We start from the raw sequence: 288,358 nt of genomic DNA, 5'->3' as shown, positions 1-288,358 counted from the left end.
TCACGCATTCCTGCACAGATCCATGAGGAAATGACCATGAGCACAAATCACAGATGAACTGGCGCTGCTCAAACCAGAGGACATTCACCGTGTGTCACTTCCTTTAGTCCCCACAGCGACCTCCAAGGTAGCCCTAAGGGTCTCTGCTCCAGAGAGCAGGCAGCCGGGGTGCACAGAAGTCAGGAAGGTGCCCAGGCTGTTCGGGAAACCTGTGATGAAGCTGAGGTTCTGTGCGGCTCCCGGTTTTCTGTGAAACTCCCGCCTGCTTGCCGACACACTCAGGCTCAGGAAACGTGTGTCCGGGGGAATGGTCTGGTCTCATGACAGTTCTGGGGGCTTTGGGGTCAGACACAACTAGATACTTAGGAACCAGTAGCTATTTTTCAGGGGTTGGGGTGAGGGTGGAGGAAGTTTTGAAACTTTGTGTTTTGAATTTTTTTCTGTTTTCTGAGTTTGTAAGAAATGTTTGGGATGGTGTATGTAAAGTGCGTAGGACCCCGCATGGCATGTAGGACGCACGCAAAAAAAGTCAGGTGTTGTGCATTCCACTCCCGTCCAGCGCTGTGGCTCCTGACGCTGAGACTTGGGACTCACGAGTGCTGGGCCCAGTGTCCTGATGGAGTGCCTCGCAGGGACACGTCAGCCTCCGGATGGATGTCTGCCTGACCCTTCGGACACAAGCACTGCGAGGCAGTGATCTACAGAGATGCCGATCTGAGTTCAGAGATGAGGGTGAGGGGGCTTCTGTGCGCGAGTTAAACACACCTGAGGAGGAGACAAGGGCAAAGGCCACGGGGGCATTTCACCGCGTGTGACGCCCTGCTGAAATCCTATCCCACGGGGCCATCAGGTGAGCTATTAGAGAAAGTGGCTGAAATTGCTTCCATGTTGCATTTTTATTCGTTTCTCCTTCCAAAAATATCCGTGCTGAGAGGGTTGGCCAGTGTGTGTGCATGTATATGCGGATGTGCATGCATGTGTGCGTGCCCGTGCTTGTGCGTATGCATGTTTCCGTGTGTGTCTGTGTGTATTTGTGTGTGCACATGTGTCGTGTGGGTTTGCATGCCCACACCTCTGCGTGCCCTTGCGCTAAAGTCGGCGTCCTCGATGAAACTTCACTTCACTGTGGCGTTGTTAAATGTCTCCCTCTTTCTCACACCGCCGTTCCTCCAGTTCAGACTGCGCTGCACCAAGAGCACTGTCCCTCTGCTCACACCTCCATGCATTCTCATTTGCCTGGACACCTTATTACGGATCACATACTTTGCTCACATCTTATTTATTTCCCTTCTTTTATTAAAAAAAAAAGCTCTTCTTCCTCAAAGACCCGGTCCTGACATCACCTCCATCACCTCCTGCCCCCGGATGCCCCAGGCAGAGGGAGGTACCCTTTCTCCTCCAGCATCTGAGAAGACTCGTGCTGGAGGAGCCACTGCCCTGTGCTGCGATGATGTGTCTGCAAGTTTGCGCCTCCCACTCCGGGCCCCGTGGGGGCCCTTAAGGCAGGGGCGGTGCCATGGATTCCCGGCTTGGCGGTTTGGCAACATTACCTGGAACATTATAGTTCCTAGTAAGAGAAACAAGTAAGGAGATACATGAATAAATGGAAGGATGAAGCACTAAGCATAGCATTTCTATACACAGAATTCTATACCTGTAAGATGGGAGAGATCAAGGTAGTCAGTTGTGGCAGATTAAACAGCTGGCCCGGATTCTAGACCCTTCTTTTCTGTAGTATGGAGGGCAGACATTTGGGCATGTTATGTGCTTTGGCCAAGGGCGGGTTCCAAGCCTAGCATTAATCCTGGGAACCTGTTCCTGCTGTCCCGACTTTTGGACCCACTATGAAGACAATGCAGCAGACCTCCCGCAGTTGACCCCAGACCTGTGTGAGAAGGGGAACTTCTCGGAGGAGCTCAGCCCCGAGCAACAGAGGCAACCCAGCCGACCTAATGATGGGAGATGATAAACGAACACTGGTTTGAAGTCACTGAGTTTTGGGGTGCTTTGTTACACAGCATGATGGTGGCCACAGCTCACTGACACTTCAACTTCCTTTAGTGTTTCGTGAGGATTGCATCAGAGAATTCACGTCAGGTGCGGGGCCCAGGCCCTAGGACATGGTAAGCACAGATACGAGGCATCATGATTGATGTTCCAGCTTTATTATTTTATCAAGCTAAGCTATTTATAGAACAGAACAGCTGGCAGAAAAGGCAAGCAGGAATCCAGCAAGTTCAGCAGGGGCTGTCACAGCTCAACTCGGCCATTGCTTTGCTGTCTGCGAACAGCCTTCGGAGGAATGTCGAGCAGGATGGTATGCTTTGTCTGGGAAGCCCTCGGGGGGGTTCGCACTCACGGGAAACAGCCGACTTGGCACAGGGGCTCCCCAGCACGGAGGCTCATGTAACCGTCCTTGTCAGCAGCGGGCTGCTCCGCCAGCTTTCCCGTGGCGCTCTCGTTTCACCGAGCGCTTTGTTTGACAAGCCCTCTTGTTCACCACTCCTTGGAGCCAATCTGTACACACAAACAGACGGCTGATTCCTAGAAAGTGCCAGAAAACGGGGTTTAGGAGGGCCAAGCCAAGAAGAGTCATGTTTGTTCGTGGGTCCCTTACTCTGTCTTCAACCCAAACCCTCCTTTGGGGCTCCAGACTAAGTGTCTCACTGCGGCCAGACACCCCACGGGGACCGCTCAGACTCGGGCCACACTCACCGTGTCATCTTCCTTCTGGGCCACCTCTGTCTCCACCTCGCCCTGACCTCGGTGAGTCCGGTTTAGTAAACCAGCACCTTGCGGCATCCATCGTCCCTCTCTCTCTCTTTCTTCTCACTCTCCTTCCCCGACATTCAAGTCCTCGTTATTTCTCGGATCACTCCACCACACTCCATCACCACGACTCTCACTTCATTTCTTTCCTGATTTATAGGAACAGCCTCTCTATGTGTCTCCCTACCTCGGGTGCTCCTCTATCATTTCTCTGTTCTCTAAGGTGAGCTCTGTCATCTGCCCGTACCTGTGTGTGGATTTTTGTGAAGGCCTCACGCCCCTATTGGACTGTGTGTTCCTTCCCTTTAAGAGTCATGCTTAGGATTCTGTTCATTCTCAAGAAATTTGGGGGGGTATCTAATCAGATTAGTTATAGCATTCCAATTAGGTTAATTTTTAACTGAGTTCTCTGGATAAATGTCTATATATCTCTATTCTCATCTATTAAAGTAGAACTACTGCCCCAATTGCTGTGGCCCAGTGGGATGCGTGTCATACTACAAACTAAAAGGTTGTGGGTTCAATTCCCAGTCAGAGCACATGGCTGAGTTGCAGGCCAGGCTCCAGTTGGGGGTGTGCGAGAAGCAATCACTCAATGCTTCTCGGGCACATCGATGTTTTCCTCTCTCCTCCCTTCCTCTCTCTCTAAAAATCAATAAATAAAATCTCAAAAATAATAAAAATAGATTAGAACTATCTTGAGAAGGAGAGACAGACATTGAGTTCGTAACCAATATCAGCCTACCAGGGGCCAGTTGAGCCCCAGTTCAGGGCACAGTGTTTTATGAAAGGCTAAGTAGGGAGGACTTGCTCAGAGCGGCAGGGATGAAGGGACAGCAGAGAATACGGGAAAGAGCCGGAGACCTCACATCACAAGACAAATGCCGGTTCCCAGGAGCTGCCCTACCTCTTTCGGCCCCTTTACCTGATTCACCTTCAGAGGCTGCGAGGCAGAGAGAGGGGCTCAAGGTGGTTTGAGTGGGAGTGTCCATCTGCCGAGGGCCCAGCCTTACTCTACCACGCTAGCCACATTTTTCGGCGCCTGTGCAATTCCGTGTATCATGGGTGGTGCGAGGCTGGTGGTAAGCGTGCTTGTCTTCAAGCCTGCTTTGAGACATGAAGTGCATGCAACCTCACACAGGCTCCCACAGCTCTCAGTGGCAAGTTTCGGAGGATGTCAGCGCCTGTCGTTGACAGGGAAGAGAAGCCACTCAGAAGATTTCTGCAATTCGCCCAAGGCAGGGGTGACACTAGGTGGACAATCCAGTCTTTTCTGAGTCCAAAGTCAAATACCTCTGCCTTCCTGGTACTTCTTCTTTCTAGGGACACGACGGGTGGGCATGGAGGATCTCCAGGAGTTTCCCTATCATTTCTCACTCTCTTCTTTTTCCTTGAACACCCTCTTCCACACCTTTTACCTATGTTATCTGGCTAAAAGTTTTTGTTTTCTTTTTGAAGAACCAGCAGGAATATCGCCTGCATGACTGTGTTGACAGAATTAGGGGGCTGCCATCTGGGGTCCAACCCAGACCCGGATTCCTCTCATTGTCTTTGCAGTTCATGAGATGCCAGTAACCCTTCCCAGGCCCTGGGATGCCGGTGACTCATTACGCCTGTCAGAAGTCAAAACACCTCACTTACCTTGAAGGATTACTGCAAAGGATCAATGTTACAAAGACGAGTACTCTTTTTAGGCATTCCACCATGCAGCCTTTCTCGGAAAGGATGCCAGGGATTACAGCAAGAGGTCAGGGGATTGCAAATCCTTCCGTGTTCCTGGCAAAGACCTGGATCTGCTCTGAGCTTGCAGGGAGAAGACGCGGGTGCTCCAGACTCGTGAAAAGGCTGACTTCGCTAAGGGAGAGATTGGTGGAGTCGTAAATACCTCTCAGGTGTCCACGGCCTTTCTTTTTTTCCAAAAAAGAGGACACTTTGTTTATGGTATGGCTTTGAGAGGATTCGTCTGAACAGGCACAACACAAAAAACCTTCTTAAGTCTCATCCCCTCTGAGGTCCCCTGGTTTCTACTTTCTGACAGCCCCGGCTGTGACCTCGCTCCGGTCACCTGTCTGATCTTTCGCCCTGGGACAGAAACAAAGGTGATGAAATTGAGGACTCGGCAAAGGAGTCTGGCTTTTCACCTTCCAGGTGTGAGGAAGAAAGGGCTGGGGAGGGGGGAGGGGGCCCCAGGGAATGCCTCTCCACTCCGCGGGTCACACTAAAGGAAGACACACTGCAAAGAGCCGTGAGGAGTCACAGCCGCAGCCCCACATGGCAGGTTTATGGGTCACCGAGGGGCAGGTACACTTTCATGAGTGCAGCTGGTCATCATTTGAGCTCTTAGTGGAAAAAAGAAAAGGTGCAGACAAAATAAGCTGTCCCGACGAACCCCTAGGTGGATTAGCAGTGCCTGAACTTGATGGAGAAGCCAGTGCCCAGGGTCAAAGGATAAACTGATTGGTGGGACCTTTTTGATGCCTGAATTCTGGTGACGCTATTAGTGCCAATTACAATGACACCAGAGAAGAGGCTGGACAGCTCGGGGGGGCCCCCGGAGCACGTCAGAAGAAGGGGTTTGACGGCTCAGGCGCAAAGAGAGATGGGTGATTAGGAAGCATAATTTGCTCAATTACTCGTGATTTGGCAGAAGTTGGTTTTTAGGACTGTTTTTGTAACCCGAAAATGGGGGCCGTCGAAGCCTTTGAAATGAGGGCAAGGCACGTAGAGTGAAATAATTTCAACTCGGGGCAGACTTTAAGAACATAAGAACTGCCATGCTGGATTGGGATCACCAGGGGCCGGGCTGCCATTGTGATTTTGACAGGGCGACCAGAGAGGTGTGTGTGGACAGGGCTGAGCTGTCAGACGCGAGAGGTAAGGTAAAGCCTGTGCAATGCCCATTAGCAGTCTGTCAAGGGTGGTCATCTTGTTGGGCCACTGTAACTATTCTGATAATATCAGCATGTTGACCTCATTGCTTGTTAGCTATGCGAAGTCTAGAAAGCTGCTTAAATTCTTAGGGTCTCTGTGCCTGCATTTCACATATTGGTTTAATACTGGTTTTTGCCGCATACAATGTGCACTTTTGCTGAAAATTTTTGAGGAAAAAATAAAGATGTGCATTATACATGGATAGTATCTGAAATACCTTGTATCTGTTCTTGTGTTTTGTAATTATTTGTTACATAAAATTTCTTGTACCATAACGTGTTCTAAACTAAATACTAAAATTCCCTTATAATACAAAAAACAAGTATCCAAACATAAATAAATTAAAAATTGAATTAAAAATTAAAACAGAAGATTGTTTTTTTTTTTTTGAAAGTGTGAGCCAAAACCGTAGGTGCACAGTATATATTGGAGCACATTATACATGGCAAAATTTGGTAACCACTGCCTCCAAAGAATCATTTTGGGCATTAAGAGGAAAAACAATAAAAGATAGATAACACTTATGTGGCATGTACAACTCACCATGTACCAAACTAAACATCATTATTCTTCACACAGATCTATGAGTGTGGTTGTCGTGATCTCCGTTGTGCAAAGGAGGATACTGTTCGTGCTGTGCTTGGGCTTACCTTGGGCACAGGGCTTGGAGCGTGGTGGCTGTGGGCCTTCCCCCAGACTGTTGTGTCTCGCGATCTCCTCAGACCAGAAGGTAGTGAGTGTTAGTGAAGAAACTGTTGCTTACTGTGGTTTTAGTTGTTTCAGATTTGCATTCATTCCATCTCCCAGAAGATCAGCCAACTCTTGGAGACCGGGACCAAGATGGTTGCATGCATGTTATCCAAAATGCACAAGAGTCCTTAAGAGACCAAAGTAGAAAGAGCTGGACTCCAACAGAACTTATAATCACTTTCCTCCAGGTTTGGCATCCATACTTATAGGATCACATTAACCAATCTTCCTATCTTAAATTAAGAGCACTGAGTCTAACATATTGCCCTTTCAACAGTGACAGAGCTGATACACCAGCAATTGCTTTAGCTTCCCTTTGCTCTTTTAAAAAGGTATGTTTTAGGTTCCTTTAGAACAAGATGAGGACCCAAACATATCCGAAGGAATCTTTAATCTTTTTAAAAAGATTTTATTTATTTATTTGTTTGTTTGTTTGTTTATTAGAGAGGGGAAGGGAGGGAGAAAGAGAGAGAGAGTAACATCAATGTGTGGTTGCTTCTCATGTGGCCCCGACTGGGGACCTGGCCTGCAACCCAGGCATGTGCTCTGACTGGGAATCAAATCTGCGATGCTTTGGTTCGCAGCCCGAGCTCAATCCACTGAGCTATGCCAGCCAGGGTGGAATCTTTAATCTTTTAAATAGTTGCTTATTCTACCTTTTTCAAGTGTATAGACAGAAGTATATGTTTTATAGTAGTAACCTTTTATTTCCAGTGATCACCTTTTCCTAAAATTACTTTTTTCTCAGGTCAGAAGGAACTCTCTGTAGACAGTGGCAACAAGCATGAGCAAAACACCTTTTAAAAAGGCACAGAGACAGCAAAGAACGAAGTTAGGTTGTCATCCACAAGGATGAAGTGCTCATCTTGTGAAAGGATCTCAGAAGGCGTGGGTCGGTCACATCTGTAATCTGGTGGGAACACTAGAGTGGTTTAACGACGTGTCTCCATCAGATCCGCTGGGACTCAGCCCTGCTGGCATTTTGAGCTGGACAGTTCTTCCCTGTGGAGAGCCGTCCTGTGCAGTGTAGGCCACTGAGGAGCATCACTGGTCCCTGCCCACTGGATGCCAATAGCACCACCGACATTCCCAGTTGTGACGCCCAGAAATATTTCCAGACATCGACAAATGACTCCTAGGGGGTGAACTCCCCGTTACTGGGAATCAGTGATTTACATTTATGCCAGAGATCAGCACACTTTTTAAGTAAGAGCTGTAGAGTAAATGTTTCAGGCTTTGAGGACTGAGTGATCTCTGTCACTGTTACTCGACTCCCATTGTTGTGCAAAAGCAGCTATAGACAGTGTGTAAACAACTGTGCACAACTGTGCTCCAATACATCCTTATTTACCAAAGAGAAGGTGGGTGGGTGTAAACCATGGGCTGTAGTGTGCTGACCCTGACTTACATCGCTGTGAATGACGTGGCATCATATGATACAACAGGGTGCTTAGTGCTGAGTGTAAAAGAACACCTCCATTCAAGAGTCAGGTGAATGTGCCTGATAACACCACCCAGGGATACCTGCTGTCGTTTCCAATACATGTATAGACACACACAGTTGTCAGGACAAAATTTTGAAATCTTTCTATGCATGTATAATTTTGTATCCTGATCGTTTTCATATCATATCTTTACCACATAGGTAACTTTTTGATGTTGGGTAGTCTTCAAAAGCATAATTTTTAATGGCTGGGTAATTATCCATGTTATTGCTGCATTAAAATTTATTCATTATCCCCTATCATGGAATATTTTAATTTTTTCCCCATTTTTTCCCATAATGTGAATAATGGTACAAAGAATATGTTTACACATATAGCTCTAATAATTTCTATAGGACAAATTCCTAATAGAATAAGGATATTTTAAAAAGCTCTTGATCATTCATACAAACTGGCCTTCAGAAATTTTCTGCTGGCTTTTATTCCTATCGGAGAACGACATATTCTGAACTGAGTTGCATGCTCGATGTCAAGCCACCAGCAGGCAGGGTGCAGAGTTTTTCCATTTTGCGCATCCTCCAGAATGCCCTGCAGGATGTCTGCCGTCTAGACGCCCAGCGAACTGGCCATGCGCAGTGCAGGACACACAGTTCTCAGGCTGGGGCAGGTATTGCAACAAACCAGAAATCTATCTCCACATCTTCAAAACTACTCTGATGTGCAGTCACACATGGAATGACCCCGCACATGTGGGGCAGGCAGTAAAGGCAAAACTCTCAGTACCCAAACAGCCTAAGCTGACGGGTCACAGGTTGAGTGGGTCTAAAAAAAATGACATGGGCCTCACAGAGTAGAGCTATTGACATGAAAGGAAGAACCAGGAGAGGTCCTGTTTCCCTGCACAATCCAAGGACTTGTGTCCTGTAAATGTGCGGAATATTACCATTAGGAAAATACCGTTTATGTGGATCATTGGAGTTCCTGTTTTTAATCCCTGCAAGCATTCTGGCAATCTTCGGAGCTAGCAGAAACCACAGCCGTGCCGTGCGGAGAGCCCTGCCTGCGCAGGCCACCCAACCCTAGGGGGAAATTTCTTATAACCGGTTCTTTCTCACGCTCCTGGCCCCAGGGAGACAGCCGGCCAACCTGCAAGCCTGGGCCCCGAGGAAGGAAGGAAGGGGGACACTGAAGTCCAGAACATCTCATGTTTTACCCTCTAGGGTCGGGTCTACTACAGATTGGGATTTCTGAGCCACTTGACTTTCTCTGGAGAGAAACCGAGAGAGGTAGTGCCTGGCTTCTGAGCACAGATCTGAGCTCTTTTGCAGTGAGTGCTTGGCTCACTTCCCCCGGACGGATGGACTGTGCTAGGTGGTCATCAGAATCTCTCTAGGCTCCTCATCTCCCAACAAGTTACATGCAGATGTGTTTATCTGCATGCAACTAAGATGGTGATGATATAACAGGACTGCCTTGATGTTTTCAACGTTATCACCCTAATCGTGTGTACTGAATGTTTCAGGTAGTGGTCTTTTGGCCATGAAATGGGCACAAGTCTTCAGAGACCCTTGTTACTGTTAATTCTCTGTGGTACTGGCCACCGGATGAGCACAGGGGACAGGTCCTGTGAGGACTGGCTGCTCTCCAGGGGGAGATGAGGAAATGTCACCTGGACACCATGAAGGGAGCACACACGCCCACACCAGGCTCCCTAGTATGGCTCCAGACTGTAGGTAGTGTGTCACAGCACTTGCCTGTTGTCATAACCTGTCACTGAGAAAATGACGTGTGATTAAAGACATCATTTCCTGCGCACATTTCCATAAATGCCATCTTCCTGGTGGCACCTCTGGCTAATCCAGCGAAAATGACAACCCATGGCCCACACCCAGCACTCTGTTCACTTTCTCGTCTTTATCACCCTAGCACCCATCACCACTGGACTTGCTATCCATTTATCTACTTGACCTGTGTAGGTCCGTCTCCCCACAGAACTGTAGGCTCTGCAGGGGCACATTGTGTGTGTGTGTATTTCCATTTTATTTGCTGCTGCTTGGACGCCATTACCTAAAACAGTTGACACACCTTTGAAGACACTGCCCAGCCACTAAGCTTTCTTCTTGGCTGAATCAGAAAGTTCTGAGAGCAGCCATTATCTCTAGTGTATAGTGAGTGCTTAATGTATATAGTAGGGACTTAATCAGACAGTCACTGCTCTTGTGTCTAGAGGGGAGAATCATGATTGCTAAGTAACATCCTTTGGCTTTGTGTGAATGGATCTGCTTTTTTTTTTAAAGATTTTATTTATTTATTTATTTATTTAAAATATTTTATTTATTATTAGAGAGGGAAGGGAGGGAGATAGAGAGAGAGAGAGAGAGAGAGAGAGAGAGAGAGAGAGAGAGAGAGAAACATCAATGTGTGGTTGCTGGGGGTTATGGCCTGCAACCCAGGAATGTACCCTGGCTGGGAATCGAACCTGGGACACTTTGGTTCCCAGCCCGCGCCCAATCCACTGAGCTATGCCAGCCAGGGCAGATTTTATTTATTTTTTAAAGAGAGAAGGGAGGGAGAAAGAGAGACAGGGAAACATCAATGTGCGGTTGCTGGGGGTCATGGCCTGCAACCCAAGCATGTACCCTGACTGGGAATCGAACCTGCGACACTTTGGTTCACATCCCGTGCTCAATCCACTGAGCTATGCCAGCCAGGCTGGATCTTCTTTTAAGTGGAGAGGGGGTCACCCACTCTAATCAGCCACGGAATCCCCACCCTCCCAGTCGTCCCTGCCAGCAGTTTCACTCTCACAGAGCCTCTGTGAAGTCGATTCTACTACCTTTCCACCTAACCAATTCAGAAAATGGGCACTGAGTGGGACAATGTAAAGCAACAACCCTGAGTCCCTTGAGTGCCCACGGAGCCGTGCTGGGATGTGGGCCCCGAGCCCCTTGAGTATCAAACTCAAGGCCTTTCTACTGTATGAGGCTGGTCTGTACATTTGTGAGGAGGCTCCAAAGGCATAAAAGTGCCCTCTAATAAGAGTGCTTTTTTCCTGACAATTTTTTTTATTGAGTCAAGACAAAATAACAACATAAAGATTTTTATGGGATTTCCATCTCAGATACCCATAGCAGTTAAAACATGTGAATTAATTCTTAAAATTCCCAAAGAGGTTAACAAAGTATGCGATAGGAAATTGACTAGAATAAGAAAAGAGCAACACGTGACATGTCAGATAGGTGCCTTAAGGAAAAACATAAAGACTCATGCATCGTCTAAGTTAGAGGGGAGGCTGCTTTGTAAAAAGAAGCAGAACGGGAACAAGATTTGAGAAGTTTTAGGGTCTCTTGCCACAGACAGATGTCTTTAGGGTAGCAATGGTTTTTGTGGTGTGGTTAGTGAGGTTGACTATTATTAATTCTCCATAAACATATTGTGTTGTCTCCAGAAATTATTTTTTCCCAAAATGTATCTCAAGAATTACATACATCATGCAATTCAACATTTATTTTACACCAACTATGTAAAACAGGTAGGATGAGATTTTGCTATTCAATAAAGCATTACTTATTGTCTACTTCCCTGTAAGGCATCGGAGTAGAAAATGCCAACATTCATGCTCCATTCATTGTGATTCCCTGGCGTCTATTTTTCCGTAATAATAACGACATTTACTGAAATGTACATTTGTCTCTTCACCTAACTCAAAAATGAAAGCTTGAGAATAACTCCAAATATAATCTGCAGGTCCACACATCTGAGGAACACTTATGATTTGTCTAGAAGAAACCAGTAACTGCGGTACGCCCTGAATGTGCAAAGGTTACTAACTTGGTCCAGGTTGTTAAGTATGTTCTGGTGTGGGAAATAGGTGAATTGACTTGAGTAAAATCAAAACATGTAGAGATAAATGACTATCAAAGTTTCCACAGCTCAACCCTGGTAGAGGTGGGACTCATACTCTGACCTCTGACTCAAATCTGTAGGAGACCGTTCTGCGTGGCGTGGGCCCAGCTCCCACTCAGAGATGCACAGGACCCACACCCACGGACAGGTTCTCCCATGGGGAATCAGGCCTGCAATGTACCTAGGCCGCTTTGAGTCTTGCTTTTGCTAAAAAAAAACCCCTCACCCTGAACTGAGGACATTTACTGCAAAGTAACTTCCTAAAATCCATGCTAAACCTTCCAAGGAAGAGTATAACCGGTTCAACCACTTTTGCCTTTTCATTTGCAAATATCCCTCTTCTGTGATGTGATTAGCGGCATGGGCTCCTTTGTTTTCTGTACAAGGTGACCCCCTAAAGCCAACAGGGGGATAGTAAATGAGAACCATCAGGTAATGTGACCAGAAAAAAATAAATAAAGGCCTGTCATGGTGGAGGCCATGGCTTTTGCTCCCCTTGGGAGAGAAGCCGCTCACCCTGTTCCTCCCCAGGACTCGGTGGTCCCTGTGAATGTCTCTCCCCGATCCACAATGTCGCAGACCCCACGAGCCGGGGTCCGCATCCCAAATCCAGTGATTTTTTGGCTTTGATTTTTTTTCTTGCCAAGGGCCTTATCCAACTGGCCTCCTGTATACAATAACAGCTTCTGTTTCCTTAAACGTCCTCCCGAACTTTGGAACATTATTTACTTCCTCTTTCAAAGAGACCTGGTGACCTGAGGTTTGGGGCTTATGGCTGTAGACTCGAACTGCATATCTTAGTCTGAGCAGACTTCCATAGCAAAGCACCCCAGGCAGAGCAGGCTAAACACCAGAAATCGTCTCATGGTTCTGGGGGTTAGCAGTTGGAGATGAAGGTGTTGGCACGGTTGATTTCTTTCGAGGCCCGTCTTCTCGGTTTGCACAATAGTCAGCCATCTTCTCCCTGGATCCTCACGTGTTCGTCCCTCTGTGTGTGTCTGTGTCCTAGTCTCCTCTTCTCATTAGGACAGCAGCCGTATTAGATTGAGACCCGCCCTAATGACCTCATTTTGACCTAATGGCTTCTTTCAAGGCCCCATCTCCAAGAATACTCACATCCTGAGGTCCCGGGTGGTAGGATTTCAGCACATACATTTTGGGAGAAGACAATTCAGCCCCTAACACTGGATGTGCAGAAACTGTGAGCTCAGTAACCTGGAGGCAAGATGATGCCTGTAAAATAATAGATACTTTTAATTCAGGTTTCACCACATGCCTGGGACTTTGTATGCTTTATTCCATGCTAGCGTCATAATAGCCCAGCAAATCATGTCTTACAGGACCTGTTTTCTAGGTCAGAGAGCTAAGAAAGGTTAATTAATTTCCCTAAAGTCACATAGCTAGTAAGTGGCCCAGGCTGGGGTTCACAGAGCCCTCCTAGCTCCTGCAGATTGCTCCAGAGCTGATCCAAATACGGCAGCACACTCAAGGGGGCGCTCTTGCTGAAACACATCACAAGGCTTCTCCTAAGAGCCTGACTTTTTTTTTTAACCCGCATGGTAGAAGCCCCAGCGGTGATGAGAAACAGCTGAGACCAGAGGCACTGCGTGCGGCTCCCAAGGCGGCTGCAGAACTCTGTCATGAAAGGCCACTTAGCCAGGCCCAAGCAGGCTGAAGGACATTTAAGTGCTGCACGTCTCACATGCCGCAAGCAACAACTCTCCACCAGCCAGGCTTGCAAGCAGAAGCCCAAGGCCATTGCCTCTCTGAGGGGCAGCCTGTCTCCCAGGAATGTGGCCATGATAAACGAGAAATATGTATAAAGTGTGAGCCCTTGCCCCAAAGGGTGCTGAATAAATGCCGGGTATTATACTATTGTTTATTTGGGCTACCCAAGTGCATTGGACTGAACAAGAGTATTTCTTTCACTGACAACCGTGGTCATTGTGGTGAAAAGATTCATGTTACAACATATGAATGATGCCTCTGTGTACATGCGTGTGTTTGTGCGTGTGTGTGTGTGTGTGTTAATATTTGGTGTGCTGTGTTAGGGAGATGGGGGCTGCATTTATCCTGGAAAATGAGCTGGAAATTTCAGGAAAGTTTGGGTTACCCACAGTTCCCCTTTGACAGGCTTTCCAAAAGTTTCCAACTTAATCATGGAATCTCTAATTTGAAGGGGAGCTCAGGAATTGCCTAATCCTGGTGTCTACCTCGTTTCAAACACTTCACTGTAACATTCTGGAGATGTGATTAACCAACTGTTGCTTTAGCACTTCTGCTGATGGGGAGCTTACCACCTCTGGAGGGACATTTGTTCTTTCTGTAGACAACTTAAGAGAAGAAGGAAAATAATCTGTATAGGGCATTGTGGAGGTTTCAGGCACCGTGCCCAAAGCTTGCTATATGTCATTTGATTTATCCCTCATCATAGCACTTCAAAATAGGTTTTGCTGCTGTTACTATGACCACTTTCAAGGCTTCCTGTGGGCCAGGGACTCTCCTATATGCTTTAGATATATGAGGTCATTTAATCTTTCCAAACACCTTATGAGGTAGGTACTCTTATTTCTCCACTTTATGGATGATGAAACTGAGGCTCAGGGAAATTAAACAACTCGCTCAAGGTCATACAGCTACAGAATGGTTTCAAAGACAGACAGTAGGATCCAGAATCCATACTTCTTACTGCTGTGTTCCTCTGCATTCTAAATTCAATGACAAAACAGTCAGGTCTTAGTGACATGAGCCTGGCTCTTTCTGACCCCAAACCCTTATTATTGCCATAACTCCACGTGGCCTCCAGCTACCCGTCTACACCGACTGAGACAAAATTGACCTCCATTGACCTCCTTGTCCACGGAACCTCCATGGAACCAGGCGCTGCTTCAGACTCGCTCCATAGTCACCTTGCGGACTCGAAAGCCACTCATGCAGCCCTCAAGCCTAACTACATGCAGTTCATTTTAGTTAGTCTTTACCCTGATAATGTCCGCCTGCTCCACTCTTGTCTAGATATTTTGTTCTCATTCTTTCAAAGAAGGACATGTAAAGTGTATGGATTGGTCTAGATGAGCCAAAACAAACAGAATTGTGATGTCCTCCTGTTTATTTATTCAGCTAGTCGATTAGCTGATAAGTAAACAAAAACATGTTCCGTGACCTGTTAAATATTGGTGAGCATCTACCTGTTGTGTGCCCAATCACACATGCGCACACACGCACCATACTTTCACGCCTGCAACTGGGCTCCTAGATAGTGAGTATTTAGCTATTCACTGTGACCTCGTATTTTAATAGCTGCACCCTTGTAAACACACCGATATTTGTGTGCTAAGTCCTCTTCCTTCTTCTTTTTCAAAATCATCTTAGTTATCTTGCCTACAAGTTTGCCTATTGATTTTAAGATCAATTTAAATTTTTTTAAAAAATGTCTGTTGATATCTTCATTGTAATTACCTTTAAAATATAGCTTCCTTTAGGGAGAGCTGCCACCGGCATAATTTTTGATCGTTTAACCTGTGATCATGTTGTCTATCTCCATTTAACTTTTATTTTTTTTTAATTTGCCTAAATGTAACAATCTTCTCTATGAAGTTCTTATATACATTTTGTTAGATGTAGTCAAAATGTATATTTTTCTGGTTTTCAAAAATATGTTTTACTGATTAGGCTATTTCAGTTGTCCCATGCTCCTCCCTTTATTCCCCTCCGCCCTGCCCCTCTATCCCACCCACATTCCTGCCGCTTAGTTCATATCCATGGGTCGCACATATAAGTTCTTTGGCTTCTGCATTTCCTATACTGTTATTAACCTCCCCCTGTCTTTTTTGTACCTACCATTTATGCTTCTTATTCCCTGTACCTTTTCCCCTGTTCTCCCCTTCCCTGCTGATAACCCTTCATGTGATCCCTATTTCTGTGATTCTGGTCCTGTTCTAATTGTTTGCTTAGTTTGTTTCTGTTTTTGTTTTTTTCCTGTTCATGATTTTTCATCTTCTTCTTTTTCTTAGATAAATCTCTTTAACATTTCACATAATAAGGGCTTGGTGAGGAGGAACTCTTTTAACTTTACCTTATCTGGGAAGCACTTTATCTGACCTTCCATTCTAAATGATAGCTTTGCTGGATAGAGTAATCTTGGATGTAGGTCCTTGCTTTTCATGACTTGGAATACCTTTTTCTAGCCCCTTCTTGCCTGCAAAGTTTCTTTTGAGAAATCAGCTGATAGTCATATGGGAACTTATTTGTAGGTAACTGTCTCCTTTTCTCTTGCTGCTTTTAAGATTCTCTCTTCTTTAATCTTGGGTAATGTAATTATGATGTGCCTTGGTGTGCATTTCCTTGTCCAACTTCTTTGGGACTCTCTGAGCTTCTTGGACTTCCTGGAAATCTATTTCCTTTGCCAGATTAGGGAAGTTCTCCTTCACTATTTGTTCAAATAAGTTTTCAATTTCTTGCTGTTCCTCTTATCCTTCTGGCACCCTATGATTAGAATGTTGCAACATTTAAAGTTGTCCTGGAGTTTCCTAAGCCTGTCCTAATGTTTTTGAATTCTTGTTTCTTCATTTTGTTCTGGTTGAGTGTTTCTTTCTTCCTTCTGCTCCAAGCTGTTGATTTGAGTCCCAGTTTCCTTGCCGTCACTGTTGGTTCCCTGTACATTTTCCCTGATTTCACCTTTCAAAGCCTTCACTGTTTTCTCTATTTTGGGACCTTACTCAACCATTCTGATTCTGTGAGCATCCAGATTACCCGTGTTTTGAACTGTGTATTTGATAGGTTGGCTATCTCTTCATCGCTTAGCTGTATTTTTTCTGGAGCTTTGATCTGTTTTTTCATTGGGTCATTTTTTTTTGTCTCAGTGTGCCTAGTATGTAGTAAGGGGTGGAGCCTTAGGTGTTCACCAGGGCGGGGCAACCTAGGTTGCTATGCTGTGATGCTGTATGTGGGGGAGGGGTCCGAGAGGGAACAATGCCACTCATTCCATTCTCTGCAGGTTTTCAGTCACTTCCTCCTCTACCCACAAGCAACTTGGGTCCTTCTGGTGCTGATTCCCAGGTGGGTGGGTTTGTGTGCGTTCTAGGACCCTGTGGGTCTCTCCAACGAACTCTCCTGTAAAGCTGGGAGTTTTTCCTGCTGACTTACCCCCCACAGGTGTTTTCAGTCAGAGGTTTGGGTCTTTACTTCCCTGTGCCAGAACCTGGGTTGCAAGGTCTCTCTCTCTCCCCAGTTGTTCTTCCAGGTTTACCCGCTTGTGAATGTAGGACCACCCGCTCCGCCAGCTGCTGCCTCCCCCACACAAGTCCTCCAACCGCTGCCTTGCGGCAAGTCCTCTCCGCCACAGCTGCCCATCTCCGCCCCTCCCACCGGTCTGGATGAATGTTTCTTCTTTAACTCCTCAGTTGTCGGACTTCCATACAGTTTGATTTTCTGTCAGTTCTGGTTGTTTGTTTTTTAATTTGTTGTTGTCCTTCTTTTGGTTGTGTGAAGAGGCACAGTGTATCTATGTTCTAAGCAGATTGTATTCTTTGGCTGCTCCATAGAAACCAGGTGGCTTAGGAGCAAGAGTGACACAGGGAGAGAAGTCTGGAGACTTCCCTCGGAACCCCGCCTGGCAAAAACCATTGCTGGACCCCATACAGATTGTCATGTTCTGGTGCAGGGAGAGTGGGATTTATGTGGGATGTGTTTTGTAAATACAGTAGACAGGATTTACTGATAGATTAGATATTAGCAGTAGATGGAAAAGAGGATCAGGAATCATACCTAGAATATTTGCTTTACACATCTTGGATGGTGGTAGTGGCTCTGGCTAAAAAGGGGAAGACTAGTGGAGAGGTAGGTTTGTGTGTGCATTTTTGTGTGTAGGGAAGAGACAGAAGGGAGAGGAAGAGCATGAACAGTTGGACATTTAAGTCAAGTGTGGGGATATGTCAGAGGTACAGGGAGGGCTCTGGGAGGCAGATGCATACACACAGGCAAGCACTTTGAAATTTTCTGAGTGTTAATGAATGGATACATCACTTGTAGAGTGTGTTACTTAGACGGTAGGGAGGTCATGATATGAAGACAAGGCAGGGACCTGTTAACAACATATTAATGGTTTGCAGACCAGGAGGCACTGTGTAAACATTTTGCATCTTAACATAATAGTTTATTAATGGTATATAATAAATTTATTGTGTCTTTGAAAGTTAATTGTGGGTTTAAGGTTGATATGTAATGTATTTTTTTCTACTTAAAATAACGGCTATGGAATTTCCTCGAAAAACTAAGAATGGAACTGCCTTTTGACCTGGCAATTCCATTGCTGGGATTATACCTAAGAATCCTAAAACACCAATTCAAAAGAACCTATGCACCCCAATGCTCATAGCAGTGTTATTTACAATAGCCAAATGCTGGAAACAGCCTAAGTGCCCACTGGTAAATGAGTGGATCACAAAACTGTGGTACATTTATACAGTGGAATTCTATGTAGCAGAAAGAAAGAAGAAGCTCCTACCCTTCACAAACAGCATGGATGGAGCTGGAGAGCATTGTGCTAAGTGAAATAAGCCAGGCAGTAAAAGACAAATATCATATGATCTCACTTATATGTGGAATCTAATCAACAAAACAAACAAACAAGCAAAATAGAACCAGAGACATGGAAATAAAGAACAAACTGACAGTAACCAGATGGGAGGGGGGTAATAATGGGGCAAAGAGGGGGAAGGGTCAAATCAAAGAACATGTATAATGGACCCATGGACAAAGACAGCAACAGAGTGAAGGACTGAATGTGGGAGGTAGGAGGTGGGTAGGAAAGGGGAGAGTAGTGGGGGAAAACTGGGGACAACTGTAACTGAACAACAATAAAAAAAAGAAAAAAGAAAATAATGGGTAAGAGCCTCCTGGTTGGCATTTTTGTTCCGGGTGTTCACGTAGGAGTTGCTGACATTAAGTGGGAAGAGCACTCGATGGTACATAAATCAATGTAACTAATTGTCTTGGAACGTTGTGCGGACATAAAAGAGAAAGCGGCTCAAGATTTGAGCCCAGAGGCACTTTGACTTTTAAAAGACAAGCGGGAGAGAAGGAGGAGCTGGAGAGGAATAAATGAAGAAGGTGTGGCCAGGTAGGTGGAGAAGAACCGAGTCCAAGTGATAAAGTAGAAGGAAAGGGAAAGAACTATTTCTGCAGAAAAGGAAAGGTGATGAGGATATATTGTTCCCACTGGATGTGAGGACTCCTATTTTTCTATTGTTCTGGGAATTCCCCGGTTTGTTATCTAATCTAAATGCACTTGTCCTGCATTCATTGTGTTCCTTCCTTCTGGATTTATAGACACACACATGCACAATGTACACACAAATGCACACACACAAACGTTCCCACACAAATGCTCACAGATTAATTTTTCCATCCTATCACCTATATCTCTTTAATTTTCATTCATAGGGTTTCTTGTAACACATATCCATCCTTCACAACTTATCTTTAAGCTCTATCTTTAAAATTTTTATCTTTGTTCATCATGGGATTTTTGCATTTTTGTATACAAATGTTGTGCTATTATTTACCTTGATTACTAAGTGTTTAGCATTCCCTTAAACTTTGCAGCCCAGAAAAGTACCTTTGTCGCCTCACCCTGGTCCTGGCCCTGGCCCTGTATATTACTATGTGCTGGTCTATGAAAGGGAACTAGGTTACTTAGCACCCAATATGACTACTGACTTTAAATTACATAAAGCCTTTGTAACTGATGATCTGGTCTTTTTGATTCATTTGAAAGAGAAATACAATCAGCTTTTCTGTCTCTGTCTCTGTTTCTCTCTTTTTTAATCAGAGTAGTAATTTGTCAAAATTCCCTCACATGCTTCTATTAGAAGAGAGTTCTTCGTATGACCGTCAACCCTTCCAGAGTCTTCCCTGCCTCAGAGTGTCCCAGTGCTCTAAACTCCTCTGCAGCTGTCCTTTGGGTTATGTGCCCCGGGTCTTATGGGGGAAAAATTTGTCAGTGTTTAGCTGTTTCAAGTTACCATTGCTTAGTTACATGCAGTCAAATATATTTGATTTATTGTTGAAAAAAGAAAAGGTGAAATAATGATGAGCATTAGTAGCAGAACGAAGGTCATCACTGATTTTCAGAAGAGCCATTTCTGGTGAGAAGTAGGAATGATATTGAAACAGCAGTGAGAGCCAACTTTTCAGAGTTCTGCTCAGGTGGGGAGCTGATGAACTGAGTCAGAGCTCCAGGGAAACAATGACATAAATGGGGGGGACACATTTTAAGATAAGATATAATAGATCATATGTATCAGCTGAAGCAGTTTAGCTGGTAAAGAGAGAGAAACATATTGCAAAAAAGAGGAAAATTTTAAGTACAAAATCTTTGCATGAATAATAAGATGGAGGGTGTTGGCTTAGAAAAAAGCAGCTGATGTACAGTAATAAAAGCAAAAAAACAGTACATCAATAAAGATAAGGTGGGCTTATGGTCTTAGTGGTAAATTTTGTTGAATAAATTAATGAATGCACATATGCAGTATTCTCTAGGATTACTAACCAAATTACAGAGCACTATCAGTAATTGTCTCAGCATGGGTAGAGGCAAATAAAGAAGATGTCAGAGAAATTAAAGATTGGGCAGTTTAAATAATAATACAGATAATAATACTCTTAATAATATGAAAGAAAGAGGATACACTAGAAAAAGGAGGAAGAGTGATGTTCCCCATTTTGTTGAGCAGTTCATATTTATATTCTGTATCTCAGTGAACCCCTACAGCCCCGAGAGGTACTTGTTTGTGTATGCAGAAAGTGAGGCAAAGAGAATGTAGGTAAGTTGCTGGAGGTCACACAGATTCTAAGGAGGGGAATGGTGATTGGAACCCAAGACGGCCTGGCTTCAAAGACTGCACCTTACATACTCTGTAATTACAGAGTACAGCTCCATGAAGATGAGGGCAAGGCTTCCCGGGTAGAGGAGCGACCATGGGCAAAAACAAAGGAGCCTGAGCAGTAGTGATTAGTCCAGAATGCTTGCAACATGGGAAAAGTCTATTTGCTCAGTAAAAACAGACTCTGCATGGGAAAATGTGTTTAAGTGATTTTTTGAAAAGAAACAAGACATGTAAGGAAAGAAAGCCAAGCAAAGATGAAATCTTTGGTAAAAGTCCCACTCAGTGTGGAGTGATCCTGGAGAAGATACTGGAATGTGGTTTCAAGCCCTCATTTCCCTCCATATGAAATCAGAAATCTTGTCTGACACACCAGCACAGCTCTCAGTTATTGGTTGGAAGTAGAGTAGGAAGACACACAGAATGGATAGAAAAGATGCAAGGAGATATGGGTGTCGTATTGACATTATCTACCAGCGGGTGGTTAGGAAGAAGCAGTGGGAAGAGTTGTGAATCAAGAGAAATATTAGGGCAATTTTCTTATGGGAATCCAATGCCATGCTAGAGAGTTTGGAATGTATCCTTGACTAATCCATTGCTGAAGAAAGGCATTACTACAATTTTTCAATAATAAAAGATCCATGCAGTTATGGACAAATAAAGGCCAACACGCTATGTTACATAGGGAAGTGTAAGTAAGGGGTAATTAACATCCCTCTCCTGTGTTGACATAGACAGATTTGGGTTTGGGTCTGGGTTAAGACTGGACAAATTAGAAGAGTCGCCATATTGTTGGTTGATTACTTTTATCTGTGTAATGCTCTGTAGACTGATGTTTTAATTAGGATTCTGTGTCTGCAAGTAATAGAAAACTGCTCTTCACATTGTTGAAATAATATGGGGGGACTAAAATGTAGGGCAGCTCTAATTTGGTAAAATTAAGCCAGCAAACAGTATCGTCAAGGTCATCAATAACATAATTTCCTGCCCTGGCTGGTGTAGCTCAGTGGATTGAGTGCAGGCTGTGAACCAAAGCATCGCAGGTTCGATTCCCAGTCAGGGTACATGCCTGGGTTGTAGGCCATGACCCCCAGCAACCACACATTGATGTTCCTCTCTCTCTCTCTCCCTCTGTTCCCTCTCTAAAAATAAATAAATAAAATCTTTAAAAAATAACACAATTTCCTTTCACTCTTCTATTTTAACACTCAGTGTGGTTTTAAAGGTCCTGCCATGAATTTGAGACAGCTGTCGCATTTCTAGGCGCCACAGGCAGAAACAACAATGTCCAGTGGACAAAGGGAAATTGTTATATCTCAGTTGTCTTATTTTTAATTTTAAAGAAAACCGTTTCCAAGAAGTCCCGCAGTTGACCACCTCTCACATCTTGTTGGACAGAATTGCACACCCTTCCCCAATATAATTCACTCACTGTCAAAGAAAGAGGTTCCCAATGTTTTGCCTGAGCCAAATGGAAGTCACCCCCAGGGGCCGGGGGTGCTCCTGACCTTCCCTGAAACACATGGCTACACGGAGGAGGCCAACAAATCTGAACCAAATGCAAGTTTTATTAGAAAAGAGGAAAGGGAGCTGATGGTTGTCACGTTAAGAAAAAATCGATGTCTGTTTGGACCAGGATATTGCCAGCAACAGAGATTCACTCAAGGAAGTTCAAGAAAGCTCTTTTTAAAACTGTACTGTAGGTCCCACGAGAACCTAAGCTGAGGAATGTATGTGTGCACACTCAGGGGCTGGGAGCTGTAAACGGAGAGCACATAAGAAAAGGGAAATAGCCCCTTCCATGGCCTCCCCGCAATATCTCCTCCAAACATCTTGTTTCTCTGTACATACTCACTATCTCCTCCCTGCAAAATATATTTTTCCCTACTTGTATCAGGTTGAACAAAACCCTTGTCGTCACTGTGGTCCCAATTGTTTGTGGCCTTCTGGCTCCAGCTGGCTGCGTTTTCTCAGTTTCCTAATTCCAAAGTTCCTGAAAGCAGATGACGATTGGCTTAGCTCATGGTTTACTCTTCAGTCCTCAGGTGTCAGTCAGACTTTTGGGAAGCTGAGCTTCAATACCCTGATCCAACTGCCTGTGACAGCAGAGGCTGTGGCTCCAGGCAGTTCACCTTCAACACAGTTTGTGGACAGGAGATGTGAGGGACAGTCCTTGGCAAAACATGTCTACTCCGATCGTGTTCTCTTGCCCTTGCGCAGACTGCATAAGAAAAACACAAGGCAAGCACTCAGTACATTTTCACTCCTTTCTTTCCCCCTTCATTTATTAAACAGACATTTATGAAACGTCCACTTTCTTCTAGACACTGGAGTTACACAGATTAAAAAGGCACTGTCCTTAAAGGAGTCACAGTCAGTAAGATAAGCATTCTTAAAAAGTCAGTTCAGAACACTGAGAGTGTAAATAGAAGATGAACACCACCCTCAATCTCAAGCCAACACTGGATGTGAATTTTCAAGTCAAAGCAGTTAAGCAGGTATGTATAGATAAGGGAGAAACTGATGGGATTATATGACCCAACACTGCTGGAATTGTATGACCTCAGTTTCTCATAATTTCAGGAAATCCCATTAGCATCTTATTCCATGGGCCTCTGATTTGTGCCAATTTAGTAAGCATAGGGCTACAGGAGAAGGCAAAGGCTAGACATAGGAAAACATCTGAGAAGGTGTTAAGGGAGATGTATTAAAACAAAACAATGCAGGAGTTTCAGATGTGGGTAAAGGGAGTGAGCACACTCCATGCTGCTGTCTCATGGGACATAGCAGAAAACCTAGAGAAAATGCACGGAGACACTTTCCTGACGGTGAAGATCAAGTAGCAGCAGAAGGGTAGATGAAAGAAATCAGAGTTCAGAGTACTGCACTGAACTGTCAGGGAATTTTCCCTGTTTATCTTTTAATGTTGGTTTTGTTTTGTTGTTTCCTTTATTTTTATTGTGGACACAATTATGAATGGCCCCACTTCTCCTCCTTTGCCCACCTCCACCCAGCCCACGACCCCCTTGCCTGTGGCCAGCACCAGGATCCCCAGCCTGGATGCACCACAGTCCAGAACCTGAGATACAGGAGCCCAGGAGAGGCACTCTAGTTTTGGCACAAGTAATAGGCATCAGTTTCTTAATGACCAGAGAGAATGAAGTAAATGACAAGAAAAAAAATGTGTAACTATGTGTGGTGATGGATGTTAACTGGACTTACTGTGGTGATCATTTTGCAATACCGTGTATACAAATATCAAATTATTGTGTTGTAGCCCCTGGCTGGCGTAGCTCAGTGGATTGAGTGTGGGCTGCGAACCAAAACATTGCAGATTCGACTCCCAGTCAGGGCACATGCCTGGGTTGCAGGCCACAGCCCCCAGCAACCACACATTGATGTTTCTCTCTCTCTCTTTCTCCCTCTCTAAAAATAAATAAATAAAATCTTAAAAAAATCATTGTGTTGTGCACCTGAAAATAATATAATGGTACATGTCAACTGTATCACAATGAAAAATCTAACACATAAAAAATCATTACGCTTCAGCTTATAGCTGTCCAGAAACACCTTGAATTCGGAGGAAGTGGAATCTTTCTCTCTGGTCATAGAAGCTGTTGTCCAGGAGGGAGGAGAAAACTCCCATTTTCTTTTCTCCTTTTGTCTGCCACTGCTCGATCCACCCATGTATGGGGTGCCACAGAGAACTGTGGGAGAATGGAGTACGGAGACCTCAGCTTTCCTGTTGGGGGACTGAAAGTGGGGTTCAAGAAAATGAGGAGGTTCTGAAAAGACTTCAGAAACGGACCCTAAAACTTGGCACATCCCAAGCTGTAGACACCAATATGTTAAAAACAGTTAAAATGCCCATATGATTTAAACAATGCCCAGAAGCTCATAATATAATATTTTAAAAATCTAGAATATAATAAAAATACTCAGTATAGGAAGAAGCCAGAAAATATCAAATCACAGGGGAACAGAGAATCAAGAGATGCTAACGTTGATGTTGGAATTATCTGACAGACTTTAAAGCAAATATTTTGAAAATGCTTCATTGATTTAGGGTGAACACCCCTAAAACAAGTGGGAAGATAGAATGTCCCATAAAAAATAGAAGGCATAAGGAAAATTTAAATGAAAATTTAAAACAAAAACACATTAATTAAGCGAAAGTATAGAATGAGCTCAATAAGTAGACTGAAGATGAAAGAAGAGTCAGTAAACTTGAGATAGATCAATAGAACTTATTTAATCAGAGGGACACAGAGAAGAAAGATTGAGAAACAAATGAGCAATCTCAGGGACCTGTGGAACAATACTGAAATATCTAACATTGGCAGCATGAAATTCTCAAAAGGAGTTTAGTGTGCAGAAGGAATATTTGAAGAAATAATGGCAGAAAAACCTCCCAAATTTGGCAAGACCCATAAACTTACAGATTCAGAAGTGGAGCAAATCCTAAATAGGAAGCGAACAAATAAGGAACTCCACACCCGGATGCATCATAATCAAACTGCTAGAAACTTTAAAAAAAACAAGAAACAGCTTGAAGACAGAGGAAAATGTAACCATTACTTCAGAAGACAACAATTTCTTTGGCTATAAACTCCTCATAGAAAGCATGAAAGACGTGAAGGAAGAAAACATTTTAAAGGGCTGAAAGACAAGAGCCATCAACTCAGAATTCTCTGTCAAGTGAGAATTTCCACGGAAATAATGGTATAATGAAGTCAGCCTCAGATGAAGGAGAACTAGGAGAATCTGGCCAGCATACTGACCATCATTACTAAAGAATGGTTTCTTAGAACACAACAACTGTCTTGTGTCCATGTGAAACTCACTTCATCTCTAATGACGGGGACGGGAGGAGGTAAAAGTGGAAGAATGGAAAAGTTAAACCATGCAACTATTGATTAAAAGAAAACTATAGTTCATATCTAGGTACGTTAATATCAGACAAAATAAATCCATAGCAGCCCTGGCTGGTGTGGGTCAGTGGATTGAGCACAGGCTGCGAACCAAAGGGTCACTGGTTCAATTCCTAGTCAGGGCACATGCCTGGGTTGCCGGCCAGGTCCCTGGTGGGGGCCACATGAGAGGCAACCACACATGATGTTTCCCTTCTTTTCTTTCTCCTTCCCTTCCCCTCTCTCTAAATAAATAAATAAATAAATAATTAAAAAATCCATAGCAGAGAACACCAACAGGGATAAAGTGGGACATTACATAATGATCATAAAGTCAGTTCACCAAGAAGACAAGACTTTCACCACAAATCTCAAGTGTATAAAATAAGTCCTAATAATACAGCTTCAGACTATATAAAGCAAAAATTGACATAGCTGAAAAGTATACAAATCCACAGTTACATTTGGATATATAACTTCTGCTTTCAGTAATTCAAACTCTGCTTTCATTAATCAGTAGAATTAGTGAAAATGGAAATAGAAATAGAAAGTCTACAAGGATATAGTAGAACTAAGTAGCAGCATCAATCAACTGGACTTTCTTTTTTCTTTTCTTTTTTTTTTACATTTATAGAACACTCCAACCAACCACAGAAGAATACATAGTATTTTTAAATGAATGCAAAATACTCACCAAGAAAGAGTGCATCCTGCATTATATAACAAAGTAAAGAATTCAAAATATTTGAAATCCTATAAAATTCATTGTTTTACCATGGTAGATTAAACTAAAAATCAACAGCAAATATTACAAGAAAATCTTCAAACACTTGAAAATTAAAAATGTGCTTCTCAATAATACATGGTAAAAGGAGAATTGTCAAGAGGATTAAGGCAATATTTTGAACTGAGCAAAAGAAAATGCAATATATAAAAAATTTTAGGCTTTAGTTAAGGCAGTTCATAAAGAAAAATTCATAGCATTAAATACTTATATTAGAAAATAAGAAAAATCTCAGATAAATAACCTAAGTTTGTACCTAAGAAACTAAGAAATGCAAAATGTACCTGAACAAATAGAAAAAAGGAAAATCAAGAAGAATAGAAATCAATAATTTTATTATTTTATTTTTTTTAAAGGTTTTATTTATTTATTTTTAGGGAAGGAAAGGAGGGAGAGAGAGAGGGGGAGGGAGAGAGAGACACACATCAATGTGCGGTTGCTGGGGCTTATGGCCTGCAACCCAAGAATGTGCCCTGGCTGGGAATCGAACCTGGGACACTTTGGTTCCCAGCCCACACTCAATCCACTGAGCTACGCCAGCCAGGGCTAGAAATCAATAATTTTAAAAATCTTTTTTTATTGTTATTCTATTACAGTTGTCCCAGTTTTTCCCTCTTTGCCCTCCTCTGCCCATCCCATCCCCCGCTCCCCCAGCCAGTCCCCACACTGTTGTTCATGTCCCTGGCTCATTCACACATGTTCTTTGAGCAGTCCTTTCCCTTTCTTTCCATCATTATCTCTCTCTCCCCTCCTCTCCAGTCACTTTCAGTCTGCTCCATGTTTTCATGTCTGGGTTCTATTTCTTCATTAATTAATTTTGTTCATTAGATTCCTCTTATAGGTGAGATCATATGGTATTTGTCTTTCATCAGCTGGCTTATTTCACTTAGCATAATATTAATAAATAAACACAATTTCAAATGGAAGAACAGTATCTGATATCAAACAAAAATCTATTTTAAGATCAATAAAAACTGATGTATCTTTATCAGGATGAAACAGGAAAAATAGAGATAAGGCACAATTTACTAAACACAATGAAAACTGAGCTAAAACTACAGAGCTCACAAATTAAAAAAAGCTAATAAAGGATTTCATAAACAACTCTATAACCGTAAATTCTGCAACAGATGAAATTGACCAATTCCTTAGCAACCACAACTTCCAAAGTTCACCCAAGATGACCTAGATGACTTAAACAGTTGTTGTACTTATTGACAAATTAAATTTATAGTTTAAAAGTTTCCAAAAAAGAAATCTTTAGGCTTAGATAGATACACTGGAGAATTGTACCAAACATATAAGGAAGAAATAAATACTAGTGCTAGAAACCTCTTCTAGAAAATAGCAGGGAGACAATATTTTTCATTTATGAGGGTGGTATGACTCTAATACCAAAACCAGGAAAAGATACTGCAAAAAGACCACTATAAACCAAATACCCCATAGACACAAAAAAACCAACAAAATATTAGCAAACCAAATCCTTCCAAATATAAATATAATTTAAAATGGCAAAATAGGATTTTTCCAGAGAATGCAAGGCCAATTTAATATTTAGAAATCAATCAATTTAATCTATTATATTAACATTCTAAAGCAGCAATATCAACCACAAGAATTTTTAAAATATGCAGCACCAGACTCTTTAGTCAAAGGCACTGAGCTCTTTTCCCTTAGATTGTCAAATAAAAAATATGACAACAGCCAATATAACAGTAGTCATGTGGTCTGAATGAATCAAAATTATACCTGTATTTTGTCAGATCAGCAAAAACTCTATTTTTTGGTGCACCACAGAATTTTACTAATTAGTTTATGTGTGTCATGAGATTAAAAAGGTTGAAAATAGCTGGCTTAAAGAAGAAAACATATGATCATATAAATAAATGCAAAATATTGACAAAACGCAGCATGATTCATAATAAAAATTCTCAATCAACTAAAAATAGAAGGCAACTTCCTTAGGCTTTTAAAGAATACTATCAAAAATCTAGAGCCAACGCCATATTTCTAAAACTGTTGTAGAAAGGCAAATCTATAGAATTGTCAAAACAGCAGGAGAAAGTTGGAGTACTCCCATTACCTGACGTGAAGACTTATATGAAGCTACGCCGATCACCACATTGTGTTTTTGAAGCAGTTGTCACATAAGTCAATGGAACAGAAGATAATTTACAAATAGACTCACAATGCATAGCCAAGTAATGTTTTCCAAGCCCAGGAACATGTATAAAGGACCCATGGACAGAGACACTGGGGAGTGAGGAGGATTGGATGTGGGTGGTGGGGGCGGGTTGGTCAGAGGAGAGTAATAGAGGAAAACTGGGGACAAATGTAACTGAACAACAATAAAAGATAAATAAATAAATGAAAATAAATACAAGTGAATTTTCCTAGCTAAATGTTTTTTTCCAAAGATACCAAAGCAACTCGATAAACAATAATCTTTTCAATAAATTGTTTTGAAAACAATGATAATCTGCATGGAAAATAATAAATGTCAACCTAAATCTCACACTTTATAAAAATGCTAACTCAAAATGGATTACAGATCTAAATGTAAAACATTAGACGATACAACACTTTGAAAAATTTGGTGACATAGCATTAAGTGAGAAATTATTAGATATTACTCCTATAGCACAATCCGTAAAAATTTAAAAAATGATAAACTGGATTGTATCCAAATTTATTTAAAAAAATACTCTTTGAAAGATACTGTTAATGGAATGAAAAGGCAAGTCACCTATTGGAAAAATATTTCACACTCACATATCTGACAAAATCTTATGTGTAGGACATATTTTAAAAATTCTCAAAATTCAACATGAGAAAACAAAAACCGCTTTTAAAAATGGGCAATGCATGCCTATGTAAACTTAACCAAAGGGAGTACACAGAAGAAAAATGAGCAGACTAAAGGATGCTCCATATCAGACGCCACTGGGGAAATGTAAACTAACAGGGCCATGAGATAACAGTGCTTAACCATTAGGGTGCCCGAAAAATCAGTGACGATGCACAGCTACGGGGCAGATGCAAAGCCACTGGGATTCTCAACCACTGCTAGTGGGACTGCAACATGACACATTGACTGCAGAAATGTTATGGCAGCTTGTTACAAAGGTAAACATCCATGTATCGCATGACACCGCGATCCTGCTTCCAGCATTTATCCTAGGGTCACAAAACCTTTTGTTCACACACACACACACACACACACACACACAGAACTGCATATGAATGTTTGCAGCAGCTCTATTGATAATTGCCCCAGACTGAAAATAACCCAGATACCTTTCAGTGGGTGAATGAATAAAACAGAATATGGTATGACCATACAGTGGAATAGTTCTCAGCAATAATAAAAAGAAAGATAAAGAGAGAGAGCTGTAGATATGCAAAACAACCTGAGTGAATTTGAAAATCATTATGCTGAGTGAAAGAAGCCAGTGTCAGAGTTTACCTGCTCTATGTTTACGTTTATATGATGGTCTCGAAGGGACAAAATTATAGTGATGGGAAGCACATTGGTATTTGCTAGGGGTTAGGGAAGAGGAGAGGGTGTGACTACAGAGAAACACCAGTTTGGGGGGAGTCATGGAAACAAACATTCTATCTCTCGACTGTGGTGGTGGTTACAAGAATGTATTCGTGTGTTAACCTTCACAGAACTGTACACCGAAAGAGAATCAATGTTACAAAGAAATACACGGAAGGTGGATTAGAGGGGGTAGTACAGGGACATTTTAATCCCCGAAACTTCTAGAATTGCACCGAGTGACTTCAAATCTTCCAGCGGGGAGTTTGAAAATCTGGGGGGCTCTCTAGGGAACATGATTTTTTTCCTTGCGGAGACGTTCAGTCTTCAGGAGGCCATGTCCTTCACGGTCACCCCCTCAGGAAACCCTCTTCTTTGAACATGGTTCCCGTCTTTGCCTGGGGGTGGGGGTGGGGGTGGTGGCAGGCCCCACCTGCAGCCCCAGTGCTCTGAGGACTGTGAGCTAAACCAGCGCAGAGCTCTGAGCAAGGGGAGGATGGGGACTGGGCAGGGCCGCAGCGATAGACGGTAGGCTCTCCAGGTGTTCTGCATAGTGGTGACGCATGAGCTCGTAAGGGACACAGCACAGTGGGCCTAAGAGCCTGCCCACATACACGGTGACATGCTGTGCTTTATGGACTGAAACACAGCATTACAAACTGGGGGCATGGCTGGGGGTGAGCGGCGTGGGTGGCAGGAGAAAGCAGGAAGGATTAGACGTTAGTTGGATCAACCCCACAGTCTTCAGGGAGACCAAGTGGACAATGATAGCTTCTGCGGAGCTTTCCTAAACCATATACACCATGGGATGTGATATGAGTGCGTTTTCTCCACGGCTGATTTGTTTGTGAAGCGATCAGGGTCGTATTCAATCACTCGATGAATATTCAGCAAGCCAGGCCTCTGAGCTAGGCACCACCGCGTGATAGGCGCTGGGAGCAGGCCAGGGAGCAGCTCTGTGTACCAGGCTGCAACCTCGAAGGGTCTCTGGGGTCAGTGGAACAAATCATCTCGTCTGAGCAAAACGTGAGGCGAACCCACTTCCCCGCAGAAGACAGGCGGCGCGCTCCGTGCCAACAGGCAAACCCCACGGCTCCCTTGGGCGGTCGGTAAGCATGACGGTCGTGGTGGAGGATTCCTCCGGAGCTAGACAGACTGGGTTTGCATCCCTGCTCTGCTAGTCACTACCTGTGGGACGTCAGGGGGGTGACTTCACCTCTCTGTGCTTTTGTTCCCTCATCGGTACCAAGGGGCTAATGACTGTTCCTACCTCCCGGGACTGCGATCAGGACAGAAGTAAAGAACGGAGAGGAAAGAATAAGGAATAAGGACAATATTGAATGCCATTCTGGCATGCAATAAACAGTTAATATGTGCCTGGCACACAGCACACATTCAGTGAGTGTTCATGTTTATTAACACCCCCTGTCCAGCTCAACGCCTTTGTCCTACCAAGCAACTCTTTTGAATTTCTCTCTTATTTAATTTCTGATCAGCCCAGTATAGGTAAATAGGGAAGCTTTGGCTTTGGCACTGATTTTCTCACTTCCTTATCGCGTGAGTTAAGAAAGCGCTGTTCATTGTGGGACCTCGGTTTCTTTAAGTGTAGAGAGGGAGAGGTCAGAGGCTTGACTGAGACGGGATCCAAGGTCCCCTCGAGCTCTGCTATTTTATGCTCCAGGAAGGGACAAATGATGAGGCCACGGGTGTATTCTCCTTCCTGCCCGGTGCCTGAAGGAGCTGGTCCCCATTGGACGGTGAGGACTTAGTAAAAAGACCAACATTTCCCTCTAGTGGTGAGTGGAGAGCAGTGCTCGCCTCTCCCAGTGATTCTGTTCAGTATTTCTCAAGGTGAGGTGGACAGGTGGACGGACCACTACAGCAAGGCGGGTCTGGGTGGAATATGGACAGACATTTCTTTTCTTTTCTTTTCTTTTCTTTTCTTTTCTTTTCTTTTCTTTTCTTTTCTTTTCTTTTCTTTTTTTTTTTTTTTTTTCTTTTCTTTTCTTTTCTTTTCTTTTTTTTAAAATTCTAATTTATTGGTTTTTAAAAGATTTTATTTATTTATTTTTAGAGGGGGAAGGGAGGGAGATAGAGAGAGAGAGAGAGAGAGAGAAACATCAATGTGTGGGTGCTGGGGGTCATGGCCTGCAACCCAGGCATGTGCCCTGACTGGGAATAGAACCTGCAACACTGACAGACATTTCTTAATGTTAGTATGGAGAATTTAGATGTGGTGTGTACGGGAGGAAACACATGGCCAAGTTTGTCTGACTTAGTGATTATATGGACCTTGTTCATTCACGTTAGAGTACAAAATAAAATGGGCAATTAAAAAAGTTAATGACTGGTTAATAGGGATGGCAAAAGTCTTGGAGAGGAAGCCTAGGAAGTTCTCACTTTTAATTTAATTTTTGCTTGTAGCAAAAGGAAGTATGCATATGTTTGAAAAGGACCCATGAGCTAAGCAAGACTTAAGAAAAACAATAGTCCTGCCCCATCCCAGATATTACCTTCTTCCTTGAGGCAACTGTCTGCAATTTTTTAGCTAACTTTTTGATAATTGCACCCATATTTACAAATGACGTGAATGTATTTTTAGATTTTTCTGTTGTAGACATCATACATTGATTTCTCAATAGAGAAGATGGGATTTTGTGTTCTTTTATCCACCACCCTCAGCCACTATCCCCTCTGTATTTCTCTACCCTCCCCAACATTTCCTACGGCTCCATCTTCCCCATATACTTATGAAACAATTTTTTCATTTAACATGCAGTATTATATTATTACTCCTATGAGTGTTATGCTGTTATTGGTTGATCCATACAATGGGACTATATTTACCACAAAATATTTAACCAAGAAGTCGACAGTTTTTCTTTTCGTTTTGTTTGCTTATTTTCTATGTACTTAGGATGAATTCTACTCTGAATTTTACCCTAGTTCTGTAAGTCGCCTTGAAGACACACCAGCGGCGTAGGCATTTAAATCGGCTCATCCTCTGAGAGCTGGCCTCCTCGCCTGCCCCTCCCCAGCCCGGACTGCTGCACTGACAGCCCCTCCCTGTGCTCCCCTTGGGGGCTCGACCTGCCTCTCTCGTGTGGCGCCTCACACCTGCATCCTGGGTGCCGCATCACCTCTTTCCTAATTTATTCCTTTCTTTGGAGCAAACACTTCACATCTGCCAGGGGGCGATCTGGGGAAAATATATATAATTGGAACTTTAAGACCTTGTCTGTCTAAAAATCTCTTAATCGCATCTTTGTATGAAATCAATAGGTTGTCTAAACGTGCCTAGGCGTCTTCGGGGCAAACCATTTTCCCTCCACACTTTTAAGCTTTTCCTGCATTGCCTTCTAGCTTTCTGTGCTGAGAAGTGCAGAATTATACTGGTACTTGGTTTTATATGGAAAATGTATCCTGTCCACTGCAATACATGGCTCCTTGTCTGGAAGCTTGTGGAATCTTTCTTTCCTCTGTCTCCAGCCAGAGCCCTTTGAAGCAGAAACTCATGTGCCTTCAATTTGGGAAATTGTTGATTTCTCTTGTGAATTCTTTATCTCCAAATTTTCTACTCTCTCTGACCATAATTTCTAATATTTGGATATTGAATATCTTAGATGTGTCACATTTCTTGTCCCACCCATTTTGTAATGCACTTTTTGTGTAAGATGTAATGCACTTTTTAAGAGATTTACTGAATTTTATCTTTATAAGCTTCTGTTGTTTTTATTTCAGGTTTCTCATATTTTCTCATATTTCTCTATATTCTTTCATATTTCTCAGAATTCCAAGAGCTCCTTTTGTTGCCCTTTGAGAGTCTATTTCATAGACCTCTGTTCCTGTTTTGTAGGTCAAATACATTTTCTTGTCTCTTGAGAAGTACTAATTGTGGTATTTTTTTTAAAAAAGGTCTCTTCTTGTGTGTGATTTTCTTCTAACCTCTCTCTCTCTCTGTCTCACCTCTGACTTCTATATTAGATGCTCATTTTCAGTGTCAGGCAGACGTGGGTGGTTGCCAGTTTGTAAGGATGGACACTGGTATCTGATTGGGTCAGAAGTCTCCCCAGTGTCAGACGAACTTGTCAGTTGGCTTTCTCACGTTAGGGAGACTTGGCTGGCTGTTCTCATTGGGGAACCCCCGACTCCAGTATCTTTTAGGTCTTTTTTTTTTTTTTTTTTTTGCCTAATCCAACCCTGCAGAGAGGACTCTTCCGACCTCTGCCACACACACACGGGACTCTGAAAGCTCAGTGCAGGGAGAAGGCAGGGTCTCTGGTCTCCACACTGAGTGTGTAACTGTCCTCTTGTTTTTCCCACTGTCACTGTGGCTCCCCCGTCGCCATGCCCAGCTGTGCCTGGCATCCGTCTGTCCAGGGACCCTTTGCTTTGCCATCTTTAGGGATAAGGCCCCCTGTTCTACCTGGGTGAGGAGAACGCTGGGAGGAACAAGGGAGGGGGTCTACAGTGTTCTAACCGGTCCTCTCGCTTTTCTCCCACCTTCGGTCCCACCCTCAGAGGTGTCCGACTGCTGATTCCCAGCCTTTCCAGGGTCCTGCGCCGGGAACGCAGGGCCTTCCCGGCACCTTCCGCTGTCTGCGTTAGAATCTGGTTTCTGCGCCTGCAGAGTTGGTCCCTGCATCTCAGGCATCTGCTTTCCAGCTCCCCGAAGTGTGCTCTTCTCTCTTCTTTGTCCTTAAAGTTTTATGCCTTTAAAAATAATTTACCTGTCCTTTTAGTGTTTTCTTTTCTTTCTTTTTTTTTTTTGAGTGGGAGGGGTGGGTTGAGAGAGTTGGATGGAGGTGCACGTGTGTGGATGCCGTGTGTGGGGGCGTATATATGTGTTGCATTGATTCCCTTTAGCTGGAAGTCTCATCATGATTATATCTTAGAATGTCTTTTCCATCCCCTGGCAAAGCCTTTGCAGTAAGAATCTTCCTACAGGGTGGGTGAAGAGAGACGTATTGGAAAGGCAGCCACTGCATGAACTATCCCCGGTGTTCTTTTAGGAAGGCCTGGCAGTTGGGGGGCCTGGCGTGTGGCGGTCACAGCCCCCCGTGGAGCCACGGGAGGAGAATAGGACGTTTTAGGGTCTCTCCTGTGTGCTGGGCTCTTCGAGCTGCTCCTTCGCCTGTGTTAGTTACCACGTTTCATTTAAACGCAGCAGCGATTCCACGCAGCAGGCATTGTCCTTGTTTCACAAAGAAGGAAACAGCGGGTAACCCACGGGCTAAGGAAGCACACAGCGTTCGAATAAAAAAAAAAATCACGATCGCTCCACTGCAGCAAACTAAATTCCTCGCGTGGCGGAAGACCAACCAGAGCCCGGTTTTTAATAATGACCCAAATTCTTCCTTGTCACAAACTCACGCTCGACTGAATGCGAGGGGAGGGATTGCCGAGAGTGGGGTCTCCGATGGGGAACAAGGCGACCTCAGCGCATCGCTCCTCCTCCAGGGGCTCGATTCCTGCATCCGTCAAACCAGTCCATCAGAATCAATGGTCTGTTACGTGCTGATGATCTATCCCGCAGATGGCGAGCTGGAGGTGCTGAGAGCTTCAGGTCAGATGGGAAGGCGCATGCTCGCCGGCCGGCCACCCTCTAACTCTCTGTTTATGCTCCTTGCAAGAAACTTCCCCACAGATAGCTCGACAGTCTCCTACGTGCCAATGGGCATGAAATATGTTTTTTTTTTCCCAAGTCCCTCTTCAGAGCCGAATCTCTTCACACCCCCTTCTGGGACTGCAGGGTCTTGTCTAAGTTTAAGGTAAATAAATACTGTAAAATGTGGGCTAGAAATGAAAGTCAGAAGGGAGATTGGGGAAGAAGGGAGGTAGCGAGCCTTGGACCTTTCCCCATATGGCCTCAGCGCTTTGATTATTTTATGAATGCATGAGGTGACATTCTGGTTTCTTCAAAGCCATTCTGGTGCATGCCTTTCAAGGTTATATGATAGTCCATGTGAATTCAGATAATGAGGTAATTGGGTATAATGACTGAAGCAGTGATTTGGGAAGAAGACCTGAAATTATTTATAATAATAATTGTTACTAATACTTGTATATTACTAAAGCCACATTAAAAGTGGTAATAACTTCCACTTGAAAAATGAAAGCAACTCTACCAATAATTTTATCCAAGCCACAGATGAAGAATCTAAGACTCAGAGAGTGAAGATTTGACTGGAATTGTGTTCACTCTTTTTTTTAAGATTTTATTTATTTATTTTTAGAGAGGGAAGGGAGGGAGAAAGAGAGAGAGAGAGAAACATCAATGTGCGGTTGCTGGGGGCCGTGGCCTGCAACCCAGGCATGTGCCCTGACTGGGAATTGAACCTTCGATGCTTTGGTTCGCAGCCCGCGCTCAATCCATTGAGCTACACCAGCCAGGGCTGAAATTGTGTTAATTCTTAATTCAATACTTTCTCCACGATACTCCATTGCTCCATTGCTGGTAACATTAACCCATGTTCCTCTACAAATGTCATTGTGCGGGGTGGAACCTATGATTGGTGTTCAAATAATTGCATATTTATTGATCTGCTCATTACTTTGACTAATAATGATGTTCTCGGCAAAGGAAACTGTAGGTCATTCACATTAGGGGCATAGATCAAAGAAGGCGCAGTGACATAACCCTAATTTCAACATCTCACACACACCGCCACCCCTGCAGATTAAGACACAGCAACAAAAAGTTGTGTCCTCTCCACTGTGATGGTGTTAGTAAAGTAAGACCATTTTAAAAATTGGTTTTTATTTAGTAATTTCATTACCTATTCTTAGCATTTTTTTCTAAATTATAGTGGATACTTTCATTATCTATTATTTTTCAAATTATAATAAATAATTTCATTTTTTATTATGTGTCAGCATTGTCTATGTGCTTTGTAAAGATTACCTTATTAAGTCATCATAATGCTAAATGCAGTCATTATAAGGATTATCCCCATTCCCTGGAGCTCAGAGAAGTGGCTGAGTTTCCCCAGGTCTCCGTGTTTCCCCAGGCAGAGCTGGGATTTTAACTCAGACACCCCTACCTTGGAGCTCAGGGTCTTTACTGATGAACTACATGCCCCGCACGTCCCCCCAAACTGACACATTTTTCATGAACCACCCTGAAGAAAGATCTCACCCTTATATCAGGTGTGCCCCTTTACTGTAATTTTGCCAACTTTACTACCACTATTTAATCCAGGTCAAATGTTCCATTCGTTTTGGCGGCCATTTCTTCAGCAGGATCTTTCTCTGCGTTCTGATCTCTGTTTCTTACCTTGTGTTCATTGGACTGCCTGTCGACACCGACACCGGAGTGACTTGTTAGGCGAGCCTTTGACAAATACTTTAAGAAACTTCATTTGGCAGGGGGGATCCCAAACCAACTTGTCCCAAAAGGTGGGGCATTGTAACACTTCATTGACGCCTCGTCCTCATCGTCCTCATCGTATTAGAACTTGACTTCTCCCACCCTTCAATTGTTTTACGGCAGAGAAAAGACTAAAACTCTGTCATTTGAGACTTGTGAAAATAGATAAATTCTTTACCCTCTTTGTATCTCAGTTTTACTAGTTCAAAAACAGATAAATACGATCAAATAAGGTAATTCATGCATTCTTTGATTGAATAGTTATTGATCATTTGCATAACTAACTACAACCAATTGTTCACTGAGTTAAATTAATTACTTCCAGTCAGGAGACATGGGTTTAAATGCTGACTTTGCCCCTTTATTAAGTGATCTGGGACATATTTTCTCTCCTATAATTTTTGGAAAGTAGTACCATTATCACTCTTCGCCAGGGTGGCTGGGTGAAATAAGAGTACGTGTAGGGAAAAATAAATCACACTGCCTGTCCCATAATTGGAGTTAAATAAGTGTTCTTCATTCATTTATCCAAACGTATTCACACCCAAAACCGCTTCCCTCTAGTATCAGGCCTTGTTACTGAGCAAGCAGATTGCTTACACAAGGTAAGCAGTTCCAAATGTATTGAAATCATTTGCCCGAAATGTTTTCTTTCCCATTCAACATTGCTTGTTTACATGGTGTCCGATCAAATAGAAGAGAGAAGAACAATGTGATTCATGATCTTCCCCCAAAGAGGCAGCTGCAACATAAACGACGTCTCAGGAAACAGGATAATCTGTTTGTGTGGCCACAACTCTGTGATCCCTGACCTGCCTTAATCTTCAGGGGTGAGTATGTGTGGCACCTTTGTCCCCAGGTGGAACAGCATGTTAAAAAAAAAATCACTCTCCTTTTGGATATTTTTTAAATGTCATTGAAGATAGCTTGAAAATCGTCGGCATGTTTTAAATCTTCCCTTTCTTCGTTGGGTGGGCTCAAGAGTTCGTATCTCCTGATTTGCAAGAGTAACAAGAAAGTTTTCCTGAAATCCCACCTCTCTTGAGGATTTGGGATGCTCTTGGGTATCTGCCATAGTAAGAAAACAAGCTGGAGGAATGTGGACATGTGAAACCATCTGGCTGCCGGTCCACTTTCACACCGGCTCTCGGGGTCACTGGGAGCCCCCCCGAGGGCTGCTGAGCCCTGGTGCAGACAGGAAACATTTGACCCCGTCCCAGCAGTGCCCGGACATGTGCACTCGGACCTGCGGATGGTCCCCAAAGTGGGCGAAGATGCGAAAACTGGAGAACGTGAAGGAGGGGCCTGGGAAAGGATTTCTGCTCCCTCGGAACTCTTAACATCCCAAGTCCCCAGTGCTTTGGTTAACACTGCCTTTCATTCTGTGACCATTTGTATTCAAGAGTGTGTGCCGTTGGAAATTGCGACATTCAGTGTGGGAGGGACTTTGCTGAATGTGAGAGGCGTGATGACAATGACTGATATGCAGTCCGTCTCCCAGGATCCCTGGTCACAGGCAGACAAATGAACAGGCATTGGTGATATGGCGTGACGTGTTAAGACAGGTTCTCGCAGAGACAGCTTAGGACAGAGTCATTCCTAGAAGAGAAGGTGGGCACCTGTTTTACTCAACAGAATCCAAAATGACTTGACCTGTCATTCATTCAGCAAACAAGTGATGAGCACCTAGCTATGTGTCATACCCTGTGTACTAGTCCCTGATGAGCTGTGTAAAGAGGCAGGTTAGAGGCTGGGAAGGCCAAGATCAAGGTGCTGGCAAGGCAGGATTCATTCTGAGGCCTCCTTTCTTGGCTTGCTGTCGTGTAGGGAATCTTGTTTTGAACGTACACGACTTTTGTGTGGGTTTGAAGAGAGAGGCAGAGAATGAGCTCTCTGGCATCTCTTCTTATAAGGGCACTAATCTTATCTGATCGAGGGTCCACTCTTTGGCCTCGTTTAATAGCTTGAATGAGTGCTTCAGAGGCCCCATCTCCAAACACAGCCACACTGGGTGTCAGGGCTTAAACTTATGAACTGAGGTGGGCATCAACCTATGAATTGAGCTGGGGGGGGCATACACATTCAGTCCATAACAAAAGGTAACGAGAATGTATTAATGTTAAATGCATGGATGTGAGAAGTGAGAATTCTAAAAATAGTAACATGTTATAGCAACAAAGGATTGGAGCCATATTATCAAATAAAACACAGAGCATCCAGATTTGAAATGCAGATTAACCATAGATGGTTTGTTTTGGTGTAAGTATGTCTTCAATGTTGTCGGGGGCACACTTACACTAAAACAGTAATTCGTTGTTTATCTCCAGTTCAATGGACTTTGGTGTCTTCTGTTCTGGTTTGCTGTGTCACGGGCACCCCTTGCTTGGACAGCTGTTACTTTCAGGGACCTGAGTACGGGGCGATGCAACTGCACACTGAGCAGGAGGCATGAGGAGCCTGCGGAGGAGTCAGGGGACCTTTTTAAGCCCTTTCCAAAGCGGTGCCCAAAATGGACTTGAACCTGGAAAGACCAAATGCAAAACTGGAGTGAGCGTAGAAGTCCAGTGTGTTGGGTTCTGCTCACTGAACCTAGGAGGCTGATTCCGGAGCTGCACTCCTGCGCCTTTTGTACACGTGTCACATTCTCTCTGGTGCCTCTGCGCATCCCCTTCCATATGTCCGGATTGTGGTGGTTTCCACTGTCATAGCCATCTCTGTCCAAAATTCAATGTTGTCCCCAGAACCCTGGGACTTTTATCACTGGCTTTATTTGGGCCCAAGCTTTTTTTTATCAGGGCTCTCATAAGAGTTCGAAAACGGTGGCATTCTTCTTCTTATAGTGACTGTTTCCTAAAACCTAGCCGTCCTGAATGTCCACTGAGTGCTTTGCCAAGACGAAACCTGCTGCAGCTCGGATGGATGGAGAACCCCATCGGCCCTTGTCAACAAGCCCAGGATGATAAATTAAGATGAAGCCAGTGGATCTGGCATGAGGGCTTCTCGGGGCTCATCTTGAAGTGCTTCAGTGAGGTCTGTTTTGTTTTGCTCTGTTTGGGATCATTTCTTTTGCCACTCCAGCTATGTAAAGATAATAATCGCACCAATAGAACCCCTGACCTTTCACCCTCCCTCCCTTTGATAAAGTCTCATTTTCGAGCAAAACTATGACAAATATCTCTTCCCTCACCTTCAGCAAACCAGCAGATAATCTGTCTATTATGCTTAATATCCTCTTACCCCCACAAGCCATGGGTATTTGGATTCCTCTGAATGGGGTGAACATTATATCTCTAACCTATGAAAAAGCTTTGGTCCTTTGCAGTGTTGGTGGAGCTAAATTTGTTTTCACAGCTGGTTGTACTTGGAGAAGGGTTAGCCGCCGTCTCGAAGGTTCTACCGCACCAGTTCATCACTGAGCCTGCTGTGTGGTGGGGGCTTGGGGCTGCTAACGGGAGGTGTGGAGGGAAGTCTAAATTAATCATTTATGATTTATTTATTCTTTTTTCCCATCGTGGAGTCAAACGAGCAGATGCCAACATTTCTAGGGCCACGGCTGTCTAGATGAAGTGAGGTTTGATAACTGACTCCTCATATTTATCTGCCAACAGGACCCATCTGCGGGACTAATAACAAAACCATATACTTAGAGACTACTTCACAAATTACAGCTTGGTTTTCTTATCCTTGGCCTCTATCGATTCCTATAAAAATCCAGCAGATGCAAGGCTGTATTCATTTGTGTCACTGTATTACAGGTAAGGAAAAAGAACCAGTGGCTCCTTTGTCTAAGGTGGCTGTGTGGCTTGCCCAAGGCCATGATGCTTGTAAATAGCTGTGAGCATCCTGAATGTCTATCTTCTAACCCTAAGACCTGGATGATTTTCTTGACTCCACCGAAGGAGAGACACCATACGGGGACCTTCTCTGCCCCAGAGACAAAGACAGCACTTGGATTCAATGACTCTCTTCTAGCAAGGCCAGCCATGCTCATTCTTCTGCCCTCTAGGGCCACTCCTCACTCAAGAATTTCAACCAGCTTTGATTGTAACCTGTGCTGCATCAGGAACTTGCTCAGTACTGAGGATGTAGACATGAACTAAGACACAGAAACTGCCTTGGAAGAACTTTCATGGGATACCTGCTTTATTCAGTATGATAGCCAACTAGCCACATGGGGCTCTGTGAACTTAAATGAAGTGACATTAGATACTCAGTTCCTCAGCTGCACTAGTCGTAATTCAAGGGCTCATCAGCCACATGTGGCTAATGGCTCCTGTACTGGCCATCATGGAAAGCCATTTGGACAAAATTGGTTTGGAGTGAAGGCAGGTGGTTGGGCCCAAGGAAGTGACTAGACTACAGTAGACAGATTTGAAAACACAATATAAAATTTATCATAAAACTGATTTTGAAGTTTCTTCATCCTGTGCTACTGAGTAAAGTGATGTGGTTTTCATTCAATCAGTAAATATTTGAGTGTCTGCTATGTGCTGCTTGGGGCCCTGGGAATATGCTGCTGACGAGAACACAAAGTCCAGCCTTATGCCCAGGAGGGTCAAAATTTAGAGAAAAAGTAACAAGAAAGATATCATGTGCTAATGATTCAGGATAAGTAGGACATGAAAACATGCCGCTATTTTAAAGAATGATTAGGTCTGGCTTGAGAGAGGGTGGTGGGGAAGACGGCTCTAGTAAGACATGTTCAAGCTGAGATGTAGCTGACAAGAAGCCAGCTATGAAAAGATCCAAGACGGAGAAATATAAACAAGCGTGGGCGGTCAGAAAAAAATACCCTTGGTGTGATCAAGGAACTTTAAAAAGGAGATCTGATCTGGAGTATCATTTAAAAGTTGGAAAATAACTTTCGGTGTTGAAGAAGTAAGCAGGGACTAGCCAGAATTAGGAGTTTGAATTTATCCCAAGGCAATGGGGAAGTTGTAAGGTAAAAACTTGGAAGTAGGGGTATGGCATGATCTGATTTATGGTGTAATGGATGTCTCTGCCCACAGTTTGGAAAATGGATGACAGTAGGGTAAGAGTGAAAACAGGAAAACTGGTTCATAGACTATTACAGCAGTTCAGGTGACAGAAGATGATAGCTTGGACCAGGGAAGGTGGAGAGAAGTTGGCTTTGGGCTATAAGTTGGAGGTCAACTCAATTGGATATACAGATGCATTGGATATAAGAGAGAGAGGATAAGTCCTAGATGTTGAGCTTAAGCAGTGGGATAGATGGTGGTGCCATCTACAAAGAGTGAGAAGATTGATAAGCATCCTGAAAAGGAGGAGCAAAGGAAGAATCAAGAGAGAATTAAGTTTGAGATGTGTATTAGGCAACCAGGTAAAGATAACAAATCCTACATAGTCATATAATGAATTTGGAAAATAACTCAAGACTTGAAGGAAGATTTAGGATTCTTTGATGTGTTGATGATATTTAAAACTGAAACCCAGGGTGAGTGAGAGAATAAATGTTAGGAAGATGGTAGAGAAATGAGACTGAGGTTGGTGTCACTCCAATGTTTAGAGGTCAAGGAGAGGGGAGGGGCTCAGCAAGGGAGAGCTTCAGCGAGGAAGAGAACAAGAGTCATATGGTGGCACTGATACCGAAAGGGAGGACTTCAGAAAGGATGAAGTCGTCAGCTGTGTCAAACCATGCTGAGATGAAATCCAGTGAAAATGGAGTCATGATTACAAAATTTTCCAGTGATGTTGTCATTTGAAACTTGGTAATGGAGGTCTTGGTGCCTTTGTATGAAGAATACCGACAGATCGAAGCTTGTAGAGGACAGGGTGTGCAAGGTGACCAAGAGGAGACAATAGTAATAGGCAATGCTTTGGAGACCTTTTATTTTGTGCGAAGAAACAGAAAAGAAACAACAAAACCCCCCTATATCCAAAATATCATTTTACCATATAATCAACTTTAAAAATTAATAATAAATTGCATTTTTTTATTGAATCAAGTCTTCAAAATCTGGCGTGCATTTTATTCATAACAAATCTCAATGCAGATGAGCCACATTTCAAACTTTCAGTAGCCATATCGGACTTGTGGCTACCATATTGGATGGCACAGGTACAAAGACATGGATGCCTGCTTAGATGGCCAAGGAGAGCATGGGTACCACCTCAGTAATATTCTCTTACTAGGAATAGCTTCAAAAAATAGATTGTGATGTTCAGTCTCATGCAATTGCTTCAGAATTGTTTTATTATATTTTTAAACATGTTCCTTTGGTATAATATTTTCTCTCTTTTTCAGAAAAGCATTCAGAAGACTCTGACAATCAAACTTTTAAAAAATTGGAGATCTATGAGATTTTAATGTTAAACTTAAATGGTTAAGAATGGTGTCTGAGAACTTGGTTGATAAGAGGGAGAAACAAGACAAAAACCAAAGCTACCCCTTTTGGTGTTCATAGTTGAAGAGATATGAATTATCAGGAGATGGGGGTGAGTAGAATTTGAACACTGGGAAAGTCATTAATACTGTAGCTCCTTCATCTTTGTAAAAGTTGCCTTTTTGAGACCAACACAAACCAGGGTTGGTTTGGAGTCACGTAAAATCTTCATTTCGGAGAGTCGAGTCTTGCACCTTAGAAAAGTCATCTCTAATAGAGAGGTGGGTTCAGGTGACAGTTACAAACACAGCCCTTGTGCAGAGAAGATGTTCACCAAAGGTTTACTGAAATTTATTGGAAATCCATAAGAAAGAGAAAACAATAAAAATATTCTCAAAAGAAGATAGGCAAATAAATTTTGGACCATTCATTCCATAACTGCACTTGTTTATGTTGAGTAACTAGGGCATTATTTAGTCATTCAGTGACTCAATGATTCTGCAGGTGTTTATCAAACACCAGTGTGTTAGGGCTAAGCTCTGGGGATATGGAAATTAATGACAGTTCTGGTCTTCAAAATGCGTCACAGCTCTCTGGAGAGACTGACAAACAGACATTTAAGTAAAAGTGCCTAATCAAAAGTAGGCAAAACTTGTTATAGTAGTGGAGAAAATTATGCTGGTTTTAAATATAAAAGATTTGGGAAAATGTTTATGGTGCGATGTTTAACAATGTTTCATTGGTGAAAGATACAGTGAGATCTGACCATATATCATAATAATTTATGAGTATTTTTACTAATCCATTAATCTATGTGCCCTTCATTATTCACATGGGCTCATGACTATGTTCCATCTGAATAAGTTAACTGACTTCTGTAGATTTATGCAAAGTAGTTCTAAAATGTGATTACAGCACATTGTACCAATGACTTATATGTCAAGTGATGAGAAAAAGAATTCAGCCAGGGGCTGAAGAAAGATGCAGCTGGGTGCCCTGTGAAGATAAATTCCCTGTCCACGATCCACTTGACCCCTGCCCACCCATTCACAACCCTGTCCTGCTGCATGTGTAAGTATGTGGGACTTAGAGCAGTGGCAGCCATTGGATCGTCATGAAATCAAGTTAATGATATAAATGCTAACTCTGAGCCTTAATATCATTTGCTACTAAACCAATGCCAACAACAATGACCTACTTCCATACTTCTTAATATCAGAGAAAAATAAATATAGAATTGATTTTAGGTTATTTCTAGTTAGAGATCATTACTTGCAGCTGAAGGTATTCCTAACAGATACAGGTAACAATAGCAGCAATACAAATGGCTTCCACAAAGGAGTTCGTGGAAAGATGTGAACCATCACGCTGGAAAAGCATAACCTGAGGTAGTATCAAATAAACATTGTGTTGGATTTCCTGTGGAAAAGGATCAGCTTGCTTATTAATATGTGGTTTCATAACCACAAGGATTGGTTGGAATTTTTAAGAAAACAGCGAGGCATTTTGTCTACTTACATTTCTTTGTGGGCATTGGAGGACTTTATAAAACCTGAATCTTAAGAACCCACTAAGAACACTCGCACAAAGCCACGTTCAGTTTTATGCCTGCACTGCCTCTACTGTGCACAGGGATTTTCAAGAAACACTCCAACAATTTTGTAAAAGAACCCCTACTACCCAAATATTAGGAATGTGCTTCCCTACCAGGATGTGGGCATCTGTGAAGAAAAAAATATTTTTCCTGAATTTTTGTGAATTCGTTTTTGCTCTTCTCAGTTTTAGTACATTTTGTGTAACCTTAAACTGTTGCATTCTCAAATTCCCAATTAAAACATCAGACCCAATATTATTTATTTTAAGTGTTCACATAATCTTTTCACTAAAGTCAGGCAACTACTGTGTGGCATCTTGGAATGAACAGGAAAAAATTCCAAAACAACAGAGCAAGTGTTTTGAATAAGAGAGTGACTCTATAAGAAATTCGTCAGTTGAGAGGCAAATATGGTGTGACCCCACACAGTACATTTTTGTGGAAAAGTGGAGATTCCTTTTTTTTATAACTATAATATTGTATTTTATATTTTTATTTTTTTAAGATTTTATTTATTTATTTTTAGAGAGGGGAAGGGAGGGAGAAAGAGAGAGAGAGAAACATCAGTGTGTGGTTGCCTCTCACGTGGCCCCTACTAGGGACGTGGCCTGCAACCCAGGCATTTGCCCTGACTGGGAATCGAACCTGCGATGCTTTGGTTCACAGCCTGCGGTCAATCTGCTGAGCTACACCAGCCAGGGCAAGATTCTTTTTTTTTTAAAGCTAAAGATATTTACTATAAATACATCCAGAACTTTGTTTCCAGGACTTTGGAGTTTACAAAGCTCTCCCAAACCCATGATCTGGTTTGCCTTTCACGACAACTTCGTGAACTGTGTGGAACAGGAAACTATCCATTCTGTGGATGGAGAAGCAGGTCCACAGAGAGGCTGGGAAACACCTCCACTACACAGCAGCCATGCGGGAAGGCTAACACCCAAACCCAGGGCTTTATCATGCTGATTGTGGTCATTCTTCTATGTGGAATGTCTTAAAATTCATTCACAATGTTTTTCTTTTTAAATGAAAAGCCACTAATAATTTACTACATATTACCATATATTGTTCTATGCTTGTATATATATATTAACATGTTTCATTCTCACAGTGACTTTGTGTGATAGTCACCATAATTTACACATTGTAGGTGAAGACACGCGAGCATACGCCATTTCAGTAAATGAAGCAAGTTAGAAAGTAATTATTAAGTGACAAAGTTGAGATGCACACTGAGCATATTAGGCCCCCAAGTCCATGGTTTTAGCCATTACGCCATGAGGTCTTCTTAGTAACTGAATGTCAGTTTTAGGCCTAGTGACTTCTGGCCCTACAAAATGACTACCATTCTTCTTGTTCTCCACACTTACATTCTCCTCATGTTCCAGAATGATAATGTTACAAAGAAATCTTAGTATTCTATACTCTAGTATTTCTTTCTACAAGGAAATCTTAGTATTCTATAATATTCTTATTTTATATAGCAATCTACCCTGCCCAACATGAAACCCTGTTTGGTTATTTCTTAGATGCTGAATCTACAAAATCCTTTTTTCCTCTTCCTTTGAAGAACTGGGGTAGACAGTGTTGAAATCCTAGTGACATCATCACTTCCTCTCCCAGAGTTCAAAACTAGTTAGGCATCGCTAGCACGCACATCCTGTTCTCTGTTTCCCCAGCTGACACCCTGGGTCTGCCTAGTTCCCTCGTGCCCACAGCCCCATGCACAGAAACATTGCCCCTCACCTGAGCTGGAGGAAGGGGGAGAGAGGCCCCCAACTGGAACCATTCCGTTTTTCCCTATGTGCTCTGTGGGTGGGGTGACTTCAACTAGCTTAGCCTCTCTGAGAAGCTGGGAAGAGGGAGTGGGGTGAGATGCTGTGGTCACTGCTTACCCACTAAATTTCCATGAGGCCCGGCCACCCTCCACAAATTTTGTATTAGTTTTTCATTAATATGTGTCAAGACAAACCCCGCTGACCTCTCACCTCCCTATGTCTGCACAAGGACAAATCTTCCACTTGCAGCCACCCACTCCTCGAATTCCCGAGTCTTTGTGGCCATGAGTGCCTCCATTATTCACGCATCCCCACAGTTCTCCTCTCTGCCCCAACTCTTGCCCTCTGCCTCCTGAAGTTTTGCTTCAAAGTATGACAACAGCTACTGTTTACTGAGTGTCTACTGTGTGATCATACATGAGTATTGGCACAAATACGAAGTGACAGAGTTTGGGTATCGGGGGCTTCAGATGCCAGATATCATTGTGAGGCACTGTGCTTACATTATCCTCGACAATTTCTACGATTGGCACGTCCACTGCAGTCTCGTTCTCTCCCTAGAGTGTTTCGTACACGTCCTGCATTTCAGAGAATTCGACTGCGAAGACACCACTTCCACTGCAGCCCCCACAGGCTGCTCAGTCTTCCTCCTGATTTGCAGGTTGATTGCATTTTTCTCCCTGGTGCTCGGAGTTGTTGTTCAGCATAATTTCTTGTTTTTCTTGTTTTTTTTTTTTTAAGTGTGGGTTTCTTAGAGATTTTGCATTCAGTTGCAGGAGGGTTTGCATCTATCAACCTGAGCCCTTACCTTGATGTGTTCTCCTCTTCAAGCCCTGCCTTTACAGTCTTTGAAAAACACCCTGGGGTATTTGTCTCTCACTGCCTGGCTTATTTCACTTGGCATAATACTCTCCAGCTCCATCCATGCTGTTGCAAAGGGTAGGAGCTCCTACTTTCTTTCTGCTGCATAGAATCCCATTGTGTACATGTACCACAGTTTTTTGATCCACTCATTTACCGATGGGCATCTTGGTTACTTCCAGCACCTAGCTATTGTAAATTGTGCTGCTATGAACATTGGGGTGCATAGGTTCTTTTGGATTGGGGTTTTAGTGTTCTTAGGATAGAGTCCCAGCAGTGGAATTGCTGGGTCAAAAGGCAGATCCATTTTTAGTTTTCTGAGGCGAGGACAGGCAGACAGTGACCACAGGGGAGAGAAGAGGGAATTTCAGGGGACAATGGGAAGGGTTCACGGGAACAAATTTAAAGGACACATGGACAAAAACTAGGGGGAGGGTGGTAATGGGAGGGAAGTGGGGAGGGTTGGGGGGGCTGGATTGGGAGTAAAAGGGAGAAAACTGTACTTGAACAATGAATAAAATAAAATTAAAAAAGAAATAAATAAGAAATCATTAAGAAAAAAAAAAAAAAAAAGAAAACACCCTGGGGGAATGAGCCAGGATGGCCGTCCTTGTCCTATGAGGAGGGAAACTTAGGGCATGACAGTGACGAGGCGGGCTCCCAGAACCTGCCGCTCACTTGTGCACAGCCTATACACAGTGTAAAAAAACAACTCTTTCAAGGCCCTGGAAAATATCTAAACATCATACAAGCCGAAGGAGAACTTGTTCTAAAAAATAAAAAAAAATAACCCACAGCACTCCAACAGGAAATGGTCATGATTTCAATTTTTTTTTTTGCTTTGTTATTGCAGGATATGCCCATATGTGGGCAGCAGAAACTCACAGAGTTTTTAGCTCCAGGTATCAAGAAAAAAAAACAGATTTTAATTATGGAAGAGAATTGAGCCCAAAACATTCTATTTGCAGCTTTTTGGCGGATCATGTGTGCTAGTAGTTAGACTGAGGGGACTTCACAAAAGCGCAAGCAGAGGCTGAGAGAAAGGTCTTTAAAAGATGGAGGTGCACTCTGGGTCTGGGTGTGAGAGCCCTTGAACGCATTGATTTATTAATGAATGTATTTTTCAAATGTACATACAGTACACATGGCAAAAAGCTGAAATCCTACTGGCTTAATATATCAGGGGACAGAGACTGGGCCAAGCAGAGCAATTAAAAGAGGAGATTGGGTTAAAATAGCCACAGTCCGAAGCTATAAATGTATGTAGAAATTTGAGCTGCCACATATATATGCAAGAGGAAGATACTGCGGTTTGGTTTTAAGAAACTTAATGACTAGAACAAAACTGAAATAACAATGACCAAAGTGCAGCAAAATGCAAAGTAGATACACAGTAGTACCTGAACTCTCCGGTTTTAAATAAAAAAATTAGAAGGCATACCTAGCGACAGTAAAATGCGATTTATGCTCAGGAAAATGGACAAATAATAGAAAGGACACCAAGCATATTTATATGTGATTTGGCAGACAAAGAATTCAAAGTGTACATTATGCACACATTAAAAAATAAAAAAAGATGCTCAAAGAATTCAAGGAAATATGACCTTAAAGAATAAATGAATTTGAACAGAGAAGTTGAACCTATCTAAAAAATGAATAGACATTCTATAGCTGAGAAGTACAAAAATAGAATAAAAAAATCCCTGGACAGACTGCTGAGAAAATTCAGGGAACTGAGAGACAGAGTAATTGAAATTACTCAATCCAAGGAACAGAGAGGGAAAGGGGGTTGAAGAAGTTGGATGTGCTCAAGACTACAGTCATGAGAACAATGCCCAGCCTCACCTTGGAAAGGAGGGTGAGCTGAAGGGAAGGCGCCTGAAAGTGAAGAAACAGGACAGCTGGTGCTGAGCTCCCCGTCTCTGAAGGGTTGGGAAGGGCACAGCTTCAGGATACTCCTATTAGTACTCCGTGCCATTTAATAGCTTGGCAGGAAATAAGGCATCTTATGTTCAAAGTGTCCTACCAATGAGTGCTTGAAATCAATTTGTTATTGACCCCCACTTGTCACCTTCCCCTGCATCCATGCCTTTTCTCTTTACCTCTGCAATGCATTCATACCAAGGTGAGTGCTTTGGAGGAGTACATGTCTGCCCCTAGTGTTGGTATGAGACTCTGTTTGGCCAAGTGGATGTTTGCAGAAATAACGCAAGCCAAGCTGTGAAAGGCACTTGCATGTTAGACTTGAGTGCTCTTGCGCTTCCACCGTTTTCTTGAGAAGGACATGCCTGAGTTAGCTGAGTTGTCTGGGTTAATACTGGAAGAAGAATGAAAAGCATGCAAGAGAGCTACGTCATGCAGTTGTCCCAGCCAAGTCTAAGGTAGAGCACAGTGCCCTGTCCAACCTTCAGAGCCATGCATGGGCCCAGCTAAGACAGCAGAGTCACCAGCTGAGCCCAGATTGGTCAACGCTCTGCCATCCCATGGACCTGTACACTTGAACAAAAACACCCACTGTTTTAAGGCACTGAGGTTTGAGGTAGTTTGTTCCACACAAATAGCTGTTAGAGTATTTCAAAGTGTCAGGAAATATGCTAGATGCTTAACATATGTTAGTTGTTTTTTTTAAGATTTTGTTTATTTATTTTTAGAGAGAAGGGAAAGGGGGGAGAAACAGAGGGAGAGAAACATCAGTGTGTAAGACTTACATCCTCTTTCACACCCCGAATGGGGACCTGGCCTGAAACCCAGGTATGTGTCCTGAATGGGAATCGAACCAGAGACCTATTGGTTCACAGGCCGGCACTCGGTCCACTGAGCCACACCAGCCAGAGCCCCATGTTATCTTGTTTAACACTCAAAACATTTTAATGAGACAGCTACTGTAGTTGTTATTATAATTTCAAGAGTACATTTTTCAGATGAAAAAAAAAATAGACCCCAAATGTTATTTCACTTTCCAAAGTCACACAGCCATGGAAAGGAGCCAGGATTTAAATGTAGGCAGCCCGTGACAGATACTCTATGTACACAAGCATGTGTGTCTGTAAGATTTGTCTATCTCCAAATTGTCAGAATTGCATGCTGAGAAAGGGAACTCAAAATAAACCACGCTGTAGAACCATTGGACATTTCACAATATGTAATAACAAGAAGTTTCTTTTTACTCTTTTTTCCCCGACACACCACTTACATGGCAAACACTGGACTACAAATGCTTTCAGTAATGAAACACTGACTTGTGTGCTCACGTACATGCGGAGGTGGAGAGTGCCAGCCAAAACACCAGCCCGCTGCCGTGCTCAGGTCTTCCCTCCTAGACCTTCGGGCTGCCTCCCGGCCATTCGTTTTCATCACCAGGCAGCCTGAGCTGTATCCCCGCCCGCCTTCTTATTTCATCATTCAGCACCGCTTACAAGCAGGGAGAGGAGACAATGAAAGTTCTCACTCCTCAAATTTCAGACATGTGGTGGGGTTTGAGCACATTCTGTGGGGTGCAGACCCAGCGCACTTGAACTCTTTGCTCGTTCCTGCCCTGAAGCAGCTACAGGTTGCCAGGCAGGCCTTTCTTACAACTCAGCCTTGATGGCCTTTCTGGTATAATGGAGTTACGCCGGGAGCCTATGAATCCCGCTTATTTGTGAACCCTTTCAAAGCTTAATTATTGTCCAGTAGCCGTGCCTTTGGTGCGCCGCAATTCGTGGGAGATGGAGAAACAAGAGTTCTCAGTCTGGGAAATGGATGGGGCCAATAAGTACGCAGTTCCAGAAAAATGAAATACGCATTCATTGTGTTTTTTTTGTCAAACAGAAATAGTACATTTGCCGTACATTTAAAACCAATAGTTTGCCATTTGAGTTTTATTTAAATAATTTATTTTTAAATACAATGTTTGTATCTTAAGAGAATAGAACCAAAATGTTTTCACTAAGAAAAAACACCTTTGATCATGTATTTATCACAATCTATTTAAGTTCTGTTTTTGAAACTCTCAATGTCAAAGGCAGAGCAATGCCTTAACAGTATCTATACCCCAATCACATGTGTGTTTGTAGACGCATCCATATCCATCTGCATGCGTGTATGTGCATGCACATATGTGTGTGTGCATAGTAAAATAATAGAAATACCTGGGAAGGCTGACAAAGACAGACCCATGGCAGCGTTGGCCCTTGGGATGACTGGAGAAGTAAAACGTTGTGTGGCACAGCTATATTTTTTCTGCATAAATACATAAATAGTTAACATGCTCATTTTTGTTTCCTTTTTCTTCCAGTATTTTCCTTGTGGTGTCCCTGGAGAAACTAGGAAGACTCTGAACTTGGCTTAGAAATAAATTGATGAAGATCTACATTTTATTATACTTGCAATCGATGTCTGCATGTTGTTTTCGTTAAAAGTAAATTCGGTTGTGACTGATAATCCATATTTCACAAGATGAAAGTTTTCATTCTCTCAAATGGGCAAGAATGGGTGATAATTTTTAACATTCTTGATGTACCAGCCACTGTTCTGAGTGTTTTACTTTATGGATGATTTTAATTGTCATAAAACCACACAAGATCTGGTTATTCCCATTTGAGACACAGAGAAATGACCTTCCCCACGGTTTCCTAGCTGCTGAGTGGCAGGGCTAGGACTTGAGCCCAGGCCAGCCCGGCCAGCCTCCGCCCCTGTAACAGGGACCTCACCCAGTCAGTGCTGCCAGGTAAACCATCCTGTCTAAAGATGGAATGCCACAGGCTTCTTCCAGAGTAGCCCTGATTTTCATGATACAGCTGGGTCTCCGCATTCCAGGCTGCAGTATAGACTGAGAGGTGAAGAAGAGCATATGTAGATGTTATAAAAAATTTTTATTGTGACACTTTTGACAACTTGTGACATTTTTCTCTCACGTGGCCACACCCAGCTTCAGGGTAGCCTGGAAGTTTGGTCTTCACGTTGGGTCCCTGCGCCCAGGCTATAATTGCTCCATGTCCACGGAAGGAATGGAGAGAGAGAGAGATTGGTGAGAACAAACAGTCCCTGCCCACACAATCTCTTCTTATTGTCTTCACCTCAACAATGCTTTTTAATGAAGGTTGTAAATATGACTAATGACTCCAAATTGTTTTTAGGCAAGGGCTCACAGTCCCGGATGGGCAATGCTGCTGTTATTTTAAGCAGAGGAAACCCGAGCATTCACACTGGCTCCGGGGAAGGAGCGAACAGACAGGGGGGTACGAAGTCAGGTTCCGGTCCCAGATCCCGGGGAAGGCAGGAAGGGTGGGAAGGTCCGTCAGATCTAGAGGAACGGAGAAGGGGTTCAGATCTGTCTTAGTTTCCTATAGGTGACATACACTCGATTCCTTAAAAAATAACGAAAATGATTCTTTCACTGTTCTGGAGGCTAGAATTCTGAAAGCAAGGGGTTGGCAGGGCGTGCTCCTCCTGGAGGTTCTAGAGAATATTTCTTCTTCGCATCCTTCTAGCTCCTGGTGGCTGCTAACAGTCTTTGGACCCTTCCAGAGTAGGGCAGTCTCTAATTTCTGCCGCAGTCTCCACAGGGTCTGCTTCTCCGCGTATGTCTCCGTGTCTCGGCCTCGGCCCGTTTGCGTGCTTGAACTAAGTGCCGTAGACCGGGCGGCATAAACTGCAGAAACTATTCCTCACAGTCTGAAGTCTGGGACGTCTAAGACCACGGTGCTAGCAAAGTAGGCTTCATTCTGAGCCTCTTCTCTTGGCTTGCATGTGGCCACACTGGGCTGTGTGGTCACGTCACCGCTTCTTTGTGCGACTGGGGGAGAGAGGAGAGCTCTCTGGTATCTCCTTAGAAAACGGTACCGACCCCATCCTGAGGGCCTGGCCTTCATGACCTGGTTACCTCACAAAGATCCTGTCTCCAAACACCATCACACTGGAAGGTAAGGCTTCAACGTATGGATTTGGAGAGGACACACGTCACTCCATATAAGTCTCCAGGTCTCCATCTTTTTAGAAGGATACGGGTCTCTGGATGCAGGACCCACCCTAACCTAGCATCACTTTATCTCAATTTGATTACATCTTCAAAGACCTTGTATCCAAATCAGGTTACTTTCATAGGGTACCAGGGGTTGAGGCTCCAACTCATGTTTTGGGGGGACACAGTTCAACCTACAACGGCGGCAGACACAATGAGGGCATGTGTGAAGCTGCTATTGTAGAAAATAAGGCAGAAAACTGGAGACTTCACACCTCACAGCCTATATGACCTTAGAAAATTGAAATGCGTGGTCATCTAGTTGAGAGGGAGACAGGAAAAGGCAGGCACATGCCTTCCAATACAGCCTGAAAAGTCCTTGGATCAAAGTCCGGTCCGGGCATGCTGTGGGCTCACAGAGGAGAGGGGAGATAACTCAGCATGAGCTTTGCTGAAGAGAGGGCATGGGACCTTACCCAGAAGGATGAGCAAGAATCTGTCCCAGAGGAAGAGCGCATGGTTTCGGGAACATTGCAGGCAGACGGAGCAACAAGGACAAAGGCACAGAGTTTCAGAAAGGCCAGAGAACTTCACCAGCTGCCCACAGGGCCACAGCCCCCTGGGATAGGACCCTGCCTTGGCTCGGGTATTGTTTACTCTAAATTCCTCCTCGGCTCCACTCTGCCTCCCTGGACAAGAAAAGAGGGGAGGGGTGTTGCCTCCTTGGCCCTAGACTGTTTATTTTCTGATTGGGTGTCCTCTTACCTGTTGTCTCATCATCAGTCCCTAAGGGCCCCGGAGTTGACTGAGACGCACACGCGGGAGTGATGATTAATGCACTCCGGGCTGCAGGGCGGGGCGCAGCGTCCGCACAGACAGCCCATTGTTCTTCCGAGAGACGGGGTCCCTCCCGCTCGCAGGCTGGCCGCGGCTTCCCCGAGCAGAGTATTTATGTGTTGAGTGCAACACTCCGTGGACTTCAGGGCCTAATGGGGTGTGCAAGGGGCTGGGGTTTTTCATCTTGTTCTCAGCTGTGCAAACACCGCACACTTTCCCCTTCCACTCAGGGTCTAAGTCCGGGCCTTCCAAGATAGCGGGGCTGCAAGGTGGCGGCAGGGACCCAACCACCCAAAGCGAGGGGCCTGGTGCCTTCCACCCCAACACCAAACACATCCGAAGCATTTATTTTCGCAGCCCCTACCTAATCTCTCAGGTAAGCGTGTGGCCTGACGGTTGATATTTTAGGACACTTCAGGAGCTTTGTTTGGTTAAAGGCAGCAGGGTGGCCAAATCAGGTAGAACCTGCTTTACCCAAATGCAGCAAGAATGAGTGAATGAATGAATGAACGAATGAAAATATGTTTTCCCACTATCTTGCCCTTCCTTCTTTCTTTCACTCCTCTCCCTCTTTTCTTTTTTCCTTCCTTTCTTTTTTTTTTTTTCACTCCCTAAGCTTATTAACAGTGACTTAAGACATCTTCCCCGCAAGTGAAACCATTTAGGAATTATTTGGACTGACAAGAATCCCCTCCTTTCTGGAACGGAAGCAGAAGACAGGGACAAGAGGCGCAGTGGGTAGAAACCAGCGTACGCTGAACTCCTGTTGAGCATCCACTGCTCTGATGCACCTGGGCCACGTTATCCCACTGAACTCCCACAGTGACCCGGAAGGTAAAACCAGTTTCCCCTACTGTCTGTGACTGGACACATTGAACACGATGACCTGAGATGTCAGCTGAAGTTGGCGTCTATCCGGCTCCAAGGCCCATGTTTGTTCTCCCTCCACCATGCTATGTCACCGCCAGCTCCACAACATACTTTTTTAAGAAATAAAGAGGTGTGCGTATCACTGCTTTATCCTAATAACTTCATGAACTAACTGTGGCTTGCTCCAACAGCACTGCTATTTGCTACTCAGACGTAAACTGTAGCGTGTTTTCGTGGACGTAGCAAAGGATTGGTAACAGAAGAGATGGCTGCTTACTATGGAAACTAATTATGAAATAATAAGCTACACTCCACTGGGTCCAATTAGAAATAAATATTATCTTGCATCTACTAAACATTAAAAAATAAGAAGATGAGAATTATCTGTTGACTTTAAGTACCAGCCATAGCACGTTTTGGTAATTATCCCGATAATGCATTAGTGTGCGCCAAGCACTTCACTAAGTGCTTAGTGCATTCTATTCATTCTCAGATCATCCTGCAAGATACCAACAATGATCATTCACCTCCACTGGCGTTTCCATTTTATAGCTAAGAACATAGGTTCTGGAAGCAGGTCCTGTTGGCAAAACCACTCTGGCGGCACTGTCTTTGCGAATTCTTTACACCTGGCTTTCAGCACACATGGGGGCATTTGCTGAGGCTCAGAAATGGAACCAATCTATTTTTCTTTCTCTAATATGCGTTTTGGGAGAAGTGGCTTTTCCTCCGATCGTCAGTTGTATCATCCACAGAGTGGAAGTAATAATAGCGGCAGCCTGTCAGTGTTGCTGGGAGGGTCTCTGAGATAATGAACTTAGCAATTTGCCCAATAATCCCTTTGCTCTCAGAGGTGGTTCATCTTGCCCTTGGGGTGCTGTAACAAAGAAGTTAAAGCTTAGGTTGAAAAGGCAGATTACCCTGACTTCAAATCTCAACTCTGCTACTTACCAGCTTATTCACCTTGTATCATTTATAACTTCTTTGTGTCGTCATTTTCTCATCTGTAAGATGGGGATAAGAACAGTTTTCTCATAGGGTTACCCTGATAATTAAATGATCTGTGTAAGTGCTCAGCCAGTGACTACCAAATACAAAATGTTCAGGAATCTCAGATGCTATCAATATGAATATAATCATAGTTATTTTTACATAAATGTCGACAATCCTATTCTGGGATGTGTTACACAGAATGTCCACTCACTTTCTCAATGATAAAAAGATGTAATGATACAATTTTGGGGGCAGAAACTATTTGTCACAGAATACAGTAAACTGGGGGACTTATGAAAATCAGGAATTTATTTTTTACAGTTCTGGAGGCTGATGATTCCAAGATCAAGGGACCAGCAGACTGGATATCTGGGGAGAGCTGGCTTCCTTGTTTATGTATGGCCATCTCTTCACTGTGTTGTCGCATGGCGGAAGGGACCAGAGACACCTCTGAGGGTCCCATTCAAGGAGGTTATTCCCTGATAACCTAATCACTGCCAAAATGCCCCCATTTCCTAACATCATCACATTGCAGATGGAGTTTCAACATGTGAATTTTAGGGGACACAAATATGTGGTCCACACCATTCATCCTCAGCCTTCCAAAATCATGTCTTTCTCACATGAAAAATACATTCATTCTATCCTGACAGCCTGATAAGTCTTAATGTTTTTCAGGATCAACTCTATAGTCTAAAATCAAAAGTCTCATTGGATGAACTACCAATCTGGATTTCTAACATGACTGCTTAACTGCCCCAAACTGTGGACCAACTCATCCAACAGCGAATTTTTATTTCCACAAATAGTTCAAACTTATGATATTCACTTTTCGGTTTTTTCCCTATAAGTCCACCATTCCTGTGTAACCACAGTGAACTCTGTAAGATGAAAATTGGGGTGTGTGTGGCATCTTCCTTCTTCATGCATTTGAGAGTCTCGCTTTAACCAGTCTTCCGTTCATGACTCTGAACTGTTCTTATTTACCTGTTCAGTCTCTTCTCTACCATCACTTCCACCTCCTCTTTGCACACCTTGCACACTAACATTCAGACACAGCACTTCAATTTCCCAGATAATAGGTTTTCCATCTCTCTATGCCTTGGTTCACTCTGTGCTTTGGGTCAAGAATGCCCTTTATCATTCGTTCTCTACAGAAAAGCTCTCATCTTCCAAGTCTGAGAAGCATCTTTCCCTCATGAAGGTGCTCCTGCCCACCCCAGCCTTGTGAACGATTACCTCATTTTCTGCACCCTGGAGGCATCCCACGCCTGCTCTGATCTTAGCCTGTGGGGTCTATGATGTAGCTTCTTCATTAATTGTACCTTTTATCTATCCATAATGTTCTTTATCCTATTTATTGTAATTCATCTTAAATTCAGTCTTAACCTTTTTAATTGACACCACTTTCTCTTGGAATAATCTACTTTTTAAATTACATTATACAGGGCACCAGTATTTTAGACCACGTTATTTTCTTACAAATAGATTTATTATGTTCCTTTAGGTCTAATCATGTTAGCCTGGGTTATTCCACAAAGAGTCTGAGATGAGAACTTGACATTAGAGAGGAGATATTTGGGGATGAGATCCCAGGGGAGGAATGGGGGGGGGTTGGAAAATGTGAAACAGAGAAGGAAGAAAGCCCATTCGAGGGCATATTATCAATGATGAACCACGTGGATCACTGATGGTCACGTGGAGTTCCGTCTCACGGGGTACCTTCCAGTTAGTCTTGCCCTCAGCTCTAAGTCCCCGGTATGAAGAGCTCCCCAGGGGACAGTGGCTCTCCAGCCCTCCCAGGATGGTGCACACATCAGAACAGCCGAGTGTGTGGCTGGGACTTCTCAAGCTGCAGAGGTTTAGAAGTCAGGGGGGTAAGACTTACGCTGCACAGCAGAGGCGGGGTGCAGGAAGGTCACACCGGCCCTCAGCTGATCGCTGGGACAGTGTCTAGTGTGAAGAGGCAGGTGAGAGAAGGTATGAGGTGGGTCCCAGAAGTATGTAAGCTACTCCCATTTCATGTATTAACCATGGAATCTGGGGGACTCCAAAGTGATGTTCCACTCTCCTGTCAGTGGTGAGTCACTCCATGGTACTGGGAAGATGTCATAGGACAGCTTTACCCTGAGGAACACTACCAGACTGTCTACTCATTTACTAAAGCCCAAGTTTTAGTTTAGAGACTGCAAAATATTTTCAATGAATTGAGAAACTCTGGAGAAACTGTTTGAAGAAGACTGAGTTAGGAGGGAGGTGAGCCCTGACCAACTAAGCACATTTTCCTGCCTGCTGCCTGGAATGCAGATGTGATAGTTGGGGTTGCAGTGGTCATTTTGTGACCATGAGGTGGCATTGAGGATGGGAGTCACTTGCTAAGGATTGTGGCACAGAATGATAAAAGTTGCTTGGGGTCCTGGTGTCTTGGAAATGCCATCATGCCAGCCTGGTATAACTGTTCTGGGATTTATTTTACCTAAGACAGAAACTGAACTCTCATCTTATTGAAGGCACAATTACATGCAGCTGAAACGAGTCTTCGGTAGCATAGCTCTGCTCTAAGTATTTGTCCAATTCTTGTCCCTCCAAACAATGACAGTTGGCTTACTTTCTTCTGGAGTTTGTTTAACATGAAAGAAGCAAGCCCGACAGTCTTTGTTTAAGTCAGAAGTTATGTCTCATCTGAAACTACATCTGTGCTGAGTTACAAAGTGGGATATTAGCCACACGAAGTGAAAATGTCATCTGCTTGGGCAGGTGTATCCAGATGCCCTCCAACAAGGCATCTTTTCTGTCACAAACATCAGTTATCCGAATCTGGTGTGTGGCTTGTGAAGAAAACCAGATGGGACATTAGAACCTGCTCTCAGGTGGGAAAGTGACAGTGACCTAGAATCTCTAACCCTGGAGAAAGTTCTGGTTTCTTTGCTTGGCTCAGTTTCTGCAGGACTGTAGGTAACCGGGAAGGTCAATATGACTTCTGCATACAGCTCCTGCAATGGCAGGCCAACGACAAAGGGGTGGAGATGGTATTCCATAGCTGGACCGCAGTGGCAGGAAATTCTGGAGTGGCTGCTGGCTTTGCAAAATTGCCATCGCAGAGGAAAAGGAGTCACTACACTTGCCTTCACCTTCCAAGAACAGAAGGAGCAAATACTGGCATTATTTGGGGGGCAGAGGATCACATTTTTTATGGTTATGGAACCTTGGGGGACATCGTTTTCAAAATGGCAAATAGCAAACCAGCATATGTGCATTTGCATGAGAGTGCTGAAAATTAGAAAAAGCTCCAAGAAACATTACAAAGTGGATAAGTACATAGAGTTAATTTTACAAGTTGAGAAGGGCATCTCAGTTACATATTGTTAGTACAGCATGAATAAAATCATTGATTTTTTTGACCAGTTGAAATAAAATACGTTTAAAAATAGCTAATATTTATTGTGTGCTAACTTTTATGCCAGGCCCTGGGGTACTTAATGTTTATTATTTCATTTATGCTTCATTCTAGCCCTATGAAATGGGCAGTGTAATAATCCCCACTTCACACATCAGACGACTAAGAGAGGTTTGGCTAGTTTCCCCAACGTCACACAGCTAGGAATCTAGAATGCCTGGTTTGGAACTTCAGTGGAAGGCAGTTTGACCGACAGCGTGGTGTGGCCTCCGCCGTGAGCCCAGACCACGCAGTGTGCTGGCCCCTCACATAATACTGAGCCTCCCTGGGTGCAGGGCCTCAGGGTGGGGCCTGTGCAGTCATTATAAGGGTGTTGGCCAGGGTTGCTGCTGATACTCCCGACACTTTGACTACTCTTCTCTGTTTGCACAAAGCACCTGTGCATGCTGCTAGTAGACTTCTACCCTTCCTTTCTTCCTCCCTTCCCTTTCTTCCTTCTGTATTTCCTGAGTATATACAGTCGGTCCTCAGTGTGCACAGTATTGATGTTCTCTAAAGGCACCTCAAACACCCATTAGCAAATACTGACCCAGTGCTCCTACCTAGGGGGGAATACAGAATTAGGTTCCTGTAAGCCTCTGGTCACAGCGTTTCACCAACCAGCTGACACATAATCTGCACTTCTCCTTAAGGACATCCTATTTAATACAGGTTCTCCATTGATTACTTTTGATATCATGGCCAAAGGTGCTGGAACTCATGCCTGAGGAAGCTTATCACACAAGCCTTTTCTCCGGGAGGCACGTCAGGGCCGTCTAGTGCTCGGGAACAGCATTTCGGCGCTATTCCTGCGGCCCATTTTTTAAACAGAAATGCCATCAACCAAACACACAAAATGGAAATATCCACAGCAGTAAGTAGACAGTAAGAAGGCCATTGTTTATGGTAGGAGAGCCAAAGCAAGAAGGCAGAGGGTCTCCTTGTTCAACCTCAGGGGGAAGCTGTACATGAGGCCACTCAATCTCTTTGCCACTTTGCACATGCCCATGAGTGACAATAAAATGTGGCGAATATGGATTTTGGGTCACACACACATTTTAGTGGGCAGGCAACTTCCCAAATACAGGACCCAGGAATAACGAAATCCACTGCTGTGTGTAACAGGTACCATGTGAGTTACTGGGGATCCATTGCTAAGCAAACAACGGAAATTGTCCCTTCCTTTCATCAGCTTAATGTCTGGACGAGGCAAGCAGTACATGATGAATAATCACATAAATAGAATTAAAACCCTTGTAAGTATTATACTGCATTCTTTAATTGATTAACTGGTTGATGAATCGCTCATTTATTTAAGAGGACATTATTGTGTAGTTACTATGTATTGGACACTATGTTAGGTAATCAGAATGTATCATTCCTGCTCATTTACCTGTTTGATCTTCTTCCCCCACTAAAGATGTTAGCCTATTGAGGAAAAAGAGACCATCTTATACATTTTAATTTTACTCATGCATAGAGAATTATGTGACGGGTTATTTATATATTTACTAAATTGATTTTAGAGAGAGAGGAAGAGAAAGAGAGTAACATGGATTTGTTGTTCCACTTATTCATGCATTCATTGGTGGCTTCTTGTATGTGCCCTGACCAGGGGTTGAACTCGTAACCTTGGCATATAGGGACGATGCTCTAACCAACTGAGCTACAGGCCAGGGCCTGTTTGATGGATTTAGATCAGGAATCCTCCAGGTTCTGTTATTTTTCTCTGTACAATAAGGAAATTTGACGAGACAGTCTCTATAGACCCATTTAGGTCTGAGTCTATGGGAAACAAACACTCAGTAAATATTTGCTGAACTGATTTATGGAAAATTCTCTCCTGGTGGTTTCAGATAAGAAATACAGTGGCAAAGCTCTCTGATACTTCAAGCAGAAAAGGCATTTTTTGAGCAGCATAGAGTCGAATCTCTGGCTCTGAAGATCAAACCTCTAACTTTCCCTGATGTGGGCTCCATAACTCCGAGTTCATAATAAAGATGCTATGTAAGCAGAGCCGGCAGTTCTCACGCTGAACACGAAAGCCCGGGAGCCATATTCCAGCACATTATGGGGAGTTTATGGAGCACATCGGTTCATAACACGAGAGAAACTGGCACCGGGGACTCCCATGGATGCGGTCCAAGTGGACCACCCAGGAAGAAAAATGAAGGGAATGCCAGCTAGAGAAGGCCTTAGTCTCCTCCTCTTAGCGCTTGGGTGTCTCATTCCTCAAAAGTGTTTCTTTAGCAAAAGGTGGGCACCCTAATTGCTTTACAGTTTCAGACTTTTGAATGAGACACATAGGCACTCATTTGTTCATTCAGTCCTTTAGTCATGCATGTAACAAGCAAGGCTATGAGCCCCTCTGAAATGACCATCATTGTGGTAGGTATGGGGATTCGGGGGCAAGGAGAGCTCTGAATGGTGTCTGCATGAATGGAACTTAAAGTCTAGTGGGAAGGATACACCGTGGGAGAAGGCACGATGCCATGGGAACGTAAGCTGGGGGAACTAACCTTCTCCTAAGGGGCCTCCCTCATGATGTTAGGTCAGAGTCCAACTGGCATGACAGGCAAAGGGAGCAGGGTAGAGAAGGCTGACTGGGGAGGAAAGACCTTGAGCACAGAAGACAGGTCTGAAGACAGCACTTGACCCCGGAGTATTAAAAGACAAGACTGGAAGCCAGAAGGGCAGGAGTTGGTGATGATGCTGGAGAAGGCAGCAAGCGATGACAGCAGAAACTACCTATCTCTCTCCCAACATCCCATGAGAAGCCACTGGAGGATTTTAAGCCAGAGAGGAGGTATGATCACATTTGCATCTGAGCCTTGGTACTCACTGGCTGAAATAGATCATGGTCGGTTCAGAGTGGAAGCGGGAAGACCAGGCTCTCATCATAATCTGGGCAAGGGGTGTGCCTGGCTGGTGCTCAGACAGTGGTGGAGAAGCAGGAGAGATGCGCATGGATTTATAACAAGGGGTGAGCTCGGTAGGACATGACCATTGATTAGCTACAGGAGCAGGAAAGAGAAGACATGGATGCCTGCTCCATACCCAGGTGGAGAGACTGGATGGACAGGTCAGTTTTTAGGCAGTTCGATTATTCTGAAGAGTATTTTAAACCAGAGGAATAGGGAACTCGGAATGGATATTTGTTATGTACTGTCAGCTTTGGTTGAAACCAGAAGCAAGAAGAGAGCGAACACTGTTCACTCTTTGAGGAGTCAGAATCTAAGCTACGTCATTTACCTACAAAATCTGTAGTTATCTCCTCCCCACCCTACGAACCAGGAAATAACCTAAGCTAAATAACCTGGTTAAAGTCTCGCGGGTGGGCAGTGGTGCTGGGATTGAACCGCCCCTTATTATGGTCCGTGTCCTTTTCACTTCACAGCAAAACTGAGAAGCCCCTCAAGGACAAGCTGACTACAAGTTGGTTCTGATGCGCAAAGTCAGGTCGGCCAGATAAAACACTAGGCATTGTATGGCTTTTTAAGTGACTTTTCCCAAGACTCTCCAAGTTATTACTCTGGCTGCCTGAGGAGCTACTTGTCTGGAGCTAGACGTCGGAGTTGATCGATGGTTTTGATGGGAGCCTGAACACTGATAGGGCTCAGGAGCATTTATATTTTATCCTAGAAGTCAGTTTCAGTGCAAAAAAAATACCATATTTTCAAGCATCCTGGGCAAACCTGTACAATGCAACTTTAGAAAACTGGACATTAAATTTGGCTATTTTGTGTTTTCATTCATATGATCAAAATATTTCAAAGTATTTTAAAATGTAGATGTGATTGACTGTATGAACTCCACAACCATGCCTGACTTTGTTTACTTGTGTTGATTATTTTTTAGGTAGAGAAACAAAATTAAATACACTAAGGAATCAGTTTCATGTTTGTTAGACTGTTTAATGGTTAAGATAATACAACAATGACAAGTACACACATTCATCCACACAAATAAACGCAAAATAGACTGGTTCATAAGTATGGCATGGGGTGGGAATACATTTCAATCATTTGCTGAGAGTCAGCACATACTCACAGAGATTTATTTATTCAAGGGAGTGTACTGCATGCCCAGAATTGTGCCCGGCGGTGTGGACAGTGAATTACATAAGACACAATTCTCTGCCTTCACAGAGAGCAGTAGTTTGTACAGATAAGTAAACCTGTGGGTCACGCTCCATCCTTTGAAAGCACACAGGTTGCGATCGGGAGAATATGGGTCAGATTTAGGTGGGGCAGAAGAACTCCTAGTAAAGGTGGCGCTTGAATCGACAAAAACAAAGTGGAGTGGGATCCACTCACATAACTACAGGATAACGGTACCCTCACAGTGAGCGGACCAGGATGCCAACTAAAGAAAAGTAAATTCACATTCTGAATCAGGTGGAAAGTAACATAGAGGAACTAAGGCAGGTGTTTGCCGGAGGATCACTTCCATGTCTAATAAAGCTCGCCCGAGAGAAAATGGCCTCGCTGCGCTGGCAAATTACTCTCTAAAACTGAACTCTGACTCAGACAGGTTCACTGTCAGTTAGAATAAAGGGTAAGAGAAACCCGTGTTCCCTGGTGATGGACAGAGTTCTCTAAGGCAAGGGGAAGAGAGAAGGGAAGGGGCCACAGATGCCCTGCTTCCCTTTCTGAAACCACCCATTGGAGGTGAAGGGAGGAAAGCAAGGTGTTGCTAAATTGGCTTCTGCCACCTGAAGGGAACATTAGAAGAGGAATGAAGTCCCCAACCAACACCTGGAAAAAACAGGGGTTAGCAGCCCTCAGGGAAACTCGACTTCACGGTATTGTAATCACAGCCTGGCAAATTGGAATATGAAGCCTTCTGTGTCGTATCTCGACTTCTGTCATACAGTTTCAATGGTTAATTAAATTGAAACAGAGGAGGAAAGGCCACTTTTGGTAATTAGGGTCATCACGACCTTTCTTCTTTGGGCACATGGCAAGTTACTGCCCACACTTTCCATTCCTGCACAAACATCATTTCCTCCGAGAGAACTCTGATGGTAACTGTGCGTTGCTCCCCCTTTCCCCCCACCTCTCCCTGGCCCAATACACTTCATCTCTCACTGCTCCGTCTTACCTCTGCACCAGGTATGTGCTCCGGACCCTGCAAGTGCATGCACAGCTCTGCATTCATCAGTTGTTTCTTGGATTTTCTGAGATCGCTGATGGTATTGATAAGCGATAGAAGCTTATTCGAGTCTCTGTGCCAGGCATCTAGCAGAGTTCCCAGCATGTATTAGGCTCCTACAGTGGACCCTTGACTAAAAGATTGAATTCTGAAGACCGAATTGAATTCAGTGAGATCTTTAGTTCAGTACCAGAAGAAAGATGTAATTCACTCTTTCAAACTACATGTAAGAGAATGGTGATGCTAACAGAAAAACAATGAAATGATTAGCAACACCTCTCCAAAAAGCAGCTGCATTTCTTATTCTAACAAAGAGAAGAAGATCATATACATGAAATAAAAGCTCAGCTTTTACATTTTCTCATTTGCAAGTTCAGTGGCACCAGATGAGGACTGTAGTAGGTATGTACAAAGTGATTGATCCACTGATTGGAATGTCTAGTGTGTTTAGTTATCTGTAAGATGTCAGGCAATGAGTGCACGGGTTGATTTAATAGGCTGAAACGTTCCTTGACTCTTCCCTTATCTTCCTTTCTTCACCCACACACATCAAGGAAAAACTTCCCCCTTTTTCCACATGGTGGCATAAATTTTCAGGTCAAGTGGTATTAAAAATAGATAATAGCCAAGGCCCCAGGAGTCTCTGCAGAAAGACTAAACAGTCACAATGGGGAATATCATTGTTTTGGTTTTCTCCATGAGGCTTTATGTACTCAGCTGCTTCTCAGGCGGACTTGCATTGCAGTGGGACCTGGACCATTCTGAATTCCGGTTCCACATCACTTCCCCTCCTCTACACTCAGCCCCGCGCCACACAAGTCAAGGGAGAAGCCCCACAGCTGCACTGGAGTCCTGAGTCCTGAGCGCGCCTCCCTCTGGCAGGCGCTGCCTGGGTTTGGCTCCTGGAGCCAGGATTCCATAGGGTTGACTCTCCGTGCCCATGTTTGCTAAGCACTCTGCCGCTTTGGAAACTCGGACCAATAGAAAAACGTAAACGGAGACACAAATTATTCCAAATTAAGTTCAACTGTTGTCGGTATGGTTGAAAGAGTAGAGTGATTATTATTGAATCCAATTAATATTTTTTTTCTTGGCTGATAATGCTCCCTGCACATCTCCAGTGTGACTACCCCACTCAGCCAGCTGTCCCAAACCCCCCACTCCTGCGTGATCTCGCGGTTTGCACTCCCCAGTGTGCCGTCACTTCCTCCGCAGCCACACGTGTGTCCACAGGGCCCTGGCTGCAGAGAGTGGTTTACGCCTGAACTCCTCTCGGTGTCCTCATCGGTGGTCAACGCTGACGAAAGGAGGCATTCTGTTTCCACCTCTAAATGTGACCGAAATAATCCATGGTACGCTCAGAGTTGTGACGCTATTCCATCTACAACATTAAATCATTACTGTTGAATTCAGAAGTTCCTTTTTATTATTTTAATTAAAACTAAACTGCCTCTTATTACCAATGTTTATCCGGAGAGCTCGCACTTAGAATTACTACAACAATCAAACTGGGGCAACTTGGATCACACACAGAATGCCACAAACCCATAAGTAATACATTATCAAAGTCTCAAAGAAGTAAAAAGCAAGAGGGCCCCTAGAGATAGCGTGTAGAATGTGCTTACTTCATGTGCGAGAAATATGAGGCTCCAGGAGTGTGACTTCTGCCAGATCACGCAGCGAATCAGTGACCGGCTGCAGGCTGCACTGAGGTTTTAAGAGAAGCATTACCTAATGTGGTCAGACAGGTGTGGGTTTTCTTGAAATTTCATTCCAATTGTGTATTCCTGGGCAATTACTCAAAAGCCCAAAGATTAACTGTGATATTGTGATTCATAATAAGAAATGTATATTTGGGTTTTGACCTCCTCTCTGTCACAGAGATCTAAATCCCTTGGAATTTCCTAAGTGCTGTGCGCAGTGAAGGTGTCTTTTGCTGTGTTGATGAGGTGACTTTTGGAAGGCAACTGAGGTTGGGGGGCTGGTTGCCAGTGATTACAAGGTTAGATCATTGAGTCCCGCCTCCCTGACCTCCAAAGGCCAATGATTTAATCAGCCATGCCTCTGCATGGAGGCCGCCCTAAAAACCCGAAAGGATGGGTTTGGAAAGCTTCCCGGTTGACAAACGCATGGAGGTTTGGGGAGATGGGTGTGATGGAAGAGACCCTGGCAGATCTGTACTCTTTCCCCATACCTCATCCAGTGCATCTCTTCCATCTGGCTGTTTCCGAGTTTTTTATCTTTAATATTAAACAGTTTATCCGGTAAATAAAATTGTTCTCTGAGTTCTGTGTGCTACATGAACAAATTAATGGAACACAAGAAGGGAATCCTTATGTTATGGTCAGTATTTAGCTAATTATTGATGGGGAAAAGGAGCAAAGGAGAATTAGACATTGAGTTTAATAAACTGGGGAGCATAAGCCTCTTTGCTTTACCTGGAAGCTACAGCTCTGTACACCACAGGAGATCACAGCGTTGCTCTGCCAAGGGGATTAACACTCCTCCCTTCCTCTTCAGGAACGGATTGTTGAGCAGATGCACGGGGAGGTGCTGGGCCATGGAGGCCTGTCAGTCTGACTAAGGGGTTTGGACCCACCCAAAGCCTGCAAGCCTGGGAAATTGAGTGGTCATTTTGAAAGGGTACCTGTTCCATGCCCAATCCAAGCTAATAAAATCTGAGGAGAACAAAGCAGCTTTCTTTTTCTTTCTCTCTCTCCCGACTGTGTATTCGCCCCATGAACCTGTATATCCTCTCTCCATAGCCCTGTGGCCTTTAGCAGCCCTGTGGCCCATGGCTGTGAAGACTCCACACTCAGGCTTCAGGCAGGAGCCTGAGTACTACAGCACAGCAACTGTAGCTGGAAACACATGCCAAGCTCTTTAGATGATGTACTGCTAAGTACTTAATGTGCTTATCACGGAGCAGAAACTCTGGACACTATGTTTTTTTATTTATAAGATTTTATTTATTTATTTTTAGAGAGAGGGGAAGGGAAGGAGAAAGTGAGGGAGAGAAACATCAGTGTGTGGTTGCCTCTCATGTGCCCCCAACTGGGGACCTGGCCTGCAACCCAGGCATGTGCCCTAAACTGGGAATCGAACCAGTGACCCTTTGGTTCTCAGACCAGCGCTCAATCCACTGAGCTATGCCAGCCAGGGCTGGACACTAGCTTTTGTGTTGGCCCCACTGAAGACAAGGTTGGACCTTTCCCATGGTGACATGGACAGAGATGGGACATTGGGAAGTCAGGAGGGGAAGCCTCTTAACTTTACATTATCACTAAAGTTGACCACAGAGCCTCATCCTCCCATGTGGGTCTCAGGGGATTCTTTCCCTCATGATACAGCAAGAACTCATTTTCCACTGAAAACACTTGGAACCTTCAATCACTAACAGGTCTGTCGGTAGCACAGGTGATGATCTGAGCTTGTGACCACATTTGAAGTGTGAAAATGTGATAATGTTGTGGGTCTCAGCACTTAACCTGTGGGATCTGATGTTCTTTTTCCCTCTGGGTTGATAGTGTCAGAACTGAGTTGTAGAACACCCAGATGGTGTCAGAGTGTTGCCTGGCCGTGTGGGGGTAATCTCCTAACCTCCGCATATGAATCGGAATTGTTGACCACAACCCTTGTAAACTTTTCTCATTTGTAACCGAAGGCAATAATTCTGCAGCATTTGCATGAGGTTGAAATGATACAATATACAGGGAAGCATTTGGTTTTCAGTAGTAGATGCTCAGTAATTATCAACTGCTGTTAGAAGAAGAGTGTCTCACATAATTAAGTGGGCTGCCATGTGCATAGATCATGATGCTTAATAAACATTTCCTTCTCTAACCTTTCTTAATGTCTGACACCTCGTGGTCAAAGACTAGTGTTTTGGCAAGCACGTGTGGTTCCTTTTCCCTTCAGAAGTACATGCTGCATACACTTCCACCGTCAATGCTAACACAGGGCTGGCTTCACCCATAATCCTTAGGAGGCATCACCCTAAGTACATGTGTACCTTACACAGCTGTCAATTGTACCATGTGCTGCACTGGCCCAACTTGGCCAGTGGGATTTTCTCAGAAGAATTAAGAAGGATGACAATGAAAGAATGAGTTGAAGAGAATAGCGGACTCTTGAATTAAGAGATCATGTGCAGTTGAGCCCTTGGAGGGCTTTGGAAGAGGAGGTTTGAGTGAAACAGAGAATAGTTGTCTTGGACTTGTGAGGTGGATCAATAGTTCCCCCACAATACAACATGCTCCACTCGCTTGCCTGAGCAGATTTTCTTTCTGGCAATCAAAATCTCCTGCCTAGAACGGTGCGGAAGTGATGCAGATACATTTCAATGGCAAAAGGGGACAAGGAATGACTCATTCCAAATACCAGAAATACATTGGCACTGCTCACTATAACTCAGAAATGTTGACTTCAGCCTCTTTCCAACATGACATCATCTTAGCCTTTTTATGGGCTTGCAAGGGCTCTGGCCCCAGGAAACAGCCCTTCTCCCCACCCCCACCGCAACACTGGCCCCTTCCTGTTCCTCCTCTGAATTCTTGAATGGTGGCCATGTGAGCTGCCGCCCGAATGTGTGGTCTGAGCTGGCCTTTGAAGATTGCCATAATGATCTTTGCTGACTTCTGCCCTGGGCTTTTATTTGGAACCCCTGGTTGGCTGTTTGCTTTCCTAAATGTTAGCAGACTTGGAGCTGATGAGTTTTAAGTGCCTGTGGTGATCAACACCAGATCCTTCTTGATCTGTGACTTTTGGTTTTTCATTTACTTTATGTCGAAAAACAATATAGAAAATGTCAAGATAGAGAGCATCCTAACTTCCTTCCTTCCATCCCTCCTTCTTTTTCTTCCTCCCTTTAATTCTCCCTCTCTTAATTTTACCATTTCTCAAACAGTATGACAATAATAAAAACATCACCTTTCTTCATGGTTTCAATGTTGTATTCATTACATAAAATTTGAAAATTTTTTGAATTAACTTCTTGGTTTATCTCTTAAATATTTTGTCTCAGATAGAGAGATAATATGTAGGTGGGTAGAAAGAAAAATAAATACAGAGAAGAAAATAGTATAATATTCTATACATTTTTTTGTTTCTTTTATCACTTCACACATAATAAGCAAATTTTTAAAAGTTGATTATTATTGGAAATCATTAATATATAGATGCACCATAATTTATTGAACTAATTCTATGCCTCAGATAATATTGTCTTATTTTTCAAATATATATAAATATTATAATGAATAGCTTCCATATCTTTTTAAACAAAAATTCAATGCAGATTTGATGTTATCTAGCATAAGTTAATATAAACAAATCTATAGGGTTGTATGGTATAAGCTTTTTAAGAGATCTTGATGTACATTGTCAGACAATCTTCCAGAAAGTTTATTGCAAGCTCAATTTAAAGAGACCATTGAAAAACACATACTAAAAATGTGAAATAATTGTGATCATTCATTATTCATTGTTGTTCTCATAAACTATTAAAGAAAACACATAAACATGAAAAAATATTGTACTCCTATACAACTAAATTGAAATACTCCTTCAAGGCATTTGTAGAATAGTAGGGGAGCTTTGCTAGAAAGAATTTTATTCTTGAAAACTAGTTTCAGAAAACGAAGGGTAACGAGTGCTGTGGGTTTAATGATCTATATCAAATCAAGAAACACTGAATTTTGAAACTATTTTGTCATTAAAAGACATGCAATGATAATACTCATGCATTTGGGTAGTAAGAGTGAATAAACTTGGGCCTTGAAGACAGATAAGAAAAGATCAGTACTATTTGGAGATAAAGAAAGAATATTGTTTTCCAGTTAACAATGATAACATAGGAATCACCTTTGTGTACTTTTTGAAATTGAGTACTCTTTTTTTATTTTTTAATTTTTGAAAAGATTTTATCTATTTATTTTTTAGAGGGAGGGAAGAAAGAAGGGGGGAGAGAGAGAGAGAGAAACATCAATGTGCGGTTGCTGGAGGCCATGGCCTACAACCCAGGCATGTGCCCTGACTGGGAATTGAACCTGCGACACTTTGGTTCGCAGCCCGTACTCAGTCCACTGAGCTATGCCAGCCAGGGGTTGAGTACTCTTTTTTTTTAAATCTGGCAAACATATACACGTCCATGACAAATTGAGAGCAAAGTCTTTTATGGACGAAGAGACGATCCACAGTAGGGAGGAAGAGCTGAAAACCACGTCTGCACAGGGTCTGCAATTCTGCTTTATCTGTGAGGCAGGAACCCTGAACCCGCCCTGTATAGCTTCTTCCTGGGCTGAACCCAAGAAGACAGGGCCGAGACCATCGCTCACCCACCTGAAAAAGGGATGAGAGGAGAGAACACCCACAGAAAGGGAGTTCTCAGTCTAAATGGGCACATTCATCACTCTGCGTGAGGTAAGAGAGTCATGCAAAGTAACTGCAAAGGATCTTAACTTGCGGCAGTAAAATACCCTGCGTGCTTTGGCCCCTGTCTCCTAACTGAAAATAAAACCACACACATATTTTTTAAAAAATCTTTTAAAACATGTGTCCTTCGATAGACGACTGGATAAGGAAGATGTGGAACATATATACCGGGAATACCACTCAGCCATAAGACCCGATGAAATACTGTGGTTCACGACAGCATGGATGCATCTTGAGAATATCGCACCAAGCAAAATAAATTAGAAAAAGTCCAGAGTCATAGGATTTCACTCATACGGGGGATATAAGATTGAAAGCAACAAATGAACAAGCAAGAGAAAGAGACAAACACAAACTCATAGACACAGGCAACCATATGGTGGCGACCAGAGGGAAGGTGGGTGGAGAGGCAGCAAAGGGCAAAGGGGGGTCAAATGCATGGTGATGAAGGAGTCTTGACCTCAGGTGGTGAGCTCACAATGCAACATACAGACGATGAGTTATAGAATCGTACACTTGAAACCTAATATAATATTAACCGATATCACTCCACCAAACTTAATTTAAAAAAGGTTTCAATCTCCTGCTGAGCTAATATGAACGCACAAAATTGCAGGCTCCACGAAGTAAGTGGAAATAGGAACTTCAGAGGCGGAGGAACAGCAGCTGCGTGTCTCTCCGAGGATTCCGGCCGGAGTCTGCGGGTCCCGCGGGTGCTTGACCACGGCTGCACCAGGCGTGCTGAGGACAACCTGGGTAGACTCATCTGTATTGGGGCACGTTTAAATGCATCTCCCCAGACATTTCCTGAGTCACCCACAGGGGCTAGTGACTGGGAGAGGTACTGCAGATACCACATGGATAAGGACAAGCTGGGGTTTAGTACAATAGCAAGAAAGGTTGGGACGAGGCACAGATGACCAAGTGACCGATGACAAGGCTGGTACTGCCAGAGGAAGTGAAGGGATGGGGACCCGGAGAGAGTGCTGTTGAGAGTACGTAAGTCAGCAGGGGGCGCTGTGCTCTGACGGGTCCTACGAGAAGAGCGTTCAGGTCCATTAATCCTAGGTAGAGAACCTGTGGCATTGTGATCCTTTACGACCTTTTTGGGGTGCAGAATGGAGAGACTGCCTGGCCCGCGTAAGGAGGAAGGAGGTCAAGGGCAGAAGCCACGCCCAGGTGCCTGCAGGGCCTCACTAGGCTCCCGCTAGGCCAGCCTCACCTGCCCACTCTCCTGCTGGCAGTGTCTGGTAGCAGCGTGTGCAGAGCAGGGAACAGGGCGCGGGGTAGTACTGACAGGTTCTGACCGGCAGGCCGGGCTGGAAAACTAGCTACGCTCCCTGAGACTGGTGCAGGTAGAGCCCAGTTTTAAAGGTGTGCCAGGTAAGAAACACTAGGCAGGACCAGAATGAAAATAACCCCTCCTGTACTACTTGTCGCCTGCCTTCCAGAAGTCAAGACAAACCCTTCCTGCCCTGGCTGGTGTGGCTCAGTGGATTGAGTGCCGGCCTGCGAAGCAAAGGATCGCCGGTTGGACGCCCAGTCAGGGCACGCGCCTGGGTTGCAGGCCAGGTCCGCATAAGGGGGTGCGGGAGTCACAACCACACATTACTGTTTCTCTCCCGCTCTTTCTTACTTCCCCTGTCTCTAAAAAAATATAAATAAATAAAATTATGGGGGGGAAAGGCAAACCTTTCCTGTTTGTTATCTCATTTCTTCTTTGCAACCAACACGTAGGTTCACTCGACCCTCATCTCTTTACAGACGGGGACCCTGAGGCTAGCAAAAGGATCGAAGTCACACAGGTCCATTATGGGGTGGCCGGGAAGTTTGGGGGCTCCAAGCTGAGAATGCGCTGGCTTAATTGGTTCTGGGGGTTGAAAGCTCAGTTGTTGGTGGTAGCTCAGCAAGACTGAGTGTTTTCCTGACATCTGCAATGGAGTCCGTGCGCCGGGAGATGACTAAACATTTAAGTCTCGCCGCCCTCTATTAACTCTCCGGGCGAGGAAACACGTGTCTGCATTTACACGGCGAGTCTTGGCGGTCACGCCCGAGCATGTGTTTCTCCGTGTCCGTGGCAGGAGGCCACACGCCATGCCTAGGTGCACGTTAACATGACATAAATGTTAATGTCCTGTTCTAAAACCAAAGCCTGCGGGAGAGAGGAAATACCACCCCCGCCGTACCCAGGGCCCGTGTTTGGATACTGCAGCCGATATTTTGACTCCAGAGTGTGATGACTATGTAACTTTTCACAGGGATTTCATTTTTTTCCTGTCAAGCCACATTATTTTAAGGGTGACAATAACTTGGCTGCAAATGAGCTGAAACCATCAAGGTGATAAATGAGTTTCTGGGGGAGGGAGCCATCGGCCAGGCCCTTGCTTTGCAGGACCACACACCTCTGTCGTCCTCCACCTTCTCAGCAGAACGATGTGTCACAGATCCCCCCTCTCTGCATCCCCCAAGGCCCCTTCCCTTCCAGCCTCCTGCTTCTTAAGGCAATAGAGGACCCTGAGCACTTGACTTGGGAAAATATACCGTATTTCACAGAGTGTGGGGAAGGGGGAGAAAGACTTGATATTTTCCTCTGGCTGTTAGCAGGGATCTGATTTATAAAACTGCCTTTGAGACAACTCCTCAGCCAGTTTATTTTCTCTGTCAGCCAGGTCTGTCTCTGAAGTGGGGCTGCCCATGGTCAGCTCAGTGGTCAGCCTGCTTCTGGGAGCTGAAACCTAAGAGGTATGTCCGGAAGGGCCTGGGGAGCTGGTGGGCTGGAATTCTAGGCAAGAAAGATGACTTGCATTCCTTCTTTCCTGGAGGAAGTCGGGGGTAAGGGACAGGTTATGCCCAGAGTTTTACATACATAATCACTTTTGAGTTATTCTCATTGAACTCATTTAGCACGGCGAGGGTCAGCGATTTGCTCAAGGATTCCTCCTGAGGCTTAAACGGCCAGAATTTGAGCCAAGAACAGTTGTCTGAAGGACCTTCCTACGCCTTCTTCTTTGTTTTTGTCCAGTCCCCACTGAGACAACATGCAAGTCACCGGGAAGTGCTGGGGACACCCGGGCTCACTACATTGCACATTCAGCAGCGAGGGGCCACTCAGGAGCCAGCCTTTCTGGTGGTCCACAAGTGGACAGGGTCTTAACCGTGCCTGGCGTAGAGCCACAGCTCTCTATCTGCTCTTACCACGTTGTTCAGATTTGCTATTTATATATTTATCTTTGTTGTGATGATGTGTTGGGAGTGGATTGACTTCACGTTCTGCCTTTCAATGGTGCCACGAAGGGAAGTACACAGGCTTCAGGCTGATTAGACACCTCAGTGACCGATGGGCACACTGCACGTGCAGCACAAACAAAGAGGAGCACGACTCGGATAGCAGAGCCGTGGCGAAGGGATGATGCCCCCTCTTTACGGATAGTCAGAAGGAGACCAGAGTTCCAAAGTCATGAAGAGGCCCTGCCGTCCCAAGTGTAGGCTGCTGCTTTTCCTTATATTTTCCTTTTTTTTTTTTGAATGTTGCATAAACGTTGAATTGAAGATACAGGTGGAGGTTAAAATCCAGAACGTATTTAGTGCAGTTATTTGTTGGCATTGCCTGATGCATTCTCCAGGCTTGGAGCAAAGGGAAGGCCTGGGTTTGTCTCATTCCACTGTGTTCTTCTCCCATCACGCACAGTCGGGAGCACGCTCAGTGAATGCCCGGGGCATAGTGACAGTGAGGTAGATGAGTCTTTGACTGGTCTTGAGCCTCAGTTTGCTTTATGATGAAATAGAGATTAAAAATGCCAGCAAAGACTTAGCTGATATAGCATGAAATTAATTTACTATTCATTGTAATATATATGCCAGTAACTCAAAAACCAATTTCCAGTCCTGCCTTGTCTTCAAAACTCTAGACGCTGATGAGGAACGGTCTACACATTATTTTCATATGGTTATTTAATGGCATTCGCAGTTCGCGAAATGAATGTTACCTTCTACATGGCCCCACACCGGCTTCTTCCCGGGTTGTCAGTCTTAGATGCTGTCACCGACCGTCGCCCAGTTCTTCACACCACAGCACTGGAGTTGCCTCTGGACCCTCTCTCCTTTTCTCTTTCCACATCACCAGCAGCATTTTATTTTTCCAGTTACAAGTTTATGAAAATTGTCACCCTTTTATAATCTTTTGGACTTTTAGTAATACTAACAAAGACCTTCGCTGCCCCAATTTTTAAAATTATTTATTTTTTATTACTGTTAATATGATTTTGGAGGGACTCAAAATCATCCAACCCTATGGATTTTATTGTGGTTCAAGGAGAGGGGTAAGGATATAACTTCATTCTTGCTCCCGATGGCTGCCAGGTCGCTCCGGTGCCATCACGTGTGGAAAAGGGTCTGTTTAGGCCACAGATGTGCAATGCTGTGTTTCCCAAGTTCTAAACTCTCCTGTGCGTTTGGATTTCTCTTCCCTCTTCTGCTGTGCCATGACTGCCCTCTCTGAGCTTTGTTACACGATTCGGTGTTACGTGCTGTTTGTCCACTCCGTCACTACCGTTGCCCCGCCGGAATGTTCCTGGTTCTTCGTAAGTGAGGCTTAGTAACTTAAACTTCTGAACTCTGGAGTCAGACAGTTTGGGTTCAAGTACAGCCTCTGCCAGGTACTAGATGGGTGACTTTGGTAAATTACTTAACTTTTCTGTTTCTGGAAATCACCTTCTGTAAATGTGGGAATAAAATAAAGCTTTTCTCCTCAAATTGAAGAAAGTATGTTGTTTAATATATCTACAATGCTTAGAAAAGCACCTGGTACATAGTAATGAGTTAATTTATTTTGCTTTGCATTTATTTGTTTTGCCACATGAAATATTTATGTTGCCTAAATTTTTTAAGATAATATTTTTACTGTGGTTGCATTATGTTTATAGATTAAACGGAAAAGAATCAAACTTCTGTGATATTGGATCTTCTTATCCAACCACAAGGTACGCCTTTCCATTTATTCAACATTTCTGAGTCTCTCTCAGTACCTTGTTAGTGTTTTATCATACAGATCTTGTTAATTTTCTACAAATATTTATGTATAGATAATTTATCTTTTTGTTGCTACTGTAATAGATGCTTTTTATTAGATTAAAAACTGGTTGTTATTTTATTTAGGAAAACTATTATTGTATACATTAACTTTGTTTTTAGCCACTTTAATATTTCCTGTTTTCTATACCATGGTCTGAAGAGGTTTTATCCCCCTGTACTCGTATGTTGAATCCTAACCCCCAGGGTGATTACGGTACATTAGCAGGTGGGATCTGGGGGCATGAGAGCTATGGATGAATGAAAGTAATGTCTTCAGAGGAGAAGCCCAAGAAAAGCTCTCTAACCCCTTTCTGCCATATGAAAAAACAGCATCTGTGAATCTACTTTTGCCCACCCCTGTATACATGCACAAACCCGTGGGTGCCTATTATTAATTCAACAAGCATTTGCTGATTCCACTCTATATTTCATCCACCGCTACACATACTACTAGGTCTATGCAATCTGAGAGGCGCTAAAATTTCAGTGGCAGCAGCAGGCCAGGAAATTAATGGAGATAATACAACCCGGTAAGTACTATGAGTGATCATTCCCTCCTCTTTTAATCTTTTCACTCCTGGCTTCCTGTAAATGCACACAGTAGAGGCCAGAAGGCAACAAAGCTGACCTGTTGGTTATTTGTTTTGATTTCTCTTCCGCGCTGCACCTGTGATCTCCAAGCTCTAGATGACTCACTTCGGCCACTGGGGAAGCTGCACTGACTTGCCCTGACCTTTCGCGACCCGCCCTCAGGCTAAATCTCAGGCTGGAAAAGAAGGCCGGTGTGGAAAGAGCCCTGGTTCAGCTGTGTTTATCAAGAGAGGGTCACAGGGGTGTCTTTTGGAAAAGCAACCGCCCCTCTGTGCACCTCATGTTTTACGACACTGGGATTCATTAACGCATCTATTGCTTTTTGTCTAAGCCATCATTCAAAATAGTATGTGTCTTAGTGTCTAACACCGGGAAGTGACTCTGCTTTAGCCATGTTCTTACAACAAGTGAAAGTGGGAACCGGACACAGTCAGTCACCGATATTTACCAAACGTGCTCAGTGAGGACAGTGGACTCCGTGGAAGTGGGCGGGCTGCCCGTTCTGATCACAAAGTGTCTGGACTGAAGAGGAACAAGAGACTCTGAAGTCCACTTGCTGATGCTACATTTACTCCTGCACTAACAGTTACAATTGCCATCGGTCTGTCCTTGGTAGTAGTGTGATGCTGGGTAAGCCACTTCCTCTTTCTGGGCCTCATTTCCTCAAAGGAAATATGAGAATATCAGCCTACATCGGAGGCCTTCAACCCTGGAGTCCCCTTGGGGACTTATGAAAATGGTAATCCCCAAGTCCCATCTCAGCTCAATTGAATTTAAATAGTCGGGGGCTGGGCATGGACAGGGCGTTGCTGACATCAGAACTCCCCCAGAGGTCTCCACGATGCAGCTGTCATGGAGAATGACCATTCTAAAGAACGTTTTATTTCTGAGAATCTCTGAGTCGATGAGGTTTTTCAAAGAATAACTCCACTCCCTCAAGTAAATGTTAAAAAATCAATTCATTTTGAACTTTTTAATTTATTTAAACAGGTAGGCCGATTAAAGATGTGTTTCTTGTTAGACCACGTGGCAGTGATTGTAGGGAAAAAATGCTGGGTTTCCCAGCCTGACCACAGAACTTCTGCATCCAAGTTTGTGATTCTGTTGGGCCCGTCCTCTGTGGGGCCCAGAGAAAAATGACCGTGGGGAAACCCTTATTAGAATCATCAAAAATGTCAAGATGCTGGCAGTAGAGCATCAACCAGATGCAAGGTCCTCCTGAGCGTGGATGGGGCCCCGTGAAATACGGAGACTGCTCATCCACGAAGGTGACCTGTACAGGAGTTTGTTGTTAAAAAAGTCCCTCATCATTTCGACAGGTCAGCTGACTTGGGAACCTCCGAAGAAGGACATGAAGACACATAATCCATAACATTTTTCCTAATGCAGTGAGAAGAACAGGTTAATGCAAGCCTCTGGACTCACTGGGATCGAGGATTAACTCAAGAACTTTTAAATATAACAGGGTTTTGTTGAAAATGTTCATGAGGGAGTGGAGGAGAGGAGCCTCTTTGAGGGATAAAGAATCCAAGGCAGAACGTCTGACACTCCATCACACTGGCCACGGGAAGCCCTGGGGGACCCAAGGATCTCGACGGCCGGCTGCGCGGTTAGAACGCTGCTGCTCGTGAGAGCCAGGAAGCCCAGCCCCCTCACACGTAAGGAAAACTGCACGGGCTCCCAGGAAGGGTGACTTCAGACACACTTCGCACAGGACCCGGTTCTCTCTGCTCTTGATGTGGCTCCGTTTTCATTTCATTGACTTCTTCCTCTGTCTTTCCGAGACAGAACCTCTCCATGGGGTCCAAAGGCTGTTGCTGCCCCTCCAGACCCCCAGGGCAAGGGTGAGAAAAGCACTTGTTTTCCTTGGGACTCAGACTGTCTTCTAGTTACCAGTGACCCAGACGATTCCGTTTGCTGGCTCCTCACCCTGTGCGGGTGGACTGGGGATGGGAGATACTGATCAGTGAGGCCAGCGAGAGCCCACGGAGGTAGAGATAGTCCTTCGCAGACAAACAACTTGCAGGAAGAGTGACAGCTTGCCAAGGTCACAGAGCTAGGAAGACTGATGCACCTGACCTCAGGACCCACCTTAGCAACCACTGAAACCATCTTCAAGTTTCTGATGGAACAGACGAGTTGTTTTTCATGGTTTCTCCTTACTCACCACGTCAGCACACGCGGGGCCCCTCATGAGATTTACTTTCTAGCACCTCATATTTTTGTGAAAGTATCACTGCTGCTTACTCCCCGATTTTCTGGGGTTTTGTGTGTTTGTTTGTTCAGATCCCTGACTGAGATGGTATGACTGGCCTAGCGCGATCTTGTTCAAACAGTGCTGTAAATGCCAGGCCTCCTCATCAGCCACCGCTCAGCTTATTACAGTAGGTCAGCGCTCTTCTCCTGCTCCGACCGTCTTTGTTCAGTCATGATGACCTAATACACAGGCCGTGTCTCCTTCTCTCTCTCCTTGTCTACCACTTTCCCACACCAGCTGCAGCTTGGATAACGCTTACTTCCCTTAGCGTTAGACCCTAGGGTTGCTCTATGACATATATGTGTGTGCACTGAATGCCGTATTATCAGGCAGAGGAAAATGCATGGGCTCAGACTGGTCTGAACACAGTTGCTGTGAAAGTTACAGAAGGAGGAGGTCTCATCTGCCATGCTCTTTTGATATGTGGCCATCAGGTGGGTCTTCAAGATGAGGGGGGAGGGTCAATGAGGTACAGGGAACTCAGGAACAGGGCGTGGAGGCTGGAAAACTTGCTGCGTGGTTGCTGTGGGCATTGTGATTAGTCACTTCTTGATGAGAGACATATACTAACAGCTGCTGTATTCCCAAGGAGTAGGTAGACAGATAGAAGAATGGATACATAACCTCAGACTTCTAGAAGCTGGCAGTTGCGTTAGGAAAAGAGGGAGAGTTAGCACGTACAGACTCCTAACTGCTGTGGGCTGAAGTGCGCTTTCCATCAGTTTTGAAGCCCTACAGTGTAAGTTTACACACCTTTGGGAACCTTTCCTTTGGCTTTTCCCAAGGACATGTGGCCAATGCCCCTCCGTGTTAGTGGAGGCCCTCTTGGAAGCGGACACCATGACTGGGCTTGATGTGCATGCTAGTTATTACAGGGAATGCTGACAAGGGGGAACAGGGAGAGGGGGCAGGGGAAAGACGCAAACAGCCCTTAGGGCGTGGTGCAGGTCTGACGCCTGCAAAAGGACAGTGAGAGTGGAAGGGAAGGGGGGCGTGCCAACCACAGTGTGGCTCCCGGAATGTGTCGGATGAAGGGGGCTTTGAGCAGAGAATGCCCACCAGAGGAGCCCTGCACTGGGCGGGCAGGAGGGGCCCGGGCCAGAGCAGCGCCAGGACAGTGAGACCTTGCTCTGCACATCCACGGGCACCCCAAAGGTGTGGCGGCTGGGCGCTGCCAGGCTGTCAGTCAACTGCACTCCTTTGGCAGCTTCTCTCTGAAAAAGGGACCAGGTGGTCCATCAAAACAATAACTCCTATTTCATATTGTATGCCACATTATGTTAATTAAATTATTGATGTATTTTGCCTTCTGTTCATGCCTTCATAATGATTGTTTGTATCTTTTTTCTAAAGGATTTTATTTATTTTTAGAGAGAGCAGAAGGGAGGGAGAAAGAGAGGGAGAGAAACATCAATGTGTGGTTGCTTCTCATATGCCCCCCACTGGGGACCTGGCCCATAGCCTAGGCATGTGGCCTGACTGGGAATTGAACCAGTGACCCTTCGTTTCACAGGCCGGCACTCAATCCACTGAGCCACACCAGCCAGGGCCATTTGTATCTTTCACATTAATAAATTTAGCTCCTTGAGTATGGAGACCATGTATTACTATTCATTCCTGAAATCTCAACATCTGGCTAATATGCAGTAGCTCTTCAGTAACTAATTATTGACTGAATGAGCGAGCGATCCAATCCATGCATCGATAAAGGGTTTTGAGCGAGGAAGTTAAATGGCTGGCGTCAATTTTTTGAAAGGTTATTCTGACGTCGCATTGTATTTAACAGTCATGCAACAAGATGACCCTGGGCCCCTGCGTCTGAGAGCCTTACATTAGAATCATATGTCCAACCGCTTATGAGGCTTGTACCTTTGGCCAAAGGACTTGGCTTTCCTGGGCCTCAGTTTCCTCACAGGCAACAGGGACAAGGAAGTCACCTCACGGCTTGTGTGGGGGTCAAAAGGGGTGATGCCCACGAGTGGGGGGGACAGAGCCTGGCGTACAGAACACCCGTCAGTGTAGCTGGGCTGGCCTTCTCTTTCCCCAAGGCTGAGTCACCCGATGCCTGCGGGAGAGGGTACATTTATTTGCCTGCTCATCCTTCCGAGGGGAAAGGCAGCCGGGATAATCCCAGCACTGAGCCCCTAGTCCAGTATTCGGCATAGTAACAATCTGATCGAGTGCTTACAGGTCCAGTGTCCTAGCCCCTCACCCGCCTCTAAGTAACCAATGCAACCAAGCAGGGGAAACTGAGGTTTAGGGTGTTAAGCAACTCGCCCTAGTCTGCGTTGGCAGTAAGTGGAGATACTGGGATTCAAATCCAAGTCTGTGCGGAGCCTGGGCTCCTAACGGGACGGGTTCTCTGGGCACGGATAAGCGTTCAGGAGACCTCCAAGGCCTGGGCCTGCTGCGGAGTCCTCGATGTGTGTTCCCAAGGGCACAAGGAGCTGCTCCAGGGGGCTCTCCTCCCGAGAACCAAACCCGCCCAACCTTCCAGAGGGCAGGACTAGGATTTGAAGAGCAACCTGTTCCCCTTTTCTTAGGGCGCTCTGCCCTCTGCTGGTTGCTTTTATAGTACATGGGTGATTAAAAAGCCTAGCATACACCTTACGTTTTTATATAGATCCCCTCCGTGGTGACTGAGTTATTTCAAGCAAGAATACTTCATACTAAGTGCGATTAATGTGTAAATATGTGACAAGGATGGGTGTGTGCTCACCCACAAAGCTATGAGGCATAACATGCCCGTCACACAATAGACCACAGGGTAATGTTGTAAAACGGATACCTGGCAACTCATACACAGGAAGGACGCCCCAAATTAAAGATTTGGGTTGAATACAGATTTAAGGTGATAAGAGAAAAAAAAAGAACGGCATAGCTTACAAGGAACCTCAAGAGTTGGTGTACTGCTGTGAAAAAAGAGAAAAAACAAATAAACTAGCCTTGTTACCCCTGTTTTATCAATCAGGGGCTAATGGCAGGGAGATTAACTACCTTGATTAGGGGTTCCACCCAGGGAGTGGCCAGCAGGTATTTCAACCCAGATTTCAACCTGAGTGGAACCGGGATTCTGGAGTAGATCAAGGCAACCCTGCCTGCAGGCTCTAGGCTGGGAAGGGCCTTGACGCCAAAGCCTGAATGAGTCTTGTGTTACAAATGGTGCAGGAGGTGTGGAACAGCAGTGAGGGTCAGCGTTTGCTCAGGGCGAACACCGTCCCGTGTGGATGGCGGTGCGGGCCTGCGGGAAGGAGGGGCATAGGAAGGCATCCGGACTGTGGAGAGCTTCACACGAGCCCGTCACTCTGAAATGTGCTTGTACGTAGGGCATTGCTTCATGGAAGTCTCAGCAACGCTGTAGGGGGCAGTGTTTCCTGCGATGTTTTCAGATGAAGACACCAAGGCTGAAAAAGGGCTTAGAGGCTGCAACTTCGACGGTGACCTTGGTCTCGGGGACTGAGAAGAGGCGGCTGCGGGTGCCGGGTGCCGGCAGGTCCCTGCGGCGTTTAGACAGGCGAGCTGGCTGGATTCTAGGACCTTCTCTCACTCGGTGTATCTCCGAGTGTCACGTGCCCACGGCCGCCTGAGCGCTCTGGCGAAAGGCAGGCTTGGAGGCGTGCTGTTCCGGCGACACCAGCTCTGCTCATCCCCAGACCGACATTTCAGCAGCCACCGAGCGTGGATGTTACCTCTCGGCCCTCCGCGTGGCGTCCGGCCCAGAGCAGGCATTCCACGTCCCTGGGATCACGCGGGAATGGGTGAAGGAATCGGTCAACCCGTCAATCGGCAACGCGGACGTTTCTGCAATCACAGTGGAGTCGTGAGCCCACAGTCCGCGTCCTCCTCTTGTGCCTACAATCGAGCTCCTTCACAAATGGCTGCTTTTCCTCAGCTCGCCCCCAAGGCGGCCCCCCAGAGATCCTTTCACCTACTTTCTTGCTAGCGAAGGTCATGGTCATGGGGAAAGGACGCCTTGCTTCCCAGGTTAGGACCTTTTGGAGATTACACCTTTAAGTACGTTAATCTTGGAATAGTGTGGAAAAATTCTGACACTTTGGGCTCAAGAATGTTCTGTCTCGTTTTCTCCCTTGCTTCCTTTCCTCTTCCCCTCTCTTCCTTTGTTTTTGACAAAAACACATGTAAACCACTGGGACCTTTGTGACTTCTATCCCCTCCTGTTTTCTGTCTTTTTGTGACATCCTCAAGGACGTGTCACTTTTCTGCATGCTGCAGCAGCAGCTGGGAGGCAGGCTCCCTCTCCACCTCACCTCGCCTCGACCCAAATGCAGAGCAATGATTTGGGAAATGATGTTGAAAGTGACTCTGGCCATTTCCCCACTGCCGTGCGGCCTGAGCCGCTGTTCCTGAACCGCGCCTGCCAATTCGTCACCCGGATCAGCAGAACCGGAGGCTGTCCATGGGCACCTGGACTGATGAGCATTTTATTACCTGCAACACCACAGTGCTCCCGACCTGCCTGGCTAGCGTTTTGCAGAGGCTGGGAACTAATGAGATCATCGCACAGCTCCGCTGAGCCTCACCAGAGGCTCAGCTCGCCACGGTCGGTCTCCGGGGACACAGAAAGTGCTGGAGGGAGGAGAGTGAGAGCACTGTCATGAGGGACGACATCTGTCTTTCTGAATTTTCAAATTTGCCTCATTTCGATTCTCAGCGTAAGGCCGGAGAAGCTAGGAAAATGTCTCAATGCCATACTGAGAATGTCTTTCTCTAAATTCAAATCTTAAAGTGGAAAGTAAGTATATAACTATGGATGTAGGTAGGTATGTATATGCACACCTATGGACACATGTGTATGTATTACATGAAGCTTTAAAAATGATTTTATATAACTGTTTTTAGAGAGAGGGGAAGGGAGGGAGAAAGAGAGGGAGAGAAACATCAATGTGTGAGAGAAATGTCAATCACCTGCCTGCCCCAGGCCCCCAGCCAGGGGCCTGGACCACACCCTGGGCATGTGACCTGACCAGGAATCGAACCGGCGACTTTTCCGTTCATAGGCCAGAGCCCAGCCTACTGAGCCACACCAGCCGGGGCTAAAACAATAAGTTTAATAAAACTTATGTTCTACCTGAGTGCTTTGGATCAGAGTCAACAATGACAATGACCAAACTGGCAGCCCCTTTATGCTTCCAACCAGCTACAAGGGAAACTGAGTTTCCCACAATAAAAACAACAATGGAAAGAACATGTAAATACTATGTATTATTATAAAATGTTACAGAATTATCCATTAATATATTACTAATAATGATGGTTATTTTCTGAAAGTTATTCTAAAGGTTATAGAGCCATGGTATTACAGCAATTTGGAAAAGGAAGGAGAAAAGAAAAACACATTCCCTACCCTACCAGTTTGACACACTCATAGTGAGTGTTAGACTTGATTATTTTTAAAGATTTTATTTATTTATTTTTAGAGAGGGAAGGGAGGGAGAAAGAGAGAGAGAGAGAAACATCAATGTGCGGTTGCAGGGGGTCATGGCCTGCAACCCAGGTGTGTGCCCTGACTGGGAGTCGAACCTGCGACACTTTGGTTCGCAACCCAAACTCAACTCAATCCACTGAGCTACGCCAGCTAGGGCTTAGACTTGATTTTTTACCTAACATTTTATAAGGCATGTTTAATAGGCAAATGCCTCGTGACCCTGCAGGTTTTTCTCACCATTTGCACATACCATTACCAGCATATTTATATATAGTGATCTAATAGTGCTGCTGATTGTTTTTAATAGTGTTCTAGTCTCCACTGAGTAAGTATAAACAGTTTACAAGCAAATCCACACTGGCGTTTCCCTTTAATAATAAAAAAGCTTCCGCCCTGGCTGGCATAGCTCAGTGGATTGAGTGTGGGCTGCGAACCAAAGTGTCGCAGGTTCGACTCCCAGTCAGGGCACATGCCTGGGTTGCAGGCCACGGCCCCCAGCAACCGCGCATTGATGTTTCCCTCTCTCTCTCTTTCTCCCTCCCTTCCCTCTCTAAAAATAAATAAATAAAATCTTTAAACAAAAAAGCTCCCAAAGATAGAGGCTGAGACACTCTAAAATTGTGCCTGGAGCTCCACACTGAGGTGTAAAGGTCAGCGTTCTCTCGCCCGTGTTCTACAACCCCAGGGAAGCCAGCCCGAGAAGGGAGTCAGGTGACGTGGATTGCTCCTTTCATGCCTTCTGCACCGGAACATCCCATGTCCCTGAAATCAGGCGTGGGGACGGCTGCGTGGCTTCCCTTCGAGGGAGCCCTGCTGCTTGACGCGAGTCATGAGAGTGCGTGGGGGACGTCTCCCAACGCTGCCCCCGGGTTGTTGTTGTGCTCGGCCCCTCGTAAGACTCCTCCTGCGTCCGAGTCTTGAGGTGGCTGGCGATCCTCGGCAGCTCCTAGAAACCACCCACGCCAACCGGGAATGGAAAAGCGAGTCAATGACACAGCACCCGTGGCTGGTCAGGGTCCAGAAGGATGTGCCATGAACACAGCGGGGGGCTTCGCTTGCAATTTCGGGGGGGTTCCCAAGAGGTCACCTTTTCTTGGGCTCTCAGAAGCTGTCTGCCCTGAAGCCCATCTTTCTTTTTCCTGTCGCCCTGTGGCTTGGAGCCCCTGGTGCTCTCTTGGCCGGGGTCCTGCCTCTCTTTACTCTAGGCCTGATGGTCGTTTCATTCCCCCTGGTCTCCCTCCGCTGGAGCTGGAGAGAGTTTCAGAATTGTGAGGACTGCGAAGAACGTGAGGGGAAGCCAGGGTGTATGGTTTCAGAAGCAATTAGAGAACCAGAATTTTTACCCTGCTCGTGGATTCTAGGACACAATTATGCACAAAATCAATCTATCTCCCCCTCACCCCCCCACCCCCATCTCAGCAAGTGGGAGAGGACAGGAAAGAAAATCTATCTTGCCCCTTTCCTGTGACCACAAACCAGGAGACACAATGCAGTGGGACGGACAGATAAGTGAATACTGTTACAACAAGGGCATACGGTGATAAAACGTAGGTGAGGAACCATTGACGAAAGTACTGTAGACACTGTCTGATCTCGAAGGGTGGTTCCCATCAAACAACAGCCCGCGTTCCATCTTTCTGTCGCTAATGGACCCAGCGCCCTCTGGGGCGTGGGAGGAAGAATTCACACAGGTGGAAACCCGCCACTCACAGCTAGTTTTTCCCAGTGAGGCATCATTCCATTCCTTTCCTTTTGTTGACATTCAACATGATTTCGCTAAGTGTTTTCAGAAAAATGTCTCACCACCTTTCAGTAAGTTGAGTTTCTTTTTAGCTTTTTTTTCTTATTCATGCAGATTCATTGGTCAACTGTGTGGCTTCTGGCCACTGAGGCAGGGACAATGAAACTCCCTACACCTCTGCAGGTGGAGATATTTTCATCCTACAAACTGAGGACAGGAGCAACCTTTAAGCCTGGCCTGCGTCCTGCACCCTTGTGTCTCTCTACGGCAGCCCCTGGAGGTCAGGTTTTCCAGGTGAGACACAAGATGCAAAGAGATGCGAGGTAGAGGGCAGCTGTGGAACCCACATAAACTAGGATGCAGGTGGAAAATAAACTTGTATTGTGTTCAGCCTCGGAGGTCCCAGAGCTTCTCTGTCACACGCGCTGGCACTAATTAACCCTGCTAATAAAACTTTGCAGGGAAGCAGCTTTGAAAGCCCGAGTGGCTGGGGCCAGGGACACCTCTGTGTACCTTGCCAGGATTTCGCACGTCAAATGTGAGAAGGCGCAGCTGCTGCCTAGATAATCCAAATACGCTGCTTAATTATTTCCAAGAGATTTTTTTTTGTGTGTGATGTGAATTTTTCACAGCGTCTGTGACCATCTCTGCCTCTTCTCGGGGTGCTGTAGGTGGGAATGAGGTCATCTTCAAGAGGCTGGCAAATGCTGAGTAGCTGACCTTCTGGGGTGAGTGTCTGTCGGCCACATGTCATGACCTAGAAAACCATTCTGGCAGCATGCGGCTGATGCCGAGTATACGCTCCACGAGGGAGCGAGCGAGTGCGTGCACCCGTTTTAGATATCGATCTCATTTTCAGAAATAGCAGTTTACCGACTTGTTTCCTTGCAAGACAGATAGCGGAGCAGCACTGAGGTCGTAATGAGCAGCGGAAAGAGCAGAGGCTGCGGAATCAGAAGTTCAGAGTCTGAACCTCGACTCCACGGTACCTGCTGCGAGACGGAGAGATTTCCATCCCCTGTCAGCCTCTCCCCCCGCCCCCCCTAAAACGCATATTGAAGGGGTATTTTAGTGTGTAAAAATGAAACCCATGAAAGCATTGAAAATATTTGAGATTTCGTTAGACACACAGTCAAGACATTTCTCAACAAACATTTTTTTTTCCTCCCTACGCATTAGATTCCTCAAGGAACCCCAGTCTCACCAGAGAGGAGGTGGGGGCGGGGTGCGAAGGTGGGGAGTTCTGCTCAGATGGCGTATGACCACTAGGTGGCACCATTGAGTCAACAGAAACCATTCCCCGCCTCTCTCCCCGCTCCCCCACAAATAAAGTAGGGGAATGTCAACTCTCAAAGTCTAAAACTATATATTTATCTACTGTGATTGTAACGCAGATATCTGCTAGTGACGATGCGATCTGCGTGTTATAATATCAAGAGCTACGTGCCGTGTCTTCTCGTCTACTGCTTTCTCCCTCTTAGGAAGGAAGTCACCATGGGACATACTATTATCGTCACAACCATTACTCAAAAGCGACAGAAGTGAAGTCTTTCTTAAACTTTCTTAGCCCACGCATGTTTATCGGAGAGAGGGAGGAAAAGTGTCCAATTCCTTTTCTGGAGGACATCGAACTTCGGCCAGTGCAGAAGGAAGGCGCGTCCCGTGCAGACCGGCCCCTGGACACTTAGAAGAAGAGTGGCCCCGTCTCTGCGCAGCTGAGCGGCATAAACAAGCAGCCACAGATCCTGAGGCGCGGCCATCCTTTGTCCTAAATCTCCTAAATCCCCTGAGGGCCCCTTCTTTCGGTCCCTTAGAAGCTGCCAGAAAGCTCTGTTGTCTGCCCAGGAGAACTCCTCCCTGCATGAACTCTGCTTCACCCCCCAGGGGGGGATCCCCCCACCTGGCCTAAGGACAAGTTCACAGTCATTTAATTCCGGCTACTTTTCCAGGCTGTGAGCTACGCAGGGCTTTAGGTGCCTGTGGGCTGTGGAGGACGTGGAGGAGAGCTGTTCTATTTTTTTTTAAGATGGTTGAAATTGGGGACAGCAGTGTGGAGACTGGCTGTGGGAGCTGGGGGTGGGCTGGGCTGAGGAGGGCAAAGTGGGGGTGGGGGGGGTGGGGGGGGAAATTGGGACAATTGTGGTAGAACAACAAATACCCTATGATCTCACCTTTAAGTGGGACCTAATCAACAAAACAAACAAGCAAGCAAAATATAACCTGAGGCATTGACATTAAGAACAAGCTGACAGTAACCAGAGGGGAGGTGGGAGAAGATCATGGGGGGAAGGAGGGAAGGGTTTTCAGGAACTACTATAAAGGACACAAGGACAAAACCAAGGGGGCGTGGAAGCAGGGGAGGGAGGTGGGGCTGTCTGGGGTGGGGGGAGAGTGGCGGGGGGGGGGGGTCAGGGTCATCGCAGACAACAACACTTGAGCAATAAAATAATGTTTTAAAAAAGAAAAAAACTGGAATGGTTAAAGCATTTAGAAAAGTATGCAATAAACACCTATGTACTCACCACCTACATCTCACAAAAGGTATCCTTTATTGTATGTATTTCAGCTCTTTGGGAAAAAACTACAGGCAGCAAACATTGCCCCTCACCCCAGTCCTGCTTCTTTCTTTTTCTCTCCCCGGAGAGAACGATAACCTGGGAAATCGGAATCTCGCCGTGCACATTTCGATTCCTTGGCTACGTTTTAAATCGCGGCTGTGAAGGTCACTCTGTGCAGGGGGCGTGCTCTCCCGCGTTGGGAGGGTGGAGAAGGAGACAGGCGGGGGCGGCAGCACCCAGCGCTGGCTCAGAGCATCTTGGCTCCCAGAGTCCCGAGGCCTCCGCTGCTGTCTGCCTGACCCCACTCTCCCCCTCGCACTCACTCCTCAGGATGCTGGCAGAGCAAGGAACCTACCTGCTCCTGAATCTCAGAGGGCAGAGGTTCAGTCCCAGCTCTGCTCAGGATAAACCAGAAGACCTTGGGCCAACGACATCGCTCCTCAGAGCTACATCAGGTTATCGAAGTCTGAAATAATACTGTCTCCATAGAGATTGTTCATCCGCAATTAACATCCTGTAGATTTTACTGGAATTGAAAATTACTTATTTCTAATGGTTGGGATCAGAAATGCAAACTCAAGACGGCATCCTCAGGGGGAAAATACCTTCTTGAGTGAAAAGCAGGTACGATAAAACAATTGCTATCGGATGCAATTATAGTCAAGGTGTTTATTAAGTGTGGGGGGGGGGGAGCCCAGGAGAGGGGAATGTTAGCTGAGCCTTCAGGCATCAGGGGAAAGGCGTTACTGCTGCTCCTTTAGTTTAGTTCGCTTTCCCAAATCCGTGCTTCTAGGTACCACTCACACAAGCGTGATGCAGGGAAAAGGAGGGGAACTCAACATTTATTTGGCACCTACTAAATGCCAGGCACCAAACATACCCCATCTCAACTCACTCCCTTTTTCTTCCATCCATTCGCAGCTTTTCTGTCCTTCATGCAACGTTTGTACTGTTCCTGGAATTAAGAAAATATGCTGTCCCTGTCTTCCAGATGAGAAAGCTGAGACTCAGAAAGGGTGGTCAAAATGTCCAAGATCACAGGGGAAGTAAGGACCGCAAATAAGTCCCCACACCCTCTCTTAGCACCGCCGGTCAGGGCTGGGGGCAGGGGGTGGGGGACTGGATGCGTGACCCCAGCCTCTACTCATTCTCCTTTGAATCAAAGTACTTTGGGATAACTCTCCAAGTCCAACTTGGCTTTGTTTCATTGGCCATCTTCACAGACATCTCAAAGGGAGCCTCCCTGCCAAACCCCCCTCCCCGCCCCCTCAGCTCTCCACTGCCTGGCTGCCAAGGCACCCCCCCCCCCGATTCTTTCTGCACCTCTTCTCCCATCCTCTCAGCCTCCTCAGAGGCCCGCACCTTGTAGGTGGCTACACCCTGGGTCCATCTGCCGTCCTTGGCTACCTTTGGTTTACAGGTTTGTATCACACGCCTTGGTAGCTATTCTCACCGCCTCATCCCAAACTCTGCGCCAAGTCCTCTGTGCCTGGCTCTGCCTCCCCGTGCGGGGGCTCACTCCGGAGCTTCTTCCTCGGAGAGGCACACATCACTCCGGTTATTTAGGTTATTAAAAATAGACTCGGACCTTCTTTTTAAACTTAGGGGAATGTTTATGCTGAGCCATAATGTACATGAAAACAGTTTTTGTATACTGGTCCTAATTTTTGTTCACTGTGCAACGAACACAGAGACATTATCATTAGAAACATATGAAGTCCCGCCTAGACTCACGTCACTTCTCACATCCCTTGTGGGGTGTGTAACGCTGTCTCCAGACGCTGCCTTGGGCCTCATTACGCGCTGGTCACATGGTAAGAGCTTCCCCCCTGCACCCCACTGAACACGGCCCCTGCTTTCTCATTGAGTCTTTGTAGTGACAGCTGTGGTGGGATTATCTGTTTTACAGAAGAGAACATTGCGGGTCAGAGCGGTGGAGTGATGAGCCCAGCTGGTCAGGGCGGGACCAGGAGGAGGCGGCAGTTCTGGGGGACACTTTCCACTTCGGCTCCGGGCTCTGCGGCCCCACCCGGGCCCTCTGCTGTGGGCCACGGGCCCTTCAGTCCCGGACACTCGGGTTCCTTGTGTCCCACGCTTCAGCGGTGTCCCGTTGTTTACAGGGAAAAGCCCACACACTTGAGCACACACAGGAGACCCCCATTAGTGTGGCGTCTCCCCCCATCCTACCTCATCTCTCACTACAACTTCCCTCTTAGCACCTACGTGCAGCTTCCCCTCCTTTAAGAGCCACTCCCTCTGCTCTAGGTGGCTTCCCCCATTTCCAGGGGAGAGGGCTGGCCTGCCTCCTAACACAGTGTGGGCAGCGGCCTCACCTTACCACATCCTGCTCCAACCACCGGCCCTGTCGCCACCGGCCTCCTGGGAGGCGGCGTCCCGGCACAGCACACCTGCAAGCCTTCACTCGCCTCTGTCCAGCAGGCCTACTCGGGAGCCAGGTTCAGTGCATCATGATGAAACACACACACAAACATATTTTCTCTATTTAAGGAAAAACTGCATGAGAATAGGAACTCAGATCCCTTCTTACCAGTTTCCCACGAAAGACAAGAATTTGTTGAAATGACGCATTCAACTGTCTCTTGCATTTAGGACATTATCTTGTTATTCTGACCTAATCTAAAACTACATCCTGCGTTGGAGGAATTCAGTTTGCTTGTGGAGAACATATTATTAAACCAGGTGGTCATCTCATTTTTTTTTTATGCTCAGGCGACCTTTTATGTAGAAACAGCTGGCAGCTGAGGCCTTCGCCACGTGGTCCCTCCAGGGCCCAGCCTTCTGAGCAGGGGCCTCCTGCGCCCGCTGATGAAGGCGTTGCGGGGGACATTCTGGCTGCTCAGCTCTTGGAGTCTCGCCCTGCGCTGGATAACTCTTTTTAATTAGCCCCTTGGAAATCTTCCCTCTTTCCAAAAATACCGTTTTGCTGTAGGGAGACAAGGACAGTCTCTTCTCCCTGAGACACAATCGCAGTTCTCCACTTGCAGAACCCAATAAACACCAGTGACGCAGTGCAGGGGCCCGTGTTATCAGGATGCACAGGCTAAACGGTCGCTGTCCGTCTCTGCACGGCTCACCCGCAGGTGACTTATGAGGGCCACGTGATCTTTGTTTGGAATCAGGCTGTTTTTGCAATCATGTTGATCATTATTTAATCCCTTAACCCTTCTTCCTGGCCGATTTGCCTTTTCTCCGCCGGGTGAAATGTCGCCCAGACCTGGGGATTTAGGAAATGCCAGGCCTACTTTAGCTTTCCTGTAGGCCACTCCAATGGCCTCAGCTGAAGCCAGTTGTTTCTCTTGAATGAGCCAAGGAGGGAGTATTTTATTTCTATTTCCGCAGAACCTTCTAGAATTGAGCTTGGTGTGTAAATGTCTCCTCTGCTCACAAGCATGCTCCGGAAGGGCACAGGATGTGGCCTCCTTACTGTTGCATTTTCTCTGCTTGCACACAGTGGGTGGTCCAAACATTTGTTGAGGTAAATGAATACTAAGTGGTTGGTCCTTTTGTCCCCAAGTTTTCCCATTTTTGGCAGAGAGAATTTTAAAACAAAGACCTGGCCCACCTTCTGGGCTGGCGGGAGATCCTCTACGGGCATCTCGCTGTGGGAGCTGCTCCATCTGCATTTTCTCTTGCTCTCTGCCTGGCATCCGAACCTCAGGGAGCTCGTGTGGGTGGCTGAAGCCCCGCCACCAAGCCCATCCTGCCCCTGTTCCTGCTCTGGTCTGCGTTTTGAGCCTGAATATGTTCATTATATCCTAGCACTTGACTACTTGGCAATGCTGAGAGGTGAGGACTTGGATTCTCTTATTCAAAGTTGAATTCTCAGTGACTGGCACAGCGCATGGCACAGAGTAGGTGCGGAACAAGACAATATTTATTAAGTGAATGAGGAATACCTGAAGGGGTCCACGCTCTTCCCTAGCATGCTCTTCAAGCTGCTGCTCTCTGGCCTCCTTCACCTGCCGACTTGAACTCAATGGCAATGCCTGTGTGATGTGATTCAGACACAGCCTTCCCCGGGCATTCCCTTGCCCCCAGGCGAGGCTCCCTCCTCTGAGACCCCATCATGCCTCCACGGACATTCCTCATGGCCTGTATCACACCACAGGGCAATTCTCTGTTTATTGGCCCTCCTCATTCTACAGGATCGTGGGCTCTGTGAAGGTGGAGATTTTTTTTTCTTTTTTTAAAAAATTTTTTTTAAGATTTTATTTATTTATTTTTTTTAGAGAGGGAAGGGAGGGAGGGAGGGGGAGAGAGAGAGAGAGAGAGAGAGAGAGAGAGAGAGAGACATCAAGGTGTGGTTGCTGGGGGCCGTGGCCTGCAACCCAGGAATGTACCCTGGCTGGGAATCGAACCTGGGACACTTTGGTTCCCAGCCCGCGCTCAATACACTGAGCTATGCCAGCCAGGGCTAAGGTGGAGATTTTAACTGCAGAAAATATGTCAAGTTTGGTGGCTATACTATGTCCTGTGAAAGGAGAAGTCAGCCCAAACAGTAAGGATCGATTAAAATACCGTTATCCTCTGGTGAGCTGCATGTGGGAAGAAAAGGGACAAGGTAAGTAAAGGGAGAGGGCACGGGTCTGCCGGTCCTCAGGGTCCAGTGCGCGCTTTCGCAAGCCTTCCCTCGATTCCCAGAGACCTGCGGGGACCCAGGGGGTCACAGACAGTGCGCAAAGACAACGCGGGGAATGAAGCATCCTTAAACATAGTTGAAGCTAAATGTCTTCAGTAGAGATATCGGCAAGTAATTCTCCACAGGAGAGGATGGGTACTGATAAAGGGAAGAGGAAATGAGCAGGAGGTTATGTTGTAGTAAAGGATGGTTTCACAATCTCTGACAGAAAACTCTTGTTCTTGAACATTTATAATACCCGACTAGGTGTTCTGAGATCAATTTCAGCGTATGTGTGTGGTTTCCACACCAACAACAAGTAATTCTCCAGACACCAGCTGGGAGTCCTATATTTCAACTCAATGCTGGCACTATTTGCCTGGAGATAATGTTAGCTCCCCCAGGTGAAGGGCTCGGTCCTACAAGACTGCCTCCTTTCCTCCCCGTGTACACTCTCCCCCACATGCACTTCAGAATGACTCTGTAGCAAGGGATCCCACAGCCTCTTCCTTGGGTTTGATTCATTTGCTAGGGCAGCTCCCAGAGCTCAGAGAAATACTTTACTTATTAGATCACTGGTTTATTAGAAAAGGATATGGCTCAGGAATAGCCAGACAGAAAAGATGCATAGAGCAAGGCGTAAGGAAAATGTGCAGAGTTTCCAAGACTTCCAGGTGCCCCGTTTTCCCAGCATTCCAGGTAGTCACCAACCCCACGTGGAAGCTTTCTGAATGCTGTCCTTCTGGGGGTGTTTGTGGAGGCTTCATCACATAGTTAGGATTGATCCGTTCAACCTCCAGGCTCTTTCTCAAGCCCAGAGTATGGGGGAGGAAGATACTGAAAGTTCCAACTCTCTAAACAAATGGTTGACTCCCCTGGCAATTAGTCTCCATCCTTGGGTTACCCAAGGGCTTTCCAAAAGTCACCTCATTAAGTTCACATAAGGCACTTTAATGTCTCATATCACAGGTTGTTCCAGGTGTTTTAGGAGCTCTGTACCAGGAAGAGTCAAAAACCAAATATATATTTCCTATTGTAAATCACAAAAATCACACTGACTATGGACATTTATAATGCCAAGAGTTTTAAAAGGTGTTCCTTTAACATTATTTTATAGGTGTGGAAAATGAGGTTCAAGGAAAGAAAAAAATTTTTTTTGCCTATTTTTCTCCAGGAACACAAAGCGATGATGATGTAAGGTAGTGATTCAAAGCACGCACTTAGAGTCAAGTTAACCTCAGCTGCAGTCCATCTTCTACCCACAGCTGACTATGTCACTTTGGTCAAGTTATTTTACCTTTCTGTCTCTCTGTTTTCTTTCTGCAAAGCAGGGTGAGTTATGGAACCTTCGTCATGGAGTCGCTGGAGAATGCAATGAGTCAGTGCAAGTCGAACCTGACACAGTGACTACGTTGATGGGCAATGATGTCAGATAATAGATCTCCAAACTTGTTTCAGAAGAGCTGATGGGGATTCTTCAAACCCTTCCTGGGGTGTCTGTCCAGATGGTTTGCCTCTGTAGGGGAGGGCCTGCCTGTCCCTCCTGGTGCCGGCTTGATGGGGGGACCTTGTGGCTCTTCTGCCCCCACAGTCCTGACTCTGCAGGTGCATCATCGGGCTCCCAGCCCTCCCTGCTTAAATGTTCACACAATTCCAGAGCAATCTCATGCAATCAAGAGGTTGGGGGAGGGGCAAGGAAGGGGGAGGGAGCATTAATTCCCACACTCCTCCTTATAACACTTCGTCAGAGTGGGTGGGGAAAATCCCTCCTTCTCCGTCTTCTTCAGCCTTCCCCTCCTTCTCTGCCATTGTCTTCATGCCTTCTGCCAGCACAACTCACACACTGTTAAACCTGGCACAGTGAACGGAGACATGGAGCCCTGCTTCACTATCTGAAGCTCAGTCAAGGTCACTTGGCTAATAAATGTTAGCTCTGGGATTCACCCGGGAATTTCATTACATCTCAGGTTATCAAATCAATTCATTCATTCAAAGTCACGTACAGGACACCTACCACATGTCAGGTGCTTTACAGGGTGGCTAGGGACAGGATGTGAATGCTGCCCCTTAAGTGGTTACAGACCAGTAGGAACAGTAAGTCATTTCAAAGGAGTTATAAATACATACATATAACTTTGTAAATTTGGAGAGAACTACTGTGGAAGAGCAGAATAAGCAGAAAACATGTTGCAGATATATATACATGTATATATGTATATATAGGCTCAGAGCGAGGGCATTTCCAGCTGTGGGAGCCAGATGGCCTCCCATACCCCCAACATGGCTGTGGAGTCGAACTGAATGAGGGGTACCCTTTATGTACTATTGTATTGTCTTACTTTGAGTTTCATCCAACAGCCAGGGTATAGGCAGATAAGTCAAATGAAGTTCAAATAGCCAAATGTACAGGCTTACCTCTGCTTAAAAATATGTGAAGTTATGGTAATTTTAAAATTTAAAGTTTTAAAAACATTGGTCTTGGTTCATAAATGCACAAATAACCCTTGTATAAGAGGCTACCAAATTCAAGTGTTGGTGAAGCATTTCTGACAGACTGCTACTCTGCTCTGTGATGACAGACAGACCCATGAATGTTTGTAAGGTGAAAGATAACTACAAAATTTATAAGTACAAAAATTTATTTACTTGTCTTTAGTCCTATAGTTACAAAGAGTGGCAGGAACCTGAAATCTTAGCTTCAGATCTCCTGTATCACAATGCATAACCCTACATTATCTTGGTCCTTCCTTGTGCCCTAATAAAAAAATATTTTAAATAAGCAATTATCCATAATAATTGCTGAACATGATGATTCATGGATTTTCAGAACTGTGAAGTGGTATTGATGATGACAATGATTAAATTCATTCTAATAGGAGCTAATACTTATTAATTGCACACTAAATCAAGACATTGGGTTAATGTACTCATGTATAACATTTTATTTAATCCTTACAAAAACCATGTAGCCTCTTTGGTTTCTGACAAGGAAACTAAAGACTCAAGACTTTCCAAGGATTACAAAATGGTAAGTGGCAGAGCTGGGCTTTGACCCCAGGTGCGGTTGGGCTCAGAGCCAAGTCCCTAAGACCTCAGATGATTCCTCAGCTTTGTTAACTAAGTCTCTTTCACTTCACGCTTGTTGTAATTTAAATCTAAGATGCTACACCCTATGCCTATGGTGTCAGTGAATGACAAAAGATGATAGAGACATAAATGTCCTGACTCTAAGGTTTTATTTTGTTGAGAAGTTCATCAAACACAATTTCAATGCACTTCTCAGTCAAATACTTTCCCCCTTACCACCTTTAAATGGGTTATATCTGGGACTTCTGGCCAAGATGGAGAAGAAGGTAGATACACTGTGCCTCCTCGCACAACCAAAAGAAGGAGAACAACAAATCTAAGAACAAACAACCAGAACTGACAGAAAACTAAACTGTATGGAAGTCTGACAACCAAGGAGTTAAAGAAGAAACATTCATCTAGACCGGTAGGAGGAGTGGAGAGGGGCAGGTGTGGAGAGGACTCATGGCAAGGCAGTGACTGGAGGACAGGGCAAGGTGGCAGCTGGTGGAACAGGAGGTCCTATATTAGTGTGCAGATAAACTGGGAGGAACAACTGCGGAGTGAGACAGACCAGACCGAACAACACAGGGCTCCAGCTTGAGGAAACAAAGCCTCAAAGCCTCTGATTGAAAAAACCTGTGAGGGTTGCAGCACTGGGAGAAACTCCCAGACTCACAGGAGAGTTGGTTGGAGAGACCCACAGGGTCCTAGACGGTACACAAACCTATCATATGGGAATCAGCACCAGAAGGGCCCAATTTGATTGTGGGTAGTGGCAGAAGGGAATGAAAACTGGCAGAGAGCTGAACAAGAGGACTTGTTCCCTCTTGGACCCCTCCCCCACATACAGCACCACAACATAGCAACCTAGGTTGTCCCACCCTGGTGAACACCCAAGGCTCCACACCTTACTACAGAACAGGCACATGAAGACAAAAAAAAAAATGGCCCAAATGAAAGAACAGCTCAAAGCTCCAGAAAAAAATATAACTAAGCAACAAAGAGATAGCCGACCTATCAGATGCACAGTTCAAAGCACTGGTAATCTGGATGCTCACAGAATTGGTTGAGTATGGTCACAAAACAGAGGAAAAGGTGAAGGCTATGAAAAATGAAATAAAGGAAAATGTACAGGGAACCAACAGCAACAGCAAGGAAACCAGGACTCAGATCAACGTTTTGGACCAGAACAAAGAAAGCAACATTCAACCACAACAGAAAGAAGAAACAAGAATTCAAAAAAATGAGGAGAGGCTTAGGAACCTCCAGGACAACTTTAAACGTTCCACCATCCAAATCACAGGGGTGCCAGAAGGAGAAGAGGAAGAGCAAGAAATTGAAAACTTATTTAAACAAATAATGAAGGAGGACTTCCCCAATCAGGCAAAGGAAATAGACTTCCAGGAAGTCCAGGAAGCTCAGAGAGTCCCAAAGAAGTTGGATCCAAGGAAGCATACACCAAGGCACATCATAATTACATTACCTAAGATTAAAGATAAGGAGAAAATCTTCAAAGCAGCAAGAGAAAAAAAGACAGTTGCCTACAAAGGAGTTCCCATAAGATGGTCAGCTGATTTCTCAAAAGAAACTACAGGCAAGGAGGGGCTGGAAAGAAATATTCAAAGTCATGAAAGACAAGGACCTACATCCAAGATTGCTCTATCCAGCAAAACTTTCATTTAGAATGGAATGGCAGATAAAGTGCTTCCCAGATGTGGTCAAGTTCAAGGAGTTCACCATCACCAATCCCTTATTATATGAAATGTTAAAGAGATTTACCTATAAAAAAGAAGGTGATCAAAACTATGAACAGTAAAATGACAACAAACTCACAACTATCAACAATGGAAACTAAAAGCAAAAACAAAAACAGTCTAAGCAAACAACTAGAACAGGAAGAAAATCACAGAAATGGAGATCACAGGGAGGGTTATCAGCGGGGAAGGTGGGTGAGGGATGGGGGAAAAGGTACAGGGGATAAGTAGCATAAATTGTAGGTAGAAAATAGAGGGAGGTTAAAAACAGTATAAGAAATGGTGAAGTCAAAGAACATATGTACAACCCATGGACATAAACTAAGGGGCGGGGGATGTGGGTAGAAGGGGTATGCAGGGCATAGGGGGAAAAAGCGGTAGATGGAACAATCATAATAGCATAATCAATAAACATATTACAAATAATAAAAAATAAATTGGTTATATCTGTTCCATAGTGTATTCTCATTATTCAAATCTCATATTCCTCTATCAGTCATGACAGGTTACTTTACACTGTAGGTAAGAGGAATCTTAGTGGCTTAAAGCAACACAGCCTCATTTCTTGTTTATGCTCCAGAATCCTTAAACGGTAGTTCAGGACTCTTCTCTGAGCACCCTCACTGCAGGGGCCCAGTTGACAACTCACCTGCCATCTGGGAGGGGTCTGGTCCCTCCACAGGAGGTGGGGGAGTGTGGAGCGTCTTGAACCTTCCTTCAGTGCTGTGTGTGATGGAAATCACTCACCTCCTGTCCATTCACAGCCCTCCAGCTGGAAATTATGACGTGGTACCATCCAACCACCAGGAAGAGGGGCCCTACTGTCTGCCTGGAAGGATGAAAGCCACAAGTACTCTCTGAATACCCCTGGGGGCCTCCAGGGGGGTTCCCTCAGAGGAGACATTCTCAGCAGTGGCTGCATTCCTCCACTGGCGGCCACCACTCTTGTGATTATATGTGTTGCCAGCTTCTGGCCACAGTTCCTTCCTTTCGCACCATTGCTAGTTTGTAGGTGTGTCCTCATCTGTAGGTCATTTCTTTAACCTTGTCAACGACCTTGTGGCTAGTGCCTTTATTAGGCTCTGTGTAGTTACCACTTGAGTGATAGCTCTTTCTTTCTGGATCTGTAGTGTTCCCAAACCAGTAAGATCAGATCTAAGCTTAGATGCATTGTCTCAGTGCTCTCAGAACAAATTGATTTCCATATGGAAACTCCACTCTCTCCTTGACAGATTATAACAAGGTTTCTTCTTCTTCTGCTCTCTCATAATCATTCTCTCTGAAGTTACAAGTCATCTTCATATGACAAAGCAACTGGATGACATTATTTTCTTATCTCATTGCAATTCTCTTTGTAGCTGCAGAGATCGGAAGAACAGAAAAGAGCAACAAGTTCGGTGCCTAAAAGCAGATGTCCAACGAAGTACATAGACACTAGGCTTCCCACGGTCTTTGTAGAGTTTGGATTAGGACAGGGATCGGACAGAGCACCTTGGCGGGAGCTCAGGGAACATTGTACTTGAAAAACTGCCACTGACTCTTTGAGTCTCCTTGAGCATCTCCTTATAGAGATGGGGATACAAGGAGCTGGATGATAATGGGGATGCTGGCTTCTCATTGCCTTGATGAAAGTTTCTCCTCAGTGTTCGCAGTCATCCTGAGGATCGGTAAGGACAGAAACTTTGCCTATCTGTCCCCAGAGTTGCCTCTCCAACCCTGACTTGGGGACAACGGGACAATCTCATGGAATATAGCACCATACCTTTTGTTCCAATTACATATGGCTGTATAAAAATGACTAAAACTTGGTGCATAAAACCAAAACAATGCATGATATCTTCTGATTTTGGGGCTCAGGGATTTGCTCAGCTAGCAGATTCTGCCATGGCTTACTGCTGCTGTCTTGCATCATTTCAGAAGAGCCCACTGTTAAATGTTCAGGTGTTGTGAGAGCTTTATAGCTACATCTTTGATAGCCTGAAATCTGTGGTAGCTTGAAAGCCATTGTGGGGTATTCACACCGTGGAAATCAGCAAACACTAAAAATATTTTAAAATTTTTATCCCAGAGGGTCAGTGTTGCTGCACACAGCATTGTTTCTGTTAGACATGTCCTTGACAGTGGTCCGTATTCAGCTGGTGGAGGGGCTGGTCTGGAGTGTCCGAGATGTCGCCCACACGTCTGGCACTTCAGTGGGGATGACCAGAAGGTTCAGCTGGGGTCGTCAATCACAGCACCTGCTGATAGCACCTCCAGCACAGTGGTCTCAAGATTGTCATATATTTTATATGGCTACTCAAAGCCATGTTGCAAGAACCCAGGCAGAAACTGCAAGGCTTTTCATGACTTTGTTTCACAGGCTGCATTCATTGGTCAATCGAATCATTATGTTTAACCTAGATCCCCAGGTCCAAAGGAATTAGATTTCATCTCTCAGTGAGAGAAGTACTAAGGGTTAGCGACTACCTTAGACGTCTTTCCTAGATGGTAGACACACACATACACAGACACACATGCAAATGAATGGGATTGCTTTATGAATATTTCATCTTCAATGCATCTAACACATCTCATTGAAAATGGAATTCATATTTTTCCTCCTTGTATTAATTAGAAAAAACTCCACCACATGCTATACAAATGCTGAGACGTTAATGGTCCACCTCGTTCACTGTGACCATGAGAGGACCAGTGTTCCAGGCTCCTTCAATGCCACAGCCCTGCTTTCCTTACTCGGGTGGCTTTAAGACTCCCAGTTCCCTCTAATCCACGCTTTCTGGCGGAAAGAGGAAAGGAGCATGGAGATCAGGTGGGAGTTTTCAGGGCCTGGACCCTTCCTTGCACACTGAGCACCAACGTTATCTTCTTTCCAAGAGAGACAACCCAACTCCCCAATGTAGACCTGGCGTCCATTATAAAGCCCGGGTCCAGAGAGGGTGCGCATCCTCTCCATCATACCAGACATGCTCCTCTGTGGTTCAGCAACCCATGATTGAACATGCAGGTTATCTTTACTCACAGCTTTCCCTGGCAGCCAACAGGGAAGGTGCAGGGTGACTGCCCTGAAGCTCCCGTCTGGAAAAGGGAAGAGAAGACACACATCAGCCCCTAGGCCACAGCCATTCTTGCTGGATGAGAAGTTTGAAGGCTTTCTCTTAATGGAGGGGAGGAGTTCTGACGCGATTCCCCATTCTGCTCTGATGGTGATCTACGGTCATTGGCTCCACCTTCGAGGGGGCCCCTCTGTGTCTGGAATGTCCCTCGGCCATGTCTGAGGTGGGGTGGGAAGCATGATCCCTACACTGCTTTTTCAGCCTCACTCCTGTTCACGGAAGACTGGGGATTGCAGAGTTATTTTGAACAAAATCTTTCTTCTCCCATTCTGTTGTTCTTTTTATCCCAGGGTCATATTTTCTTTGGAAAAACAATTTTCTTACAAACGTTTCAGGCTTCCGATTTATTTGTTATTAGTCAGTCTCATGCGATCATTACGGTACCCAAAGTTCTTCTGTGGGTCATGATTCACAAATCTGATTTATTTCTTCATTTCATCGCTGTGAGCTCTCTTTCTTTCTCTAGGGAAGGGGAGCTCCTAGCTGGAGTATTCTGAAACAGTTTCTGAGAATGGCACACTCTTATTCTGATCTTTGCCATAGAGTGCTTTTGTTCAATTCAGAAGTGTCTTGGGTTTTTCACAAGAGAGCTTTATTTTTATTTTTTATTGCATCTTTTATACTTGTGGACTAGAAATAGTTAGCTTTTCCAAAGCTGGACAACTCTGAGCATCTGGACTTTGGCATTCTCTTTCTTTTCTGCTTGTCAATGAGCCAATTCTGTCCTGAGCTATTTTTTTTTTCCTTTTATTGAGTCTTTGTTAAATGCACCCAGTAACTACTGATGCACACCGGTAAAATCTGTATACAGACTCTTTGTCAGCTCAGAGGAGCATGATCTGCCTTCCAAGTTATCATGACAATTTTACTAAGGGCTTTGCTACTGTACAGCAGGGATGTAATCCAGTGGCTGCCCTGTCTGTCCCCTGCCAATAAACCTGAGCAATGAAACCTAAGTTTCATCTATTTGGTTTAGTTTCTGTTGTTGGTTTTGCTTTATTTTTCAGAAGTTACATACTTTATTTCTTTTTTTTCCTTTTCTGATGATCACATGTTTTTTTATTGTTGTTCAAGTACAGTTGTCTCCATTTCCCCCCCACACCACTCTCCTCGCCTCACCTACCCCCAACCCCCACACTCAATCCCGCCCCTCGCCATTGGCTTTGTCCATGTGTTCTTTAAATATGTTCCTTGATGACCCTTCCCCCACCCCCCATAATCTCCCTCCCACCTCCCCTCTGGTTACTGTCAGTTTGTTCTTTATTTCAATGTCTCTGGTTATATTTTGCTTGCTTGTTTTGTTGAGTAGATTCTACTTATATGTGAGATCATATAAGTATTTGTCTTTCACTGCCTGGCTTATTTCACTTAGCATAATGCTGTCCAGATCTATCCACACTGTTGCAAAGGATAGGAGCTCCTTCTTTCTTTCTGCTGTGTAGTATTCCATTGTGTAAACATACCACAGTTTTCTGATCCATTCATTTACTGATGGGCATCTAGGTTGTTTCCAGCACTTGGCTATTGTAAACTGTGCTGCTTTTAAAGGAACTCCACACTTTGGGGTATCAGTTCGACACACTAGCTTCCGTGAGAAATTACTCTGGATCTCACTGGCTTAATATCGCAGAAGACCATTCCTCACTCACATGGTGGTCTGACCTGGGTGTGGTGGTGACCTTTCGGCAGTGATTCAGTTTCAGCCGCTTCCTTTCTGTGGCATCAAAATCACCCTGAAGTCCCCACGGGGCATGCAGGCCAGAAAACATGGAGGTTCATGGGAAATTTCAGGGGCTGGGACTGGGAGTGGCAGTTGGGCCATATGCCCACATTTCATCGGCTAGAACTCAGTCACGTGGGTCTACACCATAATCTTCCCGTGGGACTGGGGGCACAAGTAACTGAACGCACAGCATTGCCTCCATCACAGCCTCCAGAATGGTTTCCTTCCCACGTTTTCTGTCTGATTGAGTAGTAGCATCATGTACTTGACCCCAGAGACAAAGGCCCAGGAGTAAGGTTAGGCTTTCATAGCCAGTCTTTCCTGAAGTCCTATCCTTGTTATGATGTCTCTACTTAGTTCCTCTTTGTTTTTCTACTACGTTTAGGTCTCAGTTCTTCCCTGTGGGAGTTTTTTCAGTTACCACTTACCTGGTCTACTGTACTGTTACACTCATTTTAATGAAGCAAAAATATGGCCATCTCTCTCCCCAGGGCTTTAAACCTTTCAATCACTCCATGTGTCTTACAGGATAAGCATTACATGTGTTAGAAACACAAAGCCCCATTAACGACTTACCCTTATTGCCCGTCCAGTTTTACCTTTTGCCTCTCTTCTCTCTCAACTCCTTGCTCTAGCCAATACTAGCCACTTTTTTAAATTGGACTTTTTATTTTGACATAATTATACATTCATGGGTAGTTGTCAGAAATAATACCCCCATCACTTTTAACTCCTGCAATCCACCTACCTCCCCCACAACCATCCCAAGGACATTTTTTATCTCATTGTCATGGACAACTTAGTCCTTGTGTCAGCTGTTGCCTCCAATGGGAATCCCTCCCCTCTCCCCTCAGCATTGCCCTCCTACCTCACTGTGTACACAGCCTCACCTTCCCACACCCTTCTGGGGCCTCCGAACTCTGCACACTCCAAAGAAGGGACTGGGCTTTAACAGGCTCCTGAGGGCTAACCTCCATGCCTTTGGAAAATCCTGCCTGTTGAAGGTTTTTCTACACCTGGGGCCTTGGGCCACTCTGGGTCATTTGTGCTAACGGTGGTCTTTATGCGCAGGCCTTGGGTCAAGCTGTCTCAGTTGGACATGTGAGGGCACTAGAGACTGAGAAACTGAGGTCGGTTCAGTGGGTGTTTGTGTCTATGTCACTGAGCGCAATGGAAGCCTCGGACACCAAGACTCAGGTGAGCCTCCCTGGGTGTCCCACATCATTTGGCGAGAACTAAGCACTGTCTGTACCAGTCCCTGGGAGAGGACACTGGGAAATTACACCTGGTCTTTCCTGAGCTTTACCTGTTTGCCATTGCTGACTGTAGTCTCTCCTCTTCTGCTATAATAAACTGTAACTCTGAGTAGACCGTTCTTCAGAGCTCTGTGTCTTTCTAGTAAGTTGTTGATGTAGGAGTGGTCTCGGGGATTCGGCACGGCACAGAATGTGTTTTCAAAACTAATGAATGGTGTGGCCACGGGCAATTAGGCTCTGTAGGCTATAGGGCCATCATCTGATAAACGGGACAACAGGAACAGTGCTTAGCTCACTGGGATCTTGTAAGGAGTCGATATTGCATATAAGCAATAGACTCATAGTGATCAAGAAGTATTAGCTGCTGTCACTACCATAATTACCATACCATGAGAATTTCCATTTTTTATTTTCTATTTTACAGTGTTCTGCAAGTATATTAAAATATTTGTATACTCTTCCATTAAAGGTAGGACATGGTTTATTTAGCCACCTTTTAATTGTTAAACATTTAAGTCTTTTCTATTTTTTATTATTTAAATAACATAGTGCTGGACCTACACATTGATTTCTATATTTGAGATTATTTCCTTGAGATACGTTCCAGAGATAAAATTTCAGAGCCAGAGTATTAAACACTTTAATGCCTCTTGGTGCATGCTAATAGGATATTTTCCAAAATATCTGTACTATTTTGCATTTTTAAGAGCAAAGTCAAGTTTTGTCCATTTTCTTAGCCCCATGAAGTCATGGAGGAAAGAAATGATTTCTTTGGGTCAAACATCTCAGAGTAAATGATCAACTTATTGTGACCATAAGTCTTCAGAGAACAAACTAAAAAAAATAGGTTTTGTTCTCTCTGGATCTGAAACGGAGGGCCCACATTTGCACAGACTGCAATTAAGTATATTCCCCATTCATTCTTCTATGCATGAGATGAGAACCTACCTAGTCAGTGCATCATAATGTAGAAAAAAAATAACTTCTACCCACAAATCTGCATCTATTAGAAAGGATTAAGAGGAAAGGAAAACATTTTTACCTTCAGTTTCACAGAAGAAATTAATTCATTAGGCAGAGTTATGCTAATCGTAATCATGCGTAATGTGAGAGTCTTGACGTTAATGTTTGCACAAATCTTAGGCAGGAAATGAATATTTTTCCCAAGGTGAATTTTAATTTTGGTTTTTCCACGTGCATTACTGTCATTATTGCATTTTCACCTTACTTACACACCTCTTAGAACAGAACGGGGATGACAGGCCAGATAAAATTTGTAGCAGCATACTAAAACTTTTTTCCTTTATCTTTACATTGAAACTTTTGAAGGGTTTAGGTGCATGTTGATTATTGGCATGTAGGGGAACCACACGGACATTGTGTGAGCTCCAATCAGTAGCGGAAACCAGGCGTTGCTCTGAATGCCCAGAGATCTCTAACGAGCATCTGGCCTCTGTGGACGCTGTGAAAGCATGAAGACTTCACAGGCTCATTTCCTCTCGCTCTTAACACCTAGCAGCTGGAGACACCGGAAGCAAGAATACTGAGGGGATTTCTAAGGTGGGGGCTCCTAGGGGTGCTGTACAGAAGCTGTGGCTCTCAAACGGGTGCAGAAACTTGTGGGTGTATCCCATCTACTTCACCAAACTTACCATCTAGTGTCCCTTTAAACCACCCTGTACCCCAATCCCATGCTGCCTCGGGGCCCATGCACAGACCCCTCCTGGTGCCCACGCTGTCCTTTTTTCACTCCTGGACGGCCAAGGTCTAAACATCCCCGCAGACTCGGCTGAAGGTGTCTGCCCGGGATGCCTTCTCTATCTCCCTCTGGATGTTCCGTTCGCTCAGCACATTCAAGTCCACGTGGTGATAAGTTCTGCACATGTCCACTCCCTTCTGTTAACTATCAAACTCTCAAGGAACAGAATCGTGTCTGATTTGCCTTCATATTCTTAACAAAGACTTGGGACACAGCAATTGCTAAAGGACAGCCTGCTGAATGAATAACGAGCATGAATAGCTAGGTGCCTGGACTATTGTGTACATGGGTACCAAGGTAGGGGAAACATTCTGGGTTCAGGGACATTCATTCTTTATGTATATATTATAATATGTACCTTCCGTATAATACATAATGTATATTTATTCTAAATATTTCTATACTATGTCTCAGGCACAGCTCAAATCCTGGATTTTCTAATAAGCCAGGAGATTTTGAAGTTAAAATACTTATCTCTCTGAGTCTCAGTTTCTCATCTGTAAAATGGAGATAGTCATCTCCAGCTTGCAGGGATTTTGAGTATTAAATATGAAAAATTCCTTCTCCATTGTCCTTCTGACCAAAAAAATATGAATCAATCAAAAACACAATCCCTTCACTCCTTAGCACTAGGTGGTTTCCCACACTTCAGATAAAAGAAAATCAGAAGGACATGATTTCTCAAAAATTGTCTAATCTCGACTCCTAGGGTATATACAGGATCTTTCTCATACTAGAATGTAAAACAATGTATCTTTACTATTCTATGACCCGCCATATCCCAACCATCCTGTGATGGAAAGGGGCTTAACCTTATGCGTTTCGTTTAATGTGGAAACTGAGGCTCAGAAGCCTCAAGGGGCGTCCTGCCGGCTGTCCAACAGGAAGCCCCAGGATGAGAAGGCGTGGCCCCTGCTCCTGGCACCTACAGAACGCTCTCCCAGTCTCTGAAGCCTTCATCTGTAAGAGATGCTGCTGCCCAGACAGGACCTTCCGCAGAAACTTCTATTCTTTTCCCAGCGGGCCCGATGTCCAGCAGGCTTCTCCTCTTGGAGGCCTCTGCCTCCTGCTCCTGGGATCCTGCGCACGAGGCTCGGCGAGCAGGTCACCAGGGCCGTGCATCATAAATCCATTGGCGTCTCCAGCCCAGTCCTGACGCTGCGGAACGCTGCGCGCACAGCCCAGGTAGACCCCGCGAGCGGGATGGGAAAGCCAGCGAGCCTGCTGTCAATGAGCTGGAACCTCCTGACTGAGTTCATGTTTCAGTAGGTTTGTTTGCTTCCTGCAGCTGGCTATGCAGTTTTGGTGGCTGTGACAACAGTTTCCACGGGTTTGTTATTACCCCTCATCAGGCTCAACGTGCAGCCGTTCTGTTCTAGAATTTCCGTGCAGGAAGTGCTATGGGAGGAGGTTTGAACAGCTGCTCTCCCGCAGCTCTGAGGAGGCCAGGTCCCCTGAAGTAGCTGCAGGAAAGAACTGGACATACCCCTGCCCCTTCTCCAGACCCGGGCCGTACACCGACCTGTGCTTACCTCCCAAGTGTTTCTCTCAAGGAGATAATGCGTTGAAAGAAATCTGTCCAGGGAGCCCGGAGAACTGGGCTTTGGGAATTAAGAGAGGATGTTACTAGGTAACCACAGACAATTCACTTTAACTACAAATTTGTCTGACCATAAGAATCATTTGGGACAACAATCACTTGTAAAAAAAAATGACAAATTCTTGAGCTTGTCCTCAGATTACTGCATCAGACCCTGCAAGGGTTAAGCCTGGGATATTATGTTTTTAACCAAGTGTCAGGTGATGCTTGCCAAAAGATTTTTTTGAAACATCGGTCTTCGAGATCCCTATGTTCCTTGGCATCTCACAGGCCATAATGCATGGAAGTAGGTCTGCATGAGTGGTCCGTGTTCTACTTGCTTTAGATTACCTGGGCGCTTTGCTAAAAAATCCAAATTCCCAAGCCCTATTGAAGTGATGCCAAATCAGAATCCTTGGGAGTGTGAGCCAGGCGCTTTTATGACAGGTTCTCCAAGTGAGTTTTGTTCATACCAAAGTTTGGGAGCCACTAATGGAATTTCTTTATGCAGTTTATGATGTCTGGGGGTGTCATCAACGTAAGGCAGTCATGAAGGTTGCTGGAGATACGGGAGTTAGCATCGTTTCTTCCATGGGCTAGTCTTTGATAAATATTAGCTAGAAACACAATAGTCTTTAGTACTTTTCTTGGGCAGGAATTGCATCTTTTCCTTCTGATTTCCAGAACATGCGACAAGGGGATATGGTGGCTGGTCACCATATAGCCTACTGACCTAAGCTGTTTTTGTATTTTAAAAGTGTATCCTTTCTACTCTCCTATTGCTTTTCCTTCTGGTGTCTATTTCTGTTTTGGATGAATTTCGGGGGAGTGAGCGCTGCACCTTGACCAGAGCTATTCTGGTCACCATAAAATGCAACATTTATTTGGAAGGTTCCCGTGGAGCTGCTTCGGTGTGTCTTCACAGATGAGCAGGGTGGTTATTATTAGTCTCGTTTCACGTGTGAAAAAACAGACCCAGAGCGGAGAGGTGACATTTTACAAGGTTACTCCATTGGTGGTAAAAAAGCTGAGAGGAGAATTCGGGTTCTCTGTCTTCCACTCCACGCCACTGCTTCCCCGAGTTGTGATTATAGGCCCATCACTAACATGAGCTCTTTTCTAAAACTTTACTTTCTCCCTTGTCTTCATTCTCTGCACTCCCCCGTTCTCCCCTTCTGGGATCCCATCTTTCCATACTGGCCCTGTCCTCAACAAACTGTGATGATAGATCGGAGTTCCTGGCACAAAGACAGCTGTTTCCTCTAATTGCAATTGTCTTTGATACAGGAGCAGGGTGCATGGGGTCGTGGACTGCAGCCTAGGGGCAAGTCAGACACTGTGGGGCACGGGAACAGGTGAAGACCAGGCATGTGGGAAGTTCTCTCTGCTTCATTTCGCATCATAATTCTGAAGGTAGCTTCCTCCTCTGTGCACGACGTCTAAGGCAGTTACTGACGGCAGAATTATAGCACATTTTTTTTGTAATAAGAGATCTCCAGCCTCTAGGGCATTAATGGTACTTAGAAAAAAGCAACAGATTCCATGGGTCATTGACTATCTTGGGATTCAGTCGAGGTGCTTTTTCCTAAGTGCCCACATGAGGATGCTGTCCCCAGTGGGCACTGGATTCTGCCAGGACAGGGGCCACATGGGAACATCAAGTCTGACTCAAAGACCAGTGTCCTGGAATCAGGCCCGACAACTTGACCGTGGGCCTCTGGGTAGAGAAGTCCAGCCAGCTTCAGTCTGGTGTTTCACGGAAGTGGAATGTGATACTTTCACGCCTCTCCTCTCCCTGAAACATCCTTTCTGCTGGGAACACTCCAATATTATGAATTCGTCATGTACGTTTAACTGTGTAATGGGTTGCTATTGAACTGCACTCAGCACTCAGGCTAATGAAAACATATTTATTGTGTTGTATGAACTACTCTTAATTTTGTTCTCACCAAAAATAAGTCTTTGGGGGAGTACTTCCACCGCTAACTATTATTTTAATTTCAATTATTTTCTGGAAGTTATTATGTCCATTGTGTAGACTAAAACACTGAAAACAAGCCATGCCCCTTATATAGACTGATACGCTAAAAACAAACCAGGTACTAAATGTGGGAATTCAATAATTTCAACAAACAAGAATATGAAGGCTGCAGATGGCGAGTGGTACTTGAGTGGCCGGACCTCGTCAACTTCCACCTTTACGTATCTGTGCGCACTCCATGCTGTGCTCTGTGAGGCGGCTAACATTGTTTTATCTCCCAGGCTATCTGCTCTGTGATACCTCTCATTCTGCATGCAGACCCAGGCTATCGGTAGCAGACAGATTTACATACATTTGTTTGTTAAAACCCAAAGGAAGCAGCAGTTGCATGAGCTCTGACTGTTGTTCTCAAGATGCACTCAGAAGCTTTGGTGCTCTGAAGGACTGTTCTTAAGCGTGTGGCAGTGCCGCCTCTTGGCTCTCTGGAGGAGAACGCCCTCGGGCTACATAGGCTTCTCAAGAAGCCCCTTGGAAAGTCAGCCATTTGGGAGCGGAGCAAGCCCAGGAGCAAAAGCTGCGTGTGAAGGCCATGGTCAGGGTCAGACAGGAGGTTTTGTGCATTTATTCAATAGCAAGGGTTATGCTGGTCACTGTGCTGGCCCTGGCACTTCTTTGTTATTGGCACATACTGACTCTAGATATAGCTCTCATTAAAACTTGTATAATTCCTTTAAGATATTCTGACAGTGATCTTGAACAGAAAAAAGAAGGGGCTATTGCACTCAGGGTGCAGGAGCAATACAACGCTAAAAGGGCTGCACAAATGAAACAAAAGAGAACTTCGAAGGCCTCGGCTTTGTATGCTGAGTGGAGAGCAAGAGAACATGAACTCTAAAACAAGACAGGAGGAAGAACAAAACCGCAGGAAAGGTGGCTGGTTAGCAGGCTGCGTGGGAAAGGGAGCTGAGCGAGCAAGAGAAAGCTTGAAATTAAAAACCGAGGAGTTCAATTTAAATAGGCACTGGGAACCACCAGAGTAAGAACTCATAATGCAGAAAAAGGAAATAATCACTTTTAGGTAACAGTGCGTAAAGAGATGAAAGTAATGACTGAAGGTGACAGACACGTAATCAGGTGGAATGTGCAAACAATTGAAGATGTAATCAGAACACACGGAGGCTGGAATAACAGGTAGGGCATAAATAAAGATAGTTTTCTGAACTCAGAATACTTGCTTGTATGGGGTCAAAAATCTTAGCTTAGGAAAAAAATTAAATAAGCAAACATCTACAAAGAACTTGAATTTTTCCAACACGTTGTTATAAACATTTTCTAACATACAAAGCAATTGACCAGACTTTACAGTGAACACCAAACAGGTGTCATTTTGATGCGCTGACTAGAATTTTACTCCAGTTCTTTCCCACACGCCCATGCATCTATTCACCGCCCTACGTGCCCATCAATCTGTCTTATTTTTTGAAGCCTTTCAAAGTAAATTGTGGGCATTTGCGTCTTTCCCTAGATTCTTAAGAATGCCTATTTTTAACTCATCTTCAATATTTGCTAAGAGTGATTTTGTCTTTAGAGATATGATTTATGTTCGACAAAATAAACCTTACTGCACTTCCGATGATTTGTGGTGGGGTCATGCACCTGTTTAACCCCAACTCCCTCGCCTTCCCCTGAGGCAACTTCTGTTCTGATTTTCCCAACCTGCCTTCGCTTTGCCTATTCTATAACTTCATGTAAATGGAATTACAAAGTTTGTACTCGGCTGTAGGCTTCGTCCACTCCTCCTTGTTTTTGTCTATGTCATTAGTTGGTTTCTTTTCATCACTGAGTAACATTCTTTTGCCCCAGTAAAGTTCTTTGTTCATTGACTTTCTTAATTCCAGTTTTACTCAATGTTAACTAAAGCTGCCATGAATGCCTGAGTACAACTTTTGCCTGTGCGTTTGTGAAAATATGTTTACGTTTCTCTTAGGTAAACTCCTGGGAAGGAAATGCATAGGTCATACAGTAGTTTTGTGTTTGATTTTATAAAAAGTGACTAGAACTTTTCCCAAAGTGGTTATAAAACTTCACGTTCACACTACTAATGGGTGGTATAGTTTTGGTTGCTCCTTATGTTTGCCAAAGTTTGGCATTATCTCTCTTTTGAAATCTGGACATTTTGGTACATATATAGTGGTTGGTGTCCTATAGTGACTTTCATTTACATTTTATTTATGAATAAAGATGGTAAGCAGTGTTCACTGTGTGTGTGTGTGTGTGTGTGTGTGTGTGGTGTGTGGAGGGGCTGTTTAAAATGCAGGGTCTGACAGAAGCAAGGCCTGCTTGAGTGTGGTTGGCAGGGTAATGATATGGGCGTAATAATTTATAGTTTTAATTTGAACATTTCACCTAAAGTGTCATATGGTGCGCTTGAGTGTGCTATTGTTATGTTACAGAATTACATGTTTATGATTTCGTAATAAAAGATTTTGTAATAAAAAAGGGGAGTTATTTGCGATGGACTCCGTATTTGTCATTTTTTAAAATTGGGTTGTTTGACTTCTTAATATTGAATTTTGGAGCTCCTTATAAATCCTGGAAACCAGTCCTTTATAAGTAAGATATATGTTTTGCAAATATTTTCCCCAAAGCTACTCCCTTTCTAGGCTACGAGCCCAGCACGGGCTGGGAGTGCTGTCTTTCTCCCAGTAACGGAATATTCTGGGCCCAAAACTGCTCTTATGCAGCTGTGCAGAAGGCGAGAAGCGGCACATGGCCGTCTCTCCAAGAGCCCTCTGTCCCCCTCCGCACCCACACCTGCCCCGCTGCTGAAAGAGCAGGTGAAGCACGTCAAATTCAGTAAAACCATTGTTCTCCGTGAATGTGCAGGTGGTGCTGGGGCCCCCGGACCACCTGCATGGATACGGTTTGCTTGAAGACGCTTCCTGCCTTTTTGACACAGCTCTTCACCAAGACCGCTTGGAGAACCAGACCCAGGGCGATGCTCAGGCCTCCTTGGAGGATGGTTCTCAGCCAGGAGCCCCCGCTGCCTGGATGAAACCAGTACAGAGGTCACGAGGTGAGTCTGGGTGCAGTGGGGGCTACACATGTGCAAGTGACGACCTCCTGGCCGAGCGTGACGTGCTGGAGGAGGCCCTCCAGCCTGGTCCCTGTCTTTCCCGAACCGCAAATGTACCGAGTCACCAAGACCCGCTGGAAAGAACACAGATGACACCCTGCCCTGCCAATAAGTAATCGCAGGCTCTTCAGCTGTGTGCCGCCACAGTGGCTGGTGGTCTTAGAGCCTGAGGAAGGCGCGAGCCCCTATGTGTCCAGCAGACTGTTACCATGGGCGTGCGGAATGAGAGGGCCTTCACTCTGAGATGACGCACTCATCCCTGTCTGGGTGCCTCCTCTGGCCAGGGCTGTGATGATTCTCACCAGGGTGCTGTGCCAGCCCCCGCAGCGGGTTTTGTGGGAGGGAGAAGAGGAAGAGCAGAGGCTTACGTTCCCACCACGCGTCGCTTCATGGACATCTCCCAGGAGATGCTCTTGTCCTCTGTGCCTGTGGGGTCCACTGCGCCTGTCCGTGACCCAGGCTTATCCCACCTCGGGGAGAAAGACAGTGTCTCTTTCTCTGGCTTTTCCCACTCAGCGTAATGTCCTCCCGTTTAATCCCTGCTGTCACAAATGGCAGGATTTACTTCACGTTCTAATTGTCATGATGTTCTATCTCACCGTGGCTTTGGTTTGCAACTTCTTGATCATTAGTGATGTTGTGCATATTTTCATATCCCTGTTGGCCATTTGTATGTCATCTCTTGAAAAATGTCTATTCGCATCCTTTGCCCATTTTGGATCAGGTTATTCATTTCCATGCTGTCGACTTGAGTTTCTCATGTATTCTGGATACTAACTGCTTATCAGATGTGTGGTTTGCAAGCATTTTCTCCCATTCCCTATGTTGTTTCTTACCTCTGTCGAGTATTTCCTTTGCTGCGAAGAAGTTTTTTCGTTTGGTGGAATTCCATTTGTCTGTTTTTGATTGTGTCGCCTGTGCTGCTGGTGTCATACCCCAAAATGCATTGCCCAGATCAGTGTCAAGAATCTTCCCCACTGTGTTTCAATAGCTTTTTGGCTCTAGGTCTTACATTTAGATCTTTAATCCATTTCTAGTATGTTTTTGGATATGAAGTAAGGTAAGGACAAAATTTCATTCTTCTGCATGTGCAAAAACCAGTTTTCTCAACAGCGTTTACTAAAGAAACTGTCCATTTCTCACTGTGTGTCCTTGGCCCCTTTGCCAAAGATACACTGAATATAGCCCTGGCTGGTGTGGCTCAGTGGATTTAGTGCCAGCCTGCCTGTGAGTCAAAGGGTCGCTGGTTCAATCCCCATTCAGGGCACATGCCTGGGTTCCAGGCCAGGTCCCCGTAGGGGATGCACAAGAGGCAACCACACATTGATGTTTCTCTCCCTGTCTTTCCCCCTCCCTTCCCCTATTTCTGTAAATAAAAAAATCTTTAAAAAACAGATACACTGACTATAAATGCATGGATTTTCTTATGGGGAGTTATTCTTGAAAAATAATAAAATTACTAAATCGAGAAATAATTTAAAGGGGCTGATATTAAACATTAGAATGTTTATTGATAGGTTATAAATATAATTTCACATTATAGATATGTAATATAAAAATAAGATCAATATTGATATATTGAGTGTTAAATTTATTAAATATTAACTAAAATAATCGGTTAACTGATAATTTAAAATAAAGTTAAAATTATTTTTTAACTCCCTAATTCCACTCATATTAATACTGAGTAGGTCAGGTCCTGAGATCATTTCATCTAGTCTAGGATATCAGACAAATAAAAACAAAACCCCTTTTTTAAATTTAGAAAATAGAGTAATTTTACTTTATTTTATTTTATTAAATTTATTGGGGTGACATTGGTAATAAGATTACATAGGTTTCAGGTGTACATTTTGAAGATGTGTGATCTATGTATTGCATCCTGTGCCCACTGTCCAAATTGAATCCTCCTCCGTCACCACCAATTTGACTTCTTTCACCATTCTACCTCCCCGCCCCCTCCCCTCTGGCAGCCACCGCACCACTGTCTGTGTTCATGGGTTTGCGTTTGTTTTTCTTGTTTGTTCTTCTTGTTTGTTCATTTATGGCTTTCAGTTACACCAAGGGCTTCTTTTTTGAAGCTAAGGGCACCCACCAGTGGAAGAAGAACCTGGCTGTGTACTTATGAAACCACTACAACGAGAAGCACAAACAAAAGGGAGGGAAAACACAGACTCTATAAAACCCAGAACAATGTATTATAATCTTTATGAACTGTGGTTGTGGTTATTTCCTCATGGTTTACGGGAAAGCAGTCACGTGGAATTCTTACGTTGTTTGTCTCTTTTTATATTTTTCAAATTCTCGGCACCACGCCGAGGAAAGGCTGTTTAAAAACACTTGGAAAAAATATCTTTAAAAGTAATCCATGTTTGGAACCAGCTCTGCACTGCATCTGATTAAGTTTTCAAGTGGAGACGTCGGCTTCGCAGGAAGCATCTCCCCGAGCGCGTGGGAAAACGGGTGCTGCACTCCACGTCGCCCCTGGAGGACTCTCCGTGGACCTCCGGTGTTTCTTGTATTTGCTTATGTTGCTGTTTTACAGAACTAACATCGTACTGTATGAACGCCAAAAGCATAACATACTTGTAATTCACTTGAAAAATGCAAATTTTCTAAGCATTGAAAAAAAATCTTCATATCGATACAATTACCACAGGACTTGAGGAAAATACATAAATATTCATAGATACACACATACATGCAGAATTCAAAGACATGAATTGCTAGTGATTAAATGGTTGTGTCTACAAAACTCATATGGAAAGCCCTACCCCTGGGGATGACAGTATTCTGAGGCGGGGACTTGGGGGTGGCTAGGTCATGAAGACAGAGTCCCCAGGAACAGAAGCAAAGTCAGGCTCGGGAAGTGCCTACCCTCCATCCACCACGTGAGGACACAGAGCAAAGTCAGCCCCTGTGAACCGGGAAGCAGGCCCTCTCCGGACATCTCTGGATGTCCCGCCCACACGTGGGAGAAATTTCTGTTGTTTGTGGACCACCCAGTCTGGCGTGTCTTGTCACAGCAGCCCGGATGGACTAAGGTGCGCACTTGGGATCGTTTCTTTAGAATCTTGGTTTCAACTTCAGACTTTGGCAGTTTTTGGAAGCAGAACCTAACCACGAGGTGGGTGAAATTTACCCTCGTTAGAAACCAAAGCAAGCAGTAGTCACGGGAGCTCTTTCAGCTGCTCTCAAGGTACAGGTAGAATCTTTCCGTCAAAAGGGTCATAGTACCACGTCTGTCTTCAGTGGCACAGAACTGCTACAAGCCTTAGGAGCCAGCAGTGGTATTGCTTCTGTGACAGGGTAGTGAGTGAGGAGAAAGGACCTGCACTTTACCGGATGATTTGGGGGCACACTGGACTACGCCACAGGCCTTGGCCTGCACTGCGCAGTGCACCCCGTTACTCTGGGGGAGGAGACCAGGCACCAGAGGGTATTTCTATATCTGACATATGATGCAATAATACGGGGGGGTGGAGAGACACCGAAGGAAACATCCTAAACTGGTTGGAAAGAAGTTGTTGGGGAAGAAGTGGGGTCAGGAATTCTTCGATCTTTTGGATAAAAGTAAATATCAAAGACATGTTTAGGGGGAAATCTTTCTTTTCCTCTCTTGTATCTCTATACCATAGCCTAGAGGATGGCATGGCTGGCAATCCATCTGCCCCACAGGCATAGGCTGTAGAAGACACAATCCTTTTCTGCTCACCAAGGCAAGGAGAGTAACCATCTTGCCAGTATTGGGGTGCATTTCAGTGGAGAGTAGAGATAATGTGAGAGTAGAGAAAGGCCATGCTCCTGGCCTCCTGACCTCTCCTCTTAGCCTGCACTTGGACTCACTGGGTGTCTGCCTTCTCTCTTGATCTTATGGTCCTCTTCCTCCGTTTGCTACATGCATTGGGCCTTGGTCAGGGTGTCAAGAGTCTCTGTACGTCGTAGTACTTTACTGCTGTTAACATTTATGGCACCTGCGCAATGCACCTTGGGGCTGCAGAGCGGAGAGTGAAAATACTGACTTGTTTTCATGACAAAGGTTTATCCTCTGATAAAATTGATCAGAAACTATACATGTGGGAGTAATTCGATTCTTGTTCAACCAACAATAAACCTGAGACCTTGAACTCCACTTGACAGTGATGTCTATCTTTTCTTGTTGGTCAGGATTTCTGTGGGAAACAAGGGTAAGCTTAGCCAGTTTCCAACTCAAATTTCCAATAGTGGGTTTAAGGTAGACTGTCGATATCCCTTCCTTAATAAAGATATCTGTTGATATTTAATCACCTTAGTTATGATAAATGTACTGATATTAGAGCCAGGACCATTAATCAGGGTCTTAATAATTTAATAAGGACATGACATTGCATATATTATGTCACCAATTATTGAGTATCAGCAATTTTTTTCCAGATGTGGTGAACACTTATTTATTTGTCCTTCTTGAATTGCATCTGCTCCTGTGGATTGTTTCTCTCAAACATATTTCAAAAAAGTTCTGCCTTGTTTCACTTCCCAGTCCAGCATGACTGCATCTGATTCAGGATAGGTGAGTGAGAAATCTTCCCTGGCATTTTTCTCATTGGGGCTGCAAGAGAGAAGACATTTCCAAAGGTGTGATGACATTATGCTGGTGTGAGCCATAAACTGCCTATGACTATGTATGCTTTGCTACATGGAAAAGTCAGCATGCAGTAATAACACGGGAGCCAACCTAGCCCTAAGGCAGCATGGTGGCAGTGAAAGAGAGGGTCCTGACTCTTTCCGTCATCTGGTCTCCAGCTTGCTCTGGTTTCTGCCTTTTGGAAATTTTGTTCAGCTCATCTGGGAGATACTGATGGATACTTCCAACCAATTCCCTTGTGTAAGTTTGTTTGAACTATGTTTCTGTCATTTCCAACCAGAAGTCTCCATAAATACACTGGATGCTCTAAACTAATTTCTGCTATATTTGTGACATCCCTACAAGGTAGACGAAGAAAGTTAGGCTAAATCAGCTGTCTCATTCCAAAGCCCATGCTTTTATTTTTAACCCCGTCTCAGTGATTTTTGGAAGTGCTTTGACTAAAAGTGGTATGATAACAATGCAACCCGCTGACCTCAGGCTAAGATGGTGGATCATCCAGAAGCCCTACTGTAGGTGCGACAGAAGAGTTTACCTGTGGAGGAGACTCATGAGTCCCCTTACCTACCACATCGTGCCATGTGTTCTTCTCAGGAAAGGGGCAAACTGGCTGGTGTCCCTGCACAAGACCGTGGAGAAAGTTTGCCGCCTGCAGCGGGTCTCAGGTCTCCAGGTCCCCAGGTGGTTCTTCTTTTCACTGTCATATTCCTCTCTGGAGGTTTCCTGCTGGCACAAGGAGAACCTGAAAGACTATGACACTCACCCGTGAACAGTGAGACGGATGGAAGAGGGCAGCCAGGCACCCAGAAGACAGCATCCAGGGACCGATGCGATGGGGGGCACAGGGCAGTATTGGGTTGGGTACGAGGGTTCTGCAGCAGCCAAGCAGAGCCCCTGGGCGTATGGAGAACTGGCAGAGCTCAAGGTCGGCAGAAAGTCAGTTTCAGAGACACAGGATGGGGTTGCTGGGACGTCGTGCTGGGTCTTGGGCTGAAGAGCACTCCGTCCCCAGGGCAGGCAGCAGGCCTCCCTGGGGGGTCCCAGACCTTCCCACGTGACTCATCACAGCACCGCGGGCAGAGCAGAGGACGTGGCCTCTTTTACTGGGGAGAGGGTCCCCGGTATTCCTTCTCTAGCTCTTCAACCAGTCACGACTTTGGGGGAGAAGTGAGCCACAGTCTTATCCTCAGTGAGGACGGAAGGGTGAGGTGCCAGAAATTTTAACAAATCAATGTGTTTTTTTTCATTTGATTTAGATAAGGGAAGGACAGAAATGTGGGTTCCCTTCCTTCTTGCCCAACAGAACAGCCTGCACGTTCTTGAATTGTACAATTTACTGCATTTTTTGGCAACTTTGTCCACCTAGCTAGGCTGCTAGGTGGGCCTTATTCTTGATGGCAAGGCCGTCTGCATCTCCGGAGTCCAACCAAGGCAGCTTCAGGAACACAGTAGGGTCTCAGCAAGTGCTAAGTGAGCTACAAGGTCAAAGAGTGGCTAACGGATGTTGAACGTTACCTGAGCCTTATAACCCTGGAAAATAGTAATCACTGAAAAAGTACTCCCACCTTATGTTTCTTTTCTGTTCTCTTGCAATAGTCTTTTTGAATGAAATTCCTCTTTACACAGTCTGGATTGTTTGTACTGGACCCGAGGCATGCAGATGATTTGATATTCAGCAACAGGAGCCACACACATGGGAGCCTTCTAATCCCTATGACTAAGGGCAGGGTTTGCTACAAGATTCTGAGGCAGGAGACACCTAAGGCCCAGAGATGTCTGTGGCAGCCAGGGGGGAAGTCAGGAAGGAAGTCGGACAATCTGTGGCAATTTAATTTACAGCCACGCTCCTCAGGAAGCCCCGGGAGCTGTGATCACTGTCCCCGAAATCATCCAGGTGGGAACCCGGAATCTGTGTTGCTCAAAAGCTTTCCCAAGTGATTTGCCTTCTCAATCCGCTGGAGAAATCTTTGAAACTTTCCCTCCTTCATTTGAATCCTCTTTGTCAAATCAGCTGGTGTTTCAAAGTATGCCTTTCCATATTAACTGACTTGAGCTGTGCGATTTACATTTTTAATCCCTAAACACTTAAAACTCGGTATTAATTTCCAGTTCACGGACCCCTCTTTTGAACATGACCTTTATTCTAATCGTGATGAAATTTATGAAGCATGCTTCATTTCCCTGATTTACTGTAACGTAGCCGAATACATTTTGGGAATGATAAGAGAGCTTAGTTCCATATTAAATTGTTACTACACACACAAGGGAAATAATTGGGCTCTCTTAAGTCAACCAATTAAAAACAGAGATAATGGAAGTCAAATTTCCCGTCAAATTTCTCCTTTTTACGACTCAACAGAGCTTGTCATCACCCTAAACAACGCAGGACCAGGAAAAGAGAAGATGACAAAGAAATGAGGGGCGTTCTTCGCTGAATCAGGTTAATTGTTCAGTCCTCTTTGGCAAATGAGCAGCTTGACGTATTTTCTTTCTGACTCGGTTGGCGGTTTTGGCACCTGCTGGGGGCAGCGTCGGGCTACCGGAGCCGAGCCCTGGACTCCAGTATATGCTTTGGCCCCAGATTTCTTTTTGCCTTATTCCATATTGCTTGCCAACATGGTAGGCAGTGAAATGCAGCGGGAAAAATACACAGCCAAATTACACAACAAAATACCAGAATATCTCTAGGGGTCGATGTCCAATCCATAAAATGGCTGTTACTATTTTCCAATATTTACCCCAAACAATATGCACGATTAGTGTGGTATTTTTTTGAGTCCCCTCCAGAGTACATAGAGCAGAGCAACAATGAAAAACAAATTGGTTGCAGAGACGTGAATTTTCTCGTAGAAAATGGAGGCCAGAAAGGCAAAACCAAACAATTACGTAGATGAGACAGAGCATGAGAATGCCTTGGTATCATCTATATGCCAGACATCAAACGCCAAGTCTTTCATTCCATCCTCACAAAGCACTGCTAAGAAAGCTGTGATAATCTTATTTCACAGATGAGAAAACCAAGGCTTAAAGACCCTAAGAAACTTGCCCATAATTACAAATTTAGAAGGCTATAGGTCTCAGCTGCCCAGCCAGGTGGTTCAATTTCAGTTATTTTCTAAAATAAAGAGCTGCACTTTTGCATGCATTGTTTTTTCATTTAAACTTGATAAAAACATCTTGTGGGAGTGGGACAGGCCATTATTGTAGCCCCTAAATGGAAAGAAAAGGGGGACAAGTAAAACTCTCTCACTTTCTTCAATTACCTCTGCAAGAAGGGTACTTTTGTACCGCACTTATTTTTATTTCTTTTAAAGGCACACGTTCCCAATATATGTTTTGTGTCTGATCACCCACCTGCTCTTGGAGCAGCCTGTCTCGAAAGAGGGCGGGATGCTGAGTCAGAAAACCTGAGTGTGAGTCCCATTGCTGCCTCCGACGGCTGCTCCTCTCTGAGACGCAGGGTGCATCACGCAGCTCCTGGCACACTGCGGATGCCTTCGGAACACACATTCTAAACGACATGACAGAGACCTGGTAATGCCCACACCAGCTGTGTTCCGGAGCGATGAGCCGCAGAGCTGTAGTGGAGACTGAATGCTAAGATCTGCTGGGGAACTAGGCGTGAAAAGCACTGGTTTCGCCGAGAGTGTGGCAGAAGCTGCGTCCTCTCTAGAGCTGTCTCTTCTGAATTGTTTTTCTGACACCGTATTTTTCCTTTGACCCGCCTTCAGACCTCTCTGCTACGGCCTCTTTGCTCCGTGCACTGACCCGGCAGCTCCGTCCATCACTTCTGTTGACGGAGTAGCAACCCTCGCTTTTCTGACAGGAAGAACTTGGTGCCTCTTCACCTTCATACCTGGCTGGGGCTGTGGGCTTGGCAGACCTTCCCAAGTTTTTCATTAAAAAAAAAAGATTCAGTAAAATATGCCCCATTACCACGGCAATGTTTTGACCACTATTCAATGCAAACGCATGTGTTTCATTTTTAGGTGGGTAATTTCAGAGGGCTTTCATCGAGAGCATTTCAAACAAAATGGCATATCTAGCTCCTTATCATATAAGTGATATTTTAAAAATTTGTATTTTATTCTAGATGATAAACATTAATATGTAAATAAAAATACCTGGCATGTATCACAAAAATACTCCATGCTAGGTACTGTGCCTAAGATATTTTACTAGCTTCCTAGGGCCACCATAACAAAGTGCAAAGACTGAGTGGCCTCAACAACAGAAACATATTTTCTCGTAATTCTGGACGCTAGAAGGCTGAGATCCAGGCCTTGGCCGGGCTGGTTTCTTCTGAGGCCTCTCTCCTTGGCTTGCTGATGGCCATGTTCCTCCTGTGTCTTCCGTGGTTTTACCTCTAATGTGTCAGAGTGCTGATCTCTTCCGATATCCACATTTGTCAAATTGGATTAAGGCCCTTCCTACTGGCCTCATTTTAGCTGACCTACCTGTGTAAAGACCTTGTACAAATACAGATACATTTAGATGTACTGAAGGTTAGGAATTTAACATGATATGAACTGAATTGGGTGGAACACAATTCAGTTCATATCATTTACAGAGATTATTTTGTACATTTATTCACATTTTGTGTAATTACTCACATTTTAGAATGAGGACAAAGATGCTGAGTGTCCCCTCTCAAGGTCAAAATGCTAACTTGTGATAAAACTAGAATGTAAAGCCAGGTCTGGGAAATTTTTAAATCTCTTCACCACTAGTCCAGTGCCTTTGCTCCCAACACTGTATCTTTTTTCCAGGTGTCCTATCTGCAATATGTTAATATGAATCTCTTTCTCAGCACAGGCGCTAGCTTCCTCATTGTAGTGGCTGCTGCAGACTGATACCAGCTCGCCCAAGCGATGTGAAATTCGGCCTGGAATTAGACACCTCCCTTCGGGCATTATGCAGCACTGTCTTGACCAGTATGATGACATTTGGTTCAGGTGGAAGATAGAAATGTGTTTCATTCAGTTTCACAGAATTTTAAGTCGTTTTGTGTGAGATGCCAGTGTCCTGTTGACATGATGTTGACTTGTGGTTTGGCTGGTATCTTAGTCACCCCTGGTTGAGACAACAGAAATTTGTTTCTCACACTTACAGGGGGCCGGGAAGCCCCAAATCATGGTGCTGGTAGCTCCCGTGTTTGACTAGGGGTCTTCTCTGGTTGCAGACAGACATGTTCTCATTGTGTCCTCGTGTGGCCCAGAGGCAGAGAGGAAGCAAGTTCTCTCATGTCTCTTTGTACTAGGGCACTAATCCCACAGTGAGGACCTCACCTTTAGGGCCTAATTACTTACCAAAGGCCCTACCTCCAACTTTTATCACAGTGGGCATCAGGGTTCCAGCAGATAAGTTTTGGGGGGTCACTTCTAGTCTGCAGCAGCTCCTGAGGAAGGGTTACCTTTGACAGATGTGTGGCATCCTACTTTCACGTGGACTGTCTTATCCAATCTCATCACAAGGCCATTCTGGGGTGGAACACCAGTACCGTTATAGCTTACTCTACGGGCACAATTTCTCCTTCTAAGCTTCTCCATGCAGTGGTCAGACCAGGCTTACAGGTAGATTTGGGATTAGGCAGAAGATGGTTTTACTGGGTCTTAAAAACTAGTAGTGGTGACTCAGGTGAGTAGATGCACGGGGAGCGATGCCAAGAATAACAAGAAAGAGACTGGGAGAATTGATTACACAGTTATGGAAGAAGAGCTTTCAAACGTGTCTTTTGGGCCGTATTTAGGGCACATATCACTTGTGTAGGACTCTGTTTTCAGTAAGACTCAGCATAAAGGGGTAGCTCACAGCCTCACAGAAACGCTATCAGGGAAGATCAATGTGCACATTCCTATAATAAAACTAATAATGCACTGAAATTATAATGAGCGCTTAGATTGTTTTCTGCAGAAATGCTTTCATTGTTTTTCTGCTTCTTTATAATAAGAGGGGTTAATTTTATCTACGATGTTGAGTTGCGACAAAGTGGAATTTGACTGAAACCTGAAGGGCATTAAAGGATGGTCTTGAAATCAAGGCGGGGGAGTGAGTGGGCAAAGCTGCGAGCTGAGCGCGGTAAGACTGGTCCCCATAACGTGGGTAAGTGAATGGGAAACTGTAGGGAAAAGCAAAGGAAAAAAGCAACAATTAGGAAGTGACAGGAGAACTGGCTCAAGTGTGACTGGGTCCCTGTTTAGGACGGAGGGCCGGAGAAGCCCTCCATCACAGATTAAGGGATCGAGGCTTTATTCAGAAAGTAGTAAGAATTGTTCATGTGCCTTTAACAAGGCGAAGTGTCTGTTTTGCAAAAAAATCTCACATGGTTCTGGCATGAAGCCACTGTCTATCACCCTTCGTTACCTTTTAAATCTTCTCTTCACGATTTGGTTCCAAAGCGATTGGGCCAATCCCTGTTTTAAAAAGAAAACCTTTCTTTTGATCACTCTGAAAAGATAAACGTTTGACTCTTTAATTCTTTTTTACTCTTTAACAAGCTCTTCCCTAGGGAAGCAAGCTGAAACACAAATGGCAGAGCACAGACAAGATGATCACCACGGCAACACTATCTGTAACAGTGAAAAATTAGAAGTGACTTTAATTTTTTCTTTTTGGAGAAATAATTGAATAAATTATGATATATCTACACAATGGATCAAAAGGCAGCCACGAAAAAAGTTTTAATGATGTGTATAAAAATTGGAAAGAAACACAATAAAATATAACTATAATTATACGGGATGCCTGGAGGTTTTATAAAGGTGATCATTTTTTCATAAATATGCCTATTTTCCCACTTCCACAAATTGATCACCTATTTATTAAATAATCGGAATAAAAATTAAAGTGAATCTGGGGTGCATTCCAGGCAAGGAGTCCCAATAGTGGCAGAATCTACAGTGACCAAGAGTCCACCAGGGCACTGTAGTCCACCAGGGCACAGTCTCGTCACCTGGCATTTTAGCCCCTCAGCCCATGTTTGTCTTGTTTTGTCTCAAAACCTTTGGACAGAAGAGCAGCCCCCTCCTCTGAGTGGGCTTTGCCGTGTGGAGGTGCCAGCAGCACCCACATGTCAGTCTCTTGATTCATCTCGACGCTGTGGCAGTCTAGTACTGTGTTGGACACACCGTCGATGTCAAGGCGAATTTGTTGATTGGATGAACAAAGGTCTGGTCAAAAGGCTTGTCCCTCTCACTAATAGCACACTGTTTAGCTGACAGTTTCGATGATACTCACTTCAAGAATTTGTTGAAATCACATGCACAGTGTATCTCTTTGCATTCCATGGAATTGCTCTGCTGAAATGTTCCTGGTGGAGGGGTCCAGGTCCCAGCTGTTCTTCCTACCAGTTTCATGACGACGGGCTACTTTCTCTGTGCCTTAGTTTACTAAAAGATTAGCTTTAGGGTGGAATTAAAAAGCATAAATGTGGATATATTTAGCACTGAAATAATAGAAGTAGCAAATAAAGGGTGTTTGAGCTGGAGTTGACTGCTCTTTGGTAAACATGATGGACTGCAAGGCATTTTGGAGAAATCAAGAGCCTTTTGGAAAACAGCTATTTAGCATTCAGTGTAACAACAAGCGATGGCAAGGGGGATGGGTGTGTGTTAAAGCAAAGAGCACTCTTACTACCAGAAGAGAAGCCATGGCTGGCTGTGAACCCCGCCAGCTGCCTTTGAATTATCCCAGCACAGTAGGACGTAACACAGGACGTTTGAGGGTTGGATGTAATCTCACATTTAAAGAAATATTTCTAATGTTGTCTAACTCATGACCATTCCAGAAACTGCCAGCAGTGAGCAGTAAAATCTTGATAAATTTACAAAAGGATTGTCTCAACACATTCTTCAAACATGTCATTATTCACTCCAAGATGCCAGAAAGGCAGGGAAAGGATTAAGGTACAGGTGACCCAAGGATACACACCAGGAGGCAGTATCAATTCTGATGACGCCCCAGAGGAAAGGAGCCTCAGACACCCAGGCCCACAACAGAGCTAGTCCCTTGTCACAGGTTCTCAGTGGATTACAGAGGTCCCGCCATCTGGTGGCCAGGGCAAGAATTTTAGACTAGGAAGACGAGAATCTCTAACGGCTCATTTCCTATTTAAATCTATAAAATGTGATTAATCACATTTCTTCAAAGAAGGAAACTTTCTCTTAAGTGAATTCCTTTACATGCCTTATATAATGGGCTTATATATTTATAGTAAACCTCATATTACAGATGAGAAACTGATGTTCAGACAGACAATGTAACTTGCCTAACTCTGCGTGCTCAGTGGCAGAGCTGGGCTTGTTGCTAGATCTGGTTGACATTCAGACAAGGAGGCACCGCACCTGTGCTGATATCACGTGTGGAAAGTTTGCTGGGCGCACGGTCCAGAGCTGGGGAGTCATTTTAGGCTCTGTTACCCGACAAGTGATTTTACACAGTTCATTTAAGTCCTATAATCTTTGAGGTTATCTTTACATAAAAAGTGAATATTAAACAAAAAATGCATGTTATTTTATGAAAGATGGTATGGAGGCTTCTCAAGGAAATTAAAATATTTTTGTGATCCAGCAATCCTACTTCTGGGTATATTTACGAAAGAATTGATATAAAGATCTCAAAGAGATGTTAGCAGGTCTGTGATCACTACAGCATTACTTACCATAGCCAAAATATTAAAACAACCCACATGTCTGTCCATCAATGGATGAGTGGATAAGGAAAATATAGTGCGTGCATGCAATAGCAAAGTGTTCAGCCTAAAAACAGTGACAGACATCCTGCCGCGTGTGACAACATGGTTGGGTCTGGAAGACATTGTGCTCCGTGAAATGAGCCGGTCACAGAAGGCCAAGGCTGTATGATTCAAGGTGTCTGACTACTGTCGCAAGAAGTCAAGCCCATAGGAACAGAGAGTAGAATGGTGGCTGCCAGAGGCGGAGGGGGTGGGGAAGTGAGGAGTTGCTGGTCAGTGGGCACAAAGTTAGCTAAACAAGATCACACTCTGAGATCTGCTGTCCAACACTGTGCCTGTAGTTAACATGGTGTTTTGTGCCTGCAGCTGTGTTAAGGGGGCAGGTATCATGTCGTGTTCTTACCATGATTTAAAAAAAGCTAAGAAGCTAAGAGGCGTGCATACATTGAGTCAGGGAAGAAATGCAAATGGCCTCGGGTCTGGCAGGCCATTGTTACGGAAGAAAGCCTTCTAAAATGCACCTCATGGGCAGTCTAGGGGCCTGGACTGTGTCCTGGCTGCACTTGGTCTGGGGACACTGAGGGTAGTGTAGGGTAACTAGACTGCACTCTCACTGCCCAGGTTATCAAAAATGAATTCATTATCTTTTTTTAGATATGATTTTTTTAAAGATCTTATTTTAAAAAAAATTATTTATGTATTCTTAGAGAAGAGAAGGGAGAAAGAAAAGGAGGGAAAAAAACATCAAAGTGTGGTTGCCTCTTGCACGCCCCCTACTGGGGACCTGGCCTGCAACCCAGGTATGTGCCCTGACTGGGCATCAAGCTGGTGACCCTTTGGTCTGCCAGCAGGCACTCAATCCACTGAGCCACACCAGCCAGGGCCAGATGTTATTTTTTAGAGAAGTTGAAGGTTCACGGAAAAATTGAGAGGAAGGTCCAGAGATTTCCATATATCCTCTGTCCCCACCCATACGTGGCCTGCCCTGTGATCAACACCTCCAGCCAGTGTGGTGCAGTTGTTACCAGTGATGAACCTCCACTGACACATCATAATCACCCCAACTCCATAGTTAGGGCTCACTCTTGGTGCTGTACACTCTGTGAGTTTGGGCAAATGTGTCTGACAACATCTGCCATCGGGTAACAAGCAGAGAATGTCCACTGTTCTAAAAATCCTACAAGTGCCACCTCCCCTACCCCACTCCTGGAAACCACTGATCCATTTACTGTCTCCACAGTTTTGCCTTTTTCAGAATGTCCTATAGTTGGAATCATGCAGTAGGCAGCCTCTTCAGACTGGCTCTTTTGCTCCGAAATACGCATTTCTGTTTATGTCTTTGCATGGCTCCATAGCGATGAATGCTTTTCCACGGCCTGGGTGCCACAGCGCGTTCATTCAGTTACTGAAGGACGTGTGGGTGCTTCCAAGTCCTAGCGGTTATGAGTAGAGCTGCTCTGAACATCTGAGTGTAGGTTTTTGTGTGGACATGAAGTTATCCTTTTCAAACAATATTTTTCCATTGCAATTGACATTGAATAGTATTTCATATTATTTGAGGATGAGCACGGAACACCCTGCTGTTCTCGTCAGTCTCAGGCAGCAGTATGAATTGGGTCCCTGAGATGCAGCGGCTTTTATTTTTAAAGCGTGGTATCTGTTTCCCCGAGGGATTCAGATGAGCGCTGTGTGCTGAGAAGTTTGAACTTTTTGTTTGCAACAGATAACCAGCGCTTCTGTCTGTACAATGTGGCCCAGGCGTCGGAAACCCTGACACAACCTATATGACTCCCTGACGGGGTTCCCTTCCCTTGACTTTGGGAGAGTTTAGGGCGTGTTTACGCAAATAAGAAAACAAATCAGTAGTTAAGGAGAACACTGCGATGGCAGTGACGCTTGAGCTTTCTCTTTAAACCAGATGATTTCAAGGACAGCAGGTTCCCCCATGGGGACTTGGCTGGGCAGGGGGAGTGTGCCAATAGGTCCCCTCCTGCTGGGATGGCAAAAACAGATCTATTCCTGTCAGCCCAAACCAACGAAAAGTGCAGTGGCTCATGCCTGCAGGTAAGTGGATGAAGGGACACAGGGATACACAGGCCTGGAACGTCCTGGCTTAGCCCTAACCGCGTGTATTAGTCTCTTAGAGCTGCTGTAACAAATCACCCCAGTCTGGGGCCAGGTGGGGCACTGACCTGGAAGCCTCTGGAACACAGTTTACTCTGGTCTGGAGTACAGGTGCTCTGTCATTTCTTTGTCCAGTTGCCTCTGAAACACCTCCTCCCCCTGGACCAGTTTGCGCCAGCCTCGCCTCCCTGAGAGAGCCTGCCCAGATTACTTTCCCCCCGCCTGAGACGGTTAACTGTGTTTTTATACAGAACCCCAGTTTACCTAAGACAATGAGCAAATTTAGAGCAGAAAGCTTTTATTTAAATCTCTAATTCCCCCTATAGAATCTGAATTAAGAAGATGCTTATTATAAATACATACATGCATATGTAAATGTAAATTAGTGAAGAGCCATCAGCATAGTCTACAGCCTACAAGGAACATTCTCATCAACCACGTGAGGAGAGTTCTAACGCTCCCCTCAAACCCTTGGGTCACATGCTTTCAGTGAGTAGGACACTAGTTTTTCTCCCTAGTACTTCTGTCTCTTCCTCTAGGTACATGGTCAGGTTTCAGTTCCTTCATGCGTCAAAGATGGGACATGACCTGGTCACTTATCCATGCCAATGAAATACGTGTGTCTCCTCTGAGTAGAAGAATTTAGGCTCTGGGGTGTGGCTCTTCATACCGTGCCCTCTTCTGTGCCACGGAGCCAGGTGATCCAAACGGTGAGGTTCTGAATTCTAAGTCACAGTGGTATCGATGGTAGGGTTTTGTCCCTGCTGTCCTACAATGGCTTGTGAACAAGAAACTATTTTGTTGCTTCATGTCACTGAAATTCCGAGGTTATTTGTTATGGCAGCATAACTAGTATCTTTCTAACAGATATACTAAGTATTGTTTATAAAATTAGCATGTGAATGCAACTTTCTTGGCTTGCATTGATAATCAGTTATTTTTACTTACCATGGATGCTAGCAAGTATGTGGGGTACTTCTGCTTCCTTGGCATTTGTTAAGGTACATCTTCCTCCCTCACCTGTGAACAAATGCAGGGGGGAACCTGTCTTGAAGTGTGCATGCCATAACAAGACAAAGGTCCCCTCTACTCCCCTGAGAGTGTTTATGATAAGAGATGGGATACCCCTGCATCTTACCTTGTACCTTCGGAAGCCTTGCTTGCTCCGTGGTGTGTATGACTCTTGTCAGGGACTGTCGAAAGCCTGAGTATCAGTGCTGTGCACCAGAGAGGAGCAACTGTAGTGGAATTTCATTGTTGTTGGCTATCTCGGGCATAAAGTGGGGGTTGGGAAAGGTGACTTTAGAAGAAGCAACTGGATGTTGTACATTGTATTGGCCTGTGGATAGTGAACCTTTTCTCCAAATTCTTAAAGTTTGGGAAATAGAAATCCTGCCTAAATCATTAATATTGTTTCTGAAGAAAAATCTCACCAATGGGGGCTGAAGAACAAGAAAATGCCAATGTCTGGTTATTATTTAATGTTATCTTGGGTGAAAATACAACTCACTGAGGAAAATGCTTCTCAAATGCCTTTTAGAGTTCCAAGTTTTCACCCAACGGCCCATCAAAAACACTGTAATATGTATCTGAGTCCTCCCACACAGAAAATAGAAACCATGGCTCATCCTGGTTTTTGCTCCTTCTACAGGAAGGGACCAGGCAGAGGCCTTGCATGCAGGGGCGAGATTAAGATTAGTGAATATTCAGCCCTGGCTGGCGTAGCTCAGTGGACTGAGCGTGGGCTGCAAACCAAAGTGTCGCAGGTTCAACTCCCAGTCAGGGCACATGGCTGGGTTGCAGGCTATGACCCCCAGCAACCGTACATTGATGTTTCTCTCTCTCTCTTTCTCCCTCCCTTCCCTCTCTAAAAATAAATGAATAAAATCTTAAAAAAAGACTAGTGAATATTTGAACAAAATAACATATAATCTGCGACACATGGGCATTTCAGCAGCAAAACTGCCCCTCAAATGAGGGACCCCTAATTCCAGGGACAGTGTGTATTTTCCTGCATGCTACGTGACAAGCAGCCTATCCGACAATGTCAGGCTTAGAAAACAAAACCAATAACAGAAGCAACAATGATTCTGCAGAGCTGACAACATTGTTTTGCTTTTTCTGCATGGAGATTTCTTACCGATTTCCTGCTCCGTTGTGAAGAAATTGAATTTCAACAAAAATATTATTATGGTTTTTGAGCAAATAATATGATGCCCAATATTATGTAGAGCCTTAAGTCTATGTGGATCTACTTTCTAGAGGTTTCCCATTCCTCTTTTCCCGGATATACCCCTGAGAGGCACTTACTTTAAAATTTCCCTGATCCCCGTAGAAATGAATTCATACCAGTTTACTCAGACTTGGTATTATACTCAATCTCACTTTCCATCACTTAAACCTGTTCCCTCGGTGGAAACAGAATAACTTTCAGGATGCCTTAACCACTCTCCTTAGCTCACCCATGCCAGCCGTGTACTATTTACATAAGCCGCTATTGACTCGGGACTTAGCCTTCTTTATCCAGTTTGAACATGAGAAAATCCTTAAGAGGAAACTGAGGGATATTTTCCCAGCCTTTGAATCATTACTCTTTTTCCTCAGTGGGACACTTGCCAAATCTTAGCTTTGGGTCTGGCCCTTTATATCTGAAGGTATTTTCAGTTTGGTCCCTCCGTGGTCTCTTTCATGGATTTACCCTAGCTCCTTAAAGGCAGCTTAAAAAAATAAAGAGAAGAGAAAGGAACTAATATTACACAGTCCACTTATTCTTCTTTTTCAGGCTCTTAAATATACACAATTTATAATTAGGTCTCCTTTTCCTTGTCACTTGGCTCGGATTTGTTCAAGATACCTTTAAAATGAATTACTTTGAAAAAGTCCCATGTGGATCAGTCTTTCTACTCACCTGAACCAATAACAAAGGCAACAACTGTTATTCCTAGAGGTCTTTGTTGAGTATTTTTCATGTACAAAGTGTAATCCATCACTGCAGAGGTAGCCTTGTCAGGGTCAAAGACGGGAGGAAACTTTCAAGCGGGAACATGGAGCCAGCCTTGGACAAGAACGTGAAGCTGATGAAGGTCCCTTAGTGCTTGAGCGGAAATTGATGGCCCATTGCTGTCTGGAGGTCCTCCTTCCTATTCACGTACTCCTCTTCTCTTTGCTCATGGAGTGTGGGCAGGCAACATGCCAAAGCCATTCTGGGTGCAATTTCTGAACTCAAACAGCCTGGGTTTGAATTTCTTGCTCAGCCACTTCACTGACCTTAAGTCATGAAGCCATTCTAATCCTCAGTGTTTATTTCTGTACAAAGAGGTAAACGTCAACACTTACACTCCACAGTTATTATCTCTGTGAAGCAAGGCAAGGAAGAGCAATTGAGTGACATATTTCTTGCTTGGCATATAATTAATTCTTGTTCAGCGTTAGCTAATATTAATATAACTTTGATGAGGACACTGCCATGTTGTAGCTTTTTGATACTATAACTTCATTGCTTTATGTTTTTCAATGATTGAATATTGTGCCCAGAATCACGTTCAGCACAGTATAGGTTATGATTTCTATCTTATGTTATGCTTCCAAAATCTCTGTAAGGGAGTGAACAGATTGCTTCTACAGGTGTCAAATCTACACTCAGAGAGATTGGGTGACTTATCAAGATATAAGAGGCATGGTTAGGATTTGATTCTAGATCTATTTTATTATAAAGCTTTCACATCTTCTTTATACCAAACCTCTTTACCCCTCAAAAATATTAACACAGCAGTAATGAGGAACTTCTTTTCTCCATAGTTATCATTTCCATGTGGAGGGAATGCCATAAGTGTTACCTTCCTGTCCTCTTTCCACTTTGCACACTCTTTCCTATTGTTGGTGACTTGTAGAAAGAACTGAGAGAGGTTTTGGCTTGGTCCTTTCCTCTTGTGTCCTCTTAGGAATCTGCCCTTCCTCAGGGAATGTGTGGTCTGGTGTCCTAGAGTCCCTGCAACATGTCAAGTTGTGAAGACCTCACCCTGGGACAAGAACTGCTTGTGATTATTTGGGCAGATGTGCCTAATTCTGTTAGGCCTGACCCATTACAATTAGCCACATCCATCCAAACAGCTTTAACAGTAGCGTAAAATGCTTTCATTTTCCTTGACCCTCTTTATCTCTGTTGGTTCCAAATTCAGATGGGAAAATGTTTATTTTATTGGGTTGCTTCACTTGTCATTGTCAAGGCTGGTGTTTTAAAATGATGCCAAAAGACAGATACATTTTTGTTGACCATGTGAAAGACCAAATAATGGTGGAAAGAAATTTTAGAAGCAGCCAGAGCTATAAGTTCCTTGTTCAGGTGTCTTCACACCTTTACATCTATCTGCCGCCCCCACCCCCCAGCCCCTACATAACTTTGAGCTTTCAAAGTCAAGGCTTTCACAGGTAGGGAGGGCTAGGTTCACACATAAATCTTGTATCTGAGGTTGTTAGCAATTAATTTTGGGACATCTAACCTCATGGTTTTCTGATTACTCTAAGCCAGTGCTTGTCCGTTTGGGGGAGATAGAAGTCAATTTTAGAATCAACTAAAAACTGTGCACCTTTTCTCTCTCAAGTGAAGATAAAGAAGCAAACTTGAGCATTTAGTGCATGTATGTATCTTTTATTCTGTCGTTCATTCATTTACTTATCTGTTCTTTCAGTGTTTATTAAGCGCCATTTCTATGACTAGGGCTTGACCAGCACTGGTGATAGAATGTTGAGCAAGTAGAAAGGAATCTTAATTCAGAGGCCTCAAGGGGGAGGCCCGGTGCAGCACCAGTGATCAGTATTCATTTGTGTGGCTTTATTTTGAGTGACAAAACCTGACCCTGTTTAGCTTAAGACCAAAAAGAAAGAAGTTGTATCACAGGTTCGATTCCCAGTCAAGGCACATGCCTGGGTTGTAGGCCACGGCTCCCAGCAACCACACATTGATGTTTCCCCCCTCTCTCTTTCTCCCTCCCTTCCCTCTCTAAAAATAAATAAATAAAATCTTTCAAAAAAAAAAAAAGAAAGAAGTTAATGTTTGGAAGGGCATTCAAGTATCCGGTGGAACAAGAGAAAGGAGTCAACAATTTGTAAAGGAGATTCCTGGGCTTGGAAGAGCTGAAACCCTTGGATCTTCTCCCTGGAAGGTTGACATCGATATGACTTGGTCTGGGTGACTTTCTGCTTCTCCGTGCCTTCCAGCCCTTCCTTGGATTTCTGCATGGAATGGACTGGATGATGCATTCAACCATCACTCATCAGCTGTGGCCATGGAGGGTGGTCATGTGAGTGGCGACCCAGCTACTGTTACAATCTGGGCAGTGAGCACAGGGGACTGTACTCTATGAGACAGATGACATTTCTGTTTATACAGGCCAAACCGATACAATAACATATATTTCATATTTTACAATGTAAGAAAATTAACTTCTTAGCCCTCCCTATGCCTATGTCCCCTTCTTCTCTCATAGGTTCAAAGATGTGGTCACTTAAAGTGATTCAGCAGTTACACATGGAATTCTCAGGCTTCCATAGGAAAAAAAAATGTCCATTTAACTTTCTGCTTTGCCTTCAAGCACGTACATCCCATGTCCCACTGGGCAATGGGAACAGGAGCCGAATGGGTGGCTGGCTTCAGATGCTGGGTGAAATGTTTAAGCAGACCTCCTGGCTCAGAAAACCTGCTTAAGGGGTGTTTGTTGAATGGTGGAGACTTCATGAGGTGTGTCTAATGTGACAAAATGTCGTGGGCCTGATTGTGTCTCCCCAGAATGTAGAAGGTGAAACCTTGACCCCTATTTCCCTAAATGTGACGGTATTTGAAACTAGGACCTTCAAAGAGGTGAATTAAAATGAGTCACCCCCTCCCTTAGGGCGGGGTCTTACTATAATTTACTGGAAATTAGGAAGAGAAACTTGGAGCACACAGTGAATCACCACGGATGTGCATTAACAGAGGAAAGGTCGTGTGAGGACATGAGGTCAGAGTGGCCCTTTACAAGCCGGGGAGAGGGGCTTCAGGAGAAACCAAACCTGTCAACACCCTGACCTTGGACTTCTGGCCCCCAGAACCATGATAAAATAAATTTCTCTGTTTTAGCCACCCAGGCTGTGGTGTTTTACTGTGGAAGCTCTAGAAAAGTGATATAGCAACTATCCTAGCTTGCCTGGGAAGGAGGAGTTCCCTGAGACATAGGACTTTCCAGGTAAAATCAGAAAGTCCTGGGCATACTATACCAAGGTAGTCGGTCACCTGTGGCTTAAGCCAGCATACGTGTGTGATCATCCCATTGAAAATGACTCCGGAGAGGAAATCACCTGCTATCAGAGGAGTAAAGGACCCATCAACACACCTGACACATTGTTGCTACTTAATAGGTGGGATTAATAGTAAAATAATATGTATTTCCATACTTACTATTTATCATACATTGTATTAAAATAAGTAAATATATCATCTCAATTTATCCTGACAATCATCTTTATTACTACCATTTTTATGTGACGAAATTTTATAGACATTAATTTTATTTATTTTATGTTATCCCTATTGTCGACACTATTATAAATGTCCCCCTTTCCTTCCCCATCCCCCTTGATCCACCTCCACCCAGCCCCCGCCCCTTGCCCATCTGGCTGTCACCACCCCATTGTCCGTGTCTATGGGTTGAGCAAGAGTAACTGAACCTACCAAGGTCAGGCAATTTATAACTCCTGACACTATGATACTAACAGAGTTGGACTTGACCCCAAAGCTGGGGTTTCTCCTTGAGATGCCCTCTTCCTTCTCCATTCCCATTACTGGTTGGTTTCCCTTGTGTTACTCCTCACATTCCTTCCGGACCCAAGCTCTTGGCACTCCCCTGGGTCAAACCCTGCAGGGGGTTCACGATTTCCTCGTTTCCTGTTTGGATACCTCCGGTTCCTGATTTGCGTTGCTTGTTTATGTACTCAATCATTCTACCATGCCTTCGTGTCTGCCCGCTTTGTGTTACGATTTCAGGTTATCAGTGCAAATAAGCCCAGCCCTGGTAGGAAAGTTTCCGCATGCAGTAGGGAGCTTTTACTCGGCAATACACCCTCAATTTCATTTTCATAGTCTATACACTGAATTAATATCTCTAGGGGACATGGTTGTAATTTTTCTTTAAGAACTAGATCCCTACCCTCTAGACCCAAGGTTGCACAGGCCTCACAGATTAGGTCTCGCTGTCTAGCTTTTCTCTGTTGTCCTCAGAGGTAAATAAGAAATAGATGGATGCAGCAGGAAGCAAAAAACTCACACTAAATGTATGTTTTAAAAACAAACCCCACTTGTCCAGCCCATTGCTAAGCCAACATAACCATCTTTGAATAACCAGTAATAAAATAGACACAGGCTCCCTCTTCCCTGGGATGACTATGAAGAGTGAAACCTATAACGTGATGTGAAAAATAATGTTTACTGAGGGGGAAGGCATCCTATGACCTGAGACTTTGTGTTCAAGTTCATTTCCACCGAGAGATAAGCCTGTGAGCTGTGGCTTCTTCCTTCCAGGTGTGTTACCAATCTTGGCTGGAAAGAACTTCTCACACCTTGGCTTCCTCGCTGGTTAAACGGGACCGGGAGACGGAGACTGACTGGAAGGTGTGCCATAAGCAGTCAGATGTTAGACGTCAGAGCGCGATGTTTGGAGACCTCGGTGTTTGCCCCAGCTGTCACAGCAAACAAAGCTTTGGTTCCCGGTACCAAGAAGACCTGTTTTCTAGCTGTTTCCTGCCCAATGCACCCCCAAAATACAGCGCAGCCTATTTTTGAAAGCCTAATGGTTTTCCCAACAGGTATGTGTTGTGGGAGCGTTTGAGGGGGTTGATGTGGCATGGGTGGGCTTCCCCTCCATCGGACCCTCACATCTCTGGCTGTGGCTTACCCTCTCTAGCCTACGGAGTGGGGCTGCCATTTGTTCCCTGAGTTGGACCCTGCTCCCCTTGGCCACTGTCACACCCGGAACTCTGGACCCCAGAGCCACACTTCTCGCAGAGCAGTTGTCCGAGCAGCTTTTCATTCCTCTCTAGACTCCGCTCAGCACAGAGGACGAGGTCACTTTGGGGTCACTCGGGGCCAAGCGGATTTGCTCTGGAAGGAGCTGGTCGTCATGGTGAGCAGCTGTATTTCGGACCAACCCGGGAACTAATTTTCGTTTGGCAAAAACGCTTTGCCACAAAGCTGGCGCATGAGGTTGGGTGACTCAGCTGGGGTCAAAGGTCACGATATTGTGATCCTTCTTGACCTTGTGACCAAAACAGTCTCCTCAGTCAGGATAGGAGGTGGTGGCGGGGTTGGGGGGGGGGGGTAAGGTTGGAGACCTAAGTGCCCCGGCCTTGCAACCCGCCCATCAAGGGCCTTTCTCAGCACGCGGCCATGCCTTCGTCAGCAACCACTCTGGAACTCGCTCCGGCTCGCCGAAAGCCTGTGTCTGCCTCTGGGATCAGTGACCCGGTGGCTGCAGACACAGAGAGGGAGCGTCCCAGCAACCAGATGTCCCTGCCACTGACGAGTGTGGGCACGCACAAGAGAAGGGTGACCTCGGCCCGAGGGAAGGCTGAGCGGGGGGCTGTGGCCGGGGTCAGGGCGATCTTTTCCCCAGGTGAGAGAGAGCCCCCACTGCCAGCAGCACAATAGGCTCGAGTCTTACCATAAACTTGGCCCCAGGACTGGATCAGGGGACCGGCACCATTTCTGTGTGGCCCAGGTAGCATGTGCAGCCATGGCAGCAACAGGAGCAGCTGCTCCGTGGGACACGGAGGCCCTCGCCTGGGGATGAACGTGAGAGGGCCAGTCTGGGACAGCAGCCAGGCTCACGTGCCGGCGGCTGCTTAGGGAGGCTTATCCAGTGCAGATGGCCTGGGGAAGTTGGTGGAGGATACCGTCTAGTCTGTGGGCTTCTCTCCAGGATTCAGCCACTGGTAGTGCAGTACCTCAGATGGACCCTCAAACTTGGGTTTAGGGTGGCATCCAGTCACAGAGAGAGCTGGCTTTGTTCTGGGCTAGGGGTCTGCCCTGTCCCTTAGAGAGAGAAGCAGGTGGTGAGATCAAGGGGTAATCTGCAGAAGGACACCGTGAAGGGGGCAGGGGGCTGCAGCTTCTCTGTGTTGCTAGGAGATGCTTTTACGCCCACTCCCTCTGCCCTGGAAGCTCAGTGGTTATGGTCAAACAGGTCAGGGGCCGGGGCTGCTCTGCGTGAATCTGTGCCCTGTGAGGCTGGTCCACACCTGCCCAAGAGGCTGGATTCCCTCCAAAATTCAAGGACTCGGAGGCTGGGAACCTGCTTCTCTGGACATTATTATCGCCCTTTGTCAGAGTGTGTTATGTGAGTGTCATTTTCACATCCACAGTCACATGGAACGCCATGTTGTAAAAGAGTAAAAAAAAGAAAAGAAAAGAAAAGAAAACGAGTACTTACTAATCAAATACGATGCGCCAGACGCATTCTCTAGGACTCGTTCAGTCTCACATGTGTCCTGTGAGTTAGGTCTTGCCACCCCACTTTCTAGATGAGCATGTCGAGCCCAGGCTGAACTTCTCCGTCTCAAGGGCTAGGGATTCAGGGAGTGCTTGCTCTGGGCAGGCTCTTCAAATGGGCTAGGCACTCACAGCTCTTTTCCCTTGGGACAACTAAGTGCATGAATTTCAGGGTTTCTTAAATGCTCTATTTAAAGTAAGTGTTTTATTATTTATTTATTTAACTTGTTGTCTATTACTTAAACTACAAATATTTCGTATAATCTCCTAAACTCCTTGTGAGGGTAAGTTGGTCCATGTCATCACAGTTTGTGCATGAGGAAACGGAGTCCTAGAGAGTAAAGGGTTTGCCTTACGTTTCATGAATCAGTGTGCTTTTGAGATTCTCTCCTACATCTCAGTGCGACGTTCTTTTGACTTTGCCCTGCTCTTGTTTGTGGTTACGATGGAGTCTACTGAGCTGGAAAATACACTGGCAGCATACCACACGAGTTCAGGACTCTGTCCTTGTTACAGGGCTTAGGCATAATTGCACAAATGCATACTTCCACAATTAGAAAATAGGTTTTGGAGAGCACGCCACGCAACACTATTTCTGGAGAGGAGATACCGGCAGAGCTCAGTGGCGCCCCCTACACAGAAAGGGTGTCAGTGTATTCAAGTGCCAGCGTGGGAGACTGAGACTTGAAGGGGTCAGGGAAGTCACTCACAGGTGACAAGTTTGATCTATACGCTGTAGAACTGAAAACCTAACTTTACTGGTAACTGGAGTTGTTTCCTGCTCTTTCTTTTTTATTTCCTCATGTATCTATTTAATTATTATTATTTTTTTCTGGTTGGTTGCACATGGGGCAGCTTTCTTGCCCTCAAACAATGCAAGCAGAGTTTTAGACGGTGACATCATTGTAGAACTCGGATATAAGTTCACTGCTGTAAGCAGAAAGCTTGTGGCAGGCTGCAGCTTAATGAGGCCATCTCAAAGCGGCTTAAACCATTGTTTGCCTTTTCCTTTGTTTGCAAATTCAGCACAACTTCACGAAACCTGCCAGATAATGACAAGAGCCTAGCAAAATTACTCATAACTCAAGGGACTGGGTGAAACCAAACTGTCACTGCCTTCTTGCCGGGAAGTTTGAGACGGCTGATGAGACAGGCACCTGCAGGGAATGTTTACAAGGTCAGGATAACAACAGCGGTTCAGCTTCGACACTTCCCCCAGCAATTTCACGTTGGAGACCCTGTGCCCCAGATTCCACCGCCACTATCGAAGGATCTCTGTTGCCCAGAAAATTGCCTCTAAAGTCACTTTGTGAAAATAGTCCTGGAAAATAGGGTCCCAATGAGAGTAGAGATTATCATTAGGTTTCCAAATATAAAAAATAAAGAAAGTGAAAAGTAAAATCCCCAGCTTTTATGTTATTAGGTGTATAGCAAGCTACAAGAAGGAGGAAGGAGGAAGAGACGGCAGAAAGCAGAGGAAAAAGAGAAAGAGGGGGGAGGAGGAGAGAGGAAAGGGAGGAGAGGAAGAGGGGGAGGGGGGGAGGAGAGGAGAAGACAGCAACAAGGACCATTCTGAAAAAGAAATAACTCGTGCATAAGGATGTTAGTGGAGGCCAAGACCTGACATCTTCATCCTACGGAGATTTTGCCCTTTTGCCCTTTTGCCCTTTGACCCCAATGTGATGAGAGTCGGAATAACAAACGTGGGAGGGAGGCCCAGCCTTTCCTGTTCCTTCCCTCTGGCCACTAGTGAGAATGTTACCTGTCTGCACTTCCATCCCTACCCTCTAGGGGGAGCATCTTAGCCTCCCGGTGGCGGGGCTCCTGTGTTCCAGAAAGCGTGAGAGGTGAACGCCACAGATGTCGGCGGGGGGCAGAGGACACCACGCTTGTACAGTCAGGGCCCTTCCTTCACTGTTCATTGTTATTTTGTTGTTATGGTGATGTGCAAAAGGAGTTGCAGAAGCCAGTCCTGTTACTAATCAGACTTGGGAAGGAGGTGCAGGGAAGGAGTATGGGTGGGGTGGCTTGTAAGGCTAACACCAGGCCTGAGATATAAAATTGGGATTCGGAGAATTCTTGCCACATTGCTTGAGAGACATGTGGGATTACCAGAACACCTTATCGCATCATTTTAGATGCTTGCCTTTTGAGAAAAACATGGCTGTGTAGAAACTAAATCACACGCCCTGATGTTTTCCAGGTTTTATCCGTTTCTTTATCATAAACCCCCCAAAACCGAGTGTTCACCCAACTCTTACTGCTACTGATCTTCTTTCTGGGTGAAGAGTCCCAGGGCAGGGGAGAGCATCGAGTTGCTGTAAGATGCCAGCTCTGGACCGCCGATCTGCTCTGGGGAAGTCAGGAGAAGTGGAGGAAGCCCAGGACTGATGATGATGATGATGATGATGATGATAAAGTCTCAGAGAGGCATCCTCAGCAGGTTACTGCTCAATTGTAAGAGGATCCTGACATAGGAAAGACTGGTCTCCAAGGCTGGAAATCCCCCCAAACTCAAGTCTCTTTCCTGGAGATCAGAGGAAGGACCTAATTATCTTGCCTGAATCTGGCCCAAGGGAGACTTCTGGGAAATGGGCAGGTGTAGGAACAGGAGTCTAGTGGGCTTTGGGATAATTTAAGTCCTGAACCATTCTCGATTCCAACACCTGCGGAGATCTGAAGAAAGCTCCGGCAAGTCTCCCTAACACAGTGCACGAATAATGCATGCACTTGCAAAAGCCATCCACCAATTTCAGCCCCAGGTGATCTTATGCAAGCCAAGAGGTTACGAACTAAAAACAAAGACCCAGGACGCAGAAAACTTTGGGATGTTTTGCAAATGTAGTTGATTTCCAAATGGTTGCTCATTATCTGGAAGTTTTTACAAAGGAAATAATGTTGAGACCAATGAGGTAGAGCCGGGGTCCTTAGCCACCAGCCAGAAAGAAGAGGGGCTTCAAGAAGACTAATTTCCATGTGAAAATGAGGCCTGGGACAGAAATGCTACAAGGAGGGGCTGTGCATTCTCTTTTGCCTTTAGAATAAAATGCAAATCCCACACGGTCCTGAGGGCCTTGCCTGGCCACATCCCCGCCTGTTACCCAGTCCTCAGCTCATCCCATTCTGCCTGGGCCCCAAGCTCTTTGGCTTCTCACACAACCTGGAGCACAAAGCATTGTCCCAGCTCAGAGCCTAGCAGCTCAGTTCCTTACAAAGGATGTTCTTCTCCTTCTCTTATCAATTCGTCAGAGAGGGCTCATTGATCACTTTATCTGAGAGTCCGCCCTCATCCCAGGTTCTGTATCTGGGGCGTCTCCATGTCTCTCACTACAAATTATCATTCATTTGTTCCTTGACACGTGTGAGCTAGCCTGTACTGAGCACTTACACATCCCAGACACTGTTTAACATTATGGAATGTAATTCTCACAACCACTGTAAGACACAGAGACTATTATTGGTCCCTTTTAATATGGGACAGGAAACAGAGGTACAAAGGGGTTAAGTACCTTGTCCACAGCTGGAAAGACATGGACCTGGGATTCAGACCCAAGCCCCCTTGCTGGACCACCTTGCTGGTCTGTGGCCACTGCTGCTTTTGTTGTCCTGGTTCCTCCACTAGAACGGACAATCCCCGAGGGCAGAGACTCCTCCTGACTTCACCATCGCATCTTGAGCACCTGGAACGGAAGGCGTGACACACTCTGTGCTCAGGGATTTGTTGAAGAAATGAACAAAGGCTAAAAAAGGAGGGCCTCTGGAAGCTTTCAGAAGGAAGAACCTGAGGAGCTAGGTCTGGGAAGACACCGTGAGACTCACATAGCAGATTCAAGGGGTGGGAGCTTGATTCTGGATTCAGGGCGCCATGCTTCCTTCCTGGTCCATGGTTTTGTCTAAGTCCCTCCCCTGACCCATGCCTCATTTCCCCCGACGTTATAAACATTGCAGCTATGCCAGGCACCGAGCGCACAGCAGAGCCTCAGTGCGCAGCAGCCGCTGTGATGAAGAGGGAGAAGGAGAGGGAGAGGGAGACGATGTGGGAGAAAAAGAGAAAATGGAAATAAGGTTTATTTTATTAAATCTACAATATATATGCACAGATGTATTGTTTCACCAATGACAAATCGCTGTATAAATCTTAAATCAACAACTTCTTAACTCTTGGGTCGGTGGTCTGTTTGAAAGGACATGCATTGGGGAGTCAATTTTTCTTGAACTCTTTGCTTCAGAGCCTGCGGTGCACTGGTACATGGTTGGTGCTGTAGCATCCAGCACACTTGAGAACCAATATTGGAGACTTTCAGGGGTTCAAAGATGTTATTTTATTGGCCAAGTTTAACCTGCGCAGGGGAGAACTCTCAAAGTGTCCCGAGACACAGTGGCCACAAGGAGCAGCAAACGGGCCACAAGGAGCAGCAAATGAGAGACGTGCTGAGCGCTTACAACTACGTCCTTATATAGGGGCAGGCAAGCAAGCGTTATACAGAAGCAGACGTGGCAGTTAGCAATTCGCTTACAGAGACTGCGCGCGGGAATTTCAAACCAAGCATTCTTGCATAAGGCGGGAAGGCAGGCTGTTTGTTCATTAACCTAGTAATCTCCTGGTTCTAGCTAGCTAGTTTTCTATTTTCTCATTAAAAACTACAAAGCACTGCTTATCTAGCCTACCCAGGGGAGAGGGTCTGCTAGACATGGGATGTTTGCTTAACTGCCCTGTGTCTCCCTTATCGTTTCCTTTTAGCTACAATGTGGTTCTTGTCTGTTAGAGGAAATTTAGTTCTTAATTTCCTTATTCCCAACAGCGCCTGGCTCTTGGGGGTTGGGGAGGGGCTGGGGTAGACTCCCAGCAACTGCTGGCAACTGCTGATGCGCATCATAAAGGATCTGTTGTGGCTGACTTCAAGGTACCAGCATCGGTTCCCACACACGCTTATGTGAGCTGGATCCTGGGTGTCTGTTGCAGTGCGGCCCCATAGAAATAATTTCTCAGAGACTCAGTTTCACTGTCCATAAAATGGGCACAATTGTAAGCATCTCCCACGTCTGGAGCTGTTGGCAGATCAGATGTGACGGTTCGTGGAAACGCCACGCCTGGCGCCTGGTGCACAGCTCCGGATGACAAACAGTGGCCCCTTTCTTTAAAAGATAATCAGACTTTAAAACTCCAGAAAATTTTTCCAAGGTTCTGTGGATGGGAAGAGGGGGAGAGGGAAGAGAATTCAGGTCTCTTAGGAGAAACAATATTTATCTTACTTGTCCACTTTCTTTTTTATTCTATCTCTATAATGATCTCATCTAAACATTTTTCTTGGGCTCTCATTTCATCTGCCTGGGACTAGACAAGCAAGCGCAGAAAGGACTAAATAAATGAGAAGCAATAACTGTGGCCTTGGGGCCACAGTCACTTTATAAATAAAATAAATCTTTCAGAACATTTTGTCTGATAAAATGACATAGCTGGAACCCTAAAGCCAAATTTATAAGATCTAAAATATACAGATATACAGATTTTAATAAAGAGTGTTAAACCCCTTGATGTATTGCAGACGTTGCAAAACAACCGATCGGGCATACACAAGTGCGCCCACAAAGCTGTGCCCACACTTGTGTGGCAATACACGTGGGTTCCTATACACAGATTAGGCTGCATTTTAATCATAAATGTCCAAGGAATTTGGAACAAGAAGACCCAGACGTAATCTGATTCAAAAAGTTATTGAGGTAACTGTGATTACTAACGTGATATGAATTTCAGGTGTGCGGGTTGAGAACACGGCTCCTGCACACACTCCACTGCGTGCTCACCGCACGAAGTCCAGTTTTCACTTGTCACCAGGTATTTGACCTCCTTTACCCACCCCTCTGCTTCCCTTTCTCTCTGGCAGCCCCTGTTTTGTTCTGTGTCTATACGTTTGGTCTTCTGTTTGTATGTTTTGTTTGTTCATTTGTTGCTTTTTGCTTTCTATCTATATCCACATGTGAGCGAAATCGTACAGTTCTTGTCCTTTTCCACCTGACTTATTTCTCTTAGCATAGCCCTCTTAAGTTCCATCCATGTTGTCAAAACGGCAATACAGAAATAATTAGTATTGATTCCCTTTCTTACTCATTTATTCTTTTTTTAAGATTTTATTTATTTATTTTGAGGGAGGGAGAGAGAGAGGGAGGGAGAGAGAGGGAGGGAGAGAGAGGGAGGGAGAGAGAGAGGGAGAGAGAGAGAGAGAGAGAGAGAGAGAGAGAGAGAGAGAGAGAGAGAGAGGGAGGGAGAGAGACGTCAATGTGCGGTTGCTGGGGGTTATGGCCTGCAACCCAAGAATGTACCCTGGCTGGGAATCGAACCTGGGACACTTGGTTCCCAGCCCGCGCTCAATCCACTGAGCTATGCCAGCCAGGGCTTCATTTATTCTTATTCCTTTCATCATTCACGCACCCAATGATCTGCCAGGTGTCAGACACTGTGCTAGGCAAGAGGGCGTGCCAAAATGAATTCTCCGGGCCCCTGCACTGCTGGAGCTAATTGACTCCTGGGGAGATGCACAGAGATAATCACAGTGCAAAAAAAAAAAAAAAAAAAAGGCAGGACGCCATGATGAAAGTAAAAGTGGGAGAGAAACACAGTTTGCCATCTTCAATTTTGCCAAGTGAAGACATTACAATGAATGCCGTTTAGCCAGTTTTAATTTTTGCTTATGCAACTGCATTTAAGGACAGGAACAAAGCACTGACTCCAAAGAATGCAGCAAGAATCGTCTCTTGGACATCACATCTCTGTGTATCACCCAAGATTTCCTACACCTTCTTGGATTCAGGCTCTATGGGCGCCGGTGCGGCGATACATGTACCGACCTGTAGATGGCAGGCTTTGCTCATTCTTCCGATGGATGACTCTCACCCACACCTGTTGCAGGAGGCATTCAACTTGGGACCACCACAGACTCCCGCTCTCCCTAACGCTGCCCCACGAACGTAGAGCTACGTATTTCTTCACTTGGTCCATCTTAAAACTTTGCTTTACAACACATTTTTCATGTCAAGGATCTTTAATACGCCTTAGCATTTTGTGAGCACAACTTAACAAATGAACGTGTAGGCAGGGCATCGGCTTGAAAGATTTTTGATCTTCAGATGTAAATAAGGAATTATTTAAGAACAAAAGTCAATACTGTAGAAGAATCGGGCAAATTAAAAATAGGGGCCGCTAACCCTGCATGACAAAATGCCTGCTACACAGAGACGCTCTGTGGAAGACCCCCACTCCTGTCCTTTCTCTGAGGGTATGTCAAGCTGTTAGCTCCGTGACCCCAGGGATGAATTCATTTCAATGAAACAAGCACTTATTGACTGTTTTTCTATGCACAAATACTGCATTTTGTGCTAATGGAATATATCGTTGAATAAGCATAAGACTTGACCTTTGAAACTCATCCTTTGGGGGAGGAAACCAATGAAGTGCAGCTGGAATGTTGCATTAGAAACCCCCGCCAGGTGCCGCAGGAGTGCAGGGGAGGACACTGCGCCCCATAACGGTGGTTGGGATATTTGTGCGAAACGTGGGGTGAGAATTAGCGGTCGGACTGCGCACAGAAAGTTCACGTGCAGGGCCGAGGAGAAAGCTTACCGGCCTCAGTCACGCTTTGCAAACTCCTTGGAGGCAAAAACCGTGCCTTTTCACTCCCCCACCTGCCCCACTTCATGTAAAACCTCATGAAGGGCCTGTGACATTCGGTGGGATCGAAGCTTAGATTTTATGGCCAACAAATCCATATACTCCCAGAGTAAATGAGTGTATATTTTCTGTGCAATTTATTCTAAATCTCGAAATAATCGTCTATTTATGCCCTATTAAAATATACTTATTTGGCAACCCTGTGGTATCTAGTGAGTGCTTATTATAATTTTTTTCAAAATTTAGGGGAAAGTAATTAGATAGTAATAAAAACAACCTGTAATTCTACCTCCCTGATAAAACTATTCCTAATATTTCAGCGTTAGACATAAATCTTAATGATTAAATAAACATTCTAATAGCATAATGTCTTCATTTATTAAAAACTACTAAGATCAGACTAAAATTATTGACACATGAAGCCAGACATAAACACAATGACGTTTTTCTTCTTTGTTAAAAATGATGAGATCAATGAAAATGATTTCCCTTTTAAAACTAGAAAACATCATTCATGTATTTTTTTCCCAGTCAGGTCTCAGCTTTGGACTTTGTGTCTAAAATATCGGGATTTAAGTGGAATCTAAAACTAATTATTTACTGGGCCATTGCTTCTCTTTCTGAGACTTCATTTCTTCTTTTCTGTAAAGGTGATGTCATAATGTCTGCTCTCACTTGTGAGGCTAAGAGACGTCGTGTGCTGGGCCTGGTGCATGGCAGATGCTTAGGAAGTGTGACTGACTGTCCCCCCAGCTTTTCGTGTCCACTGAGAATCTCTGAGAAGGCAGTAGCCATCACCCTGGTGCTGAATTTCCCAGCCATGGCACTACTGATATTTGGGTTTGGATAAATCTTTATTGTAGTGCTGGAGGATGTTTAGCAGCATCTCTGTTATTCTCTGCCCAAGAGATGCCAACGGAAACTCCCCCAGTTGTGGCAGCCAATGATGTCCTCACATATTGCCAAAATTCTCTGGAAGCACAGAATCGCCCCTGATTGACAATTGCCTCAGTGGTCCCTTAAAGAAACACCTGCTTAGCTGATGTATTCGTATGGATGAATGGAACACATCTCTGCCTAATGTACTCATGCCGTACGCCAGGGGTGGTAGATCTGGACTCTGGCCGAGAGCCCTTTAGCCCTGCCTCCCAGCTTTACCACGCTTCAGCCGACACTGTGACCTTTACTGCCCTTCCCCAGCCTCTCCACCTGAGGGACAGAAGAGGCTTGTATTTATTCACTGGCTCCAATCCTCCATTCGTCAAAGGTTGCCCCATAGAGTGCTAACTCCATCATAATTCCAAGTTTTTCCATGTGTCCAAGTGGCTTATCTGATTGTGACAAGTGACTCATGTGGTCACACGAGATGTTTAGGACAAATGAGGGAAGGACCATAAGATTATACCTACTTGTAACGGACCTCCAGAGCAGTGGCTGGAGTAAAAATGTGAATGGAGAGAGAATACCTGGTTTGTCCAAATTCCTCCACGCGATGAGGTCATGGGCCACTGGGTAAGAGCCACACTGTATTGTGGGTGCCAGGACTCTCTTACTAGTGAGACTAGCCCCCGGTCTAGTGGGCGACTGGAAGAGGATAGGGCTCCGTCTAGTAGACAGTAACTCAGGAGCAAGTGCTGTCTGTCCAGAGAGGTCCAGAACTGTAGAAGAAAGACAACATCTCAGGATGATTTAGACGGGAACGTGCTTATCCAAGACTCAGACTGGTCATACATAACACATCCGTTGTCCCTCTGCTGACTTTGTGTTCTTTTCCCAATGAGCCCTCTTCCAAGCCAATGTGGTGACCACCCACCCATACTGTTTGTGGTGACATTATCAAAAGAGAAAAGCTAAGTCCGTTTGCTACCTTCATCCTGGAAAATTGTCACACCATATATAATGGCTACGGGATTCAGATGTATTGGTGGGTCCTGCTTACAGGTGCAGGAGCAAACCAGCATTAGGTAACCCCACACGTGAACTCTATGAACTATGGGGAAGGGGGCTTTAGGCAGTTTCAAACTGTTGCTGGAGCTATTGAGTGATTCTGCTTAATAGATAAGGAAGCGTAGATGTTGACATGAAGGTTCATCAGTCATGGAATAGCTGTTATGCCAGCTCTTCCCCTACATCCCTGAGGTCTTCCAATATACGTCAACATTTCATTCTCTTCATACTTTCTGCTTAAACCTGTGGGTGAACAGCTGTCTCCAATGAGTCCAGATTGAAGTACACCCTTGCGAGTACTTATGTGTGTATGTGTGGGTTTGCACGTGTGTGTGGTGGAAGGCGTGTAGAATTTCAAAGTTACAGGGTGTAATTAAATAAGAATCATCTTGAAATTGAGTTTCCTCAGTAGCTGAGTATGAGGCAGAGATTTGAATGCAAGTAGCATCATAGAGAATTCCAGGCAACACTGGTACGGGGCAGGGAAATAATACAGAACATAAGTAAGCTGTGTTATTCTAGGTCTTTTGAGAAGTTCAATATGTCTTAGAGTTTTTTGGGGGGGAAGATATATGTGCAAAGGAAGTGGGGAGAGAAGGGGAGAGGCTGGGAGGGCAGTCAGGGTGTGGCGAAGATCTCATCTTCTGCGAAGGAGACAGGGAAGGAAGCAGGTTGGGTGGTAGCTTCTTAGACTGCTAGGAAAAGTTTGGTTAAGGCCTGCAGGGCGTCCTGGAGCCCCAGCAAGGCATCTGAGGAAAACTGCACATGCCTTAGGGTCCCAGTCTTTCTCAGCCCATTGGCTGGGAGCATCCGGGGGAAGCATGGCTTTGATGCAAAGGCGGCGTGGGGTTTAAAAACAAAGCTCCCAGTCGGTTGCCCCCTGAATCAGAGATCTGATGGGTGTTTTCTCAAACATCCTTTTTTTAAGATTTTATTTATTTATTTTTAGAAAGAGAAGGAAGAGAGAGAGAGAGACATCAATGTGCGGTTGCTGGGGGTCATGGCCTGCAACCTAGCCATGTGTCTTCACTGGGAATTGAACCTGCGATGCCTGGTTCACAGCCTGCGCTCAATCCACTGAGCTATGCCTGCCAGGGCTCAAACGTTCTCACAGAAGCCAGGGCAGGGCCCGTGAGGGAGCGTGTTACTGGCGTGCATGCTGGGACTTGGTTCAGGGCTCTGGTGATTGTGGAGGACACACTTCAAAGTTGTCCTGTCTGAAGGGTAAGGGAGCTGAGATGCCCCCCACTGCCCTGGGGAATTGCCTGGGGGTGGCTCCCATGAGCATCAAGCACTGGGCACCTCTGGCTTGCCCCACGCTCAGCCAGAGAAAGCCTCCAGGCAGAAGAGCCCACGTGCTCCAGCAGGAGGCCACGGGCACGCAGGAGATGGAAAGTTCCAAGGGAATATGGCAGAGCATCAACAGAATTGCTCATGGTGAGCACAGGAAAAGGAGAAGCCGATTCTCCCGGATACTAATTATTTCTTCTCCGGCCTCATGGGTTTCCCAAGATATGAAGGTAGTCAAGTAGCATTTTCTCTTTGTTTGTGATTTCCCTCTGAGACTATCACTGCTTTAGGCAAATGTATTCATGTGAAGAATCATTTTTCTCCGTGTCTGAGCCCGTAATAAATGTCAACCCTTTCTTGGCAACTGCAGCTAATGCTGCAGACCTACCATTACCGAAATTGAAATTACATATGTTAGAACCCCCGATCAATTTACTTCAAGGGACAACCAAGATTACCATGGACAGGCAATGAAATCTCTCCACCTCTGTGACTCTAAGCCAATTTCTGAAAAATAATGATGAGGTTTTCTACCTTTTTCCCCTGTTCCTTCAGCTATGGGATGAAACACGTAACACAAATAAAATTGTTAGCCTTATCAATTTCTCCCTGATCTCGCATCCTCTCTAAAATACTTAGTAAGACCATGTACTCCGGTAGCAAGATATAAGGTCTTTAAAGTCTACTTAGTTGAACGTCTATGCTTTTTAATAAGTAGGCTTCCATTTACTCAGTAATCATAGTGGTTGGGGAAGAAAGTGAGCTCAGGTAGTATCACAGGTGATGTTGCATTTTACAGGTGAGAAAAATCACTGCCAAGGAGGGTAAGTGACGTCCCTAAAGCCACACATCTCTCTAGAGCAGAGCTAAGACCAGGTTGAGATTGCCTAACACCCGATCTAGCGCTCTTCCATAGAATGTCACGATTCAAATTCAACGATAAAGAAAAGGAAATGGTACTGATTATGTTCCAAGTTCTGGCATAAGGATGGTTGTGTACTGTCTCATCCCAGGACAATTTTCAGTGGGATAGTGGGGACTCTGGGAAGTGGTGCAGTAATCTGGTGAAGACCAGAGGGCCTCTCGTATCGGAATGTTGGGGTCCAACGTCTAGCTTCACATTTATACCCACGTGACCCTGTGTGATCTCTCAGTGCTTTTCCTATTCTTCGTAGTAGGTAACAACCACTATCTTGGCATTGTTAAAAAGATGACATAAAATTACACAAGCAGCATCCCTACGTGGGGTTGCACCACTGTGAGTGTTCAACCAGTGTGAGCAATTGCAATGCCATCTTCACAGAAGCTCTCTAAGGAAGGTTTTATCATCCTGTTGTACAGACGAGGAAACAGAAATGGATCAAGTCTCAGCAGCGAGTGGAGGAGCTACTCTTCAAAGTCAAGAGCATCTGACTTAAAGCTTTGACCAGCTGAGTCTTACTCCCTTGCTCCTCTTCAGTGGCAGATACTCATGCAAGGATGATATGCATCAATTCTATTGTCACTTCAAATGTGACTCTCATTTGGCAAACCTTGCCCCTCCTTCCTGGACACACTCTCTCTTACCTTTGGTCTCACAGTTCTCCTTGAAGTGCCCAGGGCTGTTCTCATCACATTGGATTGGTCATGGCCATGGGTCAAAGACAATATCACTCACTCTCAGAAAAAAACTCATCTGCAATTCCTGTCATCTCCACCCATTCACATGAGTCTTGATCAACAATATTTAAGACAGTTTTCTTCTTTGTCATTATAGATGCTTTACAGAATGGCCATCATAGCTTCCCCTCTGCATCTTGCTTCATATAGCAGAGTGCACACCTATGTAGATCCCCTACTGCCCATGGATAGTGCCCTGCCTTTAAAGAACTCATAACAGAAGGGGACAATATTGGGAACATATGCAGTATCTATAATGAGGCAAATACCCATTGAGTAGGACGAGATATAGACTATGTAATGAGACATGATAAAAGGTAACTTGTAGTGTGAGTGTGCAAGAGTAAAGCTACACATTGTACAGCATCAATGCTGTGCCTGAACCAAAGTACAGAACTTCCCTGAGAACATGGAACAGAGGGAAGTGAGGCTGTAGGAAAACGTGTGAAAGAGATATGTAGAAGGATCTGAATCACAACGTGGTTCCTAGGATGCCTACACACCAGAGTGACATTTTTCAATATGTTAATATACTCAAAATAATGTCTCATTAAGAATGGGGTTGGGTATGCCCGGTACTAAGAAAAAGAAGAGTCAGAGGAGTTTATGTTGGCAGTGTCGGTCAGCCAGTTGGATATGTTAGCCCTTAACCATGCCCTTAACCAGGCTATTCTGCTCACACATCTTATTTCCATGTTTGCCAAAGGGCATTAAGGAGATACAGCATTAATGACAGAGATTTGGATTGTCTTCACTTGCTATGACTATGATTTCTCATGCTTACCTGAAAACAGTTTTTGGTTGTTCATTGGCTACAGAGGAAGAAAAGACTCGACAAGACAGCTGAATGTCTCTCACTGTAAATTGTTAAAGTGCCATTCTGTGAACATGCCAGTCTGTATTTGTTTCCTTGGTGACCCTTTTCTTGGTGTCTCATCATTACTGGGTGCTCCCAAAGCACTTTCTGGGTCCTTAAAGTGGAGTCAGACCAGGCGAGGCTCTTTCTTAGAACACACTTCACTGTTACAAGATTCACATCTATCTCCTGCTGATAGGTGCACTTTTTAAAATTTTATTTTAATTGTTGTTCAACTACAGTTTTCTGTCTTTTATTCCCATCCGAACCCACCCACCCAACCCTCCCCACCTCCCTCCCATTTCCACCTCCCCCCACCCTTTTTATTGTCCATGTGTCTTTCATACTTGTTCCTGTAAACCCTTCCTTTTCCCCCTTGAAATTCCCTCCCTTCTTCCCTCTGGTCACTGTCAACCTGTTCTCTATTTCAGTGTCTTTGGTTCTACTTTGCTTGTTTGTTTGTTTTGCACTTTTGAAGGCAAAATGTCATTATATTACAAGTCATGCCAGGCTTCTTTGAGAGAAGCAACTGTCCTTGTTAGGTAGATAGCTTGATGGTGACACTGCAGTTAAAGTCAGAGAGTTGAGAGCATGGTGGGCAAGAAATAAACTCTGCACATGAATGCACAGGGATTCAGGATTGAGGTGAGGAGAGGCACAGTGGGATGGAGGGCCAGCAGGCTGAAGGACACACATTAATGTGGAAGAAAGCTAAGTCCCTCTTTGGCACAAACGTCCCATGCAGTTTTTATATTTTGGGGATACCTTAGATGTTTTGTCAGTCTTCTGTGCAAATACAAGACTCATCGAGATGCATAGGCCTGTTGTTGTTATCGTTGTTGCAGGGCCGAAGAGACGAGAGCTACATATCAGGTTTGCTTTGACATGTGCCTGAATAGGGACACCACCTGCAAGATGATCCACAAGTTGAATGAACTCAGCGGAAGCCAAAACTTGGAATTAAAGGCACCTGGAGAGAATGTAGGTAATTTTCCCAGAATCTCTGAAATTCCTGTGAAGAGCAATGTATCCATTGCTTTTGAATCTTAAAAGCACAGTACATTTTGTCTGGTGTCTGGGTTTCCCAGGGCAATAATTTCTCCTTTAGTTATTATTGTAAGAATTCAGAGAAATTCCTACGGGGGCAATCAGAGAACACTGGGCTGCAGCTGAGTGGAACTTTGAAATATAAGCTCTATTCTAATCAGGAAAATAGATGTTGAGTAGGGGGTGATCACGAAATGGTTAAATAGGGATGGTGGAAGATGAACGTGTAGAAAGAAGGTTCTGAGCATTTATGAAAGTGAAAGGCTGTGGGACAGCGTTTGTGTAGAGCATTGGGTTGGGGTGCAAGGCTTGTGGGCAGAGGGGATCCCTATATCCCCCATACTGTGGGGGAAGCGATGCTGGCTATGCCCGGAGGTCCTGGGGCCATATCGTCTTCTAAGAAGTCATGGATAAGGCCACTGATAGAACCTGTGAACCACTGAGGAGCTGTACCTTACAAAGTGCATTCAAAGTCAAGGACAAACAAAAGCCAATGTGAGTCCTCTGAGACTCACTCTGAAGTGCCATTGGAAGATGAACTGATGTCTCAACTCACGTCCCCTAGCCCAGCCCTCATTTCAGTAACATTCTCTGGACAGTTCACATGTGACTGCACCCCACCTCCAAACCCGCGGGGTGAGACTCAGATTTCCTGCTGTGGGGATTTCTCTGAAGCCACTGAAGGCTGCTTAGCTCACATACCTAGGCCGGCTCAGAAGTGCCTGCAAGTGGATGCCCTGCTGGTGGGAAACGGAAGTTAAGGGGGAGATGCCCCTGCTTCCAGTCTTCAAGCAGTTAATGTTGACGCTCACTCTAGAAGTTTCCACAGAAAGTCCTTAGGAACACTGAGCCCTGGTGTCCACCTTAATAACCTGCTTGATTTATTCATTTTTTAAGCCTCACCCGAGAACATGCTTATTGTTTTGGGGGAGAGAGGAAGGGAGGGGGAGAGCAAGGGAGAGAAACATGGATGAGAGAGGGAAACATTGACTGGCTGCCCCAGCCGGGGACTGAACCTGCATACTAGGTGTGCGCCCTGAGCAGTGATCGAACCTGTGACCTTTCAGTGTACGGGATGACGTTCCAACCAACGGAACCACTCTGGCGAGGGCACAATAACCTGCTTTCTAATGTGCCTTCCTTTCCTTGTCTTCCTCTCTTACCCATCACCCCTGTTTTCAGGAGGCATCTTCCAAATACACCTGCTCTCCGGTCTTTGTCTAAGGCTTTGTGTTATGAAATGTGTCGATGACATGATAATTAGAGAGACTGGACACATTTCAATACAGGCACGGAAAAGCTAGAATATTCTGTATTCTGATTGGGCCATGGTACTTAAGACAACAGTCAGAGGAAACAGGTCTATATGAATAAGATGGAACCGGAATGCAAAGGATCTAGACTCCTTTACGAAGACTTTGGAAATTTAAACCATGAAGGACCATTAAGATTTGGGGGGCTCAGATGTTAGGAGGTGATGAGTGTGCCTAGAGTTGAGAGCTGAAACTAGTCTCACGCTAGGGACGCAGGGAGCTCTGATGTGTTCATCAAAACCAAATAATGCTTTTCATTTCCCCCCATAGTAAATTTTACATTATTTTAAGTGTTCACCTCTATAGTCCTAAGTAAAATGATCAGTTTTCTATCAAGGATAAGAAATGCTTTTCCTAAGCTTATCCATTATTTGTGAGCATCCTTGTAATTCCTTTACCGACACCACAAATGCCCAATAAGCCTTTAATTACTGGAATCCCAAGTTCTAATGGTTGATTTGGAGGGACGGCATTTGAAATCCTGCTCAGACCCTCCTGGCTTGGCAGGAACCTGTAGTGCCAGGTATTTGATGGAAGGTGAAGGCCAGCCTCTTCTTTGGGGTCTTTGCCTTCACAGGGTGGAACTCCCGAAAGTGGGAAATGTTTTATTTTAGAATGGTTGAGTACAAGATCAATATTTATTATGGAGGTTGCTGGCATCCCATTAAGAAAATTTCGACTGCAATTTCCAGAGAGGCATTTGGTGGGTTCGTGAGGGAAATTGGCTTTCCATTGAATGCAGGAGACAGTTTGCAATGAAATTCAAAATTGAGTGAAATTGGTCCAATCTAAAACCCAGAAAAGAAATTTAAGTCTTTTTACAAGACTTCAGTCAAGTTTCTGATTTATTATCTGAGGCATATAATGAACACCAAATTTTCACTGGGCTTCAAAGTGTCTGTGCTATTAGAATGTTCAAGCTTTAGCAGAATCTGAAAGCAGGGGCAAAGAAATACGTATAAAGGCAAGAACTAACGTCACTAAAAAATAGTGTGGAGAACGTTTAATGTTCCGGTTTCTTTGGTCTGGCATTCAAAGCCCCACGTGTCATCTTCAGCAAGCGTTTATAACCTTGTGTGACAAGATATAAAATGGGACCTGTTTTCCGCTTTTGTGATTCTCTGAGGCTCCCAAATGCCAAGAACGAAACCAAGATGGGTGGCAAAGGCTTTCCATTCCAAACGGTTTCCAGTGGCCTCACCTTCATGATCTATCCTGGAAGCGCCAGGAAAGAGTGTTGCCTTACAGACACTGAGCTCAGATGCTTTTCCTCCTCTCCCCTGTGGGGATGATGCGCATCACATTTCACTTTGAGGCAATTTAAGGGGGCCTCTTGCAAAACTAAAGTGTGCGGTTCCAGCATCCTGATGTGTGTCACACACTTCAGAAATCTGTATGTGACCGATGTGACTATAGTCAGAAGAGCGTGAGGGACACCTGGTTGTAGAAGCAGCTAACTGTACTTTCACTGATGCTCTGGGGACGAGAAGCACAGGTGCTCCGAGTGGGTCACTAGAAGAGATGCCAGGCAGAGCCACCTCTGCTTGTGCTTCTGGGCTCCCGTGTATTCATTGTATGTGTCTCATGCTGTAACATGCATAGGTCTTTGATTCAAAGTGGTAAAATTAAAATATGAAAAGTGGATCTTAACATCCTGGGTCCACAAAGTGTCCTTGAAGGCTTACAGAAAGGAAAGGCAAACCCACACCACACCCAGACTATGTGTGTATTCATCTGTCTATCTGTCCTTGTCAAAATGAATCGCTGACACTTCTGGATGAAAGAAATCCAATGCAATCAACCTGCTATCAAGCGGCCACTTGATATCCTCAAGGAATGGTGCTATTTGGGGATGAAGGGTTGGGTTCCGTTACTGACAGTCTGAGCTCTGACAATGGCAGTAGCCAGGGCAGCTTTAGCTGATGGGGGCTGGTGCACATGCTCTGTCTTTTTCATTAAAGCCAAATCCAATTAGATTATATTCTAATTCTGCCCAAACTGATAAAGACAAGGATAGGAGCTGGCAGACCCAGCCACTTTTGTTTTCTCACTGGTGGTTAGTGCTTTTTTTCACGATGAATGCGTACTGATGGGAATGAGCATGTGAAGGTCTTCTCACCTGGTGCCCTCCCCAGATCTCCTTGCTTACCCACTCCCCTCTACCTCAGAACTTCCTGTTACTGATCTTCCAATCCTTCCCCTTCCACCCTCCTTCCAGCCAGCTAAGCCATTTACCACTGCCCAACTTCCATATGTGAGCTGACCTCAGGGGACTTTTTCCTTCCTTCAGCAGAAAGTGGATAACCAGGGGCCCTGCCCAAGTAGCTGCCCATTGGCAGACAATTCCTTTGTAACTATCTATCAAGGCCATCCATGAGTGGGCTATGGTTCAGATGATATCGCTGTAAGATTACACTCACATTCTGAGCCTTCGGGCCTCTGATCAGCCAGCTTTATTCCCATCTCACTCCACTCTCAAGGTTGCAAGCTGTCTTGGGAAGAATATGATCTACAGTGAGACAGTGTCTAGAGCAGAGACACTATGATGGGAATAATAGCTCAAGATACACTCCTAATCACATACTTCTTGGTTGGACAACAAATTCATCATGAAGATGGATCTGGGCCTCGTGTCTCCATGTCTTCCATGGTTCACCCCCATGCACTTCAGATTCATTTATCCACATACAGTGCACATGGGGGAAACAGTTCCTGCAGGATTCTGATGAAATTTGGTCAATAAACATTAGGAAGATGAATTATACCCATCAGCTACAGTTGGTCTCGTGGCTGCAATTGATACCTGTTATCTCTCTTTTACATTGTCCATTCTAGGTTCCTTTCTCTTTCATCTACTCTTGCTACTGGTCTTGATGCCTTACAGACCCAGATCCTCACCCCTGAGCTGTCTCACTTTCTGGTCATGATGCTCTACTCAGCCAGGGGTTGCTTTCCTATACTTTTGTCCTCAAAGTTGGGGAAGGGAATACCAGGAGACACCCAGGTGGCTCACCAGGGGTCCACATGGGCTCTTTTTCTACCTATATGAGAGCAAGGGCCAAATCTGAAGTGTTGTCCTTCACCCAGTGCCTGGTACATACTCAGCAAGTATCTGTGCAATCAGTGAAGATTGTCATGCATTTATTAATACTGGTGCCTTCACCTGTAATTCACTTCTCAACCCCACATCTAGTAATTAACTCTGCTACTTAAGTTACAGCTCAGGAGTCCCTCACTAATAAATAAGAAAAAGCATAATATAATACAAAATGTGACTTGGTAGAGTTTCCCACTAGTTTCTGAAAACAGTATTCTCTCATTTCCTTTTAGGTTCAGGTCAGTTTGTGCAAAAACGTGCTCCATCAACCATTCTTACCTACCTTTCATGACTTACTAAAAATGTAAATTTTGCCTATAAAAGCAGTAGACTATTTCTTTGTGGACTTTTAGAAAGGCTAGCATGAGCTACAAATCCAATTAACTCACTAAACACTACATAATTGGTCATTTGTTATCTCATTGATTATATTTCAGGATTAATAAAACAAATAAAATATAATCTCGTCTCTTGTGGTGTGCAGCGTTTGCAAGAGGATGCAGTAGGCGTTATTACAGAGTCCACATAAGGCACAAAGGGCATCCTAGGGACACATTATAAACTGAGCCAGAGGCAGCGGTGGAACTCAGGCATCAAGAAAGGCTGTGTGCCCAGAGGATGAATGCTCTGATCTGAGGCTGAAGACCAGTTTGAGGAGAAGAGCCCGGGAGGAGAGAAAGCACAGAGGGAAGTAGTTCTGAACCGCTGGGGAATCCTGAGTGATTTGAAATTGTGGCAACAGGAAAACAACACATTCAGCAAGACACTGAAAAACTGTGGATTACAGTATAAGTGACAATGGTCCTTGAAGACTTTAAGTGAAGAAGCAATGCAATCCAATTTTTCACTTTGGTTATATTATTTTAGTGAATGTGTGCAAGATGAATTGCAGTAGAAGATTCTGGAAATTAGGAGACACTTAAGGGAAAAGTTGGGTAAAACTGAGCACCCATTTGTTGGATGAACATCTATTTTTTATTTCTGGCCTTATACAAGGCACTGAAAGCAAAGACAAGACACAGCTTTCCTTTCTTCATTTTATTTAGGATATTTTAGTTTTGATTGCTTTACCAAGAAACATGTGGATCAACTTTGACGGTCATAGGGTATCAATATATATGAAACGTCTATCTTGGGAGGCTCAGTGTCAGGTAATAAACATGTGGTAACACATTAATACTTACATCGGTGCTTTGAAGAAGTACTTTTATTGCTGTTTTATAGAAGTGGAAAATGAGTCTAAAATAAATATCTACAACAAAATAGTTCAGAGTCTAGACGTGAAAGCCAGATAGTCCTGAATCTTAAACCTGTTTCTCTTTTGTCACAGTTGTATGAGTTTGGGCAAATTACTTGAAGACTGTTGTCTTTAAATTTACTTATGTATGGAATGGAGAAAATCTTTATTTTAACATACAGGAGACACAGTGAATACACTTGTTTCAGTGCCCAAGAGACAGTAGGTCGTGAGTAGGTGGTGATAACTGTGTTTCACGTGGGTTGGGATGTTTGATGGTGTTATTTACTATGATGAGAGAGATGATTCAGTCTGGGGGATGCTGAGAGACCCAGGAGATGCTGTAATGAGTGCTAGTGGTGTCCTGGTCCACGCACTCCTTGAGGGTGGCTATAGTGTGCAGTTTTCAGCACACTGGTAACTCCATATCTCCAGAGTCTGGATCTGAGTCCATCTTCTTTGAAAAATTTCCCCAGCATCACTAGGACTTGTTATGCATCAAGAAGTCAAAATCTAGGAGTGTGGGGTGGTTAGTGCCCCTTGGGGGAAATTCCTAGGGAGTGGGAGATGGAGGTTGCTGATTCATGTGCCAGCCTTCCCAGGCTCTGATGGGGTTAGTCCTAGGAACTTCACAGCTTGCAGAAGGTCCCCAGTAGAACGAAGTGCCCATATCCTGCAACAATCATCAACTCCTCATTTAGCACACTCTTCCCTGTTTCACTTCTCCAATTCTCTGTGCTCCCTGTAGTCTCCCAAATAACTGGTATTCATATTCTGGTCTCAGGGTCCACTCATGAGGGAATCTAAACTCGTAAAAATATTCAAATGAAAGTATCTGTCAGTTTACTACTTACACTTAGTTGTTAGCTTTGTGATAGGAGCATAAATGGCACACAGTGAGTGGTATCTGGATGACTGATTTGATGAATCTGGGGGAATCATTGGAAACTAGAGGTAATGTACTTTAAAATTAAGTTTCAGTAATAGCTTAGGGTATAAGTGACAGCTGGAAACGTAGCATGGATAGGATTATTATGAAAGAAGATATTCAATAGTTAGAACAAAGAAGGCTAGGGCAGGATTTGAATAAATACCTTTATTTTTACTGTGGTAAATGTACATAACATAATATTTACCATTTTAACCATTTTCAAGCACACCATTCCATGGCACTGAGTACAGTCGCAATGTTGTACACCTATCACTCCTATCCATCTATACAACTTTTTAATATTCCCAAACTAAAATGCTATACCCATTACATACTAACTCCTCATTTCCCTCTCTCTCAGCCCCTGATACCCACCTAAGCACCAGCTTTTAATGATTAGGTATAGAAAGAATAACCAACACAACCGAGAGAAGTGTTCACAAAAGAGAAGAAAATGAAACTGAGTTCTTGAAAATCAGAGGAGATCACTTTTTTCAATATTTTCTTTTTCTTTTTTTTCTATCACCATTTACAGAGGGGATAGTTTTAAGAAAGGAAAAGTGGCCCATGAGATTTAATGCTACATAGAGTTCAAGTTATGTAAGAGCTAAATATATGTCAATTGAATTTGTAGGGGAGATATTCTCATACTATGTGTGGGGTAGGGAACACAGAACCATGGCTACAGTGGACAGAAAGGAAGCTTGGAAGACAATGCAGTGAGACTGTGCTGGTTTATTGAGAAGCTTTTCTTTCTTTCATATCCATGTATTGACGGTCCACATTGCATTAGGCATTATACTTAAAGGGAGAAATGGTGTAGTATCTATTCCCCTAAGAATTCAGGCACTAGGATTCTCTCAGGAGAAAATTGTAGCTAACTAAACTAAAGTTGAACGTCTATTATGTCCTGTACGTTATGCTGGGCATTAATTACATGCTATACCATCCTTCTGAAGTAGGTATTACTATCTTAATTTTACAAGTGAGCAAGGGGGGTGTCTGTGAAACTGAGAAACTTCCCTGTGGTATTGTGGTACTGCTTGTAGATGGTGCAGTGAGCGTAGGTTCAAGATCTAAAGCTCGTACTACTCTTCTGGTAGGCGCATAACTTTGGAAGCCACACAGCCCTGCCAAATCTGGATAATTAAGGATTAAAAAAGGACAGATTATGCGCTAAGTATATGTATGGGTCTTGAAAATATTTTGGCTTTAGGCGATAAAGCCATACATTTATGTATGATTCATCTCCCTCTATAAAGAGCATGGGTGTCCAAAATGCAATTAATACGAAGTTCAATTTAGATTTTCTGCAAGTATTAACACTCATATTATGGATTTAGCTTCAGGTGTAACCTTCTCTGTGTGGGCTTCTCCAAAGTCCCCTCTCTCCGTTGGGATCCTGTACTTGCCTCTTTAAATGAATTCAAACATTTTTCATTGCAGCTTACAGAAGCTGAATTCAAACTAATGTAAACTAAACTTAAATTTAACTTAGGTTTAAATGGACTACCTCATTAAAAAACAAAAGCAATTGACTCCAGGCCAAGATGGAGGAGTTGGTAGATATAGTGTGCCTCCTCAAACAACCAAGAGAAGGACAACAACAAATTTAAAAACAAAAAATGACCAGAACTTCCAGAAAATTGAACTGTATGGAAGTGTGACAACCACAGAGTTGAAGAAGAAATATTCATCCAGACTGGTAGTAGGAGTGGAGATGGGCAGCTGGGTGGAGAGGACTTGTGGCAAGGCAGCAGCTGGAGGACCAGGCAAAGGCAGTGGCCGGTGGAGTGGGTGGTCCCACATTCACGTGTGGATAAACCAGGTGGAACAACTGGGGAATGAGACAGACTGTGCAACCCAGGGTTCCAGCGTTGGGGAAATATAGTCTCAGAACCTCTGACTAAAAATACCTGTGGGGGTTGCGGCAGTGGAAGAAACTCTCAGCCTCACAGGAGAGTTCATTGGAGAGACCCACAGGGTCCTAGAATGTACACAAACCCACCCACTTGGGAATCAGCACCAGAAGGGGCCAATTTGCTTGTAGGTAGTGGCGGAAGTGATGGAAACCAGCAGAGAGCTGAACAAGCGGCACTGTTCCTGTCAGACCCCTCCCTTACATACAGCACCACAACGCAGTGAAGCAAATACCTAAGGCTCCATCCCTTAGTACATAACAGGCATGCCAAGACAAAAAGTCATGGCCAAATGAAAGAACAGAACAAAGCTCCAGAAAAAATACAACTAAGCAATAAAGAGATAACCAATCTATCAGATGCACAGTTCAAAACACTGATAATCAGGATGCTCACAGAAATGGCTGAGTATAGTCACAAAATAGAGGAAAAAGTGAAGGCTATGAAGAGTGAAATAAAGGAAAATGTACAGGGAACCAACAGTGACAGCAAGGAAACTGGGACTCAAATCAATGTTTTGGAGCAGAAGGAAGAAAGAAACATTTGACCAGAACAGAATGAAAAAACAAGAGTTCAAAAAAATAAGGAGAGGCTTAGGAACCTGCAAGACAATGTTAAACATTCCACCATCCAAATCATAGGCGTGCCAGAAGGAGAAGAGGAAGAGCAAGAAATTGAAAACTTATTTGAACAAATAATGAAGGAGAACTTCCCCAATTTGGCAAAGGAAATAGGCTTCTAGGAAGTCCAGGAAGCTCAGAGAGTCCCAAAGAAGTTGGACCCAAGGGAACACACACCAAGGCATATCATAATTACATTACTCAAGATTAAAGAGAAGAGAATCTTAAAAGCAGCAAGAGAAAAGGCGGAAGTCACCTACAAAGGAGGTCCCATTAGACTGTCAGCTGATTTCTCAAAAGAAACCTCACAGGCCAGAAGGGGCTGGCAAGAAGTATTTGAAGTCATGAAAAGCAAACACCTACACCCAAGATTACTCTACCCAGCAAAGCTATCATTTAGAATGGAAAGGCAGATATAGTGCTTTCCAGATGAGGTCAAGTTAGAGTTCATCGTCACCAAGCCCTTATTATATGAAACGTTAAAGGGACTTATCTAAGAAAAGGAAGATCAAAACTATGAACAGTAAAATGACAACAAACTCACAACTATCAACAACCAAACCTAAAAAAAAAGAAAACAAAAACAATCAAGCAAACAACTAGAACAGGAAGAGACTCACAGAAATGGAGATCACAAGGAGGGTTTTCAGTGGGGAAGGGGAGCAGGGGAATGGGGAAAAGGTACAGGGAATAAGTAGCATAAATGGTAGGTAGAAAATAGACAGGGGGAGGTTAAGAATAGCATAGGAAATGGAGAAGCCAAAGAACTTATATGTACAACCTATGGACATGATCTAAATGGGGGAGAATGCAGGTGGGAGGGCATGTGTAGGACCGAGGGGAATAAAGGGGGGAAATGGGACAACCATAATAGAATAATCAATAAAATATATTAAACAGGCCTGGCTGGCATAGCTCAGTGGCTTGAGCTCAGGCTTCAAACCAAAGTATCGCAGATTTGATTACCAGTCAGGGCGCATGCCTGGGTTGCAGGCCACAGCCCCGAGCAACCGCACATTGATGTTTCTCTCTCTCTCTCTTTCTCCCTCCCTTCCCTCTCTAAAAATAAATAAATAAAATCTTTAAAAATATATGTATATATTAAACAAAAACAAAACAAAACAAAGTCAGGAGACTGACTAAATCCAAGCATGTTCCAACAATGTCTTTGGAATTGGATCCCTTTTGCTAACTTAACTCCTCTCTCACAGGTATTGATTTTCTTCTTAAGTGGAGTCTCCCATGTGGTCCAAAGGTGGCTCCATGCAGAAGCAGGCTTACACTCTACCACCTGAACAACTGTGCGGGAAGAAGGTATCTCTTTCCCGTTAGTCCTAATCAAAGTGCCCGTACTCACCTTAAATGTCCCTGTTTGGGCCATAAATGTATCCTGAGAATAAGCCTACCTGAGCCAGTGGTCCCAAGAGTGGGAGGGATAAAATGAGATGAATTGAATGTTCAAAATAAACAAGAGAAGGAACATTGGATGCTTAAGAATCAAAGCCATAGATCTTTCTCACACCACTTTTTGCAATTTATTTCACGCCTATCTCCTTCACTAACCCAATCTCAGCATGCTATATTTCTGCATCTCTTTATCACTTCTCCATCCAAACACACGTTTATTTGGGCATTTATTACACTACAGGAACACCACTGAATCCCTAGAACACAGTGATTAATAAGGCAAACAGTTTCTCTGACTTCACAGAACAAGCTCTTGTGGAGACAGACACAGAAAAAGTGTGATGAGTTTTATGAAAGAAGAAATTTGAGATTCTAGGTCCTCTGAACGCTTAGAACAGAGAGCTTTAAACTAGTCTAGGAGGTTGAGAAGGCTCTCCCAAGGAGTGAATTGCTACAGACACAATACAGACACAGATATATATATATATATATATGTGTGTGTGTGTCGCCAGATATACCTATAGATCCCAATTGATGCTCCCAAAATAAGAAAATAAATGGCTCCTTTGGGCACTGTTTTAAATAGCTATTAAGATATATCATGTAGGTCATTCCATTTTGCAAAAGACCTCCACATTAATTGGCTCCATATATATATATGTCGATGCAGAAATATGTGGAGATATATATATGAATCCATCTGCCTACCATTCCTCATACATTTATTTTGAGGAAGTGTGAAAGACCCATGGGACGACAGCGTACACAGCAGGGAAGAGACCGGGTCTTGATGAGGCTGGAGAAGTGAGCAGGTGTTGTATTATAAAGGATCATGTTGCAGAGCTCATGGTTTGTGATACCAGGAGCCCTTGGAAGGTTTTTTTTTTTTTAAAGATTTTATTTATTTATTTTTAGAGAGGGAAGGGAGGGAGGGAGAGAGAGAGAGAGAGAGAGAGAGAGAGAGAGAGAGAGAGAGAGAGAGATCAATGTGCGGTTGCTGGGGGTTATGGCCTGCAACCCAGGAATGTACCCTGGCTGGGAATCGAACCTGGGACACTTTGGTTCCCAGCCCGTGCTCAATCCACTGAGCTACGCCAGCCAGGGCGGAAGGTTTTAATTTAGGAAGCAACAGCTTGGCCTTTTGGAAAGTTCACCGGCTGCAGTGTGGAGGATGAATTGCAGGGGAGAGGATTTGAGGACTGGAAATAATTAGACCAGTTCGTCTCTCATTAGAGCCCCTGAATGAATGAACAAATGTCCATTCTCTATGAAATATAAGTGACTAAAACATTAGCTCATTTAGGGGTTTTATTTTGTAGCGCTCATTCCAACCTATCTGCTCCCTTTTCTCGATAGGTAACATCGAGAAACAGAGCCTAAGCCATTCGCTCAGAGCTACCAGACTAGCGATGCCCAGGCCCCTGACCTCTCATCCAGGGTCTCGGGAGATGTGGCACTCGCTGAGCCACTCACCAGCATCTGTCTGCGCGGAGGTGGCAGCTTGGGAGCAGACCTTGGAGCCCTTTCTCCGCCACGGATTTGCAGTCTAACCTTTGTAATCTTGTCTCTAAGCATTTTTGCTCCCTCCCATCGGTGGAAGGGGGTGATAATAAAATTTTCGGTACTTGCGCACAGCAGGATATTTGTACTAATCAGATGAGAAACTGTGTGTGCATGAGCTTTGAGAATTCATTCATTCATTAAAATGTATGACGTGCCTATTTTAACATCAGGAACTCAACCACATTTGGGGGATATACATTCAAATGAGGCATAGTCTGTTACTTTGGTAAGTGAAACAAAGGAAAGCAATAATTAGAAGACAGTGTGTCCGTTGCTGTCAAGGCTAAGCCAAGGCTGCTATCATAGGTACCATGAGGAAGAGTCCTTAGTCAGGGGGTGGGCCAACATTGGAGAGGGTTTCCTCAAGAGGGAAGAAGGGATGCTCAAACTTCATTTCGAACACACCACTCCAAATTTTTGGTTTGCATTGACATTTTCAATTATTACTCTTGTGATAATGAGTTGGTATTGAAACGTGTACTGTTGATATTATTCACCACATTAAAGGGGCCGATAAAATATTCTGCCCACACGATTTTAGCACTTAGATAAGGGGAGCTTTCTTGAAAATAAGTCTTCCTACTCCTCTGCAGATGGTTCCCAGCAAGAGGGCGAATTCCTTTCCAGAGGGAACCGCAATGCGGCAGCTGGCATTTCTAATACTCGCATAACTGTCAATTTTTAACCCAAATCTGCTTCCTCTGTGCACATGCTATAAATCTCCTGGATTTCATTAGGATGGTATTATGCTTCTTAACAAGGTAACACCTTCAGGAGGTGAGACTATTTGCCTCTGCCGTTTAAAAAAATAACATTTAGAAAAATGTTCTCTGAGCTGGTACTGTGAGATCAAATGGATTGAAACACAGGGCAACAAGAGCTTTTCTTGTTTTATTAAGCAAACCTTGTTTTTTATGACTCTCTTGCTCGCAGCTGGTCCTAAAAGACTATAAATTAAAATTATTAAAGCTGTGAGTGTACTTTCAAAGGGAAGTTTCATTTTGCTTGATGGTTTCTTCTGTCTTTCTTTTCTTGCCTTTCTTTCTTTCTTCTTTTTCTTTCTTTTCTTTCTTTTCGACTCTTCCTTCCTTCCCTTTCTTCTTCCTTCCTCCCTCCTTCTCACTACTTCCTTCTTTTCTTCCTTTCTCTTTCTTTCTTTTTCCTTCCTTCCCTTCCCTCCCTTCCTTCCTTCCTTCCTTCCTTCCTTCCTTCCTTCCTTCCTTCCTTCCTTCCTTCCTTCCCAGAGCTTATAAGCATGTAGGTAAATTAACTAGGAAAAAAATCAACAAAACAACTTGAGTTAAAGCAACCTGCTGGAATATGATGGAATGGATAAAACAGTGTTTTTAGAAAAGTCATGTGCAGTGGAATTTAAAGCTAATGGGTTTACCTAAAGAGTCTACCAAAAACTGTTAGAACTAATTAAAAAATTCAGTAAAGTTGAAAGGTACAAAACCAGTATACAAAAACAGTTGCACCTCTACACTCTAATAACACACTGTAAAAAGAAAAAAAATCAGAAATCAGCTCCATTTATAGGTGCAACAAAAAAAATAAAACCTATGTACAAATTTAAACAAGAAGGTAAAAGACCTACATAGACAGAAGAGGGGAGGCAGTGGGGGAAGGGCAAGTAGAGAGAAGAGGGATATGTTCATATCTTCGTTTAAACAGTGGGATGCCACAGGGACAGCATAAAATTGATGGCTTAGGAGAGAAGTGAACATGAAATAAATGTGAAAATTGCAGAGAGATAGGCAATCAAAATAAATTCTTAACTTTCATGACCAAACCCAATAAATAAAAATGTCTTTAAAAAAAAGTAGTAGTAGCAATATAGAGATGTTCCCCCAAAAGACAAAACGAACACTTTTAAAAGGGAAGCTAAGGAGGAGAAGAAGGGACGGAGAAGGTAAGGAGCGAGTTGGGGGTTGGGTAAAGTGAGAAGCTTCTAGAGAGAATGGAACAGTTGGTTGTTGGGGAAGATGACGAGAGAGTAATACCTGGAGGAGTCACATGGGGTCAAAGGAAATCATTTCTTATTTCATTCTTCTTTTTATATTGAGGGAGACTGGAATGTTTTAGATCCTTTATGAAAGAAAAGTTGAGAAAGAGATGATGAAGATATTGGAGAGATCATGGAACTGATGCTGGAGAAAGGCTGTAATTGCTTAATGACACCCCAAAGGATGGGGAGGTGTCAGAAATCCACAGCCAGGAAGAGGGCTCATTTTTACATGGGAGAAAGGGCCTCTCTTCAGTGAGACCTGGAGAGAGGGTGCATGTTTTAGCAATGCCCTTTCTTCTTCTCTCCGGATGCTCTTTTATGCATCTAACCTAAACACTTGTTGAGATTTTGCTCCTCCGAAGGAAACCGAGACCCAGGTGAACAGTGTGACTCAGCCAGCTCGGGCTCTGCAGAGCCTGATGCAGGGATTCTTTCCTGGCGCAGCATCCCCCCATCCCCTTCCTCTCCTCCCCTGTCCATAACCCAGTACAGACTCCTAAGCACTTAAGTGCTCGGCGTATCCACCCTTTTTGGCTCCTGCCCTTTGTGATGTTTCCTCAGGGGTTTACAATCAAACCAATTCATCTGAAGCCTGTGAAATCAACCCACCTACATTCCTGTATTCAATAAAATGCAGAGAAGAATGCTATTTTCTCTGCCTGTGCCAGGAGACAATTTCGAACTGAAAGCAAACCAGCGCTATGCATTCGTGACTTTGACACTGATGGATTGCAGCAGCTCCGTCTATAGGCCCTTTTTCTATAGCAGCCTGGGATCCCATAGCTATTCCTGGCCTTTAGGGCTCTAATTTAATCCATTAAGGCTTCCTGAATATATCTGTCTGTAAGATCTTTTAACTACAGTGACTGTGGTTTATGGACGTTTGTGCAACACCCCAGTTAGGATGATATCTAAGTGTTGACTTGTGGCTTAGAAAGGAACCTCAGGCTCAGCGGTGGACAAAGTCACCGTACTCCAACATAATGTCTCAATCATGTCAAGCCATTGTTAGTGACCATTCGTTAATTATTTGCAGAGCAGAAGGTGCTGTGTTAGGCCTATGCTAAGTGCTGATTGTACATCATTATTTAACCCTGGAGCAGTCATAAAAATGTGGCTTGGAGACCTCTCAAAAACAGGGAGTTTACTTGACCAAAGGCCGTACCTGCTGTGCTCTGAACCCTGTTGTCATATCTGTTTGAAAGCTACACTTCCTCTATGACCACGTTCTCAGCCAATGACTGAGTATGACAGGGATGCTAAGACCTGGAGACATGGGTACCAAACGATGGCTGACTTTGACTCAAGGACACCCTGGGAATGACCTTGTTGAACATGTCTGTGCAGTGGTCTGGGATGCTTTTGAAATCTTCCTCACCTCGCACCTTCACTAGGACTACCTTGTTTCCCGGTGTTCCCAGCCCCTATTTTTCTATCAGGATTTTTACCTGTTAAATTCTTGGGCATTTATTCCAGTCTTGGCATCTATATTTTGGAGAATCTAGACTAATACAAAGCCTTACAATGACTCCATGAGATAAGTAATATTTTTCTCATATTTGGGAGAGACCAATATGAGTCCTTAGAATATCCTAAAGCCCACAAGTCTGTTATTAGAGACTTATACATTTGTGATTAAAACCCAGGTAGGGCTGGCTCTAAACTTTTCACTGAAATGATACATTGTGTTTTCTGAAATACCCAGAGGTGACCAACCCAATGAAATAAGAAAAGCAAAAACTCCTAGTTGGGCTCTAACTTTACTAGGCAGAACTGAAGAGAATATTTCAAAATGAAATGATAAATCAGAAAAAAAATTACCCAGAATGAAGCATGAAGTGATAAAGGTATAGATTGAAAGATGTGGCATAGAACTGCCAGAGGTTACAAAAGGAATGCATAGAAAGAATAGGACTAAAAAGACTTTGAGGAAACAATGACTATTTTCAAATGAGCTCTTAGAAATTGCTCCTATGGCATACTTCCAGCTTTCTCACCATCTTTCCCACCATCCTCGGGAGGCCATAATTGTTTAAGTATTCTTCTGAAGTGTTACGTAAAGAACCCACACAACATCCTTTCTACAATCAGAAAGAGTTGAATGGATGGTGGAAAAAAAGTGGAATTTCCTCTTAGGACAATAATTTAATCATTTCAGGGAACTGAGCCTATTGTTTTCCTTAAAATCATCCGAAATGTTGGATTATTAGGTTATCAGCTAACTCTCCTCATTCAACAGAACCAATCAACCTATATTGTGAAAAAAAAAACACCTATTTTAAAGGAAAGATCAATCTTTGTTATACCCAGTGGAAATGAGCTCTTTACCTTTTGCTTCTGGACTTGTCTGTTCTGAACAGAATGCCAAAGCTTGTAGACACGTCGTTACCCCTAGACAGTGTGCATTACTGCAAAGGTACTCCACGTTCTCGGAGTACTTCATCTGTTTAGAAGAAGTGTTGCTCCTTTTCCTCCATTCCTCAACCAGAAAGTACATTCATCCAGACGACTAGTTCCTATTTTAACTACATCTAAATGAGCCCCTCTGGCGTATAGAATGTTGTTACCATTCACCACCAACTCCTTGGTGATAACTCCGCTAAGTGGGAGTGGGGAAGATAATGGTGATTTGGTAAGTGTGGTGGTAATAACAAGCGGTGGGTTACTGAAAAGTCCACAGGTCAGTTTGAAAACCAAAAAAAAATGTAGACTCATGAGGAAATGATTGCCTGGAATGGGCCATGAAGGACAGCTGTCTGAAAATAAAAGCAAGTGTCTCAACCATAAAAACATGACAGAGGATTTTGACAGAAAGATCATTTGCCCAGAATTTCCTTAGACATATTACAATTACAATAATTCCAATCAAAATGCCCTGAATTGTTATACAGGAAGCCCTGCAGTTGAATTTCTGGGAAGACGTTGAGGCTGTCAGATTTTTGTTTTATGCTGGCAACATCCATCTGGAAATTACTTATTAAAGTTCATCTGACTCCGTGTTCAAATATGTCTGTCTTCTAGTAGACTGTGAGTCTCTGAATGATAGAAACTAAATTTTATTTACTGTTTCTCACACTACATTGTTGAACAGATGTAAGGCAGCTGACCACTCTCAGTTAGAGTTAGGAACGAAGGAGGGAAGGCGGGAGGAGGGAGGAAGAGAATGCCATCACATAAGACATAAGATGCCCAGCTCAATAACAGATCTCGAGAGTGGTCTGTCATTAATTTATTAAATACTCACAGAACACTGACAGTTTCAGAATCCAGGTAAGAAAGATAACTATCTCTAGTCCTAGTCTTGAGTGGCTTACAGTTAATCAGAGATCATAGAAAATAAATACATACAGAATCATGGTAGAATATAATTAATTTTACAACAGGGTTTAGAGGAAACTTTATGAAGAGACATAAAAAGAAGGTACCAGGTACCTCCATTGGGAAGACAAGACGGAAAGACTGGATGGGGAGGAATGATAGGAGTTGCCAGGTGCCGAGGCATGCGAGGGTATTTGGAAGAGAGGGGCAATGTCTGAGGGGGCAGAGGGGTAAGTAGGAAAGTGTTTCCTTTGGAGACAATAACATATATACGGTACATTGTCTTATTTTTCTTATTTTTTCTCTTTTTCTGTAAGAGAATTTCTGCTTCTAAGTGTACTCTGTGTGACTTTGGGTGCCTCCCCTCAGTGGACAGCGACGGCGGTGTGCCTCTGATGGCACGCCTGGCCCTGTGACGTGTTGTGGCAGATGGAAGAACCACGGGAGTAACCTGGTCCTGTTCCAACAGAAGCTTTAGGAGCCCCACATGGGTCGGATGGCCCTTTATCCTGCGGCTGTATTGAGGGCTGATCCGCACAGCTGCATTGAGAAGGGAAAAGAGGTTCTGGGCACAACCACAGCAGGAAAGAACAAAACCTTTGTCATCGGAAGCCATTAAAGTACGGAGTTGTTGTTTATTATCACAGTGTCCCCTGATGGAAGTCTACTAAAACGGCAATCAAAACGGTTCGCCTTCTACATTGCCAATGGCTGTGGCCACCCGGCGTATAGCCGTTGTGGGGTATAATTAGATACTCTACAGTTACCATGGTGGTTGTGCAGGCTCACAAAACATATACATGCACAGCTTTCAGTAATAACTGACAATCGGTAATTATCATGATACTCTTGTTTTTTCACTTTTAAAACACATCATTACCAATTTTAAAACAATACATTTCAGTTATAGAGATATTATTCACATTCAGCAAATGGTTTACTGTGTGATGTGAATGAAAACTTGCATAAACCAACTAAAGATATTACACTCCACATAGTGTCTCACTGTTTTAAATAACCAATCACAAGCCCTGGCTGGCGTAGCTCAGTGGATTGAGTGCGGGCTGCGAACCAAAGTGTCGCAGGTTCGATTCCCAGTCAGGGTACATGCCTTGGTTGCAGGCCACGGCCCCCAGCAACCACACATTGATGTTTCTCTCTCTTTCTTCCTCCCTTCCCTCTCTAAAAATAAATAAATAAAATCTTTAAAAAAAACCAATCACCACTCCAAATGTTCAGACAGGATGAAACTCGGAAGTAACTCAAGTGCTATCTCTTGAGTTTTATAATCAGCGTGTTATCATTGCTGATTTTGAAATACACCCTTTTCACGCAGAAATACAAACTACCCAAGGGTTTGGAGACCCAAAGTCTCCCAAGTAAGCTTACACTCCTCTACACCCTCATGAACTCACTTTTGCACCTCCTGTCAAATTCAGACCATTTATCCCAGTCTGGGTGTGCCAGGGGCCGACCACAGTAGCTGGAGAGGCCCAAATTAACTTCTGTGAGGAATTTAAAGTTTATTAAAGGATCCATATAAATATGCACCAGTTTGAATCTTGCATACGTGAGCCATCCTTTCCACTGACATTGCACAGAATCCATGTCTTTACTTCCTGAAGGTGGTGGGCTGGCTGCTTTCCTCTGTCCTCCCCCTGCTGTGACACCACGAGGGGCACTCTCCCTTTCCTCTTTTTTTTAATTATATTTTTTTCTCTTTCGAATTGTTCAATTACAGTTTACATCCAGTATTATTCTATGTTAGCCCCAGGTATACAGCGTAGTGGTTAACATTTACATAATTCACACAGTGGTCCCCCTAGTAATTCTCCTCCCTACCTGACCCCACACAATTATTACAATATGATCAACCGCATTCTGTTCAGGAACCCGGGCTCCGTAGCGACACCCCTGTGTTCTAGCACTTCCCAGGCTGCACCGTCATCGTCAGCCCGCTTGCCTCTCTTTGAGGACAGAAGAGACGTCTTCCTGAGTTCTATTACCAACCACCAGTGGTGCTGGTCACACACCAGTCACGCAGTCATTATTTTCGGAGAGGAGGGTGGGAAAACGCCACTGTTTTTCAATGAAACGGTTTTGTAGCAGTGCAGAGTGGAAGGGTTCAAGCAGCTGTTGAAGTCAGGTGCGGGTGCCCCAGAACAGAACCAGTTCCTACCGTCCTGCTGAGCCTTTGTTCCCTGAGGGGGAGTTCGTCATTGAAAAGGCATTTCTCAAAGTGTGAGCGAGAACTCCCTTAAGGAAACATTTCCCCATCAAGTGTGGAAGGCGCATGAAACTTTCATAACCGTGGTGGTGGTAGGCAGAACACCGCACTAGAAATGCAAGATTATTCAAAGATGGGCCCTTAAGTGGAACACAGTTTGAATTATCTAAGGCTGATGACAGGAATACATTTAGAAACTTACAAAATAAAACAATAAGCAATACATTGGTGGCTAAGACGATACGTTATTATATTTTTATAATATTCAGTTACAATAAAATACCTGTAAAATTTTACTCAGATTATCAATACTTATAAGATACCAGAAATACATATATGTGAAAAAAGAACCATAATTTTCAGTTACACTTCTCTTATTTTCATTTCATTTTCCTTTTCTTTATACCCAGGGATTATACACATATACTTTAATTTTAATTTATATTTATATGTGCCTTTAAAGCTCATTTAACAAAACTTAGTGTGTAGTGTATACACTATTTTACTCTCCCTCTACCACATTATTTAACTTTGTCTAGATCATTTGATAGTTTTTTTTAATTTTTTTTTACTTTAAGCAGGTTTTCTCTGTTTTTTAACTGTTGTCTCCATTTTCCACACACCACTTCTCCTGACTATTATCACTAGCTTTGTGTTCTATAATGCATATATTCAACCATCGCCTATTTTGGGGATCATAGTGCTTTTTTTAAATGCTAAAACATAAAAGCATAACTATTTATCATTTTAGGGAAAGTTTTGCATGTATACGTTATATTTTGCTCTTCTGTATATATAGATTTTGTTGTTATTCTTCATGTGGATTGTATTTTTTCCAATTACATTTTCTGATTCATTATTATCTGACTACATCAGGGTTTTACAGCCTCGGCACCCCCTAACATGTTGGGCCAGATGGCGCCTCGGTGTGTGGGGCTGTCCTGTGTCTCACAGCGTGTTAGGCGGCGGCGTTGGTCTCGCCCCATGAGGCGCTGGTAGCATCCCCGCAGCCGCGGTCACTGAAACATGCCTCCAGACATTGCAAATGTCTTGTGAGGCCCCGAATCACCCCCGGTTGAGCAGCACCCACCTTTATGAAGGCACTGACTGGCTTTTAAAGGCCACATGCCGCCCGTTCTTGTTTGGCTTAAATCTTACCCATGCTCCCCTTCATTTTAGAATCGGTTCTTCCATTGAAAAACTTACGTGACCTGCCGTATTGGCTGTAACAGAAAGAGACATGCCACGTAATTTCCTCAGAGCCTCATGGAGGTGAAGTGCACGGTTTTAGCGAATCATAAATGTATCCATGGGTGTGCTTTTGCGAGCACGAAGAATGAAAAGTGCATCAGCTCTGGGGGCGGGCGGCCAGGCTGGGAGTCTCAACTCTGCATCCCACTGGGTGTACGATTCCAGCACATAATTAAACCGAACTCTCAGCTTCCTCATATGCAGAAGCAAAGGGCAAGCAGCTGCTTTGCACAAATGCTACGAAGTTATTAATTATGTATATGGCCCCAAACACATTTTAGATACAGTGTGATTGTGGCCATTATTTCCCTAAAATCAACAAGTGGCCTTTGAGAGCAGGGGTGATAAATATCTACTCCTTGATCCACAACTGCTTTGAACAATGCAGCATCTTTGCTAAGAACCTGTATTGAGTGTTCTGTCTAGGGATTATGCTAGCACAGAGTTTTCACATGTGTGATAGGCAGAGCCTGTCTTTTTTTCCTTTTTGTGATTTAAATTTTATTCTTTTATTTTATATTTTATTGTTTATGCTATTATAGTTGTCCCAGTTTTTCTCTCTTTGCTCCCTTCCATCCAGCACCATCCCCGCACCCTCAGGCAACCCCCACACCATTGATCACATCCAGGGGTACAGGCTCTGTCTTTAAGAAGTTCAAAGTGTAACAGACAAAAAACATGGTGAAAATAAAAGGTGGCTTACAATATAACGAATGAATGGATCAGCCGAGTACAGGGGAGTTAATCAGAAGAGTGACATTTCTGCAGTTTGTCAACTGAAGAGTGAGAATGTAATAAAAATAATTATTTATGTACTATATTTATGGGACAATATTAATTTGATAAACGGACAACTGTCCACCATTCCAACATTTTTGTCAATTGTCTAAGTCTCTGGAAAACTTTTTTCGGGGGGGGGGGTGGAACTAGCTGATTGTGTTATATAATGAGCTTTTTAACTCAGACAAATAAATGTCTTGGAGGGAATTATATAAGCAGTTTTTTCCTGAGGTTGCTAAATTTTGTAAAATAATTAACCAGAGAGTTAAGAGGGATTTGAAGTTGCTTGGCAAAGTTAGGATTAGCAGGAGATGAAAAGAAAATAAACATTGATTTGCACAGAGCTACCAACTTCTCCTGCAGGACTCTGCCTGCTGAATGTTAAAATTTAGTCTCAATAGGGGGAAATGCTATGCACTCCTCAAATAATAATTTTAATCTTTAGAAACATTTAAAAATAATTGATATGATACCCTGGTTGCTATTACATCAAAAGGTAGCCTCCCTATGCCAATTCTCAAAGCCAATAAATCAGTTCAAAAAAATAAAAAAAAAATATATAGATCTGTAACCTGCTCCAAGTTCTTCATTTCTTAAATTTCTAATTAAGAAAACGAGGCTCAGAGTAATGAAATGAGTTGTTCAAGGTCATATGGATGTTTTCTTCTAAAAAAAATGCTAGGACACATTTTCCTCATGCTCAGCCCAGTGATTTTCCCACTACACTTTGCTCTCTGTCCACACACTTCACTCTGTCACTTCCCCCAACACACGGTGCTTGGATGGGTTCCAAAGGCAAATGCACTTTCTGCTCCGTTTTGAGAGTTCATCCTGTAATTGTCACACCTGATCTCTGTCGCAGTGCCTGAACCCAATCACTGGGGATAATTCGAGTTGACTGAAACTCCTCGAGTCTGGATGTGTTGTCATTGACCCTCCTCATTCAAGTGACGCCATTGTGAATGGCAAGGTTGGCCACTGCCACTTTAAATTAGTGGTTTATCTTGAGTCCTGGAGAATGGAAGTCCTTTCAGGGGGAAAGGATGATGAATCACATGGCAGGGAACAAGTGTGGCTGTGATTAATGGGACATTACACAACAACAACAAAAAAAATGGAACCAACTGTGCAAAGAGATAACTGGAAGCACAAAGCCCAACTTATTGTCTAAGGTGATGTAATTAACTTCCAGCCCCTCCACAGCCTGGATGGCTGATTTCCGCGAGCCTCTCCATTGTGCTGGCAATCATGACAAGGTTGGGCGTTCTCATTCTAAACCCCATCCTATTGAGGACCGTTTTCCACCAATGCATGGCACCGATAAAATAAGGTATGGCAATTCAAAGTAGCATGATTTTATGCGGCTGCAAATTCATTCAACTTCCCTCTTTCCCAAGGAAGACAATGGGAGAGAAGACTGAACGTTGACTTATGATATATGAGCTTCTTCCTTCTGTCAAATAGTTTAATGCAACAAGGGCTAGCTGATTATCTCTTTTTAAAAATTGCTTTGGGTAAAGAGAGAACTTCTCAGAAAATGTATTACTAGAGCTATGATGAAAATATATATGTATTTTTGTTTATTATCTGCTGATAGGGCAGCCTAGTTCGTCCACGCAAGTGGATTCCCTCATTCATTGGAAATAAGTAATTGCTTTGTCTGTTATAAGGAGTTGTTGGCTTGGGCTTGGATACTTGCAAAAGCATAATGGATTCAGAAATTACTCTGCACATTTTAAATGACGAAAATCGGTATCATGGATATTTTCATCCATCGCAATCTTGTCCATGCTCTCCAATTAGCAGAGTTGGCATGCGAAGCTGCACTTTAAAATGCTTGCCCATCTCTGTGCAAAACGGAGAAGCTTTCCAGGTATTTGATTCCTGTTTCATATTATGTTTTGGCATTGTCTGGTATGCCTACAGGCGAACAGAATGGCCAAGGCTTCCTCCAAATTTCCGAGATATGATATATTTGGAATATCAACTTTGTTCCCAACCGTCAGGTGTATTTTTTTTTCTCTTTCTGACTTTGAAATCATAACAATGCCCTATATTTTATAGTGTATTTACCCTTTACAAAAATGAACTCATCTGATTTTGCCAGGGTGAAGGTTATGGAGACGAGATATACAGTGAGTGAAGTGGCACGCATTCTGGGGTCAGCGATCTAAGGGTCACTTTCAGCTCACTTAATGATTTATATGAATATTAGGTAACCTCGTTTTCTCTCTCTGATTCTTATTTTTCTTGTCCACTGAGAGCATTTAATAACTCGCTCTATTATCCTGCTCCCTTCTTTACAGAAAGTATTACATTTTATTTGTCCTTGTGATTCTCACAGGTGATACATATATATCCCTCAGAGACCTAAACTTGGCCCCAGATAATCAGCAACCCCAAGGCAGCAGAAGGCAGCAGCCCTGAACTGACTAACGGTCACACTGTCCGGGGCCCTGGCAGGCAAAAGGCCTAAGTTATAACTCAGCTTCTGATCCCTCATGTGGAACAATACCCCAGCTGCTTTCCCATGAGACGAGCCAGAGAGACCCTGGAAGAGACCTCAGAGCTGTCCTTGAGACTTGGAGAAATGATTTGTTACCCTTCCCTTACCTGCAGCCAATCAGTTCCCAGCAAGGTGTCAACCCCCTAAATCGAGGTGTCCTGTGATTTTGCCCTATATCCTCTGCAGTCTACTCGCCATCCAGGGTTCAGCTTGTTTAGAGCACAAGCTCCCCATCTCTGCAACGGCCCACTTGACATCAAACAATTTTTTTCTTTCTACACTGCAAACTCTGGCTTGTGCATTTCTTCGTGCCAGTGTGCACAGGCAGGCGAATCCAAACAAGAACACTGGGGTTCCAATAACAGCCTTCGTGTATACCTCTCTAAGTGAAACATGGAAGGCAAGTGTGACATCTGAGACACCATGGGTGAGCATTCTCGAGTCTGCATCTCACTCTGGGCGCCATGGCAACAGGCACAGGGCCCTGCAGAGGCCATTGTTCCAACCGCATGTCTGGTCCTCCAGCCTTAGGTCTGTTTAGATCAGATCACATCCCCTCTTCCTTCTTCCTCCCTGGGAACCAGCTCCACAGTGCCACTCACCCCACCACCAGCAGCCTTGCTCCTCATTCGTCAATTCCCCCCCAACTGGGCTCTTTGCTCACAACAAAGACCACCACCCCCAACTCTCACTTTTTCTTCTCTCAACTAGTCTGGTCTTCACTAAACGGCCCGCACCGGGGACTGCTGTAGACAAGCAGCTTTCCGGACTGGCTTTCACGATCCCCTTATCGTTTCCTCCTTGGGTGAGACTCACCCCTCAAGCATCTTGGTTATGTAAAAAGGAAGTTGTGTCCAAGAAAGATTGTTCAATGGCAGTTGTTAAAATGCAGTAAGGAAGGCTTTATTCAAGGTGGGGGGCCATGGCAATAGTTATGGGAACCTCTGGGTAGGATTTTGCGGAGAGGAATAAAGATGGGACCCACCTCTGAAGGGATCCTGGGAAAGTGGGGATTAATGGGCAAGGAGTAAAGTGTGGGCCAGTGGCTAGAAAATTCATAAAAGGAAAAATCAGCAATAAGTGGCATTTTGGCTAAAACTGACCTGGCAGGATTCGTGCTGAAGGCAGGCCCAGATGATCAGATACCACCTGAAGGGTTGATGGAGGTAAGAAACCTGATTAAGTATAAGGGCAATCAGATACGGAAGGTGAGGGTTCTGGTTAAACTGACACATCAGGATTCTTGTTGAAGTTGGACAATGCAAAGAGAAACGTCAAAGTCCAAAAGTCGGGCTCCCTGGGAAGAGTCCAGGGGAGCCTGAGCAGAGTTAGGTTGATGAGGGAGTCCTTGTGACTAGACAGATGAAGAAACGGTGTGAAACAGGGTGGCTTGCCTCAGGTCGCATGGTTAGTTACAGAACATGTTGTCTGCTGTAACCTGGTCTACTGCCATGACCACTAGACCACTAGTGGTTTTCACTAGGCGGCAATTTCATCCCTAGAGGATATTTGCTTGGCATTATCTGGAGAGAGTTGTAGTTGTAATGCAACTGGCATCTAGTGGGTAGAGATCATAGATGCTGTCAAACATCCTAAATGCACAGGGCCCCTTCTCCTGCAGACGAAGCCTTCTCTAGCCCCTGCTGTCAGCACTGCCGTGGTTGAGAAAGCCTACCTTGCGCTCAATGCTGAGTCACGCAGAAGCAGGGAGAAGTCTCCCTCAAGTGGTCGGATTGCTTCTTTCTGCCCCTGAGAACAACTTGGTAGAGCCGTGGCTAAAATGCGAGCCCTGAGCCTGGAGTTCTGTTTACGTAGTTCCCACTGATTTACTTTGTGGCTCCCTGTTCATCGCTTCACTTCAAGCAACGCGCACTGGCGGGGAAGTCCACGTGAGGAACGCCACAGGAGGCACTGGGAAGCAGGGCTTTCCATATCAGCGTTGACCACTTGTGTACTAGGAACAGCATTCATTCACCTCAGCGTTCATTTGACCTTTGCAGGTACGAGAGAAAATATAAACTCTCCCATTTCCCATTTATGTTATGGCTATAACATCCCCTGAGACAGTATCAAAGGGCTGCATGTGCTACTGGCCAAGTGTTAAATAATGCAGGTGCAAGTTAATAATGCATAATAATAAATAGTATTGTCACCATTATATTTATATCCTTTTATTAATCCTTCTTTTGATTGCTTTTTTGTTTATTCTTTCTGCTAACCACCTGGCCCCAAATGCTATGTTTATTATTAGGGACTTTCAGTTATTCTCTCTGACTTCTTTCTAGCTTATTTTTCTCCTCTTTTCCGAGTCCTAGTTCCTTTGCAGCTAGACCTTGGGTTGATGTTCTCTGCTGCCTCTTTCATCTCCTCAGTTAGTCTTTTTTTTCTCCTTTTCCACTAAATGTTTTCTCCTTTCATAAAAAGAGCTTTATTTTTTACTTTTTAAATTTATTTAAATTGTTGTTGCAGTACAATTTTCTATCTTTTACTCCCATCCCAACCCACCACCTAGCCCTCCCCTCCTCTCTCCCATTTCCACCCACCCCTAGTTTTTATCCATGCGTCCTTTATATTCGTTCCTATAAATAACCCTTCCCCTTTTCCCCTGAAATTCCCCTGAAATTCCCTCTCCCCTCCGCTCTGAACTGTGTCAGTCTGTTCTTTGTTTCATAAAAAGAGCTTTTAAAAAGTGATCAGAGAATAGAGGGAAATGAAAAAGGGCAAATGACTGTTGATCTCGAAGCTACTCCTTTCAGTTCTCTTCTAAAAAAATGTCTGATCCTATTTCCAAGGACCAGCCACAGAGGATGACAACCTGACAGCCCCTGCCTCGGGGAAGAAGGAAGGCTTGCACGAACCACGTGTCCCAGGGCACAGAGCACGGACCAGGGGGCCACTCCACAGGGAACGCCTTTGAGGTTCCAGTGAGCGTTTACCCACTTCTGGCCTCCTTGCTGCCTTCAGAATTGGCTAGTGAAGATTTGGCTCTTAGTTCTTTATTCTTGTCATTTTATCTTGGACCCAAATGCTCTGAGACATGTGGCATTTCCTGAATGCACGTGCATAAGAATACGTTCTTATGTCTCAACACCCGGAAATTCTTCCCTGTTAAGACTTTCGTTCCCTGGTCTCTCTGCCTAGGCCATTTTCGTTCATCCTTAAATACTTAGCTCAGATAGCCTCCTCGTCCCAGTCCATCTTAACTAAGGTAGGCATGCCTCCGTGGCACTCCAAGTTCCCGGTGCTTCCCCTCACTCAACTCCCTGGATGCACTTGTCTGTGGTTTTCAACCTCCCTCACCCTGTGAATGAAACTTGTAGTTGGGGCTTGGAGCTGTGACTTTCAACCGTTTACATCTAGCAGCAGTCGTGTGGTCTTGAAAAGTAGGTGAACAACGAATTGCAGCTGATGAATAAATAGATAAACATTGAAATGGGTAAAAAAACTTCCAAGAAGTAGATGAGGCCCAAATGGAATGGACTTGTAGCATGCAAATACTGCAGCAATGGAAAAAAAGCAGTATCAGACTGTTACCAGAACCCCTCGGAGGGCATGGAAAAAATAATACACAGCTAGCTATGTGTTTTTCATTTCTAACACTTACACATATAATAGATCATTGATTTTTTGGTTGAATAAAATCATTCCTCTTTCACCTATTTCATTATTGTTATTATTAAATATGGGTCCCCTATAGGGAATTAGAACTTAAAAACCAACCTACCGACAATTTATTGATATCAGATGATGGGCCATGGCACTCTGGTGAATATTTTCTTATTTGAAATGTTTTTATTGAAGTTATTAGGGTGACAATGGTTAATAAAATTATATAGGTTTCAAGCGTACAATTCTCCAATACATTATCTGTATATTGTAGTGTGTGTTCACCACCCCAAGTTAAGTTTCCTTCTGTCATCATTTATCCCCCTTTTACCTCCTTCTACCCGTCTGTCCCCAACCCCCTTTTCTTCTGGTAATCACCATGCTACTGTCCGTGTCTATGAACTTTTTGTTTTTGTTTTTGGCTTAATCCCTTCAGCTATCTCACCAAGCCTCACCACCCTGTCTTCTCTGACGGCTGCCAGTCCGTTCTCTGTATCTATGAGTTTGTTTCTATTTTGTTTGTTTGTTTCCTTTTTCAAATACAGAACTCACTCATCGTGTCTGAGGCCTCATTTAACAAAACAACGAGGTCGATACTCAGATGGGGAGATTAAATCTAACAGTCTTCACTGTTGTGTGTTTGCGCATTTTGTGAGTCTGGTTTTGAATCAGTTCAATCTTGAGTTATTTTTATGGCTATCATGTGGCTAACATTGGATAATTTTCTTTCAATTCTCAAATGATGAGAATTGCCTTTATTTGTCCTGAGAAAATGTTCAACATATTGTCGCTAGCAAATATCAGATGCAAATGCATCTGCGGGGCTTAGCAGTGGGAATGCGATGTGCCTGTAAGTCATCTTTTTCCGTTGTTCCCTACGAATCTCAGATTAGGAAATCCCCAAAGCCATAAATTTACATTACTTTCCCCAGATCCTTTTGTGAGAAAAGATTTTATATGCATTTTACATGCACCAAGTTCATCTACAATAATCCATCACCAATAAACCACTTACTAGAAATATTTCTGTGCTTTGGTTATTGCATTATTAACTGGCAGAACATCGTAAACATGGCTTATGAATTATTTACAAACTGTGTCTACTGGGAAGGAAGAAATCTGAATGTAGGTGATGCAAAAATATGTATGAGTTGCAGATAGTGCCGGTCACCACTTGGAAAATGTCTGTTTGAAATGGCCAGTTGCTATCCTGACCTTTCATTAGATACAAATAACTGGAGCTTTCACCGTATTATACAAATAACCTTTAGAATTCAAATTGTGGTAGGATATTGACAGGTAATACAAAATTCATGTACATGTTGTATATTAAGTTTCTATCAAATTAGTAAAAATTTTTGAGTGATACCTGAATAGATATAGTGCTATACTATGTGCATGTTTACACTACAAGCAAGGGGACAATAAATAATTATAATCTACAGTTACAAATAAAATGCCCAAGAATACTCCTGATATTTTGTTCTGGTTACGGGGTCACAAATAAAGAGCGCCAATCTTCTCTGCTTGGGTTCTGAGCCAAATTAGAAGAAAGGCAATGAATTCAGTGGATGGGGATAACGTGTTACCTTCAGCACCATCGAAAGCCGAGCGGAAGCCCTCATTGGTATGTCTAAGCATTTAGGCTTCTTCACACTGGCTGATGTTGAAGTTCAGAGTCAAGCAATCTTATCAAATCAGTCCTGGGCAATCGCCAAAGCTTCTTCCTGTGAAATTGGAGAAGAGGACGAGAATTTATATCAACCTGGGGCACCATCATGTAAGAGTTAACTCAGCTACGAAGCATGCTGGAACAGCATGAGGCCCAGACACCGACTGACACCAGCAGACGTGCCTTGAAACGGGCCTTCACGGGGCGAGATGGCCGTGGAGCCGAGGCTGGGAGAAGGCGATGGGTGGGCGGGGGAGATGTCAGGCAGTGCCGTACACACCTGACAAAGCTGAATCCGGTGCACCTTCAAGCAAAACCCAGCCAGAACAGGTGGCTGGACAGGAGCCGGGGAAGGGAGAATCTATCCAAGAGGGGAAAAGTTGTTTTCAATTTGTACTGAATTTATTAGTGTGACGTTAGGTTCTATTACATTACATAGGTTTCTGGTGTACAGTTCTATAACACATCATCTGTATATTGTATTGCGTGTTTCTGCCGTGGAAATCAGTATAGCATTTCCTCAAAAAAGTTAGAAATTGAACTCAGTGATTTCCACTTCTGGGGATACATCTGAAGAAAAATGAGTACTAATTCAAAAGAACATAAGCACCCGATGTTCATGGCAGCATTATTACAATAGATAAGATTTGGAAGCAGCCAGATGCCCATCAGTAGATGAGCTGATAAAAAGTAGTTATGGTACATTTACACAATGGAATACTAGTTGGCCAAAAACAGAAGAAATGCTTACCTTTTGCAACAGCTTGAATGCGCCCGGAGAGCATTATGCTAAGTGAAATAAGGCGGTCGGGGACAGAGAAGTACCTATGATTTGACTTACATGTAGAATCTAAGGAATAAATAAACAAACAAGATAGAAACAGACTCTTACTTATGGAGAACAGACTGACAGCTGCTAGATAGGAGGGGGCTGAGGGTTCACGGATTCTTCTCTCATCTAACCTTTGTTAGGACCCGTCCTTGTATCAGATGTTGCGATCCTCTCTGGGGTCTTGGATAGGGGCCCGCTGCTTCGTGACATCTCCAAATTGCCATATACACCATCCAGTCAGCTGCCACTTCATAGGGTACTTTACTGGACCCTATACATTTGCATATTTAGTGGCAGTGGAATTTTGGCCAGGAAAAGGGTGTGGTGAGTTCCTGGAAAACAGAGGCTGTGGCTTGTTTATCTTTGCAACTCCCGCACCAGACAGCGAGGTCTTGTGCACATAATACAGACCCGGGCTCAAGTGTTAGAAAGTTTCGTTTAGCTTTCTTTAAGACATAGTGTGCTTTCTCAGGAAAATGACACATGTTTTTGTCCCATACCAAAACATGTGCAAGTAGAGAAGAAACACACCATCGAAGGGGGAAGCGCAGACTGGGCAGAGTAGGGTGTGTGCTGGGGGTGAGGAAGGAGAAACAACCGACGTTTGCTGACAGCCTCCTGTGTCCTGGGCCCCGGATGGTGTTGGGCTCAGCACTGTGTCTCTGTCCTTCTTGGGCCACACTCAACGCTCCACTTGGACATTTTCCTTCATTTAGCTCGTGTTTCTAAGTTCCTCTTGCATGCCAGACCCTGTGCCTCATGCTTTTTGTGGCCTGGCCCTGGCTTATTTCTGCACCTTCATTCTCTGGCGTTTTGCCCATCGCAGTGGATTATCCACCCAGATTGTCCGCTTCTTTCTCCAGAGCGCCAAACTGTTACCTGTGTTGGGACCTTGTCTGAGCAGTTTCCTCTAAAAGCAACTCGAAGGGATGGTTGCTTCCTCATCTTTAGGTTTATGCTAAAACGTCACTTCACATCAACTCCTACTACTCGTTGTCCTAGCCACTAATTGATGACTTTATTAAACGTACTTAGCAAATACATTTGTATCTGTACGTTTAATCGTTTATTACTAGTATTCATTTGCACTATCCCCACTCCCCAAAATGTAAGCAACCATGAGGGTAGGGGACCCTAGAAGACTTGGTGATGATTTTCCGTGAGTGATTGTCCTTGGCTTGCCCTGAAGGGCAAAGCGTATTTGCTTACTAAGTGACGGCCCGAGCGGGTGACTGCAAGACCCTCGAGACACAGGCCACGCTACTAGCACATCGTGATGTACTGTGGACTGAGTTACAAGAAAAGGAGACACAATGAGCTAATGCTCTCGGAGAAGCCAGGGGGTCATGGGTGACCCCTGGGGGAGGTCCACACCCCAGAGCTGGGAAGTCGGGGGTCAGGCTCAAAACTGATTCAAAAGACAGAGTCAGACCTGAGTGTTCAAGGAACACAGGACTCACAGGCAATGCCACATCTCAGAGTCAAATCTTACAACTATTGCTGTGGATTGGACTGGGTCCCTGGATGCCTAGGGTGAAGCCCTAACTCTGGGTGTAACCATATTCAGAATTAGGGCCTGGAGGAGGTCATGAAGGTTACAAGAGGTCATAAGGGCGGGGCCTTAATTCTATGGAATTTGTGACTCTGTAAGAGAAGGAGTAGAGAGACGTCTCACTCAGAGGAAAGGCTATGGGAGGACAAAGCGCCCTCTACAGGTCAGGAGGACAGCTGTCAGCCGAAGGACGGTGCCCTGATACTTCCAGCCTCCGGAACTGTGAGAAATAATTTCTGTGGTTTAAGCTACCAGGCCTGTGGCATTTTGATATGGCTTCCCAAGCTGACTGGCACCCTTATAAATGGGACATACTTCTTAATTAGATTTTTTTCATTAAAATTTCTTAATCTATCATGAGCCTGAAGAAGACTCCTTTTTTTAATTCACTTCTTTTAACTTTCTTTCTACTTATTGCTCCTGAGATTTTAATCATTTTTCTCATACACTGTTGCACTCTAAGTTGCTTCCAATGTGATTTGGAAATAATTAGGTTATTTATAAATAAGTAAATAACGACAATCTTTTCCTGGCCTTAAACTCCAGTAGTCAGCAATTTACACTCTTTTTTTAGCATTTTTAGTTAAAAATTAGCATACTCAATCAAATATTCATTGACTGCTGCTTCTTTGTCTTCAGTTTTCTTCCTGACATGGGTCATATTAGTCCTATATCTCCAGACACGTTGCAATGCTAATTTATTTTAATTGTGAGATTGGATGAGGTTATGACTAATTCACCCTTTTGTGGTGCACCTACTACTTTGTGGCTGCTTCACAATTAGTATTAGTATTGTTTGCCTTCTAAGTCTGAGTCATTGTTCATTAATACCCAGAGGTTCATCAGAATGCCAGAATGCCAGATTTCCCAAGTGAGCATTGGGAAGTCTGCTTTTCCATGGTGTGCTCAGGAGGAAAAAGCAATATTCTTTTGTACGTGCTTAAAAAATGTCAGTGTATTGTAAAATTCCCCAGCAAAATCACTTTTATGTAGGACGCTGAGAATTAGAACATTGGGTCAGGACTCTGGTTCCCCCAGCCTATGGTAACAGCAGAGAAAAAGACTTTCCATAAATTCTTCCTTTCATTTTTTCAGTGTACTTTTATTTTTATTTTATGTTATTTTTTTTATTTTTTAGGAACACTACTTCTTGGGTAGACAGAATACAGATTTTTAGGTGAAAGAGGTAAAAGACCAGTTCACCTCACACAAGTTAATCATGATAAACCTTATTTTCCACACAACTTTCCTTCCTTCTGGCATTCAGTAACTAGTACCTTTTCGGGATCCTCAAATATCCCTTGCGGTTCTCCTATACTTTTTTTATATACAGGGTCCTGCAGAAGTAATGCCTGCTCAAGTGTGGTTGGCAGGGTAATAATATGGGTGTAACAATTTATAGTTTTAATCTGAACATGTCAGCTAAAATGTCACAGGGTGTGCTTAAGTGTGCTATTGTGGTGTTACAGAGTTACATGCCCGTGCTTTTGTAATAAAAGGGGCATTATTTGTGCCAGAACCTGTATCGTCTTGTAGGAAATATATTTTCAAATTATCCTGCTTTAAGTGTATCATCTGTTTTCCGTTGGTGTCTGGCTGATACAAAGCCATGACAGAAGGTTTTATGAGGGGGGACATTAGGCTGAGACCAGAATGTTGAGAAGAAGGTAGCTATGTGAAAATATTTGAAAAAGAGCATTCCAGGTAGAAAGCAGAGCAAGGGCAAATATTCTGGAGATAGAAACAAATATGATGTTTGAAGACCTGGAAGGAGTTCAATGATGCCAGAGCGGTGCGTGACAACTCGAATGCGAAGGCAGGTCGGAGACATGGGGCAGTGACATATCAACCAGAGTAAACAAGGTGGAAGACTTCAGAGAGTTTCCCGCAGAGGAGTAAACCAAGGAGATGAGTTCCTTTTATAGGAGACGTCTAGCCTGGGCTAAATGTAGCCCCTTCACCCCAAAAGATGTGTCTACATCCATCCCCTGAATCCTAGGAACATGACCTTGTTTGGAAAAAGAGACTTTGCAGATGTAGGTACACCAAAGATTCTGAGGTGAGATTATGCGGGAGGGTGTTAAATCCAATGACAAGTGTCTTTGTAAAAGAATCGCAGAGGGAGACGTGGGACACACAGAGAAGATGGGGGAGTGAGATGTGAAGACGAAGCAGAGATTGAGATGATGGGCCCCAGTCAGGGAGCCAAAGACGGCCTGTGGCCACCAGAGGCTGGAAGAGGCAAGGAGAGAGATGTTCTTCTCTAGGGCCTCCCTTAGGACTAGGACTTCACTGAAACCTTGACCTCAGACTTCTGGCCTCCAGAAAGGTAAGAAACTAAACCTGTGATATTTTTAAGATTGTGATAACCAATTACAGCAGTCTCAGGGAGCTAACACAACTTCCAACCAACCTCCATTTGGCTCATTCTGCAGATTAGTGATTCCTTTGTGTCACTGCTGGCTTCTCTTCATTGTCCCCAATAATCTTTTGCTCCCAAGTTTTGGAATGGATGTTGATCCTGTCACTGAGCCCAGGTTTAGCTGCCTGCCACAATGGAAGCCAAACTCAGGAGACAGATGCTGGTGCAAAGGAAAGAGGTTTACTCAAGTGCTGGCCACCTGAGAAGATGGGGAGATTTGCCTCAGAGCCCTTCTTAACGTCTCAGTGAGGGCAGAGGTTTTATAAGGGGGGAGAGGGAGAGCAGAACAAAGAGATCAGGGGAGGCGCTGGGGGCGTGCGGTAGTGTCCCTGCAGGCCCTGAATGAATTTTCCTGGTCCGCATCCTTGAAGTGGCCCTCTGGTTGAATTCCTGCATTTGGGATCCTTGAGGTCATGCTATTTCATTGGTTCACACTAGCACTGAAACTGCTCATTCTAGTAAAGTATACTGAAAACAACATTTAATGTGCACGTTTTAGATGTGAGAGGAAGAAATTCAGGTTAGAGTAGTAAGCTGGGTTTAACGTTAGGAGTGTAGCATATTCATTCCCTGTTACAATACCAATGGTCAGTTGTATGTATCTCTCACCTGTTATAGCAGATCTACCTGTGTTTATAACTATTTAATTATGCAACTCAGTATTATGTAAACAATGGAATGTGAATATGCATAACAACTCCCATACAATATGAGTAATTCTACTCATATTGTATGTAACAGAATTACTAATACACTGAAAAGTCATATAGAGTCATTATGCTGGAAACTCACGCTGGGCTTTCTGAAGGGACAGAAGAAGGTCAGTGTAGTCAGGAGAAGAGCAGAGCAATAAAGGGTATGTCGACAGATGGCAAATGAAGGCTCAAGCTTTTGGGCTCTAAGATTTTCAAAAGGAGATAGATGGTTGTTGACTGCAGCATAAGAACAAATGAGCAGGGCACCTGAGGAAAACAATGGCCTTCTTCTAGGCGCTGGTTCACACACCTGCCCTGGGAGTGACCCTGGTGACGGGGTCTAGATGGGTATCCAAGAGCCGATCATCTGGACCAGGTGTACCTTGTTGTACTCCGGGTCAATTTCTCTAAAACGTCTCTGTTCGATTAACCAGAGCTTCTTGAAATCAAGTGAACAAACTCTTAGTCTTTCAGTTTATCCAGGAGAATTCCGGAAAGTGAACAAACCTACTAACCAGCAATAGAGCTATCGAAAAAATATAAGACAAATAGTTACAAGACAAACACCTGAGCGTAAACAAACCTTTGAAAACTAACCTAAATATTTCTCAATGATGTCTAAAATGAGAATGGCTTAAATAATATAAGTTATGTGTGAATTAGACTACAGAAAAATGTTTTGAAATTTAATTGGATGTTAAACACCCATTGTTTTGGAAGTGTCTTTCCATTCTGATTCATTTGGGAGAGACAGACTGGAACTTATGAATGATTCACTGCGGATATGGCTTACACTGGGAAGAAGAAGCAGAATTCAAGCAGGAATCTGGGGTCCAAGAAAATGCCTTGGGTCTGCAACATAAGGCGAATCAATTTATGCGCATTTATAATGTCAGCTGCATTAATAAAAATGCACATGCAAGCTATGTGCCTGTTACTTACATTGTTAGCATAGGTAGTTAGATATTAATAAGAGAAGAGAGCAGAGGGAATCAGACACAGGAAGCCTAATTAACTGCGGAGCTGAATCAGATGCTGAGCCTGCTTCGCTAGGAAGTTGCATCATTCATAGGCTCCGCAGAAGACTGCGGCATCGGGACCTACCCCCGAGGCGGGCAGGAAGGGTCGTTACTGGTCATTACGAGGGAAGGAATAAAAACAGCAGGAGCAATACCTCTGCTGGGCACACGCCCAGGAGAAGTCAAGAAGGATGGCACAGAGGCAGGTACTTCCACTGCGGGGCAGCAGCTAAGACGGTGACCATAGAGGCTTGTCTGCCTAGCCTGGGAAAAGAAGCAAATTGGGTGAAGGACACAGAACCCCAGAAGATCTAGAAAAATGGGTTGTTTATGGGAAGGAGCCGGCAGAAGCTCACAAAAGATTTGGAAATTGATCGTTTATTTTGAAAGAGTACCTGGTCCTTCCCAAGCCAGAGATAATATAATGCAAGCTTAACAAAAGTAACTCTCTCTCTCTCTCTCTCTCTCTCTCTCTCTCTCTCTGTCTCTCCCGTCTCTAACATACACTGACCTCGTTCATGTGCACATTCTCTCCCCAGAGCAGCCGTGCGGCCCTAGCAGCAGCTGGGGGTCTGGCAGCCACATGGACCCCACGTGTGAGCCTGGCACAGCAATGCAGCTGAGGCGTGGGCAGGAGCAGAAGCTAAGCTAACAGCGCGGGGAAAGGGACTGAACTAGCCTAAGCTTTGATGCAGACTGAAGTACTGACACAGAATTTTTGGACACCGGCCTTTGTCCTGATGACGATAAAGTTGGACTTTTCTCACAGCTGGACAGAGATGAGACACTGGGCACCCAGGGGCAGCCCTTTGATTTTGCTTCTCCAGTAACCCTGATTTCCCATATCTGGGTCGCTGGAATGCTTTCCACGCAACTCCATGAAACGGCCTCACTTCTGCCAGCAAAATACCACTTCCTCACATTAATAAATCATTCTTGATGAGTTTACCAAGTGCTACTTCTTACTAGATTAAGAAAGTCTGTCCTCCAATAGGTGCTGACAAAAACCTTAGGCTATGAACCCTTGGGGATTTTCATGTTGAAACGAACCACATGTTTTTTTCATGCGTCTTCCTCCCCCAAACCGTCAGCCCTGCCTGTCATCTGTCTCAAGGGGAGAGACACCATTCTGCCTTGGCTTTGCTGAAGCCCAGCACCCACCGCACTACCTGGTGTGAGATTCTGACAAAAGAATTGTTGGTTTATTTATAAAATTAAAAAAAAGAAGGCAAAACAATTAACACTAAAAGAAAAAGAATTGTTGGTTTAAAACACGTTGGGTATTGGCTGTGCAACCTGTTAAGTAAGTCATTCCCTACTTATTAGACTGCTTTCAGTTTGAAGATGTTTAGAATCCAAAGCCAGGGTTCGTGATGATCGGGTTAGGAGATTCTGATTTGAGTGAGATAATGACAGACAAATAGTAGGGTAGCACTTCCTGTGTTGCTCACAAGCTGAATGTGAATGTCACTGCGCCGGAAGAAATTAAAATTTAAAGAGTGGGTGCGAATAGGTGTTTGTATTTCCCCACTAAATTCCTAAAGACTAAGAATTGCATCTATTTGTTTAATAAATAAACACAAGTTTGTCAAGGAGTACTACTTGTCAGGCACTGTGGAAGTAAACGCAAAATGTAATTTTATTTAATCATCCTACATACAGCCCCTGAGCATGTCTGGAAATATCACAAACTATGTGATCAGAAAGGCGAGTAGGGGTTCCCTTCCCAATCACAGTCAAGGGTGTTGAGCACAGTGTGGGTGCCAGACAGTCATAAGCTTGGGCTCTCTTTTCATGCCTCACATTTCCAAGAAGCAGGAAATTTCGTTGCACCATTTTCTCGGATCTAGTAAGTGACAGGGCTGTGATTTGAACCGGGGCAGATTCCAAAGCCTGTGTTCACACATCCGGGCTCCTTCCTCCTGGGTTTTACTGGCGTGATAACCTTATAGGTTTTATATTCAGTTTCTCAGTTTCCTCAAATGTACATTGAAACAGTGAAAAGCTTTGTGCTAATGAAAGTTGCTTATTAGTGACATTGCTCTAAACCAAAGCAAACAAACAAACAAAAAAACCCTACCACCTCAGCTCTCACAGATGAGGTTACTGAAGCTCAACAAACTGGACTGATGCAGGCAGTAAGGGCTAGGCTGCACTGTAGCACAATGTACCAATCTTTATGTACTCCCGGGGATTAGCCCGATTTTGTGAATGTAGTACATGCTCAATAAATGCTCAATAATCCTATGACATGAAACTGCGGATTCTTCAATCCAGGTATTGGATGTCATGTACGTTCATACATATTTATATATTCTGAGGTTTGCTCAAATTGCTCCGTAGTTTTACCACATAGATACAAATATATTAGAAAATAAGGCACTTCTAAGTTAATCTTCAGCTGCAGTTGACATTTATATTGTCACAATATTGATTTTTATCCTTTTAGGTTACAATGGATCTTTCACCTTTTTTATTTTAAAAATAAACCACAGAAACATGAAATCAAAATGTAATTTTGTTTTGTAATTTGTCTATGTAAAAGCCACATTCTATAACTAAGGTCTTCCGTGTTTGACCACTTATTCTCATTTGAAATCTGTACCATTAAATTGCAGAGTCTTAAAGGAAAGATTGAGGAATCAGGGAACAACTTTAAAGTAATGGAAGTCCAGAATATTTTTTAAAAGTGAAATTTGAATAATTTAGTCCAGAAAAATGAATCTTGAAAAATGAAGACAAAAATGGACATACCAGAAAAAAAAATAATAATGCTTTTGAAAACACCAATGAAAATCGATGCACAAACTCATGAGTTAATGATGAGATTCTTTATTTATGACCATTTTAATGGCCAAATTATTCACATTTATGTTTTAAATATGAGAGTCAGTGAGTTTAAATAACACTCAAGGCATCAAAGCTCACGAGCACAGAAAACAATGAGGTGAAGGCTGGTCCGGGGCAGGGGCTTGGTGGCGGGGGAAAGGAAGGGGAAAATGGGAGCCACCTGGTTAAGTGTCAGCCATAAAAGATGAAAACAAGTATTTATCATTCGCTCATTCATTTGCATTCATCAAAAACTCTTGAGCATCTACCATATAGTATAAATCATTTCAAGCAGGGACGCCAGTGTTCGCTTCTGTGCTTTGTCATCGCGGTTGTTTGGAACAGGGCTCTCCGAAGCGGGTGGGTGTGCCGTAAGCAGTGTTTGGTGTAGACCCAGGGAGTAGGAATCCTCCTGAGCCTGCCAGACAGTTGGATTAGGGACCTGAGGTGAGTTTAGTCCCGGGCCCCAAGTGACTTCGCTTTTCTCTGCCTCCCTCCACATCTGTGCTTTCATTGTGGGTGGATTGCACACTCACCTCTCCATGCTGAGCTTCGCCACGTGACTTGGTCAGAAGACGTGCGAGTGGAAGTGGCCATGTGCTAGGTCTGTGTCTGCGTTTTGAGGCTTTGTGTGTGCTTTCTCTTTCTTTCCCACCGGTGCTTCTGCCCTCACCTGGGGGAGAATTTTCTTTGCCTCTGTGGCACCCTTCAGCCGGCTCCCCAGAGTCAACGCCCACTGGGCAGAGTCACCCCAAGCAGCACAGCCAGCCTGCAGGCTGAGGCAGCCCAGTGAGTTGAGCCCAGTCTAGGTCTTCCGATCTTCATCTGGGCTTCAGTTGATTAGAATCAAAGGGGTGCCTTCAGCCGCTGAGCTTGGATATGCTTTGTGACCCAGTGTTTCAGCAACCATGGCTGACTGGCCACCTGTTAGCCTAACACCTCTGATCTCCTCCCATCCCCTCGCTTCCTTTCCCTTAGGGAGGAGTTTCCTGATTGGTGAGGTTGGAAGAAGAAACTGGAAACACACAGTCTAGCCATTTCCCGATCCATTATGTTTGGGTTGTTTGGGTGCATGGTGGCTGCAAGGATATATATTCTACTGTATTTCTTCTTCGTGTAAGTTTTACAGAGTGAAACACACACACACACACACACACACACACACAATACATGTAAAGAGACCTTTTCTAGTTTGGGATGGTCATGCTGGGTAGGTAAGTTGCTTCCATTATTTGAGGTTCTATTGGAAAATGCACAGGTCTACCAATATAAGCCAGGTTCATTAATATTAGCTTTATTAGCAATAAAGTTGGCATTTCCCCTCAACAGCCCTACTTTATCTTATTTTTCAGTCTCTTCAGAACTAAAGAGAAAACAGAATGCCAGTCATTGAGCCTCTTCAAATTGCAAGATGCAGAGCACGGGCCAGGAGGGTTGGGATAGCTGTTCTAGGCAAGCAGCTTATGGTAAAGGCTCTCCCTCCCTGATGCTGGTGATGGCAGCGAAGAAACCGGAGTTGGGGGTTGAGTTCCTTCTAATGTGTGTACAGGCTGTGGACTTTGAGAAATAGGCCGTAACTGATTAGCTAATTAATATATGTATGAGTGTATGTATGCTTAACAAACACTTATAAAGCACTCGTTATGTGCTTTACAAATATGAGCTCATTTAATATTTATAACAATGCTATATTTAGCATTATCATGTGTTATGATATCATAGTGTTATCTTCATTTTAATGACGAGGAACTTGAACCACAGAGAAGGGACATGATGCTGCCCAAAGTCATAGACCTAGTAAATGGCAGACCAAAGACTCCAACCCTGGCATAGTGGATCCAATATTAACAGTCTTCACATGCAGCTTTATCTATGCAACAGATATTTAGGTTCAAGTATAACACACAGGAAACCTGTTGTTGACTTTCACGTGCCTAGTGTCAGACCTGTTGTGTGGATATGGTATTTCCAGCTTCGTGATTTGTAGAGCTTTATACCAGAATAAAAGCTTATGGTTTTGTTTTGCTTTTTTAATTGAATTTTAACTGCGGCCACCCAAGTACCTGGCTTAAGCTTCGGAGCACATGGAATTTTAACGTTAATTGGTCTTCGCAACTTAGGACTCTTTTATGCATAGGCAAGCAGCATGTTTTATAGAATTACCGCCACATGTACACGTCCTTGTGCAATGGGGCTCGGGCCTCGTATATTTTATGCAAAACTGGTCCTCAAGAATGGCGTAGGCCACAGGGCTCAAGTAAGTGGCAGTGACTGGGCTCAGTGGGAGCAGTTCTGATTCTTCAACGAAACTGTGGAAGCGATGGTCCTGTAAGTGAATACTGCACACACGGCCTCAGCAAAGGTAAAGATGTCAGTGAGGCCAGGGACTGCAGGCTGGATGAAAGGAAGGGTGCGGGGTTGTTAAACCCTGACCACATGCTGCCAAAGCTTGGCCCAGTCACAGGTACCACCTTCAAAAGCGGCCACAGCACGTGCTGGCTCAGTGGAGCCGGGCCGCATTCTGGTGAGGCTGCATGCAGCCAGCCTCAGCAGAGAGGTGAGCCCCATTTATGTGACTTCATCTCGAGCTAAGAAAACACAGCCTTTTCTCAGCAAGGCTGACCAAGGCAAACATTTTACCATAAGAGTAAAAGTCTTCTTGGCCTTGTAGATGTCATAAGAGAGAACAATACCTTCTGCTTTCAATGTGAGGCACATGAGTTGCCTGTGAGCTAGACAAAGGTAGGGGGGCCAACTCTAATGGTTAGTGCCAAGGGTAGTCATATCATATCAGCTTAAAGACTCCAAATTTGATTCTTTCAGGGCCAGGCGCTACTCTTGGACTGTGTAAACACTCCTCCAAAAGGGGGTGCATGGTGAAGGTAAAGAAGCAAAACCTTCAGGGCCTTTCATGCACAGTTTCCCTCCACAGTCTCTGAAGTTTTGCAGCAAGGTGTTCACAGGGCCCTGCGTTTTGGGAAGTTGGCAGAAGTCAGACACTTCAGCCCCGACTGGTTATGGCCATCACCTGTTTAGACTCTGACTTGCCCTCCGTCTCTCTCCCCCAGCTGATGTGTTTAATGGGAGTTTTACTGTGGACACTTTGGGGACCCGGCTAAATGGAAGTTAAGTGAGGACACGATGAGTCTGAGCTGAGTGTAGTATTTGCATGTGAATCGCGGTCATTTCCGTGAAGGGTCACAATGTTGTTTGCCAGCCTGGCATTCCCAGGATTCCTGGAACATCCCTGCTGTCTCTGTGCCAACTCACACAGAAGCATTGGATACAAAAGCAGGATCAGAGATCATCATGTTGCTTTCATTGAAATGTCATGTTCTTTTTCTTTCGTAAGAGAGTGCTACAGATTGTGCGTGAATCTGACCCCACCCAGAGGTTCATCCCAGACAGATGTTTTCAAATTAGCTCTAGATTAAATAATTTCTTCCTAGTGAAAAGAAAAAAAAAGAGGACAAATTCCACTGTAAGAGACCGTGTAGATAGGCACAGGGTCCAAACACCACCACCACCACCACCACCACCACCACCGACAACAACAACAACAAAAACACCTCAAAATGACTAAACGGTAAATAACAGGAAATAAGGACATGATAGCACCAGAAATACTCATGCATCGGCAATTGTTTTCAAGGATAAAAGGAGATATAGAAAAGAAGAGGAATAGGGATAACACAGTTTCAAATATGGGTATTGCTATATACTTACAAATATATACTAAATAGGAGCCAAAATTATACCTGGCGACTCACTATTGTGCATTTCAAAAACTTGCAAAAAGATAGACATAACTCAGATGACATTCTCTGAAGGTCACTGCTCTAATATTGTCAATTCTATTTAGACGCTTTGGGAAGTGAGCAAAAAATAAAATGTACAGTGGAAACGAGAGGGGGTTGTTGGTGCTTCTGGCTCCCACAAAAGAAATCCTCACTTAGTGTCTCGTTGAAAATGAGCCAAATAAAGAAGTTGGGAAGGGTGCACTTTAGACTTTGATTTCCTAGAACTTTAATTCACAAAGAAGAATTTAATTTTAAGCTAAGCATTAATTCCTTTGGAGTTTAACTTGCACAGTTATTTAATTTTTAATTTTTTGACTTTAATTTCTTCCTGAAGTTATGGGACACAGCTGAAATTAAATTTGGGAGCATTTGCATACCGCTGGCATTTTGAGTGTCTTATGGCATTTAATCTCATTGCAAAATCACTAAGAAGATGCTTTGCACAACGTGGCTGGTCCTAAACTGAGGCGGAAAATAGAATACAGAATGAATTGATAACTTCTGCGTCTGCCCACAATGCCATGGAAGGGTCTGAAATTACCCTTCCGCAATATAAACTAAAAAGAATTGAACAACATATAGGCTGGAGAAGGCGCAGGGAAAACTGGTGTCTGGGAAAGAATCAAACCAACCAGGTGAGCCCTGTGATGGCCCCGCTTTCTGACCGGAGCTACGGAGGGGGTGAAGCGCCGGCAGGGGGCGCTACTCAGAGACCAGCAATCTCACTGAGCAGATAGATGAGGGAGAGGCAGTGAGTGGTAAGGGAGGCCACCGCGGCAGCCCAAGGATGTGTGGCTGCGAGCCCCAGAGAAGGGCAATGCATAGGAAGGTGGCCCCAGCTCTCTTTATAGTGTCTTCTTGACTCTTTAGCTGGGTACCAACCTCATGGGTAGAGTGACACCCTAAGAGGCTGAGAAGAAAAACTGATACCCCAAAACCCCCATGGCTTAACACCTGTAAACCAAAGAATTCTCAGAGAGGATCCAGAGCTGAACGTGATTTGGGGCTCCTCTGGGGACACCTCGCTGGGTACAAGGGACAGCAGAGCAGACGCGAGGGGAGCCGGGTGTCGGAGGGCAGGAAACCTTTTCTCCGGTAAATTCTACGTCCAACTCTCTCCCTCTCTCATGGCCACCAAAACAAACAAACAAACAAACAAACAAACAACGATCTTCACAGCTTTTAAAATTTAAAAAAATGCTTATTTTGACTTCTTCTAATATTCCACACTGATTCCATCATAAAAGTCAGCCACTGTGTCATAGCCATTGAGAGTAATTTTCATTTTCTAGGACTTGTGTGGTATAGTAAAACGTTTATGTGTTTAACAAGACTGGCTTACCAAGTATTAAACTAAGTTTTCATTTACATTCTTCTATAAAGCTTTGGCAAGAACTATAATAAAAATAACTTCAAATTGAATGCAATAAGCCCTTTTCAGGAAACTGCTATTATATGTAATGTATTTATATAATAAATATGCTAAATAAAATCTTGATTTAAAAGTGTATGAGAAGAAGATCATTTAAATACATTGTAATTAAAAAAAACTTGGGACCTTTATGTAAAATAGAGAGTAGTCATTTCCTTTCACTTTAAAAATGTTCTCAAAAATTTTAAACTAACACAAAAGTAATTAAACTGCTTGTCAGATGCAGCCCAAAACTCTTTAAAGAAATAAAATAAAAACTAGCAATAAAAAATATAACATTCACATGCCGCAGCATTCAATCAAAAGTCAATGGATTATTTTTAAAAAGGAGGAAAATGTGGCCTGTTGGAGAAAAAGTTTTTAGTACAAACAGATTTTGAAATGACAGATATGATAGAATTAAGAACATCACAACAGAAACTACAATATGCTCCAGTTATTTAAATAAATAGTTTAAATACAGATAAACATGACCATGATCGTTTTAAACAAAATATACAAAAAAGACCCAGGGGGAACCGTGAAGACTAAAATATGGTACCTAAAGTTAGAAATATACTGAATGGGATAAATAGCAGTGTAGACACTTATGAAGAAAAGCTCAACAAACTTAAAGACACAAAACAGAAACTAGCCACAATATAAACCACAATATAATATGCAGATAGAATAAATACTAAAATATGTTTCTAACTGGTAATTTTGTGCATAAACTTGAGTGCGCCATGGGTGCCCAGATATTTTATTTGGTCATACATTATTCTGGTTATGTCTGTGAGCGTGTTTTGGGGTAAGAATAACATTTACTGGCTGGTGTAGCTCAGTGGATTGAGCGCGAGCTGCAAACCAAAGTGTCGCAAGTTCGATTCCCAGTCAGGGCACATGCCTGGGTTGCAGGCCAGGTCCCCAGCAACTGCACACTGATGTTTCTCTCTCTCTCTCTCTCCCTCCCTCTCTTCCCTCTCTAAAAATAAATAAATTAAATCTTAAAAAAATAACATTTAAAGTAGCAGACTGAGCAGAGCAGATGCCCTCCCTATGAATTTTTGGGGAGAGGGCTGTATAATTCAGTCCATAGCATCAATTATTTTTTCAAGATTAATACTTAGATATTTCACATTTTGATAGTATGAATCTATAAGAATGTATTAGAAGGATACTCTCTGAAAAAAATTATACTATTGTTCTGTTACATTTGCATATAAAAGTGCCTGTTTCTCCAATGCTAAATATAACTTGCCATTCTTTTCTAATATGTTAGAATAACATGATACCTTCTTGTTTAATTTTTAAAATTCTTATTATAACTAATGGGATAAAAATAATTATATCCATCGATTATTTATGTTATTCTATTCAGTAATCTAATCATACACTTCCCCTAGTTTCTGTTAAGATTTTATTTTATTTTTAATTTGTAAATTACAGTTGACATCCAATAATATTCTACATGAGTTTCAGCTGCACCGCATGGTGGGTAGACATTTATATAACTTGTGAAGCGATATCCCAATCAGTTATTCATACCTATTACAATATGAGTGACTGATTCCCCGTGCCGTACTTTACATCCCCATCATGGTTCTGTAACTGCCCATTTGTACCCTTGAATCCTTTAACCTCTTCGCCCAGCTCCCCAGCGCCCTCCCATCTGGCAACTGTCAGGTTGTTCTCTGTATCTATGAGTCTCCTTCGTTTTATTTTATTTTATTTTATTTTATATTATTTTATTTTTATTTTTTTAGTCCTTTAGATTCCACAGATAGGTCAAATAATACAGAATTTATCTTTCTTCTCTCTGAGTTATTTCACTTAGCATAATATCCTCTTGTTGTAGTGAATGGTAAGATTTGTATTATTTATTTGTTTTAGATTTTAAACTCTCCCATATCTCATTTATCAAAACTTTTCTATTGTGCTAAAGTGTTTTTTTAAAGTCCCGTGCATCATATTTTTATTTGGGGACACATTATAACACGCATGTTTCTCTGTGGGAAGGTCGGTCAACCTCATGGCACAGCCTGTAAGACTGAGGATTTGCATCCTATCAGCAAGGATGTTTGAACCCAAGTATTCCGATTATGGAGTTTTTGCTCTTCACTCCCGTGTTACAATAGCAGTGTGTATCTTACGGAGATTGTGAAAAATAACAAATGGAAAATGTAAAGCACTGAACACATGGTAGGCACTGAACAAATGCCAGCTTCCTCATTAAAAAGCACAATCGACTCTTTGTAATTGGGAAGAACATGCTGTTACCCAGTATACCCTCCTCAAGTACATAATTTGAAATTTCAATTAGGATGGGCTCACGCTTCTTTCTTCTTCTCGCTACATTGGAAGGACCTGATTGCAAATGCAGGAGAATTGTGTGTAAAAAAAAAACAATGGACCATTTAAAAAAATCTTTGCGTGTCCTGGAGGACAGTGTCTCCATTTGGTGAAGGAAAGGGTCTTCATTAGAGGCAGATGAGAGCACTCGTTATACAGAGTTTCACATTGACCAGCCCTAAAATGCAAGCTCTTGTGTCTGCAGTTCCATTACCCGAGTCAACACTCTGTGCCTCTTGCAAAGTTTTACCTCCTCCCAGGAGCACCGCAGCTCTGACTCCCAGTGGAAAATCAACGCTCTAAGCCATTCCGGGAAACTGAAAGAGTAACGTGACAAGGGACAGTGGGACAATTCAGGCCTTAAATTTACAAAAGAATCTTTGGTGGGGGAGGGAAGCAGAATGCTTGCTTGCTTTTAATGGCTGCCCTTGAAAAAGCGAGATTTATATTTTACTTTACAAACCCATGGCATTCCAAGCCGAAGGCTGTGACATTTGGCCACACACCTTCAGTCGTACAAATAAACACATTAATCTCAATGGAGCTGTGGCTTTGTTTTTTTTGTATTAGTGCCAACCTGAGACTGTGCTCTGTGATTGCTTGATTTTAAAGAAAACAGGATGTTAAAATTGGGTGAGGTGAGGCTTGCATGTTAATGTAATTCTCTGGAGTGAATCTTTGAAAATGGCTCTTCTATTTAAGGCGGTAGCTCGTGTATTTCTTGTAGAAAACTGTTTTGTAAGTGTAACTTGACAAGAGGCGCTAATATCCTGTGAAAGAACAGTTGCTACTTATGCCCGATGCCTTATACGATTATACGAACACTAAGTTGTATGCCACTGGGAGTGCAGGAAAGTGATTGGTATTTTTCTGATGTCAGTGTGTTGGGGAGACTGTTGCTTTTCCTCCTGGAAGCCAGAACTAAGAAAGAGTTCTGAGTGGGGGTAGCATTCTTGATCTTATTGAGGAAGGGGTCATGATGAGTGGAAGAAGGACGAGAAATGGCAATTTTAGGATGGAGCTAACGGTGCAGAAGAGCTGGGAGATTGGGAAGTCGTGCTCCAACATATGCATCTATCAGGGATCATAATTCTGGTGTTATCTCCATCAATATGTGGAGGAGAGCGAGTTATCTCTGGGACCTTGAAAAGGTTATACTGTTACATTACATAGTTCCATAACGCAACTTAGGTTAGAGCTACTGAATCAGTGACTCTTGACCTCTTGGCCCAGCACTAAAATGTTGCCCTTCCTATTATTTCCTTTGCCCAACTTGGTTCAAGTGCAACTTTCCAGCACACATTTTTTTTCTTCCCCACAAAAAGGAATTTCATGATAGCGGATTACTATTCCATGAGTGAGCCCTTGGTTTCAAACTTTCCTCCCTTGTTTTGCAGGACAATGCAAGGAGAGACAGTAATGTTGACAAACGGAGTCTGACACCTACGTGAAATGGGTACATCAGGCTGTGGGCCCAGGCAGGATAACAGAGGCAGGAGAATGGATGGGGTTAACGAGCATCTCTGGGCAGGAAAGCAGGGGACTGCACTGGCAAACAGAGGACACAAGCTCACCACTGAAGTTTGGGGCTACCCAGACACTCTCGGAAGCAACATGTATTCTAAGTCCAGTGGTTGAAAGCGTCAGCCTGGGTCGAACTTACATTTTAAACAGAGGGGGCAGGAAATCAGCAGGTAAAGGAATAAAGTGTGCAATACCTTTGACAGTAATAAGTTCTATGAGGAAAGGTAAAGGTGAGAAAACGCAGAGCAGCAGCTTCTGGATTGCAGGTCTTACTCAAAGTGATGGAACAGAGTGGTCAGCAGAAGCTGGGAGACGGTTCAGCAAAGGCCTGCAGACAGGGCGTGAACAGGCGTGGATTGGGGGAAATGAGATTTCCAGGCCAGGGACGGGTCAGAGAAGGGACCCTGAGGCTGGGAGGTACTTAGTGTTTAAGGAACGATAATGAAGGTATGTGGCTGGCTCAGAGTGAATGATAAGGTAGTCAGTCCAGTGAGAGATGAGACGGTTGCACGGGAAAGGCACGCAATGTCCTCTGAATCGTTTTTAATTGGATTTTCTTTCGAGTGAAATGGAAGTCACTTAAGCTTCTGCAAAAGTATTAAGTGGTCTAACTCCAACTGGCTGCTGTTGGAAAACAGATTTAAAAGAAAAAAAAAAGTAAAACATGTTTTTCTGCTCCAGGAAAAGAAAAAAAAAAAGCAGTGCAAGCCTCCTACCTGGCATAAAAAAGCTTTAGGCATCCACCCACTCCATGTGCCCACTCACCAGCAAGAAGCCCCTGGTAAGCTCAGGCTCCTGCACTTGGCCTTGCTTCTTCATCTCCTCAGCAGATCCCACGTCTACATAGTTCTCAAGGTTCCGTTCAACGAATCTTGTCTGTTTTGCTAGGAGACACCTTTCAGCTCTGGTACCTGTGCTCACTTTGCTCTAGAGGTTTCTACAGCACTGTGGGCATTGCCTCGACCCAGAACTTGGCTCAGGGACTTGTTCTTATTCATGTTCGAGTCTGCCTCTGCAGGTGGAGTCTGGGCACACAGGCAACCGCTCGCCCGTGCTCCGTGTCTGTGGGATGCATACAGGAATAAATAATGCAAAGCAAGGATGAGTTCTAGAGATCTGCTGTGCAACCTGGTTCCTATAATTGAAAGTGTGGGGCTGTGCACTTCCAAATTTGCTGGGAAGGTAGATCTCATGTCGAGTGCTGTTAACACACAGCCAGAAACACAAAGCAGGACCCAAGGAAACTCGGAGAGGTGTTGCCTGTGTCTGTTGTCTTGACTGTGATGATGCTATGTCCACACTCATCAAATTATGCACGTGAATTATGTGCAGCTCTTCACATATCAGTTTAAGCTCAATAAAGCTGCCAAAAACTAGAATGAGTGAAGCCAAAGGAGGCTCTTTTCAGCCAACATATCCCTTGCCCTTAAGACGCTGCTGCCCTTACATCCAGCACAGTGTGGTTCTCTCCTTCTGCCATCTATCTGCCTTCTCAGAAGCCTTACCTAGGGGGACTCCACCAATGAGTGATGGTTTTACAGACGTGAAGATGTTGCCAGAGGCCTGAAAGACACAGATCTCATGTGAAATAGCTGCTTGCCTCACCACTACAGAATGCGTTTCTTCTGGAAGGGGCTTGAGCACCTTTGATGATCTCTATGTCCACCTATGTTCCATGTGATGGCACATGTCCCTATGGCCACCAAATTTTATGTCACCTGAGATAAGACCTGTCAGTCTTCTCATTTTTTTACCTGATATTTGTTCCCGAGGTCCCATATTTCGCTTCATCAAAGGCAACCTCCTAGAACAAGGGGGCAAAGAAAAATACATCAAGGTGCACTAAGACACATTAGCTAGTGATTCATTGAGGTCCTCTGCCCTGGACCGTAAATTCAACCTGAGCAATTTGATGAGTCTGAGCATATGCACATCCCCATGACATTGTTACCTCCATAAAGTGACTTCACAAACATTGTTAAACATAAAAATAAAAAATTACAACCTGTACCAAGGTATTTATTACCTTTGTCTCAATTAAGCCATCTTTACCTCAAACCACCTAACACTGCTTTTGCGGAATTTTCCAAATACCACAAGGTTCTGAGGCTGTAGAAAAGCAGGACTAAAATTACGTGAGGAGTGGAGGAAAAAAAATAAAAGGTTATTTGTTTGTTAAAGGTCAGTCTAGCTGGGCCCCACACATTGATTTTCTTAGCTGCTACAGTTAAACAAGTCTCAAAAATAAATGTATTATAGGCAACGGTGCGTTTGCAACCATCAAGCTGAGTTTTAATTTGAGAATGCAATCAATAAGGCTTTGTGTTTCCAAAATAGAACATGAGCCAAAAGTCTGTGATAGGGCAGATATGTTTGTACGGTTGCTGATATTTCAGGCCAATGGCTGCTTTGACAAATGGCACCCCGCCTGCAATCAATAACTCATATGCCTCAATTTACTTTTTCTTTACCTTGTCCCATAACCCCAAAGGAGGGAAACCTGACTATAATTTCCACTTAAAATGGAGATAAGAGTTGACGGTATATATATGGAGCAACCCCGGACCACCGGAAGCAGGTGGTGGGAGGAAATACCGCTAAAGAAGTATGTCGGTATGCATTAGGGTTCTTATGTACATCCTTTGACTTAGAATTTCACTCTGCCTGAATCCGCTCTTTGGAAATAACCCGCTGATTAAGGGAAGGGGAGATGGTATGCAAAGCTGTTTATTGTAACATGATTCACAATGGGGAAAAATAAAAGTAAGTTAACTTGCAAAAAAAGAGTCACGGTGACTATCCTGAGTTAGGTAGTACCTGCAGGTGTCAAATACTTAGAGAAAACATGAAATAACTAGTGTGTAGTCAATATGGCAATCATATTCCATATGCTTTCTGTTGTTGCTGTTATTATCATGGAAAGTCATAGGGAATATTGAGTAAATACATATTTGCTGTGGTCCCTCAGGTTTGTATTCAAGTCACAACTCATCGGCTCAGCAGACCAAGCCTCAATGATCTCATCTGCACTATAGTAACACTCGTATTTAACTCCATAGATTTATAGTAAATATCAAATTGCAGGAGACAAGCACAGTTCTTAAAATAGTGCCTGGCATATAGAAAGCTCTTAATAAGTACTGATTTTCATGTTATTTAATTATTATCTTAAGGATCTTCTGTAGAGTGAACTGTACTTAGATACTTCTTTTCTATAACTTATGGAGAGATGCTTATTCCTTGCTAGACTCAATGTATGCTTTTTTTTTTAATTTTTGCCTTCTGTTAAATTATTTTGCTAACAGAAAAATACAAATATAATGAAAGTTGAAGTTGATTATAATGGTAACTCTTATTTTGTAGAAGAGATACTACGGTTAAGTAAAATTTACATAATCTCTTAAATCATAAATGTTAGATTAACAAACTTTATTAGGTCAGTGACAATGGATAATCACTTTTTAAAAATTTTTTTTAAAGATTTTATTTATTTATTTTTAGAGAGGGAAGGGAGGAAGAGAAAGCAAGAGACAGAGAGAGCGAGAAACATCAATGTGTGGTTGCTGGGAGCCATGGCCTACAACCCAGGCATGTGCCCTGACTGGGAATTGAACCTGCGATGCCTGGTTCCGAGCCCATGCTCAATCCACTGAGCTAAACCAGCCAGGGTGGATAATCACTTTTAAACAGTGATTTGTAACATATCATACGTGAAGTATGTAGCTTAGAAGTTTCACACTCATTAACACCACACTTCTTACAACACATTTGTGAATCGCCATGTTGTTCCTATACACCAGTGAGAAAGCTGGGGCTCAAAAGAACTTCCTCAGGGTCACTTGGCTCGGATATGCCGGGTAATCTGACCATTTGTTTCACATCTCTCTCTCCACCACACCCAGGCTCCCTGTCCATAAAATGCAGACGAAGGTAATGTTTAGCCTTACAGTTGAGAATCAACTCTAGTACTACATGTAGGTATTTTGTGAAATGTCACTTGATATTGACGTGCTGTTATTGTTACTCGTATTATTACTATCACTTCACAGATTGTTTCCTTTTTCAGTTATTCCTTTCCCACCACCCATATTTATCTCCTCTCAGCACCGTGGACACTCAACGCCATTGGGACTCTGTTTTCTTTAGTCCTTTTCCATTCTTTTTAAGACCAAGCATTTCCACATTAGCGTTAAAGACGTGAAATTCTTCAGATCGGACCAGCAGTGAACTTGCTGAAACTGCTCACTGGATTTTGGGACCAGAGTTCCCAGCCCACAGACATTACCTCGGGGCACTAAGCCAGTGGAGGCAATGCACGGACCCTTAAGTGTCACTTAATCTCCTGGATGGACTTCGATCCTCCTTCAGAAAGCATATCTATCATTTTGTTTTCAATGTAAGCTTATCAAGGAATAGGTCAAAACAGGAGTAATCATAGACACAGAGGGACATTATAGTACTTGGTACTTGTCCTATTTTCTTCTGTCGAATTAACCTCTAGTTGTTGAATGGCTGAACTTCAGAAAACAGAAATAACATAGAAACAAAGGTAACACCCGAGAGAAAAGAAATGTCTCGTGAGGAGGAAGAAGCCACAGTCTGTGTCTTGACACACGTGGAGAGTTTCGTTTCTCTTGGATTCAGCTAATAAGAGAGTGAAGGCTGGTCAAAAGTGTCACAGAATATTTAGTCTTTGCAAAAAACATTATAAGGTCTTGTGCTGAAATATAAAATCATAGTATTTACCCTCAGCAAGTCCATGAATGGTGTGACTTAAGGCACAAGATACCTTTTAGGATGTATTGAGGTCAGTTCGGAAGGTTGTTGTGTAGAATGATATCTAAGCGTGCTTCTACATCTAAATTTCAATACAGTGAGTGACTACTGTAAGTAATGTGGGGAGGAAAGGGAGCTGTATTGTGTGACTTCCTAAAATGCTGACCAATCTTTATTCCTAATGAACTTTAAGCACCACTGTGCATGTATGCATTTCCTAACCCCCTTCCTGTATGGGTTACAGGGCACGGGACACCAATTAACAAGGGGCCGTGATCCTGAGAACCTGGAACCAGAGGAGTGAGTCCCACTGTCTCCCAGTCTCCGCACCTCCAGGGTTTCCAGCGTGTGGTACAGGGATGCGGGTCCCTCGCAGTTTCCATGAATTGAGGAGACTGCATTGAAAGCCTGTGGAGACAACGGCAGCTGGAATTCATATGATGCAGTACTCAGAAGGCAGAGCTGCACAGAGAGAAAACACCAACATGTGAACATATTTTTTTCATAATCAGTAGATGAGCACATGCGTGTGAGAAAACTGTCCAAGACTGAGGGCAAGAAAACACCTGAAAGGATTAGAAGCCCAAACATAGAAACTGCTCCCACCAACACACTAGAAAAACCTCAGGATTCCTGAGGCCCCAGAGCTTGTTTTAAAAGAGGGTCTCGCACAGAAAGTTTTGCATGAGGAGTGAGTAATAATTGGCCCAACAGGGAATGAGAATGTTTCTGATTATAGCTGATAAATTTTAAAATAATTGAAAATGATCAAACCGTTAACAAGAAACTTTTTTGGGTCCAACAATGTGCTCAAGGGTTTTCATAAAATCTCAGGAACAGTCAGCACTCCTCAAGGTACAATTAACATTTATTTAAAGATGACCAGTCATACAAATAAGTAGGGAAATATAAAACAGAATGAGAAGAAAAAAAAATAAAAAACTGTTCTCGGTGTGATAAATGGAAATCAGATATTAGCAGACAATGACATAGAGATAGTTACTATGAAAGTTTTCTATATGTTTAAAAAGATGAGCACAGGTATATAAGATATATAAAAAAATCTCCAACTGAACTTTTAGAGACAAAAACTATGTTTGAGATAAAAATACGCTGGGTAAAATTATCAGCAGAATAGTCATTACAGAGGGAAAAAAGAAAAAACAGTGAACTTGAAGACAGAACAATTGAAGCTAAAATAAAATTCATGAAGAAAAAAATAAACTACAATAAAAAAATCAGTTGGGAGCCCTGGCAGGGCAGCTGTTATTCAGAGATACACTAAGGATTCTGGGCTGGATTCCTGGTCAGGGCACACTCAAGAATGAAGGCATACATAACTGAAACAACAGTGGATGTTTCTTTCTCTCTCTCCAAATCAATTAAAAATGTTTCAATTAAAAAAATTAACTGAGCATCATTTAACTATGAAAAAAATGAAAACAGCCTAAAGTAGTGTAATTGGATACCAAAAGAGAAAGATAAATTAAAAATACAGTTGAAAAGTAACAATGAAATTTTTTTTAATTTGATGAATTCTGTTGTATAAACCGAAAGATCCAAGAACTTTAATCAATTCAAGTGTATGCCAGACATACACGCACACACAAAACTTGAAGAATACCAAAGCATGCACACTATAATAAAATCTCTCAAAAATCAGTGATGAATAAAAAATATCTTAAAACTATCAAGGGAAAATAGAAAAGATACATACACAGAGGAACCAAGATAAAGGTAATTATTTCTTGTTCAAAATAATGCAAGACAAAAAAATTCTTCCAACTTAGAATTTCCTTTTTTTAAAAGATTTCATTTATTTGTTTTTAGACAGAGAGGAAGGGAGGGAGAAAGAGAGGGAGAGAAACACCAATGTGCGGTTGCCTCTCACATGCACCCTATTGGGGACTTGGCCTGCAGCCCACACATGCGCCCTGACTGGGAATTGAACTGGTGACCCTTTGGTTCCCAGGCCAGCGCTCAGTCCACTGAGTCGCACCAGCCAGGGCTCAACTTAAAATGTCTTTCCAGAGAAGATATCTGTAAAAATAAAAGTAACATAAAGATAATTTTAGATAAACAATGGCTGAAAAATTTTCATCACTAGCAGACCCACACTATAAGAAATATTAAAGCATGTTCTTTAGAGGAAGAAAAAATGATACCAGATGAAAATATGAATCTACATAAAAATAGAGAGCAAAGAACATAATAATGACATAGGTAAATACATTAATATTTTTATTTAAATCACTGAAAATAATTGACTGCTTAAATAATAATAATTTTGTAGTATGGTGTTTATAACATATATGTGAGCAAACTCTATAGCAGCAATGATACAAACATTAGGGAGAATTGAGCATATTATTGTAAGATTCTTAAACTGTTAAGTAGTACAATATCACTTGAAGGTAGAAAGTAATACACTAAAGATGCAAAACTAAACAAAACATTAAAATGACATAACAAAGTGAGTATGGTTAACAAGCCAACAAAAATAAAATTGAATTATAAAAATTAATGCATTAATAAAATAAAGCAGAAAATTGGAAAAGGTGAATAAAGAGGGGAGAAATAAAAAGCAAGTAACAAGATGATATAATTAGAGCTCAGCAGATCAATAATCACATTAATACAAATAGACTAAGCCAAGTACAGCACCTTAACTAACTCATTTTATTTCAGTTTAAATAAAAAGGACCAGACCGACTACATGCTGTTTACAAAAACAGACTTTAAATATAAAGAAACCCGCAAATTACAAGTGAAAGAATGAAAAATTACATTATTTGCTCTGCAGTAGGAATTTAGGGCAGAGAAAAATGCTGGGTTAAACAAGGTCATTTCCTCATGATAAAGGGGCCAGTTCAACCAGAGAAAAGAACAATCCTAAGTGTTTATGTGCTCAATAATGAAGCCACAGTGTACACCAAGCTAACAGTAATAAAACTAAAAGAGAAATGTAATTGTGCAATCCAAAGTTACAGTCGAGAGATATCAATACCTTTCTCTTAATAACTGATGGGCCAAGTAGACAGAAAATCAGTGAGTATATCAAATATTTGAAGAATATGATCAACCAACTTGACATAATTAATATTTATAGGACAGTCCACACAAAAGCATTAGACCGTTATTGCGATAAATTAAGGAAGGCTCAAATAAATGGGAAGATACACACTACTCATTGGTAAAAATAGTGAGTATTGGTAAGATGTCAATTCTCCCCAGATTGATTCTTAGATTTAACACAACCATAACAAAAATACCAGCAGATGTTTTTTGGTACAAATTGACAAGAAAAATGTCAAAATATATATGGGAATGCAAAAATCCAAGAATGATTAAAATAACCTTGAGAAAGAAGATCAAAGATGGAAGTCTAAGCCTGCTCTATGTCAAATCTTGTTACAAAGTTACAGAAATTGAGATAACGTGGTATTGTCAATATGATATCATTTAGTAGAACAGATTAAAGAGTTGAGGAATACAATTATGCATCTAAGGACTACTTGTTTTTGAAGAAGATGAAAAAATAATTCAGTGGAGAAAGGACAGTTTTTCAACAAATAGTACTAGAACCATTATCTGCCCATATGTGTAACATAAATGTCAATATGTATTTTATGCCATATACAAAAATTAAAGGCAATGCATCATATACCTAAATGCAAACCATAGAGATATAAATCTTATAGGGGAAAAAAATATTGTGATCTTAGATTAGGCAAGTCCATAAAAGAACAAATTGATAAATTAGACTTTATCAAAATTATGAAGTCTGCTTTTCAAAAGAACTGTGAAGAGAATGAAAATAAGCCAGAGATGGGAAAAAATATTTGATAATCATGCATTTGTTAAAGGACTTCTGTTCATAATATACAGAGAATTCTCAAAGTTCAGTAAAACATTCCCTAAGTAATCCACTAAACATTGGGCAAGAGATTTGAACATACTTTTTATTAAAAAGATATGTAAAGGGCTTTGACCTGTGTAGCTCAGTTTGTTGGGTATTGTCTTGCGGTGTCAAGAGGTCACTGGTTTGATTCCCCATCAGGGGCACATGCCTGGGTTGCCATTCGGTCCCCAGTCATGTGTGTGTAGGAGAGGCAACCGATGGATGTTTCTCTTTCACGGCATGTTTCTCTCCCTCTCTTTCTCCCTCCCTTCCCCTCTCTCTAAAAATAAATATATAAAATGTTAAATAAAGATAAATAAATGGCACATAATCACATGGAAAGCTGCCAGATATCATCAGTCACTAGGAAATAGAAGCTAAAATTACAGTGAGATACCACCACATACATATTAGAATGGCTGAAGTCGAAAAAGATTGAACACAGGCGGTGAGGCTTGTGCATGATGCTCATAGCACTTTTTCACAATAGCTTCAAACCTGCAGCAACCAACAGTGTCTATACCTGGTGCACGGATAGACACGTGTCCCTCACTTATCTACATGAGGAAAAAAAATTTAGTAATAAAAAGGAATTACTGATGTATGCTACAACATAATGTGTCTTGAAATAATTCTGAGTAATGCTGTATGATTTAATTTCCATCAATCCAAGAAGATGCAAACTGATCTTTAGTGATGAAGAGCAGGCCTCCTCTGGGCAGGGTTGGGGGCGAGGTCGGAAGAGGTTGGTCAGAGGGATCAAAAGTCCATAAAGAGCCCTGGCTGGTGTAGCTCAGTGGATTGAGTGCAGGCTGCGAACCAAAGTGTCGCAGGTTCAATTCCTGGCCTGGATACAGGCCATGACCCCCAGCAACCGCACATTGATGTTTCTCTCTCTCTCTCTCTCTCTATTTCCCTCCCTTCCCTCTCTAAAAATAAATAAATAACATCTTTAAAAAATAGTCCATAAAGAGAAATGGGGAGATTACATTAGCAACTTTAACTTAGAAAGTTTAAAAAATTCAAATGGTGAATTAATCTACACAAAATGTTCAGCCTTGGCAGTAATGAAAAGAATGAAAATGAGGTGTTTTCTTCAGTTCTAAGTGGAACCTAATCAACAAGACAAACAAATAAGCAAAACAGAACCAGAGACATGTAAATAAAGCACAAACTGACAGTGGCCAGAGGGGAGGGACAAGGGAGATGATGGGGAAAAGTAGGGGAAGGGGCAAGTCAAGGGACATGAATGGAGGACTCATGGGCATGGGTAATTGAGGGGGTTGACTGTGGGAGTTGGGGGGGTGGGGCACGGGAGAGCAATGGAGGAAAAGGCAGGAAAACTGTGAATGTACAATAATGAAAAATGTGTTTTTATCAATCAACTGATCAAAATTTACAAATTATGATAATCAATGGTAAAACATAAGGGAGATGGGAACTCACAAAACTATCAATATTAATGGAAATATAAATTGTTGCATCCTTTCTGAAGAGCAGTTTGTCTCTCCATATAGAAAGCCCCATTTTTTTAATAAACCAATGTCAATATCTTCTTAACATTTTTATAAGAGCAAGTATTTTAAGTATACACTATGCCAAAGCGCTTAAAATGATGTTTTTGCAGCATATTTGATAACACGACATGCCATGGTCATCTATGTTCAGTAGAAAAACTGGATACAAATGGAAAATTACTTTCAGTATGAAAAAATATATATTAAAAACATGGTAGACTGAATAAAGTTAAGTAGGTACATTGATTTGTATATTGCATATTATATAGGCTGACACATTTATTAATGCCCAGAAAGGGGACTGAAAGGATGAGCAACAAACATACATGATTCTCTCTTTTTTTTAAGATTTTATTTTTTTTAAATTTATTTTTAGAGAGGGAAGGGAGGAAGAAAGAGAAAGAGAGAGAGAAACATTAATGTGCGGTTGCTGGGGGTCATGGCCTGCAACCCAGGCATGTGCCCTGACTGGGAATCAAACCTGCGACACTTTGGTTCGCAGCCCGCGCTCAATCCACTGAGCTATGCCAGCCAGGGCCCATACATGATTCTCTTAACTCAGGGAAGGGAACTAAATATTGGGAGTGGCTGGAGAGGGTGTTTGAAAGGTGGACTTTTTTGCTGTGTATAAGCCTGTAAAACTTAGCTATTTGGTACTATGAATGTGTTTGTATATTCCGTTCATAACATGTTAATTCCTTTGCACATGCTGAAGACTGCTAGCCTGTGCCCGCATTAGTATCTCCAGTCCTTGACCTCTCTCTCTCTTCGTTCTAAATTTATACACTCTTCATGCAGAGATGTGGGTACTAATTATGCAATACGTATTTGAAACAAGCCATAGATAAATCGTACTGTAATGCATGAACATGCACCGACACACACATATACACACTTACAGCACCGTTTAGAGGCAGGCTGTTAAATTAGACTTCCCGTGCATATTTTTCAAGTAACCTAACATGGTACTTTTTCCATATGGTTCACTACATCAGTGCTTTCCAAGTAAACTGTCCTGGGAACTCCCTGGGTGGTTAGCGTGTGAAGACAACGATACTGAACACTTTTATGGTGACTGGAAAGGGAGAATAACAACATCGATGGGCTTCCCAGGCTGCACACTCGTCGGGGGACAGATGAAGAAGAAACGCCTTAAAAGCAAGTTGGCTTGGGGCAACGCTTTTCTGAGAACTCACTGCTTTAGCTTCTGTTGTTGAGGAAACACAGTGCTATCGATAAAGATGAAAACAAAGCCATTTGGAATTAACCGGTATAAAGTATTTGGCATGGAAATTTTGTCTCGTTTAAGGCTTCAATGGGTAATAGGAAAAATCTTTTTTTTTGCTACTCTTATTAAGCTTCTAATCATCTCATTAACAGGTATGGAGTGCCAACACCCGAGCAGCTGCAATCACACCTGCTCTTAGAAAACTTTTTATTTTTCAAAGTATTTGTTCTGTTTAGAGTTCTGTATTTTGTAAATAAACTTTATGCACTTAAAAGGAGAACAAGCAGCATCTAGATTGTCTGTGAGTGAAGCTGCTATTGCCACACAGTAATGTATAATGCGTTCCATGTTGACACCTGTTTTTCCTTAGCCTTTCTCTACTGCATGCCCTTGTGGTTCTCCCTTCCCAGAAAACTCAGGGCCAGGGAATCACATTACCATTCACCTGTCAGTCTTGAGCCTGGGGCCTCTGAAAGGAGGCAGAGTTTGTCCGGGCTGGGAGCCCTGTGGGAGCTGGTAGGAGGAAGGGAGAGTCACTAACTTTAAGGCGCCCCAGGGCTTCTCCAGGCCAAGTCTACAATGGGGCGCTATGCTCCTTCCCAGGAAGAACATACCAGAGGCCACAGGACCAGACTCCTTGCCTAAGTAAACTTCAATTCTATGCTTAATGGGTATATGAAGGAACTTGGAAGGAAGATCACGATTCTCTTTGTAATTAATATCACCCTTCTGAGTGATATATGCATGACACCTAAACTTTGTCAAAGACTCAAAGTGCCTCCCAGCCGTTAACCTGGTGACCTTGGGGGCGAGGTGCTCAGTCACTCCGAGACCCAATTTCCTCGCCCGCCAGAGGAAGCTAATGACAGCTGCCCTACCTTCTTCTCTCACAGGCAGTGGCACTCCAACTAATTAACTGAGCAGACATGAATCAAGGTTTGGCTTTGTATGTGCCCGGCACAGTGAAAAGAGGCAAGGTCACGCACACACATAAAACATACCCCTGCTCTAAGAGGAGGAGCCTGCGGTTCATCCGAAGGGACAAACAGGTGAGTGACTAATGGTGCCACAGGGCGGGGACACCATGATAAAGCTTCCAGCTCTGTGTTACGGGTGGATTAAGTGAGGGGGTAATTAATTCTGCCATGGGAAGGAGGAGTATGAGGGGATGCTTTGCAGAAAGCGTGATTTTTTAGCATCCCGATGAGAAATGGGGGGTTTGCCAGGGAGGGAAGAGTTGAAGGGCACTCTGCGTGGAGTGAAGAGTGAACGCTAAAGGAACAGCACCTCAGAGGAGAGATGGGGGGAATGTGTGCATTTTGTGATGTGGATGCGAATGCTCCGCCGTCTGCAAAGGCGCTGACCCGTCCGTGTGTGGTGGCATTACTGCCAAAGTCAGCCTGAAGTTGTCTGAGAGTAGCTCATCTCGGCTCCCTCCTGCGCCCACGGCACAGCGCCTGAATGATCTTCATGACTTCCCCTCTCCTGCTGCTGTGTAAACTGTAGTCTCATAAAAGTCAACACAAGCACCTAATGTGTTAAAGCTACGTAGCACCAAAGGTCTTACAATACTCTACTCCAAACTCCTACTACGCCTGTTGTGTCTTAGGATGAATCAACTCCTTCCATGGCGATATTTGTTTGCTCATCTTACAAATTGCCTTGATTTTTTTTTTTTGGTTTGAATTTCTATGTATTTATCCTTAATTGTTCTCTCCAGAAATATCTAATGAAAGTGTGAAACTCTTTTAAATAGGGACGACACCACTTAAGGTGAGAACTTTCATAATTTTCTTTTGGGGGGGGTATATTTTTTTATCCCAGTTTGCAATGATTTCTCTTCAGCCCTGCTGTTCGCCTGTTAAATGAGAATTTCTTTCAGTGTTTTCTTATGTGAAATGCTTTATTTCATGGATCATGTCACTTCCCTTTTCTTGATTTAGTCCCTTGGTTTGGGGGATTTTCTTCCCAATTGCCTTCATAGAATATATACATTTAAAAAAATGCAAGTATATAAAGTATCTGAGGGTTTTTTTTTTTTTGTACTCTCATTCATCTTTTAATAGTTTGGCATAGAACAGAATTACGATTTGGAAATGTCTTCCCCTCAGAATGCTAAAGGCTTTCTTCATTGCATTTGAACTTCTGATGTGTAATGGTCTAGTGATACACAACTCTGATTTTCCTAAAAGAAGGAACTTGGGTTTGTCCTGAGATTGCAGTGACATTGTGGTTGCTGCAAAACTGGAGCAGGGTGCACTTTTGCTGAAAAATGAGTCAGCATCATGGAATTTTGGAGCCTGCCCTTTTCTCCCCTGATCCAGAGTTCTGGACTCTGGAGTTCTTTTTTCTGGAGCGTTGCTGCTTGGGTTAACTGAGACTTTATCAAATCTGTATTATGGTGTGAAGCTCTTCCTCCCCAACCCTACTTCCTCCCCTCTTCCTTTCACAGGTTTCCAATCTGCACCATGGTTTTAGTGCCTATTGTAGAGACTTCTAAGAACAGCCCCTTAGTTTTAGCCCCCTGCCTTCCTCTGTTTTCCATGTTGCCTGTTGTACTTAAGTCAGTAGGCAGTAGGCAGTAACGCTCAGCATCACCCATTCTGCCCTTCTAAGGCAGCTGCCTGGTATCCATCAGCTCTGTTTTCTTATAGGACTTGTTCATAAAGTAAGTCTTGTCTTCTGAATCATGATAGTGGGAACTTAGACACTCATTCCCTCCAGCTCCCAGGAGTACTGGCTCTCCTGTGGATGGCTCCTACTTAAGTCCCTTTCCAGGAATCGCCCTCAGCCTAAGACAGCTGAATCAGAAACTCCGAGATTTGACTCTAGTGCTATGTTTATGCCACGGGATGGAGACCAAATCCCATTGCTCTCTCTGAGCCTCAGACAAGACGTCAGAACTGGCTGAGTCCTGGGCATGCTTGCACATGCACATGAGAATTTGACCTTGGCTTTATCTAGGCTCATGTTCAACACTCAGCAAAGCGTTAGCCTGCAGGTGGTCTGCAGAGAGTAGACAGCTAACCTGTTCGGACTGCGTGGGGAAGGTATGAGAGTGTCAGAATCTCTTAGGGAGAACTTCAAAACCAGACGTGCGGCCCCACGGTGAAACCCTACCTCCTCCTGTGGTGGGCGGTGTTTTCTCCAACTTGTCTCCAGGATTCCCATTAATGTTTGTCTCTAAAGAATGAGACACGTTCTCTCCCTGGGACTCTTGAAAGTCTTTTTCAATCACATCATTGGGTCAACATGTCAAGCGTGCAGATCCCACATTTATTTGCCTACAAATGATACAGAATTATTGTGTCTCAGACAACAGATTTGTGTTCGGTTTATATTTGTGCATATGTGAACACAGTCCTTCAAACTCTGCTGGTTTATTTTTCTTTTAAGCCTACTTTCTCAGGAGATCAAATAAACAGGTCACAAGCAAATGAGAAAGGCCAGTAGGGTGGGGATGTTCTAGATGGACTATATTACGTTGCACCGACATTTTGTTTATGAAATCCAGTTTCCAAATAGTATTTTAGGCAATGATACCCACTATAGCCTTTTGAATACTTCAGCAAGTTATCTGTGTAACAGAGTCTGGAGGGGGGAAAAAACCATAAAAGCAATAGAAAACGGCAGCCCTAACAATTTTTCCCTTGTGTCATCCATTTGTTTTTTTAATAAAGATTTAAAAGTCTATTGTTTATAGAAACAAAAGAGTAAGATACTTTACAAACTATAATCTCTTTGGGTGCAATGATTTATCCCTTAACTGCAAATGCTTATAATTTATATGTAATGACAGCATATTTCTAAGCTCAAATCTGAATACATGATCTGACCAAAGTTTTCTTTTTTTTTTTCTACTTTGTGAGTTTATGGGAAAAGACTGTCTATTAAGAATTAATAAATTATTAGTTTAAAAATCGGGGGAAAGATGGAAAATACAAACTTACCTGAAATGTGAGGAAAACCCAGGGACTTTTCCTTCTTATAATTTTCCCCAGTGAGATGTATGCTGAATGGCAATTGGCTTAAGTTTAAGGAGACCTGATATTTAAAGGTACAAAGACCTGAGGAGTCAGCCCTAGCGTTTCCAGGTTGTGTAATCTTTTGTAAATTATTAACCTTCTAAGGAAATAGTCTTGCTCTCCTCTCTTCTCCCCGATTCCCACTCCAGCCCTGAAGTTACAATGGGAGTGATGCTTTCCACACATGCAACTGATTCACCAAGCGGGGAGCATATGACCAAGTCATGTTAAGTACAATTCTTTTTCTACATGTTTTGAAAGAGAGTTAGGAAAGAAATTAGTCTCAGTTTGATGGCAAAACTATTACTTGTTAGGGTGATAAATTGCTGTTTTATATAAAAGAATGAAACTGTTACAGAGCAGACCTGGGGGTGGGGTGAATGATATACCATTATGGAAAGGACTCACCCTTGTGCTCTGGGGGTCCCCCACCCCATACTAGGTTTGCTTTGCCTGCTACCAGGGAAAGACGTCTCTGAATGCCAGAGATTGGTGAAAAGGAAAGGGATTATTTACTCAAAGAGTTATACAAACCCAAGAATAATGACTTAATGTCTTCATTGAGATCCCAAAGTCCTTTAGAATACCGATAAATGCACAGTCCTTTCTTCCCCCTCTGCCCAGTCCACCTGTACCTGAGAAAAAGAGATAGAAGTCCATGGTTCTTCTCTGCCCAAGCCGCATGGTTCCCAAAAGACGCTGCATGGCTACTGAGCCTGGGTTTAAATCCCAGCGCCAACCTTCCTCTGCTGCACTATTTCGGACTCCTTCCACAATTGGCCACAGCTGCCAGCACTCCCATAGTTTTCCAGCTTTACTGGGCTGCCATAGTAAGTTCGGGCAGGTGTGGCCCCATGGTGAGGAGCCAATCATCTCCAAACTCTTCTGTAGGCTCTGTAACCAGGGGGAGTTCCCTCCCAGTTACATCATGGGTTGAAGTCACTCCCTTCCCCCTGGCTCAGAGCATAGCCACAGCTATTTAACATATCCATGAAACCAGTTAAAGGTTATAGATATATTAAACGACCATTCTAGAGGTTATCTGCAAAACTGTTGCTATGCAAAGTTTAGCAGATAATGGCCCTGCTCCAAGTGTCCCATCCTCCCTCCCGCTCAGACTTGTGGGGGTGAGGACATCCTATATATATGTATTTTTCTAATAATTCCTGGACACTGAGCTCTGGACCCCATTACAACTCCCTATTTGGGGCTCCACCCTTGGCTGAACTCTGTTACAAAGCCAATGAACAGCAATGCATGGGGATTAGGGAGAGAATTAGTTCCAGTGGATCCTCTTGTACCTCAGACCTAACTATACACCTGCTCCTTCCACTGTCTGCCTTTTTACCTTCCCGAGTCATCTACTTTTGTTAAATTACCGAGGCCAGAGGATTATCTTTTTAGTTAAATTATTTGAGTTTTATTCCTGACATTTAGCAAAGAAGGATTCCTGACACACAATCTTTGCATCTATAATGTGTTTTATAAAATATGAAGGCAATAATAAAATTACAATGACGAATAAATTGACAAAATACCTTACTGAAGCACAGAGTACAGTACTCATCAGCTGGCAACTTCCTTTATCTACTCTCTACTTAAACAGTTTAAATAATACAATAACATCAAATTAATCTGTTTATAGTCAATCTGAGATAAGTAGTGTTGAGTTTTTAACAAAACCCGGGAGCACTTTGAAATAGCAGATATTAAGAGATTTTAGAGAAATGACAACTTAACCTAAGTCCATTATTTTTTAAATATGTGATTTGGGGCAATTTGCTTAACAATTCCACATCTAAATTTCCTTTGTATAATAAAAGAATATTAGTTTTTACTTTATTAGTGATATAGGATTGTATGAATAGAACAAGTTAGAAAGTACTGAAATAATCTTACTTTTCTTTTCTCCTTGAAACTGTCTATTTACATATAGTCTGACTTCACCTGTGAATGAAGTCTGTTAACGTAGTTTTGTAAAATGATTCATGATGTCCAGCATCAAGTCTATACAAGGTATGTTCAAATGAAATAATAATTAACGAGCAAGAAGAATGAGACCGACATGGAGAATATGATCCATCTCTTTACTATTTCAGTGGCAGAAAAAAGGGAATCCAACCCTCTCTTTGGGGTCAGGGATGGAGCTTCCACCTGAAAATAATTATCATGTTATTATGCATTTCCACTTATTCACAATTTCCTCTTCAAATTCTGACATTGAATTGGTTTAGGTGAGAGGGGACTCCTAGCTTTTTATGGCTTGAGTAACTGCGTCTGAGTGGTGTCTTTCAGTATGGTGGGTAAGCAAGAACAGAAGTTTATTTGCTTAAGTGAGAATATTGCAGGGAATGAGGTTTCCCATTTTGGAGACTGTACTTAGTTTGAGGTGCAGCTGTGAGAAGCTCAGTGGAGACTGGAGACAAAACCAGCACTGAGAACACAGGTTTGAGCTGGACATACAGAATCGGGCTGGTAGCAGGTGAAACTTCTCCAGAAGAAGAAATGGGATGTGAGAGAAGACGACCAAGGGAAGATGGTAACGACTTGGCTTTAAGAAACAGGGGCAAGAAGAAAGGCTTTCAAAAAAGCCAAAAAAAAAAACCCCAGAGAAGAAAACAAATAAGAAAAGCTAGTGAGAACATGACAAACAGTGTATGCTGGAGAATTAATGACTCTGGGAAATAGACAGAGCTGGGAACCAGAGCAGAACTGCGGATATTAACATTAGGTCATCTCTCCTTCCTGGCGGGAGGAAAGATAAATGGATGGGTGTACATAAGCACAGGTGTACAGGTTTATTGGCCTCTGAAATGGACCTGAATAAAACTACTCTTCCTGTAGTTTCTTCTAAACCAGTGCCTTCTATGATCTCTTCATCTCAGTCAAGGGCAACTTCATTCTTCAACTTGTTGACTCTTGTCTTTATCTTGTGCCCCACATCTAGACTTGCAACACTTTTATCATCTCTATCATTAAAATTTACCCCGAAATAAATGACTTCTCACCCTTCTACTGCATGTTTGATGTGAACGTCTTTCCTTTCTTAGCTGTATTGTTGCAATTTTTAACTAAGAATATAATACCTAAGAAAATAATCCAATACCTGGTAAGGTTTTATCCAGAAATAACAACATTGCTTCAAAGTATATAAACATACCTCTCTAAATTTCATGCATGTTTAGTTAGTTGCTCTCCAAAATAAAAGTACCGAGTTGTAAGGCCACAAATGTTGTCTCCTCGTTGACTGTATCATAATGTGCTTTTTATAATGAAAGGACAAGAGGTGAGTTTACATTTATGATTAGCTGACTACTGTGACCTCAAGGATTTCCAAAATGTGACTGCCTGTTAGCTCTTCAACTTTGTTTCCCATTACTTCTGTCCTCACCCGGTCTTCTCTACCCACAGTGCCTTTCCTTGGGTTTCCAACGTAAAGGTCATCATTTTAGCTCATGGAATCCAAGTGTGACTTTTACAAACAAATTTTGATGAGGACAAATGTATGAAGGCCTTAGGGATGCATTTGAACATCAAACATGACTGCTACAAAATACTCTCAGTTTCACTACCTAAGTCTTCATTTCCCTTCACTGTAGACCAACTACCCTCATATATGAGAGGAAGCATCACCATCTTCAGCTTCCGAAGGTCACACAAATCCTTCTTTACTTAAATCAGCATGGAATGCTGTATTGAACGAAAGGACACCAATGGAATTGAGTACTGGTAGGATTTAGAAATAATCTGTCTATGGTTGAGTCATAAACATATTAAATAAGAGAAAACAGAGGAAAAAGTATGTTTCTAACAACAAAAATATCCCTGCATTTTTGTATTCACATTTTTATGCTTACCATTATAATAATTTTACAAGTAAATACTTAGTTTCCACAACCATAATTTTAAATAACTGCAAAATGTTTAATGTAGTGTACACACTACTTTTTGTGAAATAATTGTTTTATTATTAGACATTTATATTGTATTAATGCACCCAATATAAATTCTCCTGCTATAATCACCTTTGTGCATATTGGATTACTAGAAAAGTTTATTAAACATTCATTCAATGAATTAAATCAGGTGAGAAATAAGTATTTCAAATACTTTTAAATATGGTGTTGTTTTTAGCTTGTGTTTTTTTTTTAATTTTTTGTTTCATTCGACGATGGTGCTCTTAAACACTGTGGCAATATTTGTTTTCTCATCTCCATGAAGCTGGCTTTGACTTTAAAGGTGATAGATTTCATTCGGGGAACAAATTATGGCAACATAAAGGAATCTTGACACATAACTGATGACTCCTGTTTTTCCTGGGTTGGACAAAATGATTTACAGAGTCAAAGGACACCAGTAAACAGATGGATCTGAAAGCTGCTGAGATTTATAAATAATTTGAGTGTGTATTACATTTCCTGGCTGTATCTTACCATATTGAAGAATGGAAGGTCTGAGAAATAAATGCTGGAAACTTCAGAACGGATATTCTATTGTTTGTGACCTGGGTAGGATGGCAATTAGGCAAGAGAAATTGAGACATTGAGCTGACAACTTCGTTTGCATAAACTAGTTCCAATTTTGATCTAATGATCTGTGGTATCTTATTCTATGAAATTGGGTTGGATTCTGTTTGACACCTAGAAGTTGCATGAACATGAGCATGCCGTTTATCTTTTTAAACTCAAACTTTCTCATTTGTAGGTTTGGGGAAATACACATTTCCAGGGATGGTATTCAAAAGATTAGTGACTGGTACAGCAGATGCACTGACGGTCCAGAAGAGATGCTAGTCACAGCACTGGTGCAGGTCACTGGAGCCCTACCTGGGCCAGGTATACCTCCTTTTACACCTGGATTGTGGGGCCTCTGAAGACTGCTGAGGGGGAAAGCGCTGCTGACATCACTCCCCAGGAAAGGAGCCAGGACGTTTGGGAAGTAGCTCCTTACTATTTGTAAAGCAAACAGTTCAATATTTTAACAACCACACGTCTACTTCAGTATGTCTGGCTGATCAGTGGCCCGGTTTCATGTTTTTGTAAGGGTCGAGTGAGCAAATACATCTGAAGCATTTTATATTGCGTTTGTATCCTAAAAAGATAAATTCCAAGAGTAGCATTGGTAAATTTAGTGAATTCTGCTATCATAATTCACATTAAAGAGACTATAATAACATAAAAGCTTTGGAGTATAGGGGAAACAAATACGGGAGTATGGTAGAATTGGATTTTTAGAAACAACTCCTAGCCCTGGCTGGCGTAGCTCAGTGGACTGAGTGCGGGCTTCGAACCAAAGTGTCCCAGGTTCGATTCCCAGTCAGGGCACATGCCTGGGTTGCAGGCCATGACCCCCAGCAACTACACATTGATGTTTCTCTCTCTCTCTCTCTTTCTCTCTCCTTTCCCTCTCTAAAAATAAGTAAATGAAATCTTTAAAAAAACTTAAAAAAAAGAAACAACTCCTTTGGCTTCTCCTGGAGCAAATTCTCGAGGAAGAGCCATCCACCTAAAATCAACTGGATTCAAGCGGGGCTCTCAAACACAGGGCCTTGCCTGATGGGCCCCAGAGGCAGGCGCAGGGTCTAACCCAGGCCGAACTCCCACACTCGCCGAACTTAACCCTTAGATGGAGTGACCCAGAATGTTTTCGAAATATTTAATTTCACAAAGATGTCATTCTCCCTCTAGTAATCAGTGCCTCTGAAGCGGTTCTAATAAAAGTCTCAGTACTTAGCTGGCTTTGACGGCTAACTTGTCAAGTGAGTTTGAAACTGATATTAAAATGTAAGGTTCGAATTAGCTACGATAATTCTGGAGGAGAGAAAAATAGAGAAAAAGTAAACTTGTACTACCAAACACAAAGATTTTTAAAGCTGTATTGTGCAAAATGTTAAACACGTGGAGAGAGACGGGGGCTGGAAACTGAACTCAGGCATTTACGGTAATTCGAAATCTGCTGGAAATGCCTGTGGAGAAAGGACAGATAGTCTTTATTTAATAGATTGTGTTTGAATAAATGCTCTTTCCATACGGCGTGATAACATAATTAACTCATGTTACATCCCCCAAATAAATTCTCTCTGGGTTAGACTACACATCTACACACAGATTAGGAAAAACTGCAGAACACCTTTAAGACACCAGAAAAGCAAAGTGCTTCTAAAGGCAAAGACTGGAGGCACTGTTGAGGGGCAAGCCTGGGGCACCAATGTCCCTTTGGGAGGGCCCCATGTGAAATGATCACCTGCCAGGCCGGGGTTCTGGACACCTCTCTGTCTTCACACTTGAACTGGTGACCAGCCAGGCAGCCTCAGTCGGGAAGAATGGCCGCTTCCTCCTGAAATCTTTCTCCAGGGCGGCGTGTCCCACTGTGCACTGCATCTGTCCCTGTGGAGCGCCCCCTACAGTCACAGCGTTCCCTGCCCAGGAGAAATGCTTCAGAGATTGTGCCTGGTGCTGGAGGGATACATTTCAAACTTAGAGACAAGACATGTATCACTGGCGTGGCACTTGTTCAGCTCCCCTGTGTGTGCCCGTGCTGTAGACGGGGCTGAGTTGGGGGGCTTTCTGGTCGGAGGTGAGCTTGCTCCCCTATTTGTGCTATGGCTGGTTGACCTTTGCATGGTCTCAGACAGCCTTGGCTGTGGTGTGTCAGGGTGTCTCCACGAGACTCATCTTCCAGCAGGGTCGATAATGTCTATTTTCCCGGTGATCCTGACAAACAAGAAGGAAAGCAGATACACACAGAGTATTGGAGTTTCGTTTGCAAACGGGCACTCCTTCACTTTGATTGCATTTGATTGGCCAAAGCAAAGTCATCAGGCCAGGCCAGACTCCGGGGACAGAGAAATGAATTCTACCCTTCATGTCTGGAAATGTAAAGTGGGAAGATGCATCGATACAAAAAGGGGAGGATGATTTGGGTCATTCGTGCAATCAATCCACCATGCCATTATTGCTTTATTATGCAAATCTATAAATTCCACTTTCTGAAGTCTGTGTGTTCAGTTGGTTCCATTGCTTCTCGCCCTGAGCGCTGTTTTCTTCTTCCCGTGCCTGACTACCATCCGTGATGGTCGTTGCCCTTAAAACAATATTTGTGGAGTTTGCATGAAGCCTTGGGTCGATTCCCCCTCCTCCAGAGGTGCAGAGTTTGTTTCAGTTAGGTGTCTGGGGACAACAACATTGGCAGACCACCGCCACCTGAGGTCACGACTTGATGTTTCCAAACCATCCCAGAGGACCCGTATCAGGTGCTCCTGGAAACACATGGAGGCTGACCTGCGGCCTCCACTTCTCAGGGACGAGAATGTTTCTCTTTACTTCCTTTTCCCTTTGTTTTGCTCAGCATCGTGGCAACCAAAACCGTAGTATCCTAGATTGAAGATGAGGATTGTTGCTCTGGCTGGCGCAGCTCAGTGGATTGAGCACAGGCTGCAAACCGAAGTGTCACAGGTTCGATTCTCAGTCAGGGCACATGCCTGGGTTGCAGGCCATGACCCCCAGCAACCGCACATTGATGCTTCTCTCTCTCTCTCTCCCTCTCTCTCTCCCTCTCTTTCTCCTTCCCTTCCCTCTCTAAAAATAAATAAATAATTTTTTTTAAAAGATGAGGATTGTTTAATTCAGTTTACCTTTGCCCTCCAAGAAAGGCCTTTCGGACTTCCAGTAAAGCTGTGTCCTGTGGTTTCTGTGTATTGCACACTGCACAGTTTCAGAAGGTACAAATGGCCCTGTAGTCTATCGGAAAAGCTCCGTCCTGCCTTGGTGCTGTGCAGTGGACAAGCTGTGCAGATGGACTTGGTGGACCTGCCCTTAGCTTAACACGGGACGACGGCCACCGAGCCTGGAATTCTGTCCTCACAACTCTAGGAAAACACACCCTTCCCTTCAAGCACGGGATGTGTGTAAGCCCCCTTAGCATACATTTGGTGTTCCAGTAGTGTGGTCCCCTCCCTGAATTCAAATAATGCTCTAAATTCTGCCTGGCAGTGTTTGCACTGCCTTTCTAGCTATTTCAAGTGTTTATGGTGATTAACATGTTTTATTTGGTGTATTTAATTGTATTTAGTGGACAAGTTAATTGATATGATATCACCTAGAATCATTTGACATATGTTTATTTTAATATTTAATTTATTTATTTTTAGACACTGGAAGGGAAGGAGAAAAAGAGAGAGAGAAACATCAACGTGTGGTTGCTTCTCGTGTGGCCCCCACTGGGGACCTGGCCTGCACAGGGGACAATGTGCCCTGACTGGGAATCGAACCTGCGATGTTTTGGTTCACAGCTGGTGCTCAATCCACTGAGCTACGCCAGCCAGGGCAATGTATGTTTTTAAAAGGTTCTTTTTGACAGCTATTTGAAGATCAGAGGAGACCACATTGAGAGCAGGAAGACAAATAGAATCTTTTGCAAAGAATCAAGTGATGGCCTGGACCAAGGCAGTAGGGATAGAGGTGGTAAGCAGGGATGTCCTAGCCCAGGCAAGTTCAGTAAAATGCTTCTGTGACTTCTGCATATTCTACCGACTATCTGATGGTGACTTTGGACCTTCAAGGTTGTAGACCAGGGCTGCAGTCTGATCCATGTCACTGGGTGAAAGATAAATTCTTTGTGGTGGACTCAGGCTAATGTGAATACAAATTACCTTTAATATCAAGTGTGATTAACATTGTGTCTGTGTTTTCCACAGGGTTATTTACAGGGAAAGAAATGATGGATGAAATAAAGCCTTTTATTCCATCATGTTAAATCATCGGAGTAGTAATGTAATCAGTCTAATTTGATTGGCACAGATGTAAAGTTATAACTAAATCAATTCAGTGGGTTTTTCTTTTTTTTTCCCCTTTCCTGAAAATTATGCATTAAAATATGTTCTTTTCACTCTAAATGTTAATGCTCATAGCTCATCTTTATTGTTTCTTGTATACTTTTACCAATGTGCTTTTGTAACATCTTCAGAGACAGGGGTCTCTGATTACTGCTTCTGTCCTCTGTGAACAATGCCAGTTTCCTAAGCAATGTCCTTGATAACCTGGCCTGCCAACTCTACTTCAAGAATGTAGCTGAAGTTGATTAACATACAACCATTAACATGTATGTAAAGAGTCTCATTTTAGAGGGCAAACCTACTTTCGTGCATTTGAAATTAGAGCATGACCAATTTTATATTTTGCTTTTCACCATTGAATATATCCAACATCTGAATGATCTTAAGCATGTTTTGAAGGTGCTTTATCATCATTATAATTATTGAATTAAGTAAGAGAGGACTGTTGCATAGAGTTAATGCACCAGTTGCCCCTCATTTGGATAACAAGAAATGTAGTCTTTGAGGGACCTGAATGCCTTCACAGCTCATTTAGGCAGGGCTGGACCCGTCTCCTAAATTTGTGTAAGTAGCTTTGCTATCAGGTGAATCCACAGGGAGCTTGTATCAGAGTAGATTTAGGAGTATATACAGAAGATACAAAAAAAAATCTCAATGAAGGCAGTTTATAAGTCAAAGAGCCTTGGTTAGCAATCTCCTGAAGGCTTATCTCAGCAATTTAGAAATATTCTCTTCCTTATTTTCCTTCTTGTTATTTTTAAAATATGTAAATAGATTCTAAAGTCCAATGGAGAATGGCTCACTATTTTAAGCTGCATGATAAGAGTCATTTTAAATACATTTTCCTCCATTGCATCTGGGAATTTAGGCACCATCTCCAACGGCTACTAAGTCGTGTGTTCAAGAAGCCTCGACGTAGCCTGCGATCTGGTCTAGCTTCTTCTTCAGGCTCTTTTGGGCCCCAGAACAGATGGCCAGGTTGACCCGGAGCCTATCACATCTGTTGGGGGAACTGCATTCCCGGCTGAGAGCAATTAGAAGCCGTATTCATAATCCGGCAGGGACTGTTCGAGACTGGCTGGGTGGTCTGCTAGCTGGGTGTGAACAATCCCCACGTCAGTTAGGCTCACAAGCCAGACGTTCCCAAACAAGTTAGAGGTGGCCAGGAAATTAGGGCTTTACATGGTGTTGAAATGAACTTGGGTTAAATGGAGAGGAATTTTATGGAAACAGCAGGGAATCTGCTCATTCACATTCCCCTTTTCTTATCCCATGCCCCCTTCAAGTCCATCCTATGTTTTCATAGAAAACAGTCTCTTTCCCCCTGAAGCTACTTACACTAAAAGGATAACGGGTGACAGAGAGAAAGCTGCGAGTAACTTACTCCACAGGCCTTTGGTGGGAGATCCTGTGGGCTGCAGAATCATATTTACTTATTTCAAAGATTATGTTTTACGAGAGGCCTAAGATATCAAAATTGATTTGATGATTCGATCATTCATAGAAATTACAGGAAATGAAATTTGCTGCCTTGCATGTATATTACGTTTACTGTTTCAAAAACACTTTCGACTTAGGATACCTCACTTAATCCTCACAAAAAATATTTCCTTTGTTTTTTATGAAGAATAAATGGGAAGGAGGCTAATGAGGCTCAGGAACTGTAAGGAAATTCCCGAATGGTCGTGTTTTCATTGTCTGTAGTTCTCCAGGGGTGGCCACTCTAGCTTCCGAGTTTTCTGAAAACCAGGGGAAGCTGCTGGGCTGCTGCACCCATAAAAATCACACTGCGCATGTATGAGACAAGCTCCCGTTCTGCGGGTGGGTCTGGGCCCCTGACTCATTCAGTGGCAGTCTTTTAAAACAACCTCCTTACGGTCTCATACAGCACCCGAACCAGACCCCCTCTCAGACGTGGGTGCAGATTTGTCTCCTGCCAGGCTTGGGGTGGGGGGATATCTAGCAAATTCTGCGTAAGAAATATCACCAGGTGGCCCTGGCTGGCGTAGCTCAGTGGATTGAGCGCGGGCTGCGAACCAAAGCATCGCAGGTTCGATTCCCAGTCAGGGTACATGCCTGGGTTGCAGGCCATGACCCCCAGCAACTTCACATTGATGTTTGCCTCTCTCTCTCTTTCTCCCTCCCTTCCTTCTCTAAAAATAAAGAAACAAAATCTTAAAAAAAGAAATATCACCACGTGTGGCCATTATAACAAGAGGACACAGAGAATAGACTCATTACAAGATCATTTCACAACCTCACTTATGTCTCTAATGTCTGTGTCAACCTTTTCTTTCTTTATTTATGTAAAAGTTAACTTACCATATTATACCTGGTGGTATGTGAGGACTCTGCTATCTTCCATATTTTATTTTAGACTGCATTAAAAAATTAAATAATGCATGCCCCCCGCATGTAATATTCAACAAGATACAGAAAGTAAATAATGAAAAACAAGACCCCTTCTTCAAACTACCGTATCCCCAATGCATTTATCAAAATCATACAAAGATGTTGCTTAAATTATTCACATTTGATGTTTTGCATTGAATTTTTATTACAGTGGAGGGATATTTGTAGCATGCTTGCTGCCTCCTCTTCCTGTATCCCTGCCGACTCCTCCCATTACCACCAGGGGAATACACTGTGTTCACTTCCTCTGGGTTAGCTCTGCAAATTCACGTCACATCGCTTACACCTTCGTTCTGTCCGACGACAGCACATGACGTCCCAGGAACCCCTCTCGTGTTCGATGAGCACGTCATTTCAATCACATCCTTGAACTTTCCAATCTTGAGACTTTCATGTTCCACTGTCAGTGTGCATATTTGTATTCTAATTTGCAGTCATATATACGTTTTTCACAGTTTATCTACATATTGGCTCTGAAAGTTGAAATCCAATATAAAACATAGCTTAGTATATTTTTTTCCTTTTTTATTCTTTCTTTTTCTTGGACTGCATGCAAGACTTCTTCTGATAGTTGTGGGCAGCTGGCACACAGAAAAAAATTAGTATTTGCCCATGGAACTGTCGTCATTACTAAACAGGGAGGGCAACGGGTCCCTCACACTGAACACATACCATTTTTCCCCTCTAGCTTCTTTTTCATTTAGTGTCTTTCCAAAGTAACAGCAGGCCTCCTCACAGCACTGAAGAGTTCCTCAGACCACGCTGGGTCCCAGAGGCTCAGAGCAGGCACAGTCAGCAGCCAGGTGACCCTCAGCTAATCTCGAGAGCAGAACGGAGCCAAGACTTGTGCAACTCAACAAACTGCTGCTGCTTCCTGTCCAGATTCCATTAATAAGCGAGAGGCCCATCGGTAAGGAACACCCAGTGCCTGGACCTAACATGGACACACATCGGACTTGCCAACCCAGCTCTGACAGATGGAATTCATTAACACTCTGTTCCCTCCTCTTTCCTACTCCTCACCTCAGATGGCTTAGTTCTAAGACTATCCAATCAGCTCCCCTAGGTTAGAATTAATTTCTATGCATAGCCCCTCCACACTTACTTTTTAAATTTGCCTCAAGTCTTTATTCAAGTAGACTAATTAGAGCTTCATGTCCAGTCTCCTGGCTTGGCGACCTAACAAATAAAAACTGCTTTTTTTCTGTGAAAAACCCGCTGCCCCAGATGTCGGCTTCTCTGTGCAGGATGAACAATGTTTTCCCAGCTTTGGTCTGTAACAGAAGTGGACAGAAGTACTATGTGTGCAGGAAATGCATAGGAAAAATCCAAGAGGTCAATAAACTTATGAAAACAAATGGGACATTCAAATTAAAACAATTAAATACCACTGATATAGCGCCATTAAATCTTCAGACTGGCAAAAGTTAAAAAGTCTGATAAAATCATACAATGACACTATACAGGGAAAATAAAAATCTCATTCATGGTTGTCATCATTAAAACTGCTCTGGGGAGCAATTTGTTTCTTTCTAGGTAAAAAAGTGCATTCCATGGTGATTTTCTGTCTTCCTAGATAACAGAGAATAACTCACACATTTGCTCAAGAAAACCTATAAAGCGATACTGATTACATCATTATTTCTAAAGTATTTCTTATATGAGAAATCACAAACATCCATGAAAATGAATATGAGTACATAAAATGCAACATATTTATGTTAGTGAATACTATATATTAGTCCAAAGGAACACATTAATAATTTTATCCCCTTGATGTGAACATTGATAGGGCTCTAAAACTAAAGCTGAACTAAAATAAACCAATGGATGAATGATATGTTTATCAACTTAAATATATGTTAAACTATAATAAAGAGAACCAATGTTTATCCACATTTTACTATGTTAGGCACTTCTCACGGGGCGTCATGTGTTTATGATTCTTATGATATCCTTATAATGTTGGAGTTGGTGGAATGATTTCCCCATTTCACAAATGAGAAAAACAAATCCAGAGGACAGAGACTATTTCCAAATTTCCATAGCGGAGGTAATAATGAGCAGGATTTCACACTCTTCTAATTCTCTGCAAATAACACCAACCTGGTCGTGAGTGTGTGTGGGCACATGTGTGTTCATGGGTATGTAGGCGCATATTGAAGTTACAAAATTTTAATGAACACCTTTGGGGACGTGTGATTCTGTGATTTATAATAAGACACATATACTTGGTCTCCAATCCTGTTCTCGGCACAGAGCTTTTAAAACCCTTGGAATTTCCTGTGGTAAAAACAATCAAGGTATCCTTTGTTATTGTAATAAAGTGACTTTTAGAAAGCCCTTAGGTAACTTAAGATTAGGGGCTGGTTGCCAAATGAACCAACCATATGATTAAAGAGTTGGAACTCTGAGGGGTGGAGGTTGAATTGACCAATCCAAGCTGTAATGACGCCTCTATAAAAACCACAAAGGGCTTTTATTAACACGTGGAGCTCTCGGGGAGGTGGAGAGGGCCCAGGGAAGCTCCCCGCACCCTGTTCCCACACCTTGCCCTATGTGTCTCTTATGTCTGGCTATTCCTGAGTTATATACTTTCATGATCAACCTGTAATCTAGCAAGTAAAGTATTTCTCTGAGTTCTTTGCACCTCTTTAGCAGATCCAAGGAGGGAGTCTTGAAGATCTCTGATTTATGGCCAGTCAGTTAGAAGTACAGTTAATACCCTGGTCTTGTAACCGGCATCTGAAGTGTGTATGTGTAGTTAGGTGTCAGTCTCAAAGGACTGAACCCTTAACTGGCGGAATCTCATGGTGTCTCTGGGTCAATAGTGTCAGAATTGAGTTGAATTGTTGGAAACCAAGGTGGTGTCCCCAAAATTGCTGGTCGGTATGGGGAGCTCCCCAACCTTACACCACAAAAGGCACTAGCGCCTATTTAGTAAGGAAGAGAAACATAGAACTAGAGCTGGTTATAGAAAGTGTCTATAATTCAAACTGCAGTATTTTAGCTAATCTTTAAAAAAAACAAATTAAAAAGAACAAAAATGTTATGGAATATAAACACCGAATGACTAACACAATAGAAAGTATATTCAGTGTACTCCCTTAAGTAATTATAACAATTAGTAGACTTACACACATACAAGCTATGAATCAGAGCATAAAATATAACATGTATCAGCTTTTTTTTCTATAGATGCATGACATAAATTCCTAAGACAGGAGCTAATTAACACTCTAGATTTTGTAAGGGTTTATATCCAAGAGCCTGCATTGGCCTTCCATTTCCTCGCGCTGGTTCAATGATAAATGCAGACTTAAAAAACATCAACATATTGTCAATTGAGTGAATAAAAGGCATTTGTTTCTCTCAGACGGATATAAACAAAATGAGCTCTTAATTTTTCTCTATGCAAATTCATGCATTAAGGAAAATAAAACAATCCTCCCGTGAACATAGGTAACAGATCATGAGACTCACTTGCACATCTGTTATGGTGATCTAAATCAAGTCACTGCTAATATTTTTGTTGTTCTTTAATACGTTGCCAGCAGTTTTCGCAGTAGGTTCAAACTGGAGCAGCTGGTTATGTCTGAGGAATCCAACCTATCCTACTTGACATGTACTGAGCGCTATTCTTGATGCAGTTGGAGAGTCAGAGATGAATGAACAGGCCCCTTATAATTTTGGAACTCAAAATCAATTAGAAGACTCATTTAAGCACACACATAATTATAACTTAGCTTATTGTGGTAACAGAAGTGTTTTGAAATGACTCCGGGACCGCAGAAGAGAAGGGAGATTGTTCTAACTCAAGCGATTGGAGGACTTGCTGATATTCCACTGGAATGCTCTTTGAAGGATACGTAATATTGGAGAAGGAATTCTTTTTTTTTTAAAGATTTTTATTTATTTATTTTTAGGGAGGGAAGGGAGGGAGGGAGGGAGAGAGAGAGAGAGAGAAAGAGAGAGAGAGAGAGAGAGAGAGAGAGAGAGAGAGAGAGAGAGAGAGAGGGAGAGAAAGAGAGAGAAACATCAATGTGCAGTTGCTGGGGGTTATGGCCTGCAACCCAGGAATGTACCCTGACTGGGAATCGAACCTGGGACACTTTGGTTCCCAGCCCATGCTCAATCCACTGAGCTATGCCAGCCAGGGCGAGAAGGAATTCTTTAGACAGAGGGAGTCTCTACACAAATATTTTATTGCATGTCATTTACATTATGATTAGTAATTAGCAAGAGCAGTTTGTGACAGTATTCCATCACCTATTGTGCATATGTTAATTATCAACAGGCCTGTGGTTCCTGGATGGTCTTTATTGAATGATTAGGACATGTCATCAGCTGGGCTAAGAACATGTCTTTCGGTTCATTGAATCCACAGTGAACACTACCAGGTACGTGTTATTATTTCCATTTTACAAAAGAGAAATTTGAGGCTCAAAAACATTAAATGACAACTGAAATGGACACTTCTGACTTTGACACCCGTGTCTGCTGATTTGAAGACCGTGCTCTCCTGTGACAAATTTTCCTTTCTGAATGACAAAACTAGTAAGCACCAGAGTGGAATGACCTGCTCAGGGACAATCTGATTCAAATGACTTTGGCCTTTTCTTCTTACATAGGACACCACCATGCTGGTAACACATGGGGAAATAGAGTTTTTGCCTGAAAAGGTCCCTAAAGCAGAAAAATATATTCATGGCAATAATTTTCGAAGTTTCTGACCTGGTAAATAAATACATAAAGGAAAGGGAAGAAAGATAGAAAAAAGGAAGAAAAGAAGTAAGAAAGGGAGGGAGGAGGAAGAGAAAGGAAGAAAGGAAGAAAGAAAAAGAAAGAAAGAAAGAAGAGAAGGGAAGGGAAAGAAGGAGGAAAGGAAGAAAGGAAGGAAGGAGGGAGGGAGGGAGGGAAGGAGGGAGGGAGGGAGGGAGGGAGGAAAGAAGGAAGGAAGGAAGGAAGGAAGGAAGGAAGGAAGGAAGGAAGAAAGGAAGGAAGGAAGGAAGGAAATGTCTGATCTACACTGGAAATTTCCACACAAATGTCATTTGGCATTTATATCTCTCAAAATTAGCTTGCTGAATTCTTCCTCTTGATGCTTAAGTGAGCTGAATTCTTCCTCTTGATGCTTAAATGATGCCACCACCCATGCCATCACACATGCCAGAACTGGAAGGACTTGTCTTGACCCTTCCATTTTCTCATTACTCACATTCATTCAGCCTACGTGAATACATTTCCTAAAAATCCATTAAATCAGCTCCCTTGCTCCAGTCCCAGCACCCTGAGTGTCATCAAGGCCATGCCTGTGGCCTCCTTATAATAAAACTTATGCCTCTTGGCATTTCTTCCTGTCATCAGTCATCTACACCCCTTGCTAAGGGCAACCTGGTTCATACTTTTGTGGTTAGATTCTTGAATCCTTGTGCAAAATTCTTTGCCACCAGGTCTCAGCCTACCCTACATAGCATCACAATAAAGGGTCGAGATTCTAGAATCAGGCTGCAAGTGCTCCAGTTGTGACTCTGACACTTGTTAGCTCTGTGGCCTGAGAAAATTTAGCCTCTTAGTGCATTTTCTCACCTCTGAAATGATGATAATGATATCTACCTAATAGAATTGTTTCATGGGCTAATACATGTAAAATGCCCAGATCAGTGCCAGCAATTACTACTAAGCATTTCCTATTATTACAATAATGCTTCACATAACGATATTTTGGTTAACAACGGACTGCATATCCAATGGTGGTCTCATAAGATTATCATGGAGCTGAAAAGATCCTATTGCTTAGTGATGCAGTAGCCATTGTAATATTGTAGTGTAACACATTATTCACTTGTTTGTGGTGATGCTGGTGCAAACAAACCTACTGTTCTGCCAGTCATATAAAAGTATAGCAAATACAAATATGCACAGTAGCTGATCCTTACATAAAAATGAGTATGGTACTGATTTTTGTAGTTAATATATTGTATTTTTATTGCTATTTTAGGATCTACTCTTTCTAGTTATATAAAAAAGGTTTGTTGTAAAACAGTGCTGAGTTATGCCGGTAGCAGCCTTATATATCTCCTGTTCATTGCATCTCTTCATTGCACTGTTTTCTCTCATGTTTGATTAAATATCATGTTGTTTTGTACAGTAACATGCTATATAGGCCTGTAGCCCAGGAGCAGTCATCTGTAGCACACGGCCTAGATGTGTAGTAGGCTGTAGTATCTCTGTTTGTCCAAGTACCCAAGTATGTTCCATGGTGTTCACACACCAAAATGGCACCACGGCGCCTTGTGTCAAGTGGCACATGGCTGTATTATGTTATCTCTCGCAGACATTGTGTGCTTGGGGTGCACGGTGCTCCTTCAGGCTGCTGGGCTTGTGCATAAAGTACTTTACCCTTGATACACCTGTACCTTTTCTACCTGGCAAGCTCACCTTATTCGTTAGTAACCCCGTTCCAATATTTTTATGCCATGGGTCTGCAGAATCAATAGCTTCCTTCTCAGTGTTCCCACAGCAGTTTCTTGAGAGTGTGATTATAACATTTATAATGTGGCATTATAATGTGGATATAACATTTATAACTCTCTGGTTAAGTGTCCACTAACTGCACCAAACTCCCTCCAGAGATGACCTTGAGTTTTTCTCTGCTCTGTTTTCCAGCAGAAAATGCAAGGCTGATTGAAGAGTGACATGATCATGATGGAGCAGAGGTAATTCTGTCAGGAAAATAAATGTGTAAATGGAAAGGGAAAAGCTAGAGGCAGGGTAACGGGCTAGGAGTTTAGTCATAGTTCAAACAGTGGATAATGAAGACAGTGGTAACAAAGCACTTAATTCCAATGAACTTGGAAAGTTGAGTTGCAAATATATAATAATAAGTAATGAGGACAAGAGGGGGAGTTATATGAAACATGCCACTAGTGCTTGGGTATGAGGAGAAATAACAGGTTTTTGTGTTATTGTCAATCTTCTTTTTTCCCTCCTCTTCCTCCTTCCTCAATAGATAAGTCATGCTAATCTTTATGTATGCAAAATATTTTAGAGAATAATTGAATGGCTTGATTGTAACGATGTGTTTGCAAGTATAAATCTATATACAATATGTAGTGTAGGATATCAAAAGCAGGATGAGGCAGAAATCCTAGGGGTTTGAGGTAATTCAATGTTTATTAGTTGTGTGACTCTTTGGTCCCTAACCATCATGTGAGGTTGTAAAATTGCTATCATAAGATGCGAATGATGAACATGTGCAAATCCATTTTGGAAATTGTAAGGAGTTCTACAAATGGAAGGTATCACTTTTTTATTGCCAGAGTGTTGTAGCAAGTTTCTACATAATGAGTTTAATTTTGCCTTGCTTCTAGGGAATGTAGTACTTATATGTAGATCGCATTTATTTGATCTGGTTGAGGTTTCTAGGACATTATTTAAGCCACAACAACATTTCCCAAAGTTTAGTAACTTGATTTGTTACAAAGTGCTTTTTTTATTGAATGTATACAAGAAAGACATTTGTATTTGAAGGGAGTAGGCTTATATATCATCTTTTTAAATTTTAGGAAACAAAATAAAGTAGCCAGGGCCATTTCTTCTCATTCCTTTTTGCTGTTTACTGTCTCCGACTCACAAAGTCAAAACCCCCATCAAACCAAGTTAAACCTTGGCCTGCACCTATCCGGTGTCCCATTGGGGTGCGGGGTACCCTTTAATAAAGAGTGCCTGGAGATAAGGGTGCAAGGAGTACTTAAAATAAAGGAGTTTTGATGTCACTTTTGACACATTGTTAAAATAGGCTTCTGTCACACCCTTTGTAAGAAATTTTTGTCACCTTTCCCAACCTAAAATAACAGGTGGTGACCTTATAGCAAATACCACCTGATGATTAAGACAAGGCATCAAGACTACAGGAGCCAGTGACAAAATAATTGCAAAAGGCTTTAAGAGTGTCCTTTGCTAAGCTAACATATGTGGATATTTTAATACAATATACCCAGCAATTACTTGATGATGTTTCCAGCTTCTAACATATAAAAACACTTTTGAAATGTGTCCCAATATAGACTGTAAAATAAAGGCATGCTAAAAACAGACTTAATAACAGTTAATATTTTAATTACTAGTTTCATGAGAAGATCAAGAACTGTGAAACCTCTGAGTTGCCAGCCAACATATCACAGATGCCAGTGGAAGACAGGAAATTCCTTTTTTTAAAGATGAAGGAGGATTTGTTACTTATGGCAACAGCAGACGCCCGAGTATCAGCATTTTGTACCATTCTCTTGGGACACATTCCTATAGGGGAATGTGAAGAGTCCAGGCGATACCAGCATATACAGTGAGTTGTAACGCTGTCAGTTCATGACCTTGGGTTTGATGAACTGGTTTGAAACTGGCCCCATACACAGAGAGCCAGCAGAGACTGAAGAAAGAGGCAGACCACTCCAGGTTGGCAGGTGGCAGGTTTAACAAGCCAGGAGACACGCATGAGACACGTGGGTGGCCTCAAGGTGAGCAGACCGCTGCACTGCCCACTGGAATCCTAAATTCTGAACAGAGGTCTTCACTGGGGCCAGGCCCGTGTTCAATCCAGATGGTAGCAACCGAACATTGCTCCTCAAGCCTGTGTCCTCGGAATGGCTCCTACTGCTGGGATAGTGGGCAGAAGGAACACTCCGAGGGCAGGGCAGGGGGTGAGGAGCCTCTGATTGCCCAGGTCCAGGCTGAAAGTCAACCAATGGTCGTACCCTCTTGATGACCTCCTACAACAATTAGTGAAGAGGAATCGCAAGCTTAGGGAAAGCAAGACTTTTCTAGTGGGAGAAAGCATGAGTACCTGCATTACAGATGGAGACACCATGCCCATTTTCCAAAATTTCAAGCAAAGAAGATGTTTACTCTATATGGAGACAGCATTTCTATCTTCCAAGGATGTTTACTATATTAACTCCTTAGAAATGTAGTCTGGAGAAATGAATTATTAAATATTAATGCCTGACTGGCAAGGTATGCAAAAAACCACAGACCTCTGGATAGAACTGTTTTCCCCAAAGAGAAAGGCAATATGCTTAGGGCTTTGGGGCCAGCCTTGCTAAGGTTTGACTATTGCCTCCATCCGTTCATGTGTACCAGGAGAGTATGCAGAACACAGTGTAGCCTTCGGCAACGTACTTCTCGTAGTTGTCTAAGGGTCCTCATCTGTAAATGGGGCCAATATAAACCCTCTCACTGTTATTGTAAAGATGAACTGTGTTCATTCATAAAACGGCTTTAGAACTGTGCGTAGACCAAAGACTAAGAAGAATTACCTCTTTTAAATTATATTCTAAATAAAAATGGATCTTTTTATTCTAAAACATTTCTTAAGTATTGCAAATACATATACAAGACTACTTCATAGATCCTTTGCTCGGAGTTAAAATACTCACACTGATTTTGGATACAGGAGATATTATGCCTAGGGCAGCAAAATGTATTCCAGATCCGTCCCATTGAGGGTTGAAGCCAACAATGGGTGTTCCGCTCTGGGGCAAACTTCCTTACAAGATAGAAAGCCTAAGGCTGCTTCTCGATGGGCCGCCAAGTGGACTCAGACAAGTAGTGTAAGCAAGGGAGAACGGCGCCTTGCCAGGCAGTAAAAAAAAAGAAAGGAAAGAAAAAAAGAAATAAAGATGGCTCCTACACATAATAAAGTCCTGAAATCCCACCCGTGATGTAAATTGTACCCAGCTCATTAAAGCCAGGCAAAGACAAAGATTTCGATGTCCTTGGCCATTATTAAGCAGGGGCAGAGTGACTGTGATCAGCTTTTCACCTCTCAGGGTCCTGAGACTTATCGGAACTTTGCTGCTAAACACATGTATGAAGACACTCTTTAATCAGGGTTTTCCCAACACAGGCATATTAGAGACACTTTATTTTCTGCTTATATGTACACATTCATTTGTTCCAGACATTTATGAACTCAGGTGCATTCTCAGCATCCTCCAAATTAGGGGGATCTCAAAGGGAATAAACTTAATGGTGTGCACTCCATTCGTTATACTGAGATATTGCCAAATCCATTTTAGCTGGAACACCACTATCTGCATTGCTTTCCTAATCTGTTTAGTTCTTGGTTGACAGGAAGTGTGTCCCAGCTGGTCCAGGATGCAGTGAGGAGGTGGCAGGGTGTGGGGCCGAAGGTGTCATGCCCACAGAGCGCCGATGCCAGGACTCATAGTCAGGTGATCAGGCGGCTGCACTCTCGTCTGATGAGAGAGAGGTGTACAGATCTTTCTCTCTCCTCTCCCAAGACACAGCCTGGTCATCATATTTCACCTCTCCACTTCACTGCATTACAGGGTGGGACAAAAGTAGGTTTACAGTTGTGAGTATGCACAACACCGAGTTTATTCTTGTGTTATTATTTATTAGTTATTGTACTGTTTTCTAAGCAAACAACTGTAAACCTGCTTTTGCCCAACCGTGTACTGAAATGTCTCTTATCCGCCCTCTTCTGATCAGTTCTTCTACTCTACATCATACTAGGCATCTTTGTTTTCTCAGCTACTCCCTAATTTATACTTGGACTTGGGACAGTCCGATTTTCTTCTTCTATATAATTTAAAATCTTTGCTCCACTCAGTCTCCTAATAAATACGGTCCAGAACAGAAATTATGGTAGGTGTTCCCAAACTTCAAGAAAGAGGTGACTGGACATATTCTTCCCTTTGGACACCTAGCACCTGACACATCTACAGGATTCTGCTTGCCAGGTCCCTCCCAGCTCTCAGGGTCAGCCCCACATTTGCTGTGCTTTGCCTGTGCATCAGGCTGACAGCTCTACTCTCCTGTTCCGCTGGGACTGGAAGCCTTCCCTGGCTGAAGTCCATTTTGACTCCTAGGGATCCTTTCATATACTTGTTGGCCTTTGCTAGCCCTCCAATCACTCAGAGAATTGAGCTCTGATCAGCATTTCTAAGAATGGCCTAGTGAGGCTCCCCGTGGAAATTTCCCGGGACCCCACCACCAGGCTGCAGGTGTTGTCAGCACCGGCCGACTCCCATCCCCTTGCCGCTGCCTCCGGGAGCGGACACTCTGAGACACCAGTGCTATCCAGAGAAGGGCCGAGCTCTCGGTGGTCTGGCGGGGGGTGGGGGGGCAGGGGGCACACTACTTGAGTTGCTTTTTTGCCCTCTCTGTAATGAAGCCAGGTGTTCCAAACTCATTCCAGGCAGGTACCACATGACTTCTATATTAAGGCCCCTGAGGGCGGACAATTTATGACGGTATTAAGGAGAACCTAGCAATAGTTTAGTGCTTTAATAGTGGGCTCTTTCTTAGCTCACTCAATTCTCTGGTCCCAGGGAGTCGTGAGTGACGGTAATAGCAGAACCAAAGGGTCAGTGCTTAAGCTTCCTTTGTTACCCTGAGCACAGCCCCTGCTGACTTCCCAGAATGACTTCTCGCAAAGCTGTTTAACATGTGTTTTCTCAGACTGGCCCCAGGTGTGGCTCCTGCTGTTCAGAAACACACAAATATTTTAAAGCCGTGCAAGCAACTGGAGCTTCCAGCTCACCTTCATTCAAGACCAAATGAATGCAATGTTTGAGAAGAGTCGACACGGCCACCTCAGTTTCTGAGAGATAAAACTAAAACAAAAAGGCGAAAGAGCCAACAGCTTTATTGGACATGTATTTTTACAGAACTAATTTGTATGTGAAAAGCGATTACTGGGTCTTTTGAAATAAGGCAAGAGAGAGAGAGAGAGAGAGAGGGAGAAGGTGCATACTTATTTATATAAAATAATTAAAAATTCAGTGTGATGTATTTTTTGACGGCTTCTGCGTCCCAAGTTATGTGTCATAGAGAACAAAAGGACTTACCATGAAAGCACCATTGATGCTGAGGGCCTGAGACTAGGACCAAATTCCATGTTCAGTTCATTTAAATGTGTGTAAGCCTTTATTAAGGAAACATATTTATTCCTTACCATCTCTCTCTTTGCCATCTTTGACTACCTTGGATTTGAGAGGAACAGAGTAGATTTGTTTGATAGAAATATAAAAGGGAGCATTTGAATTAACCCCGTCGGAAAAAGCCCCAGTCCTTATCTGATAAAGGCAGTAACAGGCCAGGAAGGGAGGCTGAGCAGATCCGGTGCAGTGTGCAGGTACGTAACCGTCCAGGTATTTGGTTTTGGGACCACTGTCCATTGCTCTAAAGGGCAATGTCTTCTCTATATAGAAACATAATATTAATGTATATGTGTGTGAATATACAGAGATTATTTCTGTAAAAGGTTTAATATTTGGTAACTGTTTTTATTGATGTAACGAATACATTCAAAACATCTTTTAAATCGTTTGGAAATTTGGGCAAACCTTATTTATTTCAGCACCCACAGAGCAGCATCCTCTCAAGTTTTAGTATGTGCAGTACAAAGGGGGGTCCACCTGGACCCAGAGGGCTGCTGGCTGCCCTTCAGTGACCTCAGCTTGTCCCTGTTAGACAGAATCCCCGGCAGTGAGCACAGCAGGGGCCCGCACAGCGCTCTGGATCTGGGGCTCGGGATGACGCACAGCGCGTCCCGCGGGAGGTACCGTAAGTCCAAAATTAGAAGCGTCTTCGCAGCAGAATGTCAGCTCTGACGCCAGCACATGTGGCGTTGGAAGCACGAGGATCTATCTTCACTTTAGGCATGCATCGGGGAATTCAGCCTTGAGATGACTCCAAATCAAGCACAGTCACAAAGTGCCCCGATTGTCACTTTGGAACAGTGCGCCTCAAACGAACTGTGCTGAATGACCGATGAAGAAATTGCTTACTCGGGTGCTACGGCGCGTAACCAGTGCGTAGCTCGGACCACCCGCGAGTTCCATGTCCCGTTCACCAGGAGCAAGCCTTCGGGTCCCGCGCACGCCTGCGGATCGAGTCTGGTGGGTGTGAGGATGCTAAGTGGCTGTGGCGGTTTCTACACTTGCCAGTTTCTGCACTTAACTCTTTGTGGACAGGCGTCCGTCTGTGCGAACCATGCTCAGCGGTGCTGGGATTCAAACTCCCAGTGCCCGTCGCGTGCATAGGTATGTTTCTGATGGCACGCCGGCCTACTGGCTGACCGTTTTGACCCCAGGGGGGCAGGCACAGGATCATAGGCGCATGTGTATCCCTGGTAGCTAGTGCCATGCGTAATAAGTAAGGAGACCCCAATAAGCTCACTGGGACACCTAGTATATGTTCGTTAGCAACCTCCTATGGGGCAGGGCTGCTTCTAAGCACTAGAACCAAAATGGTTGTAATGATGAACCAAACTCACAAAAACCCCTCTCCTTATGGAACGCTAATTCTGTTGAAGGAGACAAGACAGTAAATGAGGCTTAAAAAAATAACATATGTATTTGGTTAGTTGGGCAGAAAGTTGTTGACATTTTGTAAATGTTTTCTAGAGAACTGAAAGTACAGATAACCCACAACTCCTTCATCACCTGGCTAAAGCAATATCTTTCTAGTCTCACCACTCGCCCCTGTGACCGCACACAGTGAAATGGTCACAGAATCTGAGCATTTTTGGAATCTATGATTTCTCTCCAAAAAGCTGTCTTCTTTGTCTGCCTAGGAAATGCCAGCTTACCATTTAAGACCCAGGTCCAATTTTCCCTCTGAGAGGCTGTCTCTGACTCCACGGGAGGGGGAGGGGCTCCTTACTCCCCAGCACCCTCGACGTAACTGTGGTTCAGGCACAATCACATTTTCAATTATTGGCTTGTGACCAGCTGCCTGCCAGGGTCAGAAGGCAAGAATCTTGTTTTTTTTTCTCTCTCTCTCCTGAATTCCTGTAGCAATCTGAAGCCTAGGATATCAGGAAATCTCAATAAACATCTGCTGAAATAAATTCAGAGTAAAATGAGTAAAGGAAAACTATCTAAGGGGAGGGATATAGAAACTTCCTGCTCCTCAGTTTTGTGAGTTGTGTCCTTATCAGCAAATAACACACTGGGACTATATTAGCTTAATACCGAAGCTGATGTTTTTCTGAATATACTATTACATTATTTGGAATATATGAGAGCAAGATAAGACATATCTTTTTTAAAAAAACTATTTCCACATCCTTGACATATGTATCTCTTCAAAATCTACAGTTAAAGATATACATGATGATAGTCTTCTGAAGCTCAGGTAAAAAGTTTATATACATATAAGTTTATATATAGATAGATAGATAGATAGATATAGATATATAATTTCTCACATGGACCCAGTGAAGCAGTGACATTTTAGATTTTCAGACAAATAAACTGAGACTGAGGGTTTCCTCTGAACTGGACGAAGAGCTGCCATCCACTGGGGACTTGCTAAGTGCCTGCCACTGTGCCCAACTCCTTCTCCAATGCATTATCCCAGGTGGTCCTGCCGTGGGCCGGGGGAACACTCGAGCAGTTGAGTGTTAGCGTGCCTACACAACTGTGGCTCAGGAACACACACTCGGGGCTTTGAGTCAGGCTGGGACAGTCCCGTCACCTGAGCCTGGGCGCGCGCTCGCTGCGCTGCTCTGCCTCAGGCTCAGATCATACATGTGAAGGCATGTGTGGGTTCAAGGCATGTGGTCCAAAGACCAAACTCTGGGTCGCACCTTACGAGGTGGTTCTGGTAGGCAGCACGAGCTCTTCCCAGACCGGTTACTTCTGGCACAAAAAAATGTTTAAATGCCAACATGTATAATTTACCTAGTACTATTTGTCATTTAAGAAAATATGTGTTCTTAATATCTGATATTCATATTTAAAAATGAATATGTACTCAATAGCTCTACAACTGACACATTTTCCCAAACCAAACACACTTACATCGAACAAACAGAACATCCCAGGACCCCAGAAACTCCTTGGTTTTCCAGGTACCTTCCCTTACCCCCATGAAGAGCCAAACACATTCAGACTTCCAGCAGAATAGAGGCATTTTGCCTGCTTTTCTACTTCATAAGTGGCATTACTGTATATTGCTTACCTTATGTACACCAAGGCATTGTCATAAAGCCGACCTCTTCTCAGCAGGTCCCCTACCTGGACATTCTGTGATACAGTGCAGCTTAGTCAAAGGGGCACTAGATTAAAGGTCAGTGGCCTTGTGGTGCTAGACAGTCCACAGCAAACTGCACATTATAGAAGAGAACCCGTAGAGTTCATGGGTCCATTAGTCCTTCTTTCAAGTTCTTGATGTTCTCAGCGCCTTCCAGGTGAACTTGTAGGAACCCCTTAGCCCCTGGTGCAGCAGGCTAAAATTTTCTACATTGCGACCCTTGACTTTGGATATTCCGGCCCTAACAGGTGAGTATGAGACTTTACCTTCATGTATTAATTGTCCTTCACCCTTGAAATCTGTATACTAGCAACTGTTTCCCTTACCAGAATCTGATACCCTCCTCATGTTACTTGAATTTTGTCATTTGCTAATCTTATGATGATGCATTTAACCTATTTTCACTTAATTTTTCTAACATCTAATTTGATACAGTTAAATAGGACAGTCTCTAAGATCAATTCTAATTCCAATATTGTGATGATGAACTAAACTGGTTTCAGAGTGGGTCACCAGATAGCATAGCAGCAAAGAATGGTGGGGTTCAGACCCTGGCTTAAAACTTTCTGATTTAAGCTCCTACTGCATCCCTGACTAGTTGTGTGACCTGGACCTTATTAGCTTCTCATCTTTATAGAGGTCCCCTGCATTCACCTGTAAAAGGTTTATAAGTATTCGTTACTTACAGCAATGATGAATTAGTTCAGTGGCTGGTGTTTAGTAAATATTCAATGACTCTGCAATGTTTTCTATGCTTTTCATTCTATTTTAGGAGGGTGAGAAGATACATGATACATTTAAAAATATTATCATTTAAATGACAAAATAAATACAAATTTTAATTAAAGAAGTATTTTTCAGTCATTGAAAACTTCAACTCATGTGGAAGGTTTGGTCCCCCCGTGATGCTGGAGGAATAGATGAAGTGAACTATATATAGTCATTATTATATTCTGCATAATATTATTCAGAACAGATTTCTTACCTTGGTTAGTGTAATATGCTGACACAGGGGATGGACTCATTTTGATCATCTTGAATTCATGTTACAAAGAGCCTTAAGGAGGCAATATGGAAGACTTCTGGAAGGCAGTTTGAAGACCTATGGCCTATATACATTATCATCATCACCTTGCTATCAAAAAGGATGGGGTGTACTTCCAGCTCCGCATAGAGACAGCAGGTTAACAAGGTCACAGATGGTTATCCACTCTAACCACGGAGATGATGATTAGACACGAACATAAAGATGTCCCTGCGGCACAAGTTTCTTCCTTGCCTACAGCCACACTTAACACCAAACATTTAGAAAAACCACACGAGACGAGAGTACTAATAGCATTCATGTTATTTGGGCAAGCAGTATTATCTATTTTCATTGCTTTCATATTTTTGTTGATACAATAGAAAAAATAATTTTGATTCAAATGATTATAGCTTTGTGTTCATGTGTAAATCACCCAACTTCTCTGAGGAGCAGAACACAATTTTCAAACCAGGAGAAAGTAATATCTGCTGTGTCAGTCAGAAAGGACTGAGCATGTTGTGGTAACAAATGGCCCCGATGTCTCAGTGACTCGTCATGGGACGTGCGCATTTCTTGCTCCCTCTCCTTGTCCATCAGAGGACCCGGAGTGATGGGCCTGATCACGGCAGTTTCTCAGAGTCCCTGGCTGATAAGGCCCCAGCTGTCCCCAACAGTATCAGCCATTTGCCTGATGAAAAGCAAAGTGTACAGAAGCATGACGTGGCCCCCAAATGACTCATTCATGTCACTTCCCTCCTCAGTGTATATTGACCAAAAAAAGCTATTATTAGTTTTTCACCAAACTACAAGTAGGCAAGGAAATGCAATATGCCATGTGCCAGAAGAAAAGAAAGAGCCAGAACATGCATGATCAGGCTTCATAGCTATCACCCCTACCATCGTCACAGGATGTTATGACGGTCAAATGGGATAACAATGGGAAAAGATTTTACAAATTGTAAAAAATGTATAAAATATAAAATATAGTAATATTATGCAACATACAATTATTGAAACATTAGAAAGCAGAATCTGGCACTCCAGATTCCATGCCACTCACTGAAGACTTAAAACAGTTTATGGGCTGAAATACATGTTAAGATCAGAGATCTGTATATTCTTGCAGGCCTATATTGTCATCCTGAGACCAATAAACTTTCTTTCCTACCTTGTGCACTTACTAGTAACTCATGATTATATTCCCAGCCCTCAGATTAATTAGGACCTACCACTGTGACATCAATTTCCTATCAGTGTTTTCATCATGAGAGCTGCATAATGTGGATGGTAACAGCTGGCCTTTTATCATTTGTTTCACTTTGCAATTTTTACTTTCTAATTCTATATATATTCTCACATATGTTATTATGAAGTTTGCATAGAAAATGAGGAATGAATCATGAACTAAGGTGAGGATTATGGAATAGTAGATTTTTTCTGAGGTTACAAATGGTATGAGTTGCTGATCAAGTTCAAAAAGTATTTGAATTTCATGTCTTCAGATGAAATTTAGGAAAGTATGCTGGTATTCCACAGATGTGATATTATGACGATGAAAAACCCAGTCCCTGAAGCAGAGTCTCCAAAAGTCTGCCACATGCCCCTCTTTCAGAGTCTCCACTCGTCTTTAAAAGGACACAGGCAGCCCACACCTCAGAACTGGCTGGCCATTACCTGAAATGAATCAACAAGCCGCGTCAGGCCCCTACTGTAAGCGTACACAGTCCAGTCCCTGAGAAGAGTAGAGAACCAAACAACTGTTCTTTGGTCTTTGGGATGAATCAAGTGTGTAATAATGGGATTCGTTATAATAACAAGAGGAGGTGCCCTTTTCAAGCTCCTACTGTGTATTCTCAATGGCATTTAGCAATTTTGCTCCCTATATTTCAATGAACCCTCATGATGACTGATGAGAAGAGTACCATTGTCCTTCTGTTTTTTTTTTATGTATGTCTGAATAGGATATGCATGTCTGAATTGTTTAAGAAAGTTACCCCAAATTACCGATCACTACGTGACAGAGCCCGGAAACCCCTTTTGCCTGACTCCAGATTCTCATGCCGGTGTCCTGACCTAAGAACAAGGCATTCATGGCTGAAGAGTGGGGCATGAGAGACTAGCTCAATTTAAAGACACAGGAGATGTCACGATCCAGCCTGTGATTGACAAGCATGTACGAATGGTATCATTTGCCTAAAAATACCAGAGGGATCACGGTGATGCAGAATTCATTGCATAGACTTTATTTAAGAGCATTTTATTTATCTAACTGTACGTGGTCCCATCACTGAAGTGAATCTGACAAGTAGATCTGAACTACATCAAATTCAGGAAACTTCATTGTTTATTTCATCTTTTGTTCAGCCTTGTGCATGTTATTTATGGAGTCTAAGACCCTCTTTCCACATTTGCAAACTAGAAGTAATGAAACTCACCCTACTTAGTACGCAGGATGGATGAGGCAGTGGATGGGGAAGTGGGCACATACCAGTGTGAGGACCTTTATAAATATTAACAACTTAATCAAATGGCAAGAATGAGTAGGTGTTATAGGCACTACCTCCTTACTTACACTATGCTAGCTTTTCCAGAAAGATGGGGGTGGATTTCATGTTGTGGTGTGGCGACTTTAAAACACAGGAGAGACTTGGTTCTCTCTGAGCTGTTGTAAGTGATTAGAAAGGTAGAAGAATGGTGGGCTGGCTGGCTGAAGGACACAGAGAAGTGAGTGCATGAACAGCAAGAGCAGGTGCTGGGACACAGGAGCTGAGCCCATGGTTGATCTATTTTTCCTTTCCTTCCCTCCTGCGCTCATTCACTGAAGAGGGTTGAGTCCTCTGCCCAGGAAAGCCATGATGACAGATGCAATGACATATATGCCATGGTCCTTGCTTCGGAAAAAATGTAAATTCTACCACAGAAAGATATATAATCCAAGGTAGAAAGGCAGAAGAGTTTTGAGAGATGTGTGGATAGATACAAATAAAAATTCAAAAAGTTATAGATTTTGTGAGGGAGAGGATGAGTCAAGGAAAGCTTTGTGAAAAAAAAATGATATTACAAGACAAAGTACTGCATGTCGGAAGAGAAAGCAAAACCGTGTTAGTGTAGACCCAGCTGTGCTGAAGGGGTGTTTGGTGGTGTGTTAGGGTTTCCCTCCCAGATGTGCTCCGCCTTGAGTGACCTCCCATCTCCATACAACGTCTGGTGGGAAGAGGACCCATGCTGGGTTCCGTGGAAACCCTTCCACGGATGGCACAGTGTGTCATTGGCAAGATGCTTAATCTCTTTAAGGCTCGTCAGAAATATCTATGAGTCCTGGCTGGTGTAGCTCAGTGGATTGAGCACGGGCTGTGAACCAAAGTGTCGCAGGTTCGATTCCCAGTCAGGGCACATGCCTGGGTTGCAGGCCACGGGCCCCAGCAACTGCACATTGATGTTTCTCTCTCTCTCTCTTTCTCCTTCCCTTCCCTCTTTAAAAATAAATAAATAAAATCTTTTAAAATACATATTAAAAAAAGAAATATCTATGAAATGATAATGGCAATGTAGGACCACATGGCCAATCTTACCCACCAAGCTCAGGAGATGTTTGTCTAAAGAATGAATGGGCACCATCAATGAACTTCAAAAACTGGTGGGAGTCTGTGTGTGTACAGGGGACTTAGATAAACTCTGGTCTTTCTCAGCTCTTTTTTTTTTCTGATTACTGTTAACTTTTTAAATACTGCGGGGGCAATATTAAAAGGTTTTGACATTTGCTGGAGAGGAGCTGGGGAGGGAGAGTGGAGAAGCAGGTTGCACCAAGTGGCAACACTGAGGCACTTTACAGGGCCCTTGAGCACCGACCTGAGTGCCTCCTCCAAGTCATTATCTCACACGAACCTCACACCACTTTTTGGCAGGGAGCCCTACAGATGAGAAACTTCACTAATGAGATAAAGGTTTCACACCGGGATGTCAAGTCAAAGTACACCTTTTCAGATCTATCACTCTTTAATATTTAGTAATTAGAGAAAGGATCTGCTATCCCCGAACTGAAATTCCCCTCTCCACTCACAGTCTGCAGTTTGGCAGGATTTTGTGCAGCTGCCTCAGCACCCTCATCCTCGTGTGTGTGCATGCGAGGGTGGGCGGGTGCATGTATTTTTTAACGTTTGCATGTTTTATTGACTTCCAGTTTTGGCAAGGTGAAGAGCGTGTGGCCACTGGGGAACGTCTTAGCGTTAACACTTGGTTAGAACGTAAAGGCTGCTGTGCCAGTGAGCCCCTCATAGTGTTCAGTCTCCGAGCAGCCGCTTTTCGATGGATCGTTGTCATTCCCGAAGCACGCCTGGCTGGCCTAGGAAATGATGTGAACTGTGCTGGAGACTCCAGTCGATGGTCCAGTAATCACACTGTCCTTTCATTCTAAATGACCCGTCTCAAATTACTTTATCATATGGTGTTCTCCCTGATGTGATGTCTTCCACGAAGACCCGACACCCACTGAGAATCATTACCATATTATGTCCACAGAGCAAATTCCACCTCTCACTGCACCGTGACCCTCCCCCACGCCCCAAAGGATTGTGGAGAAAGAGGAGCCTCCCACTATAAAGCCAGCTTTAGGCTCTGGCTGGGAAATCGTACAGTTCATCTCAGAACCAACTAGAAATCATCTTGGTTTACTGAGATTCTGATAGTGTCTTTGAGACAAAGAGTGAAACAGAAAAAACATAAAGAACTCTGACATGGATCTGGTCTAACAGCTATAAGTAAATAACTATATTTTTACACAGTAACAGTGTATTTTCCTTTTCAAAAAAATCTGGCTACTTAAAATAACCTTCAAGTAAAATGCAATTAAGATAAAGTCACCATGAAAATAAGATTTTTTGATCATTCTTGACTATTTCAGTAGTCTCCCTCATGTGTATGTTAACCATATTTTAACCTTTCTCCTTATATGAATATAGATTTGTGTGTGTTTCATATCTGTATGTCTGTGTGCATGTATAAAGCTCTTAGGAAAAATAGAACTTTTCTAAAACTGCTAACTTGAAAGTTTGGCTGGTCAGTTTACCAGGTACACATTCTACATCTAATTATCACCAACTTTAGAAAGGCTTGAGAGGTATGCCCATGTAAGGAAATGCATGTCTGCATAGTTACCCAATCTCAGAAAAGCCTTAGTACATGAGAATTACATGCAAACTATAGTATATATAAACTATGTAATATATAATATAATATATCATTATATTAATTTTATTATGTTAATATTATATTAATTTATATTATAATATAACTTATATAACTTATTTATATTAATTATATAATCAATTTGTATAATATTACATATATTTTATTGTATTAATATTATATATAATATTACATATATTATATACAAACCATGTTAAATATATTTGAGCATTTTCTGTTGATTTAACACCCCTCGGGAGGTTTGCATTTACATTAGTATAGCAAATGCTCTGAGGTACCCTGCAGTAAAAAAAAAAAAAGGTCCTTCTTGTGTCATTTAATCTGGAGCTAAAGTTACTTAAAATTATTTGACCCAAAGCTATTTTTTCATAGACATGCATAACCCCACTAGATTCTGGCAGAAAAGGTGTGCTATTCTTACTTTTAGAAATGTTAAATGACATTCTTGATATAAATTTTCTCATTTACTCTGATAATATCTCCATGAATTATTTTAGGAAATATCTGTTATTTTATTTTTCTAAGCAAAACCATTTTTTTTATTCTGGCAAAACAAAAACTTGAATTCCCTTTGAGGAACAAACTTTTTCCTATCTCCAATATCATCTGTAGAGGCAGGCCTTACACGACTGAATGAGCGACTCATTCATATAGTCATTCATTTGTTGGCTGATGCATTCACTCAAGTGTACGGAGCTGTATCTGAAACCTAGGCATTTTACATGCATGCGAGGTGTAGCTTCAAACAATTAGATGAAAACTTTGCAGTGATAGAACCTGCAAAAATGATGCATGAATGAAATATAGAGGAGATCAGATGGTGAAGAAAGCTTTGGAGAAAAAAATAAAGCAGGGGTCGGGATCAAACGTTAGGGGTGGTAAACCATAGCTTCATTTCTCACAGTAATTTGTGGAGAGAAAAGGAAATAATCCTAAGCTTCTTGTGGTACCTACAATAAATAGGGTTAAAATAATGAGATTGGTTCTAAGCTGTTCATTCAATAAATACTTATTGAGTGGCTACCAACTGCCAGGCACGGTTTAGATATTGCAGGTTAAGGTAATAATAAGAATCATGTAGTGTTTTGCTGGAAAATGTTTGAGAACTGGCTCTTCAAAGGAAGTCAAAGGAAGTTCTAATTTGGAGCATTTGTGGAATTATGTGATTGAAGTGGCCTACCATGACCAAGTGCAAGTTACCACTTGAAGACAGAGTTGGAAACTGATGTACATCGTCAGTTCCTGTACGAAGGCAAGGGACAACTCAAGCACACCCCTACATGTACCTTAGGTTCTACTGTGTGGACATAAGTATGCTGAATGATGAACTGACACACGCGTCACTAAGTGACAGGTACTGATAAATCCCAGACAGTAGGGTGGCATGCAAGGGAATCAGAATGCCAAAGGGAGGGGGAGAGGAATGTCAGCAAAGATCTTAAGAAGACTGGAAACAGAGACAATCAGATGAAAGGGTCAGGGGTCTTTTAGGCACAAGGATTCCCAGGGGGTCAAGGAGGAGGGGTACCAGCTATTTCAGATGGAGCTCAGAGCTCTAAGAACTGACCTGTGGATCTAGCCAATTGACAGTTATTGTTGATACTTGCAAAAATCATTTCGATGGGTGGAGGGTGAAAAAGCTTGCTGGTCATAGCTAATAGGGAAAATGTGACATCAGGGCACATTTTCCAGCAAGCCTATGACTTGGGGAGGGAGTGTGGCACCTTTCCAGGTGTTCTCAGTTTCTACTAACTATTCAAAGGTGACATGCCCTTGGGCAATGGGCAGCACTATCTAGACAGTTGAGGACTTACTTCTAAGTTCTTTTGGGACTTTGGCTCCTAGGTGATGTTACTGGAGAGTGGTTATTGAGAACTGACATCTATAATCCATTGACTCTCTTTTGGCTTCTGCTGATGGAGATGCAACTGGGGCCAGCTTTCCAGGAGCGCTGGGGACCTGTGGTTAAGGTAACTGATGGATTTCATTTCTCCAGTCCAGTAATTAGATAACACGCCAGCAAGAGTTGGGTTCCTACTTTGGGCTTACATAGCAGAGGAAAAAATGCTCTTTTACTGTTGGATTTGAGACTTTTGGGGTGATGTGATATCTAGGTGGTACAGTACTCTTATGTTTGCCTGGGTAGAACCTGGAGCTAACGTAAGTCACCAGGTGGGTCCACCGTAGAGCTGAGACATGGAAAGGGGTGAGCTTCCAGGTCATCATTAGGCCCTGGATCCAGCCATGCCTGAAGTCTCCCCTAGCTCTGACCACTTCACTTTCCTAGTAATAAGGGTTCCAACTGATCCAGGGTATTATCACCACACTGGTACAGATGAGAAAACCGAGGGTTATTTTGGAATGAATGTCTAAGAGCACACAAGTTATGGATGAGACCAAATGGTCTCAGGCAACACACTTTTTCCATGCTACTGAAAACAGAAACTAACTTCACAAGTGAGTAAAAAGAAAGCTAAAGGGGAAAAGGGAGAGGATTTAGCAAGCGGAGGAGCAATTGTGCTTGATCGGTGGTTCTGCACCTAAGCCTCAATCTTCTTCCATCTCCACGTGAAACTGCTGACTAAACAAACCAACCAATAAAATACATGAAAAATAGAGAGCAAGTATTAGGGTGATGAAAACGGTAGTGCCTGAATGGCTCTTAAGGAGAAACTCTACAAAACTTAATTAGCACGCAAGGCCAGTTAAAGTGGAATCCGTATCTCCTCTACATTAGTGTTCAAAAGCCAGATGACATTACATATTTCAGGTAATGAGTGGGTATAGTGTGTGTGTGTCATGGAATTCGGGGTCTTATTAAGAAAGCCAGTGAGGGCAAACTCTACTTACCAGTACTTCCTAAAGGAGAACCGATACAAAAGGGAACTAACCAGAGAGAGAGAGAGAAGACTGTGGAGGACTCGTAGCCTTAGTTAATGAGTTCATGGCAATTTGGGGGATGGGAACAGCAGGAAAATCGTCATATAAGATGAGAGAATTGAAAGGTTAGTTAGGAAAAGCATACTTTTGAGTATTTATATACTATAGTACTTTGTGGAATGTTTACAGCTTACAAAGAATAGCATTATCTAGCCCATGCCTCAGAAAATGAATAAGTAAATAAACTAAGAAAGCAACAAAGAAGAGGAAGGCATCTGATGCGAAGATACAAAACAAGCCTTATTGACAACACTCACTTCACTTAGCAGTGGCTGTAGAGCACAGCGATGAAAGTGTATGGTGACATGCCAGGATTGCTTGGAAAAGAGTTACTACGGATCAGTTGGTGTTTCCGGGTGATTTGGAGTGAGGTGGGTACACCTGCACTGCATCTGGTCTCCAGAGCTATTACCTTGACCAGTGTTTCACACAAATTGCACCAGCCTGTCCCCCTAACCCTCCTCCTGTGAACATTTATTCTTTCTTCCTCTAGGCAAGCCTCCCTCCACTTCAGAACAGCATTCCCTATTGTTGGCAAATTGCTCCAGCCCCTCTTCAGCCCAGCGGCTCCAGAGGAAGCTGCCAATCACAATACCCCACTCTGCTAACACTCTGCTAACTGTGGGAAGTGGGCAAGTAAGACAACTTGGGCAAGAGACCTCCCCTAGGGTTTTTAGTTACGGCTAATAGAGGAGTATGTCACTTCTGGGTGGGTAACGTGGAAATGTGAACTGTGAAGCAGCTGGGTGCTTGTCCTGACTCTGTCTCCCCAAGGGCAGGAGAAACTTGTCTATAATTTGAGATGTGGGCTGAAATTCAGAGAGAAGAAACAATAAGAGGCACTGAGACAATCCTGAAGCCTTTCTGGTCCCTGACTTAGGTTGCCTACAAGGCTAGGTTCATAGGCACCTCCTCAGTTGCCCACGTAGTTGGTTGCACCATTTTATTGATAATTCTGCTGAAAGGGCATGTCTCTGGATGGGCAATGTTAACCATCCTACATAAATAACACCCTCTGGTCCCCATCTCTGCATTTCTCTTTCCATTCACCCGTCATCATTATGCTTCAGAACACTTACCCCTGCTTACATAACATCCACAATCTTTTTTTTCTTTTAATCGTGTGGACCCCTCTACACACACCAGAATGTGAGCTCAGAACTCACCACTATATCCCCAGAACCTAGAATGAGCATATTTCAGTATTTTTGAATAACCAAATCAATAAGCATATTAATTATTTGAATGGTATTTTTCCTGATTTGCTGTTGTGTTTTCACTTAAAATGAGAAGCTTCCTACTATTAGCTTTAATGATGATTCTTTCATTTATTGTAATAAAGAGTATCCCATTATATGAATATAACATAACATATTTAACAACTTCTTGGGGGCATAGATTTCACAATCTTTTATTATTAAGGGGAAAGTTGCAATGAATTTAGTTTTAAAATATATTTAGTCATATGTGAGTCTAACTGTAGAGTACATTGCTAAATATTTTAATTTTGGGCTCAGGGACAATGGCCATTTGATATTTACTGTCATTTGCCTTTCAATTGTGGTTGTAACAGTTTACACTATAACCAGCAAGAAAGGGGAGTACTTGACTCCTTGCCATTATACTATTTCATCACATTTTAGCTCTTTCTTGATGTGATAGGTAAAAAATGGTGTATCATTTTGATTTTTAATCCCTCTTATGAGTGAGATAGATTAAGTCCTTATGGGTTACTGCTGGTAGTGTTTGCCCTTCTGTGCAGTTTTGTTTTGCTGATGACTCTCATGAACTGTTGGTGTTTTCTCATTAATTGTTGTTAACTATGCATTAAGGAAACCGGACCCTCACTTGCAGTATGTGCTGCCAACGTGTTATCCAAGTTTTTGTTTACAGTTTTACTTTATTTAATTTTTGCTTTGCAAAATGTGTTATATTTTGTATATTGTTATCTAAAAATGTTTATGGTTTTTGGCTTTCATTACTCTTAAAATGTTTTCCAAAACTAGTTATGAAAAAATTCTCCCAAGTGTCTATCTTTTGCAGATTTGCGTGTTTAAATTCTTAACTCATTCTATACATTTTTTTACTTTTATATAAAACTTCATAAGCATTCCACTCTATGCCATAAATGTGAGAAAGACATAGCCTATCCTTTTAGGGATTAGAATTTAATGACATAAAAATACTAAATGAAGTGTTAAGTTTTATATGTTCTTCCTCTCATGCTTCTATGTCAAGCATTGAATAAAAAGTCTATTAAATAAAGAATGCATTTATATTTTCCCTATTTACTGGCATTTACTATAGCTTACCTATAGTATTATTAGTAATATAGTCTTAACCAAGTATATATTTAAAATTTCTTGACCTCTAGTAGAATATATAAGCTCTATTCTTTTAAAAGATATTATTTTTAGAGAGAGGGGAAGAGAGAGAGAAAGAGAAACATTGATGTGTGGTTGCCTCTTGCATGCCCCCTACTGGAGACCTGGCCCACAACCCAGGCACGTGCCCTAGACTGGGAATCGAACCCACGACCCTTTGATTCACACGCAGGTCAGCACTCAACCACTGAACCACACCAGCCAGGCCTAAGCTTTATTCTTAAGTGACTCCCATTTTCCATTTTTAGCCTTTTCTTGAATAATACTAAGGTTTTAGCCATCCCTCAATCTACATTTTTTCTCAGTACAAAATGAGACATTCTTACATTTTCCAACCTCTCTGATTCATATTTTTTCTTTGTAATCCAGTAGGATATTCTTTGTATCTAAATATGTAGTTTATTTTCAGTTTCATTTACTGATATGGAATAGCTATATATTATTTGGTCTTAACTGTACTTATATTATATGTGATGCTTCCTACTTTTACTGCTTCTGTTTAAAATCTTTTACTACCTGAAGTGTATTTCTTTGTTATGTGTGTGTGTACCCCCTGATAATTTAGAATTATGTTCCATTAATTGTCCTCCTTTATGTTACTTTTATAACTACAACTATATGTAAATTCTTGCTACTCCATTGATTTACATAGCAACTATTGAATCCACACAATAAACAATTACAAGATTATAAGATTGGATGAGATTATATGATTATGATATGAGTGTTGTTCAGGTTCCCCCAGAAGCAGGCCTGTAGACAAAAATTCAAGTGTCAGGTTGTTTATTTGGAAGGCAATGATAGGAAGGTGGGAAGGAGAAGAAAGGCTTTCAAGGTGGCCTTACCAAGTCAGCTCCCACAATGAGTGACCGCAGTGCAACCCTGCCAGGGAACTCTTCGAACCAGCGTGACACACTCCTCAGAGTCATCTCCTCCGAAGGGGAGGATGACGCGGGGATGACCACTCCCCACGGGTAATTCATCCCTGGCTTCCTCCAAGGGTGTTCCTTTCCCTGCCCTTCTGGCTTCCTCAGAGTGAGAGGGAGTATCATCAGTAACTGAGAAGGCCTCAGATGAAGAAATGCAGGCGATGTAAGCTGGGGTTGAAACTTTTCTGTCCTGAAATGGAAGGCACAGAGATGTGGGTGGAACACGCACAGCACTTGCAACATCTCTTGCCCCACTCAGACCCACGCATGTCCTAGGCCAAGCACCGGTCAGCAGTTTGATGAGATGGTGGCTTACCCCACCTTTAAGAAAAGATGGACTTATAAAGGGGGTTGGGTGGGACGAGCTCTAGTCCCCACTGGTCTTAGACTCGTGATTGATGCACATCGTTGCCCATCTCTACCACCTGCTCCAGGGCCTCTGAGTGGGCACTTCTGTTCTTCCTTAGGTTGTTAGGCTGTCGTTGTTATAAATGTCCCTTTACACTTACTGCAGGATGGGACATGGACGCATCAAAAAGTGCTCTCACAGATTCCTTGAATTCCATGCTGACTGCTCATGTCACCCCTGTCTGACAGGAACATTATCTTCTCTTGAACGGTTAAGTCAATGATTCCTACCAAGTATAGTACCTCCTTCTTCTGCCTGCCAGTCTACTAGCGTGGACTCCATCATCTTCATGAGCTCCAGGGAGCTCAGTCCCGTAGCACCCCCAGATCCTGACAGCGTGGGACTGCCGAGAACACCTATCACCGGTTTCCCAGCAATGCTGATCCCCTTCTGAGCGTGTTTCTCATTGTTTTGGGAAAACACATGTTCTCTAGGTCCTTTGGAAGAGTGTAGCCAACTATTTTTATTTTGTTCATTTGTTTGTTTTTGTTCTAATACAATAAATCAGTGTGAGAATACCCGACTACTTGAGTCTTTAGATTCTCCCTCAGCACTTTGCAAGGCGGTTCTGGCAACTCCACTTTATTGTTTGATACAAGATTCGGGGCTTCTAATTGTCCCTGTGTGAGTGTTAAATCCTCAGGCACAAGGGACGGCACCCATCCCGAAAACTCTCCCTTATCCAGCCATGTCTTCTCTCTCCACTTTTGTCCAACACCTCTGAGGTCTATTTTTAATCATTTCCTCTTGGTTCCTGCTGATAAATATCAACCTGATCTTGCTCCCTTTTTGATGACTAACCCTACCATGAAAAAAATACAATGTTAGAATACAGGGCCTCTAAGCCATGCCTTGTTATTAGCCTACTCATCATGAGAGGGGGTAGTGACAAATCTTGAGGATGACAATCTTGTGTTGACCTCTGGTGAGAACTCTGCAACTCTAAACAAAGGGAATTTGCTTGCAAAGAGAAGCTTGGGCTGCCTCTCTCTTATTTTTAAATCCTATTTTGAATAAGACCTTCTCTCTGATTTTTGAATCCTACATCCAATTCACAAACAAGATCTCTTGGTTCTTGCTGCATACATTGCTACCACCTAAATTGAGCCACATTTGCTGTAACTCATATTATTTAATATCTTCCTAAACAGAGTCCTTATGTCTTCCTTCAGTGTTTTTGTAACACAGGAGACAGAACAAGGGAATTGACATATACAAGAAATCATGTCACTCATCTTAAAATACTGCAATGGCTTTCCATCTCAATCAGAATAAAACCTCAAATTCTCAAAATGGCCAGTGTGATTCACCCCTTTCCACATTGCATCCTGCCATCTTCTCCTTCCCATTGTCTCCTCCTCACTTTGTTCCAGCCACCTCACTTTGTTCCAGCCATACTGGCCTCCTTCGTGCTCCCTGTTCATTCCGGGTGCGCTCAGACTTCAGAGCCTCAGTACTAGCTAATCTCCTCGCCTGTGATGTTCTTCCTCTGGTCATAGGACGGCTCGCTCCTTTACTCATGTTTGGACTCACATCTCCCCTTCATTATGGTAATTTCTCTAAAATAATAGTGCTTTTGACAATATATTTATTCTCTGTGTTTTATTTTTCTTTTGAGATTTTATCACTAATCATTTCTTCACATACTATACATGTACGGTCATACCATGGTGCTCATCAGCTTCAGAGCTTGTCAAACCCTGTAGTTGTCACATTTTGATGAGAAAAAACATTTCTGCACTCGATGCTTGCTCAGGACTCATTGCACTTGCTAGAACTTGTATGAGTCATGTTGCACCCCGCCCCCCAAGAAAAAATACTTCATCACTCCTGGCTTGCTCAGTACTCATAGGTTTCAGCATTTGCCATGAATACCAGAGCAAATTAACAGGTACCGAGATACCACTGTATTTTTAGCTATAGGTGATTCGCTGCTCTATTTTTTCCCGTTTAGAATGTAAGCTTCTTGAGACAGGGTTTTTTGTCCGCTAGTGTTATTGTTGTTGCTGAGGTTGCATGCCCTCCATTTAGAATGCTTGACAATAATAGGCACTCGGTAACTGTTTCAGAACAAATGCATGAACGTTGACTTTATGGTTAGATGAAGATTTAGTCGGGCTAAAATTCTTGTTTTCCTGAGAATGTCGCACCCATGTGCTTTTCAGTCTTCTATCATTGAACATTGCTGTGAATGATTTTAAAACTAGCCTGATTTTTTTCTCATATAGCAGATTGGATTATTTTTGCCTAGATGCCCAGCATAGTCTTTCTTTTACCTGGAAGACCAGAAACTTCATCAGATCAACATTCTCTTTGCAAAAGGTCTTGAGTCACAATGCATTATTTCAACATATATAGTTACTCCTTCTTTTAGAGCTGATACTATGAACCCGTATCTTTAAAACACATCTATTTAAATGTCGACAATACCTTTCATGAGGGCGTGTGTGTGCACGTGCATGCAGGTGTGTGTGAAGCCCTTTCTTTCTTCCTTTGTTTCACATCAGCTATCTGCAATCTTCTAAAAACTCTTTGTCCACTTTTCTTTTATTTCCCCCTCCTGGTTTTCACGGCCTTGCTGTGTTTTCAGCAGGGTCTGTTTTCCTTTGTGCTGCTTCCAGTGCACGCATGACTCTGGAAGATGTTTTTGCTTTTTCCTTTCCACTTCCTTCCCACACGCTGCCAACTCATATTTTATCTCTTCTGGTTAACTTGACATATTTTACTAGCGCACTTTTTAAAAGTTATTTTTAAATTTTAACTTTGACTGTGTTTGCCTATATTTTACATCTGTTCTGTGACAATATTTTTCTGGTGAAGCTTAGTCATCTTTCACATTTCGCTGTTTCTTTTCTGCTTATTTTTTTGTAGTGTCTTTGTATGGAACCCATGTCGCTTCCTTTTCCGTAATTCCTTATCTTTGAGTGGGGTGCGTTCTTCCAGGGCCAGCTACTTGCAGGAGATTTGGGTTGTTCTGGGGCCAGGGCTGGTTTCCTGCATCAACACACTTTTTCGTGTAGCAGGGCTGGGTAGCTTCTTTGGCAGTGTTATACGCCCGTGAATTGTTGGAGCCTTTACTTCTTCCTGGAAATCAGAGATTAGCAGCAGTCAGGTTGCCCTCGGGTCAAAGTCCCTTGTCCCCGAGAAACGGGTTCAAGGTTTCCTGAAACCACCTGCTTTGCCCACATTTAAATGTTGTGGAAGGAATGAAAGGGCAGGAATGTTTTTTCTGGCTACTCTGCATACCCTTTCTAGTTGCTCAAAAAAATGAGTGTTGGGTTTGTCCTTTATGCATTACCCTTCCTTTTGGGAGGCATATTTTTTGCTAATTTGTGTTTAGGGATGTGCCATTACAAACATCCTGTTCAACAAGTGTTTCTGACCTTCTCTGCATTTGGCAGCTCTTCCTCTTCTGTTGTTAGTCAAGTTCATGAACATCTTTAAATTTTTCAAAGGTAAATTTAAATCCTCTGAAGTTTTGCTTTCCTACACTCCCTCTCAGAGCTTTTCTGTGTGTAGCTTTGCACAGGAAAAAGAAAAGAGAGCTAGACATGGATACTTGAAAAACAACAATATTTAAAGTAGGAAGATACAAGGCTTCAAAGAGAGAACAGGAGACTCTGCCAGGTGTGGGTGCCTCAGGGAGGACTCAGGTGTCTGCTGGGTGAACACTGGTGACCATCTGCTGAGATACAAAGTTGAGCAGCGGATGATTTAGGAAAGGAGACAATGAGCTCTGAATTGCACATATATTGTTTAAGGCATTGCAGACTAGCCTAGTATAGAACTCCTAGTATAGATCCCTTGAATATTGAAAGATAAAGGTTGTGAGGAGGGAGTTTGAGGTCAAAGCTTGGAAGTTACTAGTAGTACACACGGCAATTCAGAAAAAAGTATAAATAAAACCATTGAGACAAAGTGTGTATTAGCGGAAAAGCAGTAGCTGGTGTGTCAGATTTTGGATGCTCAGAGCGTAGAGAGAGGAGCCCCGTGGGGAAGCAGAAAAGAATGACAAGGACGAGACCTGTGCTCATCTGCAAGAAAAGTTGAGCGGCATTACTTTGACAATGTTGTTTTAATGGTATTTTTCTTTTTGTGTTGTTCCTAGACAACATTTTTATTTGCCAATTAACTTAACACATATTTATTTATTTTTTAGGAACAATATCTTTTTTAAAGATTTTATTTATTTATTTTTAGAGAGGGAAGGGGGGAGAAAGAGAGAGAGAGAGAGAAACATCAATGTACAGTTGCTGGGGCCATGGCCTGCAACCCAGGCATGTGCCCTGACTGGGAATCGAACCTGCAATGCTTTGGTTCGCAGCCCGAGCTCAATCCACTGAGCTATGCCAGCCAGGTTAACTTAGCACATATTTATGAAGCCTCTTTTGTGTGCCATGCCATGCCTGGGGGAAAAGGTGATGGGTAAGTCAGAGCCCTGGTCTTCAGTTATCATCTTCATCCGTTCAGGCTGCTATAATAATAACGCCTGGGAATGGGTGGCTTAAACAACAAGCACTGTTCCTTTCAATTCTGGAGGCTGGGAAGGATAGATCAAGGTGCTGGCAGGTTCGGCGTCTGATGAGATCCCTCTTCCTGATTCACTCCTTGCCCTCGCGTGGTGGGAGGAGGGCCAGACTGCTCACTGGGGTCTGTGTTGTAAGAGGGCCAATCTGATTCATGACCTACCGAGGGCCCCACTTACTAAGGTCATTACACCGGGAGTTAGGATTCCATTTGATTTGCGGGGAGGACACATTCAGACTCTTTCAATAATTACCCATTTATAGAAAGAACAAAAAGTGAGTCTTTACCTTTAAACACATTTTTGGCTTGAGATAGAGGTTTCAAATAGAAACATGTTAGGGCTTAATTTGTTAATTCAAGAAATACTTATTGATAATTATGTGTCAGACACTTATTCAGGTACTGGGGATACGGCCCTGGACAACACAGACAAAAATCCCTGCACTCATGAAACTGCACTGAAAATCGTTGGCTTTCTTCTCAAGGGGGAAAAGCAAGCACTTATGACTATAGAATGATCCCTCTTCAAACAAAACCGTAAGAGCTTGCAAACCATATGAATCTTGCTGTAAGTTAAGGATCACTGCTTTAGGATTTAGTCCAAAGACTACAAAAACTATTCTACAGGAAATAATTAAAGGAAAGATAAAAGTGTACAATGATTTTTGATCATTCTTCCATGCAAAAATTTCAGTGAGGTGTGAGCATTCTCATCATACATGGAAGGCACCCAAATCTCAGCAGAGGTACCTTGCTCCAACTCACACAGATGCTCAGTGGAAGAACCGGGTTCTGCCCAGGCTTCTAGAACTTACTCCAGCTCACGCTGTGGCTCTCAGAATTATTGCCCACCTGGGCTTCAGGGGTGTGGCTCCAGCCTGAATAAATGTAGCCACTCTGCTATTCGGTTTCTGTTCCCTGACTCGGGCTGTTCTCGCCCACGGTGAGGACACCACCTTCCTTTTCTTCTGCTCACGTGCCCCGAAGAAAGTGTTAATTAATAAAGCTGTTGAACTTGTCAGACATCTGAAAGGCACAAAGGATACGGAGGCTTGGATCAGCAGTTTTCCTCTTTTTCCTCGCCAGCGATCTGGAACTTTGAGAGGTGATTGTGGGCGCCGCAGGTAAAGAGACGCCATTTAGGGTAAAACATGTCCAGACTGAACAACCATGAAGGGTTTTCCCCCAAGTAAATGGTGCCAAACAATAGCTAGAACCGGACATTAAAGGCAGTATCTTTTCACATAAAAGAAATATTATTTTGATTAAATGTTCCAAGACCTTGTTATGTAAACGTAACTCAAGCACACTGGTGAAAAATAAAGGAAAGAAAAAAGAAAGAGAAAAAGGAAAGAAAAAAGAAAAAGAAAAAGAAAGAAAGAAACATAGCAAAGCTGTTCACAGCTAAATATATTAACACTAGAAAGTATGGGAAGCGTTCCTTTGTTGACTATGGATTTTGTCTTTGTTCAGAACAAAAGCATCTGTATTTTCCAACCTTTCTTTGGAAATGTGTCTTCAGCCTCTTGCACGGGGTGGCGAGTGTGTGGACAGTAACCCATGCTTGTGTTTGTGTGAGCTCACGCGCATGTCTCACCGTGTGAGCTCACACATTTGAGTTCGTCTAAGAAATCATCTGTGTGTAACTTCTGCGCAGTCGTGTGAGTGCTGAGTTTGCAGGAATGTGCACGAGCCTGTGGGTGGTTAGAGGGCACACCTGGGACATTTGCATGCATAGTTGAAAGTATGATTACACGTGTGTTTGCAGCTGTGTGAGCGCATGCATGCATGTGCTTGTGAAGGGTTGAATGTATGTACAGATATACGTGCTTTAGGCTGTGTATATACGGAGAGAGGGGCACAAGCCCACCTATATGCGGGCCCTCTGATGTGTGTGCAAGCCCAGGCGTATATTTGTGTTTGGGAGAATGTCTGTGTTCATGTGTGTATTTTATTAGTCTAGGGGGATGTAAAGGGTCTGACAGCAATGTGGAAAAATGACAAAGTGTTACTGGCGGGGCTGTTTCTCAACCCCATGCTTCACTGTCAATGTGGAAGCTATTTCCAGAAACCGTGGCTGCTGATCTGTCGTGCTGTTAATTGATGTCAAAGCGCTGTCACTCTGTTGGGCTTGGCACTCAAGCAGCGAAGTAAAATTTCCAAACAGGTCCAGACCGCCGGCATCTGCCCTGCGTTTACAAGGTCATTGAAACAGATATTTTTAGAAAAAAATTACACTTTTAGTGGTATAGCATATAAAGAACAGGTTCGGCAGGTCTATGGGCAGCATGCAGGGGGCAGGTGAGCCGGGGTGCGGACAGGAGCGGAAGTGGGGACAGGGAACCGGGTGGGAGGGGAGCCGTGGGCTCCAGCCGAGAAGCTCCTCGCGGCATTTTCTTGGACCGTGGAGCTGTTAACCACTTCAGGGCCTCCCGTCCCTAAAGAGGGGGAATCTGGAACTGAGCGAAACGCCATGCGGAAGACTCCCTTTGGTTTAGATATGGGGAAACTGAGGCCTGGGGGCGGAGGTGGGGGAGGCTACTTCATTGACATAGTAAAAGGCAGACTTCAGATTTTGTGCCAAATTATCGGAGTGTGAAAACTGTTTGTAGAATTCAGGTTTTTGTTTTCTTATAATATTCTTTTTTAAAAGATTTTATTTATTTATTTTTTTTAGAGACGAAAGGGAGGGAGATAGAGAGAGGGAGAGAAACATCAGTGTGCGGTTGCTGGAGGTTATGGCCTGCAACCCAGGCATGTGCCCTGGCTGGGAATCGAACCTGCAATGCTTTGGTCTGCAGCCCGCGCTCAATCCACTGAGCTACGCCAGCCAGGTTGTTTTCTTATAATATTCTTGTATTTTATTTTTTTGCTATCAATCAATGTTTTTTAAATATATTCAAACGTAGAAAACTGTACTTGAACAATAAAAATTAATAAAAATTAATATTTAATTAATAAAAAAATATTCACACAGACCAGGGGTTAGGGAACCATGGGTCAGGAGGGGAAAGACTGGGAGGAGGAGTACAAGGGAGTGCTCACGGCCCATCCTTTCCTTCCGGCTCCTGTGCAAATCCTTTTATCTGAAACCCGAACATACACAAATGCATTGTCTCTCTCAATAGGTAAGTTGAAATATTTGGGGGACATCTAAAGTCCCTCTTACTAGAAGACATTGTTAATTCCCTTCTTACCCATTATGCAGATTTTAACTGAACTTCATGTTTTCCAATTGCTGCTATAAGTAAATACACTTAATAAGCCGTGTATATGCAAATCATGATAAAGTGCAACTGTAAATTTATAACATACATGGCAATTAAGGCAAACTATATTGCATACTTCACAAAAATAGTTGTTTGATATACACCAATGACTAACTCACTGTACAGATAAAGAGACAGACTTAGGGCCAATGGTAGACTTGGTGAACAATTTAAGCGTGATTTTCAGCATGTGTGAGAAGTGTTTTCCCAAATGACCAAATCCACATGCACAGCAAACTAAACGTGCAAGTGCCTTTAGAAAGGGTAAAACTATCCTCGACATACTGATGAGGTTTTGAGTGAAATATATTTGGAAGAGGTATAAGCAAAGTATTAATGGAATACTTACATTTCTTGGAGGACATCAAAGTTCTTCCCACTCCAGAGGACACTATTGTTCCAGTTTATCAGACAATAGAGTCCCATTCTGGTTAGCAAATATGTGGAATATTTTAGAACCTCTTTTGGTGACTATATGTTCTTTTCCTCCTTGGATCGTTTTCCCCAGTGCCCTGCTGACCTGGTGCACAAGGCAAGTCTGATGTTGCCTCCTGCACGGGCAGATCAGGGCAAAGGAGGCTGTTTAGAACATTTGTAAACTGAGAATGAACATTCTCTTTCCCTCTGCTTCAGATCCAAGAAGGCTACCCCACCTGAATTAAGATCTGTAACTTAGACGTGTGGCCAAACAGGCTTTGTAATGCTCTACTTCCAGATTCTTAGAGACCAGTGGCCTTCCACTGTGGTTTCACGTCAGGAGCATCTAGGAGAGTTTCCTTAAAACTCCAATGTCCACTAACCCCCCAAAATTCTGATAAAATTGGTCAGGAGTAGATTGAGGTCTTCAGGGAGAAGGGGCAACGAAATCAAGACTCAGACATGGATAAACTAGACCAAAATGGGAAGAGACAAAATAAAGTTGGGACAAAATCATATTATAATACAATTTGTATTTTTGCTTGGAGTGACACTTGCAGTCCTGAATGTTAGCGTTGGGATTCAGAAATTTCCATCTCATTAAATATCCATCAATGGCAAAGTGAGCTTTAAACAGTTTATGGTGAGCCGGGTTAGAAGGACACCTTCTTATCCCTTCGCGACACTCTTCTCTAGGCCACACCTCTGGGCAGCATCGTCGGTGAACTGGCTTCTGCACTTCCCTCTGCTTCCTCGCTCACCTGTCACAATGTCGTGCCACACAGCACTTGTGCCATTAGGAGACAGAATTGTGCTCCATTGTAGCTCAAGCCTTTCCTAGCCTCTTACACAACTTTCTGCTCAGAGAGCAGGGTCATTGTGCATTGCCTCTGGTTCCACAGCAAAAGCATTCTGGGGTCAGGTTCAAGTTCTGTCTTTAGAAACAAGCTCGGAGGTCTGTATCTCCCTGGCCCCGGTGAGGAGGTAGTAAATTGTCCTATTGCCCTGTGAGAAAAATCTGGCCTGCACATATGTTTTGAATATTTGTTTTGAATTAGCTGTTGAAAGCTTGAAATTGAGAAATTGCATATAAATGTTGGTTCTGATTTTCTCATAGAAAATGGAAAGAACTAGGAATATATTTTCCTAGTTCAAAGCCTTAGTAGCTAGGAAACCCTAAGCAAGTTGGGAACCTCAATGCCCTTATCTGTGAAACAGAGGTAAAGATCTTTACCTGCCCCACTGGTTACTGTAAAATTAATGGGGGAATATATGGAACTCCTCCTGCACATTTTCTAAGTAATACAGTTAGGCCTCAACAAATGAAGCTCCATGTCATTATTATTCAATAAGTTACAAAGAATTTATGGACATAAAATACAATAATTTTATTGTTAAAAGCCAGGAACATATTACTGTTTATTGGTAAGAATTATATATAATGGTTCTGAGAATTATGTCTATTCTGATCCAGTCTGAGTTATTTCTTTCTTTTTTAAGATTTCATTTATTTATTTTTAAACAGAGGGGAAAGGAGTGAGAAAGAGAGGGAGAGAAACATCAATGTGTGGTTGCCTCTCGTGCTCCCCCAACCAGGAAACCTGGCCTGCATCCCAGGCATGTGCCCTGACTGGGAATCGAACCAGCAACCCTCTGCTTCATAGTCCAGTACTCAATCCATTGAGCTACAGTATCCAGGGCTGAGTTATTTCTTTCTTGGGTTTTAGGTATTGCTTTCTAATGTGAATTTTTTATCAATTTTGTTCCTTTGCAAGGTGTACAGACTAGGTTCAAATTATTCTGATATCTAAGTGCTCTGTCTGAATGAAATATTTTCTATAGTGGTGAGTGTGGGAAAGTGTATAGTTATGTCCAGCATCAGAAAAGCCGAGTATGTCTGGAAGTCACTCCCCATTACATCAATGAACATAACTAGTTCAAAGTGCTCCATTGAATATGCAGCATTGGCTAAGCAAAGTCTTTTTTTTACAACGACCTTCTACCTCAGCTGCACACATTTTTAACTCTTCCATGCCTGCTGCGGGCAGTTCAGGATACATTGATATATGTGACCAGCCTTAATATGCTGCTTATTAGAACAGTTTGATATCTTAGAAATAAAAACACACTGGTGATTATTACGTATCTGACCCTGGGCTGGACAATAGGGTACAGAGGCCAAAGAGAGACTTTAAAAGCTTAATTTATTGCCTGAAAATTTCATTTCAGCTCTTTTTCTCTGGTGTGAGATCTTGACTTTTTTTGCCAAATTAAAATAGAAATGACAATTTGACATATTCAGCTGGTAAAACTTCTTGTAAAAATAAATACTCTCCACTGAATGTAACCATCCATGATATCCAGGCTTGTTTATAACTGCAAGTAATTTAACTGAAAAATAGTAGGATTAAGAGCACATTCATGTTTAGCATTAATGTTTCAGCATTTTCACATCTTTTATCCAATAAATCATTAAATCAACTCCCTAAGACTGTTAATGAAGTTCATTAGCTAACATACACCAGGTTATGCTCTGCTAACCACCAACCTCTAAAAGTCAGTGACTGAACAAAATAGTTTCTTGCCCACACAATGTCTTGATCATTTAAATTCCAGGTGACTCATTGATCGAGACCCTTTCTCTATTACAACTCTGCTGTCTCAACACGCGCACTGTATTCTAGCTGTAAGGGAGACTTAGAACAGCACTTTCCATGAGAAATATCATGAGCCCTGGTGCCAGGTAGCTCAGTTGTTAGAGTGTCTTCCTGGTCCACCAAGGTCGCGGGTTCGATCCCTGGTCAAAGCACAGACAAGAATCAACAAATGAATGTATAATACATGGAACAACAAATAGAGACTTCTCTCTCTCTGAGATCAATAAAAAAAGAAATATAATGGTACAAGTTGCTTTGTATGAAGAAAGACCAGGTCCTTTTTTTTCCTTTAATTATCAAAATAACTTTAAGTGAATAGTATCCTGGACAGTACGTGGGGCCTGAGGCAGTCAGCTGAAAGGCTGGAATAGCAAAACTGAGGCTTCCTCATAAAGAAGAAATTCTACCGATGAGCTGCGGCTTCCACTCACCCTGGGGACTTCCCTGCTGGCTCCTCCTGTGGGTCTGAGGCTTGGGCTGTCCCTGAACACACAGAATTTGATATTTGCCTGAAATATGGAGACATACGGCTAATGACCCATGATCAACATGACTGCATTTCTACCCTCAAGGAGTTTCTAGTGTAGGATGGTAAGAAGATGCCTGTCCAAACAACGGCAAGAAAGAGAATGCAGTAACAAATGACACAGGAGTGAGAGGGAGGGGAAAAGGACAGTGTTATTTTTAAACATGTACGATGTTGCACACACTGAACTAGACCCTCCAGGTCTTTGCCAAGTTGATCACGTTTAACATACTGACAGTTTTGAAGAGGAAATCGAAGGCTAGAAAACGGCAAAAACTTTTCCACATTGCATTAGATAGTAAAAGCCAAGGTTTGAATTCAGGCCTGTCTGCCTCCAAACAAGATCTTTGCCTGCATGTGGTGGGGGTTCAAAAGGCAGACGAGAATGGTGAAGTGGGGCAGAGTACGCATCAGATCTTTGGGAAACAGGCCTTTCTTCACCCAAACCGGTATTCATCCGCCAATAGCATCTCCACGCACGGGAATGCGTCCCATTCTCTCTGCCTACCTAAAACCTTCCAAGGAATAAACCTATTGGGCCAGTTTTTCATCAAAAATGCTGTGACTTTATAACTCAAGCCCCACCTATTAATGCATTTTTTCAGACTCCTGAGTAGCTACATTCTGCAAACTTTTTTTATGTGGCCACTGTTAGATAGGTGACCCATATGAACGAACTAAATGGTTTAGATTTTCCCACTACTCTCTGAATTTTGTTTTTATTTTATTTTTTATTGTTGTTCAAGTACAGTTGTCTCCATTTCAGCCCCACACACTGTCTCCTGCCCCACCCACCCCCCCCTCCCGCCCTCAATCTTACCCACTTTTGGTTTTGTCCGTGGGTCTTTTTTTTTCTTAAGATTTTATTTATTTATTTATAGAGAGGGAAGGGAGGGAGAAAGAGAGAGAGAGAAACATCAATGTGCGGTTGCTGGGGGCCGTGGCCTGCAACCCAGGCATGTACCCTGGCTGGGAATGGAACTTGCGACACGTTGGTTCACAGCCTGAGCTCAATCCACTGAGCTACGCCAGCCAGGGCTTGTCCATGGGTCTTTATACATGTCCCTTGACCATCCTCTGAACTTCGTGATTCTAAACCCAACTCTCCTACTGTCCATGTAACTTTGGACAAGTAATGGACTAAATAGCTCTTAAATTTTTGTCCATGAAATAAATGGTTTAGATAGACTTGAAAGCACTATTCCAGGTCTAATATTGACTCATTATTTTAAGAAATCTCTGTTGTGCATTCATATGTATGAGAACTTCAGCTGGATCCATGGTAGTACTGGCCAACAACAATGAGATTGAGTTTAAATAAAATAGAGAAGATATTAACAGAAATCATACACACAACATATATGTATGTATATATAAAATAACAGTGCATTGCCTTACATGTGGTAGGATTCACAAACATTATTTTTTCCTCCCCCCACCCCTTTTTTGCACTACTTCGCCACCACCCTCAATGTAAATTTTTCTGGCACATTGGCTGCCACCCTAAATCCGGAGATGATGGGTTGTCCCCTGTCTGAAAGGACGCAGATGAGCCGCGCCGCCAAGCCCCTGCTCTCCGTGTCGTCGTTCCGTTCCTCATCATCTGCGGGAGACAGATGCACAGTCCTCAGTGGTTCCGCAGACTGAGTGCATTGTTATTATTTACACTCAGTTTCTCTCCGCTAGCTTCTGGAAAGAAACTTTCGTAATCCAACCCACAGAAAACAAAAATTTGCATGCTCTGTCCATCGTCCTGTCCCCTCAGATGGAGAGATGTGCAAGGGCGAAGGCGATAATAGAAAGTGCGCAGATCGGGAGATGGAAGGCTGTTTTCTGGGTCAGAGGAAATGATGTAGCATAAGTGCTCTGTGGGTGAGTGCTGTCTGCATGGTAGGCATGTTGGTGTTCTGTTATTTTGTTTACTTGTCTTTTTACTTTTGCCATAATTAGTATATATGCTCGAGACTTTACATTTTACTCCTCAGTTTCCTCTTCTGTAGAATGACAACTTTTCTACTGAATTTATTGGGGCTACATCAGTTGATAAAATTACACAGGTTTCAGGGGTACAATTCTATAACACGTCATCTGTATATGGTGTTTGATGGTCACCACCCCTCGTCACGTCCCATTCCATCACCATGTATCCACTCTTTACCCCTTCGACCTCCTGTAACCCCCCGTCCCCTCTGGGAATCCCCGTACTATTGTCTGTGTCTGTGAGTTTTTTGCTTGCTTGTCTGTTTAGTCCCTTCCCCTGTTTCACCCAGCCTCCTTTCCCTCCTCCCCTCTGACAGCTGCCAGTCTATGCTCTGTCATTATAATCTGTTTCTATTCTGTTGGTTTGCTTATTTTGTTCATTAGGTTCCACATATAACTGAAATTATATGGCACTTGCCTTTCTCTGACGGACTTATTTCACTGAGCACAATACTCTCCAGGTCCGTCTATGCTGTCACAAAAGGTACATTTACACAATGGACTACGACTCGGCTGTAAATTAGAATGATGAGTTTTGACTAAATATCATTACCAACCTGATCACCAGCTGAACCATGTTTGTCTATAATACGTTACCTGTAATTTTGGACAACATGTTGTATCCAGTACTAACAGATAATAGACAGCATTTATTAGAATTAGAGCAGAAGTGGAAATCAGCCAATTGGAAATAGCTATGTTAAATAAGGTATTTTAAACACCCATTTTTGTTGAGATTACTATTTCGCATTTGAACATACTTGATATCAAAGCCACCCTTTTCACTACCTTTCACCTTTATATCTGCTTACCCCCCCAGGCTGACTCCGTCAGTGGCCTCAATGTGGCTGTCTTGGTTTCAGTCCCTGCAGCTGGAAGCGAGACCTGGGTAGCACAGCCTTGCTCCCACTCTCTCCAATGGCTCATCTTTTTTTCAAGAGGAAAAAAAATCCCCCAAAGTGCTTTTGGCAGCATTTTCTCCTGCTTTGCAGGCTGGAATCATGGGAACGCTAGTCATTGGCTATGTTGGAAAGATAGCAAAACTGTTCTAACCCAATTAAGACTCACTTTGGTTCGGGTGGAAGGCCAGACTTTGCTGGTGCTTAAACAACGAGCTAGAGTAGCGAGGGAAAGAGGCGTGCTGGGTAGGCAGCCAACAGTGTTGGCGATCCTCTCTCAGGCACACCTGCCTCTCAGGCCACCCCTCTCCCTGTCTTCTCCAGGTCATCCACTTCTAATAGCAAAGGTGTAATAGAGTCACAACACGTTTGCTTAAACTGCCCAAGCATGGTTTTTAAAAAAGTCAATCAGCAAAGCAAATGCAATATGTATGTGAAAAAATGCACACACCTATTTCATATTAATGTGTTAGATGCATTATATAAATGAGATATGTATAAACATTTTATATATTCATTATAAATATTGAAATGGTACATCCATACATACTCGGCAAACAAACATCCTGCAGCCCTGGCTGGCATAGCTCAGTGGATTGAGCGCGGGTTGTGAACCAAAGTGTTGCAGGTTCGATTCCCAGTCAGGGTACATACCTGGGTTGCAGGCCATGGCCCCCAGCAACCGCACATTGATGTTTCTCTCTCTCTATCCTCCTCCCTTCCCTCTCTAAAAATAAATAAATAAAATCTTTTAAAAAACATCCTGCATTATAGCAGAAATGTATTAAAGAGAATTATTGAAATCATGTAATCCTATATAATTGTGTGAGGGTACCAGTATATATTGCAGTATGTCTAGAAAAAAGTCCAGCTATTGTTAATATAACAAGAATAGTTTGCATGACATCAATGTAAACCGGCAGCCAAGGAGTGGACTGGAATGCACATGCGTGAACAATGATGACTTCACTGTTCCAGTCAGTGAGGGCAGTAGATACCGTTGAGTGAGCATGTGTACTGTGTGGGTGTTACATTCAAAATGAGCGAATAGCACAATGGATCTGCAGCTAATTTTGAGTTAAGCTTGAACATTCCTCCATGGAAACTATTTCGTTATTCAGAGGGTCGCAGCCAAAGGCAATTAACTGGTGATGGGCAGCTTCATCACGACAACATGCCCGCTCATGCATCATGTCTCATGCAGAGTTTTTTTTGTGAAACATCAGATTACCCAGGTGACTCAGCCCCACTACAGCCCAGATTTGGTACCCTGTGACTTCTGGCTTTTCCTAAAACTAGGATCACCTTTGGAAGGGAAGAGATTTCATATTGTCAATGAGACTCTGGAGAATATGACAGGGCAGCTGATGGCTATTTGGAGAACTTTGTGAGATCCCAAGGTGCCTACTTTGAAGAAGACTGAGGCCTCATTGTCCTATGTACCATATTTCTAGTATCTTGTATCTTCTTCAATAAATGTCTCTAATTTTGATATTACATAGCTAGATACTTTCTGGACAGACCTTTGTATATTTGTTTTTAATTATCATTTAAAGTAAACGTATATAACATGCATGTGAATTTGTACACACATGAACACACAGGCATATCTGTGTGGATTGTGAGAGACAGAGGAACAATATTCTTTGGTTTTCCAGCAGCTTTACCTAGATTTGTATGACATTTTCTGCTCGTTCCTCTTTGCCATTTCCAAACGGTTTATTCTATTGACTACATATAAAAACAGCCTACTTTTATGCGTGTGCCATTAAATGTTATGACCCACTACCTCCTTCTCCCTTACTGCTGTCACCACCTGCTCTCCAGTCCGTCACCCTTAACCACTGATGTCTTGAGCGTGTGGTTGGCAGGCTTCCTCTCTACCAGGGACTCCTGCCACCACTGGTGGTCTTCACCACTGCTGTGATGACACTATTCAGTACCTCCTAGACATCCCAGCTCCCATGACCTTGCCCTTCCTCACCCCCATCTCTTGTGCTCCCTCCTATACTTACCGACTGCATCTTGTTCCATTGGTGAGTGCTCAGCCTCGAAAGTATTTAAGTTCCCCCTTTCTTTACTAATCATCTCATTCTAAGGAAAGAGCCCCATTTTCTGAATAAGCACATTCTCTCTTCCCCCAGAAAACCTCTTCCCACATTTGTCTTCCTCGAATAGTTTTCGGCATTCCCCATGCCCCTGCTCGAGGGTGACTGGTGACCACAGCTAACCCTGTGTGCAGTCAAATTTTCTGAGGGCTTACCGACTAAGTTCCATGTGAGCTTCTCATTTTGCCTCCAATTTTCACACAAGCCCTGCAGGGTAAGGCTGCACAGCTAGTATTTTGTATAGCTGAAGTTTTTTGTACGTGGTTTTATCAGGTTCCAAATATCCTGTTATTTACTTTAGACTCTGTGACTCTAAATGTAAGAATGCCAGCATGAGAAAGCACGCAAAGAGGATATATTACTCTTGAATATATCCTCTAATATATTACAGCAGAAGTGTGTAGGAAAAGAGAACCGACACGTAGCCACGGCACATGTTAAAGAACGAGACAGCTCTTCCTGCCGTCGCCTAACCCGCCGCACTGCAGGCCTGAGTGAGCTTCCTTGGGAAGATCGGAGTTCCCTACTTTACTCTTGCTTTCCCCACTGCTGGGGAGAACAGCACAGATTCCCTAGAGTGACAGTCATACCCTCTCTCACTCTGGTCTTCCCTCACACCCACTCCATAATTATCTGCCATGACAGCCATACAAATCCCCCCTCCACTCTAGTCTGACTGGTCCTCCCACATTTCCCGTTTGTGCACTATGGCCGGTGACTGTATTCTCCCTTTTGCTGGGATTTTTTTTTCTTGTGGCATCTCCCCCACTGACCACCTTGGGAACACATGCCCTTCCTCTGCGAGCTTCAAAGACTGAGGTTCTACCTGAACCTCCTTGTTCTTCTCTGTAGAAGAGGTAGGGTGACCACTCAAGGACTGATGTGGCCACGGTCCGGGCACAGGGTCTGGGACTTCAAGAGGCTTGTAGGTTTGATGCCATAAAAGCTGCTGGAAGTGTCGCAGAACCACAGCAGGACACGAGATGTGTAGATGGATTTTATGATTTTGTTGAATACCTCAAATTCCAGTTGTTAGTTACAGCGTATTGCTTATAACGATGACATATGATGATATATAATTGTTGTTAATTAATTTCATAAATCTATTAATTCATATGTAGGTTTTTACAGCATAAACTACATTAGTGCTTTTGTGTTTATGTAACTTTATAGCTTAAAGACATGAATAATACATGATTTTAATTTTAACCTTATTTTAGAACTATTAAAACTCTCTTTCTCCAGGGAATATATTCTAATAAAAGAGATTCTTTTTATTCGAAGAGCTCTATACTTTAAAAAAATATTTTAGGTCACTGTATTATTTGATACTTAAAGCACTGCTTAAAAATATCTAAGAAATTGAGGGTCAGAGAGGTTAAGTAATTTTTCTTAAACTACACAGCACCCAAGAAGACCCCCAACCAGAACATATGGCATCCAGTTTTATTCTCTTCTTCACAGGTCATGATATTTCTTTTCAAGAAACAAGCAGATGATTTAAAATTTTAAGCTGTGGGTATTTTCCCATCTATTCCTGGAAGGCGGGAGGTGGGGAGCGAAGCACCTCTTCTTGCTTATTAAATTGTGAATTGATTTTCTTTATTCCAAATTACATAAAAATGAGAGAATTCTTCATTGGTAGCCTTTCTTCTTGGTGAAATCCCATTCTATATTTAGCAGACATCTTTTTGATAACAATGCTGTTTAGTTTTGATATTCCTTTTAGTTATATTTATATTCCTAAAAGCCTAATTTATCAGCAGCTGCAAATAAAGTCACCATCATCATCACTCACAATATTATTTTCACCGAGTGCGAAATGTAAGCAATGGCTTGGCTGAAACATATTGATTGTATTTCTTTGGAAAATCATGAAACTTCCTCTGAGATATACTATTCGTCATAACTGTATTTTTAGCCAAGAATAATGAATAACTGATACAATGAAATATGGTGGGGCATAATTGGCAAATGGAGAGCATTTTGCAGAAATCACTCAGAGCATTTTGAATTTCACTCCTAGTTATGGTTTATTTAACACTAGCTGAGCACTCAGAGTCATGCACAGAAGATGGATGATCTTTTAGAGCAATTCCTGAGTGTGATATTATGTCTTAAAGAGTTATGCCACTCTCTTCGAGGGTGCCGAGAAAGACGTTAGAAGGCATCAATAACAATTCAAGTATTACCAACCATCTGCATTTTGTAAATCACCCAGACAGAGGGCTTCCTTGTACACCCCTGAAGGAGTGACAGGAGCCCGAAAGACATTTCCTAATGTATTTGTGCAACAGGATAGTTTGTTATTGAAAGATAATGAATTTGTGACAAACTGCAGAAGAACAATGAAATAGAAATAATATAAGAATCTACCCAGGGGAGAATTTCTGTAAGTCTGATGTTGCCATCAATGTTTCAGTTGGCATTTCCTGAGGAATCATTTTTGCCCCCATCCTTAGGGAAGTCATAAATGTTCTGTCTACTGAGTGCGGTTCTAAATAGTTTTCCTGCATCCTAAAAACTTTTGTGAGGTTCTCTCAGCACACGTGTTATCTGCAGGGAAGAGTGCAGTCAATGAAACTCGTTAGGTCCTAGAAACTTGAGAAGTTGGTGTTTGTAGTAAGCTTGCTACATGCTTTTCTCCTTTCTTTCTTGCTGGCTTGCTTGCTGTGTTTTCTTCATCTTCTCTCAGGCAGTGGGATATTGTGAGATTAATGTATGTTTAGAGTCATGAAACTTGGTTGGATTTGCAGATTTGGTTTCTGTTATCTTTGAAGATATGAGTAACTTACTTAGCTTCTCCATGCCTCAGTTTTTTCGCCTATACAATGGGGATAATAATGTTAATTAGGAGCAATGCTTAGAAAAATGATATAAAATAGATCCTCATTAAAAGTAAGCAATTACTAGTAAACCTCTTAGCCCTTTTGAATCAGTGATTCTTTTGTTACAAACTGGAAAAATATTCAATTCAGAGCTTACCTAGTTGTCATGTCTGATCAAAAAGGGGAAAATAGTCTGAAATGTTTTAGCGAAACATTTTTCGTATCACTTTGGGGAAGGCAGATTGTTTTTAGCAAGTTGGAGCTAGAGGGCTGGGCTTGAGTCCTAATGGAAAAGGATTCTATCTTTGAACCAACCATTTGGCCCATCTGAGAGGCTGTTGCTATCTTTGAAAATGATAATAACTCTCATTTATCTAGGCCACTGTGAGATGCCAAATGAGGTAGTGTGTGCAATTGTATAGCTTTTAAGAATGAAAAAGGGGCATGTTAATGTTAGCTGTTACTATCACAGTGACTATGAACCAAATGGATTATCATCCCTTTCCCTTTTATCTGTTTCTAGCACGTGCACGCAAACTCTACGATTAGGTGGAATCAGGGATGCACTCATCTAACGGAAGTTATAGTCAGGTGTTAGAGGAGCTCAGAGGAGGAGAAAACTCCAATATGCAGTGGAAAGAGCCTATGAATGAGGTGGCATTTGAACTGTGTGGTATTATGTGGACCGAGTCTGTGGAAAGTGGAAGGGAGACAGGCAGCATTCATAAAAAAACTATGATGAAATGTCAGAGGGAGGCAACTGGGAGGCAAAGAGGAAATATATAAATACAGAGAAACTTTCTTTTGACTAGAACTTTGTACATTATTGGGAAATTGATAGGTCTGAAAATTGGCAGTCCTGGGGAGCTGGGCTTTACTCAGGTGTTGTGGGAGGGCTACTTATGTACAAATTTTAAAGCCAGAGTGAGACAGTATCAAACTGTGCTTTAATAAGACATCCCACTTTTTATCCACGTTTTAGTGTGGTCTTTGGAGCTGCTGCTCATGTATGGATCTACCAATAGTCACCTCTTCCTCTCTCCGTAATGACACAGCTGCAGGACCCCCACCTTTCATGCCCACCTTTCATAGGTACACAAATTCCTCTCCTTTCTTGCTTCCCACATTCCATCCCTGTGAGCCACTTGATGAGATCATCCACTTTTTGCCTTTTTTTAAAGTCTACGTACTCCACTTTAATTACCACAGGCACAATCTGATAGTTATAAGATATAACGCTGCTGACATTGAGCACCAGAAAATCAAACTTGACATTAGTGCTCAGGTGCTCTATCCTCTTACAGCCTAAAGTATTCATGCTACGGTATATTTTAAGTCATCCTATGCTTTGTTTCTATAATTTTGATGCTATATTTATTTATTAGGTACATATTTATTGAGAGGTAACATACCAGAATGTGTGAAAAATATCCTGAGATGAATATCAATAGAGTTAAGATCTCTGTCTAACTAAAACTATGACCTTAGACAATCATATTCAAAATTTGTAGAGTGGAGTTTCCTAGCCATGTCTGGAGTCACTGGCTGTGTGTTTCCTATGATTTCTTTCAGCCATCACGTGCTATAATGTGCATTGTGCTAAGCATAACAATGTGTTCTTATGATGATAACCAAGTAAACATAACAACTGTTTTACTTTGGAAAAATCTAATAATCCCACCTTTCTTCCCACCAGATCATTGACTGACATAGACAGGAGCTGGGTAAACAATAAAACACATAATCTGCTTAATTTATCATAGATATCAATTAGAAAGCACAACCTGGACTTGAACTCAGAAATAAGACTCACCACCTTTCCTGCGAATTGATCCCTGTTATATAGTTGGATGGTCAAGGGGGCTGCAGGAAGCTTAATCTACCACAGGAGTAGAAGGAGAATGTGCTGAGGTCATGTATAGGTCTCACTAGAGAAAGATAAAGGGTGGGAACAGACACTACTTTGAACTTTGATCAGTAGTGTAGCCAACACACATCCAGCTCTCACCATCCCAGTACTTCCTTCCATATGTCACGGAGCAGTGAGTGACAGGAAGTAAAAAGAGAGGAAAACTCTGCCCCAGCATTTTCCAGAATGGTGGACGGATTGAGGTTGAGGGGAATTTCTCTTTTTAGGCAGAGAACATAAGGTTAACAACATTTTCCATCAACACCGTCACCGACACACACACACACACACACACACACACACACACACAATCTGTTCTACAGGACACATACAATTAAGTTAATTTTAACAAAAATGACCAAACTGTGTAGTTCTTCAGAATTTAAAATCAAAAGATATCATTGAGATTTAGGAGTTGCAAATATGCATCTACCATTCAGAGCATTTATTTTTCTGGTTTCATTCCTACCTCATGAAAGTTTTCTTACTAAAACTATATTCTAACAGATTCAGAATTATATTCATGGTTCAGTTTCAAAACTCATACATGTTCTGGTAAAAAATGTTGACTGAACATAATCCAAATGCAGAAAATGAGGTGTCACAATAATAAATCCTGTAAAATCCCTTCTCTTTTTCTAAACAAATAGTAAGTGCGAAGAACAATGGGCATGGTTTCTCTTTACTTCCCTGGAAAACACGTCTGTGTGTATTTTCACACACTCCTCCTTTGGCATATATCCTTCCCCTTGACCTTGCCTGCCTATAGGTTCCTACAGCCAAAGTCACCTTCTCAACCTTCTCATTCATTGACACAAACCTCTCACAGCCTCAGCTGTGATATCTGCCCTGATCATGCTGGAATTAGGTATAAAGAAGCCCCTTTCTCTCTATCCTTCTCCCTCTCCCTCCCTATTGCTGTGTATCCCACAATCCTCTGTTTCAAGACTTGTTATACTGCATTTTAATTTTATTTAATTTGTCTCTCAAGACACTAGTCTGTGCGTTGCTCAGATCACAGATATATTATATACATAAGAAGTTCCCAATAAATCTTTGTCTAATGAATGAATAATTGATGCTTTCTTGTCCAGTGAATGAATAATAGATGTTTTAAAAGAAATTCTACAGATGCAATTAAAGAGGATGGTTTTATGGACAATTTTCTAGATCCAAATATAATAAGAAGCAGAACCTGAAGTAAATGCTTGAATGCAAGTCGGTTATTTGTGATGTGATCAGAAATCATGAGGCAGGGGGAGTAAAGTGAGGTAAGTAAAGGAAGAAAGTCAATGGAAGTGGTGCTAATTAACTGTTACCACTGTGGCTCACTGGGCCTCAGTCTTGCTAGAATCCTCTGGAAAACTTCAAAGAGTAAACAGCAGAATCTCCTCCCTCCCAAGAAGCGAGGAAGCAGAAGTTTTTAGCACCCAAGTACGGTTAATAATCAGTCGAGTGCTCTTTCTACATTGCCAATTCATTGCTACTTCCAGTCTCTCCTGTGGGAACCAAGTCTGTTTCAGTGGCCAGATAAAGCCCATGGACAAAAATTCCCAGGTACCTATAGCAGGCAGTCACCACGTCAGTGATGCACAGGAGCACCTAGTGCAACGGGGATGAGTACGGTGTCACAGCATCTTCAGGGACGGCCCACCCCATATCTAGAAACTCTGTTAATTATTGTAAGGACATGTTTTTGACCCTGTGCAGGTGATAGATTTCTCATGTAATTTGTCCTTACATGGATGATTGATCTTCTTGTTATATTTTTCCATAGCAAGGGATCATTTTTTTGACTTTGGTAATGGTAGTTTTGACATCAGGAGCACATATTCATAACAGCCTTGATAAATGAAGTTTTTAATGTCTGACCCATGAGAAGCTTCCATCCCTACCACCAAGGATGAGCACGCTGTGCTGGTCTTAGGGTAGATGGAAAGAGAGGCTAGCTGCCTTGAACTGGATATATTCACCCTGTTTATCTGATTGCTCAGGATTCCTGCTGAAATAGATCATCTTCCTAGTGGGCATTGATCTGAGACAAAAATATCTACACATTTGGCACCCAATTCCATAAGGCCATTCCTTAAGCACCTTTCTGATTTTCTTATTTCATTATCTTCAACTTACAGTCTTTTCTAGGTGAAGTCATTTACTAGGTGTTTTTGTGTGTATTCTTACCTGTGACCACTTTCCCCATTAAACTGATTAAGAGATACACTGTTAAAGATCTGTTCACCACAGTTGAATAATGATGACCACTATATTTCGTGGACACCTGTGACTAGGATCATACTGCATAAACTGTCTATTTTCTGTTCATACCAACATATGGAGTTGACCCATTTATGAATCAGTTTTAGGTTGTTCTTCTAATGTCAGCTGATTATAGGGAACAGTCAACAGGGCCATAGGTGTGAGTTGAAGAGAGACATTGGTCATGAGAGTCTAGTGACACAGGGATCTGGGCCACCCATTTGTGTAGATTATATAGACTCTCCTGCCTGTTTATGCCTGATTCCCGAAGTAGCATTTCCATTGTGTGAAGGATTGATGTTGTGCTCTCCTGGTGATGGACTCACTATACAGGGTACAGGATACCATACACGGCTCACATTTGAGCGTACCCACTGCATACTCACTAAACGTCTCATAGTCCACTATTGAAGGTCAGTGGCTTTTCAAAAGTGATTAGTGTTCTGCTACGAAGGACACAGCTTAGCTTCAGAGGCTTGCCAGAGAATCAGCAGGTGTGGACTACCAAGGATAACACATGGACACCTTGCCTCTTGAATGCACCCATTTGAACCACTTTCTGAACTTACTTAAAAAAAACCCCAACAAACTGCTGTTCTAACCTCATGCCTCATGAATTATTTAGTAAATGAGTCAGAAACATGTTGTTAAAACTGGTAAATGATGTCTTTAAAACTCAAAGTGAACATCTAAACACCAGCCCAGTAAAATAACTGAAAATTACTTTGAAAGAAATATCTCAATATTACCCAAAATCTCAGACCTCTAAAAAGTTTAGATATGCCAGGTCCCCTATTACACCAGGATAGATTTAATCCCCTATGCTCTCATGCTTGCATGTCTTTTCAGCAATTTCAGAGTGTTTATCATTTTTTGGTCATCAAGTCCAATTAACATGATATCATCAGTATCGTACAGAGGCATAGAAACTATAATTCCTAAGCCAAACACAGCCTGTCATAATGTCCAGACTTTTCAATGGCATCGTTTAGTAGTTGTGACAAAGACAGCACGGTTGGAAAGCCTACACTGTTTTCTACTTGGCTATTTACAGTCAAAGTTTGCTGAGCTCTGGAACAGTGGAATAGGGTAACATATAGCAACATGTCCAGATGATCAAGGTCCCTTCGATCTCTATAGAGACAGAGCAGGAGATGAATACAGCCCTGGGATAAAACTGTGAAAATGTCCTGCTGTATTTCCAACTGAAAATGTCTCTTTGACTAATGACATCTGATTCTCCTTCCTCATAGGCGCTGACAAAATATAGTTTTCCCAGATCAATAGCTATATACCAAGAGCGAGCAGTGAATGCTTTCTTCTAGAAAACATACACCTCCAACAGAGAAGCTATTACTGGGGCTAATACTTTGTTATATTTATGAAAGACTACCATCATCTGTCAAGATCCACCTCTTTTTTCCTTTTCTGTGTACTGTATCAGTGAATTAAGCAGAGATGTAATGAGGCCCATCACTGCTATTTCTTTTAAGCCTTAGAGGGTGGCAGTATCTCTACCGCTTCATCCGGGATGCTCTACTGCCTGTGATTTACTGTGAAAGGGGGACCCAGACCGTTTCATGGGCTTTCATGTGGCCCTTTGCAGGATCACAGCTCTTCATCCACAGGTGAGGAGGCATGGCGATGGTTCTGCCAGCTGCTCATTACACCCAGAGGGATCACACTCCCAGAAGCTGTGAAAGGACCCAGTCACTGTGCACTCAGAAATAGGGATGGGCATAGTTGGGACAGAGTCCAAAAGGGGAGGGCTGTTTCCATTCTTCTGTTACCAGTGGTATTTAGCCCCCTGAATATCTAGATATTTATTTTTCCTCAATGAAGAGCTACTTTTATAAACAGCTGTATGTTGTTTTAGGAAGTCATAGTATTATATACTATAGTTGTCCTAGTAAAGTGCCCTTTCTTAAACAGATAGGATCTTCCTTTTAATCAGTAGGCTCTGGAGTCCAACACAGGCTTAGGCCTGGAAACTTGGTAACAGAAAGTGATTGTCCAATGGGTTGACTGAAATCAGATTCCTTCTCATCTATTCCTAATTTTTTTAATTATGTAAATAAAATTATTTTCACTGGCTGTTTACCTATCTTGCCACTTGAAATATCATCACCAAGATCTCTGGTGGCTTTATTGGGCTTGCTGCCTGTGCACTTTACCTCTAATAACTTGAGTTCACTTTACCTTTCATACATGTGTGTAGCACTTGTTTTGAGCTATTCTGAATTTCCTTCATTCCTATCTATGAAGACCATTCTGGCACCCTTCCTTCATTTACTTGTAGACTGTCATTGTTTCTAAGTCTCAAAGACTGATTCTAAAAGTGTACTAGGGTTGAGTGAGGTATCCTTGCAGTGTATTAAATCCTAAATTACTCCTGAGTGTTCCCATATCAATCAATTCTCCCCCATCCAGCCATATATTCTGTTATACCCTTCAAGTCTATCCCCATGCATGTTCTACTAATTCCTGATAGTGTGTACTACTGATGTATTTTTCAGGATGTACACTTTCATTCGTGGGCCATGCTAACACTAATTGGTTGAACATGATAAGGAGAGAAACGGACCTTGAGATGGGCAAGTACCATGCTGGTTGGAATTTACCTTGGGAAAAGGCCTCACGTGGTCTTCATGCAATGAAGCATTATTCTTCTGCAGTAAATAGGAGAAGTCAGTCTATAGCCTAGAAGATTTCAGGAAACTTCAGGATTCAAGGTTCTCAAACATATCCACCCAACAATCCCATCTCAGATCTTAGAGTTCTATTATTTTCTTATTATGGACATAACTTTACTTTAGAAACTTGATGGTGCTGAAGTCTTCATCCTAACTCTGAAACCTTTATGATCAAATGTTGGGCCTGATACCCGGCTCAGTCTATCCTTAGGTGAAGTTGTGAGTCTTAACACTTCCACTGAAGCTTTTTACAATGCTCCCTGAATGAATAGTTGGCTAAACTAAAACTAATATTTTCTTACTTTAGAACTCTGTGACACTTGTTATCAGCCAGCATCCTTCTATTTCTCATTGTCTTATAACCTAATACATCTTCTGTCATCTTTATCTATCCTGCACCATCTATCATGATTGACAGTCCTGTGAACCTGGCTAACCAAACACCATGGTGCCATATTTTCATTTGGCCATTTAGCTATCTAATTCCAGAACCTGGTTCTTATGGTCTATAATCCAACTTTAGTTTCCAATTTCTGCCATGTCTACTGTTAAACAGATTCCCATACAAGGCTTTGAATCCACTAATCTATTTTGAGGGGGATGAAAGGTTGCAGCAGTGGGAAATGGGGAAGTGGATAGGGAAGAAAAGGGTCTCAATACAGTGTGTGCAAATGAACAGTGGTGGGGCCAGCTGAGGCTCCCTCCTACTGGGAACCTTGGGGATACTGTGAGAAAATGCTTCATTTTTAGACACAAGGCTATTTGGAAAATATTGAGCTGAATGTAAATAAAACAGGAAATAAAATACTCCATCTTTCAGGGAGCAATCTGGGACTTAGAGTTTAATAAGATAAGTGAAATGTGTGTCCATTAATAAAGGATTAAAATATTCACTAATGGTACTTCAGAGATAAAATCTAGGGAGAAAATACATTAAAATACTATCACTTTTAAATATGAAATAGTTCATTGCATTCAAGAAATAATATAAAAGGCCATACAATGAAAAGTATCAGTTTCTTAATTTATACATCCCCATTACTGGTCTTACTGTCTAAGATCATCTGCTATAAACAATTTATGTATTTAATTCTTATGGTGGTTATTACATAAATGTGCATTGCCTTAACAAATATTGCTTTAGCAAGAGATGTTTGTATTCCAATTCCTCCCATATTCTATTCCCTTACCTTTGAATTTTTAATAGTAAAGTTTTTGTTTATTACTTATATTCAGCTGCCTTTTCAACTTTAAATCTATATATTAATATTGTATAAAATTTTAGATAGCATCTCTTGAGATAAGGATAATAGTGCCCCTATGCTTTCCTTGGAGAAAGGAGGGTTACTTGGGTCTTTCAATGACATGGTTTGACTTTCAGGATTAATAAATGTATGTACTGACAAACCAGTCTCCCATTCTATGTAACACCAAGTGAATCAGTGGAGAAACAGAAACAAAACCAAACAAAAAAGTAGAACAAATAGTGGCATAAAGCAAGGAGAAATTAATTACATACCTAGAAAATATTCTCAGACTTCTGGCCAAGATGGAGGCATAAGTAGACACACCGTGCCTCCTCACACAACCAAAAGAGGACAACAACAAATTTAAAAACAAAAATCAATCATAACTGGCAGAAAATCAAACAATATGGAAGTGTGACAACCAATGAATTAAAGAAGAAACACGCAGACCAGTAGGAGGGGTGGAGATGGGCAGGAAGGTAAAGAGGACTCGTGGCAAAGCGGCAGCTAGAGAACTGGGGTGGGTGAGGCGGTGGCTGGTGGAGCAAGAGGTCACACATTTTCGTGCAGATAAACTAGGAGAAACAACTGACGAGTGAGACAGACCACACAACCCAGAGTTCCAGTGTAGGGGAGAGGGGGGAAGTCTCAAGACCTCTCTGATTGAAAAAATCTGTGAGGTTTGTGGCAGTGGGAGAAACTTCTGGGCCTCACAGGAGAGTTTGTTGGGGAGACCCACAGGGTTCTAGAATGTACGCAAACCCACCCATCAGGAAATCAGCACCAGAAGGGCCTAATTTGCTTCTGAGAAGTGGTGGAAGGGACTGAAAGCCAGCCAAGAGCAGAGCAAGTAGCATTGTTCCCTCTCTGACCCTCCCCCACATACAGCAACACAGTGCAGGGATGTGGGTTTCCCCACCCTATGGTCAATACCTAAGGCTCTGCCCCTTACTACATAACAGGCAAACTGAGACAAAAAACATGTCCTGAATTAAAAAAACAGATCAAAGCTCCAAAAAAATACAACTAAGCAACAAAGAGATAGCCAGCCTATCAAATGCACAGTTCAAAACACTGGTGATTAAGATGTTCACAGAAATAGTTGAGTATGGTCACAAAATAGAGGAAAAAGTGAAGGCTATGAAAAGTGAAATAAAGGAAAATGCACAGAGAACTAACAGTGAAGGGAAGGAAACTGGGACTCAAATCAATGGTTTGGAGCAGAAAGAAGGAAACATTCAGCCACAACAGAATGAAGAAAAAAGATTCAGAAAAATTGAGGAGAGGCTTAGGAACCTCCAGGACAACTTTAAATGTTTTAACATTTGAATCATAGGGATGCCAGAAGGAGAACAGGAAGAGCAAGAAATTGAAAACTTATTTGAAAAAATAATGAAGGAGGACTTCCTCAACCTGGAAAAGGAAATAGACTTCCAGGAAGTCCAGGAAGTTCAGAGAGTCCTAAAGAAGTTGGACCCAAGGAAGCACACACCAAGGCACATCATAATTGCATTATCCAAGATTAAAGAGAAGGAATCTTAAAAGCAGCAAGAAAAAAGGAGACAGTTACCTGCAAAGGAGTTCCCATAAGACTATCAGCTGATTTCTCAAAAGAAACATTACAGGCATGAAGGGGCTGGAAAGAAGTATTCCAAGTCATGCAAGGCAAGGACCTACATCCAAGATTGCTCTATCCAGCAAAGCTATCATTTAGAATGGAAGGGCAGATAAAGTGCTTCCCAGATAAGGTCAAGTTAAAGGAGTTCATCATCACCAAGCCCTTACTATATGAAATATTAAAGGGACTTATCTAAAAAAAAGAAGATAAAAATATGAATGGTATAATGACAACAAATTCACAACTGTTAAAAACTGATGCTAAGAAAACAAAAACAAAAACAGACTAAGCAAACAACTAGCACAGGAACAGAATCACAGAAATGGAGATCACATGGAGGATTATCAGCAGTGGCGGCGGGGGGGATGGAGGAAAAGGTACAGGGAATAAGTAGCATAAATAGTAAGTAGAAAATAGACAGGGGGAAGTTAAGAATAATATAGGAAATGTAGAAGGCAAACAACTTATATGTATGACCCATGGACATGAACTAAGGAGTGTGGGGGGTGGGGGGTGAGTGGGAGAGGCTGTGCAGGGAGGAAGGGAATAAAGTGGGGGAAATGGGACAACTGTAATAGCATAATCAGTAAAATATCTTTTTAAAAAGAAAATATTCTCAGGCAGTCAGATGACAGCTGTGAGGTGTTTCTTTTAATCTTTTCCTTGGCTTTATACCACCCATTGAATGATTTTGATGTTTTTAATGTGTATCTTGAGGTATTCTTTTATTCAGTTCCTAATTATGTGTGTTGACTATTCAGAGAGCAATTCTAATCTGTTGGCCAAAATTCATAACTACAGATTTTCAAGTTGCAGTGACAAGAATGAGCATATTTTAGATACATGCCCAGAGCCTAAAACAAAGCTATTGACAGCAGAAAAATGAAGGACCTTGGAAAGATGGGAATATCCCTGGACTAGAGTCTGCACCCCTGGATTCAGGCTTTTGCAACTTCATTGGTTAAAATCTTAAAAACAAAAATGAGCAGCAAGGTCATGCTATTTCTGTGTTAAGTGCTGAGATGAGAGTAGGAAATAAGGCAAAATCTTGTGGTCTTGAAAGAGACAATTAGGTAACTACCAAGTTTGACAAACAGAGCAAAGACGTAGAGAGAAAACGTCCGAAGGAGCCCAGAGGTCAAGGCCTCACGCCAGCTCGGACAGACCAGGAGGTTTTCTAGAAGCAGATGGTTTTTGTTGAAGTCTCAAGAAAGGGCAGGGTTTCTGAGGGGAATTGTAGCGGTTTATGAGAAAAGAACGTTTTGGGTAGAGATTGTTAATTTTGGCCTAGTGTTGAGATAGGACATAATAAGTTCCAAAGCATTACAAATAATTTGGCACATCTAGAGCAGGGGCCATTAAACATTTGGTATAAAATGCCAGATAATAAATATTTTAGTCTTTGAAAGCTATTAATCTCCTCTTGCAACTATGAGAATAATAGCACGGAGATGGAAATAGTTGATATGTAGACAAAGGGATGTGGCTAAGGCATAATGCAACTTTAGTTACAAAAACAATCAGATGGCACTCATTTGAAAACCCTGATCTGCACTGTAGAGGCAAGAGGGTTTTGAGAAATTTGAGGCTGCTATAGTAAGCAAGGGTCAATCTTTGAATAATTTTGAATGGAAATGTTTTAGGTCTTCCTGTGTTGTTAATAAGTGGTCTTTGAAGGGTATAAGCAAGATAAGGTGATCATCAAATTACAGTAACCAGAGCAAATATGAATGAGCTGAAATGAGCAACAGCAGTGAGAATCCAGAGATGAGAATACTTAGATGTTTAAGCAGTGATGATGTATGAGTAGGGAGGACATTCATGAAGAAGAAAGGAATCAAATGAAAAACTGGCTGCTAGTGAAATGACTCCCCAAGAACTGAGACATAAAGGGACGCTGAGTTTGAAGGTGAAGATAACAAGTTTGGTTTTGAATATGTTGTCCTAGGGATGCCACTCTTTCATCTAAATGGGAGTTACCAGTGTATAAGTTTGTCAGAAAAAATACAGGACACTAAGATAACTTTGAATTTCTGATAAACAATACACAATTTTAATATGAATATGTAAAAACATTTCATGGAACAAGCTTGTCCTAAACAATTACTTGTTGTTGTTTTTTATCTGCAATTTTGTTTAGCTGGGTACCCTGTGTTTTTATTTGACTAATCTGGTAAACCAATAAGTAGATAGTTGATGTATTTGTAATTAAGAGGGAGACATGGATGTAACCTGTAAATTTGATGATGAGCTATATATAGCTAATCATGGGAGCTTTGCTGCTAACCAGCTCTCTGACCCTGACCAAGTTAACTTCCCCCCACATTTGCATAATGTGGAGACTTTATTAACTAATTCTTCTTAACCTTCTCTGTTTTAAAATAATATGTAACTATGAGAACACTTTCTTCAGCATATTTACTTGTTATTGTTGTACTCTTAGCTACCATGAAGAGAATTTACTATAATTTCATGGAGTTTGCTGCCATATTGAATTACTAGGGAAGAGCAAATTATTATTTGTGAGCAAAAGTGCCTCTGGCTCTGCTTTTCTCGGTCCTTTTATAAGAATTAATGGCTAGCCATTCTGATATAGAAATGTTTATTTCTCTAATGCCACTTTCTTTTATTCACTTGCTTTGGTCACGAAAGGCCATATTTCGAATCTAAATTTTGATTTATACTCAAGTCACACTGAGGGGATATTGATTCATTTGAACATGTTTGATGTATTACATTTCTAAATGCTACAGCTACAAACAAAACATCAAAATTATTTCTTCTTATTTTTTATTCTCAAGGGAACTTCACATTTGGGAAACAATAACATTTGATTCCTGTATAGGTTTTAGACCCCATTCTAAATAGCTAGTCAGTTGAAAATAAGAATTTCGTCCAAATGCCAGCATAACAATGTTAGGGTCCTCAACCGCCACTGTTTTAAGAGTGCTTATAAAATAAATTCAATTATATCTTGATAATTTAATAAAACTGATAGGTATGGCCAACTACATTGTGAAGCATTCAATATTGTTATCACGATTTACAGGGAGTGAAACTGAAGCTCAGGATGGCTAAATTATTTACCAAAGACAGTTTCCTCCAGGAATAAAATAACTTACACAGAACACAGACTTTCTGGTCTTAAATCTTATTTGTACCATGCTGTCTTTCTTGGTTTCATAGGCTTTTCTCACAAATCACTGGCATCATTTTCAAGGCAATTATAAAGGATGTGATACAAATAACATCAGAGAAATCTAAAACAGTTTTTTAAAAAGAAGCATCAAGTCTACAGTTATCCATTCTCTCAGCTGAGCTATTAAAAAGTATACTTTACCACATGACCTCGTGTATAAGAAGAATCTAATGAACAAAATAAACTAATGAGGAAAACAGAACCAGAGGCATGGAAACATGAAACAGATTGATAGCTGTCAGGGGTGTGCAGGGGAGGGAAATAGCAGGAAAGGAAGGGAAATGATTAGTCAAAGAACATGTATGAATGGCCTGTGGGCTCGGACAACGATGTGGGGAATGACTGTGGGAAAGGGTGTAGGGCTTGGTGGAGGAGGGCAAAGGGGGAAAAGTTAGACCAATTGTAAAAGAATAATATAACAAAGAAAAAATAACAGATACACTGTAAGTTGTATTCAGAGGACCAATCGCATGTTAAGTGTTCTCACAAAAACAAAACAACAGAGGGACACACGGAAACACTGGGATGTGTTGGGTACGCCTCTGACCTTGACTGTGGTAATGGCATCACAGGTATATGCATATAACCAAACTCATCAGACTGTACACATTAAATACATGCACATCTTTGTATGTCAATGTTACCCAACCAGTGCTGTGACGAAACAGAATAAAATAAAGAGAAAAGATAAGTTCCTGTCTCTCAAGGAGTTAGAATAGATTATTTGAATACGTAGAAGTTTAGGAATGGCTGGGTACAACAGATACTTGACTGGAAGATATAACTGAATGTAATCCTTAGTAATATATTATGCTATGATATTGACGAATCAGTATACATTCGGATATGGACAATCGGAATTTTGAGAGGTCTAGAAACTAGACATAGAAACATGTATATGACCCCTGAAAGACAGGCATTTAAAGGGAAGAAGAGGATATGGGTAAGGCTGAATGCCATGTAGAAAGAGAAAGACTCATTCTTTTTGACCCCAAATTGCAGAGGTAGAGTCATACATAAGTCAACAGGGTGTAAAAGGACGAGAAAACAGAGAGAAG

The sequence above is a fragment of the Phyllostomus discolor genome, chromosome 1 (assembly GCF_004126475.2).
Source record: "Phyllostomus discolor isolate MPI-MPIP mPhyDis1 chromosome 1, mPhyDis1.pri.v3, whole genome shotgun sequence".
In the NCBI taxonomy this organism is placed as follows: Eukaryota; Metazoa; Chordata; class Mammalia; order Chiroptera; family Phyllostomidae; genus Phyllostomus; species Phyllostomus discolor.
The sequence above is the reverse complement of the archived record's forward strand: the minus strand, read 5'-3'. Positions refer to the sequence as shown.